The sequence below is a fragment of the Anomalospiza imberbis genome, chromosome 7 (genome assembly GCF_031753505.1).
Source record: "Anomalospiza imberbis isolate Cuckoo-Finch-1a 21T00152 chromosome 7, ASM3175350v1, whole genome shotgun sequence".
NCBI classification, from domain to species: Eukaryota; Metazoa; Chordata; class Aves; order Passeriformes; family Viduidae; genus Anomalospiza; species Anomalospiza imberbis.
Window position 1 is genome coordinate 26984436 of NC_089687.1, and position 220234 is coordinate 27204669.

At 40.5% G+C, this 220234-nt stretch overlaps 10 protein-coding genes and 1 long non-coding RNA gene across 25 annotated transcripts; 4 read left to right on the forward strand and 7 right to left on the reverse strand.

Moving 5' to 3' along the window:
- Positions 1-6589: 6589 nt before the first annotated feature.
- CDK15 (cyclin dependent kinase 15) lies at positions 6590-47254 on the reverse strand. Of its 3 annotated transcripts, XM_068196191.1 has the most exons (14): positions 46073-47254; positions 45050-45199; positions 44804-44901; positions 44157-44236; positions 40610-40704; positions 39760-39822; positions 37634-37757; positions 36944-37064; positions 31887-31980; positions 26762-26825; positions 19701-19749; positions 16972-17111; positions 11535-11672; positions 6590-9214 (listed from the first exon to the last, which is right to left on the reverse strand). In XM_068196191.1, the coding sequence occupies exons 1-13, from the start codon at positions 46190-46192 to the stop codon at positions 11563-11565; spliced, it is 1308 nt and encodes a 435-aa protein (XP_068052292.1). In that variant the 5' UTR covers positions 46193-47254; the 3' UTR covers positions 6590-9214; positions 11535-11562. The 3 variants fall into 3 exon arrangements, with proteins under 3 accessions (XP_068052292.1, XP_068052290.1, XP_068052289.1); XM_068196189.1 differs by lacking the exon at positions 45050-45199 and having other exon boundaries at positions 37658-37757; XM_068196188.1 differs by lacking the exon at positions 45050-45199.
- Positions 47255-48050: 796 nt separating this feature from the next.
- ALS2 (alsin Rho guanine nucleotide exchange factor ALS2) lies at positions 48051-84734 on the forward strand. The gene is made up of 34 exons (XM_068196195.1): positions 48051-48117; positions 52297-52386; positions 54334-54488; positions 54962-55878; positions 58201-58561; positions 59404-59572; positions 60079-60175; positions 60578-60655; positions 61618-61794; positions 62974-63145; positions 63541-63721; positions 65385-65450; positions 67914-68076; positions 68869-69000; positions 69235-69363; positions 69676-69746; positions 70097-70163; positions 70442-70644; positions 70787-70852; positions 72253-72351; positions 72869-73033; positions 75199-75310; positions 75611-75688; positions 75800-75933; positions 77829-77996; positions 78254-78371; positions 78913-79070; positions 79775-79897; positions 80394-80570; positions 80954-80999; positions 81506-81567; positions 82187-82336; positions 82594-82690; positions 84067-84734. Exons 2-34 carry the CDS (start codon positions 52367-52369, stop codon positions 84103-84105), a joined length of 4950 nt encoding a protein of 1649 aa, XP_068052296.1. The 5' UTR covers positions 48051-48117; positions 52297-52366; the 3' UTR covers positions 84106-84734.
- A 6168-nt stretch (positions 84735-90902) lies between these two features.
- On the forward strand, positions 90903-113739 carry MPP4 (MAGUK p55 scaffold protein 4). Of its 4 annotated transcripts, none has more exons than XR_011000918.1 (16): positions 90903-91596; positions 92143-92264; positions 93159-93236; positions 93948-94028; positions 94578-94709; positions 96684-96765; positions 97911-97996; positions 98984-99055; positions 99548-99677; positions 106789-106830; positions 107626-107796; positions 108502-108582; positions 109565-109658; positions 110450-110558; positions 110711-112043; positions 112168-112303. XR_011000918.1 is itself a non-coding variant. In XM_068196184.1 (16 exons), the coding sequence occupies exons 1-16, from the start codon at positions 91563-91565 to the stop codon at positions 113468-113470; spliced, it is 1641 nt and encodes a 546-aa protein (XP_068052285.1). In that variant the 5' UTR covers positions 90912-91562; the 3' UTR covers positions 113471-113739. The 4 variants fall into 4 exon arrangements, 3 of the variants coding, with proteins under 3 accessions (XP_068052285.1, XP_068052286.1, XP_068052287.1); XM_068196184.1 differs by lacking the exon at positions 110711-112043 and adding an exon at positions 113279-113739 and having other exon boundaries at positions 90912-91596; positions 112168-112302; XM_068196185.1 differs by lacking the exon at positions 110711-112043 and adding an exon at positions 113279-113739 and having other exon boundaries at positions 90912-91596; positions 92167-92264; positions 112168-112302.
- A 1770-nt stretch (positions 113740-115509) lies between these two features.
- Positions 115510-129638, forward strand: TMEM237 (transmembrane protein 237). 2 transcript variants are annotated; one of them, XM_068196197.1, is made up of 12 exons: positions 115510-116423; positions 117156-117187; positions 118628-118684; positions 119697-119810; positions 120189-120303; positions 120861-121018; positions 121633-121756; positions 122719-122910; positions 123829-123902; positions 124372-124465; positions 125254-125375; positions 126882-129638. In XM_068196197.1, exons 1-12 carry the CDS (start codon positions 116401-116403, stop codon positions 126947-126949), a joined length of 1173 nt encoding a protein of 390 aa, XP_068052298.1. In that variant the 5' UTR covers positions 115510-116400; the 3' UTR covers positions 126950-129638. The 2 variants fall into 2 exon arrangements, with proteins under 2 accessions (XP_068052298.1, XP_068052297.1); XM_068196196.1 differs by lacking the exon at positions 115510-116423 and having other exon boundaries at positions 116837-117187.
- LOC137477293 (uncharacterized) lies at positions 118028-120953 on the reverse strand. The gene is made up of 2 exons (XR_011000920.1): positions 120818-120953; positions 118028-118496 (listed from the first exon to the last, which is right to left on the reverse strand). It is a non-coding gene; the product is annotated as an uncharacterized lncRNA (long non-coding RNA).
- Positions 129639-134994: 5356 nt separating the features above from the next.
- Positions 134995-168745, forward strand: TRAK2 (trafficking kinesin protein 2). Of its 6 annotated transcripts, XM_068196202.1 has the most exons (18): positions 134995-135107; positions 150818-150939; positions 151027-151135; positions 152107-152301; positions 155939-155992; positions 156772-156842; positions 157511-157627; positions 158782-158991; positions 160742-160820; positions 162490-162620; positions 162811-162885; positions 163485-163622; positions 164363-164442; positions 165139-165342; positions 165478-165776; positions 166049-166327; positions 166549-166648; positions 167182-168745. In XM_068196202.1, exons 3-18 carry the CDS (start codon positions 151099-151101, stop codon positions 167861-167863), a joined length of 2751 nt encoding a protein of 916 aa, XP_068052303.1. In that variant the 5' UTR covers positions 134995-135107; positions 150818-150939; positions 151027-151098; the 3' UTR covers positions 167864-168745. The 6 variants fall into 6 exon arrangements, with proteins under 6 accessions (XP_068052303.1, XP_068052300.1, XP_068052304.1 ...); XM_068196199.1 differs by having other exon boundaries at positions 150818-151135; XM_068196201.1 differs by lacking the exon at positions 134995-135107 and adding an exon at positions 140970-141157 and having other exon boundaries at positions 150818-151135.
- On the reverse strand, positions 135109-145085 carry STRADB (STE20 related adaptor beta). Of its 2 annotated transcripts, none has more exons than XM_068196211.1 (12): positions 144818-145085; positions 142230-142286; positions 141809-141889; positions 141342-141441; positions 140592-140713; positions 140012-140090; positions 139425-139548; positions 138820-138991; positions 138302-138406; positions 137841-138070; positions 137220-137262; positions 135109-136753 (listed from the first exon to the last, which is right to left on the reverse strand). In XM_068196211.1, the coding sequence occupies exons 2-12, from the start codon at positions 142239-142241 to the stop codon at positions 136601-136603; spliced, it is 1221 nt and encodes a 406-aa protein (XP_068052312.1). In that variant the 5' UTR covers positions 142242-142286; positions 144818-145085; the 3' UTR covers positions 135109-136600. The 2 variants fall into 2 exon arrangements, with proteins under 2 accessions (XP_068052312.1, XP_068052311.1); XM_068196210.1 differs by having other exon boundaries at positions 140012-140120; positions 144818-145036.
- Positions 168525-177004, reverse strand: LOC137477295 (caspase-8-like). 2 transcript variants are annotated; one of them, XM_068196205.1, is made up of 7 exons: positions 176667-177004; positions 176307-176412; positions 174997-175132; positions 174792-174907; positions 174150-174288; positions 172745-173246; positions 168525-172453 (listed from the first exon to the last, which is right to left on the reverse strand). In XM_068196205.1, the coding sequence occupies exons 1-7, from the start codon at positions 176972-176974 to the stop codon at positions 172318-172320; spliced, it is 1443 nt and encodes a 480-aa protein (XP_068052306.1). In that variant the 5' UTR covers positions 176975-177004; the 3' UTR covers positions 168525-172317. The 2 variants fall into 2 exon arrangements, with proteins under 2 accessions (XP_068052306.1, XP_068052307.1); XM_068196206.1 differs by lacking the exons at positions 174997-175132; positions 176667-177004 and having other exon boundaries at positions 176307-176410.
- Positions 177005-179169: 2165 nt separating this feature from the next.
- Positions 179170-190701, reverse strand: LOC137477296 (caspase-8-like). Of its 2 annotated transcripts, none has more exons than XM_068196208.1 (9): positions 190301-190701; positions 186302-186631; positions 186003-186108; positions 184832-184970; positions 183253-183341; positions 182498-182609; positions 180964-181453; positions 179521-180252; positions 179170-179200 (listed from the first exon to the last, which is right to left on the reverse strand). In XM_068196208.1, the coding sequence occupies exons 2-8, from the start codon at positions 186610-186612 to the stop codon at positions 180120-180122; spliced, it is 1380 nt and encodes a 459-aa protein (XP_068052309.1). In that variant the 5' UTR covers positions 186613-186631; positions 190301-190701; the 3' UTR covers positions 179170-179200; positions 179521-180119. The 2 variants fall into 2 exon arrangements, with proteins under 2 accessions (XP_068052309.1, XP_068052310.1); XM_068196209.1 differs by lacking the exon at positions 190301-190701 and adding an exon at positions 189610-189896.
- A 2254-nt stretch (positions 190702-192955) lies between these two features.
- Positions 192956-203406, reverse strand: LOC137477307 (caspase-10-like). Its single transcript, XM_068196233.1, has 8 exons — positions 203268-203406; positions 198757-199101; positions 198513-198612; positions 197747-197882; positions 196488-196576; positions 194926-195031; positions 193674-194178; positions 192956-193184 (listed from the first exon to the last, which is right to left on the reverse strand). The coding sequence occupies exons 2-8, from the start codon at positions 199068-199070 to the stop codon at positions 193013-193015; spliced, it is 1422 nt and encodes a 473-aa protein (XP_068052334.1). The 5' UTR covers positions 199071-199101; positions 203268-203406; the 3' UTR covers positions 192956-193012.
- CFLAR (CASP8 and FADD like apoptosis regulator) lies at positions 201255-218355 on the reverse strand. The gene is given in 12 exon segments (XM_068196232.1): positions 201255-204987; positions 204989-205108; positions 206041-206536; positions 209596-209674; positions 210639-210694; positions 211420-211471; positions 212352-212449; positions 212612-212747; positions 213701-213806; positions 214765-215196; positions 216734-216856; positions 218210-218355. Coding segments are annotated over 10 exon segments (1464 nt in total). The 5' UTR covers positions 215061-215196; positions 216734-216856; positions 218210-218355; the 3' UTR covers positions 201255-204962.
- Between the last annotated feature and the right edge of the window lie 1879 nt (positions 218356-220234).

The following is a 220234-nucleotide window of genomic DNA, read 5'->3' on the forward strand; positions in this document are numbered from 1 at the left end:
AGTTTGGAGGCCTGGTACATGTGGTGATCATGCTGGGTGGGTTCAAAAAGCCACCTAAGGCTGCCTTTCAGTGTCAGCTGGATGATCTATCTGAAGGAAGCAGAATGTTCAACTGAAGGGGATGATGTGGCTTTTCCTTCTGAAGGACGTGCAGCTTTGCAGAAGTTCTGCACCCCTTGCAAAAGTGAGCATTGCCCAGAGACACTCATGGCTGAGGGCTGAGGAGGTTTCTCTGCTCCACTTTGCTCCAAAACTTTATCTGGAGCCACAGGGCAGGGGGGTGGAAATCTGTAAGATGAGGCTATGTTCTCTCTCCCTCACTTGTACAAACCAAAGGGGACTTGGCATAGCAGTGCTTGCTATGAAAGGGTAGAAAAGGATGGGGTCACATTCAGGGGCTGTTTCCCCCCAGGCCATGCCCCCAGAGCAGCCCCTTCAGGGATCTCTTCCTTGTCTCTGCACTTGCCTCAGGCACAGCTGGATGTGAAGGGTCCAATCTTTCCTGCTCACAGATTGCTTCCCTCCAGGCCTCCCATTTTTTCCTCATGTGTATTGAGTGGAGCATGTCTGTCCTGGCAGACACTATGATGCAGCCTGGGCACATGCAGGCAGCTCCCTGAAGACATGGTGATGGCTAGCAACCTGTCTGTCTGCATTGGTCATGTCCAAATGATAAAGGTTCCTCCTCTGCCAGCAGGGCAGCTGCTTTCCTGGATTTCTCTCTGCTACCTTCAAAGACATTCTCAGATTGCCTCCTCACTCAGCCCCCAAGACAGCCTCATTCTGCTTCCAGGAGCCTCAAACATGGTCCCAAGTTTGGGGCTCACAGCTATCTCCAGTTGTCTTTCATGTCTTTTTGCACAGGATCTGCAACGGATGGTCAGCATCCCTGCTGCCAGGTCTCTTGCAAACCATCTTCTTTCAATGTCATTAAATCTTCCAGGTCTGTGTCCAACTGAATGGCTCTGAGAGGGTTTTGTATAAAACAGACATCTAATCAAGTGAGAAGCCTTCAGCATTTACCCATTGAAGCATGGTGTGGTTTATCTTGGGGCTTTTCACCAACTGCAGCATGCATGTCCTGCAGCTCAGCCCTCAGCTCACCAGCATCAGCATGGTGATCTGAGCAACAGCATCGTGTTTAGCTCATAAGAATTGTTCCCAGACTTCATCATGGGGGTAGTTGACATTGGCAGTACTGTCACATGGTGATAAACACAAGAGCTCAGTTCAGAGACATAATTTTTTTCAGCCTCTTTGTCTTAAATCCAGTCAAAGTGTGAAATGGCCCAGATTTAATTACGGAGAAAATTCTGCAAACAAAATGCAACAACCATTACTGATGAGAAGGGTGAAGCCAAAGTGAGACTCATTGCTAAGAGCTGTTATTTTCCTCTGGCACCTGTGACACTTCCAGCCTTAGTCACTGAAATAAATTTTCCAGCACATCCTTCAGGGAAGTGCCCAGTCAGGCCAGCAGTCTGGCTCATGCTTGCTTCACTACAGACCCCTGTCATGAGACATTGCAAACAGACAAACTATGGCCCAGCTGCCAGGCCAAGGCTGGCACATAGAGCTTAATCCACTCAGGATATGAAGGACCTTCCATAACACATGGTTTTGATTTTCACAAATATTGAGACTATTCTTTGCATTAATGATAAAGTGGATTAAACATGCCCCATTTTCCTAGATAATGCCCCTCTGGAGTTTCAGTGGGACCAGAGTGGATCTGGCATTTAAACTAAAGTGGGAGTCTCTGGAGAGGCCTCAGATCTGCATTGCAGCTGTGAAATACAGCATCTCCTCTGTTGCTTATCAGCGATCTATGTTTCTCCTGGGAAAATTTTGCCCAAAGGATTCAGCCCTTGCCAAATTTTCTACTGGAATTTGTTTGTTTATTTAAAATTTCTTTTTAAACATCTGAAACCAACAAACTTAAAATATGCTCTAAATCTATCAACTTGAGTTAATCTCTTAAAATAAAATTATATAAAAATTAATTCCTCCAGGCTGCCAACTTCTATTTCCAAGACTTGGTCTAAATTAGATTTAAATGACTAAAATTCTAAACCCAGGAAATGTGAGGTTTAATTGGAAAGAAACACAGTTTTTCTTTTCTCCTGTGCTACTACACCTGCTCTTGACATCTGATTCTCCTGAATTTTAAAATGGTCCATCTCAAACAGGCATGTGAGTGTATAAAGGTGTTCTTCTGACCCCTGTGCCCACTTTGCAGCCACAAGGAAATACAGGTATCCAAGGAACAAGTCACTCAGGATTAGCTCTGCCTCATCTCCTCCCCACTCAGTCCTCCCAGAGAGCTTTCCCCTTTTCTATGCTCTCTTCCTTCATCGTGTCTATACTCATTTGTCATGCAAAAAATATCAGGGAAGAAATGGAGCCAGATATTTTAGGTCCAGTACATCATCTAATATTTTCCATCGTTTCTACCATGCTGAAAGGCAGAATTTTGCCATGATGCTGGGTGGACCCTGGAGATGACGTTTGGCTGTGAATGCAGCTACATTTCCCACAGCTTCAGGGGTGTTCCAAGCAAGTGGGTGGGCTGGGATCTATAAATACTAATCCATACTTCAGTTTATAGGGAGGGATGGTAGAAAACATACAGCTACAATCTGTTCAGAGAATTTATAAATATTAAATCCTCAGGAGGTATCTCTGCTTACTTCACAAACATCTGTTTGTTGGAAATACTGTTCTGATAAACAATTTCCTCAGCCTCAGCATTGCAGCAGTACAGATGTTACAGGTGAGGATGATCATATGGTCCTTTTTGGTTTTTGTGCAGGGTTGTTTTCCCCAGTACAAAGGTGTAGGACGACAGTTCTTTTCTCACAGCTGCACCATACATAGACATCTGCAACACATGAAGCACTTGGACATCAGCAATCATAATCAAGCCCTGAAAGTGAAATTTCAAGGAAAAGTACTCCCCAAGGACCCACAGTCCTCTGGGTAAGATGCACTTTGAACTGTAGTGATGCTAGATGGAGATCTTCCAGTGTATCTCAGCATTAAATATGTTTGTCCTGGAAATAGCTTCAACTGCATATTTTGAATGAAGTCTGTTTGCTCTGGAGAGAGCTAATGGTCAGTATTTTTCCCATGTCATCATCTGGAATCCCGCTGACCGGTGACATACAGAGCTGTCTGATGTAATGTATGGCCAAGAATGGAGAGTCCCCAGTTTCTGCCTGTTTCTGGTGGCTATCCAGGGCATATGGTATTCACTGAGGAGGACAGTGTGGGAGAACAGCCTTCTAATAAAAAGTGAATTCTGATGTTTGTATCTGTATCCAAGCTGTTGCAGTGTATATGACTTGTATTTTAAGAGCCTTGCTACCCTGTCTCACTACCCTGGAAAAGACTTTGGAATATTAAATAGAGAACAATCCCACTATCAGCAAATAATCCTCTAAGAGATAAATACGATAAAAGAGTCATACTTGTCTTAGTCAATATTGATATAATCTCAATTCCATAGGTTATTGCATTTGAAGAACTATTCCGGAACTATTCAGAGAACATACCTGTGATGGGGTAAATGAGTAGAATATGATTTATCTTTAAAAGGTCAGGCTGTGTACCAGAACATATTGCTAAAAAGTATACTTCATCATGTGACCAGCTCGTTGAATGTCTTAGTATGATACAGCAGCATCATGGTGCTGTACGTTTTGAAGACAGTGCTAAATTCAGATCCTGGCTCCAGCTGAAGGGCTCACGATGCCATGACTTGTTTGGGGCACTTGCTAAAGAGGAAAGCAAAGTTCAGGGTTGGATCCAGACCGAGAGCCCCAGAGTCCCTATTTTCCTGCTGCCAGGAGCACTAGTTTTGGCTTACTTGCTTGACTAGGAATGAATGGGACTGCCTTGGTTTTCTTCCAGACCGGTTTTACTTTGCCTCATTATAAACTTCACCATGTACTGTCCTTTCCCCTGCCTTATCTCTCTGTCTCCTTCAAGGGCAATGCTGGAATGTAAGAGAGGTGCTTTTGCTGGGAGCTGTTCTGAGCTGAGAGGACAGGCAAAAGTGACCCTTTATCCTGCTTGGTGTTTCAAACAGCTTCCGCCTGCGGGGAGAGGATGTATTGAGAATGTGTGAGAGAAAACACTGAAAAGGGAAAAAAGGCACAAAAAGGGAGGAGAAAAAAAGTACAGCAAGGAAGCTAGAGACAAACTTCAAGTTGTGGATTATTTCTCACCCAGGCTCTAATTAGGAAGCCTCTTATGGGACTGTGAAGCTGTCAGGCTGCCAAATGTCAGCGTGTTTATCAGAGATCAGGCGAGTCTCCTGTCTGCAGCAGTGAGTTTGGTGCCATGATCCTCCCGGGTCCTTCCAGCATGTGTGACTCACTCAGCACTGGCACCTCCGGGGGCTTCAGGGCGCAGTGGAGGGCTCCTTCTTCTCCTTTAAAAACCCAAATTAAGCCCTTTCCTGGGATTTGGCCTCTTCATGCCGGTTCTGCATGGAGAGGGTTAACCATACAGTGCAGAGCAGCTTCAGCGTATGTGACTCAGATTCCCGGGGAAATCCCCAGCTTATCTGATGGAGCCTGTTAGTCTGCTAATTGAATAAGCTCCTATTAAAAGTGCAATGTTTTTTAATGACTGCTAACAACGGGCCAGATTCTGATCCGATCTTTTCGCTCGCGATGGTTTTTGCTGCTGGTCGGGCCCAGGCCCCGACTGCAGCCGTGGCCAGCCCCACCGGCCCCAGCAGAGCTGCAGCCGGGCGCTGACGCCAGCGCAGCGGCTCCAGGACGTTTGGGCCGCCGGTGAGCTACCGGCCGCTCTAACAGGCAGGAAGCTTTTGCTTGGGATCTCTAGGAAAAGGCAGAATCCTGGCAGTGCAGCCAGCAGATGAAAGCATTTACTGGGAGGCTACCAAGGATTTCATGTAACATAATTGCTGCGAATATTTTTTAGTGATTCGAACCGTGCTCTGAGTAATTAACTTTCCCGGTGTTGAAATCAGGTTGATTTGTTGATTCTGCACATAAGATGTTGTCTGTGTCTGCCTAGGAAAAATGTTGTGTATGGCTCTGCACAGGCACATTCAAACCCTAATTTTAATTACAATTATGTGTATCATATCTGTATCTCCTTTTTCTCAACAGGAATTGACTTTGGGAAGGTATTTGCCTAACAGGAAATTTTTTTTTAAATGTGATTAGCATTTAAAGTTAACTTAGTTGGGTCCCAGGGTACTTCCGGAGGAGACCATAACACCTCTGATTTCAGCTAGGCTCAGGGCGGGGTTGAGCTCTTTTGCATGACCCTGTGACCACATTTGCCTTTCTTTTCTTAGCTGGAATTCCCAGTGGGTTACCCAAGCCTAGCTGACATCAGAACCATGTAAAGTTTTCTCATGAGACTTTTTTTTTTTTGTTTCTTCTTGTAAGCCAGGAATGAGATCTGACCACCTTTACCCCCACACATCTCCACACCTACTCATCTCCTTTGTGTCCTTTTTGCTTTTCTCCTAGGAAAGTTTCTATTAAAATGCTTCTTTTAGGATGTCCCACACATTCACACTGGCACTGAGCTGCTGCTTTAAAAGTTTCATAGCAACCCTAAGTTGTGTTTTTTTTCCACACAATAACAATAACGAAGTGTCAAAATCTCAAGTTGCTGTTATCAGAGGCAGAGTCTAAACCCCATTTCTCAGCCTGTTTTCTATTCCCCACTCCCGAGTTGTCAGATGCTGTGACATGGCTCCATCACACCACGACTAGCAGTCCCAACAAACAGAAAATTATTTCCAACTGGCAAACACGCTGTTTACTTTCCAGAAAAATTGCACTTTCCCATCTGACAGCTGATCAAGGGATCTCCTGCTGCTGTCAGCATGAAGAAGTGTTTAAACACAGGGATGGAAGTTTAAACATTTTCTCATTATCACAGAATAAAAAAAATTAAAAAATAATAAAAAATAAAGGCATTGAGTCTCTCCGACCACCTGCTGTGCCAGTAATGAAGCGATGTCACACGACCAGCCGGCGAGGACTTTTATCTCTGCCCCAGTATCATTACTGAAGTGACACCTGTCACATGACCCGCATCGCAGCTTTCATCTGGGCTCCCCAAATGCAGTTCTGGCTTGTGAAGGGGATTTTCCTGGCATTTCCCTCCCCCGCACACACTTTAAAGAGCATTGCCCACTTGCACCGTTACACACAGGGGTTTGCTAGTTTTAAAGCCCTTGGATATTTTCTTGGGCATATATAATTTGGCCAACAAACTTGCTCCAGGCTGAAACAAAACAGAATCCTGGTCTGGGAAAGAAGTTATTTCATTTACTTCCAGATGTTTTTAAAGCAAATATTTAAGTCTGATGTTAAATTCTCTTAACATAAAGGAGGATGTTAAAGGATTTCTCAAAAACCTCAGATTTGTTTTTGGTTTTTTATTTGGTGGTGAGAAGAAACAGTATGATGTCCCTTAAGCACAATGATCTCCATTTACATGCACTTTATAAGCTCTCACCTGCTTTACCAAAGCATCCTGCCCCTGCCAAAAGAAAGTATTTTCTGGGAAAGAAAAAAAAAAAAGGAAAGGTCAGTCCTGCACCTCTTTGCTAATGTCTGGGACTTTTTGTGAGGTGTTCAACAGCAAACATTTGGATTTGAGATGGGCCCACATAAATGACAGCAGTACTGAGCACTTACTTGCCAGAACCCATTCAGTTATTATCTCAAAACAACATCAGACATTCAAATGTGACAGGGGATGATCACACCACAGGAACTAGATGTGAGCAAGCTGGAGATAAGAGAATATGAACTTCATGGATTTTTCCTTTCCTCCTTTCCTTCTCCCCACTCATCCATGAATGAAGTCTGGTACTTTTCTCCCTGCATAATCTGATTCAGCTCACTAAAACAATGAAAAACTAACTCAGTAAAAGAGTTCATAGTCTTCCATCTGTTTAGTGAATTAAATCAGTTCAAGGGCTTACAAAGGTGCCAGAGAGAAAAAGAGAAAGACTGTAAAGCTTGAAGCAGGGAGGGAAGTGGGGGAAGCAGAATTGCCTTTTTGGGTGGCACTAACTTGGTTATGAATTCAGACATGTTTCTTGTTACCGATTCTTTCTGACTCATTACAACACTACATCCATTTTCCCCGAAGGCTGTTGCCCCTGAGATTGTGCAGGCCAGGGGATGGAAAATCTACTGAGATAGTACTCCTGATGTAAATAGTATTCCCATTAGTTAAGGAGAGGAGTGGTTAGGAGTCAGTTTCTCTCTGATGTGGCATGTTTAAGGCATTGGGCCTACAATGTTGAGTTAATGAACAGAAGACTGCTGGGTTGCAGCATATCCAGGGTCATCCTGGCTTTCTGTCCCTCTAGATACAGAATTATAAGGTATCATTTGACTCTTTGGCAATTTAGCATATGGCTAAATTTAGCAATGACATGACCATTACGGGGTGGAAGCTATGTAAAACAGCAAAGCCATTCTGTCCTACTGCTCTAGGGCAGAAGAAATTTACAATTGATGCTCTGGATAGACCGTGAGGAAAAATGACTCAGTTCTCATCATTAGATCCCTCACTGCCCATGTATAACAAATCCTTCCATTTAGCATATCTTGAACATTCAGTTGCTCTCAATTAGGAGCAGACATTCAGCCACAACCATCCCACTGCCGGCCCTGGAGATTGTGCTTCTTCACTGCTCTTTGTCCAGACATCTCCAAGAATGTAAAAGGAATGCAAAACAACCCCTATCCCAACTTGGGCATCATGTACAGCTGCTCTGTTCAATATTGCAAAGGGAGGTCAGGTCATTGAGAGTGGCTGATGTTTGGGAGATCCAAGTCCATGCAATCTAGAGGTAGAAAGACTTTTGGGACACAGCTTGCCTTTTCATCAAGGCAGAGAATTTTAAGGAACATAATCTAAGGAAAATCTTGTCCTCTTAACTGAGCAGTGCCTGAAGATAGTCTATGTCCCCCTTAATGTAGCTAATCTATACATTCCTAAAATTTTGTCTGTAGCAAAGGCAAAGGGGAACATAAACTGTTGTGCTGCTTCCTGCCCAGATCTGCAGTGTGTATTTGGTAAACGATGGACTGGAGTGGGGCTGGAGATGCAGCTCTCTTGACTAAAAGCTCACCTTTCAGCTGTTTCTATGGCTGCCACCCACAGCTCCTTGACTGGTTTGGTTCCAATGCCTCAACATTCTGCATAATTCTTGCTCAAAGAAGTTCTCCCAGCCATGCCAGTGACACTACTCAGATGAATAAAAATACTCAAGAAGGTTTGTATGTCTGCACCTCAGTGATTTATCTTTGTCTTCCTTTTCTTCCCAGATGTGCTGTGAGGTTACACCAAGGCTACTGGTTTCTATGTCCCAGAGCTAAGAAAAAGTATCCGAGATAACTGCAACCAAGCAGACTGGTACTTAAACACAGTAAATTACTTGCTTTCCCAATTCTTCCAGGAAGAATTCTATGAGAAATTTCATAGTAACTGCAGTTGGGAAAGAGGTTTCTGATTTCCTGATGTATCCTCATCAGCACTCACCTCAGATTAGCTTTCCTTCGTATGGTCTGTCAGAGCCTCGAGATCAAGGAGATTAAAACACCATGGAAACTCATTAATGAGCCAGGACTCTCTGCAACAGCTGGACCAAAAATGGACTGCATTTGGCTGCATCTTAATTCTCTGCCATCTCCCCTCTGCTCATCAACACCTGCACACATTTGGGATGGTGTATAAGACCCCTGAATTCAGCTCTAAGCAACCAGTCTGCAATGCACATGTCTAATGCTCTGCTGGTGTGGAACCAGTATGCTGGTAATCCTGTTAGTAATGGCAGAAGCTCCCTCTAGGAAATTATCACAAATAGTCTTAAACAATTCCTTTTGTTGACAACTCTATCCAAGAAACCATCTTCCCTGGAGACTTCACTCAACTTTTGACTAATCCCCTCCTTCCCTCAGGAGCTCTTTTGTTGAAGGAGATTGTAGGCATACCCCAGGAATGACAGGTCTCTGTAAGCCTTGGATGAGCCTCTACATTCTTTCAATTGTCAGTCCCCATCTGTCCTGTTTGTACATCGATCTTCTGGTCCAGGGAGCTCTCTATTAAGTGACACATGGCTGAGTATATTCTGCAAGTCCAGTGTCCAGACTGTGCTGTTACCTCTTCGTTGCCAAGTCAATCCTTCTGACATTGCTTTCTGAAAAACAAAAGGCAGGACATCTGCACAATTTCATTCCTTTCTGCTGAAAGGTGACTTTTGAAAAACACATACCCCACCCCTCAAACTGTGTCCTTGTTTTATAATCTCAAAGACTTTTCTTCATTTTGTCAATATAAGGAGTTATTTCAAAGGTCCTTGATGTAAGGGAGGGTACAATCTGCCCCTATTGCAGAGGAATTCTATTAGGGGAAAAATCCATGGCCTAAGTCCTGAATCAAAAAGAAAAATAAATCCCAATTACAAATATTCTGCAGGGCTAGTGCCTTCAGTTATTCTGCTTGTTAAAAGCTGATTTAAAACAGGCTCTTCTCTTCCTGTATATTCAACTACACTTAGCTGGTACAGTATCACATACATGCAGGAGGTGCAGCATTAGATATCTGAATATTTATTTTGAGAAGCAGAATCAGAACAGTGGCAGATTCCAATGACCCATATGTTCCTCCTCAGCAGGTAGAGGGAAAGTGGTGGGTGGAATAGGGCAGAAAATGGGTGGAGTGTTGGCATGGAGTATATATCACCCTGGGATAGACAACTGACGGTATCTCATCTTTTCCTGAAACCAGAAGGAGAACAAGGAGGAGTCTGTGATGATGTTTTGTCCCTTGCTGTGTTGCTCAGTGCCCATGGATTCAAGATGGAGCCGGGTATGTTTAGTTTTTTGGTTTTGTCTATTTTTGTGACTTAACTCAGGTTGGCAAAGGAAGGAAGGCTGGCCAGTTTCATTATGTTCCCAGGAAATTCCATTCTCTCATGTGCCAGTGTGAGGCTCTTGTGCTTTAGATGCCTATCTGCCTCTCATTAGATTTGAAAAAGCATGCAGAAGCCCCTGCTTTCCATTAGTAGCCTATTAAAATGACAAAAAAATTACTGTTTCATTTATAACCTTGCTTGCATGTCTGAATCCAGATGCCTTTTTTAAAAAGAGAATTAATAATACGAACACCATCACATATAGAATGTTTTCCTGCAATGAACTGCAGAAGAAAACTTGAATTGACATTTAAGCTTGTTTAGCATGCTTTGTAAGCAGCTAAAAAAAAAGGGACACAATCATTTTGAGGACAGGTTAATATATAACAAAAAATATTAAGAGTTTCTCCTACTAGTTGCAATTTTAAATTATGTATTTGTGAAATGCTCTCTAAATCATTTTAAATGGGCCCAATCCAAGTTCATTGAACATTGATGCATGAGTGCCCTATTCAAGTGAGTTGTCCCAGAAGCCTTAGTGGAACTGACAGCCAGCTTTTCTGGCAGGATTAGTTCCTCTCTGATCACACAGAGGGAAAAGCCATCCTGTTTGCACTCAGCTGAGCAGGTGAGCAGGGAAGGCATTCAGGCTGCTTCAAAAACCCAATCTGGCCACAGGGCTGGCAATGTCAGGTCTTTCTTAAAAGGATTCCAGGCTGGCCTCTCTGTCTGCTGTTGTCTACATGATGAGGGCAGAAGGGGTAGAGAGGCTGTCAGAGCAGGCACTGAGTGCTGGGACCTGATCCTATAGCAGATACAGGCCATCTACATGCATTTGGAAGCACAGATGGGTAGCTGAGGTGTGTCCTAAGGTTGCCTCTTAGCTTGGCAGACAATAAGACAGTCAAACTAATTTGGCCTCAAAATCAGTTTCCAGGTCTGCCCTGCAAGCACAGACCCAGCAGTGACACTGACAGGATTCATGCTGCTAACAAATGCACAAAGTAAACAAAGAGACAGGATATAATAAAAGGATATTTTCTGGTAATTTCTTTTAATGACAGTGATTTTAAGCGAGCTTTTGGTCTTCTGTAACAAAAAGATTAAAAATATTGATGCTGAAGCATAGTTTTGAAACCTGACATTAAAATAGTGATTAATTAAAACCAAAGATACTACAAGATAAGGAGATTTTGCCTAGCCCTGCTCAGGTTCCAATTCGTGTGAAATCAAAAGAAGTAAGCTATGAAATGTGAACTCAGTAGGCAAGGACAAAAGAGAACAAAGCAATTTGGTCAGTTTAAGCAATGGGGAAATGAAGCAATACTTTAGGGAGGCATTGGAGGAAAGAGCATTGGTCTGAGATTTGGCAATATGACAAAACAAATCCAAACCTCCCATGATACCACTGAACATGTTCACTGGGGGCCATTGGCTTGCTGATCTCTTCTCTCTGAATGTGACATTTCCCACTTTGTTCTCATCCTGGAATGTGATCATCCAGCCTTGAGTATCAATTCTATTTTCCCACCTTCAATACCTGAAGGACTACACGTCCTAAGGGTGATGGCAACAGCTTTGACAATGGCAACTACATACTTACCCAAGAATTAGTCAGTCATCCACGATTTCTACCAAAACTTGCTCGAACCTCCTGAGACACGGCCTTTTCGGTAAGATGCAAACAGGTCACAGATTTCAGGTTGCAGTCTCACCCCTGGAACTGTGAGCACTGATTGTTCTGTGGAAAAATCAGGTTAAAGAGAAAGCTGCAAAAGGGTCCTTTTCCTTCATTGTGCTATTTTCTTAATGCTCTCCTGTGACATTAGCTGCAATATAAACTAATTTAAGATCCTGTTTCTCACAGCTGCATTCCTTCTGATTGTTTTTGGAAAATTATTTCTTTAATCTAGACACTCTTCTCTAGAAATCTCATCTGCAGTTTCTTTTCTTTTTTCTTTTTCTTTTTCTTGGAGCAACCAGCAAAATACTATTTGGTAGAACAGTGGTAGGAAGGTAACTCGCTAATCAAAAGGATTCAAATGGATCTGCACACTGCCAAGCTCTCTCCTTCCCACCCAGCAGAGGGGGGAAAAAAAGAAAAAGAAAAAAGAGATAGAGCGAAGGCGCAGAGCTTCTCTCCTTCAGCAATCTCACAAATGCAAAACCTTCCACTCCAGTGACTCCTCATTAACTTACCAAATCTGACAGTCTAATTATCGTAGCTGCTTCACGCTTAGAATAAATAAATACTAAAGTGGGTGTTTAAAGAAATTGAGCAGTGAAATTCAGTCATCTAGACAGTCAATAGAGAGTTTATTTTAAATTTTTATATTCTTATGTATTTATATCATTTTAGGAAAGATAATGAGATAGTTGTCTTTCAGGCTAATTGAGTTCCTATGCTCATGGTTGCTTGCTGTCACAATCTCAAACTTAGCTTTAACTTTTGTGCCTTAGAAATCTGATCACTACCTCCACATTTATTCTTTTCTGCTGATAACTGGGTGAAGTTAGAAGTGCACCTGAGGATGGGAAATGACTGTGTGAGACTTCCAGTCTGGATGTCTTTTCACAGCAAACAAGACAACTAAATCTTTTCAGATTTGCATTTAAGAGTGTTAAAGGGAAAATGGAAGTTAAAGGAACCTCAGCTATAACTTGCAATTAGACAAAACATTGAAAAACATCTGCTAACCTCTGATGCAATAGTGTCTGCCTCTACCAATGGTATTAACAGCACTCCCCCCAAGAGTGGTTTGTCTCCCTGAACAATAAGACCTTTATAGAGATTCTCTGGCCTGAGATCAATGGGAGTCAGAGCATTTGATCCATGTCTGTAGGACTTTGTTTCCACAAGTCATGTGGGCCAAACTTTGCGCCAGTTGCTTTTGCAAGAGCAGGAGCTGGGGAGTGAGCAAAGGAAATTTTCATTTTCCCATCTTCCCCTTTGCCCTGTGCTCCTAAACAGTGCCCAGCACAATGCCTGCCTCAGGACAGCGTGCAGGGAAGAGCTTCTACAGGGTAACATGTCCAGAGCCCTGTGCGCTTGGCAAGCATCTGCTGTGATGTTGCAACAGCGCTTTCCTAGGGTGGTGGCTTAATGACACAATACAAAACTTTCATGTCCTGTCAGTATAAAGGCAAGCAGATCTTCCACCACTGTGGGGATCACACCAGGTGAAGTGGGGGCTGGTTTTCCTGAGTTAAGTGAAGATTTGTTTTATCACCTCACAGATAAGAATGCTTCTGGCTTAGGAGGGGCAGCTGATTTCCTGCTCATCACCAGCTTTGGTTTATTCTTGTATTAAGACACATTATAAACCGGATTCATACATCTGGGAGGAACTTTCTAGGTGTCTGTATCTGACTTACAGGGAAGGATATCTGTTTGCTGTGTATAGAGGTCACAAAGCAGAGTGGTAAAAAACATCAAGTGACTGTATGAACCTTTTAGCTATGTATGAGAACCTAGGGAAACCAGCCAATCCAAACAAGGGATAATGAAAGCCAGCTCTTCTTTATATGTCCCCTGTGATAATATACCAGTGCTCGCTAATCCCAACAGTATTGGGATTTTTGGTAGGCAATGGCTTGCAACCTTAACCTCCTCATTGCCCACACTTGCTTACTTGCTTTGTCTTAGTTTAGATGCAGCAGACATTAAAATGACTGTCAACATCAAGCCTCCCTCCTCCTCCTTGTCTCTGAAAGGCTGAATAGTGGGTTGTTTCAGGAGAAATGGTACAGTGTCTTCATCATCTGGTGCACTGGTTTTGTGTTGCTGGGGGAGATAACAATTAGAGACCAATTGTGCCCAAAAAGAGCAAGTACCTTCTAGTCAAAGCCAGGATCCCATCCATGCAACACACAATCCTCCTCATGGAGCACGTATTGGAATTTATTGACTGCTGTGCTGAGGGTATGGCCAGGGTTAAATGTCTCCTACACTGAGAGAAAGGTCTCTCCTGAGACTGGACATTGGGCTGGTGGGGAAAGGATCTGGCCTCCCTGGCCCCTGTGCCTGTGTGGTTTGGCCAGAGCTCTTATGGCAGTGTGTTTTCTTGGGAGTGCACTGTTGATAACCCCAAATCCCACTGCTTACCTTCCCTGCTTGCAAGCCTGCTCTAAAGCATGAGAGAGCAAAAGAGGGAAAACAAACCAAATCTATAAGTAAGAATAATAAGCTGCAATTGTTACTGTGTCTGACCTGTCTGACAACAGAGTGAGATACCTCCTCAGAAGGCCCTTTGCACTTCAGGACTGACAGTGAGTTGAGAGCACAGCTCATGCTTTCTTGATTCAAGGATCTCATCTTTCTTCCAGGAGGGATTAATTGGACAGAAAACATTCTGCTTTAGCAGGTGGCAAAGGGTTAGAATAAAGTTTTATCAGAGCTGCTGCAGTGCACGGCTGCACTGCACAGAGATAATTGTCGCAGGATTGGCTCTGGCCAGAAAAAGGACAGCAAATGCTCTGGTTTTACAAAAGGTCATCACTGCCACCCCCTAGGCTACTAGCCACACTGAAGGAAAGCTGAAGAATCCCCTGCACCTCTCTCTGTTTTTATATCCAGAAGTGCTGGTGGCACATGTAGAATGAAGGCCACCAAGATGATGAGCGAGGTTTGAACCCAGGCCTCAGGAATCCCCTCCTAGAGCTATAGGCACAGGAATGAGCAGCTGTAGGAGAGGCCCATCTTTGGGCCAGCCCCACTCAGAGGACAGAGAACCTTCTTCCTCCCTTCGAGCATGGCCTACTCTTTTTTCCAGCACTTTGCACTCAGATGAGCATAGCAACAGCAACCTGTTCCATTCTGTAGGAGCTGCTCTCAAGGAAGCAAAGAGCCCTGTGCTCCCTCTCCCCCTTCCCAGGGGCAGCAGCCAGCCTCTAACCATTAACATTCCTCCTAGGAATCTGAAACATGCTACTTCGAAACAGTGATTTCTCCGATTATTTTTCCCCAGGAACTGACCTTTGAAAAACATCCTCTAGCTTCCAGCTTGTCATAACAACTTATAAAAAGGACAGTTATGGATACAGTTATTTCATAAAAACAGAGAATAATTACTTATAAGAACCTTTTATTTTTTCAAATTTTGTTTCCCTCTTACTCTCCCACACACCTTGGGATTAACCCCCTCATCTCTCACCTTTCATCTCCAGATCACATTCTGCACTTCTGCTTTAACTTTCCCTTTCAGAGGATGGCAACTAATAGCCAGCATCCTCCAGAACAAAGTGGGAACAGAAAATATTTAAAATCTGCACTGTTATCATAGTAACAAGAATTTTAAAATGATACAGTTAAATTCCAAAAGAGTGTTATGCCAAAGTGACACAAGAGAGCAAATGTCTTAAACAATTATGGCAATAGGAATGGCTACATGGGGAATTATTCAGAATAACCTAAATTTTACAGGCTTAATGAGTCACTCATGAATATGGTCTTGCCTGATTGTACTGAACTTGTTTCAGCCCTGTGCACTTTGATTCTGTTCTCAACACAGTGGTTGCTATGATAACGCCATGCAGTTTCCTGTCCACACTATACTTCTTGCTTCAATATGGGGGATAATAAATATGGGATGGTGCCTAAATCCAGGTGAAAGGAATCTGTCCCCTCACTGGCAGCATATTGGAGAGATTGACACATTATGCCAGTCTGTTTTCTCATTCCTTCTATTTCTCCTCACTCTCTGTCTCTGTACCTGTTTTTTTCCTCTCCCTCTCTCTCTCTCTCTCTCTCTCTCTCTCTCAGCACTGACACTTTCATCTTCTCCCTTGGGGATTGGAGATGTCACTGCGGGAAGTGCTTGTCCGCCTCTCTGGCAGCAGCAGAGCCCTGTGGCTTTGACAAACCTCATTTAATTGGGAGGAAGCCAGGAGGGTTTGAAAGAACTGAAACATCCACGAAACTCCTTTTATCAGGCATAATTTAAACTCTGCATGGAAAAAACCCTATATGTATAAAGAAAAGTCAACTTCCCTCCTGCTGTGCGTGCTCCCCTCCTCCCCCCCCCCGGCACAGGCAGGCTCCTGCGAGATTCCATCTTTTCATTTTTCTAAAAGTGTCAAAGTAGATTTGTGCTCTGTGGCTGGGTGAACAGAAAAGGAATGCAGATGTCTCTCACTCAAGCACATACACACACAGAGCACCTTCTGAAGGGCAGCAGTTTGGGGGATTGGGAGAGATGCTAGCGTGCTGCTCCTCCACTTGGTATGTGTTGCAGGAGGCAGAAATTTGGTTTTCCAATAGTTTGACAACACAGTCCATGAAGGCTTTTCCTTAATTGCCCCCATCTTAAAAAACATCACCAAACTAACTAGTGTACAGGGTGCCCAGGAGGCAACAGGGAATGCAAGGTCCCTTTGGCCTGCAGCCCAATAGGATGGAGCTTTCCCTAGTGAGGAGCAGAACTGCAGCTTGAGAGACCCTGTATTTTCTGTCAGCTCAGGCCAGGAGAGGCACAACTGTGTGTGCAGCTGTGTGCTTAAGAGAAGGAAGCAAGGGAAGAAGAAAATAAAGCAGGTAAAACTGAGGGAGAACTGGTGTGACGGGGTACAAGGAACAGCTGTCTCAACATCAAAAGGGAGCGGGAGGAGCAGTCCAAGGGAACAGGGACTAGCACACCATGCTGAGCAGATGGGAATTCAGGACATCAGGAGGGACAGTGGGTGAGTTACACTGAACACACAGTGTGAGCTGGGGAAATGTCCAGGCCCTTGGGGTTACAGAATCGGGGAGATGACCTGTCAAAGCATATACACCTCTGCTTTGCAGAGAGCCATGGTAGCAGCCCATCAAGGTCTCCTTCTAGTGTTAACACAGTGGTCAAGTAGAAGAAAACAGAAAAACAAGTTGTCAAATTTGCCGTGGGATGTAAACTTTGCAGCTTATAGGAGTGGGAAGGGAGTGCAGGCAGAAAGGAGAGACATCCATGTGAATGGCAGAGACTTTCAAAATAGAGAAGAAACTCACAGTAAATAGCACATGCAGCAGCTCTTTCTTGGTGAGATGAAATCGAGAGTTAACTTACCACCAGGAACTTGATAGAGCTGAGGAGGCAGAGGGCTGAAGAAGCTGTGAAGAAGTGCATCTTGTGCAGAGATTCTGCCTCGAGGGAAGGCTGTGAGCATCCTGGAGGCTAAATTCTCTGCTGCTGGCACCCTGCTCATCCTAGGAAAACAGAAGAAATAACAGCACAGGAGATGAGGACGAGCCAGAAAGCTGGAACCAGAACATGACCCAGCCCCTCTCAGCTTGAGGCAGAGTGGAGGGACACAGGGGAGCTGGATAAACCCACCCCAGCTTTATAGCTTTGCAGGAAATTTGCTTTTCCATCTGAGTTTGACTATGTTGGGATATGTGCATCCAGGATTCCAGCTCAAACTCATGTTTACAGACCAATTTTGAAAACCAATTTCTGGTTTTTAAAAAGAAGGTTGTAAGTGAAATGGGAAATGATGCTGAGGAGACTATGTTTTATATGTTGGAACTGTAATATCAGAGTTTGGTGGTACCAGTTTACAGTGACAATCCAAATGTAGAAAATAATGTGACTGGCCCACTGAGAAGACTAGAGGTCAAACCTAATAAACCTAAAGAAAATACCATTTCCTCTTCTCCTACCCCAGTACCAGTAGTGCAACTGTTTGTAAAATGTGTTGGGGATTCACAGAGAAGATTCTGTTTCTCACGATGAGTGCTTAAAAGAAATGTAATACACATATGCTCCATGCCCAGCAAATACCAATGCCAAGTGGCTGCTCCCTAGAGGAGCACACAGCTGGGGACAAGGAAGTGGAAGAGCGAAAACAAACCAACAAGGAAAGAAATAAAATAGTCATTTAGTTTTACAGCTTTTACTTTGTTTGTTTGTTCTGATCACATTTCAGCTTCAGAGCATGGCCTGTTGTGCTTCCTCCCTTGGCCCCCAACGGTGCATCCCCTCCAAGTGACATCAGGGGCTGGGATCCCCCTGCTCCTGCACTCCCCCTCCCTATACAGGACATTCAACAGGCTGACATTTTTGTTTGGAGGAGATAAAATGTAAAATATAAAAGAAGAGGAAAAAACACCAAGACAGAAGGAGAGAAAGAGATCCTGAGAAACAAATTTGTAGAAGGTATCTGCCTCACTGTGGTAGATAATTGCTGAATTTTCACCTCCAGAAAAACAGTTCAAGTCCCTGCTTCCCTGGGGACCAGGGATGGGACAAGAAGCCAAAGTATCCTGTCTGAGGCCTCTTGCTAGAGCTGCATGACAGGCTGCCCTTGCCATGGCACAGAATTACTGGAGACCTTCAGCCCCCGGTCCCTGTTGCTGGAGGCTCCCACTCTGGGCAGCAACACAGTTCCATGCTTCCCAACATGGCTCAGTCTTCCTGGTGGTGGCCAAGCTCTGTGGAGAGCTCCCTTTTGATTTCTTAATTGTTCATGGAGAGTCATGGCTGAGCGGTTTGTATGAAGAAGCTCTTTCCTTCTCCTGGGCCGAGCATTCCAAGACAGTTATTTGGCCATGGCAGCCAAATGACCAGGACTCTAAGGTAGAGCTGGAGCTGGCCCACATGCAGCCCAGAGCTCTGCCACAGAGGTGCTAGGCCAGCCCCTTGGCTTGGCCTGTAATGGGGTCTGTCAAAGGATTATGGCCAAAAAGCAGAAGTGCAATATAGCACAGTTACAAGGAATATACTTATTTCTTTGTTCAGGCTGAGAGAGGATTTGTTCTCTTCCAAGACCTGCATTATAAGGGTTTGGGACATATTGAGCTTTCTGTGTTTCTCAAGCTGTGCCTGACAATGGCCGGCATTTCAGTAACCTGTGCTTTGCTGAAAACTTTAGCATGTTTGTTCAGCCATTTAGAACAGCATCTGAAGAGCAGCACACTTCCCTCCTAGCAGGGCTGGATCCCAAGCAATCAGCTGAACAGATAATAAACAGCAGTGAAAAATGTGGTTATGTCCTCAAAGGATATTTGATTATTGACATCTTCATGTACACAATCTTGAGGACAAATCCTGTCTTTTCTTTTCTTACATATCTATAAAACCTGCTGTGTGCCTCAAAATCAGTTTAAGGGGATTTGATTTGAATGACTCCCTCAGCTAGGTTAGGGCACTTTGATTATAAATTTCTTTCAACGATACGTATATACATTCTGTGTGTGTGTGTGTGTGTGCGTGCCTGAAAAAATACTCCCTTCCCTTAGCACACTAGGGAGTGACTCAGCAGTGCTGGTGTGTCTGGTCAAGCTGCATGTGTAACCATGGCCTTCATCTCATAGCTTTGGCCACTAAGAATGTGATTTTTCCCCTCCTAGCTAATCACAAGATTATTTCATTGTCTCATGAAAATGCTGTCCTGGCATGTCTTCCTTACTGCTGTTGAGCAACATTCCTACAGTCTGTTTTCAAAAATGAAAATGGGGACAGTGTGAAATCTGTCCTCAGTCTGGGCAAGAGGGCCTGGGAAAGTATGACCTTCTCAATCGAACTGTGCCCCACAAAAAGCTGCACACAAAGTCATTGAATCACTGCTTATCTCAGAATAATCACTACTCCTCTGAGAATAATAAACCCACTGTGTGTCTACCTTTGCTGCGATCTCTCAAAATCAGTTGCTTAACTGATGTTAGATCTGCTTGTTACTACAGAGCCACCCTGCTCTTCCTGAGCTTGCCAAAAGAGCTCACTTCAAGTTAAATGATTGCATAAAGAAACAAATAAACCCAGAGGCGGTTTTGACATTGCTGTTATAGGTACCTTACCTGTCACAGATGACTCGGAGTCTCTGAGGTCTCCTGGAAGCAACCAGTTCTAGAAAGTGTAATATGCAATCACAAGATTAAATGAAAATCAAGCCAAAACCCATTCTCTGAGCCCCTACAAAAAATGTGCTCAGAATTTCAAAGGGCCCTATAGAATCTATAATCTTATTATTTATAAATATACATTATTCCTATAGGATTTGAGTACCTGCATTGATCTTAATAAGGCTGTTCCAGTTCTGTAACGCTTTCCTTTCATATATCTGTGAGTACAGGCCTTGGACCTCCTCCTGTTACAGTGTGAGTCTTAGCTTTGACATCAATGAAAGCAGTATCAGTCCCTAAAGCCTTCACACAAAGGAAGCAAAAAGAAGTTTGCAGGCCTGAATCCCCAGTCTTGTCTTTCCAAGGGGCTGCTGAGCTTCACATATTGCCCCCATGGGTACATGGGGCTTTTCTACATGGATGCAGCAGTAAGACTGGGGATGGAGACAAAGCACTTTGATCCCACTTTCTTCTTACCCACAGCTCTCACTAAGTCTGATGTTTGTCCAGTTAACCATGTTTATGGAGTTTTGTAACTCACTGATTATTGTGATCTCTATCAGACTGGAACTTAGCAAAGTTTGCAGTGTTGTGAAGTCTGTGTTCTTGATATTTTTCAAGGACATATTTCTAAACATTGTGGTAAACATAAAGGAACACAATCCTCAAATGCTTTATTGTAAAGCATGAATTTTCTCAGGCTTAGATACAAATGAATGGCTTAAGCCTGGAAAATTTCCCCGTGGAGCTGATGAACAGAGAGATTTTTTTGCAATCAGAAAGGCTGCAATTTCTACCCACCTACATTTTCCTGAGCACTGTTTCTGACAGCAGAGAATGAACAGTGGCACTCTAGTCACGGGAAGGAGAGCAGGAAGGGTGGGTGGTGTCCACCTCTCTTCCAGCTCAGCTTGGACAAGCATTCCCCACAGCAGTGAGACCACCAGGAGGCAAGCACCACTGGTCTGCTGCCAGCAGACTCAGAGCTCGGCTGGGGTTAATGCTGCAACCTTCAAGAGCAGCTGCCCTCCCTGCCTGCCTGGAAGCACCAGGCACTTCTTTGAGGCACAGGAGCTGCCTGCCGCAGTCCAAGTGGGAGTCCCCTCTGCTTTTGCCTGCACGGCCATTTCCACAGTGCCAGACCCAGCGTCTGACTTGATGAACAGGCAACTTGAAAAAGTGCAAATGACTGAACTTCCAGCCCTTGACCTTTCCAGCAGCAATCTTGCACCATTAAACCAGGCAAGCAGGTTTTTAAACCTATCAAAGGGTAAGTAAGAGTTCAGAATTGAATTATTCCCCTACACCCAAATATCAAGGTAGTTTCTAGAGCAGTAAATGGGAACATAACTTGGGATGGGATTCATGGCTGTTTATGTGCCAGAGCACTGCATCTCACCAATATATATAAGTTATATATTAGTGTCTTGAATACTCCCTTCCCAAATAAGTTACCAAGACTGGCAGAACACTCCTCTTGGATCACTGGTAACATTTTCACTGATCATCTTTCCCTTTTTATGCCCCCTTGACTCTAATAAAAGTGTAGAAATAACTTACCAATGTAAAGTTTCCAGATAGAATAGAAGAAAAACAATTTTAAAAATTGTTTGGAAAGGCAAAAATTTTTTCTATATGAGGCATAAATTTTTGCCTCTTCACAGAGCTGGCCAAAAACTTTCAGATGTGGTAACTTTCTGTCAGAAAAATTTGATTTGTGAGATGAAAATATTTTATGACAATATATCAATTTCATCAAATATTATTAAAAATGCCAAGATTACTTAAGTACTGTACTGAAATATTTTAACATTAATATTCTTTAATGAGTTTAACACAGAATTTTAAAAATTCATGTTCAGTTGGTAACAGTAGGGCAAAACGTTTCATTGATATCTTCGGGAAATGTCACTTTGTTTTTGCAGAGTGTATTTTCAGGACTAACATTCCAAAAAAGGAAATAGGATTTTCTTTACATTTGAAATAGAAATATCAGCTTGCTTACTGGGAACTGGAAGGAATACCTGAATTATAGAGTTTGCTGTCTTGAGCGAGCCTCTTGACTTAAATTTATCTTTTATGTAATCTGGAGATTAATAATTATCTGCAAGGGGTAGTGTAAGAGCCAGTGAGCCACCTACTTCTGTCCCTGTCCAAACACATCTCTCAGTGAAGAATTCAGCTTGAGTGAGGACTGCCAAATTTGCCACTTTGAGTATACAGAGCTTTGATTATAAATGGAAGATATGGGTAAGAAAACAGTGTGTCTCTGCTCAAGGAATTATTGCAGTTAAGTAATGGACTTTAAATCAGTTCAGATTAATCTCCTGACTGACCCCATATAGACAAATCCTCAAAGAATGCCGAGGCCCCATTGTGTTGAGCAAGGTAAAAACAGAGCAGTAAATATTTTCCCTACTGTAAGATTAAAACCAATTTAAAGTTGTAAAACACTGTAAACAGCTACTCCATAAAGGTAAGAGATAAAGAATATTTAGATCATTCAAAAAAGTAGATGAACTAGTGATTTAATCATCTCACAATGATGAGCTAGACATAAAATGATGGGATTGAGTAGGGCTGATTGGCTTTTTTAACACTATGAGTACATCTGAAAGGTAGCACGTAGGTTTGTTATTTTCTATCCTTATGCAAGGTAGAGTGTGCTAATGAGGAAATACCTTCCTATTTGAAAACCCAGGTGGAAGTGGCTAATGAACTGATAATGAGGCAAGCAAGCCAAAGGACAAAAGTTAAACTTTCCTAATTGATGAAGAGAGAGAAAGAGGATGCCAAGCGCTGCTGGATGAAGGCAGTGGGGTTGCAGGCTCACAGAGAAAATTTCTCTCATTAGTGAAATCTCTGTGGCTTCAGGACAGGAGCAGAGCTCTGTCTGTGTGGCAGGCTGGGAACTGCAGGCTGTGCCCATTGCCACACAGACGGGAAGTTTCCCTACACCCTGGCTAGCATACATTGCGCGTTGGTTACAGTGCTGCTCTTCCCTTTGCGATCAAAGCCACGTGCGGTTTATCATGACAATAAAAATTTTATCGTTTTAGAATTCAGTTTTCAACCACCCATGTGTTAAATGAAACATCAACATAAAGAGTGAGATTGCAAAAAAACCCCAAAGCACTCGGAATGCAGACTTCATCTGCATTTTCACAAATGTCATGGGAAGTTTGCATTTCAGGGTCTGCTGCTTGCTGCTTCCATCTGCTGGTGACATTTTGGAAACGCAACGGACACTGAAAACGCGTACCTGGGAGCACAGCTTGACTCTGGAAAGCTTCTAAATCTCATTCAGCATACCAAAGCCTGCAGATACATGAAAAACTAGGATTTCTTTGAAAGTCATTGCTGCATCTGAATAGGCCTCATGTGAAACCTGCATCTGCTCTGTGAGATATTACCTGGCACAGGCAAGTTCATCATTCAGCCTGTGCAATAAATCAAGGAGTACTCTCCTTCACACTTACTCTCAGTTCATCATGTTATAGATAGATATGCACTGCTTCCCACTCTTTGGAATCCAAATGTCAGAAAAAGGAAACAAAATCTAACTTGGTACATTGGGCGCTCCAGTATTCCCAGTTTGGCAAAAGCACTAGCTTAATGTCATGGGCTGTGATTCCTAATCCTTTCCTGCCCTTGACCCCTGCTGTCTAGATTCAAACTTGTAACCATTAATGGGGCTGGATCAAAACACTGGCCTTCTGGTGTCACCGATGGTGTTTAGAGGGGATTTAAACTCACTGCTTTTCAGCGCAGTGAAATGAACACAGCAGTAGATTAATGCAAGGATTTGAGCTCACTCAGCATGAGAGCTTTCAAAAATAGTGTTAACAGAGCTGCAACTGCCTCTTTCAGGGGAAACAAAATGAGGGAACAGAACAAATGAACAAACACAGGGCAAAGCTTTGTCACTATGGGTAGGGCTGGTAAGCCCGGGGAGCCAGGGAGACGGCCAGCGAGTGTGCTGAGATGTGGGGCAGGAGCTCTCCCAGTGTTCTCCAGGGAATGGCTCTCCAACCTGCTTGCAGGCCCTGTGACTGCACATAATTCCCTACCCCAAGTGTCCCTCCTGCAGAGAGAAGGTGACATCACAAGCTGTAGGGCTGGCCACGAACGGGTTACTCACCCATCCTTCCCATTCACCTGGAGTCAGGTTGAGACTTTGGCAAACTGTAGGGAATGGGCGTGAGGCTGTTCTTGAACTTCTTTGTGCAAGACACCAGCGCATAGGGTAGTCAAAAACGCCTTTGCACATTTCATCCCTTGCCAGCTGCCCACAGAGGAGGCAGAGGAGCTGTTTTTCCTCCAGCTGCCCTGTGTGTGCCTGATTCACAGGCCCCACAGCCCATACTGTATCCTTTTCAGAGTGCAGCAGGATGTGCTCAAGCCCACAGCAGTGACAGGAAAACATCTAAAGGTTTCTCCAGCTTTCATTTCAAAGATTCCTACTAACCCACCTGGCCCAGGAACCCTTCCAGTAACAATCTCAGTCTGGGGCTGAGCCTACGCTGCTGAATCCAGTGGGAGTTTTGCCATCAACTTCAATGAGAATAGGATCACACCTCAGTGCTTTGTTTTGCCCGTGTTCATTCCTTGCCGCGGGCAGGAACCTGTTTGTTTGTTTGCTGCCTGTGCTCAGTGTGAACATCAATAGGACTAGCTAAAAGAATTCAAATCATCAGATTTGGGGAAGAGCTCCAAAGTTTGTTTGCTTATCTGAACCAACCCAGGCACCCAGATTCGCACAAATGGTCTGGGAATAACCTCAGGAGAGAAGGTTTTCTCAGGCTGACTCCACAGATTGTATTTGGGCTGAGCATGTCCTGGGGGGGGAACAGCATTTGTGCTTCAGGGAAGAGAGGGGAAGTGCCAGAAGCATATAAATGGTATTTAGCTTTAAACAAAGAGACTAATTTGTCTTTTTACCAGCAGTCTCATCAAAAAGTGAATTGATTTAGTTAATGAGTAGGGTAAATAGTCCAACTTTAGACTAGCATTCTTCTGTCCAGACTGGTTTGTGTAATCCAGGTGTGAGCCAAGTGCTTGGTTCTTGTATGTGGCTGGAACAGCTCGAAGCCCCTTAGGCTCTCAAGAGGGGAAAGAGATATTGCCTCTCCAGCTAACACAGCTATTGCCAAAACTCTGACGTAGCATCTTCCATGTGTTTGCCAGCTCCATGGGATGCTCCAACAGAAGTGTCCTCTGAGTCGTGCATTTCTGCCTGGTCCAGCCACAAAAGGCACCAGCACCCCAGTATCACAGCACAGCACAGGTCAATTCTGCCCCTCTGGAGTCCAATAGAGAAACTTTCTATCAAGTCTGAAAGCAAGTCAGACATGAAAACTGCTTATGATGACTCAACTTCACTGGGGCTATTGCCCTGCTGTCCAGATGCCTGTCCTCTCCTTCCCAGCCCTACCACTGGCACTCTCCAGAGCAGCAGAGGACAGCACTGCTACTCAGACAAAACAGAGCTGAGGGAATCACTACTCAGAACAGTTCGAGGCACTCACATTCTTTGTTGTCTGTGCAAGTTTCTTTGCTAACATAGCCTTAATGCTTGCATTTCTAGTCGTGCCTCTATGTAGCACCAGGATATCTAACCATCATCACTCAAGTTTGTATGTTTGTATGTTTGAGGCTTTGTATTAGCAGATGACTGGCATAAAAAAATTCTTCGTGATTAGTTCCTCCCACACATGAGCATTTCTGTATCTCCCAGACTACTCTTCTCAACTTTTAGACTATCCAGCCAGGCCTTCTACAACTTAGAGAAGAAAATGCTTCCTCCAGCTGTCTGCTCTGTGCTTGCTTGCTATCTAAATTAAACTTGCTGTGGACAGCGACACATTCCCATTTCACGCTGGTTTGATTAATGTGTCTCAGCTAATTGTGTGAAAGATTCCAGTCCTTTCGACTGTGAGACCAGGTTATTGTTCAGCCAATCTCTGCTACCATGTGAAAATGGGGGCTGTTTAGTGTTCATGCACCAGAATCAAAGGAGGGGCATCTTGGACTGGGTCACAGAGCAACACCCACTTCTTTGAAAAGATGTTACTATGCTCTACTAAACCTGTAAACCTCTTGCTCAAAGCACGTCTTCTCCCTCCTCGTCTCCCCCTTGTTATTTTTTTCCCTGTCCAGATAGACAGGCTCCCCCCACCACTCTCCTATGGTATAAGTGAGAGAGAATGGCTAGATTGTGGATAGCAGGATTTCACATTCGAGGGTTTTTAATATTTCACTTTAATATTTCTCTTACAGAATGATCCTGCTGAGAGTCTGAGAATCAGTGCTCATCATTTCCCCCTCACTGACACTTGAATATATTTTCCCAGGAGAAAACATTAAACAAAAAGAGAAAGAGAGAAAGGGAGAGAGAGAGAGGGAGAGGGAGAGTGACTGAGCTAGCTTTTCAAAGCATACTTCTCAACCTGCCCACATCAAAATAAGAGACAACTGGCCCTTTGAAGTTCAGGACACAGACTTCTCTACCAGCTCATGTGGAAATAAAAGAATCCAGCTTTGTAAATCACACAGATTTCTCACCTTGCCGACATCAAAATCAGGGACAGTGACCTTTAAAGCTGAGGTTTAGAGGTCCCCAAACCAATCTCCATAAAAATAAGGAAAGTTCACATAAACTGCATCTCCAAGTGCCTATCAGCTTTTCCAGTCTAAACCAGAGGACATTTGTCCTTTGCTCCACTCCACTGAGGAGTGGAGACTAAATACACTGTTAGACTTTGAGCAATGAAATCTTCTGTTAGACTTACATACACCAGCACTCAGTGAGGCAACTTTGCCACACACATACCTCTGTTTGTAAACTAAGGCAATTCCAGTGTTGTTGTAGGTCCTACAACAGCACTGTCATTAATTAGCTGAGGGATTTAGTAACACTGAAGCACATGATTTTTCATAATAAGAATTACTGATCCAACAATGGAGTAGCTAGTGGCTCAGAGAAAAAGCTGACCTTCTCATGAGTTAAATCCTACCTGGGTTATAGCTGGGGAGCTTGGAAAGTCCTGGCCAGGTGTCTTCAGTTGGGACCCCCAACACCTGTAAAAGAAGAGAGTGAGAATAACAATGACCTCTTTCTGCCCATTCTTCTCCTTGGTGTGGAGTTGGAGGAATCACTTTCAGTGGAGAGTGACTGACCTTCCCTGTAAACCAATGCAGAATTACACTGCCCTGGCTGGTGCTGGATCTACCACTGTGCATAAAGGACACTGACATTTTAGCACCTGATTATGAAGTAGAAAGGTTCCTGCTGAGATGGAATGCTGTTGCTGCTGGGAACATCAGTGAAGGCATATGCAGCTTCAGTGCCAGCTGCCACTGCTGCCTGTGTTTGCCAGCCCAGGGGTCACGCAGTTGAGCCCTTTTCAGTGCTGAAGGCGTCCTCGCACACCAGAGCTGCACTGGGTGGGGCTCTGTGCCCACCTGCACTGGCAGTAGCTGGTATGTACAGCAGCAGCACAGGCTGTGAGCTCTGAGAAACCCTTGCCTTCTGAGGTAAAAAAGTAAAGCTGGCAGACAGGTCTGGTAGCTGGAGCTAGAAAGCAGTGCAGAGCCTCACTCTGAAGGATTCAGAGCTTCAGCAGTGTCTTTGGCCTTTATTGGAGATGGTGGGCTTCAGTAGTAGCTGCTCACTGAGCAAAGTCTGGGCCAGTAAAGCCTCCTCCAACTTCATTTTAATTTCTGAAATGTGTGAGATCGAGCATATCTATTTTTCTGCAGTTGTGGATGTTTAGTGTTGTTATTATTATTACTTAAATCATGCAAAGTGCCCTGTGCCTATTGATATGGATGATGTGTGCTAAAGCAGTAAAGCCACATATTTAAGAAGAATTCACAGCATGTGAAATGGCAGTATAAATCAGTACTGCTAGCTCCAACCATTCAAAGCTTTCATCCAGACAACCCTCAGAATTATCAGGTTTCTTTAAAAAGCAGTGAAATTTTAACATGAAAAGTTTCAGGGTTTTTATTCACTTTCTCTTCTCCAACACTAGTTTTGTCTCACATTAGTTACCCATTGCATATGACAGACAATTCCTGTTCCTTAAAATGTGAGCTGAGATATATGACATGGGGAACTTGGCCTCCCAAAAATTTGTATTAAGATTGCAAGAAAACAGGCATCAGTGAAAAAATACAATAAAGAAGGAAGAAATATAAAGCCAGCTTGTGGTAGTTGTAAAGCATCAGGTAGTTGATTGTTTTTCTCACTCACAGCTGTGACAATTGCAGCTGTCTGGAGAAGACAGCCACAAGCAGGGTGTGCATCTCACTGCTGGCACACATTAGCAGCGAAGAGAAGCAGGTTGCTTCTCTGAAGAGAAGCAGGTTGCTGTGGCCCATGGTTCCAAACTGTTTATGGACTCAGCCTGCCACAGCAAAGACTAATGGGGAGGATCCTTGTCTCTGCTCACCTGTAAAAAGCTCCCCAAAGAGAAGGTGTCTCACAGTGTTCAGCCAGCTGAGGACGTTGGAAGTTGTCTGGCACCACGGGTAATTTGACAGCCCTGGGTGAGGATGCTTTCTTGACTGGTGTGTGTATCATGTGATTAGAACAAGTCTGCCCAAAGCAAACTCTCTATGCACAGTGTTGGAATTTGAACTTGAATCCAGAATTTACTCTCTTTTTGCTATCCTGGTAGCAAGAAGAGCTTCCTGGTTAGCTTTCTAGGAAGCCCTGCTCAGTGGGTCCTCGTTCTTCAAGGTTTCCTGTGAGCTGTCAAACACCAGTTCTACAGGCATCAGAGGAAACTGGGTAAGTTCGGTGCATAGTAAAATCATACTTGCCAGGGTCAGCTCAGCATTCTGCTTCTTTTGATGAAGAATTTAAACAAATAATTATTTGTGTGTGCTTATAGTTTTATACATAAGGATTATAGCAAATATTACATTTTACTACATTGAGGAGTGAAAGCATTCAGAGCACCAATCACTGAATGCCATATGAATTTATATTTGCATTTTCTGAGCCTTTTCATTACAAAAGATGATTTTTCAACCTATAAACTTGATTCTCTTTTTATTTTCCAATGTAATGGGGCAAGTGATCTCTTCCTCTTCCATTCTCTTCCCCCACCCGAGATCTTTAGTAGATTCCTTGCCAAATCAGACAATGTGTTACAGTTATTTATTTGAAATTAATTATACTCTGACACTTATTTTACCTGTTGTGTATCCACCCTAAATCTAGATGTTAACTCTTTGGTCCATGTCATCAGAAAAAAACAAAGCAATTTCTCTACACTTTGTAGTGAAAGGTCTTGGTGCAGGTCAGTTCAGCCCACTGGGGAAGACACAGTTTCAGCCAGAAACATTTTTATAGTGCTTGTATTTCAGCAAGTGCTTTAAGATGGTGTAAATCGTTGCTCTTTCTCTCTGCCCTCTAACTGCCTGCTTCTCCTGTGCTGACTTAGCTGAAGGAATCAACATAGCTGATTTTGTTTAATTTTGTTGGGAAGTCTTATTGTATGTTTTGTATTGAGGAGCCTTGTAGTCATTCATTTGGCACAATGTTTGGCTCAGCAGCAGAAGCACCCTGGTGGCATTCTGCAGCCTAATCCAGCCCACATGAAGTCCTTCTCAGCACAATGTTAATCAATAAGATGGAGCTTTTGCATGCAAATCCTGGGCCCGGCCTCTTAAAATTGGAATCATGGATCTTGAGTTGGTCAGGTTTGCTTGCTCTCCATGCCATGAGCAAACTGGAGATGCTGGAGTTCTCATTCACTCATGCCACACATCCATTACCAACACTGCCAGCCTTCCCTTCATGTTTGGCCCTGCTCCTGTGCCATGCCTTCATGAGTACCAGTGCTCACTAGGGCTACTGGTTGTGCAGCCAGGGGATGAGAAGGGCAAAGAAGCTGCTCTCATTTAGACTAAACCAGGGAGAAAACGAAGTTGCAGGGTCCCCAGTTCATGTAGCCCCACATGTGAGAGGTGACACAGCAATGAGCAGCCAGGTATAGAGACGGGAGATGGAGACTGCTTTAAGTGGCACTTGCCTCTAGAACAATTTTTGGTAAAATGACAGCCAGTCAGTCCTGATGATTCAACAGGACAAACACATTTCACAGAAGGGAGATTTTCCAACCATGTATCTATATGGCGTGTGAACCAACAGTCCCACATGGAGATGAGCATAGCGGGTGATACAGACTCATGCACAAAATGCAGATGGTCTCTCTACCCGTGCAGGGTGCCTCTACTAGTAGTACATGAAAGGAACTGACTATTAGAAAACAGTAGGAATCCCCATTCTGAACCTCACACTCAGCAAAATATCTCATGCTAGACATCGAAAGCCTCTAAGGAGCTTTGAAATCTTGGTCTAACACAGAGCCTCATTCCAGGCTGTATAATATCATAAAACCTCCTGTGAAAAGCACTAATTATTTCATAGCTCTTTAAACTTCCTCATGATTTTTAAATAAGGGGTTTTTTGCCTTCTGTGGCACAAATCCTGTTAATCATGGTATTAGTTATAATACCAGAGAAATTACGATAGTGCTATAACCCTCTAATGCAAAACCACAGGAAATGTATCCTGAGATTTCAGAGACATAAGTGTAAGGATAGCCTTCATTCACACTCTGAGAAACTGGACCCTGCCCTGGCTTTGAACCTTGTTAATTGGCCAAGTATGGATTTCCCCCCCCAATAATTTTTTTTTCCTCCAACTCTCTATGGAAGAGAAATTCAGCATTTATTTAAATGGACTGAACTCAAGTCTAAGAACTAGATGCACTTACCTGACTTTTTATCACATTCCTACTTACAAGCAGAGAGGAAAACCCTACCAAACAAGAGTGTTTCTGCATGAAGTGGTTAAGCTGGAAAAATCTGACTTACAGTCAGATGTCTAATGCAGCAGTCTAATGGCTATGAAGTAATTTCTCGTAATTTTAATGAATTTTATTTATTCTGTACTTTCTCCTTTGAAAACCCATGTTTCAGAAACACTCTATGCATAAGAGTAAATCCTTGGGAGGAAATGTGAAAGGGCAGACACAGAATCACAGAATCTGCTGAGTTGGAAGAGACCCAAAAGGATCATTGAGTCCAGCTCCTGGCCCTGCACAGGATACCTCAAGAATTCTATCGTATGCCTGACAGTGCTGTCCATAAGCTTCTTGAGCTCTGGCTGTCTTGGCTGTAACCACTTCCCTGGGGAGCCTCTCCAGTACCCAGCCACCCTCTTGGGTGAAGAACCTTTTTGTAATATCCAACCTAAACCTCCCCTGACCCAACTTCAGGCCATTCCCTCAGGTCCTGTCACTGGTCACGACAGAGCAGAGATCAGTGCCTGCACCTCCTCTTCCCCTCACAGGGAAGTTGTGACTGCAGTGAGGTCTCCCCTCAGACTTCTCTTCTCCAGGCTGAACAGACCAAGTGATACCTACAGCAAGACCTAAGATGAATGCATAGGTTGACCTTGCTGTTGAGTCAGTACCAGGGTCAGGAACGCACAGAACCTGTCAGTGCTGCTGACTGCCTCAGTTCTGCCAAACCACTCGAGGAATGTGGCTCTGGGTTACTGTTTCACCATCAGAAAAAACAACTTAGGAAGCTCCCAAATATGTTGCTCTCACTCCCTTTATAAAGTAATTTCACACTTTCTATTATGCCAAATCAGTCTCTAGAGCTGCACTGGATGATACAAAATGTGCCAAGTTAAAGTGAAGAAGGATCTCTGACAAATCTCAGGGTCCTGCCATTTTCAAGGTAGTTCCAGAGCAGTATTAGAGCCCTTTGTGAGAATGTGGCGTGCTGTATCCTACAGTTAGTAAAGGATTTAAAAAGAAGCTACAGAATTTGCCGTACCTGCACACCTTTTATGCCTTCTTCAATTTGATATCATTTTAATTGGCTTTAAATTTTTGATGAGATGACAAACATCAAAAGGAAGTAATTTGATTTACTCCTGTGTCTGTAAGAAAGTTGCCAAATATAAAATGGGTTACAAAGTCTGCTATGAACTTGGCAGATTAGACCAAATTATTTCTGCTATTCACAGGACCTATGCTTAGGACTTCAAAATTAAGTAGGCTGGAGCAATGGATTCTTTTTCTCTTCCATTTCAGAGAGTATTTTACTCACCGCCCAGATCTTCTCCAGCTGTTCATGAGTACCAGAAGTTGCTGCAAATATTGGCTGACCCTGGATCATTTCCACAAATATACAGCCTGCACTCCTGCAAGAAACCCAAAGTATTAACTCATTCACATAAATTTTATATATAATATGATTGTTAGGATGGGCAGGGAGAGAGGCAGAGATAATTGTTGGAATGGAAATTTAGAAATTATGATTTGTAAATGCAGAAATCTTGATACAAGAGCACAAGTGAAACAGGATGGGAGCAGACCAAAGATAAGTTACATTCACATACCTCCAGGATTTCAGAAAAAAACCCAAAGGGGTCAAGGTTCTATACAAGTCTGTTCCCATCTCCTTTTTCTCATCAGCACCATCCACTGAAAATAAATAATTCACTTTTCTCCAGCAAGACAAGACAGGTGATATCCTTAGAAAAGAAGCCCACTAAGCACTATCTTTTTTTTCCAATACCAAAAAATTGTCTCTCTGTCCATTAATTCTGTTACAAAATATGTGAAAAAAGGATCGTGGCAGAAGCCTGTGGATGGACTTTCCATGAGAAAAGGATACAAACTTGGAGTACTTACAGTAGGAAAGATAAACAGGGAGGTACTACACACTTCATGGGCTTGAAGGATATATTAGATGCAGAAAGAACCCGGAGGCACTAACTACCATAGCCATTTTCCTTCAGAAGCAATTAGCTCTTCATTGGAAAGCTGAAGGCAAGTTTTCATAGCATAAAAAACCTGGTCATAACAGCAGTTAAAATATTCTCATTTTTATGTCATCCCCTGCTCTGCACTTGCACCAAAACAAAGCAGACAGCTTAAAAAAAACCCCAACATGTGCCAAATTGCTTCATTTTACTAAGGTGGATTAGTCCTCATGGCATTAATGATGAAATAGTTGTGATCAAGGTAGACTTGCCTATTTGCAACTATTCCCAACTCTTACTATATGGTGTAAAACTCCATTCATTTACTTTTTAATAATTTCCTTCAATTTTTTCTAGGTTTTCTGTCTTCTCACTAAGTCCCATTGCAACTCTTCAGGTTTCAGTTTCATTCTTCTTTGGATTTATCATATTTGAATCCTTTAGGCTCAACTGTTGAAAACCCAGCTTTATCTTAAAAACTATGAAAGTATTATTTTCACTTGCTTAGCAGTAACTGGTAATCTCTTCTGGTCATCTGTGTTCCTGTGTTACCCTTTGCACCTTGTTTTTTGCAATACTGTAGTTGCTTTCCCACCTGGTTGTGGTCAGTTGAAACCCTGGCATGGAGCTCATCTGTGGTATTTATTTTGGTCATCCTTGCACACCAGGTGGTGCCAGCCTGTTTGCAGATCCATATCTAACACTGTTTTCATAAACATTTCTGCTGCACTTTCCCTTAGCTTCCTGTGCCCTAACCTTGGCAAGTCTTGTGAGATGAGCTTCTTTGCTTGTCTAATATCCTCTTACAGAGTCCAGGCATCACGAAACTTAAATCCACAGCTTTTGCAACATAGAGTTTTTCTGGTGTTTCATAGCACAACCTCATGATTAGACATTACTCTGGAGCCCACAGACAGATTCTACTGAGCCCAGTGTCATACCAAGACTGTTTTCACAGCTGATGTACATGCCCCAAATGGCTCACTCTATTTTGCAACCACAGGGGCGGCTGTAATCGGCTGATTGCATTGCACAAGTTCAACTGTGTATGGTCAAAGCAATTTAGGTACTCTTGATTTGTAGGGGGAAGAGAAACAACTCTCTGTGTTTTTGGAACAAGTGATGCTGATGTTCCACCACAGTTTGCATTCTGATATCCTAGCTAGAAAGGGCCATTAGACTGGCAAGAGCAGGAACTTTGAAAACTAATGGTAGTCATATTAGCCTTGCAGTAGAGGCCTCAGCTTTCCTTCTGAGAGTTACAGTGACAGCTCTGACAGCATTATGAGGATCCTTCTGATAATGAGGATGATTCAAAAGCATTTACTTTTAAATGTTGCTAAATACTTAGACCTGGGATTGTTTTATTTTCCCCCTTTTCCTTCTTTCCCCTCGAATATTAATTTCTCAAGTCTTCTTACCCCTTCCAGTTTATAAGATTCTAGTAGGGTCTCAGTCCTATAAAACTGCCTTGGGAATAGATAGGGCAGAGAGAGGGGTCTTTTGGGAAGAGGCTTAAACATGGTATTTTAGCAAGTGCCAGATATGCACATAAATCGAAACAGTGACAGTTAAAGTAGTAGGAGAAGTTACAGGGATATTCAGGGAGCATAAGCAGAGCTGATTCAGACAGTACAGTTGTATCCATCTGCAATCCCTGGGGAAAGTCTGAACACTGCACTTTGCCCTCAGTCTGCAGTGCTGCATCACACAATGGAAATATTCTCATCAGGATTAAGATTCAAGATATCTCTGCAGCATCCCACAGTTCCCTCTCCATGTCTGGGAGTTTTTGTTGGTGCTAGGAGATGGCAATTTTATATTTAAGCAGAAATAGATCCTTCCTCTTGCTCATGACCAAGCCTGGTCTGTACAGTGGAGCCCTCAGCCAATATCTCCCAGTTTGGCATAGTGGGGCACTGTGAACCAGGCTCAGGAGAAGGCTGTCGTGAGCCTGGCAGGCTGATGTCAAATGACTGCATGTGAACTCCTATTCTATGTTAATCTACCACAGAAGATCACTGTGATCTTTTTTAACTCTTTTTTTTTTTTAATGGAAGATTATACAAGGAAAGTCTGACTGAGAAGAAGACATCTTAAGGCACTCATGATGTTTGCAGCCATTAATGTGGCTGTATATAAAGCACTTGGTGTTTTTCAAAAAAAGAAAAAAAAGGCCTTCTGATATGCAGTGTAATCTCCCTGAAATCCCTTAATTGAATCTTCTAAAGTCCTGAAGAGATAGCGAGGGAGAAAGCAAGAGAAAAGAGCTACAGAGAGATTAAAGCAGCTTTTCTAGTTAGTCCAAGAGCGACCAAGTCTCCTTCTCTATCTCTTTCTTCATCTATTCAAGGCCTCATTCACTTTCCATGTGCCTCCCACTGACAGTATTGCTGCTCAAGCACACTATGCATGAATTGCAATAATGTTTTATTTTGCTGTAATTGGTTTCTTTAAACCAAGGCTTTGACACCCACTGTCTCATGCCATTACCAAGGGCATTCTGACCTGCCTTCATGTAAATTGCGGCATCCAAAAGACATAGGGTTTTTTTTTTCCTTTCTTCCCAATAGACAAGTAACATCTGTGTGAATTTACATTATTTCCTAATAGACAAAAATTGAACTTAAACGCAGTGTGCATCAAGATAATAAATGACTCTTGTTAGAGGAAGTTACTGAATAGAGCTCACTGAAGTACTCTCTATTCTCTCAGCGTGACATCTTTCTTTAGGGCAAACACTTTGAATGTTGTTATTATAAGGAGGCGTTATAACAAAGGTGCCTATAGTGTGTATGTAGTTCAGTGGGACGGAGAGCACTGTGCTGCTAGAACTGGGTCTTTGTACACCACTCCTACATTGCTGTTCATTACACCAGAGCAGAGTTATGCAGTGAGGATGTTGGTTTTGCATAGGCAGAAATGACACGCTTTCTGTGCATAGCTGGCTTTGGACAGGGGTTAGCTTTCAGGGAAAAAAACCAACAGCCTTATGCCTGATACAAACCCTCTAATCTGCTAGGCAGGCATGCTCTTCGAACTCAGCAGACATTTCTGAGAGACTGTCTGGAGGGAAAAATGACAGGCAGTGGGGGTAGTAGACAGGACTATTTAGACTGGCTTAGCAGCTGGAAGCCATTAGAATTTAGCAAGGTTTTCCTCCTTAGAGAAGTCTTTAAATAATTAAATTAGCAGCAGTCCTAGGGAAGTGAACAATCTAAAAACTTCCGTTTCCCTGACCTACCCTCCAGACTTGGGTCACTGGAGTGTCTGATAAGCTGCAGACCACTGGAGGGAGGTACATCCTGTGTAGACCCGGAGCTTTGCTGTCTGTAAACTTAGCCAGCCATCTCTCACATTCTTCAGCCTGCTGTACTCCTACTCTTGCCCAGCCTTTGACTCTGCAGTAGTTAAGAATAAGTCCTGGTGGGACAGGTACAAGCAGAAGATTAACTGGCCTGAAGAAAGGGTGAAGCAGCAATACCATCTACAGGTGTAAATTTGCCAGAATAAGGAAGGTCTGCAACTTTATGAGCTGCACACTGCCTATGAGCATGGGCAGACTGTGTTGCTGGGAGTGGGCTCAGGCTGGTGCAGAAGTGAGCCAGAAGGTTGATGAATCTTACAGTTAGCCCAGCTATACATCCAAGCCAGCCCCAAAGGCTGCTGGGACCCTGCAAAGCCTTTATCCTCTGCTGTATTCTGCCCACTCTCAGACACTCCTCTCCTGTCTATGAATGTGCAGCTTGTTTCCTTTTGATTCTCAAACACTTCACGATTTTTGGGTAGAGCTCATGCGGAAACAATGCTTTAACAGACACAGCCCTTCTCCTGAGTGAAATAAAGACAGCATCTGAGACATGGTCTTTGAGAAGAAGGACAAAATATCAGAAAAATAATTAAAATCTCAGACACCTTTCTATCTTCAGAGTCATTGAGAAACCCTTTAATACCACATTCTGTTACCAAGGCCTAACATTAACACCTAATTGATGGTGCAGTTGTGGATCCATTGTTTTTCCAAAAAGCCATTTCTTCAGAGAGTTACTACTGACTCAACTGACTACACAGATACACTTGCATTGAGCAAAAGTGTTCTGTTGCAAGACACAAAAATGCTCCATACATGTTACCAGACAATATGCATATCTCTCATAAATATTATCAGGTGATGTTTGTATCAATCCATAGCTAAGATGTAGTTTCATCATTTCCAACAACTTCTATGAACCCTCTATGAAACTTCTACGAAATTCCACACTGGTCACACATTTACTGCTCACAGGTGTTAATTCCTCTACTTACAACAGTATCTACTGTAACTTTGGCTGATTTAATTTAATTCAGATGAAAATAATTTTTCCCAGGGAACCCCAGATGCTTTGATATTGGTCAGTACCAGATATCTATATCAGAAGAATACGCTGTAGCTCCAAGCAACACATCAGGAGGACGGTACCAGAGTGTCACAACTTCAGAGGAGTATGTCTGTCTGGGGATGGACTGGGCACGAGCAAGGCCTGCAAAAAAAACCCCACCAAACCAACAAAAAAATGCTGTGTTAGGACAGTCCTTCTATAGGTAGAGTGCATAGATCATAATAATTGGAAACAGGACATTATTTTGTCTTTAAGCACAAGTAATCTCAATGCAGCTTACAAGCAATTGACAAAGAAAGTGTTTCTGGAATATACCTCTGGGGCAGATCAAATCAAGTAATAGGCTGTGTTTTGCAGGGCTTTATCATTTGAGATTAAAGCAGCTATCCCAAACCAATGCCAAGAAAGCTTTTTGGGTCACACATTGCTGTGGACTCGACACATTTTATTATTTTCTCAACAGAGAGGGGTTGATTCTTTGTTCTCTTGAACAAGTTTTACAAGGCAGTAATTGCTCTGACTTAAATGAGGTTAATCCCTGCACCTATCAGTATAAATACAAGAAAAGCTGGACTGACCACAGAAATAGTTTCCTGAAGTTCAAGAAAAGGTTATGCTTCTCTGCCTTAATTGGCTGTGGATACAGATCTATATGCATGCTACAGCTTTGGTCTGAGCAGATATACAGCTGTATCCAAACTGTGACTCACCAAAGTCGGCTAATTTGAGCTCACCGAGGCAACTGATGAGCAAGTTCTGGGGTTTCAGATCTCGGTGAAGAATGTGTTGTTGGTGGATGTAAGCCAGGCCGCGCAAAAGTTGGAACATGAAGAGCTGAAAAAAGCCAACAAAAAACTGAAATGATTTTGTGTGACTTTGCATTGATACTTAACTCTGAACTTTAGGAGAACCCTGGAACAAAGCAGAGACAAAGCAAGGAAGAAACCAGTAAAAATCCCAAAAATGAGTAGAGCTGGCTGAGGAGGAGAAAACTGTGGTGGGTTATGACTGCCCTACAGCTTTCTGAGGTTTTCAGGGTGGAATATTTGGCCAGGAGGGCAGTTTAACTGCGGTTCATAAATGCACATTTTGGAAATTTAACTTTTCTTTAGAAATGGACTGTTGATTGCAGGAGCAGGGTCAGCTTGCCAAAATACAGACTCCAGCTTTCAGAACAGCAGCTGTGTTGGTTGCAGTGCTCAAGACAAAAACACAAAGACACACAGCCAAACAAAATGAAAGCCTAAGGAGCTGAAGGTTTGCCCCCTTGAACCAGATGGCACCAACTGACTGGGTTCCATGGCCACTGCACATGCCACCAGTGGAGCAGGGAACTGACTGACCTGGCAATGGGAACTGTTGGTTTCAAGCTGGGAGAAAACATGAAGACCTGATTTTAAAAATTCAGCAAATCAGATACGATGAACAACACAAGCAAGGAAGAAGAAAACCAAGCAAGAAAGGAAGCCAATAAATAAATGTCTAACTCCCACCATCATCATAGTCTAAATAAACCTGGGGTAAAATAAGTTGGGCTGAAACAAGGTATGAAGTTGGACAGTGGATAGAAACAGAACACAGCAAAAGTAATAAGACTTCACCAGAGAAAATATATTTTTCACCAGAGGTTTAACCTGAAGAGGAGGAAAAACAGTGACACCCATAGGTCATTTGTGTACCATAAAATTGTCCCTGTAGCATTCTACATACTTATATTCCATAGGAATCACTCAGATAAAACAAACTGCATTTGCCAGCAAAAATGAAGCAAGCTAGATGGTCCTCCTGAAGGAGCAGTAAATAATTTCGCAGTTCAGTTCCTGCTGACAGTGAGTATTCCGGACAGGAAAGCAGAGCAGCTGGCTAGTGTTTATTCACAGAATTGCCAGTGAGTACATATTACAGCCATGTGCTCCATGTGCTTTACGAGCATGTCTGGTAGCAGAACCCTTGAGATCTGTGCCAAAACTACTACACTGCATCTCAGATGTAGCTGAGCTTTAAGGACGTTTAAAATCTGAGGCCCCAAAAAACTTCATTAGAATTGGTGTTGCTTAACAACTATCTGGAAAAAGATGTGAACAATGTGGCAACATTTGAAGATGACAGAAGTATTTAGATTAGTTGTGATAACAAGTGGCAGTGAGGAACTTCAGAGAGATCTGACAAAGCCAGATGAATAGGCAGTTTGATAAGATACAAAGTTACTGTTGACAGCTGTAAGATAAATTAACTGAAGCTGCTCAGGAAAAGGGCCCAGGCATTCACTGACGACATCTGCACTGAAACCTTAAGCCAGCGTGCAGCAGCAGTCCTGAAAGTTAATAAAATGTGAAGATGCATACAAAGGAGAGCAGGAGACTATTATAACATCAATCTATAAAGTAAGGGTACATGTCGGCTGTACTCAGATCCAGTCAAGCAATCCCAAAAGCTATGGGAGAAACAAAAGGGACTTAAATGACTGCAAACATGATGATAGTTCCAAATGAGAAGAGAGTGAGATGTGAGAGTTTTTAATTAGAGAGATGAATAATGTGTTGTAACAGTAAGAGGACACAAATTTGAGTAGAGATAGGTGTCCTTGCCACAAGATGTCATTGTTCACAAAAGCTAAATGTCTGCTTGTAGGCTCAGAAAATAGGAAGAGGGGCTAACTGAAAAAAGGCTTAGAGATTGAGAGGGAGCTTGTTATATCATCAAAGGTAGATTTTCTCCCAAGTTTTTGTCATATATGTAACAAATATATATTAGTAAGTAATTTACAGTGACCAAACACATTGGAAAATAACTCTTCCTCATGCCTTAAGGGATATGCGTCTTCTAAGGAACTCACCATAACATTGCATGAATGGAGTCCTCCAGGATGCTGGCCCATGTACTGTGCTAGATCTGTGTGCTAAATAAAAGAGAAGAACTTGAGACAAAGCTTCTGCTGTAAAATGCCTCTACCAACAGTGCCCCTTCTGTAAATGGAAAAATATGCAACTGCTACAAAGTTGCCTATTTCACCTAGGTGAACATCTGGTCTGATGCAGCACGCAAGCATGTGCTTAAGTTCTGGCCCATATCAGAGACCTGGCTGGCCTGTTATCTCACCCAGCATTTGTGACCTGAAGCTGCTGGTTAACAGAATTCATACTTGTGCTGGAGCTAACCATAAAGTTGCAATAAGAAGACATAGCTTCTGTATTTTCTTTATCATTTGGTTGACTATCTGCAAAAGCAGGAGAAGTACCAAGATTTAAGTGGAGAATTTTATTGGTATCCTGGTTGCCCCATGAGAGCAGCTCACAGCTTGGTCATGGTAAGCCACTGCGGTCAGTGCCAAATCTGACCCCAGCTGGGATGTGAGCTCATATCATTATTTCCTATCCTTGCTGTGGCTCAAAAACAGTACTTTTATTGTGTTGGCAAGGCAGAAATGGAGGTAAATAATGTCTGTCACCCCAGTGGACACAAGACATGGCATTATTTTTGCATACAGCTGTTGCATATACAGAAAGAAAAGAGTAAGTCTGTGTGGCTGGAAAGCAGGAGATCAAGAAGGAAAATCAATCATTGCACTACAGCATTACAACTTGTTTCTTTGTAGATGTCTTATAGTGCAGTAAATTCATTCTGCAGCCACTTTCCAGTACTTCCCAGTACTAGCTCCACAGGAAGCTAGAAAAGCATCAACTCACCATGTACTCAAAGACAAATGTTAGTGTCTCCTTGGTCTGGATAATGTCATGAAGCAGTACAATGTTGGCATGTTTCAAACACTTGAGAAGAGAAGCTGGGAAAACACAAAAGGAAGATCAACTTTACTGCTGCTGGAAGTGGAAGGAGATCAAGGCAGCAAAAATAAAAAACTGGGGAGTAATAGTTCAGACTTGGCAGTTCTGTAAGAAGTAGCAGCTACTGAGCCTGAAGGAGGATAGAACAGCTCTGCTGAGAAGCAAGCATCAGTGCTTCAGGCTTGGCAGGAGCCCATCCATCTCTCAGAGGTGGGATCTTGCCTCTGTCAGAAATAGCAGTTCATAGTTCCCATGTGTCAGCTTATAAGTTGAGGAGAAGTAATTTCTTCAAGGTAAATGCTGAGAGGGAGGACCTGGAAGCTCCCAGAGCCAGAATGCAGCAGCCTCCAGCCTGTCACTGAGCTTCTTATTCTCCCATCTGCCTCCTGGTGTGTGCCCTCAGCAGGGCCCTTACAAGAGACTCCAGGGAAAAGCTGTCTCTACCAGTTTCCAGCTTCACAACAACAGAGCAAAAATCTGCAAAAAGAAATTGCTGTAGGTATAAGCTAAATTATGAGTTTAGTTCTGTGCATATTGGTTACTGTCTCTGGTTAAAAACTCTAAGAACAGAGATGATGAAGTTACTGAGTGAATAGTAACTTGTTTGTATTTATAAAACTTAGGCACACTTTTCTTTCAGCCTAACTATCCAAAAGCATCATTGCAACTGTGTGTCCCTGGTCCTTAGGTCCTGACATGCCTTTGCCAAGCCTTGTCACATCCAGGGTGTGGTGATGCAGAGGGCAGCAAGTGGAAGAGTCTCTGGCCCCATATAGACCACAGAGCACTGACATATGCTAAGACAAGAGCCGCAGCCTTCTGAGCCTTTTGGCTGTGCATCGGGTTTGCTGTGTTAGAGTAGGCTCCAGCCAGAACACGTATGAAAGGAGCTTCTCAGCAGAAACTCAGCTTCTCAGTGTGCACAGCTTAATCATTTGCAACCCTAGGAGTGAGACAATATAGCAGGAACTCTGTACAGAGGAGGATGTGGGGAAGAGGTGAAGCTGGGATTACTTTCCCTGTAGGTCACTAGCACAACTGAAGAATCTGACCCAGCTGTTCACAGACAGAGAGCACAAAATACACAGAGAGAAGCTCCAAAGCCCCAAAAAAAACCAGCTGTCCCTGACTCGAGATTTTAGTTCTGCTTCTGACATAGCAGAATAACCTCAGAGCTGTTCTAGACCCACTTCTTGCTGCTGATTAAAACCAAATTAGTTTGCTGTCAGACCATGCAGTGCTACAAATTTCATTCAAATAAGGCATGGGCATACAATCTTGTTTCAGCTGAATTAGCTGAAGCACACAATACAGAGCAAGGGCTAGCTGCGTGAGGCAGAGTTTTGGCCACAATTAAAAGCTGCTTTTTTGTTTTTCACACAATCTGAAAAAGATATTTGAAGAGTTTCATGCTGGCGAAGCAAATTGATACCGGATTAGCACTTCGCCTTTTGCGACCGTAACAATTTCACCTGATTCTAAAAGCCCTACTGCCAGAGTTACACTGTATGACAGAGCTGTGGCCCAAGCCTGTGTCACTTCTGAGACTTTTGAGCACTAAGGGATGCCTGATTCAGCACAACTACTGGATTGTAAAGTAGCTCTTGCACAGAGCTTGGTGTTGCCGCAGTTAAACTGCCTCTGCTACTGATACTAGTCCATTTAGCTACCACCAGTATGTTCCCAGTGCATAGCAGTATGGTTATTATTATATTAAACATGCTCCATACTTGCCTATGAACCTCGTAAAGATACTCTGGCTAGAGCCCATCTGCTACAGAACATGATAACCTGACTGCGATACCTCAAAAATTCCATGTGACCGGAGTTACTGCTCCAGAGGGGCAGCACAGAGGGTCCACAGTAAAATGGAGGATTCAGCTCCTGTGCCTCAATCAGGCTTCTGGGAACTGCTCCTCACTTTGTTGCTTCTACAACCCCCTGCTGGGGTGTCAGGTGCTGCTGCCAGAACGGAGCTTTAAACGCATTTTGTCTCTGCGGGGCTTCCTGGGGTGAAGCGTCTCTTTGTCAGGGGCGCATTCCTCCAGGGTAGCAGAGAATGCACCGCGTTAATAAATCTTGTGCTTTGTTTTTGCTACTGACTTACATTGTAAATTTGAGGTGTCAGATGCTGCAAAGCTCAGCAGTACACAAAAGACCTACTTAAAGCAGACCCTTCATAGGATCACCCTTGTTTTCTCCCATAATGAATGAAGTTAAGACTCAGCCTGTCCAGTAGAGCATGTTAAAGGGGTGCTGATCTTTGGAGCATCATTAGTTCAATGCAGATAAAGCTTTTAAGGCTTATTTTACTGGTGGGCTACAAGTGTAAATGCAGAGCAAAAGCACCACAGCAAATGAGTGTATAGGAAACATAACACAACCCATTTTTAAAATAGGCATATTTAGATGTGTCTCTGCTTTCACACAGAATTGGACTAACGACTTAGTAAACGTTCTTGTCTTAATTACTGTTATAAACCTGGAGTGGATTCAGTGACCTCTCTTGTTATTCTGAGTTTACTGCTACGAGAGTCCTTCTGTGCTTGTGCTGCTCTGTGAAAGCTGGCACATCTGGTCCCTGACTCTCCATCCCCGTCACAAGGTTAACCCTGGTTTCACAAGTGCAGTAAGAACTAAAAAGAACCTCACGTGTGTCGTACTACATGGATAGCTTTCACTAATACCATAAAACAGACTGGCACGACAGTTGCATATTTCTGTGTATTAAAGAAAACAGATTATGGTCTTCTTGGGATTGTACAGCAGATGAAAAGAGAAGCCTCAGTCAAGCAGGCTTGTGAACTTAGTCTGTAGGGAAATGTAAATACTTTCAGACAAAAACAAGCACTTGCGCTTTCTTTCTCCAAGAAATTGAGAATTCTGCACAGTACTCTACAAAGTCGACTGATAAGAAGAATTTCTCACTGGACTGAAATTACAGATGTTATTAAACATCAGTTTTATTGAAAGTATCTCTCTTCAGGCTGGGATCTGTGATGCTCCAGGTATCAGCTAGGAAAGTGCCATGGTTGTAGTAACAAGTCTACAACTGCCCTATGCAGCAGTGGCAAAGGCTGTGTAGTTTCTAGAGGGCTGTGCAGTTTCTAGAGGGAGTGAGAAAACAGCTGTGAAGGAGGCAGCAAGCAGAAGGTGCAAGGGAACCCTGACACTGCTAGAAAGAACATGCTCTGGCTGCAGCTGGCACTTTCCTTATCACAGGCATTGATGCATCTCTCACAAGTGCATACACTAGAGATTCCTCCTCTGTCCATTGCATGCCTGTCCAGCCCAGCATGAAGACATCGTCCACGAGAGGATAAGGAAACAGAATTTTGGGAGAAGGACAGCCAGCACATTGAATAAGCAAGAAAGGACTGAGGGAGACATCATGGAGCTTTTCCAGGTTAAAACAAATGCTCTTCAAGAGTGATGTTCCTCTATGTCTTACCTTCCCGAATGGCTGTAAAGGGCACTCCCTCCTCTACCTCCAGCTTGATCACTTTCAGTGCCACCACCTGGCTGTTGATCCTGTCAGGTCACAGTAGAAAGTCACATGAAGCTTCTCAGTGCTTGGCCTGATAACACTAACAGTCTCCAAAGCAAACACCCAAGAAAAATTTCTAGGGCTTGCTGACCCACTCAGGCCAAGCACAGAAGGGAATTACAAACCTCCTCCATCTTGAGTTCATTAGCAGAGAGCTGAGAGCCAGCCCACCTGGCTAAAGAAGCACTGTGCTGCTGTCCAGGTATTGCTAGAGCATGGTTTTGAGCAGTGGCCCCACTCCACCTTCTCACGAGTTTCCTGCCCCTGTGTGATGGCAGCATGACCTCACACCCAATTTTTCAATTATGCAGAGATCCCTCACTTCAGGGAAAAGCGTTGCTCCCTCCCTGGTTCAGCCAGACAATCTCCTGGCACACTGCTGTGGATCAAAGAGTCATAGTGGTGCCTCCATTGCTGCAGTGGAGAAGGTCCCTGAAAAATTGGGATGGGGCTTTGCAAATATCATGTTAAAGGCAAATCTGGACTTTTGATTTGCCTCTTCTGCCACAGGAGGTATTTTCAGCAAGCATTGGGAAGGCAATATTGCTCACCTGCTGATCCCCTTGTACACAGTTGCACAGGATCCTTCACACAGCTTCTCTAGATGTACATAGGATGTGGCAGCTCCAAACGGGAGGCCTTGTCTCTGCTTCATGAAGAAATTGGTATGTGTTTTAGATTGCGGGGTAGAACAAGAAGCTACTAACAGGTCATTCAGTAATTAAGTACTGAATTATGGCTGGAATAACCATAGGATAAAATATCTCCTTTCTGGCTCTAGGGATGCTGCACCTCACCCATTTGAACCTCTCCACAACATCCTGCCCCTGGAAAGAATCAGTGAAACTCCAAGGTCCCTGTGTGCTGTACCTCCAGCTCTGCAGGGTGTGGAGCTGCAGGGGTTGCAGAGAGGGTGAAGAAAGGGATGCTCTGGTTACATCTAAGGGCTGGCATAGGAAAAGGGGACAAATTGTGTCACTGGCAAACTACCATTCTACTGATGAGTTTCTTTTCTTTCTCCTCGATTGCAGTGGCTTTGAGCAATGCAGATCATTTTCATCTCTCTCTCTACCAGTCATAGATCTCCAGAACTGGCTGTAAGGGGAGCAACTGTCTGTGTGTTCCAGTGTTGGCAAATGGTAGCACTCACTCAGAACACACGAAGATAGAGCTGCCTTAACTGCAGAGGGTACTTCTGCCAGCATCATTCTAAATGCATGTTGTTCCCCCTTACCCCTGAATTATTCATCTCTAAATAACCTGTTAGGGCAGGGATCAAAACTCAAATGCAGAAGTGACATTTCAGGAAGTTTACATTTATGTATTCTTCTCCCCTTTAATCCCTCATCCCTCACCTCCTTCTTCACCACTGTATAATTTACATAGCCTGTTAATTTGGCCCGTACAGCATAACAGTGCTGTACACTACACAGCTATAAAAAAGGTAGCAATAAATGGCAAGCAGGCTTCAAGCTCATCCCAAGCAGCTATATTGAATGGATCATAATTTGACAACACAGGATTTGCAATCTGTGCCATGCTGCCTCCTCCAGAACTGTAGGTTGTTGGCTGCCTCCCTGTTTTACAATCTCTCATGGGCATAGAACTTGCTGGAGTGCAATCTTCTCTCCCTGCTCATCACATCAAAGGCACTTATTGTCATCTAAGGTACAGATCCCTCTTTCAGTAGCTTCACAAGCCTGAAGCTGCAAAGTTTGATGCTGTCTGGTTAGAAGCAAACAGCTTTGCACTCCCACAAGTGGAAGCACCCAGGCTTACCCTATCTCAATGCAGAAGTATCACAATATGATATTAAATACCTCTGCTGTAGTCACTGCTTCCATGTGCTGAAGGCCTTGGATTTGTTGGGAGCCCCTTCTCTCTGAACAGCAGCTGCTGCATCCTGGTCTGACAGCACTTACACACAGCATATGTCCCATGTTGTCCTGTTTAAATTCAACTGTATCTCTTTATTTTCTCCTTGCTCCTCCTCATCCCTCTGTGCCTGTAATAACAGCTCATCTGACTTGCATGAGGTCTCTGCCTCAAAGAGTCTTGTGATTTCTGCAGTTTTCCTTTGAAAGTCCAAATGCACCTCTGCAGTAGTTCCGTTGATTTCAGTTCCTTTGGTACATGCCCTCCAAAAACAGCCAACATTTTTCATACCTGAAGTTGGAGAATTAAGAAATCCAAACTTTCTGCTTGTACACATTTTTGTCAGTTAAGCAACTCTCAGTGTAGTAAGTTGGATACTGAAGGGATATGTTTCACACAGGAACAGGCCTTGACTTCCCTCCCTGCCTGTAGCAGCTCTAGGCTTCAGACTTCAGCCTCTGGGCTCTCAGGTGAGTGTTCTGAGCACTGTGGCTGAGCTGTGCTTTCTGCAGTAGCTGTACGTTGACTGCCCTTGCTTTGGCATTTACGTCAGTGTGGGGAGCTGTCTGTCCCTGCTGGATGACGTGTCCAAGGGATGCAATGAGTTGTAGCTGATGGTCTTGTCCATATGTCAGAATAACCAGAGCAAACTGATTAATCCTGCCCACTGTAGAGCAGGGAATGCACAGTGCATTTACCCTGGGTGTGGACAGCCAAAAGTCCCCTTCTTATAGTCCTGCATGAGCAGGACTCACTGTGCAGCTTGCTAGGACTAACACCCAACCCACACACGGAAAATGACACGGGCCGAGGGAGCAGACATCGTCCTGTGGTATTCTGCTGACCCACTAGGTGCTTCAGGTTTCATTTGAATGCATCACACGAAATCTTCCCTTTGCTTCACTGTTTTGATGTCCAAGAATAACACTTTTTCCTTGAGCATTAATTATTTCTTTAAAGCAAAAATGTCTTGGGAAGCCAGGAACAATTTCTCTGTCTTGTTGCAACCAAACCACCCAGCCTCTGCATGTCAGGGAGTAGAAGGGAAATACTGTCACAAAGAGAAGTAATCCAACTTTTGCCAGGTAGCCAGAGATGACAAATGAAGAAAGCATGCTTATAGCTGATGATTGTTGTTATTGAAAAAAAAAAAAAGAATAATCATTCCAATTAGTGGAGGAAATACTCTAATAGAAATAGAACTGTTAAACATTTCTATTAGAAATGTTATCCTTAAAAAGTTATCCTTAAAAAAATGTAAGAATTTATAAAGGAGAGCCTAAACGTGTCTTTGGAACCATGGTTTTTAAATGAAAGTTTCAGGCAACATAAAAAATAGTCGACTAAGAGGTGACATAACCTTAAAAGCACGTTTTACAAAACTTGCTCGAATAGAAACACATATATATGCACACGTAGCGATGTGTATCTATAGATATATAGCATGTGTATGTACCCACATAGGTGTAGATGCATATTGTGTATGTACACACTGGTGTATTTATGTGTACATACTGAAATGTATTCTGTGAAATCGATGTCCGCGGAAAACCACACACAGACGTGTGTGCATGACTCGCACAAACACGTGCTCGCACACACACGCACCGGCGGCAGCGCAGCTGTTCACACCGGGCGCTCCTGAGGGGAGGCTCTACGCTGGGCCTGCGGAAGCTGCGGCACAGGCCCGCTCCCCGTGAAAGCGGCAGCGACGGGCGGGTTTGCGGAGCGGGAAGGGCCAGACGGGCGCTGGCGCTGTCACCGATCCCTCCTGGGCCGGCCCCGGACTCTTTATTTGCGCCTCGAATATTTGCTGACGCACACGCACGCGTCGCTCCGGTCTCTGCCCGTTTTGTCCCGGGCAGGGACCCGTCGGCGCTCGCGCGGCGCTGGCCCCGCCCCCTGCGCGTCCCGCGGCCCCGCGTGAGTCAGCCGGGCGGCGCGAGGGGCTGCGGGCAGCGCGCGGCTGCGGGCGGCGCCGCGGCAGCAGGTGCGGGGCTGCGCGCGGGGCTGCGCGCGGGAGGGGGGAGCCGCGAGCCGCGCGCCGCGCCTGAGGGGGAGCCGCGCCTGAGGGGGAGCCGCGCCTGAGGGCGGCCGCGCTCCCCGCGCCTGCCGCTCCTGCGCTGCGGGACGGGAGCGCCCGGCGGCACCGGCGGCACGGGACAGGCCCTGCGCCGCCCCCGGCTGCGCCCTGGCACCTGGGGAGAGGAGAGGCCGAAGAGCAGCTCCGACGGACCCTGGGTGTCCAGCTCTAACCGCGCTGCGATGGGCTGGTTCAGCAGAGATCTCGAGGTGCAGTTCTGTCGGGTCTGCACGGTCCCCTCCCTCTTGGGGGAAAGAGACCCCCGAACTGTAACCGCCATGCCCTTCATCTCCTTCCACTTGCGTTTAAAAGACCTGTTCCTTTGCGTGCCTCGCTTGCTCGGGGGTTAGTGCAGTTCAGCTTGTGGAGTGTATCGAGTGATGGTACTGCTGCGGCTGCAGTGCCCTGCACAGGTGACATCGTGTCCTGTCGCTGCCACAGACCTCCTCTTGCAGAACGAAAATAGGGGAGCAGCCGGAGTGCTCGTAGATGAAGTGTAGTTAATCACTGCTGTTGTCGGGCCGCAGCTTATGTAAACTAGCCGTGCTTACCGCTTTCAGTGTCTGCGGAGTGAACGCTCTTCAGACGGGGAAGCGCATGAGAATGTGCAAAATTAAGGTGTAATTTCAAAAGAAAAGGGGCAGAAAGAGATTCAGATTTTTTTTTTTTTGTCTCTTTCGAGTGTGGTAAATTTTAAGTTTTTAATTACATGCTGTAGCAGATAATTTTCATCTGTGTTGGTTTTTATTCCCTGGCTTCTTTACTGTTTTATTTTGCTACCGTCCTGCATTCACCGGAACTGGCATTAAAAGCTTTGCACCCTAGCCCTCATCCAAAGGAATCGCTACCGTCTTTCAGTAGCCAGTCGTTTTGTTTTGCTCTGAGCAGGTCTTAATCACACAATGCTAAAAGCAGTGCTTAGTGCTGACCAAAACACAAGGGCTTCTTTAACTAGTCACGCATTGTATGTAAGCCACAGTTGTCAACAGTAAATGATGTTGACAACTCTGTTTTGCATGAGGAAGCTTGGAGATGACCTCTTCAGAACCTGCGTAGCTAATTCTGTATAACAAACACGCAGTCTTGGTCCTGCAAGTTATTGCTAAATGTGATGCAACAAATGTATTAAAAATGTGTTTGGAAATATGTAAGTAAACATTTATGAAAGCTGTAGAAACATTTGCAGTGTTTATTGACTAGCAGGTAAATAAGCACGTGAGGCTCACGGGGGTTCTAGTGTTTCTTAAAGCCGGGGGCACTCCAGCTGTTGCTGTTCAGCAGTGAAGGTAAGGTTACCTTCATACCTGTGGTGCTCACTTAAAAATGGTCAGCGAAGAGCACAGTCCATGCTAATGAGAGAAGTGTTTGCTCCACATCATTCCCAACCATGGCAGTTGTTAGTGTGATCGCGTTTGATTTCTGGAGAATTAGCCTTTAACTTTGTAAGTGGAGAGTATGACATCAGTGTCATGCCAGTGACCATCTGTCTGTAGCACAAATCCATTTCATAATTGGCACCCCTTGCTGCTTTCCACTTGCAGCTTTGAAAGAAACATATAATGGTAAAAGTGTGGGCAGAGCAGTGAAGGTGCTGGTATGACTTCCATGCAGGAGTGTTGTTTGTGCCTGGATGTTCACCTCCATGAATGCTAAATTTAATAACAATGCAGGTAATCTTAGTGGAAAGGAAACAATGTAGATGTAATGTGAGCATAAGCAAGGAAAATAACAGGTTTCTTCCTCCCAACAGAAACACGTTACAATTACTTCACTTAGTTTGTAGCTGTGGCAAAGCAACTTGTATTTTGTGTTAGCTGTGAAATGGGAATAATTTGGTGCTGTCCTAGGGGTGAATAAGAGCTTGAACTGAACTTGAAAGTGATTGCAAAATGTCTTAAAGATGTCTCATCTTTGGAAAGAAAACAGTTTGACTGTCGTTTTCCCTTATATGCATAAATGCTTGGTAATGCAACGTGAAGTGTGAGCTTCTGTAAAGAAAAGAATATCTGTAACTGCCATCATATCATGCTCTTAGTTTCCAATTTGCCACTGTTGCAGCTTTCTTACTTAATAATTATGTAAATAGTTTTTCAATTTGGCCTTGAAGGGAGATCTTGTAAAACAGCCAGTCAAATGCCTGTCTTTAACTTTATTGTAATTGTCATATAACCTTCTGATTGTAACAAAATATTTTTTTTTTGCAGTTGAGGCTCATGAAAATGAAAAAAAAATTCTTTGAATCCTTAAAAAAAGTCCATAAATTCTAGAAGTCAAGAATTTTAAGCCTCAGTTCCTTAACCTCAAATAACTATGTGCAATGTAAATGGTATATTTGTTGATACTTCAGTTACTCTATCAAAGTGTTTATCTCTTTGATTCAGTGATCCACTGAGTTGTTTTGTTTGAAGCTAGAGTCCTTCACAAAGGAGAGGTGCTAGCATTTTGAAGAGAATTAATTGTAGGGTTAGGTGGTTTTGAGTAGGCTAAAGAAAACCCTAAATTTATTTGCTCTGAGCAAGAACACATCAGCAAGTTTTGGTTCCAAAAATGTGCTTCCATTTTCCTTTGATGTTTCATCAACACCTCTGCTGCTGAAGCATCACATGACAGTTCCCTTATATTTGTGAGACTTCCATTGTTAATATTTTAAAAGTTAACTTTTACAATTGTGGTTTTTTTTTTTTTCTTTTGTAGCTGAGGAAGGAGAGGCTGTCTTGAAAGCATATCTTTCTGGTGACTAGTGTGTCTTTGTGTTCCTAGAAAGTATGCTCTGGTTTTTGGTTTTTTTTAGAGCAGGTTTTTTTTAGACTTACCACAATACCATGTTATCAAATCTTTATCTGTTTGAGGTCTGTTCTTTGCCAACTCTGAAGCCCAAATCACTCTTTTTAGGGTCCTGTGTCTGAAAGACTGGAATTGTTGTTTCTATATGTGAAGGTCTCCTTGGTAATTCATTATTCAGAGGACTCCAGTGAAAGTGTTGGATATTTTGTTCGTTATTTTCATTATTTATCAACGTGATGATTACTGTTTCCAAGTGTGCACTGAAACTTCTGTATGAGAGTTACAGGTCTGAATATGTTTTGCCTCTTTTATTCATGACTGGCCATATATATTTCTGTATCCAAAAGCTTGAGCCTACTTACTCTGGGTCTTAATTCTTACACTAACTAATTTGTTTTCTGATTTTGTTACAGTGGATATCAGACAGCAACTCTAATAAAGCAACAGCTCTAAAGAATTTATATGTGAAACTTTGAATAAATGTGATTATACACATGTATTAATGTAACTAAAATCTGTAATACTTCATATAGTAAGGCAGTAGATCAAGAGAAATCACAGTTAGTTTAATACTAAAAGAAGCCAAACAGATCATAAGAAATGAGATTAACTATATCTTTCTTTTATTCCAAGCAAAGTAATACAAAGTTATCTTCATGGAGATGGAAAGGTGTGAGACTAAACTTGCAAAATTCAAAACCTGAGAGGATGAAATTGTAGCTAGAGCAGCCACTCTTTTTCCCTTGCCTCCCATGCTTGTCTTTATCTCCATAGGCACTCTGCTACCAGTTTGCATGAAGAAATGTTTTGGACACTGCTTTCTGCATTTCTGCCCAGGCAGAATTGCACCTGCTAATGGTGATGTGTGATTTGGTTCAGGAATTAAGTTATGAATTCAGCTCCTAATCATTTTCTGCTCATGCAAATCTGTTCACCTTAAATTTAGTTGAGTATTGAATTCTGTCTTATGACTGAAAATGAATCAATTTGGTGGTTTTTGAGTGGTGTAATGAGAATTGTATAGAGAGATTGATGTGAATTTCTGCCTTTGAACGAGGTTTTGTTCATTCTGTCCTTACAATAGACCCATTGTGAGCTGAGTAGTTAGGATTAGTCTGGCTGTTTAGTTTCTGTCTGCCAACTCAGTGTGAGTGAACTAAATATAAATACTTGAACCATCCTGGCAGTATGGAAGTGTTTATTTATTGAATGCGGAAGTAAAACTTTTTGGAGATTTTTTGGGTTTTGTTGTTATTGTTTTATGTTATTTGTGATTAAATAGCTGGTTTTTATGTTTTTCAGTTTGTGAGAATTATATTGTTCCTTTTGAAAGAGGAACAATTTGGTGGTGATGGAGTGCTGCCACTGACAGATGGACTCACAGGAAAGAAGGTGAGAATGAGCAGCTAGGTGAAACCACAGAGGGTCCCTGTAATAGGCCAGCTCATGATCATCCTGGAAAATTAAGTGATACCAGCATACTCCTTATGTAACTTGTACTAAACTTTCACTAAAGGGAAGATTATTAACTGAGCTTCAGTTGTGTCTGGAACACTGAAGTTGCTACAACAGCAACTTCTTTTTTAAGCTGATTGTTGTAATTTCTGGAGCCATAGCCACAGGCTACAAACTTGAAAGTAACATTCCCAAGTGAACAGTACATCCTGTCTGGTACCTGCACCTGTGAGTTTTGATTCTGGATCAGTAGCCCTGCAGTAGACTTTTCTTGCACTGAGATACTTGATAGAGGTCAGATGTTTTTGTCACAAATCCTGTTATGTGAATGTCCAAATTTGTTATACACTGTTTTCTGAAGACCTGTTAAGTGGATAAAAGCACAAGTATCGGGCATTGAACTGATTTGATGTACAATATGTTGATGAAAACTCTCAGTATTATCATTTTGTGCTCTTTGGAGTGCTTTGCCTATTTGTGTAAAATCTGTATTTTTATCTTAGGTGAAATATCCTTATATTGATATTAAAATTTTAAGCCTTTTTTTTTCTTCATGTATGTATTATTTGATTAGTTTCTTTTTAATTTACTTTTATTCTAAACACAAGTCCTATGTATTTGAAGTGCAAGGTGGGCTCTGCATTTTAAATCTATTTGCTTTATGGAATAAACTATTTACTTGAATTTTAGAAGAGTTCAAGACTGTCACCTTTCAAGTTTTTTTTTTTTTTTTGCTTTGTTTTGTTTTTCTTTCCATTTTGTAGAAAAACAAAGATATTTGGGATGGACACAGGAGCTAGGAGAGATAATTTGATTTCTTAGCTATTCTTAACTTGAATGTTTCAGAGGCAGATTGTGTAAAGATAATCTTGTGCACCACAGTTAACAAAATACATAGTTTTTTAACAAATCCATGGCCTGCAGGAATAGGGCTACTTGTATGTGTTTGCCTGCAGTGTGGTGTATCAGAATAGCTTTTTATGGGTTTGGTGCAGGTTCCCAGTACATTTTACTTCTTGTGCCTTGTCTTCTAGACAAAAACTGTAATTCTGTCAAAGCTTCCCTCACCATCTTAATATATTTAATTCCACAAGTTCATGTCAAGCTGCAAGAACTGATTTATGCAGGGAGTGAGTGACTTGGCTGTTGTCAAATTAGGAGCTAAACTTATTTTTTTCTTTCTCAGTGGATAACAGTCTAGTCTATATAAAATTCTAAGGAAACTTAAGTATGATTCTTAAGTCTAGTCTTAATTTAAGCTAGTCTATATTGATGCCAACATAACTTTTTGTATTTAAATCAAGGGATTCTGCAAATTGTTAAAACTGTGGGCTTGTCAAAATTCCGAGGAATTTCTTTGTGCTGAGTTGGAGAAGTTGCTGACTGAGCATTCAAACCACAGTGTGTAGAAGTTTGCATAGTTCCAGTCACTCCTGCAAGCCCTGATAATTGCACACTCTTTCAGTATATTTTTTTCCATGGTTCAGTTGATTTGAATAACTGGCTCATTTGAATCTGAGACACTCATTAAGAATTTACAAAAAAGGAAAAAACCCAAACAATCAAAACCTCATGTTTATCTCTAGAGGTAGAAACGAAAGTGTATAAAGGATGAGCTCTTACAGGTGTAATGTTTTAAACACACTATTAATGGGAGCAATTGGTACATCGTAAAGTACAAATGAGAAAAAAGCTTATGGTTTCAAACAGAAGACACTTTTTCATTTAAATAGCATTTACTTTACAACTTGATAATACTAATTTAAATATGTTGGCTTGAATGTAAAACTAATGTCTGAACTACCAAGCCTTTCCTACATAGGCATTACTGAACCAGGGAAAACTTCATCGTGATTGTGTTCCAATTTCATCCAATCCTTGTAGCTCAGAAGAGGCAGAAGGAGCCAAAGAGAGAGGCCTGGTCTATGTTTGGAAGGCTGGTTCCTGCTCCGTGACTCCAGAAAGGCTTCTAGGCCTCAGTGGAAAGACAGTGTTACAGGCAGCCCTTGGAATCCATCATGGGTTGCTTCTAACAGAAGGTAATAAACACCTTAATTGTAACAATCTGGGGCAGTAATAATCTTCAGTTATTGTCAAGTTTTTTTCTTTTAGAAGTGATACTAGATCTGTGTTTGGAAAGATGAGGACTGTACTTTGTGCTTTCCATACACATTTGTATGACCTTAGTATGTTCTTAAATTAGAAAGGACCAACGAATACACTTAACTCACTTGACTGGAATATAATTGATTTTTTAGCAGAAAAGCATTACTTATTTTAACAGTACATGCATGCACAGGGTAACATTAATGTGAGGTGTAGAACTTAACAGCGACAATTACAGAGAGCAACCAGCAGCCTTCTTATATCAATAGCTATAGTTTTGCTGAGCCTGGACTAAGCTAGGAATTCCTGTCTGTTTGTCTGAAGCAGTCTTCATATTTTTGCATTGGTTTAATAATTGGTTTTACACTCATACTAGTATTTGTTTTTCTTTTTTCTGCCCTCCCAGGTGGAGAGGTCTACAGTTTTGGAAAGCTGCCCTGGAGGTCACGACCTGAGGAATGTGTTAACAGTCCTGTCTTAGAAAATACTTTGCTTGGACATCGTATTATTACAGTGGCAGCCGGCAGCTTCCACAATGGAGCCGTGACGGAGAGCGGTGTGGTGTACATGTGGGGGGACAATTCTGCTGGCCAGTGCGCAGTTACTAATCAGCCGTGTGTGCCAGAGCCCCAGCTCGTCAGTATTTGTGATTCTGAAACCAGCCCTCTGCTATCAGTACGGATTTTGCAACTGGCATGTGGAGAGGAGCACACGCTGGCACTATCGCTGAGCAGAGAGATATGGGCCTGGGGGAGTGGCTGCCAGCTCGGCCTCATAACAACAACTTTCCCAGTGACAAAGCCACAGAAGGTAGAGCACCTGGCAGGACGTGTTGTGCTCCAGATTGCTTGTGGAGCCTACCACAGCCTGGCTCTGGTACAATGTCTCCCTGTGCAGGAAATGAAGCCTATCCCAGAGAGATGCAATCACTGCAGTCAGCCTCTCATTACCATGACAGACAAGGAAGATCATGTAATCATTTCAGATAGTCACTGCTGCCCACTGGGTGTAGCACTGTCTGATAACCAGCCAGAAAACCACATTTTCTGTCCATCATCGGACACCCCCGGAGGCAAAAGTGTAACAGCTGGCCAAAGTGAAGACTTTCAGAAACCACTTGTGGAACAACATAGGCTTGTTGGTTTAGATTCTGAGGGACCAAGTGGCCTTTCCAGCAGCGATGGACGGGAAGATAATGGAATTTCTAGTTCGGGAAACACTCTGTTCTCGGACAAAAAAGAAGTGAAAGAGTACTTAATTGGTTTGTCAGATAGCTCATTAAATGAGAGCCTGAATAAAAACATCTGTACAGAGCATGAACAGGTTTGTACCTAATCACTAATCACAGCTCATAATTTGCAATAACTTCTCTTGCATATGTGACAACATTACTCTTTTTACAAATGAAAAACTTACTTTAATATAGCTATGGTGTTTTGATAGTTTCCAAGTGGCTTTTTCACTGATGGTTTTCAACTTTTAAGTTGAAGATTTTTTTGTCCTTCATTGTTCAATTGTGAGCATTCATTGTGGGCAGCCTTGACAGTGCTTTAATCTCTCTTCATGGTCTGCAGTACCAGAATCACATAAGCCAATTTCCTTGCTCTGTTTCCTGATGCATGGGTTTCCATTTGTGTGGGGCAGAAGGATTCAGTGGATCTTACTGGTACTACCTTTAAGGTAAAGGTTTAATTTCTGTACCTGGAACAAATCCCTCACAAATCCATCTAATTTCTCAATCAGTTAAAAATTCTGGATTACAAATTGCTAAAAGGTTTGATCAAAAGGTTTCTAATGCTAATAATGTAGGGTGACACAAACTCATAAAAAGTGGGAGATGTGTAAGTACTATTCTGTGTAGTGTGGAAAATGATTCAACAACACTGTTTTGATGCTATAGCGGAACAGTCAAGTACTCATCTCTTAGTAAGCATCAGAAAATGCTTGACGTGATGGTTCAAGAGTTGTTTGTGGCTCCCTGAAAAAATACTGTTTTCTGGTTTTTAGAGAGGGAAAAAAAAAAAGAAATGTAATTAGGGGTAAAGGGAAGAAGACAGAACCCAAAAGTTACTAGACAGAAAACTAATCCAGAATCTTGCAGTGCAGTCTGGCAGTCCTTACTTAACTACTGTCCTGTGAGGAGCCCTGCTGCTCTGTGGCCTAATTTGCAAAACTGACACTGGAATTCTGAAAATTTCTTTTGTAATTTAAAGTGTTGTGCAGTCATAAATTTATTTTTTTAGTAATTGCAGTAAAACATTCTCCACATTTATTTCTCTGGGAAATAAATTTCACAATACCTAAAAAATAGTTGATTTTTGTTACTGCCTCTGATGGCAACAAAATCCCCATAGTTTTAAAATCTGTCCAGTAACTTGGTAGCTCAGCAAGTTATACTTTCTTACTCAGAGGAAAACTTCCTTTAGAGAAATGAATGTTGTGTAAATACATTTGCTCTTTCTTTCTTTTGCTTTTTGCTATTATGAATGCATTCTAGCAGTTGTGGGCTCTTCAGACTCTTGCAAGAACTCCAGCATTGAGAAATGACTGAAGCACATAGTTTCATGCTCTCTTTCTCAGTTCCTTGTTCCTGGCATAATTCCAGAGCACTGTTTTCCTTGCACAGTTTCAGGAATCAAGACTGGAATTGATTCACTGAATCTTCCACAATTGACATACAGGTGAAGAGCAGAGACAAGGTCTAATGTAGTGTTTCAGCATTAGTAAAATCCTTCATTTTTCTTTTCTGTTTTGCTAGGTATGCCTTTTAGAAATAGGATGAAGTAAATAGAACCAATCTCAGTCCTTTAACCTAAGCTTTAAAGAAGTCAAAGATTGTTTTTATTTTGGCAGAATAAAACGAGCTGTAGTACTTGTAATAATACCATTTTCCACTGTGTATTAGATGGGAAAATGGGACTTGGCTGTCTTTGTTTTAATATTCAAACTATTTGTCAGAGGTCATTTTGGGCATTTTTTCTTATTTGGTGGGTCAGCTGATTGCTATTACAGGTAATGGTGTGCTGGGGCTTATAATTGCCTTCAGTCAGTTTGTCCCTAGAGTGACTTGATGATTACTGACTAAGCTTTGGATGGATACAACAATGGTGTAAGGGGACACAGCCCAGTCTGGTTTTAAGATAGGCCTTGCAAAATGAATCCATGAGTTGCTGTTTACCTTTTACCATATTGAAAAGAGAACTTGTCTCTCTCAAAATGGAGCATGCTCACTGATGCACTTTCATTGGTGGCAGAGAAGTTGGTAATAAGTTTAAAATTATATCCCTTTTCATATTTGTGTGCAAAGATCCTTTTTTTGTTGGTATTTAAAATCCCCAGACTTACAGTCTCTTATGGATGAGCTACGAGACAGGTGCAACAAACAAAGCCCAGTCCTTTTAGAAATGTTGCTTGGTGCTACCTTTAAAAAAATCATTCTGAGCAATAGATGTACACCTAAGCATAAAAAACCTAGATAATTTATATTATATACAGTTATAACACATCTATAATTTACAGTAAACATTTATAATAAACATTATATGGTGTTCAGTCTGGCCCATGGTTTGAATAGTGAATGTGTATCATCATCCTACTGTTCTGTGCTGTCTGCTCTGATAGTTTCCCATTTCCCTTTGGTTTTAGCCATCTCAAGAGGAACAGCTCAGTGCTTGCATCCCTGGCCCTCCGGGTAGCAGCACATCCACCCTGAACAGCCTGGTGGCCTCGTGTGCCTCAGCGGTTGGGGTGAGAGTCGCTGCCACCTACGAGGCTGGAGCCTTGTCCCTGAAGAAAGTCATGAACTTCTATGGCACATCTTCGAGTGAGTCAGGATCTCAGTCGGGCAGCAGGTCCCCAGGGCCCGAAGCTCTGAAGGACAGTCGAGAAGAGCAAGTCAGGCTGGAATCCATGCAGGGGAAGAAGAGTTCCAGTTTAGTAGATATTAGAGAAGAGGAATCTGAAGGAGGGAGTCGAAGGCTTTCCCTGCCTGGCTTGTTGTCACAAGGTAAACAAGCATGTTGGGGAAAAAACACTGGAAAACTTATAATAATGTGGAGGTTTATAAGTGAAAAAAACCTCAAATATTTATTAAACACAAATCTAATGATCTCTCAAAGGTGTGTATGAATTTTAAATGATATCTTAGGACTTGAAAGCAGTGGAGAGAGTGAAGACTAGCAGATTCTTCATGCTAAGAAAACTAAAAACAGTGGGTTTACAAATGGTCTTTCTTGTTAAATTAAGGTAAATCAAGCACATTGGAGGAGTCATATTGCCAAATGATCATTCATGTTGGTTTTGTAGCCGATAAAAATCTGTGTGGTCTGTAATCTGCACTGCATTGAGCTGGTTTTGAGCCAGGGACCTATAAGTATTCCAGTTCCACTGCTGAACTTAATGACTTTGTTCCCTCACAGATTTTAGTGCTGTTAATTGCTCTGAATGTGTATATGGTTGTTTTATACTGATCTTGGATTTGAGGGGAGGTTTAGGAAGTATTGAAGGCTTCTGTTGACTGCAAGGATATATTTTCTTTCAAAACACTTTAATGTATAGTTTGTTTTGGTTCATTTGCTTCATTATAACTGCATGGTTCTCATATATCCACTATACTTTAGCAGCTGGTAAAAACTACTTGACATCTACCTGGTTTCAGCACTTGTGTTCCTTCTTTGTATCCATAACCTATTGTCTTAGCTGTCAGCCTTTCTTCTCAGGCTTGAATTAAACTGCTTCAAGAAGTGTTGATCAGTTGCTATTAAGTAGTGCTGTTACTGTGTAACACACACAGAATGATACATTTACCAAAATGATCAGAAATTTTTCTCATTCTTGGCCTCTGCTCAGTTTCCCCAAGGCTCTTACGGAAGGTAGGACGGGCAAAAATGAGGACTGTGGCTCTGACTCCAACCTACAGTGGTGAAGCTGATGCTCTTTTGCCCTCTCTAAGAACAGAGGTGTGGAGCTGGGGGAAGGGCAAAGAAGGACAGCTAGGGCATGGTGATGTTCTGCCAAGGTGAGATTTCTTTGAAAAATGTTTTTTTGTTCAGTTGATTGCTAGAAAATGTTGAGTATTGAACTGTCTCAGCTTCTCAAATTTAAACATCTGCCATGCAGTGTCTGCTTGTTCTTTTAGGTGTTATGACCTAAGTTTCTCCAAGTACCGTGTTTCGTGCTGTATTGTTACTGGGCATCAATCAATTCCAATTTTACCCTTTGTAATCAGTAACAGTTTTGGTGATATTTTGACTTTGTCCAAATTGGGGTGAGGTCTGTCATGAACTTTTGCCCTTCCTGACCATTTTGACAAAGCTGATTTATTGCTGGAAGGTTCCATATATCTTTGTTTTTTCTAAATTGTTTTGGGGAAGGAAATAAAACTTTGAGTGTTTCTGCATTAACATTATATATTATTATATATATATATTATAATATATAATATTATTATATTCTGATAATATTTTTTCTCTTTCCCACATTCTACTCCTCTTCCCTCACCTTATGGGTTCTGGGGCTTGACAGGCTTCAGCCACTGTGTGTGAAAAGCCTTGATGGTAAGGAAGTGATTCACCTCTCTGCTGGCGGCCATCATTCCTTAGCACTCACTGCCAAATCCCAGGTACAAGTGATTGTTACCATTTATTGTTTCTCTGACATAATTATAATGTTTGGTCTTTTCTAGTTTTTAGTTTCTTTTGCTTCTAAACTTTTGTTGCCGTTTGCAGGAGGCAGCATGGAAGTAGTGTGGAATGTAAATTGTATTTCTGCCCACGTTCTGCATGTACCATCAATATTATGTTTAAAAATTGCTATGAGTTGATTTGGTGCATTCCATTTCTGAATGTGAGAAGACAATCTCAGAATGTAGGAAGGCAGTGAAAATTAAGGAAACGCTTCTCAGTACATGACTCCTATAGCCTTGACTTGTGCGTTTGCACACTTGATGTGTTGTAGTACCACAGTTCAGTATGTTTCCATGTATATAAATGTACATTCTCATGTTCAGCACTGCTTCTTGCAGGTGTATTCCTGGGGCAGTAATATCTCTGGTCAGCTTGGCCACTTGAACTCCCCAACAACCGTCCCTCGTCTTGCAAAGGTACTTTGTTTTCTGTGTTTTTCTTCTTTCAGTTTAGGGTCTCTTCTTCTACAACTGAATGCAGAGTAATTTCTGAGACTGACCTGTTCATGGATCTATGTGCTATTTAATAATAGAGCCCTTGATTTTCTTTGGCTTATGCTATGAAATGATCTTTAGATGAGCGTGTGAAATTCTACCCAAGAAATTATTTACACAGACTTCCTCTGGTTTTTGACCACAGTGAAGTTCCAGAACTGAGAAATGTGACTGGTGGTATCTTCCTATCAGATTTCACTTTTACCTTATGCTTGTTTTCTCTGATATTGATGTTGCAGTGTTGAAACTTCTGAATACTTCAGAACTCTGTTTTTATTCTAAACAGTTGTTTCTAGTGTTTTTAGCTTGGCTGGACCACGGCCACATTTGTTGTTTGTTTCCTTATTTCTGGAGCTTTGCAGAATTTTGGCATTGGGTTTTTTCTTTATTTTGAACTTTTCACCACATTGAGTGAATAGCAAAATAACAATTTTTTGGTTAGACCGCAGACTTTCCCATGTTTTCTAGTGCCTATCTTAATGGAAAGCTAGCTGCATCATTTTCCTGCTTAGGTCTTATGCAAATTAATGTAGAGCAGATAAACTGTCTCCCAAGCTTATATAGATTTCTCAGTTAAATGTAGAGGGGAGAATAGTGTTCCAACTTTAATCAAACTCACTTGATGCCCATTTAAAAATAAAACTGATATGTAACTGAAAGGCAAAAAAATCAGCCATTCGAAAGAAAACTGGAAAGAGTTTTCAGTATATGTGCAAGGAGTTTATTTGTTATGAGACTCTGAAGTTGAAAAATTGACTGGTCATTGCAGTAGTTTGTCTTGGCAGGTGTATTATGTACATGTGTGACTAGAAGAGTTATGTACTTTTCTCTCCTTCCAGCTTTGGGTGATGATTCTTAATGTCTTCCTTCCTCCTGAATTTTAGGTGTGCGGTGATGGTATTTGGACTACAGCAGCAGGACTAGATTATTCTCTCTTCTTAGCAGATGAGAAAGACTTCCAACCTGGATTATATTACTGTGGCCAGGAGACAACAACAGAAAATAATTTGAATGAAAATAGCTGTACTAAGAGTCCAGTTTTGTTAGTAGCTTGTAGTAAGGTGAGTGTTATTTCCTTTAAGTCAGTACAGATCATACTGGTGCTTTTAGGAAAGAGCATGGTGCTGATGGCTTGATGAGCTTTCAGGGTGTCAAGCCCCATGGTTGGTTCCTAGTAGTCAAATGAGGAGCACATTGGGTGGGAGGCAAAGAGGAGGTTGAGTTAGTATTGTTCTCTCCCTTGCCTGTTTCTTGGCCTTCCCTTCTGTTTGAGGGACAAGGAGGTGTTTCTGGTGTCCATTTCCTTCCATCTGTGTGTGCTGCAGAAATGCACTCTTTTATTGTGCTCTGCTTCACCAGTCTTTGTGTTCAGTCTTCAGTGCTATTGCTCTTCACTTTCTTGTCTCTCAGCTGGCTGAGGCCACTGGCTGCTCTGTTCTCTTGTTTGTGACTGGGCAGAAGGTCACTGTGAGTTCTGCACCTTCTCCTTCCCTACCCCTCCCTTTCACATGAGTGCAAAGGGGGATATGAGCAAAAATGTGCATTTGATGTTAATGGGAGACAGGAGGTGCCCCTACACAGTTTTTTCATGAAGCTGAATCTTACATGTGCCTTGAGGTTGGCATGAGATAGCGGTGTGAACTCTGATTGCATGTCCTCTTCCAGTTTGTGTGTGGTTTCAGACCAACATGAGTTTAAGGTAACAAAAAGGAAATAGTGAGGGTAGAGAGTGTCTCTGCCTTAGCTCCTCTGGGTATCACTGCTATTTCCCTAAACTGAGCAGAAAAGCTGTTTGGGAAGTGTTTTGAGGAGGGGCAGTGATTTAGACACTGGATCTATGTCTGTACATGCAGACAGACACACACCTGTATGCCTTCTGTTAGATTGTTGCTAGCCATTCCCTTCTCTTCAAGGGTCACTGGAAGGCTCTTGCATATAAGAATTGGTTGCCTGTTGAACAACTTTGGCTCAGTGTTTCAAATGAATCTTCTATTTAGCAATTAAGAAAATAAAAGTAGAGGAAAATGAAAAGCAGTGGCTATAAATGTATCATCAACATTTGTCATTCTTGTGTTAAGCCAGTACTGAATAGGTTGTTTGTCACTGAAGGTAATTGATGCTTACTATCACTTAGTGCTCTTCAAAATATGCTTTATTTGCATTACTCTATGTTTAAATTGGAGTGTAAAAAGAAAAACATTAAAGCTGCTGTTTTTTCTTTTCTCTTTTTCATCTTTCAGATAGGGTACATAAGCAATGTGATAGCTGGTGGTGACAACTGTCTGGCCTTAGTTGACAAAAATGTAATGGGATATATTGCCAGTTTGCATGAGTTGGCTGCTACTGAGAGAAGGTTTTATTTCAAACTGAGCGAGATCAAATCTCAGGTTCTTAGACCTCTTTTAGGTTTAGGTAAGACTTTCTTTTAATATTTTCCTTTATTTTCTTTCCCCTACATTCCACAACAAATTTCTGTTATGCAAAATTTAAACCTAATAATATATTTTCAAGATAAAACTAAGCTCTTGCTTTCTCCCCTGTTTGGATGAAGAGGTGAAAGACAGTTGCATTTTGACAGTGTTCATTCTGTTAATATTTGCACTTTCCTAATGGTTTCACCTGAAATACCTTCATTATTTGAGCTGTTATTATTTAGTCTAAAACTATCGAATTTCTGATTCTGGATAATGTAGCCATGAGGTGAAAGTGCTGATAAAACACCTAAACAGCACCCTGTTGAGATTTTCCCTGTTAATGGGTGCTGCTCTTTCATAAGGTAAGCTAAATTGCTTTCTGGTCTGTTACAGATAATTTGGGCAATGCAAATACAATCCAGTTGTTGCAGGAAATGGCAAGCAGGTTCAGCAAGCTGTGCTATCTCATTGGTCAACATGGAGCTTCTTTAAGTAGCTTTCTTCATGGAGTAAAAGAAGCCAGGAGCTTGGCCATCCTGAAGCATTCCAGTCTCTTTTTGGATAGTTATACTGAGCAAGTATCCAATTCCCTCTCATCTTGAGTCTCTGCAGGCTTAATCTACTGACTGCAACATGCCCTGAGTTAAGGGAAAGTAGGTCATAAGGAAAGCTATGGTACTGTTGCATTGTTGTGATTTAGAAACGTATGAAGAGTTTTACACAAATGGATTCATTTTGTAGCGAGATGTATTTCCAAGTCTTCATTAGTGGAGCACATGAACATCATCACCTCCCTTTGTGTAAAACTTTGGGTACAGACTCTTCCTTGGTTGCTGCCTATAAGCCTAAATATTCATCACTTATGAAGGATCTTGTAGTATAATGTGGTGAGACTTACCATTGCTAGGCTGCTAATTAAAGCTACCTTTGGGGGTTTATTGAGGTTACAAAATGCTTTTTCAATAGTCATTAACTAAAGATTGTCTTCCAGACGAAAGTTCTTCTGTCCTCATACCTGCTGAACAGCTGGCATTACACCTGTCACCCAAAAGCTGGAGCTGCTTTAGTACTCAGAATTAAGTCTGGATTTTCCTAGTTACTGTTTTTATTGGCTTAAAGCATTTGGGAGAGAAGATCTATGCAGTCACCTGTTTTCTGTCTTTCCCATCAGTGACTTCTAGTTTCTGGACGATTTTATTTAAATGTGACAGAAGTCTCATCATACTTAATACTTACATTTTTGTTTGTGAAAAATAATGGCTTAACAGAAAGTTTAAAAGTGTTTTATCTGAACGTAGCCTTGGTTACCAGACATCCGAAAATATCTAAGGAAACAAAATTTTGAGATTACCAACTTCAGTTGTTATGCAGTAGCAGTTTGAATGGACAACTGGTTGCACTTTTTTTGAACACAGGCACAACCAATAACATTTTTGCTAGGTCAGTGACAAATTTATGCTGTATCACCCTAAAAGAAGCTTCCATCTCTGTTTATCATATAGATTGTTCATAATTCTAAACATGTATTTTCTGATTTTCTTACTTAGTCTTCAACTTGAATTTTTCTTGTAACCTGGATTTTCAAAATTGGTTCTCGTTACTCAGAATAGAAGGTTTTTTTTCTTCCTCAAAGACTGAAATACCTAATCTCTGTTCTCACTATTGCTTGTCTTCCGCCCTTCCCCTTTGCTCCCTATTGCTTACATGTTTTTATGTGTATGGCATCAGAACCTCAGCATTACACCATGAACACCTTTCAAGGATCAGTCAGACAACACAAGTATAATCTGTTAAATGGGTTAAGCAGAGACCTCTTCCCTTGGAGAAAGCTGGTTTTTTGTTTTTTTTTTAATGGTGATGGGGAGAAGTCATAGAATGTTGAATAGCAGGAAAAGAGAAAATTCCTCTTTTGAAATTTCCATCTTGACTATAATTAGAAGCTAGAAGTACTAAATGGTTGAAGTAGGTTGAAGGTTGAAATAGGTTGAAATAAATTTAGAGTAAACCCTCTGCATTGTGCTAATGGCAGCAGAAACGTGTAGTAATGCATGTTCAGTGCTCCATGTGGAAGGTGAATGCCAAGTGTTCAGTAACACTGAGTGTTGCTCAAGTACTGTATAACTTGTGTAGTAAAAGATATTACAGACGTCCTCATAAAGTCTTGGACATTTCAACAGTTGCTGCTTTCCGGGATGTTTTCATTTTGTAATTGAAGATCTTTTTCTTCCCTATATTAGGTATTGTACTTCAGTAACAAACTTCCTTGTAATGGGAGGATTTATGCTCCTTGCTAAGCCAGCAATGTAAGCAAACCTTTACCATTTTTTGGACATTTTTATTAATTAGCAAAGAACTGTAAAGAATGGAGAGTGTATGTGTGTAGTAATGACCATGCAGAGACTTGCTCTCAGCATACTTGAGTACACTAATTCCTTTTCCTTCAGATAAAAAGTTACCTCCTCTTAACTGTGATAAAAATTTAGGTTAACAGGCCGCTGAGTTTAGTTAGTTCATCTTGAAGGTGGAGAATGAAGGAAAAAAGGCTTGTTATTGGAAATTCCTTCAAAGAAACATAAAGTTCAGATAATGATTTTTGAAAACTTTAGATAAATGAGGTTACATGTTCATCATTATTCAGTGTTAGTGTTTATTTCAAATGTTGCTGTTAAGAAAATACCAAAGAGAATTAGCTAGAGTAGATAATGTGAATTAATTTTATTTGAATTCTTTAAGTTTATGGAAGTGCTTTAAAATGATGCAAAAACAATATTTCTGCATGTTCATCTTCTCTGCTTCTCAAGGTTTCTTTGCTCTATTTCATGCATCGATTCTGTAAATGTGAGGAAGGAATTGTATTTTAAGGCCTGAGACAGTACAGTTGAGGTTTCTAGATCCTAAAGCTTTTTTCTCATTTCTATAGAATTTTTGTCTGGGAAATAAAGTAATGCCACTGGGTCTCTCACCCTAGTGCTTTGAAGAAGTTGTTGTACTGAGGGCAATTTTTAATTTGTCTGTGGAATTGCTGCCTTTCCTTCACAAATTCTGCAATTGGGAGCAATTCAGTTAACGTTTATGGAGGGCTTTGAATGCAGTGTAAATTATGGTACTAGAAGTTCTTGGAAATGCAGGTACCTAGGACAAAGAATACTCTGCCCTCTGAGGGTCAGTGCCAAAGTCTAAATGCAGAATCACCCTGCTGAGAGACACTGAGAATCTTTTTTCAATGGTCAGGATTTTTAGGGTGACTTAGAGGAAATCTTAGTTCAAGTATAAGCTTGTTTATAACTGATACTGAAATCGCCCAATGCTGAATTCATCACATCAGTTGTCACTGCTGGGTGTCACAGCTTCTCCTCCTGTAACCAGGGTCTCATTAGGTAAATAACACTTCAGGGAAGAGATGTCGTGCAAGTTTTGTCCTGCTTCTTGCAGAGGAAAGTTAAGAATATCTTTGCTGATAATGATGAATTTCCCCCACTCCTTCCCTGAGGGGTACTGTCTTAAGTAAATGGTTAATGGTGTCAGCCCATCTTTTATGGATGTTCTGCAGCATGAATGCATTCGATGTAGTCCTGACTTTCAAAAAAGTGCCAGCTTCAATGGAAGTGTCAATAGTTGGCAGGTTTTTGAGCATGTCCTCTAAAAGAGTAGACAAGCTGTAGTGAGTGTTGTCTGTTATTGTTTGATGCTTTTGAACAGAAGAACCTCCATGCGAGGATCTCAAAATTAAAAATAGCAAGCTGTCCAGAAGCATAAATTTAAAATTAGGAGAAACAGTCTTCTCTCTAAAGAAGACTTTATTCCTAAGGCTTGTTCAGTAACAGAGTTCTTAAATACCACTAGCAGACCTGGACATGGTACAGTATTTTGTGTGAGATGGCATCTCACTAATCGTGTAGCATTCTTAGGGAGTCTGCTGTGAACTCTGATGTGTTTTGCTGTCCTTGGGGCCTGCTTTCTTAGCCTCACCTGATTCTTGCAACTTGTGGTTTAAATGTTTCCCAGCTGGATGTGTTTCAGTGCACCTGTCCTATGTGCCAGCACCGATGAGCACACACCTACGGCAAAGGAGAGAGAAAAATAGTTGTGCTTTCCTTTTAATGAGGAAATCCTGGGTTTGTGTGCTAATGTACTGTCTTCAGAATAATTTCCCTTTTCTTTTCTGAACTAGATTAGTTCTCCCTCTTGGAAATCAGACTGAGGATTGAACAGATTTCCTGCCTTTCTCTGAGGATGTAATTTTCATAGTTAGGGAAAGGACGGCTCAGTTGCCTTGAACAACTGCAGGGGGAAGAAATTATTTCAGTATATTTAGGGAAGTGCACTAGAGCCAAGTTAAGGTTCTTTCATGCCTTCTTGCATGATTTAAGAGTGTTAGAAACTTACTACTCTAAAAGCAATGGAGATGTCTTTCCACCTGTTTGTTCTTTACTAATCAAGTGGTAAAGAGGAAAAAGGCAATTGGTTACACTCCAAGAGAGCAACATAGTCAACTTCCTTCAGCCAGTTTGATGACTGAGCATATGAAATTACAAGTAAAAATCAAGTTTGTGTTGCAGTTTTAGCTACATGTCTTTACTGCTGTACTTCCTCAAACTAAATTGTGAATAGATGAGTAAGCAGCATGCATTTGCCCTTACAATTTTTATTGGTTTATGATAATCCAAAAAGGGGTGATCTTGGCTCATTTACATAAGACATCACTGATGTCTTAATGTTTTTTTTCTTCTCTTGTCCCTCTGTTTCCCAATGGTCCCATCATTTAGAGACTTCTTGAGTAAAAACCAGGAGCTGTTACAGAAACTGTCTGAGAAGAATGAGGAAAACCTCCAGCTAGTAGAAGTTTTGAATGCTCTGTTTTTCATGCCATTTGGACGACTTCATAATTATGCCAGAACTTTGCTAAAGCTTGCCACGTGTTTTGAAGTGGTAGGATGGTTTTTCTATCTATAGTGCAATAAATAAACACATGAAACTTATAGCTTGGAAGTAACTGTGTGAAGTAAATGCCAGGTAATTAAAACCAGTTTATTCCTCAGAGGAGCTACTTCAAACTTGTATTTGCTGCAGGGAAGATCTTGTAGATTTATTTGCATAATCTTACACCACCTGCACAGATCACATGGCAGGCAGAAACTTGTTATTCTGCCAGAGCTTGTTTGTATGCCTGAGTGCTTAATTGCAAATATATTGTTTTGATGTTTGCCTGTTGCTTTTCAGTTTCATCTGGCATCATTGCAGCTACCCTTGGCTGTAATACTCTACGAAAAACACTACATATATATTAGGTGGACTTTTACCACCCATTTAGATGTGTATAATTACTTTGTTTTGAAATAAAAGATAACTAAATAGGCACAGTAACTACTTGTACATTTAGCCCAATATTGTAATTAGTGATTTAGAATATTGTTCCTGCAATTATGAGCACTACTTCTGGGACAGCTTGTTAAGCTGCAAGAAAGACGATCATGTAATTGTGTATTAATCATTCTTCTTGTAACATTCAGGGACCTTCTTGTGATTTTTAAAAACTATCAGGACACTAACAGAACATGTGACCAAGAAAATAATTCTATTTCTTCTGCTTATTACCCAGACCAACTGTCATGCACTTAGTGCTGATTTAATAAAATGAGTACTTGTATTGCAGCTTGGTTGGTGGTGTTGGCACAGGGGCTCAGCAGCACCCTCAGCTATGTCTTACCTTGTGCCCTGCAGGCATCTCCAGAATACCAGAAGCTGCAGGATTCTAGTTCATGTTACGAAAACCTTGCTGTCCATCTTAGCAGAAAAATGAAAGAAGCAGAATACACCCTTGGCTTCTGGAAGACCTTTCCTGGGAAAATGACGGTATGGTGATGATTGCCAGTCCATTAGCAGCTTGAATCTCTTTCTCTTACTGCCTGTGTCTATTACTGATGCTGCTGTCCCAGTTGCACTTCCTGTTTTTTCCAGCTGGCGTTGCTGTAGTACACTTTACTTTAGAAAGGTTGGGTCTTTACTGTGAAAGACTAAAGCACCGACCTTAAGTCGCAGTCAGTGAGGAGTGGGATTTGTGTCATTTTGCTTTTGACCCACCGGCAGGACTCCTTGCGGAAGCCGGAGCGGCGTTTGATCTGTGAGAGCAGCAATCGGGGCTTGTCGCTGCAGCACGCGGGAAGGTTCTCTGTGAACTGGTTCATCCTCTTCAACGATGCTCTGGTACATGCTCAGGTGAGCCAGCTTGCAGCCAGGAACAAATCCTTTTCTCTGCTTCAAACAGCATTGCGTATTTTTCATATAGTGAAGTTTTTCCAGTGTAAAAATAAATCTGAAGTTATGTTTCTTTTTAACATTTCATTGCATTGCCCTGTGGCTGGCATGGTTTCTGTTGGCTGTTCCTTGAAGCAAAGTGGTAGAAAGAGTCCCTTATGCTCAGTTTTTCCCTAGTTCTCAAACAAAGGGAAAAAAGAAACCATTTGGGAAAAAATGGGGCTGGGTTAATGGGTCAGTAATTGGTGATGTTTCCCTTCTCCTTTCCTACAGTTCTCAACACACCATATCTTTCCCTTGTCCACACTGTGGGTAGAAGCTCTTTCAGAAGAAGCTGGTAATGTGTGAGTATTCTTGCTTGTGATGGTGAAATAGTCCGATCTTTTGGGAGAGAAGATGAGCATTTTGTAACCAATTATTGTGAACTTGGAGTGGAAAGCAGTGATCGCAGCCATGTCTACCCTTTTTTCTTGTTTCAGAAAATGTATTTCTGTTTCTTAAAGTTGTGTAAACATCAGAAAGAATAGGGTGGTTGAGAGGGAAGCAAGTCTTCTTTGCTGCTACTTCTTTTTATTGCTAACTTAAAGGGAGTGCTAGCTGGGGTAGGGAAGAGAAAATATAATGTCAATGCTCTAAGAAACCTTGGGGTTTCAGAATGGAATTTCACAGATTAAAATACTTTTCCCCTGTGTAGGAATGGGTTGAAGATTACAACACCTGAAGAACAATTTGTTCTTGTTTCTTCAACACCACAGGAGAAGGTGGGCATTTCTACAAATTTGACATGGCTTCAGTGATACAAATGAGGCTTTTTCCCCTACTGTGAAACAAAACTGGGAGAAGGATTGCCTGTGTATTCCCCAATAATGAAATCTTTCTGCAGCTAAGTGTGCAGACTGGCTGCACATGGTGCCCGAGTGTAGCAGTGTTACACTGTGCTGAGCAGTGCCAGCGACATGATTGTGCTTGCTGTAAAGGTGAGAGTTGGTGCAAAGACAGCTGTTGGCTAAATTCTGTCGTGAACCACTTTCTGTTTCAGACCAAGTGGCTGAGGGCAATAAGCCAAGCAGTGGATCAGGCCCTTAGAGGGACTTCTGACATGATTCTGTATGGAGCTGGTGGGAATGTGCCAAGACAGGAACCTCCTATTTCTCGCAGTGCCAAATACACCTTCTACAAGGACCCTCGATTCAAGGATGCTGTTTATGATGGGAGGTGGCTTTCAGGAAAACCCCATGGAAGGTAAAAGCATTGGAATGGAGCTGTTGAAACCAAAATGAAGTGTTTGCTGTAGCAATAAGTTGGCTTACTCACAGAAGGTATTTGTAAGGTGCAAAGTGAACTGATTATCTTACTTATTTGTATGGGATTGTATTTTTTCCAGAGGGATCCTAAAATGGGCAGATGGACGAATGTACTCCGGGACTTTTCGGACTGGGTTGGAGGATGGGTAAGATATTTTAACTACTTGTGGAGCCAGGCAAGAAATACTTTTTGTTGTAGGAGAAAACAACAAAACCTTTTTAATTAAAGGTTTTACAGCGAATCTTACTGACCTGTCTTACAACATAGTGATGCATCTTCTCTAGTGTTTTTTTTGCTATATTTCTGGTAGAGAAAAGGTTTAGTAATTTAGCCAAGAGACAAAATCTTGAATTGAGACTTCAGGGTTTGGGTGAAAAGTAATGAGTATGTGATCTTGATGATGCAGAGAACTAGTACAGAGGAGACTGAAAGTAGACTGAATGGCAGGTCTGGACATTATCATGTTATCTGGTGAAACAAATAAAACCATTTGAAAATAATGTATTGCACAGCTTTGAACTAATCTGTGGACTTCATTGCTAAGAATCTGCTTAGAGCACTGTTGAGGCTGAGATATTAACTTATTTCCAAAGGCATTTTTATATGCATCTTGTGAGCAGACATGTCTATATTGAGCAGGATAAAAATATGTGAAGAGTCTGACTGGCTTCAAGATATATTGTCAAAATATTGGGTTGGAGGGGAAATTTAAATGGAGTCTGACTGCAGACAGCTTTTTAAAATTTCTCTTGGCTATTGGTATAATGTCTTTGGTCATTTGGTATATTGGTATAACGACTTCGGTAATTTGTAACTAAGTGTAACTAATCCTGAAGATTTTAGGGTTGTTGGAGATGGAAATACTGCAGACAAGTCCCAGCCAGAAAGAAATGGATTAGTATTTAGCTGTAATTGCTGAACTATCAAATGTGTATACTTGTATTTCAGCATGCATGTTATAGTCTCAGCAGTTAACAGCAGTGTCATGTTGGGTGGACATGCTCTGAGGAGAACCATCAGAAGAATTGGATTTTGATCTCCTCAGGAGATTAAAATCAATACATACAGTTGGGTATCTCATTCTTTTCAGGCAAACTGAAATTATGAATAATTCCTTGTCACTGAGCAGAATTGGAAGCTAGCATATTATGAAAAAATCTTTTCTGTAGCAATACATGCCCTCAGCTTTCCCTGGAATAGAGCGTACTTGAATTATCAAGAGCTGAAGAAAATAATAAAGGTAGTAGCAGTCTTATGATTTGAAAAGACTCATGGCCTGAGAAAAATGCTGCGGTGTGGCTGTGAGAGCAGTATTCACAACATGTCACAATCAAACAGGAGAATGCAGTATGGACCACATTGACCATCTAGTGAAGCCGGAATTCTTGCTTTCTCTTATAAAAGCTATCATCTGTGAGTGCTGTAGTTAAAGATGCGCAAAAATGAGAGTATTCTGATTTTAGAATGGCTCCGTGATGTGTATCTGCTCTGTTAATGGAATGTATTGGTGTTACAGCTGCTTGTGTTCCATCTCTGCACTGGCAGGTATGGTGAATACAGAGTGCCTAACAAAGCACTGAATAAAGAGGACCATTATGTGGGATACTGGAAGGAAGGCAAAATGTGTGGGCATGGAGTGTACAGGTAACTTGTGGCACTTGTGTTGCTGTCACTGCACGGCTGCAGGAGAGCAGGGCTGATGCTCTGACCAAGCTTCTGTGTGTAGCTTTCTTACATTGCAGACTTGTGGTCGTAGTTGGTGTCGGCTTATTTTCTGCTTTGCTCACAATGCAACTTGTACAGTGGTCGGTTATTAATGTCTGCTCTGATGTTGCTGCTATCTTGCTATAAGAGAGGATTCTTTATTTTGAGAGATAAATATCACCTCCAATGGCCTTGCTTGTTGGGCAGAGAGTGGCTTTAAAACAAGAAAGCATCCAAAGACTTGTATTAAAGAATCACTTTTATCTCAAACATACTTTAACTGTAGTTGCTGTTTGGTGTGGCTGTAATGCAATTCCTAGAAGGAAAAAGAGAGGGTTTATCTGTATGGGGGAAGCACTGAGCAAAACAAAATCAATCAAAAACTCCAAAACCAACCCCCCCAACAGAGCAGTAGATAAGACTCTTACTTGTTTGTGTGTTGTTGTTGCTGTTCCAGCTATGCTACTGGTGAGGTGTATGAAGGGTGTTTTCAGGATAACATGCGGCACGGGCATGGGCTGCTGCGCAGTGGGAAGCTGACCTCTTCTTCTCCCAGTATGTTCATTGGACAGTGGATAATGGACAAGAAGAGTGGTTATGGAGTTTTTGATGATATCACAAGGTAATGCTTCCACAAGTCCTTAAAACTCGGGTATGACATGCAATTGCAAAAAGAGTAGAAAAGGATTTGATTTGTGAGTACCAGTAATAACGCATGTCTTTTTTTTTTTTTTTTTCTTCTTCTTTATTGTTGGGCTTTCTGGGTTGATGGTATTAAAAAATGGGTCTAGGAACTGCTTTTTGGTGCTGATTCTGGAGTGAATGGTGGAGGGATTGCACTGGTTTTTTTTCTGTCTTGTTTTCTGTCATACTCCTGCCTGAAAACTAGCTCTGAGTATGGTGTCTTTTTGAGGCGTTGTGTTGTGCATGTGCTGAAAGTATTAAGAAGTCATGTGAGGAGTATTCTTTCATCTCATGCCTATGAGACTGGGTTGTTCAATGGCAGATAATGGTGCTCATTGATTTCAACTCATGCTCAGGTTTTCCATTGGTTTATTCTGCCAATGCAGTGAAGGGAAGATGCTTCCTCTCAGGGCAGATTACTGATGGTCTCAGAGACAGACTTGCACTAAATATGTGCAGTAAATGAACCCTGAGCACACATCAATATAATCTTTCAATCACCAATTTAATGGTTTTTTTTCTGGAAAGAGCTTTTGGTGAATGCCCAAGGAACTGTTGTTGGTTTAATTGCATACTCACTTAAAAAGCCAAGCAGGCAAAAATTGGGAGTGTAAAGGGGAGATGTTTTTCTGAAACAGAGCTGTTGTAACATCTCTAGGTACTTCCTTATGTCAGTTTTGCACCTCATCTTGCTCAGAGGTGTTGGTTGTTCTTACACTGTAGTGCCAAGATGTGTCTGCATACTTTCTTTAGTCATCTATTTTCCTAGGACGAATAGATACCAGCTTTTCTTGCAAATCCTCTCACTTCCAGAATTTGTAAATGCAGTGTTAGTTCATGGTGAAGGAGGAGTACGGCATTTGGTTTTCACTCTAGCACTACTCAAACATGAGTGAGCTGCCATGATGTAGTTTTGCTTCTGGTCTAGAGGAGGTAATCTGTGTATCTTTGTGTCCTCAGGATTTGTTTCCTGCACTTATTCTGCAGCCCAGACAAAAAAAGGAATAGCTGCATACACTATTGCCTGCTGTCATTTTTGCAAAACAGTTGTTTGAGCAAGTGTGACTTCGAGTTTCCATCGCAGTAACTGAGCATACAGAATCTGTCTCCAAGGGGCCCTCACCCAGCAGAGGCCTCTGTAGTTGGCAGGATGAATCATCAGACAAGCTTCCTGCCACCTTATGGGGCCAGTCAGCTGGGAGAGACCCCTGAGCTTGGTTTAATGGTTGGGCTTACTCTCTTGACTATAAACATAGTTTTTCCTGCATACATTTCAAGGAAAATGCTTGGGAACAAGCAGAATTGTATCAAATCAGTCACTAGTTTCCCTCTAAAAGCAGAAAAAAAGGCCTTGAGAAGTTAATTTTTTTATTAATTGCATGGGGGAAATGTCACATTCTCTTTCAGAACAACTGGAAAAATAGGTTGTTTGGAAATATTTGGGACTTGCACTAAGTTTCAAACAACTCTAGCCTGATATCTGTGTGCTTATATAAAGAAAAAAAGGTATTTTAAATAGTCAGAAAGAGGCTGATGCTTATTTGTAAGCAATCTTTAACTGTGTAATAATTTTTTTGATATCATGACCTTTGTTAGGCTGTTATACAGAAACTTTGTACAATATGATGTGCTTCTTCACAATATTTGCATTCTTAATATTTCAAAAACGTCATGTATGACTTTCTAGGTCACCCTCCTGTTCCCCAAGAAGAACAGCTTGGTTTCTTTTGATTTTTTTATTCTCTTCAGTTTGAGTCACCAGACTTTAGGTAGAAGAAATAAAAACTTTGGCAAAAGAAACTGCTCAGGTTCCTTGGGGCATGCATTGGGCTGAACAGGGCTTCAGCACTGTTTCAGCTCATCAGCTTGCTTGGATATGGGCAATTTGAAATGTGAATTGGGAAAGAAAGTTCACTCTAATTTATTTGTATCAAAAAGAGTTTGTATTTCCGGGGGCTGGTGAACCTAAACTGACAGACCCAAAGCAAGTGCTTTATGACTCTCTTCTGATGATTTCTGTACTGGTCAATGTGGCTGTAAAGCCAAAGAAGGACTAGAGATGTACTATTTAGGCTCTGTTTTACCCACTTCATTTTTCTTCAGAGGAGAAAAGTATATGGGAATGTGGCAAGATGATCTTTGCCAAGGCAATGGTGTTGTGGTTACTCAGTTTGGACTGTATTACGAAGGAGCCTTCAGCACCAACAAAATGATGGTGAGTTGGACACCGGACCCTGGGCTTAGGGACTTCACCTCTAAGTGTGGCAGCTTTCTGAGGTAGATTAGCATGTGTTAGGCTGTGGGAACCTTCTGTTCTTCTAATCTTCTATGGTCCATGCTTTTAGAATTGTTTTTATTATCCCTGCTCTGTTTTACCTAGGACTACTTCAGAAAGAGCTTAAAAATTACTATTTGCTAAGAATTATTTACAGGTTTTCTGAAGTGCATCTCTAGATCGGTGGTCTCCCCTTCTGTTATAATTACTGCTTTGTGTTCTTTATGATTCTTTTTATAGGGGACTGGAATTCTGCTTTCTGAGGATGATACAGTCTATGAGGGGGAATTTTCAGATAACTGGACTCTGAGTGGAAAGGTCAGTATTACAGTTGTCACTTGTAAACTGTTAACCATCTAAGAAAAGAAGAAGGTTGTAATTTGGTTCCCAATGGATTTTAGTTAATTTTTTAAGTTATCTTTTCTCCAGGGAACACTGACCTTGCCAAATGGAGATTATATTGAAGGTCTCTTCAGTGGAGAGTGGGGATCTGGAATAAAAATCACAGGAACCTACTTCAAACCTAGTTTGTATGAGAATGAGAAGGACAAGCCTAAAGCACTGTGAGTGTTGAATAATAAATAATATCTTACATGCTTCAGTATTACTTGGGAACAGAATGATTGTCTTTTTTCAAAGACCGGTCAAAAATACTCCTTCCAAAGAAACAGGGAAAAGATTTCGAAAACATTTTTCCTCTTTCTTGCTGCTCATGAAATAAGATAAACATATTTTTATAGCTATTCTTTGCTTTAATCACTACTTGAATATGCAAATAGTGGCATGAAATTACAGGACAGCTGATGTGCTGCTACTGTGCTGTAGCAGTCTCAAACTTTTTTTTGTTTATGTTGGAACTGGCAAACAAAGCCTGAGTTCACAGCTGTGCTTGACTTTTGGGCTCCTGAGAAAGACTTAAATTCCATTAGAGCAGTTAATTGCAGACCTGTCTGCCTTCTGCCAGTTACTTTGTTAGCAACTTAATGAAATAAGTGTCATGCAATAATGCCAGTGGGGATTTATTTGGACAGAATTGATTAGATCCTCCCCCTCTTCCAAACAGTGTCTAAGAAAATGGAAGGTTGCTGATTTGCAAAAGAGCATTTTAATACCTTGGCAAAGATGACTTTGAAAAGTATCCATAAACCCCTCTGTATAGCAGATGCCTTAGGGCAATTTGCTTAATTATTTCTGGGGAAAAAAACCAGAACATGTTTAAGTAATGATTGATACATCTTTGAGTAAAAGAAACCTAAGAGTTGATGGTGAGATGTTGGTATGTGGTAGCACCATGTAATGGTTTAGCAATTGCTGTATGGGATTCAGTATCTTGGAAATGTGCTCTGAAATTTCAGATTAAAATGGGAAACGCGGCTTTAATATTTTTACATAGATTACTTGTCAGTTGGCTTCCTGAAGCTTTCACTGGTAATTTCTTTTGACAGTGCTGACACCTACAACAGCATGCAAGTTAAGCAGGGCCTCCCTGCTGAACTGAACACTTGCAGCCTTTGCAGCTGTCTGCTTTTTACCCCAGTAGGGAGTCTATGAATAAATGGATATACATATTTTTGAGGATTGCTTGTGAAATAAGGGTTTCATCTACCCTCTTCTGACTGTGTTCAAATTGAAAATCTTCTGATATAATTTCTGAAAAGGCTTAGAGCCTACTTTTTCTGCTTTGTCAAACTGGCAGCATGGGGAAATTACCTGTGTTGCTAGTTCTCACCTCAAATATGCTGGAAAAAATATTAATGAAAGGTCTGACAATTTCTGACACTTGATTTAAATCAAGATAGATCTGTTAACCCTGACAGCACTTGTTTTGAGAAAGCTTTTCAAAGCCCAAAATTTCATGTTAGGTCTGAGATATCTTTATCTATATATATGGGTAGAAGAGCTCTTGGTTTTTTTCTGGCTATTGATGATCCCTGAGCATTGTCTGGCAGTGAAAGGATGCTGGAGCTGGTTTTGCTCTCTATCAGCACATCCCTAACGTGCCCTGCAACATTATCTGTAGCTGCTACTTCAGGGTCAGAAGCTGTGTACCCATCCTTGGTATTTATGTGGGTAGCTGTGCTACTTGTACACTCCAGGACGGCGACATACTTGGGACTTACTTGTGCTGTGTCCTTGCTACATGAATGTCCTGAGACTTCTGAATGAATACCAGTGGTGAAGATAAGCACCAGCCCTTTGTTATACCATTTCCTGGAAGGCTGCAAGAAAGAGTAAAACGAACAAGGTTCATAGCTGTTCTCTAATGTAGGTATTAGTAGTAGGCTCTAACTTTATTCTTAGTGATAAAACTTGGTTCACAGTAGAGTCTGTTAAGTTTCTCAGCTTTTGGTAAAACAGTGTGAGAGATGAGATTGACATTAGCCATGGGTGGTTTTCAAGCTGAATGTGTTGTTTCATTGCTATTTGATTTTAACAGACCCACTGGTCATTTTATTAGGCGGAAACTTGGGATCCTGGCAGTGTCCCCTGATGAGAAATGGAAGGCAGTATTTGAAGAATGCTGGAACCAGCTTGGTTGTGAGAGCCCTGGCCAGGGGGACAGATGGAAGGCTTGGGACAACATTGCGGTGGCTCTGACCACCAACCGACGGCAGCACAAAGACAGGTTGGCTCCTAGAGAATGTGTCACCAAGCAAAACAGGATGGAGAAGGAAACTGGAATTGCACTCAGCTCTAAACTTGAAACTCTGGCTGTAAAGTTTTAGTTAAAACAACAGCAAATCCCTAGTGAAATCATAACCTTACTGCTCTGCACTACAAACCCTTTCAGGGACATGCTGATGTTTATTGCTAGTTGAGTTGTTGATGTCAGGGGTTTTTTTTCCCCCACTGTGTGTCTCAACCTGTCTTTTTAAACTGCAGCCTGGAATTACTGAGCCGCTCACATACTCAGACACTGGAAAGTTTGGAGTTCATTCCACAACACATTGGTGCCTTCACCCTGGAAAAATATGAAAATATAAAAAAATATTTGATAAAGGTATTGTGACTGAAATGCTCACATACTAAGGAATGGCAAGGCATGACAAGCTCACTTTGTAATAGCTTTCCTAATTAATTCCATATTTGCACTCTTGTAATCTATAGTTCATGTTTGCTCATCACTTATTATATTGAAGTCCACAACTAAGACTAAAATCATTGAATACCTAATGAATGTTCTCTTAAAGTCACTTTCTGTTCAGTTACTGTTTTCATTCTTTAATGTTGGCTCCCAACAAAGCATCTTGAAATACTTGCTAATTTTTGCATGTTAATTTTAAGAATACTGGACAAGATGAATAGTCCAAGTAGTAGCACAAGTTCTTGTACTGTTTTGACTCCTATAAATTTTGTTTAGCTGACACAGAAATTTTATAATCCAAATGGCAATTTGTTAAATGTAACTCATTTTTGAGATAACTGTAATTTTTTTTGAAAGCCTGTTGTTGAATCTCTCACCCATCTGTCTTGGATTCCATTTTTTTAAACTTGTCTGCCATTGACCTATCTGACTGGCCAATTAATATACATTGTCTCAGGCTTGTGATACTCCTCTCCATCCCTTGGGCAAGCTGGTGGAAACACTGGTGGCGGTCTATAGAATGACCTATGTTGGAGTAGGAGCAAATCGACGACTGCTGCAGGAGGCTGTAAGGGAGATCAAGTCCTACCTCAAACGCATCTTCCAGCTGGTCAGGTAACGAGACTCATTTCCAAGTCAAACTACTGCTGAATTCATTAAAGCCGCCCCATGTACTGAAGCTGTCTAGCTGTCTACTGTTGTACAGTTCAAAGGTGCTGGCATTGTTACTTAATGTTGGGGGTTGCTTGTGTTTTCCTATCCTTTTAAGGAGTCTCGAATATTTTGTTAAAAATGGAAAAACGAAACTCTTTACACCTAGTGTGTTACATCCTACATTGTACTTCAAAATGTGGCTGTAAGCAGCTCACCTGGAATATGGATTTACAATTTTGTATCTGTGGATATCGGTGCTGTGCAAAGATAGTGTTCAAATGGTATAGAACACTAGTGAGGATAGGGAATCCCAGTGTATTCCATAAAGTTCTTATCAATATGGCATTAAAGTTCTTACCAACATGGATGAACAATCTTCTATGAAGAGCTGGCTTAGATTCTTGAGAATAATTACAGCTTTAATTGTGTCCTGCCAATCTGAAAGCAGAAATACTCCAAATTACTAACAAGTAGAAGCCTTGTCTGGAGAGAAGTGATATTAATGTAGGAAAGGTGTCCTTGGAGGGATTGGCCTTCCTAAGTTTTCCTCCAGAAGCTGGTACTCTGTGTGTTAGCTGAGCTGTCTTAGCCCACCATGTACTATTTTTGCTGTCTTAGTGCATGTTGATGTGACCTCAAATGCTGTTACGTGTGTTGCCTTTTAGGTTCTTGTTTCCTGATCTCCCGGAAGAGGGCAGCACAATTCCATTTCTGACAACGGAGCCAAAAGGAAGGCGATCGTTTTGCAGTGGGAAATCTGATTCCAGATCAGAATCTCCTGAGCCAGGGTACATAAAGGAAAAACAAATAAAAACTAACAAAGCCTTTCTTTTATTTGTTGCATTTTTTTTCTTTGGGGGAAGAAAGATAAACAATATTCAACTGATGGATCTAAGCAGTGTTTTTTCTTCTCTTTGGGTTCTGATGACAGATTCTGATAAGCAAACTTCCATGTTATGGTTGTAATAAGCATTTCATGCTTGTCCATGCAGTGGTTCTTTACTTAAAACAAAATTTGTTTTTGTCTGTTATGTGTAAGCAAGTTAAGGCTTGGGCCTGGGCTTCAGAAAAGTATTTCAGATAAGAGCAGTGGAGGTAATTTATAATATTTTCTTATCAGAGTTGCTATTTGATGGATTTGTACTTATTTTTTTTACTCTTATCCCTTCAAAATAGGCTTGTGCTACATGAAAGCTTTGTTCCAATGATTTTAATTTAATTTTTATAGATAATTAGGTTTTTTGTCTTCCTCTGCAAACCACCCCCTCTGGTTTTTTGTTGCAGCTATGTGGTAACCAGTTTTGGCTTGCTGCTCCCTGTATTACTGCCACGCCTCTATCCCCCTCTGTTTATGTTGTATGCCTTGGACAACGAGCGTGAGGAGGACATTTACTGGGAATGCGTTTTACGCCTAAACAAACAAACTGATATGGCTCTTCTCAGCTTTCTTGGAGTGCAAGCGTGAGTATGCTACAACAAAACACAAACTGGAACAGGTTTTGGCATGTAATTAGGTAAAGCAACTAAAACAAAGCCCCAGTTTTCTAAAGTATTTCCTCTGATTTAAATGCATCTAAACATGTCTTCAAGCCAATTAGAAGGGATGAGAGAGGGAATCAAACCCTTCCTCTTCCAAAACGGGGAGGTGGAAGGGATGGGAAGGAGGTAAAGATTGATGTTGCTCGAAAATCAGTGAGACATTTCAAATTACAGAGTTTCCTGGGTACCTGTGGGAGGTGTAGTTGATCCTGTAGGAAGGGCTGTTGTGTCTCAGAACATGATGACTACATTCCTGTAAAGCAAAAGATACTTTAAGACTATGTTTTGTCTTGGATTTCTTGCAGGAAATTTTGGCCAGGAACTGTGTCCATCCTTGGAGAGAGTAGAAAGGTATGTTCATTTGGCCTTGTTTACATATATTGCCCAGTGCTTCTTTCTAGAAACTGAAATCATCAAAGTGATCAAAGAATTTTTGGCCAGCCTTTTTGCTTAAGATATGCCATGTTATTATATTTCCCTAAAGTTTGCCTACTATTTAAATGCTATGGTAATGACTTAGCAGGGGCACTGGACTAGATGATCTCCAGAGGTCCCTTCCAGCCCCAGCCATTCTGTGATTTCTTACCGTGGCCATCAGTCCAGCATTGTCACTCACTGACTGACTTGGTAATGAATTCAAGAGACTTTTGCTCGGTCTCTAGTTATGAAAGTGTGAGAATGAAAGTCTAGCAAGGAGATTTTCAAGCTGCTTAATTAAGAGAGTTATACAATTTTATACTTTCTGATTAGCAAAAATGTATAGTTTACATTCTTAATCATGATCTTGTTGAAAGAGGCTCAACACTGAACAGTGGGGGTGCTGAACCTGCCTGATAAATCTTACCATGATTACACAGGTATCATCAAACACAAAAGACGCCTGTTTTGCCTCTGCTGTTGAATGTTTACAGCAAATCAGGTAATTCTCTGCAATTTGTCTTTGTGTTTCACTGTTACTGCTATAGTAGTATCTGGTTTACTTGACTGGGATCCTTTACATGTCACCCTTTCTTGTTCACCTTCCTAAGAGAAGTCACTAAGATGTTTTCCAGTTCTGAGTAAAGATGCAGTTTCTCCTAGTGGGGAATGAAGTGTTGCCTCATAAACATGACTGAAAGGTGTCTGTAGGGCACCATTTAGAATCAAAGGCATAAGGATGTCTATGAAATACACATGTGAATTTCCAAACAGCTGTGGTAAAGTGACCTGAGCATGGGAGGCTTTTCTGTGTCTGTTGCGTAAGAATTTAAGAAATTAGGAAATTAAAAATATTTTAGAAAGGAATTTTTCCCCTTTTACCACTATATTAAAACACCATAAAAGTGTGAAGAGAGACTCACTTACAGTAGTGTGCCTTGGTGTGGTGCTTGTAACATGGGTACTGTGCAGCCTTGGCAGCCCTGCGTGCTGCAGTGTCAATGTCTGACTGACCTCCATGGGCACGGGGAGGGCCATGCTGGCCAGCAAACCCTTCCTAATTTAGATGCAGATCTCTCACTGCTTACTGTTATCCTGGTTTGCTTTTGCTCTCCAAATAGTACTACATTTACCCCAGCTGACAAGCTGAAGGTGATCCAGCAGACTTTTGAAGAGATCTCCCAGAGCGTACTTGAGACCCTTCAGGAAGATTTTCTGTGGTCCATGGATGACTTATTTCCTGTTTTTCTCTATGTGGTGCTACGAGCCAGGTAGGCATCGAGGGTGGCATCAGTCATAAACTGAGCATAGGCAGTAGAAGTACTTCTCTGTTAAACACTCCTGCTGCTTGTTATAGGATTAGTTACTGGCATTTGGTAACTATGAATTTTCCAATTTGACTGTTTGCTTTGGTGTGAAAAAGTCTTGAACAGTCTTTATTGTGAAAAGGCCCTGAATTCAGAATTAAGAAACATTATACTGGCAACTTTTGTTCCCATGTTCACTTTCCCGCTCTCACATGTGGCAGGATAAGGAATTTGGGGTCTGAAGTGCACTTAATTGAAGACCTGATGGATCCCTATCTCCAGCATGGGGAGCAAGGCATCATGTTCACTACCTTGAAGGTATGAAAATTATTCGGAGTTATTAAAGGCTTTCTTTGGAAATAATCAGCTTTTAGCAATGAAGATCAGCTCAGGTCAATTATATGAACATTAGGCTATAACTTCTTTGACTTTTTAAATTGAAATATTTTACTAGGACAGGCAAGGAAATTTAATGTAGAGCTTTGGCTAAACTCCTAATTGCAGGTACCGCTAAGAAAAATGGTGCAATGTGCAAATGTGGATTACTCAAAGGTAATATTGGTTGCTCTTGAAGTGTTCTAAATGCTCACCTGGAGCTTGTCATTCCCCTGCAACTTAACAAGCCGTACTCTCCCTATAAAAATCGAAATGAAGTGCTTCTTTGGAGATTAGCTATTCCATTAAAGTTTAACATTACATCAAGACTTTCCAAGAATGCTGTTTTAGGGGAAAAAAAAGCCACTCTGTCACTGTCTACATTTTATTAAGTATTCTTATCTTTTTAAGCATGGGAAAAGGAAGACAGTGTATTTGGAAGAATATCCTATTGTACACTAAGACATTCATAATGGAAATATGTTGTTTTGGTACCTCAAAACTGTTTTTCATGTGAATCTTGGGACAGTTCAGCTGTATGGAGCCTTTTAGTGGTGTTGTTTTGGAGGGAGGCTATTAATCTGAAACTTAAGAAAGAATCTTAAACTGAAGTGCTAGGTTATCATGATTGTATTTTCTGTCTGTGCAAACTCAAAATAGCTGAGTCCAGAGAATTTTTTTTTTAAGACTTACTAGTTTCCTAATGTGGCAAAAAAGTAAGGTTTGCATTGGTTCAAATTTACTAAAGAACTTACATGGTGGAAGCAGAAGTAGAATCTAATATGCCATGAGTGCAAGTGTTGTCTGAGGCATTTATATTAAGTTTCTGATCCTGGCTGGCCTGACCCAGTGCATATTTGAACCAGTGTTAAGAAGTGAATAACTCTGAACAGGAGATCAGGGCGATGGAAACCTTTGCTTTTCTGTCTAAATGCTTTTGAAATGCTTCATCCCTGTATCCTTGTCCTGTAAAAATATATTTTCTTTTTTTTTGAGTCCTTCTATCAAAGGGCAAAGAGAGACTTGTAACCAAAAATATACTTTCATCTTGGCATAGCTGGGAGCTGTGAAAGTATTGAGTCCCAAATCATGCTGTCTTGCTTGATGAGGTGTTGGATGTAATTTGTAACTTAGTCTCCTGTTGCTCATTTTGCTAGCTTTCATATGAGAAGGCTCTCATATGTTGAGTACCACTATAGCATCACTGCTTGTAGAGCCTTGTCCTCTGTTTTCTTGCATAGAAAAACATCAACCTTTTTGTGTGTGATGCTTTGCTGTGAACTGGCACTTGTGCTAATCTGAACTTTGTTTTAATTCAGGCATGTTACTACCAGATTCAACACGAAAAGCTTAACTAGACCATCATTTACAACCTGCCTCTGGGGGATAATCTACTCAGTGGAACTTCACTAATAACCACTTCTTCCCTGAAATGGTCCTTAGAAATTACTTGGTTATAGTTCTGCTGCTACGGATGAAAATGTGAAGTGGTGATGAAGTTAAAGACTTGGTTTGTCAAGTACCTACCAAGAAGAAATACTTTCCAATTCTAACAGATTATTTACTCCTTTTAAATTAACCGTGCTGCACAAAGGCATGGCATCTACATAGAACACATGTGAGAGTCTGGACCGCATGGCTTCCAAAGCAGTGGGTTTGTTTTTATTATTCCTGTTTTGTCAGCAGAAATGTTTAAAGGGAATGAATTGCACCACAGAACCATTTGGTCTTCCTGAATTAAGCTGTATGTTTGTTTATTTAAGAATCTAGAAATATGTTAGTATTTATAATGGGTACCTATAGTGTGTTTGGCTATAACGGTTTTGAGGCATTTGTGTTGAACAGCATTGCTGAATGCAGTATTCATGTGCTGTTGTGGAAGTAATCACACTGTTACAGACTTCCCTATTTACTAGAATTGTAAATATACAGGCATTTACCGTTCTTTCTGTTTATGAAATAAATAAAAGGCACTGACCACTTCAAATTTTGGCACTGAATGAAATTCTGTGCAGTGTTCAGTTTGCTTACCCTGAGGACAAACGCTCTCTGTCAGCTCTTGTGGGCTGATCGAGAGGTGAGAAGGGTGCTCTTGAGCAGATATGCTGGGTTGACCTCGGTTAGCACCAGGTGCCCACCATGCTCCTCTCACTCCATTCCTCAGCAGCAAGTGATGTCCAGCCCCTTCCTGGGAAGCAGGGTTTAGCATGCAGAGCCGTTGCCCCAGAGCTGAACTCCTGGCACCAATGCCAAGCTCTTCCCACTGCAGGGAAGCTCCCGGGCAGTTCACCCCACAGGCTGCGCTGGGGTGGCTGCTCCAGCGGGTTTGGAGCTCTGCTGTCACTCCTGGTTCTGCCTGTGCTGAGCCAGAGCTGCCTCCAAGGCAGAGCTTCAGTGCTTCCATGCTTCCCACTTGGAGCAGGACACACTGGGCTGTCTCTCCTGGCACTAATTACAAGGTGTTCCCACTTCGGGAAAGGTCCCTGCAGTCCCTTAGTGTGATCCTGGTCACACCTGTTGGAGCAGTTCACCTCGGAGGCTGCAGAGAAGAAGTCATTTCCCTGGGGAATCAATCTGTGAGTGTGTGTGTGTGTGTGTGTTCTGTGGTTTATGGCTAACTTCTTTATACTAATAACACTGGTGGGTAGAGTATTGTAGGTGCCAGGACTGACTCAAAAAAAAAAAAAAAAAAAGGGAGGGGAAATGTAGATTACAGAATGTTATAATAGCTTAAGTTATGTTAGACTCCATCGATAATGCTTATCACATTTTGAAGTAGTGGTCGTGGCTTGTATATTGGCATCTAAATGGAAAGAACCCATATGCCAAAACACAGTTGGGTTGAACAACAGCTGCAATGTAACAATTTTCATAATAAAGTAAAAGTAATTGGTCTTTTCAAAATTATTTCTAGTTTTATCAGAGAAGAGGAAAGAGTAATTCTGGAACGATGATATTTAAAACTACTGTCAAATTGCAACAGACTATAGTCATGAGAGAATACAGAGAGTGGACTTCATGTTTACAAACAATTTAGTGTTGGCTTAATCATATTTTTAAAGTTATACTGAATAATTCAAGGAGAGATAAGCAATAATATGAATAAAAGGGAAGCTATAAAAAGCTAACTTAAGAAGGGGGGAAGACACAACTAGAGGTGAAGAGCACAATTAAGGATAAGGCAGAATTCAAACACTTCATCTTGCACTAGATACAGCCTTTCCATGCAATCACCTCTTGTAACTCCATGTTAAAAAAAACCGAACTGAAGCCTGGAAGAGCAGAACTGCCCTTTAAAATGGGGCTATGCTGAACAGCTGAGTAAATCAATGACAATTTTCATCTGGAGAAGATCTGAATTCAGGATTTATTTTGCCTTTTGTGGGAGCGTAACCATGAAAAACAGATTAGGGATTGGTTTTTTCCCCTGTAACTGCTTCGAATTAGCATGTTTTGTATCTGGATATTTCAGAAGAAAGGATTTAAATATTACACTTTGTTTCATATGAAGTCCTACACTGATTTTTTGCCTTAAACCAAAAATGTAACTAGAAATGGGAAATTCTTCCGTGTTATTTCTGCTTTTCAAGAACAAGGTGTAGCTACAAATGGTGTAACTTCATTTACTGTGAATGGTGGAAAGCTGAGAACTACAGAACCCAAAGGATACCTCTGCCTTTACATATATAAACACAGAGAGAGGTATGTATATATACACACTCAATCTCTTAGAAAAAGTAGTGGTATCACATATGAATTTAGCTTGGCTGAATTGGGGAAGCAGACAGTCTGGGCTGGATTATTTTTGGTCCTTCTGATATATAGCTCAGTTATTAGCTGAAGAGAATCCCAGGATTAAATGTGCTTCTGACACAGATTCCACTTTACAGCCGATCTGGTCTGTGATGTGTTAGGAAATCAGTAAAGACCAGCTTTGCTTTGTGTATTGCTGTAACTAACAAAGAAATGAGTTAACCTGCCGGACTTTTCCAGCTGGATTGCTTCAGGGTAATTACTTTTTTCTCTTTTTTTTTTCTTTAGTGGAGGGCTGGGTATTTCCTGTGCTGCAGCAGAAATCCTGTAACCAGCCACAGAAGATCAACACCCTGGCTGCAGACAGACCCTAAGTGATGAGCACCCTATTGACTGGGAAAGTTGATGAGAATAAGAAACTATTTAGGTGAGAGATGATGTAAAGTAGGTTTTTTATGCAAGAAAAGGGTTAAGGGGATTTGTTCTCCTCTCCCTGGTAATGAGTAGTTCTAAGGTTAGGTTTCTGCGGATTAGAAAGGAGAGGATGTCCATAGATTAGCTGGGGCAGTGAGGTTACTTGCTGTACTAACATCCAACAAATACTCTTTCCCTCTGGAAATTCTACATGAACTGAACATGACATATTCTGTGGCATTTGCAGGTAAGAAAATTTGCACTGTACTGAAACCATTGTTCTGCAAGGATGCATTTCCCCCATGTAAATGTGAAATTAGTTTCCTCTCATAGCTATAGCAAAGCTATTTAAACTCCTGCTACCTGTTTCATTCTTGTTAGCTAAATATTGGAGGGGTGTATGAATGGGGAGTAGGAGCTTGAAAGGGAATTTTTTCCTCAATCCTAATCTTCACAAAACTGTACTTGTTTTTAGAAATAGGTTAGGAAACTACCTGTTCTGGGATGTTGAGAGATAATGCAGAAAATTTTGTGACTGATACGGTACTGTAAAACAAGTCCTTTTTTTAGCAACCTAGCCATGTACTTCTCAGTTGATTTAGTATCAATACAATAGTTGGTTGTTTTTTTTAGGGGTCTTTTGGTTGTTTGGGTTCTTTTCTGTAAGCCCAAGCTGTTGGCAGTAAACATCTGGATCATGACAGCATCCAAGTGTTCTCTGAGAGCTGCTCTTTTGGAGAGTGATGTTTTGGCAGTTCTTAGCCCATGTAAACAAGGCACTGGCCCCACCACTGCAGCTCTAAGGTTGTGCTTTGGAGGGAGGCAGAATGAACCACCACTGAATAGATCTGAGTACAGAGAGTAACAGCATAAATTACCTCACATATGCAGGTGTGATTCTGTGAAATCTTACAGAATGCTTGGTGTGAACATAACGTTTTTTCAGTTTTTTTTTTTAAACTCTACTGCCTCTGACTTGCATTAAGAGGTGCCTTGGGTATTAGATAAGGATAAATGGTTTCAAAGGCTTAAGTTGTGTCAATTTATTCCATTAATATTTAGGGTTGCTGCTTTAGCTAAAACACTTTAGTGTCTCAAAAAGTACACAAAAAGCAAGATGGTTCTTCACACTGACTAGAAAAGAAGCTGTCAGACTTCAGTAATGACACTGGCCTAATTAAGCTTATTTAATGCAGAACAAAATAGTCCTGAACAGGGCATGTGGTTTGAGTTGTTGAATCTTTCCCACCATTTTTTGCTTGTTCAGTTTGTTGATTTAGAGTGGCTTATTTGCAACAAAATTTTCACGGAGTGTTTCCTGCCCTCAAGCTAATTTGCAATCTTCAATATGCCAAATCATTAATTTTGGCAAATTTAAAGATAGTAGTTTTCCTTGTAAAAAGGGCTCAAGTCTAACATATTAACCAAAGCAATGTATAAGAGCAGGGGAATGATGTTCTGGATGTCAGATTCTCTGGTGTTGTCCCCTTTAGAGGCTTGACAAGATGCAAAATTTTCCACTTAAAGACAATTCTGAAACTTTATTAAAACAGGGCTTAGGTTCCCTTGCAGCTCTAGCCTTGTATCAATAAGACCACCTCCTCTGTCTAACAATTAGGGTCAAGGAATTTTATACTTTGCTGCTGAAGGAGAAGCTCAGATTTGGGATAACTGATGTTTGCAGACTTGAGGTGACTGACTCATTTTGGCTCGAATTCTGGCACACTCAGTGTGGATATCCAGTTCTTTCTCTAACAGGCAAAGAGAAATGTCTTCCATTAATGAACGTCTGTAATTGCTTGCAATACACGTGAATGGGAAGGCCCTTATACTGCCTGGGAGATTAGTCAGCTAAGCCTTTTAGCAAGAGTTTCCATCTAATTTATTTAGATCCCTGGATGAGGAGACCCTGAGCTCAGGCCTTACAGTCTATGTAGATATAAGTCTTGGGAAATAAAGGCACTGTAGTAATTCTGCACTTCCTTGAACGCTGACCTTTGCCCTTAAGCAAGCAATCCAGTAGGTCTCTTTCTAAAGAAGCAACTCTTCCTCTCTTCTGGTAGTGACTTTTTCAGCATCTTTTGCTACTGACAGCTTCTGAAACCAGGCTTCACAGTTGGAAGTGCTTTCCTTTTGTCGTATGTAAATACAAAACAGCTACTAATTTATGACTGAGGTGAGCTGTGGTGGTCACAACTTGACAGATTTTGATGTTCAAATGCCGCTTCTGTTAGTGTGAGCATAAACTCTGTGGTTTAAGATGACAGCAATGGATGGAAAGGTAACTGCATGTTTATTCCTAGAACTCTGATAACTGTAGCTGAGGGTTTCACCCAACAAGGCAAGCAAAACCTTCAGTAGCTTTCCCAGATTTTTGGGAAATCTGAGGTTCACCTTCAAGATAAACTGTGTCCAAAATTTCTAAACACACTCAAGTTGCTCCCACATCTGTTCTCTATGGAAGCTGTGCTGATACCAGACGGTGCAATGCTCTATGGGGAAAAATTAATCCCTTTAAAATATTCAAGGGGCAATGATATTGTTTGTGTTTTAGCACAATCAGAAATATTTTAGCATCGCCAGAAATGGTGTTCTTTGTTTCCAAGTGCTTTGAATCGGTTAAGAAACAGGTTTTCATGACTAGATTTGTCCTGCTTTGTTAAATCCATTGTTGGGCAGATCAAGTAAGCTTAAAAACAGGGAAGGCAAATTCTTTAAGGAAAAGAACTGAGACTATTGAAAAATATTAAATAATTGCAGCTCAAACCTCATTTGTACTGGGGGAGGATCAAACTATATTTTTGTGAATCTTTGAAAGAAAAAATCATAATTGTAAAAGCAGTCTTCAGGTTAGAATTTCAATAAAATGTACCATTGAGTATGCTGTAGAAGTAACTTGAAATTAATTGCCCAGACTCAGTAATAAAATGTTTGAGTCATAATCTCATAATTTCTTATTTTTTTCTCCCTTAATTTCCACTGCCTTTTGAAAGCAGTTTTATGATTTAACAGGAGAGAGGAAGTGTGTTCTAAAAATAAGTATTAAATGCAGTAAAAGTGACAGTAATGCCTTCTGCTTTTGTAAGCAGATCAAGATAGTACTTTTCCTGCTTGTACCTTTGCTGTTTTCTGTCTACAGAGCAATCTAGAGGAAAATGGCTGCCTTTTTACTTTATTAATCCAGGAGATAAACTACTGTGTATTTAGCAGAATTTGGTGTAACACATTCACTGTACCACACTGGGGTTCACTATTGGCTGAGGTGCTCAGATGTTTGATGTTAGTTTTTTACTTGTAGTCCAAGTTACCTCTGGAGTGGCCAGTTGAAAAATTTAATTCTTTAAGAGCAATCTACAGTACTGCTAATCATGACAATATCTTTACACTTGTATCAAGTGTGAAGTTAAATCATCTAGGATGTAAAGAAGATTTTGAGCTACTTAAGAGGTTTCATACATAGGTTCTTGATTCTTTAGGGTATAAATGCAGTGTGTGGTGTTCCCTGGGGAATTTCCATACTACTTTGAGAAGAGTACAGAGAATTCTCTGAAGCAATCCTGTACTGCATTGTTTGCCATGAACAGCAGATTGAAGAACTTCTTCCAGTTTTAGTTTAAGAAAATGTTATAGGTTAGTGATAGGCTGTCACAGAATTTTAAGGGAGGGAAGGGATTGGAAAGAAAATTTTAGAAGGCGCATATTATATTTGTGGAAAGGTCATGCAACATGGATACATATTAATTAGTAGCGTTGTCTTCCTGCATTCCTTAAAAATGCTGATTTTAAAATCTAAAGAAAAAAATAAGGTAGTATATGCTGCTTTTTATAATTAAAGAAATCAGCAACACATCTTTAGATTAGCAAATAACTTTGATTCCATCTCTATAAGTAACAACCTATTATAAATTGCCTGAGAGAGATTATGATACCAGCAAGGTAAGAAGTGGGGTTTTATATCTGGGCTTGGGTTTTAATTCTCTGTGAGGTAATTAGAGAAAAATAATGAAATCTCTGTGGAACAAATCCTCCAAAGACCTTAAATTCTAATAGTTATAGAGACAGGGATTCCTTTTTTCAAAATCATGTCTTTGCTCAATGAAAACAGTAGAAACTCCAGTCTTTCAGTTTTAATATTGTGTCAATATTAAGAGGAATTAAATGTAATGTGTCCTTGAATATTATTATTTTCCAAGCTATATGGATATAAAACAAGATTTATATCTTTAGAAAAAATTACGACTTCTCATGGTAGCACATTTAAGAAGCTGGAGAGCTAGAAGATGGACCAAACAGCTTTCTGTTTTAGATGACCTAATGAAGCAAGCAAATGACAATTCTATAGAGATTAAAATGCCATACTGCAATTGAGGTTTGTCTGTCTGCATCTTGGATGCTACTGGGTAGCTGAATTTACAGGTGGGACTCATATGTTTTATTAATTTTTTTACACCTGTGGTGCACTTTAAATACAAATTATTGCCCACCCCTTCCTTTGTTTTAAATTCTGCTTTCTTATCAGTGTAAAGTACCTGTCAGTATTCTGATATGAGGGTGCTCTTTTCCCTAGTTCATCATCTATCTTTGTGAAACCAGCTTGGTGTGAATGCAGTATTCAAAGTGGGTGGAATCTCCTTGAGTAAAGGAGAAGATGGAGGTGCCAACAGTCAGCAGCAAAGATAATGGTAAACTTTCGCATATCTTTTTCAGTTTTCTTTCTCCTTTCAAAAAGTTCTATTCCTTGATTTCTGTGACTCTTCCGTGAGTCATGAGAGAGATGAATGTGCCTGAAGTATTACTACTCAACAATTGGAATGATTCTTGATGTTCAGTGGTGGTATGCAGTTAAATTAAGAGAGTATCAGAATACCTGGCATTTGTTTCTGGCTTATAAAGCCAGGGAGTTTTTTGTTGTTTCACCTCTTCTTGGTAGGAGGTATGAGCTTGAACCCAGACTGTTACATGTGAGATTGCCTGCATGGTTTTCTCACAGGTCAATTGCAAATTGTTAGCATTGACCTAACCCTGCTGGCTAATAACATGGTAAAATAGCTCTTATGCAACAGAGTTCATTGCAGGAAAAAAAGCAAGGCAGACAGGAAATGTCTGTGCATCTCTTAGAAGTACAAATTGAGGAAAGGTGCGTTTCAAAGGTCTGGGTCACTGTTTGGCTTTGGTTGGTCTTCTCTTTGAACTGAAGTGTCTTGCGCTTTTCTGTTTCTTGGGCTCAGGTGTATCTCATGTTCTGACTCTAGCGCTGCAAGAGCTCAGTTTGCTCTGTAAGAGAGATGTCAATGGCGTTGGCATGCTCTATGACCTGCTCAGATCTCGCTGGTTGCAAGCACTGCTAAAGGTAAGGTACCACACAGCTGGGAAAGCAAAGGTCACCTACAGAACAATCTCTAGGGAATAGCTACTTGATTTTGCCATATGAGGACAATAAATGCTTATTTACACTAAGTGCTGATAGTCCTGATGTCAGTTCTAACATCAGCAGTCGCAGTAGACAAAACCACTTATTCTTTAAAGGAAAATAAAGTGTTCTCTTCCATAATGTCCTAGACATTTAGACTCTTCTACTTTACCTGTCTGTATTAAGGCCAGGGGATAGACACAGAACACATCATTGCTCAGTTGTCTTTCCTGTTCTTAAATTTCTGTATGGCTATGCATCCCACTTCTTGGCCTGTAACACACAATTTTATTTTGCATCCCATTCATCTGATGTGTAATTGAAGATCTTATATTGTTAGAGAACAGAATTTTGATGGGTGTTTCTCTCTGGAGAAGAATTTTATCTCTGAGACAAATGCTGTAACAATTCTGCTTTTCTTTAAGAAGGATTTTTAAAGTTGATTTTTAAAGAAGAGCTTTTACTGGATAAGAATGCTCATAAGGGCATTTTAAATGCAGCAATTATGCCTTCAAACAGAGGAAGGAAACAGGCTACAAATCACAGAATTACTATGAGCCTATTTACCCATGTAGACAGCTTTTCTTCTAGGAAAATTCAAAACTACAGTATAACTGGCTAGCTGCCTGATAATATGGAAAGACATTGAGTTCAAGACTCAATTCCAGATGTGCCAGATATTAAGAATTTAGATTACAGACTCTGGGGCTCTAGTTGGACTGAGAAGTTTCCAGAAATAGTGTTGTCCATTGCCTGTCATGTATGTAACTATATGATCATGTGAACTGGTCAATGTCATCATTGCCTTGTTTTGTCTGTCATGGCATGCAACAGATTTATGAATGCCTTCAACACTATCTTGGAAAAAGACCAGATCCTGTCACGCTGCAGGCACGTGCGTTGAGTCGTGAGGTGAGATGTATGCACGGTTTATTGCTTTACTTACCCATACCAAATGAATGGACTCTGCTGCGGTTAAATGTTCTGGTATTTATTCTGTGTCTCAGGTCTAAGTACAGTATATAAACTTGAAACTCTCCTTGCACATTTGAAAAATTACTCAACAGCCCTTACTGGGGGAGGGGGGGTGGGGGGGAGGGAGAGGCATGAGAAGTGGGCACAGCTGTGGTTGCTGGACTACGCAAATCCTGGCCAGTGTAATGAATACAAATGTTAATTGTTTAATCACTGACCATGTATTTTTCTTCCCATGTAACTCTGTGGTTCAGTGTTATGGCTGCAATCAAGCAGACTGACATGAGGATATTGAAAAGCTTTTTAGATTTTTCTAATTATAATAGCTGAATTCTAAATCTTTTCATTAGCGGGAGAGTTAATGACGAAGTAGAGAAACTGAGACTAGTGATGAAATTGGTTGAGAGATGGCAGCAAAAACTGATTTAGAGCACATGGCACTGTGCCTGAACTAAATTAAGCCTGGCTGAGTGTTGTGCAGCTGTGGTCATATTGTCCAGTTCTACAGCAAACCATATGGACATGATCTGACTCATATAACATGGGGGAGCTTTACACTGTCTCCATTCCTTTACATTCAACGTAGAGCTTTCTAAATGAATTGTCCTCTAGAATCCATATCTGTGCTTTCTTTCTTACATTTATCAGGTAGTAGAGTTACTGCACGAAGCCCCTCAGTCAGGAGAGATCAAAGAGCTAAGACGGCTACTGCGTTCTCCACACTTCAAGGCAAGTCCTGCATAAGGATAGAAAAAGTTTGCTCATGGAGCTCTCTGCAGTGGGAATGGAAATGGATGGGCAGCTGTTCACAAGAATTGGTAAAGGAGCCAGAAGAGACATACTTTACTAATGATGAACTAACCTGATCATGAGATCAAATGTGGACTATGTACCTGAAGTACCTGCAGTGGGCTGCATTTTACTTAAGGCTGTGTTTGAAGGATGTTTCTTACAAAGTTTTAAATTATGGGCAGTTAATGCAGATATATTATATATCAAATTTTCCTTGAAATTGCAGAATCTTAACCCAAGAGCTCCAAATAGAAATATTTCATCTTTTGAAGGTTTTCCATGTGAAACAGAGGAACTGTTCTTAAAACTTTCATGGTTTGATTTTCTTGGTGGAAAGAAGAAAATGTCAGTATGTGCAAGGGATCTGTGTTCACAAAGGAACATATTCAGTGATTTCTGTTTTCTGACCATTCGCTGTTTAAAGTTCTGCCATTGTATGATCTTTGCTTATGGGTTGGTTGGTTTGCTTGTTTCCATTTGCAACAGGCCTTGCTATCTGCTCATGATACTGTGGCCCAGAAAGATTTTGAACCAACCCTTCCACCACTGCCAGACAACATACCTGAAAATGAAGAAGCTATGAGGATTGTCTGCTTAGTGAAAAACAACCAGCCTCTGGTGAGGAACCTTCCTTTGTGCCTGTCAATTTTTTTTTAACTTAGAAAGAATTAATAATGCATTGGATGCATATTGGTTTCTTTCCAGGAATGTCATGGGGATTATGTGCATTCTTGTCCAGATTTTACAGAATCACAAGAATTGTTGAGGTTGGAAAATACCTGAGAAGACTATCTATCGATGCATGGTGTGGGTGTAGGTTGTTCAGTGCCTTGTCTGCTCAGGGTTTGAACATTTGGCAGATGTATTTTCATTATATGTGATAAAACCAAACTGGACTGAGAGTTTTTCCCATGGCCAAAACAAAAGGAAGGGAAGAGAGTTCTTTAGTAATCATTTGTAGTTATAAGCGGCAAATATTGTATAGCTTAGCTAATCTGTTTTAGGAAAAGATAGCTGTAATTTTGAGGATAAAAAATATTTCTAATTATCTATCAATGAGGTGTGATGGAAGTTGAAGACATTGAAGGACTTAGTATTAATACATTACGGCCCTGGAAACTTCAGGCCTGTCAGTCCCACTTCAGTGCCTGGTAAAATTACGGAGATTATTCTGGGAGGTATTGAAAAAGACCTGAGGGACAATGCAGTCATTGGCCACAGCCAGCACGGCTTCCTGCTTCCTGAGGGGAAAGTCCTGTTTATCAAACCTGATTTCCTTTTATGACAAGGTAACCCAGCTAGCTGATCAGGGGAAGCCAATTGATGTAATCCTTTTGGAATTCAGGAAAGCTTTCAATACTGTCTCTCAGAGTATCCTTCTGGACAAAATGTCCAGCACAGAGCTGGATAAACACATTATGGGATGGGTGAGCAAATGGCTCATGGGTTGGGCAAAAAGGGTTATATACTGACTGGCGTTACATCAGACTGGGGACTTGGCACTAGTGGGCTTCTGCAGGGCTTCATCCTTGGCTGTGTGCTCTTCAAGAGCTTCATAAATGACCTAGACACAGGACTGGAAAGGGTACTTAGCAAGTTCACAGAATTTACAAAACTGGGAATAGCTGTTGACTCCCTTGAGGGCAGCGAGGCCCTGCAGAGAGACCTCAGTAAAGGAGTGGACTGGGCAATCACCAACCATGTGAAGTTCTACAAGGGAAAGTGCTGGATTCTGATGTATAGACAGACTGGGGAATGAGGTGCTAGAAAACAGTGCCCTGGAAAGAGACCTGGGGGTCTAGGTCAATGGCAAGTTGAACATGAGCCAGCAGTGCCCTGGCAGCCAGGAGGATCAAGTGTGTCTTGGGAGGCATCAGGCACAGCATCACCAGCTGGGCAAGGAAGGGGATTGTCCTGCTCTGCTCTGCACTGGGGCAGCCTCACCTCGAGTGCTGGGGGCAGTATTGGGTGCCATGATATAGGAAAGATATTACAGTATTAGAGAGTGTCCAAAGGAGGGCCATGAAGATAGTGAAGGGCCTTGAGGAGAAGCTGTGTGAGGAGTGGCTGAGGTCACTCGGTCTGTTCAGCCTGGAGGAGACCTCACTACAGTCACAACTTCCTTGTGAGGGGAAGAGGAGGGGCAGGCACTGATCTCTTCTTTCTGGTGACCAGTGACAGGACACAAGGGAATGTTCTGAAGTTGGGTCAGGGGAGGTTTTAGATTGGATATTAGAAAAAGGTTCTTCACCCAGGAAGTGGCTGGGCACTGGAACGGGCTCCCCAGGGAAGTGGCCCCAGCACCAAGCCTGGCAGAGTTCAGGAAGCATTTGGTCAGTGCTCCCAGGCACAGGGTGTGACTCTTGGGGATGGTGCTGTGCAGGGCCAGGAGTTGAGCTCAGCGATCCTTGCGGTCCCTTCCAACTCGGCTTATTCCATGATTCTGTGGTTATTGCTATATCCATGCTGTGGTAAAAAGGCTGTATCCCTCAATGCCTTTGTGTCAGCGTGAAGATCAGACTTGCGGTATGGAAGGAAACTTACTGGGCTCCTTTGGTGATCAATGTGTTTTTCTTTGTTCTTACCTGCCAGGGTGCCACCATTAAACGCCATGAGATAACAGGTGACATAACGGTTGCCCGTGTGATCCATGGTGGGCTGGCAGACAGAAGTGGTACGTGGAATTTGAAACAAAGTGATACATAAAATTGAGCTTGAAATAAGATATTTGAAGTAAGATAATACCTTAGCTTCTACAGTTAATCTTCCATTATAGAGCAAGATGATGTGCACATGGGACAGCACTGTAAGCAGTGATGCATTGCAGTGACTTTCATTCTGACTTTATAGATTTTCAGGTGAATTTGCTGTTTTAGACTGAGTTGACGAAGAAATCTAGTTTTCATTATGTGTTCTTGGCACCAATACCTGGATATCCCAAATTGCAGTGTAGTATGAAATGCAGAACATTCCCTAATGGAGAAATGGTAAACATTGGTGATTCTAGAAGATAATGGGCTTTAAGGAATATGTAATAATACTTTTTGGCACTACTCTACTGAACACCTTGCTTAGCAGTAGTAGCTAAGCAATCTTCCAAGGAGTTTCCTTGGAAATGTTACTACTTTGTCATCCTATGACAAAGTAGTACTGAATGTGTAAAGTAGAATCAAATGTGTTCCATGTCCTTTAGGAAATGCAATGTAATTAAAATGTAAAACATCAGAATAAAATTCAACTATAATCATTATAAATAGTTCCTTTTAGTATTTTCTGGCCTTTGTATAAAGAAGAAAACCCAATTTGCAGAAAATAGCCAATTAAGTTCCTAGTTTGACAAATATTTTTATTGAGTTAAAGGAACATGGAAAAGAAAACAATATTGTGAAGACTTTACTATAAAGGAAAGAGAGGAGTCCTAGGACCTCCCCCTGCATCTGGAGATTTTAGGAATTTGATTCCAAGTCTCATCATCTATTAATATAGGAGAGGTTCATAATTTACTTTGGGAAATGGAGCAAGATTAAAATGTTTATGCTAATTTTAAGGCAAATCATCAGTAGATTGTAAAGATGTCATATGGAGGAGTGGGAAGGATTAAGAAAGCTCAAGCATGCAAGCTCCTTGTGACCCGCAGCAGTCCCATCCAGGGGCCGTGCAGCCTGAATCCAAAATGCCTTCCTCCATACATGGTGCAGGAAAATTTTAATGCTGACTTACAAACCTGTGATATTTCTGTGTGACCCTCCCTGCCTATCCAAGATAAATCATGCTGTGATAAAACTCCTGCTGCTGTTTTCATATTTGTTTTCATGGTAGGGTTGCTGTATGCTGGAGACAAACTGGTGGAAGTAAATGGAGTTCCTGTTGAGGGTCTTGAACCTGAGCAAGTCATTAATATTCTGGTATTTAATATTTTAAAAATATGTTTTCTACTTTGCACCTTAAGATTATCTGTATGCTCACTCTTTTACACACTCTTGTACATGAGAAAGATTGAAATTTTAAACAGAAAATTCAGATTATTTCCTTACTGTGAATGAAGTTCCCAACTGCTCATGAAATCAGAATATATGAAAGCAGAATTAAATCTAACTTCTGTTCTGGGCTGAAATAAACTTAACTGTGACCATTCCATCAGCAGCTTCTGGAAAAAATGCTAATTTATTCAGCCTTCAGTGATTCATAACTTCTTCTAGAAGTGCCACTCAGAAATATTCCACAAGAAAGTTGGAATGCTGCTATTCTAATGAGAGTCCATGTTACAAAATGCACCAAAGCAGAGTGAATGCGCTTGTAAGCTACATACCTCACCTTGCAAGAAAAGGGCAGTGTAATTACTGTTGTCAAAATTCTTATGAAGAAATCTGTTGAGATGTCATTTTGTCATTTTGCACTCAATTTTTCAGGGTTCTTGACTGTTAAGTGCCAGCCAGTGAGGTATTTCTGTGTGTAATCATACCAAGTCTATGTGCAATTGCCATGGTTATATGATTTCTAGGTATAAGAAATACAAACTCTATTGGAACACTTAATTACTAAATTATGTTCCTCCCCCTTTATATAACCCAACTAACCAAATTCTGCTGCTAATTTAAATAAGATTTCAGTAGAAAAGTTTGGTATGAATCAATACTGAAATTACATATACTTACAGTGAAACATAGGTTGCATTAAATTAAAAAATATTTAGCAAAACTCTGATGTTTCATCCTTTAGTTTCCTTTTGGAAAAAATACAATATTGTCGCATTGACTCAGTCTACCTGAATTCTATCTGTAACACAAACATTGCAGTATCCTCAAAGCCATGCTGTGTTGAGCTTATCTTGCCTATGTTTGATTACTCATGTTGAATACCAACCATATTTTAATTCTTTTCTAATCATTTAGGCCCTGTCCCAGGGGACAATTATGTTCAAATTAATTCCAGTTTCTGATCGGCCTGTCAGCAACCAAACAACAGTAAGAAACATTCTTTTTCTTTTCCCAGGCTGGTAGCAGTAGTGCCCAATTGTGTGATACAAAGGCACTGGAAGTTTATTGCAATCCCTAAAGTGTTACCTTGCCTTTATGGCTGCCTCTCAGCTGACATCAATATGTTGTTGCTGAAGCAATAAAAACAGTAAGTAGAAATGTAACTGTGTAATAAAGGCACTTTCTGAGTGATCTACAAGTTGAAGGTCAGTTCTTTTCATAATGTATGAGATAAAGGGGGGTTTTTTTCTCATCTAATGAACAGAGAGGGTTTAAGGCTTGATTTGGTTTTTAAAACTTGACTTCATCATTAGACTGAAGTTGCAGCAACATCTGGCCTTGTGATTGTAAAGCCCATGTTGTATCCATTCTAAAGCTGGCTTCCACTCACTCTTGTATATCTTCTTTACTAGCTGTACGTGCGAGCAATGGCAGATTACTGGCCCTTGCAAGATCCTGCCATACCATGTGCTGATGCAGGTTTGCCTTTTAAGAGGGGTGAAATACTCCAGATTGTGGACCAGAATGACGCTCTCTGGTGGCAGGCCAGGAAAGTTTCAGATCTCAGTGCCTGTGCTGGACTCATACCCTCAAATCATCTTCTTAAAAGGTAAAAAAAATCATCATGTTCCTGATTTCTTGTTCAAAAAATGAGCCAGTTATTTAACATTTTCATAAGTTTTGTAGCAGTATGATTCAGAGTGACATCTGACAAACATCTTTCCTCTTTCTGATCTCTGACTTCTTGCTATTTTTCCCTTAAGAGCACCTGTGTGAGAAGAAGCTTTTGAAAGCACCTGTATAATCTCAAAATACCATTTAGGAAATTTGCAGCACTTGTCCAGTCTCCATGCTGGTTGCTGAGACATCTGGTGGAGTGTAGCAGCTGAAAGATGTGTGGAAATTGAAGGCCCTGACTACTAAATGACCATCATCTATGATGAAAAAAAAATCAAGGGGAGGTGTGGGATACTAAAAGCATAGTATATTTTTAAAGATGTCCTGTGATGCATGAGTGACCTCTTTAGCTTTGGTCAAAACTGAGTAGCCAGATTAGAAGAACAGAGGGAAAAAAAAAGCACTCAAGAAAGAACAAGGATCTCTTGCCTATTATTTTCTGCCTAAACAGACCATTATTTCTACACTAAATGCATTCAGAATCAGAGTACTTACACTGCTGTAAGTAACTTCAATCTGATCCTTTAACCACATGTCCTGTGGTACCCCCAGGATAACATAAGGCCATGAAATAGCACATGATAAACTTCACTCTGTAATAAATATAAACCTACCTGCAGTCTGTATAATGCAAGGTGAAATCAAAGTGGGTTGTGACTCAGGCTGCAAGTGGCTTTGTGCAGTAATGGAGGCAGTAGTGCTACTACCCCTACCAGCAGCACCCTCTTACACTTCCAGGAGTCTGTGCCACAGTATGGCCTATCTTCCTGTACTTTTATATAAATACATAGTACTTCTGGGCTGCTGATTTGGAAAATGGAATACTTCTGATAGCACATTGGTTTTATTTCAGGTCTTTACAGTGGGCTAAAACATTGGTAATGTTTCAGTTCTTGCTGTCTTCTCTCAGTTCAATACTGATCAATCTTACATGTAAGCAGCGAATATGACTGGAGCATAATGTGCTTGTGGACTGTTTTGTTTCTTTAACTGTGATAAATTTATTTCTGTGTAGGAAGCAGCGAGAATTCTGGTGGTGTCAGCCCTTCCAGCCCCACCTCTGTCTCAAATCTTCAATGTGTGAGTGAAAAGTTACTTGAGCGATACAGCAGGAAAGAAAGATCTTGTGTCTGTTTCAGGGATACTGAAATAAAAGCTTATATAATTCAGCTTAATTCAAAGTCATTGCTTCTGGAGCCATATTGTAACCTTCAACTGTGTTAACTATCCCCTGAAAAAAAATACTTACTGATAATTATACCTGGAGTACTGATGGTGGAGATGGCTGTCTCCAGTGTACTTGAGATCTGACCATATGAGAAGCTGTGAGTTCAACTTCTTCTAAAGTCTCTGAGTTCTAGGACCTCACTAGGCCAGCCAGTTCTCTCTAGGAAATTTGCTGTAAGTCTTGAAGTGACAATTGTACTGGCCTGAATTTCTAGGGACACAGATACCAACTCTGCCACTGAGAAGTGCCATGTTTGAAATGCTTATTTGCCATCAAAGCTATTGAGAAAATAATAGAACTTATTTTCTTGAGGTCTAAGATAAGCTATGCTGCCCTTGAATTTATTCATGGTAATAATCCAGAAATATTCTCTTCTGCCAGCTATAATTTTCTGTATATATGCAATTATTCCCAGAAAAAGAATGTTCTTCCTGTTTCTTCTGTCCCCATTTCCTTCTATGGTTCTTTATGCAAATATAAAATTTTTCTGTCATGATAAATCCCAGGGGGCATGTGTTTCATTCCCTAGGATTCTTCTTGCACTGATTGCATTGCTTGCTAGAGCTGAGGCTCTCTTTCACCATAATTTTATTGCATTTTAACTGCTTCAATGGATATGCTGTGAGCAGTAAGCACTGTGGAAGAAGGTAGGAAATCACATCTGGACAGCATTGCATTTCTGTACCTGGAACCAATATGACATGTAGTTTTACAGGCTTTTAAAAAAGTTGTCAGAAATTAGGCATTTTGATAAATACATGCGGAAGAAGCCCAAGTTCTTGGCATTTTTTGTGCTTAACATAATTGAAATCCAGCCTTTTTTCACCTTTTTTCACCTAGTAGATGCATGCATTATCTTAAAGTGGAAACCTTAGCTGTGCATTATCTGTCAGGGAAATGACAGATTGGATGGGTTCTTTGAGGAAAGAAAGACAAAATTTCCTCTTTTTCTTTTCTTCTCCCTGTTTCTCTCCTAGAGCAGCTCCAAGAGAGTATTTCTTTAAAGGAAACATATGGGCAGAATGTGATTGACAGATATTCTGACAATTGCCCTGTAACTGGAAAATAGCTCCTGCTGGGCCTATCTGGAAGGGTGTGCAAGAGCAAAACAAAAACAGTGCTGCATTGTGAGCCTGTGAGACTGCCCAAGCTCATGTGATCACATTTCCGAGACATAAAGTGATGTAGTCTGGGGATTGAGAAAGAGCTGAATTGATCTTTTCCTTTTCTTCCTTGTAAAAATAATAATAAAAATAAAAAGCAAAATACTTCCCTTGAGTGTAGCATGTTGGAAAGAAATTTAAAAGTTATAAGACAGAAAATTATATTCCCTCATGGTAATAAATAGATATCTACTGGATAAACAGATTGACAGGCATGTTAAACCTTTCATTATTTCAAGAGGAGAATTCAAGTAAGATGCATTTATGTCTCTGCCTTCAGAGCACTCACTTAAGAGTTTTTGCTCACTGTGATACAAAGAACATCACTAAATTGGAGTTAACAGTTAAAATCCTTAAAGATGTCTAAAGATGATTAGAGCTTCATGTATCTTGTTTCTGATGTCTGAGTTCAGTCTTGTAAGATCTGTAAGGGTGTTTTTCCTCTCCAGTGTTTTTCTGATTCAGATGAATTTTTTTCCCTTGTGTTGATCTGTAGAGGATGACATGCAGATTGACGAAAAGTGTGTGGAAACAGGTAACTGAATTCACTTGAGATTATTTTATTTGCTTCAAGGCAGTAGCTAGTTTAAAGCCTCATTTCCTAGATAAAACCACTCATTCTCCTAGTGAACTTAATGGTAGAAAATTCTGGTTTTCATACTCTGGAAATCTCATATTGTATTAGTGTATTAAAATGAGCTGTTTGCAGTTCCAGTGTACAGTGCTTATAGTCAAGTGTTTTGACCAGCACAAAAATATTTGCTTGAATGAGATCCAACTGCTTTGACTCGGGTGTTGGATTGTGGCTGTAAATTTACCATACTTTTTTGCCTATTGCATATTTAATGCAATAGATTGTTGCGGTCTTGGAGAATGCACACAATTCCTTGTCAAGAAATCCCTGATCTTGGGAGAACAAGGAGCAAGAATCAGTTTTTACTTGTGAACACTGAGTTGTAAAGATTGGTAGCTTGAGTTGCTCCCTAAAGCAGTGCAGTTCATTCTTCCTTCTCCAAGATAATTCAGAAGCTCTCATAGAGGGATGTGATCCTGTAGGACTGTGTTAAAAGAGATGAAGCAGTTAATTCAAGTATGGTGGGCTGTATTTTGCCACCTCAAGGTAGAAGGAGTTGGGAAAGTGTATGTGAGACAGACCGACAGAAGCTGGAAAACTAATTTCTGATTCTGATATTCATTAGAAGGAAAAGAATTAAATTTTGAATTTATTTTAATATCTTTGCTATCTGGATTACAATACAAGATGAAGAAACATTTGAGTCAGGTAAGTTCCTCTGACCTAACTCTAAATTCCTTGCTATTGTTCTGCTGCGAGAAGGGTATCCAGAGACAAGCGTCTTAGAAACAAGCAAGTGGCAAAAACCAAAATGCCAGTTTAGTTTCAGAAGCCATTCTGGCTTGAAAAGCCATTATGTAAAATCCTCTTGCTTTAAGTCTTCCCCTTGTTCTCTGATTACCTTAGTAGTAAGGTTTCAGGCCTCTTATCCCATGAGGATGTGAATGTTTCTTCTCGTGCACCAGTAGCAGATCGATTTATCCTACCCTCGTCAGCTGTACCCGTGCAAGCTGTGACAGCAGGGGCTGCGCTGATGTCAGCAGATAATTGGATTACCTTCGGTAATGTGGAGGCCTGAATCCTCAGTGTCTGTAGGAGTTGATGTGGTAAAGAGGAAAGCTGCTTCTGGATTCCTGATTGTGGGCATGCCTGACATACAGGAAAGAAAAATGCTTATAAAATTCATTATTTATGTATAAAAAATACAATCAATAAGTACTTTTTTTTGACCAAGCTGATATGGGGTTTTTTGTTTGTTTTTTTCATTTAGAAAGCTGCTGCTTATTTACAGCACATTGAGAGATCTGCAAAACTTAAGTCTTCTAAAATAAGTCATTTCTCCCCTAAAATAGAACTACTGCTAAACTTCTCATTTGAAGTATTTGGTCATCTTGTGGAGAAGAGTGTCATTTTACCTTACATTTGCTCTTCTCCACAAGGTCTCTACTTGCCAGTTCTTCTTTCTCACCTTCTCTTATCACAAGCATGTGTTCTCTTCTCCCTCTCAAGCAATGCCCAAGGCTTTTAAGGCATAACCAGCAGGTCTGCAGGGCAGTCTTTTGTTTTCAGGCTAGGGTGTTGCTGACAGCTGCACTTGGGGATTACTGTGCAAATCTTGCTCAGTGCTTGTGGGGTCTGTTGTTGCCGGGCCTCACTCCCTGATTGGGGTGGCCCGGAAAAGTGGAAAAGTCTCTCCTCCAACCTGTGTCTCCAAAGAAAGACTCAGTAGTCTTCAGTCGTCCGGTCTCAAGGTAGTTTATTGTATGTTATCTAAAAGATTTTCTCCCTGAGCTGCTGCACTCCGTTCAGCACTCAGGCAAGGGCACACTCCGACACCCGGGGGGCTGGTGCCCTCTTTTATATCATACATTACGTGTTAAATGTTTATAGTTTTTCCCCAATGCCCATCACCTATACTGAATAGTGACTTTCTACTCTAAACCAATCTGTGAGTGCCAACATCACCAAGAACATGGAGGTTAGGAAGAAGAAAGAAGGAGGACAGGGCACACCCAAATCCCTCCATCTTTGAACTTCTGACCCCCATGTACAAAACTCAGACCCCTCTGTACAAGGCCTAAAACCCCCCTGTACAGCACTCAAAAATTCTTCCTTTCACTTTGTGACTACTTCTACTATAAAATCTAAACTTTTGTGATTTCTTGTTCTTTCTGAAAGGTTGGTAAATTGTTCCATGGATCAGGTTCAAAGCCACAGGGGTCTGTGGCTGCATTCCAGGGTATCAAATGCTTTTGACCTGGGCCCGGAACACCCAAAAGTGTCCAAGGGACATTCTGGGTTCCGACAAGTGCTGAGTCAGCTGTCTACTCTATCCACACAGTCAGAGGAATAAAGGTGCAAATATTTGCTATTCTACATTCCACTTTAACCAGTAGTTGCAGATTTTGCACTACCATTCTGAAATAGATGCTGCAGTTATTGCATTCATTGGGAACTAAGAATTCATGCTCAAAGAAGCATATTTTAGATTTACTGTCTGTAGTACCTATTTTCTATGTTCCCTAAATGTGTTGGACAATGCTGGTTAGATTTTTTGCTAGATCACAGAATAGCTTCTCAAAACTAATTGTTTTATATCTGTCTCTCTCTGAATCTGCAGAGGAGCTTAAAGAAGGTAACACTAACTATTTCTCCCTGTCTCCTGTAGCAGTAATCTAATAGAATTTATGTGTGTTTATGCTTTAGCAGGAACTACCACTCTTCTTGCAATACCCGGTAGCTGAATTGCTTGTTCCCTGTAGGATTCTACATTGCACTCCACACCACAGAAGACAGGGTAGATAAAACATAAATATTTAACCATGTTTGAATGATGACTCAAGAGACTCGTAGATAGACGGGCATGTATCAGCTTAACATCACTCTGAACATTGCCCTGAATGAGCAGTTTTGTGCCAAGGAGTTTTTCCCATAATCATTAACTAGTTGTTAGTACATATAGAAATGTAGGAATAAAACTGTATTGTAAAGGTACAAGTAATGAAGAGTGTATAGATGTGAAAGGGCAATTAACATGCATCTAATTTTGTTTCAATACTTCCATGCTTATGAGATAAGTTTAAATCAAAGAGTGCTAAAAGCATTTCAAAGCTTTGCAAATGAAAAGAATGTTTTTCCTGGGAACAAATACTGCTTTTAAAGACATGCCTAGGTCTTCTGTATCTCATTCTTGCTTTAACAAGGCCTAAACAAAGGGAATGCACAGTTTGGATAACTACATGTGTGATTACGGGAAAATAAGGAATTCTTTTTGAAAAGAAAACTAAACACTGCCACCATTTTTTTCCTTGGTTATTTGTTTTCAAATCACCTTTCTCAAACAGTTTCTATACTTCCTGAACATTGATTTATTGGAAAATTGGTATGTTTGAGTCTTTTATGAGAGATTTAATTAAAAAAATACATAGCTTTAGAAGTCTCACCTGAATAGTGAAGCCGCCATGATGAACAGCATGAGAATGAGGACAAAAAGAACTGGAGGAAACAGGTTAGGCTCACATGTTGGAGCACAGATATCACTGATCCAATGACGAAAAAGAAGTAATAAAATCAGGTCTTCATTTTGCCTGAAAGATCTGAGCAGACACAAGTTGCATTTTCCAGATATGCTATGGGGCAGAAACTGAGTTACAAGTTTTTTGTTACAAATTTTGGGCTACTGACTTGTTATTGTTTTAACTAAAGACTTCTTGTAAGATAGATTTCACCTGAAAAGCTTAAATTATGTGGATTTTTTTTCACTAATTTCCATTACAAAACATTGTCTGGCGTGTAGATATATTGGGAATGAAACAAATAGAATATAAAGTTTCAAACTTAATTTAGGAAATACCAAAACATTCTGTTTTTTTTTTTTTCTCACAATAACCCATTTGAATTGGTCATTGGTCATGTGAAATATTTTGATATTATAAAGTATCATGCTTTTAAAATTAGGTGTCATACTTCCACATATTTACTGAAACTCATTTTTTCCTTGGGATCAGCAATAATTGTTTGCCATCGAGCTTTTAAGCTTTCTCTTTTATTTCATGAGTATTTGTTCTTTGTATTCTAGAAGAGGAAGAATTTGGTGAATTTGGTCAACGAGTCTTTATTGGTATGCAATGACTAAAGATAAGTAAAATGTTTGGGGCTTGATCTAACTTAAGTGCTTGAATGCAGTTCAAGAAAAAGCTTTGTTCTTTATATCACCTAAAGTCTTACTAAATGGAATACAACTTACTGTGTTTTCCAAACATCAGGAAGTCTCTTTCTTCTTAATAATGTTCAGTATCTTCATTTAAATCTTTCTTCCTGTTAGGTTTCTACAGAGGCTTGGCAACTATTTAAACTTGACTTCATGATTAATTTTGCTCAAAAGTAATGTCTGTCATCCACTGAGAATAATTATGAGGGTTTTCATTTGAAAAGTACACCTATATGTGAAGTTTTCAGAGTTGATCAAGTGGAGAAACAAACCTACCTCTATGGTTATTAAGCCATAGTGACCTTTAAAATACATGTTCTAGAGGCTGGAGCAAATGTTTTAGACTTGCCTCATGAGAGTGAACCACCTACACTATCAAAAAAGTTGACCTGTTCCCTAGGGATGCATCAGGTAGTCAGAAACTTCTCCTCCAGCTTGTTTTGGGGATCTTTCACAAGTCTTTAATTCTAGGCTATCAGGTGACTTTCAGTGGGATTTTACCTACTGTGTAGCTGTCATTTAATGCTCAGAGATTCTACCAAGCTGTCATATCAAGTGCAGCAATGAAATTCACTAACCTTCACCTTGCAAAAACCTCAGAAAAGGTAGTATGTTGTGTGGCTTAGAAAGAGGCCCTCTGGGTTAAAGAACTAGTTGCCTGTATGTCGGGTATATTTTCCAGTACTGTGCCTTTGCCCCATCCAGCTGGATTCCGCAGAAGCATGCGGCTGTGTCGCAGGAAGGCCCGGCTCAACCAGCAGTCCTGCTACTCCCGCTGCCCCAGCAGCTGCTACAGCACCCTGGCAGCTCCCTACGAAGAGGTGGTCAGGTACCAGCGGCACCCAACAGACCGGCATAGACTAATTATCCTCGTGGGTAAGAGCTTAATGACCTTCGCGGGCAAATTTCAGCAAGGGTTTCTGCTGCTGATTACAGACTGTGTAGACAGCTCTCAAAGCAACACTTGAAGAATTGTTGTAATTCGACCCCATTATTGGGGTTAAAGTTTAATGCAGGTATCATCTTCTTTGCTTGAGTGTTAAAAAACAGTAATAATGAAGTCCTTAGAAGGAGCTGGTTACGTATGCTGGTTGATAACGGATTTTATTAGGAAAGTGGTTCGGTTTTATATTCAACTGGGACTGAAAATGATGCGAAAACATTGGTATCTCAATAGAAAACATCTTTACATGAAGGCATTTCCACAACCATTGTTAAATGCATACATATGACATTAAGAAGAATATTTAATTCCAGACTAGAACAATCTCAATCATGGACAGTATGGAAAGATGCCTTTAATAATGCTTGTTATAGGACGTACTGTATTAAGTGGGCTGCAGGCTCTCAAGGAGACTTTAATTGTAATGACTGAAGGAAAGATGCTGTTCTGCACTGTTCTATGGTCCTGATAAAGCAAACTGAGTAAAGGCAAATCCACTGTCCTTTCTAAGTCTGGGAGTATTTGATAAGTTTGTTCTTTTAAAATAGTACTGCTGAGTTGCCTCCTGCGTGTGGCTATATTGCTGGGGAGTGATTTGTACCCTGTCAGTAATATCAGCTGCTCCTCCAACTTTCCAGGTCCTGCAGGAGTTGGTGTGAATGAGCTACGGCGAAGGCTAATCACAAGTAACCCACGAGAGTTTCAAAGTGCCACACCTCGTATGTAATGCTTCTCCTCTTTCCTCCCCTACCCCAATTCAAACATGAATAGGAAATGCCAAGTACCTTCCTCTTGCCTTTGTGTATTTATACACTCCTTGCTCTATGGCTGTTTCATCAGCTCTACTGAAAGCCGGTACTGTTTGCTTTCAGAAGGATTACTTTAAAATACTATCAATCTCATTTTGGCAAATCAGACAAAGGTATGTTCAAGTTCCAGCTTCTGAATCCATTAAAAGCTTTATGGAGATGAAAAGTTATCCGCACGATTTGGTTAAATTTTGGTGTTTGCTTTCCTAGATTAAAACAAAAAAAAAAGAACGTTTCTTGGAGTTACTTCAAGTTCTTAGGGTTTAAGTGCTCAGGTATGAGAATGAAGACAACAGAAGTTGTTGCTTAATAGGCTTTGCAGCTTTCCTTATTAGCCTTCTAGTCTCAGATGAGACTTATGCAGCTTAACTTCTGATGTAACAACTGAAATTATTTCTACCTGTACTTATTTGGTTCTTGTAATTTAGATAACCAAACTGGAAATTATGTATCTGAAGCTAGCTGAAAATTCAGGACTTAGTGCTTAAGGTCCCAGATAAGGGGAAAGTGCAAGTGTGGGAAACTTGTGGGATTTTTCTGAATGAGCTTTAAAAAAAATCTGCCTCTGAAGAGTAAAGAGTTGTGCAACCAGTTCCAAGGCAGTTCCTGATTGCTTTGAATCACAACTATTTGGATTAAACTACTCTTCCATTCCAAGAAATACAGTTGTGCTTTGATAACTTTCAATGACTTGTCACTGGCAAACCATTACGGTATATGGGGCTTTTGCTCTGGATTAACAAATGGAAATAACTCATTATTTATGAAAATACTGATTGATAGTTCTTCGTGAAGTTCTCATTTTCACATATAAAGTTACGATAATTGATAATTGTTACAATAATTGAGTTGCAGCTAGTTTTTTGTGTGTGTGTGTTATATCATCCTTCAGACACCACTCGTGTTCAGAAAAGTTATGAAATGAACGGTCGTGAATATCACTACATATCAAAGGAAACTTTTGAAAACATGGTGTATAGCCACAGGTGAGTAGGAGAGATGAATTACATTTTTATTACCTAAAATGCAACATGAGCCAAGTACAGTTTTGGAGTTAGTCCTAAGTCTGGGCTCCTCCACTCTTACTGTGTATGTGTGGTGTAAATTTGAGTCAAACTACTTGAGACTGTTTCTTCAAAGACTCTGTGCAGTTGCAAATAGCTCCTCCACAGTTAATCTCAGAGTCTTTCTAAAAGGAAGTGGGCTCACTAGTCCTGAGCTAATTAGATGTGCTTGTAAGTTATGAGTTTAACTCTCCTGGAAAGCAGACTGCTTTTGAAAATTTAGCAGTAAATCATACCTGATCCTGACCTACAACTCCATTGCAGGATCTCTGCAGTGATGACACATGAGTAGTTGAACTATAAGGGCTAAATATTCAAAAGAGTCTGGTCCTTTCTATGCATCAATAATCTAAGACAGACCAGCTCAGCACTACAGAAGCGACACTCATTGAACTGTACCAAGTGCTTTGAGATCTTCAGACTTAAGGAGTTATTTGTAGTATGTAATTGACAAGCATTGACGAGTAAAATCCCAACCTCTAAACACAAAATTCTTAAAACCATGATGAGTAAAAAATGCCCACCTTGGAAATGAATTGTAATGGTTTTTGTGCCTAGTGTAGTAGGGAAGAGCAAAGGTGAACAGTATTCAGTAGGTTTTATGATCATTCAGTCCTGATCACTGGATTATATTTCAAGATTTCACTTTTAAATGGAATCTTTTTGAAATTCAAACGCACTTTCATTTTCCTTCTTCCTCACCACTGTTGCAGAATGCTGGAATATGGGGAGTACAAAGGGTACCTGTATGGTACCAGTATTGATGCAGTGCGAACAGTCCTTGACGCAGGGAAGATCTGTGTAATAGATTTAGAACCACAGGTGAGTGGTAAAGGGGCAGGGAACCTCCTGGAAGGAAAAATAATTTTATCTACATTCTTGAGCCATTGGAACAGTGTTAGTTGTTCTGTCTTGTTTTTCACTTTACCTCGTGGTGCTTTTTAATAATAGATTATTCTTTTCATGTGTCTTAGGGGGTGGTGGTGGTACTACAGTGACAAGTATGTTGAGACAGTGCATTTTTTACCAAGCCAGCAGCTGCATTATCAGGATGGTATGGAAATGAGTTTTCATACTTACTTAAAGTAAGGATTAGTCTTTCACGTGGACACCTGTTGCATGGGATTTCTTCCTCCTCCAAGCTCTACTGTTGAGAGTTCTGTCCTTCTATTAGCAATCTCAGAACACCCTTTGGTAAAAGCAGCAACACTTAAAGTAATCAAGCAAAAGCTGAAAATTTTAGTGTGCCTTTGTGTCTGCATTTCTCTCCAGAAATTACAGCTCTTAGTAACCTGCTTCTTCACTTAGATGCTATTAATTTTTATTTTCCTTCTATTTTTGCATTGAATTTGCTGATGAAGATAAGGCTAATAAAAGCCTGATCTTGTAAATATCTAAGATACTTAGAGCTGTGTCTAGTTAAACCTTGCTAACTTTCTCTGAATTGCTTGCATATTTAGTACTTAGGAGCTGTTTGGGCTATGCTGTTTAAACATCTCCTCTAACTGAATGTAAAGAGCGACACCATAACTCAGTAATTCTTGGATATTTCCCTCTTAATTATGCAGAGCCAATGTGTCCAAGCCTTAGGCTGGCAGTGGCTTGTGCTGCTTAAAACAGAAATTAAGTTACAAGATTTGTGGGGTACTACTCAAAAACTGCAACTGCTGTAAGAGGTAGATGAGGTCACACCTTAGTCTTCACATCTAAAACTGTCCTTTGGGTTTATTCTGTTACATTTTTAAGCAAAGGGGCAAAAAAAGGGTGTTGTGGCATGGGGTGTGTAATCTTGCCACTTGGACAGATGTGCCACTATGATTTTTTTAGGGTGTGAGTTTAAAGGACAAGTTTTAGAAAGGGTATTAAGTAAGACCAGTGAGGTAGCAGAGCTACTGCTGCATTGCATACTTTATTTTAAATCTCATGGTTTGACCAAGTTTACATGCTACGATTTTCTTTAGTTTTTCTTTTTTTCATTCCCTCCACTACTCTGCAGTAATTTAAAAATACTTATTAGTGTTAGGAAATGTTACACAGTAAAGAGTTCTGAAAGCAGGATACTTTCTTCGAGCATGAAACAATAAAGAGGTACTTGTTCCAAAAGTAGCTCTCTCAGAGCCAAAAAAGAACAGGATTCAAATGCATCTTTTATGTGGTTGATTGTAGAGGTCTGTTAATGATACTGTTCCATCATTCACTGGTATTGAAAGCATCTCCTAATGATGCTACCAAGCAGAATTAAGTAATTGTATGCTACAGTAGCTTAACAATGTCTGCTCCAGGGATTATTAGTCAGATCTTTTTCAAGTGTTCCTGAAAAAAGTGTCTCCTAGGTCTGGGGATCACAGTATGTTGTAAACAACTGGCTTTTTATGGGAGTAAAACCGGGATGAATACACTTGAAATACTTCATTTTACTCTTCATTTGTAGGGTATACAAATAGCCCGGACCCATGAGTTAAAGCCCTACATTATATTCATCAAGCCACCCAGCATAGGCTGCATGAGGCAGACTCGTAAAAATGCCAGGATCATTACGGATTATTACGTGAACATGAAGTTCAAGGTGAGATTTGGAAATAAAAGAGATTGAGTTTATTAATCTGAGATTCTGTTATTAGAACATAATGCATTCTACTATGCTACACTCTTCAAAAAACATTACTGTTGTCTTTAGGATCAAATCTAATTACTATCTTTTTCTGTGGATTTTGTGGGGATTTCTTTTCCCCTTACAGACTGGCTTTGAAGCATAAGAATCGTAATTTGTAACCAAGGGGGCTGAGGCACTTTGCATCAAAATGTCTTTAAAGGAGAAGCTATTTTGCATATTTTTGTTATATTTAGCTGCCTTGTGTCAATATTCGAGTCAACACATATTTTACTGTTTGCATTTAAATACTTGGAATGTACTTTGTTCAGTAGTATTATTTTTTTCACAGTTATAAGAATGTATTATTATTTCATCTATGCTTAATACCACTATCAATCCTATACTAAGTTCTGTAGATGAAACACAGATCCTGCTTGTAGGAAATGCATATCTTATATTTAGAATATATACAACACTTTGACACAATCGTTTCCATGCAAATCATCATCAAATTTAGCATCTTAACATTTTGGAGACCTCAGTCTATAACTATGAGGAAATGATTCATGATTGCTATGACAGAAATTAACATGGACACTGGGGAAATAAACTAAAATTTGGAGTAAGAACACAAGCATTAGTAGATTTACTTTCCAGTCCCTAACATTCTCTGCCAGCACTTTATCATGAGAGTAACTGTTTTAGGGCAAATGGAGCATCCTGAGACACCAGGTACTTCCTTGGGAAGCATATGGCAGGCAGCTCAGTTTTTGAGACCTGGAACTGACTGTGGCAGAGGTACTTTATTATAGCAACTGTAAATGAAATAAAGCAGACTGACATTATCTATTCACCTCTTATTTATGTGGCCCAAGGTGTTTTGCAGATGCTGTGCAGGTATGTTTCTCTACACAGCACTGAAATTTTATGGACTTACTCTGTCTCACAGGAAGAAGATTTACAGGAGATGGAAGAATCAGCTAAGAAAATGGAAGCTCAGTTTGGTCAGTTCTTTGATCACGTGATTGTGAATGACAATTTACAAGAAGCATCTGCGCAGCTGCTGTCTGCAGTACATCGTGCACAGGATGAGCCCCAGTGGGTCCCTGCAGTATGGATATGCTCAGACAATCAGCCCTAATTCTAAACAGCAGGCAGCTTCAGAAAGATTACAGCTTATGTTTTACTTCAAGAATAATCCTAATGTCAGGATTGCAAGAATTTATCTTTGTATGTGAGGGATTTGGAAGAGGATTAGGAAAGAAGCTCCAACAGGAGATATAATCATACTATGTTCTGTGTAGCTCTTGAGCTTTTTATGTTACACTTGCATCCACTTTTGTACCAAAAAAAAAAGGAAATACTGTGAGTACTCAATTACAAGAATAAAGAAAAATCTATTTTGTTGCATGTATCTTTGTTATTTACTTACACATAAGTTTAGAAAGGTCCTTTCCTTTCTATTATGCTTGTTCTGGGTTCTATGATGCCTTTACATTCTGGAAGTCTTACAAATGATATTAAGTAAGAATGTCCTTTTTTTGCTTGGTGTCTGTCAGCAGTATTATTTATGAAGGTATTGGTTTGTTGCTAATCCTTTTTACCTTTAAGACAGGAGTGGTGTTGGCATAATATTTACTCCAAAACCCAGTTATCTTCATAATAGTGTAAATATGTATTTTCTGATCTTCCATCAGCTCAGGTGAGTACAAACTGACAGAACGTGGACTTACCAAAGAGGAAAATAATCAGAAAACCGTTCTCTTGTTGGTTTGGTCTGTGGTAGCACCATCTTCTCATCAAAGGGTTCAATGCTTGTGGCAACTAAGTTCCTCACTCTCCACCTACGTACTTGTGGGTGTCTTGCTCCCTGAGGTACACAGGTGGTTATTTTGTTGGCCTACCTCATCTTGCAGGAAAATCAACAAAAGCGAGTTAAGCGGTCTAGAAAGAGGTTATTTAAAGACAAATATTACAGCCACCAGGATGCCTGCTTGTTCCGGAGCCAGGGCTTGTATTGCCTGTTTAGAGGTAAAATGGGAGAGAGCGAAGCCCCAGTATGTCATTGATGTGGGCATGTACTGGTGAAGGGTGAGATAGCAGCCAGCCCTCTGCTGCTGGTCCATGACCAGCCTCCCCACTTCTGCCTAGTCCAGCATTTGTCGACTCTTTCTCTTTGCCTTTTTTCCATGTATTATTTCTTACTTTGGTGTTTTGTTTTGTTTTTTTCCGATTAACTTCATTCATCAGTTTGAGACCCTGGCTACAAGCTGAACTAGTCTAGAACTCTTTTTCTTCTTGATTTTGCTTGTCTGCAGCCCGAGAGACGACGACTCCCGCTCGGCGCCGCGGAGCTGGGCTCGCTCCGATGAACCAGCCGCCGGCGAGAAGGCGCAGCCCGGGAAAACGGGAAGCCGAACCTCCCGGCGCTGGAGGGGGCGCAGCCGCGGCGCAGGGCGGAAGGAGCAGCGGCTCCTCCCCGCAGAGCCGGAGCTGGGCGGGCGCGGCCCATGGCGGCGCGGCGGGCGGGCCCCGGCGTGGTGAGGGGGCGGTGGGGCCGGAGCGGGAGGGGGGGCGAACGGCTCCGTGGGGCTGCAGCGGGGGGGGCCCGGCGGCGGGAGCTTGGCCCACCTGAGCGCTGTTGCTGAAGGGATGTGGCAGGCCGCTACCCAGCGGCAGCTGCTCCGGGGAGGCGGAGCTGAAGCGCGACGCTGGAGCGGAGCGCCCTGGTACGAGAGCGCCCTGGTAGCGCGGCTCCCGCGTCCCCGCTCCGCTGCGGAGGCGGTGCCCGCCCTGCTGCATCCCGCGGGAGGGGGAAATGTAACCGGCCGCAGGGTCGCACGTTTCTGAACGTCTTAGTAGCGAAAGCAAGCAAGCATTTCCTTGGTGTATTTTTTCATATAAACCTCTCAAAAGAAAACCTGCAAGGCTTTAACAAATCTGTGAAGGCTGATTCAGTGTTTTTAAACATTCTGGACATTTAAACCTTTCCTTCTCCGCATCCTGGAATGGACACCCAGGGAGTTGGGTAGCTCGTTTTCCCCCTGAGTTTCCAGGTGCGTCCCACTGTCTTGTGGCCTGGCTCAGGTGTGCAAACACAGGCTTTGACCGAGGCAGCCTGGTTCGTGGGAGTCTCTTGGTTTTGGGGTCACTTTAGAGCACTCAGCGGCTCTTCTGTCCATAGACTCACCCTTTCTATGAAATTTGGGGTGAGTTACTTCAGACTCCGTGAAATTGCAAATAGACCAAAACTGATAGCTCTGTGGCAGAGCTGAGGACTGTCACACAGATGGACAAATGAGTATTTACGACTGGCTGTTTGCCTGTGGTTTCCTGTGTTGCAAGGAATAAATGATACAGAAATCAATGCACTTGCCAGTTGTTCTGTAGAAGGTAAAAAAATAGAAAGGTACTACTGAGTACAGTTACTACTGCAAAGGCAGTGAATGCTGTATAAAAGGTATAAAAGCCTTTTGTTTGTTTTTATGGAGTTTTTTAGCTTTTAGTTTTTTTAAATACTAAATATCCTAAACATTAAATATTTACGGCCACAAGAATGTTGGAAACAATAAAAGTAATGAGATTTGACCTTTACCAATATTTTTTTCCCTTATGGTGCACCAATATAGCGTGACCACTCCCCACCAGTTTGCTGGAAGCCCCTTAGGGTGTGCAGTTCTCTACCTGTGTAAGTGGCACTTGCTGTCAATCTTCAACATGGCCAAAATCCAAGTGAGAGATTTGAAGTCTAATCCCAGAAACCCTTCCTTGCATGAGGCATCTCATTTGCTTTGGGTAAACAAACCAATGTAAAACTTGCTTATAGGAACCTGTGCCAGCATGCAGAGTGAAGGGTTTTTTAGTGCAAGTAATATTTGCTGTTATTGACAACCTGCCCTTGTTTCAAATGGGAGTAGTTCTGGGTCCTGACCCAGGGGTAGGAGGGTTCAGGTCCAGCTAATCCTGGCTGCCTGAAGTTTATTTTTAGTTCAGAATTAGCTGAGGTTCAGTGTGAGCATTGCGAGGGAGCCTAGACCAGTTCACAGTGCCTCTTTCAGGGAACGACTTCAGATGATATGGGAAAGAAACAAGTGGTAAGTTTGTGGATCCTTGCGTCTTACCAGTCTTACAGCCCTTTTTATTTCTGGTATCTGAATTTTCTGGGCATGGGAATTACTTTTTTGTGCATGTTCTTTCAAGATAATTGTGCAATACAAAATCTGAAAGTTAACTCCTTTTTCTAGATAAGAGAAAGGTACGAGCTCAGTTTCAGATTATTATCTGGAGATCCTTTTAGATTTTAGGTGTTTGAGCTGCTGGTAAATATGTTCAAAGTTATATGGAAAAATGACATTTTATAATATTTAAAAGTATTTTCATAAGTGAGCTTATTTCCTTTTATTGCTTTTATTATTGTTCTGAATTTACCTCATTAATAGAAAATACTCAGCTCACATTGTATACTGTACAATTATTGAATGCATAATTTATTATAATAGTTTATTTAAATAGAATGACTAATGAGCTTTCTAGTGAAGGTGGTACCTTACATGAAAAGTGGAAATTATTGAAGCTGAAATGCAAGTTGTGTCTCAGACACAGAGGTTAGCTGTATGTTCCTACTGCAGTGCCCATCAGAACTCTGATAAAGGTATATTAGTCCTGCATCTTTTACATCCTGCTTTTATGTAACATCTCCATTAGGAATGTTTGGCCATTTAGGAGGCATACAGAGCAAAACATACCTTGGATATTCTGATCTGAAGCTGTTTCCTGAGAGGTGGTTCCATGCTGGCAGAAGCTGACTTTTGTCTCTTGTCTTTCAGTGCCCGCCTCGTGCCCTTCCTCCAGTGCCAAGGTAAAATCATTGCATTCTGTAGAACTGATCATGATGCTGTACTGCAGATTTTGAAAGTAGTAACATTAAATAAGTTTCATAAACATCTGAGCAGTAAAATTGCTTCTCTTGCTAATTTATTGTCCCAAAATGCTTTACAAGGAATGCAAAGCATTTTAAAGTTTCATAGAAGCCAAGAAATTTTACCATATTACCTCAATTTTAATACTCATGAGAGATAAATCCTTTAAAAACTTTTGGGCAAATATTCCAGTCTTAATGTCTAGTATAACTTAATTGTTGTTCATTTTAATCTCTTCTTCCTCTCTCTTTCTTTTATTATGCGTTCTTTAATTTATTTGAATCACAAATACTTAAAACCAGGAATTTCTGGAATTAGACTAGATATTCTTTAATAGGAAGTTAGGTATTTATTAGTTTGATGGAGTATAGGGGAAAAATTTAGCTTTTTTTCAGTGTGAAAGGAAAAGCAATTATATAGTTTTTATGAGATGGTACTTCAGAATTCCTTCAAAGTACCTGCAAGTAAATGTGATGTTTATGATTGTTGACAGATAGTGTCTTTTTAGTGATGTATAGGCTCAAATGTTTCATAACTTCTGTTAGTTTGTTATATACCAGGCAGTAAGACAAGTTTTAATTAGCCAGGTGATTAAAGCTTTTAATCTGATCCACAGCTAGCCAATCAAGGAACTGTGCATAGTCACCCACAAAGTGTTGAATCTTGCCGATTGCTTCGAACCCTTAACCCTGTTATACACAACTGCTCTTAAAGAGGAGGGGGGATAAGGAAATTAACCATAAAAGCAGCAGAGTGAGTTTCACGATTGTGAATTGTAATTGATTCAGAACTAACTTTCTTTTTATCTTTTTACACTGCTTGTCAACAACTTTCCTTCCTCAATATGAAGTGGAAGCCAAGGTGAGTTATTAAAGAGAACTACAAACCTTGGTAGTTCCTTCTGGTGCCACTCATTCTCTCTTTAAAGATAGAGCCTTATACTTCTCTAAATGCAGGCTGATTATTTAAACTGGTTACCTGTGCATTGTTAGAACTGTTGTTTTTCTCTACTCTCTTTACTGTTAGCTATTTCCATCAAGGTAACTGAAATGTTGCCACTGTGCTTTAAACAGTAAGTTTATTTTTCAGAGCATTATTCAGAGTATTTCAGTTTATCGCTTAACATACATGCATGTATGTATTGAGCCTTTGCTGCACACAAGACTTCTTACCCTGATTTCTTACTCTGTTTTCCTACCATCTTCTGTACTCCTTCTCCTTGTGTGAACTGGTGAATTGTCATCTTACCTGTAAAAACAAAGGATGTCATAATTTGTAAAAAATAATTCATTTCTTAACTTGCAATAGGATGGCTGTTAAAAAAGGAAATTGAGATTTCTCCTTGCCGTGCACCCATACTTCTGTTTTATGTTATGCAGATGAAATTCCACTCAGTCGTCCCAAAAAAAGGAAACCCAAAGGAAAGACTCCATTAGGTATGGTCCTGCCAAGACTAAAAACTGTTCTTTTATTCCTTCCATTTTTTCCTTTCTAACTTCTTTGCATAATTCATTAAATAGATATTTCCACCTGTAAGCTGCTTATGTTGAATGTGTTAAGCACTTGAATTTTTGAATGAACAAAGATAAAACTCATTTAGCAGTCTGGTTCAGTTTCAGTCCTTGGCCAAATAAAGTCACAAGTTAATCACTCCATTATCACTGAAGAGTTGACTGTGAAATACTATTATTTGCTGGTTACTTTTGCACAATAAATGTTTATAAAAGGTGGGTAAACTTGACTTTTAAGTGGAAACAAAGATTCAGTTGTTACCATAAAAATTGCAGTCCTTGAAGGCACTATTAACAAACAGGTGCGATGTAAAATGGAGAAGTAATTTTGTCTTTCTGCATCTGATCATGCAAGTTGATGCTACTGCACTATAATATGAATTAATTTTAACCTTTCACGGAAATATAATTCCTCCGAAGTATAATAATTAATCACTCAGACTGGAGTAAATATCCTTCAGTGGATTCTTTTCTGCTCCTTTTTTATTCTTGTGCTCTATGTTTAGTATTTAAATTTTCCTTTGATGTGATGCAATTTTGCCTTAGCACATATCTGTGTATCACCATGCAAAAAGCTATTATTTTTTTCTTGACTCTTGCATTATAATTTTTGCCCATAGAAAAGAGAAATACAGAGGTGTAGTTCTTTCCAGTGATGGATTCTTTTCAGGCAGTCCTCTGCTGTATGCCCAAATGGGAATGTGCTACTTCATGGATACTTTAATTCCCTCCTGAGCATGTTACTGTTACTGTGAAATACCTTTGTATATTTCTACTTCTCATAATTGATTGTCAGCTCTTCCATTTCCTATAGCCAATGCATTTTCATCTCACTTGTTGCTCAGCTGGGCAACAATGTGGTAAATGGCAGCTTTCTTTTGCCTGTTTCTCAGTGGCTCTGAATTCAGGCTGCTGGGTCTTTTCCTGTGGTTTTTAGATGGCATTGTGCAAGCAGCAGTTCGTCGGCAGTCTGAAAGCAGTGAGCCCCTGACCCCTGAACCTCCTGATGCCCCTCCTCAGAGGAAGCGCAAGAAGAAGAAAGTACCTGCTGGTACGTGAAATAGTGGTAGATGGGAAAGAGAAGTGAATAAAACTTGGGAACACAGAAATATTATTGGACAATGTGTATTTAGTTTTAAAACATTCCATGTGCTTCTTTACCTAAAATAGCTGAAAGTGATCTCTGGATGAGTGGTAGCTTAGAGTTTCTCTTTCTGGTTTCAGATTTCATAGGGTACAAACCTCCATGAAAATAATGGATATAGAGTTTTGGAAATTATGTAATACTTTATATAATTCAAAGCTCAGATCATGTTGGTTTTTGCCACTCTTTTTATATAATAACTGTTTATGTATTTAGGTGAATGTATTTCCATTTTTATGAAAGCTCTGAAACTTGCATGTTGGGTTGGTTTTTTTTAATCTTCAGATTCTGAGACCTCTTTTACCCAGCAGAATGTGGCATCCCTATTTCAGAATGGAAATGGCATGGATGTCCCTGACGCTGAAGAAACGGTGATCCGCAAACAGAGAAAAAGAACAAAGTGAGACAAAACTAGTATAGCTCATAATCTGGATTAACTGTAACAGTGAATTTGGCTGAGGAGTATTTTACATTGTCATTTGGCAAAAATGTAAAATCTTGAAGCCCACAATACCATTCAGCCTGTGTACAGTTCTTTCCAGGGTTAAGATCTAACTTTTTTCACTTCTTCGTTCTGTGCATACCTGGATGCATCACAGCTCTAAATACATGTTCATGAGCCTAATAGTTCTGTCACAGACTTGAAGAAATTAGAATTTGCAACTGCTTTCTATCATTCTTACTATCTTAATTATACAAAAGTTAGCTTTTTTCCCCAATTATTCTGATGTGTTCGAATCGTAATCTCTTGGTATGGGATTAGTTTTGTGGTTTTGGTCAACTACCTGCATGGGAACTTTAGTCCTTAAAATTATAAACAGGGTAATATTATACAGGTCGTAGTCTGATGGGTTCTTATCAGTCAGGTTAGGCATGTTAAATGTTTATAGGAGCCTTTGGATTTTACACAGTACCTCCTATTCTTTCTCTGTCCCATTGTGTGTTCTGTGCCAACAGGAAACCTCGGCCAGCCGAAGTGAGCTCCAATGAGCTGGAAGTGGAGGAGGAAGACATCATTGAAGATGAGCACAGAAAGAGCCCAGATCAGCAGCCTGTGTTTGCTGCTCCCACTGGAATTAGTCAGCCTGTTAGCAAAGTGTTTGTTGAAAAAAATCGTGAGTTCATATTGTGACTTAAGTAATTTAAGGACATTCTTGCAATTAGAAGAAGCATTATTGTATCTAAAATCTAAATACTGTCATATTGGGAAGAATTTTTAAAAAAGTTTTCCAAAACAGAAATTATTTCAAAAGAAATACACATGACGATTTTTCAACAGTGAATGGTGGTGTTGCTGTGCTGGTATATTTGGTTTGATTTTTTAATTCCGTGGTGGCGGTGAAAAAGGTTTCAAAGTACCTAGCTGAGCTTTTTTGACTTAATATTGTCACAGTACCTTGGGAAGAAACTATTACTTCCAAAAAGTCTTTCAGGTGGAAGTTTTTTTCAGGGTGTTTGTGTTTTTCTGTTGTTTTGTTTGGGTTTTTTTGTCCCAGGGAACACTGAGTAATTTCCCAAAGTGCTTTGCACATTGTTAACTCCATAACCTGATCCACCAGGATGCATCATTCTGACCAGAGGCATCCTGTATCAGTGTAAGCTGACAAAGGGCAGGAAGGGGAGAAGAAATTTCTGATGCTTACAGCTTTTTAACACTAATAAGCATTAATGTAGAAATGATGGTGAAAGGAAACAGAGCTCTCTAAAACTGATCTCCTTATTCTTTCAGGGCGTTTTCATGCAGCTGACCGTGCAGAATTGATTAAAACCACTGAAAATATCAATGTACTTTTGGACGTGAAGGCTTCATGGACTACTAGAGATGTTGCCCTCTCAGTGCACCGAAGTTTCAGGTGAAAGATAAATTTTCTGATATAAATAAACATAAATCGGGGGTTTGGTTTGAGTTTTTGGGGTTTTTTTCCTCCCTGAAAATTAGTGTCTTTCCTCTATAGTTGTGGCGTATTTTTATTTGTTTTGGATATTCCTAATAAATGGTGGTTCTGGATTCAACAGCTATAAAGTTTATCAGTCCTTTAGCTTTTGGTATTTGTTATCAAGATTATTAATTTCTCGTGTAGATATCACATGTGAAATACAGCTTATAAAAAGAATAACTAAGAAAGCCATATTGCAAGGATTCAGACAAAATCTCAATAGCAAGAGATTGAGCTGATAACCAAAACATTAAACACCTACAGAAGTGTGTTAGAAAGTAGGACTGACCCATCATGTGTATTACCAGAATAAAAATACCTGAATTCAGACAGTTCTCAAAAGAAAAATCCTGGTTGGTGGGAAAGAGGGAGGAGTGAAATTGCACTGGGGGAATAAGCTTGCACATAAATAGCAAAATCATTACTTTTTTAATATGCGGTTGTTTTGTAATAGAGAATGGGAAGATAACAGCCATCTTCCGTGGTGTATTTTAGCTGGAAGCCTGTGCTTGAGCCTGTGCTCAAGCTTTTCCTTAGCAATGAGGATATTGAAAATATTGCCCTGGGGACAAGTTAGAATGTTGTGTAAGTGTAAGGGGCAGTGGTCTTGGGAAACTACAGTGAAAGTATTTAATGCCTGTGGCTGTAATGAAGGGAAGACAAAACATCTTTGTTTTCTTTAAGTGCTCAGGTTCTGGTGCATCTGGTATGACAGGAGGAAACAAAACTCTTGCTTAGATTTTTTTAAACTAGATCAGAAAAAGCACTCAGAAACAATCTCTGAAAGGCCTGAAAAGCAGGGTTGAATAGATGTATTCATAGGCCTTTTCTATCTATAGCTAATTCATGATGTTAAAACTGGTCTTTCCTCCATTCAGGGTCTTGGGCCTCTTCACACATGGCTTCCTTGCTGGTTATGCTGTATGGAACATCGTGGTTATCTACATTTTGGCAGGAAATGAGCTTTCCATGGTTTCTAACCTGCTTGAGCAGTATAAGACAATAGCATACCCAGCTCAAAGTTTGTTCTATTTCTTGCTGTCTATAAGTACAGTCTCAGCCTTTGACAGGTAAAGCATATTTGTATTTGAAAGGTGTATATATATAATTTGCGTATGTGATGTTCCTTTCTCCTTTGGCACATGTTGATTTGCTGTTGATGATTTAATTTATATACTCAAAGAATGATTTTTCATATGGCTGACTGAACACAGAAGGGTGTACTTGTGCATCCAGACCTTTGGTACTCATTTCTGTCTGGTGCTTGCACTCTGCTTCAATGTACTGCTGCTGTTTGTGGGATCAGGAGGTGAAGCAAATGTAAGAGCTGACCTGTTTTTTTTGGCGGTGGGACAGTGAAGAGGGGTAGAGAGCAACAAATGTTTCTGTCGGGTTCACCTTCATATGAATCCATTGCCTAGCCAGGTTTGAAACATAGCTGAGTGAACAGTTTTCCTGGTTTAGCTGGGGCTTCTGCATTACAGATAAAGAGTGTGAATGAAAAGAAAGAAGCTCAAAAAAGATCATTCACTAGACTAGATTAATGGATATTACAGATGTTTCTTTTAGTTACAGATAGGATAAGCCAGTGGGGGAGTTGGTGCTATGAAAAAAATTGTGACTTCTTTCCCTCCAAAGATGGCAGGGAGGAGTCCCAAGTTACTCACTTTTGCTCCTGTAAGCAGTGTAAGCACTTACATTAGCATGGACACAACTGAATGGCAAAGATTAGAGGGGACAGATGTCCCCAGGTTCTCCCTGTTTCAGAAAGGTCTGCAGTGGGAAACCTTATGGAACATCCTCCTTTGTTTTGGAATTGGCATAACGAGGACCATTGCCATGTGTGTGGAATATAGTTGTAGATTAAGGCACTGTTACAAAGGCAGAAAAAATACCTTGCAAAAAGTAAAAGAACAGTAGAATACTGTTAGAGGACCAATGACATTGTCATACTGGGCTGTGTTAATGACTCTTGATTTTGTTATCAGGATTGATCTGGCAAAAGCATCCATTGCACTGAGGGGCTTTCTAACCCTAGACCCAGCAGCACTAGCTTCTTTCTGTAAGTATTTTGAAGTGGATCAGAAGCTGTCCAGAAAATCTGGTAAATTGAAAACTCCTCCATACTCTTTTTACTGAAATATTCCTCCCAGCTTATTTTCTGCTTTAGAATAAATGACTTGCTCAGTAGTTGATAATAGCAATGGCCATAATCACTTTGTTCCATAATTTTTAAAGCATTTGCAATAGTAGCATTAGTGGGGCTGTTAGTGAGATAGTTCTTTTTCATGTCTGAATATTGAATACAAATCTAACAAAAAAAACCAGAATCACAAGATGCAAGCTTTGATGTAGCTCATGGATTGCAAAAGTGCAGAAACCAGATTTTGATAGGTCAGGAGAATGTTAAACAAAATAGAATGAATTAAAGCAGACTAGGATTGGAGGCAGTGGAGTGAAAGGAAAGAAAATGTAGTGATGAGACAGCATTTTGGGATTATATCTGACACTACTAATTCCATTTCTTCCAGTGTACTTTGCTGCTCTTATCTTATCCTTAAGCCAGCAGATGACATGTGACAGAATCAACCTCTACACACCACCTTCAGAAAATGGCAGTATCTGGTAGGAAACGAGAAATTATTTCTGTAAAATACAGCACAGCTCACTTAGGGACCTTTGTCAAACTGGCAGATTGAAGATATTGTACAGGATATGTAAGAAAGTATTGATGAAGGATTTTATTTCTGAACCTGCCTTTGAGCTTGTCCTGAATATTTGCTATTTTCACTAAAAAATAAGAACTCAAGGATGAGTTTGGTCATGTTGTTTGCAAATCCATTATACCTCTAACAAGAGTTGGAATGATGCTGGAAATGTCATCTGGCAGGAACCTTAAGAATCTCTGTTGCTTGAGAGTGGGACCCTGCTAAGGTAAGTAACCATTTTGGCTTCAAGGGCAGGGCATTCTGTACACAAACACTGTCTTTGAAGGAGTCTGCCACAATATGCATGGGCTTAGCAGACACAGCTAGCATTTAAATATAAACCATGGTTTCATTTTAGGTGATCCCATCCAAAACTGTTAGTTTCTGAAGTACCTATTAATGGGCTCAAATTCTGGTAGCATGAATTTTTAAAGTAAACCAGGAGAAGTAGAACAGAAGCCTTTATGTGAAAATGTGCTGGTTTGGGCAGTTAGTTTTTTGCGAGGGTGGAGGTTTAGGGTTTCTGTGAATTTTGGTAATTGTTCTCTTTACCAGGCCTTTGCAATGCAAGACCGTCATGGATGGTACAAGTAGCTCTCTTTTCACATCTGGCTTAGAAAACTTGTTTTGATGTTACTCTGTTGCAATTCTTACTGTAACTTCTGTGCACCAATGATGACTGATGGTTTGATGTGTCTTTCCCAGGACTGCAGGTACAGAGGCAGAAATTGTTCATTCGTGGGTTGTGGTGAATCTCGTAGTGTCTGTTCTAGTTGGGACAAGTTGGATCTTCTTAAGTTCCCGGCCAGAGCTGGACCATAGTGAAGGTAGGAAACATTAATAGGCAAAATGTTGTTTATTCAAGTTGTTGGGTTTTTTATCTGCTGTGCTCTGCATTTGGTGTTCAAGACTAGTCCTGAGAAATTTTGTGACTGAGGAAGAACAAGTATTTCCTAGCAACCTTGCACAGCAAATGCTTTTTAGGATGCTGGTGTCTGTGTTTGGTATTATAAACATTAATTTAAAAATAAAAGCTTTATTTGTCCTGTCTGAAGCAATGTGAATTTTGAAACATTACAGAAGGTCTCTTTTCAATGAAGAGAAGAATAATTTAAAATACTTTAACAGTATTTTAAATATTTATTCTATGTGTGTCTTAGAAAATTCCCTAATGTTATTCATGTTCCTTCTGCAAGTGTTAAATGGGTTACAAGTTCAGTATTATTTTCAGTAGGACATTGCAGTAGTTTTGGGAACTTCCTAGCTTAGAAAAGTCAGATTTGTGCTTGCAGAACAGTCCTTCAGATGAGGACAGTTTGTGCTGGTCCAGGCTGTAGGAGGGGGAAGCAAGTTCTCATGGAAGAAACTTGGCTAGAAACTGGGCCTTCTTCCTTTTGTGTTCCACCTGGGATCCAAAAGGTGCGTCCTAACTCAGCATTCCTGTCAAGTGCGTGCAGCCTGTCACTTGAAGGTATGCTGTACATAAAAATCCTAAGTTTCAACTTAGAAGTCAAAACGTATCCTAAAAACACCGTGACTTGAAGCACAGAATTGTGTTTGGGAGGCTGAGGATTCAACATGCCTCTTCAAATTACTTTTGAATTATAATGTACAGGTGTCCGTATTTCAGCTGGCTCCAGTTGCTGTGTTTATTTCTAATAAATCATGTAATGAGTTAAAAAACCCCAAATAACTAAGTTGCAGCCTTTACAGTCCTCAGTGGTAAAATTTATAACAGATGCTTAAATCATATTTAAAACCCATAAATAATAAGGACTTACACAAGGAATCCAGTGGCAAAATTTTACTCAGGTTTTGATTAATTTTTTTTGATTCTTACGTGTGCCTACTAAGATTGGAAAACCACTTCAGAAATTTCTAGAGAGAAATTCATTAGTACTTATTCCAAATAGTAGAGAAAGTTTAGTCTGCTAAGGATGGGATATGCTAACTTAACACTGTGAGACACAGAGCAAAGACTTCTAAAAATGAACAAGTCTCTAAACAGAAGTCTTCCTTCTTGGGTCTGTCACTCTCAAAACTTTAACAGTCCCTCAGTCTGATTCAGGGTTGTGTTTCAGTGTCCATGTTGAATGCATGATGGTACTGCACATGATCAACTGTTAATATTGTCACCAATCCTGTCAGTTTTGGGGAGCAGCAATTGTTTTCTAAAAATATTGGTGGCCCTTGCCATCGCTGAGTTGTTGATGATACGATTGGGATAAAAAGCAGGAGGCTTGGGGGAATGCCAGGGTACTTTTCAGGAATAATGGAGTTGTATTCAGGTGAAAGTTTTCAAAGAAAACATAATTCTTTCCTTTCTCTTTCAGAATTGATGTTTCATTCTGAAATTGAGGAATTTCCTCACGGAGATGTCATACCTAGAGTCCAGCCATAAGTGTGGAACAAGAATCTGCATATATTGTAGCTGTGACTGATGGCTCAACATGTTGTATTATAGCTATGTATTATAATTTTCATAAAGAAAAAAATGTATTTTTATATTGTATATATTTAATGTTGATATTTTAAGTATGCTACAGTTTCCAAATGTGACTGAAAACTTTTATACTTTTGCTTTTTATTTTACAAAGTACATTATCCCTGGTGCATAAAGTCAAGGTGATTTTGTAAATACTGCTACCTGCATAGCCAAAGACACTAGAGGGATGCAGAAGATCAGGTGTTCAGTGCTTTTTTGACTGCTGTACACTCTTCAATAACCCACTTTTGTTACTAATGCAAACAGCAGTTAGCTTATCTGATTTGGTTAAACATTTTCTAGAGATTAAAAAAAAAATCTTACAACAAAAGTAGCCTAAGGAAAATTTATAACCAAACAGAGTTAGGAAACATACCCCTCACCAAGTTAGTAATCTTAAAATAACCTACATTTATTTGTCATAAAATATTTTTCTAGAATAAGGGATTAAATTGACAGGGATTTTGCTTAGTAATCCATAAAAGAGGATTATTAAAATCCACTTTTTAAATCTTCATTTAGTTCTCTTGACAAAAATCTTGATGATAACAAGTTCTTATAGGCTGATGTAGATACAAGATAAAGAAGTTTTAATGTTGCAACAGTTTGGTCAGTTAAATACATTTTCTCATCAAACAGGGTGTTTTTGTGTTGCCATCAGGATGGATCAGTGTCCTGTAATTCCTCAACAGTCAAGAAGTGTAACTGTTCCAAAGCCATTCACACGAACAGTGTTCTGATTTCTTCTGATCTGGTATGGCAAGAGCAATCATTTTATGCACTGCTCTTTCTGAACAGACTTGGATTTCATAGATGTTAAAAATGTTCCTACCTATTTTGATGGAGATTGTTTTCTGCCAAATTGTTGTTTTGTGTTAGGATAGAATGAGAAATTTCTTCCTAAAATTACAAGAAAATGCTTATTAAATCAGCCCAAAAAGTCTGCAGCAACCCACCTTCTATGCAGTGACATAGTAATAATCATAGCAGGCGATGGGTTTTGCTGACAAGATCCAACATTCCTTTTCCTTTATATTAAAGTGGCAAAATGAAAGCATTGCAGATGTGAACAAAGACAGATATATTGCAGGAACAAACAATCTCTTTAGTAAACACAGATAAGGTCTAGTTTGAAAACCATTTATCAAGAAAATATCACCTAAAGCCCAAAACTTGTTTGTATGTGTTACTTAACAGATATTGATTTTGCCTTGTTTGATTTAATACATGTGTCTGTGGGTGGTTGTAAAAGGGGTGCACTTACCAAAGTTGACTGAAGGATTACTGAACTTTTTTAGTAGTGAAGTTACGAGTAGCCAGATAAGACTTGAAAGGAAATGTCAAAGAGCTTTCAATGCTTTCTGTGCTAACTTTGTGCTGTTACCCGAGTTGCTTCAAAACAAACATGGGAACGTGAATTACTAGGGCTGTTGCTGCCCTGTTGAGGACTTGTGTTCTCTTGTGTCCATTCAGCAAATTTAAGTTATTCAAAAATTCAGTGTTCATGACATCTTTTAAATGCTGTGGCAGTCTTGGCAGGGACGAAAAAGACATCTACAAGAATTAAAAGATGTTCCACAGCTGTTGGCTGCATTCTGAGGCATTCAGTTTGCTGTGGGAAGGAGCCCTTAGCTTCTTCTGTAAAGTGTTGTGGCTCTTGTGTCTGTATTTTTGTAAAACTAGAGCTAAATTACAGCTGGCACTGCAATATACATTAAAATGGAGAGATTCAGGGTGCTGATCTCCTTCAGTTGTGCACCGCATGTTCTTGCCATGATTTGGCTGTAGGAGATGAGGGATGCGACAGGAAGCGTTCCCATGTAGTTTGCCACCACACTTTCTCCTGATGTTGTGCGTTTGCTTGCAGAGTCACTTACCTCCTGAAGATGAGATTTTTAATGGCGTGGCTGCAAGTTTTTTCTTTCATCTTGGTATGGTCAGAAGTATAATTTTGCCCATAAAATACAGAGCTCAGCAGAAGTGTGCTAATGCATCACATCAGTACAGGAAAAACTTGAATAACATCATCTCTTGATTTCTGACATTAACACTGGGAATTGGCCTTCCAACTATCCCGTAGACAAAGTGATGCCAGCCAAGAGCCAGATTCATTCTTATTGTGAAATATTACAGTTTTTATATAGTTGAGTAGGGATTGAATTAATGAACTTAATATGATCAATATTTCAAGCCAGGCTTGCCTTTCCAGTGTATATTTTTAGGAGGGTCTGAATATATCCATGTTTAAATTAATGAGTTTTGAGGTTGCCATATAAAAAGCACAATAAACAGTTTGATGGCTAATTATCTATTTTACAAAATACTTTGCATTCCATTAAGCCTCACAGTGGAATATGAGTTTAAGTGAGCTTTTTTTTTTTTAGTTTCTTGTAAAGTCTTAGAACAAGTTTACAGAATTGATGTTTAATTCTAGAACATGCAATATTTGTAGAAGCCTTAACTGAAATGCCTTTGTGCATTTCCATGTCATTGTTTTTGATGCATTTGTGTTAATGAAAAAAAGTTTTCAAATATGTTGGTGCCAAGTTCTTGTTTTTACATATATTAAACATATATTAAACAATTGCTGTAAACTAGTTAGAAATGATGGTACTACTTTGTCTTGTTTCCAGTTGTTTAGTCTGTTTAAAATAAATCAGTCTGAGAATTTGGGATGGGAGGCTGACGGGCTGTCTGGGGCTGCTCCAGACTTGGGTGGACAAAGCCCCATGCAGGCTGATCAGAGGCTGGACTCCAAAGCTAAAATGTTTTAATTACTTAAATTGTTCTAGTAATCTAGTAATATTTGGTTAATTTCGACTTGGTTTAAACATTACTTTCTCAAGGCAGTTTTCTCAAAACGAAGCCAAGGTGACGTTATTTTGCAGAGTGTCTTTTTAAAGTAGTTCTGGTATTGCTGAGGTAAACTTTAGGAGGGTTATGATTAGGTGAGAATTACTCCCTTGTGTATTTCCAGCAGAATGAATTTAAATGACTGAAGACTTTGGGAGATCAGAGAAAACCATCAGGTAAATACCTACAGCTAAGCCTAAGCATTACCTGTCTCTTCCTTTTTTCCTTAAAGCGGTGTGGACGGTGCTGTTGCATTCCTCAAGACGGCTGTGCTTTAAACTGCTGTGTAAGTCCCCAGATACTTGCAGAAAGACTGTTTTCCCTGGGTGTTATTTTTGTACTGTGGCCCGAGGCTGCTCCCTCCCTTCACGGAGGGCAAGGAGGCCTCCCAGCCTGAGACCCGCCGGTTGCTGGGTTCTGGGGACAGGTGCTTTAGGGGATGTCTTTTCCTGCCGTGTGTCGCCCTCCTGTCCCCGGTGCGTTTGTTTGCCCAGCAGCTTGTCCGCCGCGGTCACCTCGCTCCCCCTCAGCCCTGCCCGACCATCCCGCTCCCCCTCAGCCCTGCCCCGGCCATCCCGCTCCCCCTCAGCCCTGCCCGACCATCCCGCTCCCCCTCAGCCCTGCCCGGCCATCCCGCTCCCCCTCAGCCCTGCCCCGACCATTCCGCTCCCCCTCAGCCCTGCCCCGGCCATCCCGCTCCCCCTCAGCCCTGCCCCGACCATCCCGCTCCCCCTCAGCCCTGCCCCGACCATCCCGCTCCCCCTCAGCCGTGCCCGACCACCCCGCTCCCCCTCAGCCCTGCCCGACCACCCCGCTGCCCCTCAGCCCTGCCCGTCCATCCCGCTCCCCCTCAGCCCTGCCCGTCCATCCCGCTCCCCCTCAGCCCTGCCCCGTCCACCCCGCTCCCCCTCAGCCGTTTTCCCGCCCGCCCTCGCGCTGCGCGGGCAGCGGTAACGGCCGCCAGGGGGCGGTGGCGGGGCCGCCATGTCGGACTCGCGCTGAGGGAAGCGGCCGCGCTGCTGTCGGTCAGTGACGTGGGCAATGCGATCGGCTGTGCAGATGGACACAGGCAGGCATCAAACAGTCATACAGAGACAAAAAGCAAGATCTTCTCGTGGATAAACATCTATAGCCACTGCTAGATGTAATAGTTAATCGCCACAGTGAAAACAAACAGATTAATGTACTTTGGGGGTGGAGGGGAGACCCTCTTCACCCCTTCTCACCCCAACAAACAAAACTCAAAACAACCCCCCCAGAAAATCCCCAAAGAAACCAAGTACAACCACTTCTGAAAAAAAAAAAAAAAAAAAAACAAAACAAACCACTGTAAATTTGAAGCTGTTAAAAAGTCTCACAGTAAGAGTAAGAACTAAGCCCGGAACAGTAAAATTCTTCCATTTTAAATGCTTGTGATGCTGATATTCAGGCAGAGCGCCTTTGTAGGCCATGGCTCACCAAACTATCCAGAATGTGTCATTTTACAAGTCCAGCATAAGGAAAAAGAAAAGTTGCCAAAAAAATTCTGACTGGAAGTCACTTAGAAGCAATGTAGAGAAATGTCCATTGCCATGCCACCAGCATCTGGGTCAAATATTAATAAATATACTATTTAGGAAGGAAAACCAAATTACTTTGTCCTCAAAACTAGTTTGAGGAAACCTAGAAATGTAGTGAAGAAAAATCATGGAAAGTATGCTGAACCACCTTTTTCAACATCACATGCTGCAGGCTCCAAGGATTCAAAATCATGTGTTCTCCCATGATAAGGAAAACTTGAAGCAGAAAGTGGAGCAGGAAAAAGTGCATGACAGCCACCCAAAGATATAATTCCACAAGTCTGTGATGGTTCCATCAGCTACTGTAGAAAAACAGCCACCTCAAACCAGGAAAGCATTTGAAGAAAACTCATCTATAGCTGACTTGCCAGATTTCATTTGGGCAAAAGGAAATCTGCCAATAAGAATATTTTTCTTTTGACTGCATGAAATGTGAGAATTAGATAATTGATATTGAATGTAGAATAATCAAACTTTGAAAATAAAACTCAGCATTGGTACTCTTGACCCATATGTCATGTAAATTTTGACAAACCAGAGGAAAATCTCTGCATCCTGCCAGCAATCCATTCTCCTCCACTGCAGATGGATTTCATGAGAGGACAACTGAATTCCATGAATCTGGGTATGTAGGTAAATCCAGTAATAATGGTATATTCTGTAATCATATCTAAAAATAAAACCACCACTTGATTGCATATAACTTCTTATGGGCTTTTGGGGCATTTTCCCAGAAGTTTCTGGGATAGAGTTTCATATAAGAAACAAACATATATGTAACTAATTTACAGAGTAGTGTTGTATTGTGTTTTTATATTTCTGTAACAGTTCTGTAATGGTTTGCCCCTTCACCCCCCATTTTCTCCCAGTGGTTCCACCCCGACCTTTCCCGCCTTTCCCTCAATGCCAGTCTCCCTGAAAATGCTCAGTCATTCCCCTGTCCCCTCCCTGGTACCCTGTCCGTCACTCGGCTCCCCATCCCACTCTACCAGAATCTTCCACCCTGGGCGTCGAGTGAGTGGACGAGGGCCAGGGGTCCCTCCCTTGAACTTCCCCCATTGGTCTGTGTGTCTGTCTGTCCCTCCGCCTTCCACTCCCCCAAATCCCCCCATTGGGTGGTGGGCGTCCCTTCCCCCTGGTTACCGCCCCGGTACTTAAGATGTTGCGAAAGCCTCGAAGGCACCTTCGGCTGTCAGATACCCTGGCCTTCGGAGCTCCTTGGAGCACGGATTAAACCTGAGACTTTTCCCAGCTCTGAGTCGCTCCCTCATTACCTCCTCGGACGCCGCCTCTCCTCCATACAAGGCAGACAGCGCAGCGCTCTGTCTTAGCCGCTCCGCGAATCTCCTCGAGAAACAGAGGAGTGTCCCCGGCAGCTGACCGTGCCTCGGCCGGGCAGGCGAAGCCAGGGGGCTTCAGGGCAGGCACGGCAGCAGAGTAGAATTAGTTGTTTTCATCTGGGAATTATGGAGGTTTCCATAGGCACCTGTTTAAACCTAATGTTCTTTCCTTCATCCTATCTCAAGTTTCTGGATAGATTTAATTATGTTAAATACCAAATGTTATTCTGCTACCAGGTTATTAGTAGACCACCTCAATTTTCAGTGGTTTCTTCTTTTGTAAACTCAAGTCTTTGCTTGTCTGTTACATCCGATTGTTTCATTTCATAGTATGGTTCTTACAGTCCTTTGAGGTCTCTGCTGTAATGTGTACTGTTTCTGAACTTTAATAGTTTTTCCTCATTCATACAGGATAGGGATGGCTATCATTAGGACAGGTCATTACTGCTACCTTAGTTGTTTCAGAGGTTTATTAGACAAGCTAATATAATTCATGAAAGCTACTTAATAGCATTAAAGGCAGGGTATGTAAGTCACCTACTTTGGTACCTGCCTCTTGTCAAGAGAGGTTCAGAACAGTGGTTTTCAAATGCTTTCCCATATTTTTACCCATCCTCTGGGTTAAAAACTACTTTGATAGCACTTGAAGAGAAGGAGAAGGGGTAGGGAGAAGAGAGAGTTATGGTAAAGCTCTGTTATTAAAAAAAAAAAAAATTCTGTTTATCTAGTGGAAGAAACTGTTCTCTCTTCAATGGGTATTTGTTGCATTGATACCCTTTAAAGTGAGGAATTAATGTATCAGAGCAAGTTGATTCTGAATAGATCACATTCTTTTCTGTGTTCATCCACTCAGTCATTCACAAACTGCTGTGGTACCAGATCAAGACAGTGAGACACACTATAGCATTGAGCATATATTCAGGATAATGTTAATTAACAGAAGTTTTCTATTATACAGGTATTTATTTTACATAGTGCTAAATGCTACCATAATGAAAGGTGGCTGCAAAAAAACCACTTGTGTTGTTCTCACAAGTATTTCAAAAGTAACCAGATTAGATAGATTTTGGTTTCATTGGCCATGAGATTTTGCAAATGTAGAGGTTTTATAAGCCCATTTGAAAATACATCACATGAAGCCTAAATGCAAGATACTCAGAAATTTCAAGTCCAAGTTTAATTCTAATTCACATGCTGATAGCATGCATCATTGCTATGAGCAAGAGTAAACAAGTGTTCTGAAAAAAACCACAACCCAACAAAAAACTATGGTGCTTAAAATTGTCATCTTGGAATAAGTCTCTGCAGCTTGAATCTTAACAATGCAGATCATCAACCTCAGATTTTGAAAAGTTAGCTGGATGCAAAAACTTTGGATTTTCAGAACAATTGTTTCCCAGATCATCTTTTCAGTGGCAGGTAGTTGAAACCTTAAAAATATGATTATACATCTGCTTTCCTAGCTAATATTTATTTTGCATTATTCCTTAATAGAAAGCATCTCAGTTAATGAGCAAAATTATATCAAAGCTTCCAGTAAATATAATCCAGGGAGTATTCAAGTATTTCTGGTTATTTTAAGAAGTCACAGTGCCTCTTAATTGCTTTTGTTTGAAGAGACACTTTTTGAGAGGCAGTAGTTCCAAGAGTAAAGACTTGTGTGCTTTTAACTTAAAAAAAAAATTATTTTCTTCTTAATGTCAGTACAGAAATTGGAACAGTGTTTAGTAATGTTTTTAATTTTTTTTTCCACAGAGAGGGCAGCAAAGTAACTCCACTGGAACATGTAGTAGTTTGAATAACTTTGTACTGACATTGTTATTAGTATCCAAGTTCAATTTTATAGAGCCCACGGCACTTGTTGCAAGAAAAGATTGAAAATACTAGCAGTTAAGCTGCCTGAAACTTTCTACAGGTTTTAACAGTAGTACTATTTATTCAGAGGTCTGTAATTAAAATATGTAGAACTTCATGTGTGTTCTCACTTATTTGACTTGGTTTTTACGTATACTATATTAGTCTAAAGTTACTTGTAGATGCTATCTAAGATATTCGACTTGCAAACAGTCCAAACCTGTAATGGCTAAGAATTAAGAACATGGGGTTCACATGAAAATAGTATCTTCTCCAAGAGTACACAATTAAGTTATTAATATTTTTAAATCGGAATAATTTTCTACTTTTGACAACTATTTCCTTACCTAATGATTGACATAAATACTATGGCTTTTTTTCCCTGTAGTAACAAGAAGCTGTTAGAATGTCTGGACTATGGTGAAAACAGAAATCCAAGAATTACAGATATAAATGGAGGCAGATAAGGTAAGTTTATTGATAGGTCTTTAATCTCAAGTTTTACATGGTAAGTTTAGGAATATAGAGCTCTCTTCACAGCATAATGAGTAGAATCAACTTTTTTGCTGATACTTTTATGTGGTCATTTAGAATTTTGTATGTCTCTCAGGCTTGTATTTGAGTCATTTGGTCTTCAAGGCCTTGTAGCAAAGCTGCTGGCAATGCAGCAGTGTTCTTAGAGTTGGCTACAGGCCTGCTCAGCTATGGAAGACTTGAAGACTTATGTGGAATGTTCTTTATGTTGAAAATTTAAAATATATCCATCCAATATCTATTAATACTTTTTTACCACCATCATGCTTCCATCAGCTAAGTACTAGTGGCGTTGGGACCCAACTTTTGCTACAATACAACACGATGAGAATATCCAGGTTTTTTAAAGAAAAAAGCTGGTTTTGTTCAGTTTGAGTTACCTGGTACAGTATGAGAGGTGAGAAATTACTGAATTGTAGGGAGAATACAGCTTTTCATCTGACTTAGAATAGGTAAATTCACTAGGATCCTAGGGGAGTATTAGGTTCTTAGTATGGCTGAATTGATCCACAGGAATTTAACTGTGCCTTGCAGAAGAGGCTTGTTTGCTAGCAGCAGTGCCAGTGAAGCTTAATGCATGTTGCCTTTTCTTCTAAGAAAACAGTATTAGGTTCTGGTAAATTCTGGTGGTGAAAAGGAATACATTATAAATAAAAACATGTACAGTAACTTTAGATTATTTAATATGACTCTTCAAAATTAACCCGTACCGGCTAGAACTTGAGACTTACTTTGCATAGCGAGACATCCTCAGATTAACTGCTAAATTAATACAACAATAAACAGAGGTGCAAAAGCCCGGATTTGTACTAAGAATGTGAACAGATGCAAGAGCAGGAGTCCCACTTAGCAGCTTAACTTCTTTGGGAAACACACAGTATTAAAACTGCATGAAAAATGATGCATACCTAACTTTTGGCAAACATGACAGCATATTAAGTGAGAAAAATGTCTTTTGAGAGAGAAACATTTATTTACATAAGCAAGTAATCTGTGCAGTTTCACATTTCAACTTGGAAGTGGAGGATTTCTCCTTACTAAAATGATTTGGGTCATAATGAAAAGACAAATAGATGTTTAGGTAAGATCACAGCCAAACCCCAGGCCTCACTTCAGAAAGGCATGTGGACTGCAGCACTATGAGCTGATAATACAGTACAGAGTAAGATTACAGCAAGGACTCTCTTGTTAAGGAAGACTTTGAAAGAGAGAGGTGAGACTCAGCCATTCTTTATACACAGTTTTCCTTACAGTCACAGAGTGAGGCACACTGCATTTTGTGATGCCAAGAGGAAGTTAATGAATTATAGCCACTTCATGGCATTTCAAGTATAGTTGGTCTAACTGTATTTTAATCATACAAAAGCAGCAAATACAAATCACATTTTCCTTCTCTGAAACACTGGAGAGGTATCATTGGTATTTATTTAGAATTCCCAGTCTGTATCATCTTGATTTGTAGCAATACGTCCAAGTTCAGTCCCAACTGCTGTTGAGGACAGTGCCAAGAACTCTGATCTGTTATTTTGAATAGGAGGTGGTAATAGGGACAGTAGTGAATTCTGTGTTTGTTCCTTTATCTAGAAAGAAAAAAAGTTAAAATGCAGCTGCACATAAAAGTCTCCATAACTTTGCAACTGACTTCATTAAAAGCTTGTGAAATCAGAGCCATGTTCTTGCATGTTACAGTACTGAAATTAAAAGGATGAGAGGTTTTGCTTTCACCACTCTATTAGTCTTTCAACACTAATGAAATCAGTTGTGCGGTTCTGCTTTTTATTCTTTAAATTAAGAATATTAATAATTTCTTAAAATTAGTTAGGCTGCCTTTAGTTAAGTTAAATCAACTTAATCAATGGGGAAATTGATTAATTCTATGCTTCCTATACTCTATAGATATCGTTTTGTTAAAAAAAAATTCTGAAGCGGGTATGCTCTTACAGGATGCTTTTTGGCTCCGGGTAACTTAATTATTTTGTAATCTAGCTCTTTTTGTGGCTTATTTAGGTTATAGCTGTGTCATTTAATGAAATATAGTAAACTCACCTGTTTGAAGAACGTATGCGAAAGCAAACTGCTTGCTGATGGCCTGAATCATAAAATGAACAATATAATTATGTTTTGGAAAGTAAAATACTGCATTTGGGTAACAGGCCAGATTGAGAAATACATTTAAGCCCTGTGGTTTTTCCTCCACAGGACAAATGTGAAGAATGATAAAAGCAGCACACAATTCCTACATACTATGCCTCAATTTGTAGTGAAAGCACTACTGAAGAAATCTATTTTTAAAGGCCTTTTCATGTTTCTGCTTAACAAGGAATTAAATGCCTCATTCAAAAGAGACATAGAATTGAAAACATATATTTCAGATTTCTGGGTGGTTTTTTTTCTTGGACAAAATACATGTTTGAAAGTTAATTTTACTTGTTACAAAGAACAGTTATATTACAAGAAATTCAGGGGCCAAATGACTTTAGAAATTTGATTCCTTTATCAGACAAGACATTTCTTAAAATATAAACGTAAGTGTATGGTTTTACATAGTACATCTGCTCTGAAATTCTGACTCTAATAGCATTCAACTGATTTCTGTATTCTAAACTGTGGGCTATACCTGGTCTTAGATGGAAGTGACAAAAAAATTCATTTTCACCATAATGTTACCTTTTCTCAGGGTCCTGCTGCAAGCAAAGTTCTACCAAGTTGTGGAAAGCAGGTGAAAATGTTTTGGAAAAGGGCATTTGAAGTCTTTCACTGGTCATTGTGCGTGTCATGCTCTCACCAATTCCAGAATCAACACCTGATCGGGAATTCTTCATCCTTGATTCCCCCTGGGGAAAGGTATTTATATCCCAAGGACAGTAGGTGGGACCTTTCAGCTTTTGCAGCAGCATCTAGTAGGAAGGAATAGCAGTATGAGAGTTCAACAGCTATCCAGACCTATTCAGGGTAAGCTATGAAACTCCAGGGATGGAAGGATTATTTATTCTAGAAAGAGGCGTGCATAGTTGAAGTAACAAAAAGCAGCCACTATTTCAGCAGTAATAGCACTGGTTTCTGTGAGTAAAACAAAGCAAAAAAATGCTCAGCATGTTTTTAACTAGAAATGAAGTTTAGCATTATACCTGAGTGCGAGGCATATCTTGAAATGGAACGTGTCCATTGGCTAATTCACATGCTGTAATTCCCACACTGTAAATGTCAGACTTCATGTTATAGCCAGACAAATCCTGTGAGAGAAGGAAGACACTACTGATCACTGAGGCCATTGGGTGGTGCCAACAAAGATACAAGTGCCTGCTTCAAAACAATATTCTAATACCCCATAACCTGTACAGTATTGGAGCAATTAAATTGTGAAACTTCAGACTTTTTTCAGAAATCTGATGGCTGTACTGAACACAAGTTTCAGGATTTGCAGCAGTTTCCAGGAGGTTTGGGTAAAGAGAATTAGTACAACATCACCTTACCAACAGCTTTAGAACTGGTTCTCTCTAGAAGAATTAAAAATTCAGTATGTACGTGTATTTTTAAAAGTTGCAGTTCAACATATTTCATTGCAATTCTACAAGCAGGCTTAAGCTGGAAAATGAGTACTGCCACTAACTTTGAATTGGAAAAATTATGTGTAATTTATACTAACCTGTCTCAGTAGTTCAGGACTCAGCCAAGGAAGCACAGATGTACTAAACTGGGGGAAATCATACACCACCTTTGACTTCTGTCCATTGCTAACTAAACTGTAGAGGTTGTTCAAGCCAGACAGAGAAACCAGCCCATCTTCTGAAATCAGAATGTGGCTCGCTTTAATATTCCTGTAACATAAAGTGGTAAATTTTAGTTATATTACTCTAAGTACTACTAGAACAGAAAAGCTTTCATATTTCATTGACTTACAGTGAGATGCTAGTACGGAGTTCATCTCTCTATTAAGAGAGATGATCAGGAAAAAAGTGCCAGAAATTGGAGAACGGCCCTTCTTTCCTGCAAGGGGTGTAAACTAAGGAAGCCCTTTCTATCACTCTGGTTTTCTACTGCTTCAAAGAGACAAAGCCAGGCAGATGTATAATCCCTGTAACAAGTGGCTTGAAGAAATGTGTACATACATTTCCCGTTAAAATTAATCCTGCTGTATTATTGAAAAAAATGTTACTTGTGCACTGTCTGATACAAGAAGGTATAGAGGAAAAGGAAGGAAACAATACTTAAGATGCTAGTTCTGGTTCTTACCTATTGACATTCTCCTACCTGTGAATGTATCCATTCTGGTGCATGTAATTTAATCCTCTGATTGCACCAAACAGAATGTTTCCTATCAAAGCTTCACTCATTCCTTCAGGAAAGTAAGTCTTCAGCAGGTGTCTAGCTGAACCTGGAAGTGAAAAAAAACCCTAGCTAGGCCTAACAAGTCTTATTAAATTACTTGTCTATGTTCCCGTCACTGTATACACTCATCGAGAGCAGCATTCCATATTGACTCTGGTGCATTATTACATGGACATAACTGATGCCCCATGTAATGCTTCTGTTAACTGCAAGTCTGTGCCCAACCTGTATTCAATGTAAAAAGGCCTTCTGTTAGCAGAAGCTGTATTAAGTCAAATACATCTCCCAGTTACCATTCCTCACATGGTGGTTGCTAGGGTTAAGGGGAATTTAATGCAATTCAAATACAGTTTTCATTGGGAAGGAAATGTTCTCTAAACAAATGGTTTGGGAGAGTCTGTTTTTTCTACAAGACAGGAGATGATTAAAGAGAAACCTCTCATGGACCATGTGGTCCAATTTGTATCAGCCCTTTCTCCTATTCTAAAATTGCAGTTAACAGTTCTTACCATAGGCCATGAACGGGGAGATGACCCAAAGCCAGCTTCCAGCTGTAAACACTGTCCAAAATGTCATTATGTTGGGATGCTGGAAAAAGTGTGATAAAACCACCTCATTCTATGGAATTAAATGAAATTGGATGTGTTAACCACAGAACAGCAGTCCTACCAAGAGCATTAACTACATTCAGTAATCAGTAAAGAGAACTGTTTCTTTGCATTTAGACATGATTGCAGGTGATGCGCATAGCCTGCAACAGAAATGCAAATAGTTTCCCATAATTGCATTTGTCTGAAGTAAATCTAGTTTGTTCATAGTCCAAACTTCTGGTGTTAAATAAGAGTACAGAAGATATTTCAAGTAACTTGTACAATTACAGGAGCAATTTCTAAAGCAGTTGTCAGCTGTGGTCTTCAGAAAGCAACTCTCAAATTTACATATGCATAATGTTTATTATATTCTACTACTCTGGAGGGAAAAACTTGACTGAAATCACCCAGTTCAAACAAAGGCTACCTTTGTTCAGTAATCTCATATGTATTCCTCACTATCTTCATTGGGCTTTGTGCAGAAATGCTGTTCCTTTACCTGTAAGGCTTTCAAGTGCTCTTCAGAGCAATTTTCAAGGTCTGTGATCCTTACAGCAACTTGCCTGTCTGTAGGTGTATGCCGTGCAAGGTAGACTGAAGTTAAATTGTTGAACCTCCTTCCTGAAACCAGAAATGGCTAGCTTAACATTGGAAAACATAATAAGCCCATCACATGGTGTCCTTCATATTTAGAGATCATTTTCCACTTTTAAAATTGCAACTGATAGCAGCGTCCTTTTGTTTCAGAATGCCAAGACCTTAAGTAATTGCAGCAAAATATATGCAGCAAATTAGTTGAAGCGTGACTCTGCTATTTTGAGAACAACTAAAAGTGTTTGAACATACGTCAGCATCAATTATACATCCAAATGAACCACACTTAGTATGCATATTCACATAAACATATGCATGCACAGTAGGATCTAAGGCAGCCATCCTTAGAACAACCAACTTGGGTAGCCATGTTACAAGATGATGATGTTACTGAAGGCTGTATTTATTGTCACATACCACAGATTTTGAAAACTGACAACTACATGCACAAACATCAAGAGACAATTTCAGGTAATTGTTAATTTGTCTTAGATCTTGAAATAAGAGATTACTAAAATATAAGCAATGCTCTGCACTTGTCTCAACTAAGGAGACACAGGAATAGTCCTTCATTTTCTAAACTTAATATTTACTGCAGTTAGCAATAAATATTGATAGCAGGAAGAAGAAATATTTTATGGTCCATTTATGTTACCTATTTCCAGCTGGAGTTCATAATGAGAGACATTAGAAGAGCAAAATACCATTTCATTCTTTCCTGTAGATGGGGGAATCCAGGCTAGATCAGAATCAGCCTAACAGAGAGAAGAAACAGTTCTCAAAATGACTATGTAATTTTAAATCATTTATATTTTTAAAATTAATGCAAAAATATTATTAATTATCAAGTCCAATACTCAAATAAGAACACTCAGGCTGGTACTTTTACCATTATTAAGACTTAGTTTTATGAGTTACAAGTTTTATGTGTGTGTGTGTTTGTTTTCAAACTGGCACAAGATTAACACTTAGATACCTATAGTCTTCTACCGAAATGGAAGCCCCAAAGTACTCTGTTTATTTTTGTTGTCAACATTTCAAAAAGTACTCCCTAATTAGGCTACTTTTTAATATGCACCAGCTTTATATTTAACCTTGGGGAGTTACAGTTTCTATTCTTACCAGGCATTCATGGATGCTGCTCTGTGATAGCTCTTCTGGTCTGATTGATTCAACTGGCGTACGCAGAATACAGGAGCAGTCCTTCAGAACAGAAACAACTGAATGTTGGTGGAGTTGCTGCAATTTATTAAATATGGCAGTGCAAAAATGTAAAAAAGTAGGCCTTATAAACAGCAGTTCAGAAAGTCTTCTGCTACAAGTCAATCAATCGAGGGATTAAGGAACAGCATAAAGCATATACATGGCAGACCTAGAGAGAAGAGACACTAAAGTCTCCTTCACCAAAAGCTCACACAATGAAGTTCAAACATCTCAGCACTGTGGAAATCCCCTCAGGCAAGACATTTCACCAGAGCTTTTCATACTAAGGTATAGCTGGGTAACAAGGTACAAAGGCCAAAATTTTTAAAGACAAACTCACCAAACAAGACATGGAACCGCTTTATATCAGGGGAAAAGTCATACACACCCATTTATCCTAGAAAAAAAATAAAATAGCAAAGTAAGATGATACATAAACCTGTGATAAACTTAAATCTCCTTAATCAGAACTGTGAGACATTCCTGTCAGCTATCACACACAAAACCCCAGAACTCAAGCTCAGAGAAAGTCTGCTTCTATTTAAGTAGCATATCAATTTCAAACTCCACAATGAGGACTACAGGTCAACTCAAGTGTTCCTTTTTAATTTAAGGGTTTAGAAATTTTATTGTCAGTTCTGAATAAACAATTTAATTGCAAGTTAATTGCACAAGTGCAAAAAGTAAAAAAGAACAGACTTGTGAATCCTTGGCAGTTCGTAGGAAAAGAAATCATTGTCTGTTGTTTTAAAGGCACACAGCTGTGCTAGACAGACCTTGGCTTGGCTGTGTGCAGCTGAACTAGCTCACAAAAAAAAGCAAGGCAGAAGCAATTACATGTAACATTTCACAAGTGAGGGAGGCAATAGTATTGTAAGGGATTTCAGTTAAAAAAAAAAAAAGAGAAGCAATTTCCCCACAGATGAGAGTAGCCTCTCTGAAAGTCCTCTAGCCAACTTAATGTCTGATGCTTTGGAGGCTTAGGCAGTGGGAGAGATGTCTAGTAAGAGCATCAAAGCTTCTGTAAGTACAGAATGGGACTATTTTACCTTAGCTATAAGCAAGTCTTCAACAGTAGAATCATTAAGGTTGGAAAAGACCTCAAAGATCACAGAGTCCAACCATTAACCCAACACTGCCAGGCCCGCCATTATACCATGCCCCTAAGCACCACATCTACATCTGGTAGTGTTTTTTGAACACTACCAGGGACGGTGACTGCACCACTTCTCTGGGCAGCCTGTTCCAATGCTTGACCCTGACATCCAATCTAAACCTCCCTTGGTGCAACTTGAGGCCAGTTATTGTCATCTTATCTCTTGTTACATGAGAGAAGAGGCCAACTCCCACCTCACTATAATCTCCTTTCAGGTAATTGTAGAGTAAGAAGGTCCTCCTGAGCCTCCTCTTCTCCAGGCTAAACTCCTTCAGCCACTCCTTGCACATACTTGTGCTCCAGACCTTTCACCAGCTCTGCTGCCCTCCTCTGATCACCCTCCAGTGCCTCAATGTCTTTCTTCTTGTGTGAGGCTCAAAACTGAATGCAGAACGTGAGGTGCAAACAGGCCTCACTAGTGAGTACAGAGGGACAATTACTTCCCAGGTCCTGCTGGCCACCCTACTGCTGATACAAACCATGATGCCACTGGCCTTGGCCACCTGGGCACACTGCTGGCTCATATTCAGCCAGTTGTCAAACAGCAATCCCAGGTCCTTTTCTGATGGGTAGCTTTCCAGCCACCTGGAATCATGAGGAATCCTACTTGGTGACTGATAAAAAATTACATACAGGAAATAGTTCCATGTTAATATGCAATTTTTGTATGAAAGTTAACTTATAAAAGCTGAACTACTATACCAGAAACTGATAATTTTGTTTATTAAGGAGCTAAACTTAGTATATCCTGCATTTAAATGATGTATGCTGCTTAGTCAAGGGAACACTCTTGAAAAGCTAACAAGCCCCCACCACTCCATTCACTGCCAAATATGCAAGCTATTCCAGTAACATTTTTACCCTGAAGATCTGCTTGGAGATCTGTTGTAATTCCTTATTAGAGATACCAAATGGAGACATAAGTCGATCCCCACCAGGTACTGGGCACCCTCAGAGGATCTGCGCTTGACTTACAATTTCACTAAGGAAGTTTGTAGCAGAGTAGGAAAAAAAAAAAAAAAGAAAGAATGCAGGTGCTTTAGGATACTAGCACTGTAATGGCTACAGCATCCTTCTCCTACCTGGAAAGAAGATGCCTCCTTCTGCTCCACAAGACAATTTATTCTGCTGCTTGCAATATGAAACCACAAAAGCTAAGCTGAAGAATAACTTAATAAATACGATATACCAAAGTCAAATTATTGTAGACTTCATTCAAAGATGTATAGCCAGCCAACAGAAACATCCGTGATGCACATTTATTCAAATAACACTACAATTTTAAGATTTTTATTTTTTTCTTATGTAGCTTGACATTGCTTCCATCTTTCAATACGGCTTTGGATCATGTCCCCACATAAACTTTTTCCCTCTCCCCACATTTTTCCTTCTGTATCGCAGGTTTGGTTGTTTTTTTTTTTTTTTTCTTTTGTACAGTAGATAGTGTTGTACAGGTAAAATGATACAATCATCGCACTTTGGCCAAAGCTTCGGCCAGCGAACAGTGCAGGGCAGAAAAAACCACAGAAACCTGTGTCTGTGAGCTAGAGGAGCGTGAAGGCTCCGGAGCCGAACCCGGTACCGGGCACGCGCGTTGCTGGGTTCTGCTGACGCTGAGCTGCAGCTCCTACTTCAGCGTTCGCCGTGACTGAGGCAGCTCCCGGTCGTGTATCTCGAGTGAAATGATCCGTCCGTGACAAAGCACCGGAAAGTGCGGAAGGACGCCCCGCAGGCTCCCCCTCAGTTCCTCACTCGCTCCGTTAAGTTCGTACCTCACCTTCCTCGCTGGGCCCCCGCCTTCCTCTGGCCTCCCGCGGTGGTCGGGACAACGCTCCGCTTCCCGCAGCCGCCTCCCGAGCTCGGTGTGCAATACTCTCTCTCCCCGGCCCCCCCGGCTGCTCCCGCAGCGGGGCAGAGGGCGCGGCCAGCGCGGAGCCTCAGCGCAGCCGAGCAGCCTTACAGGGCGGCAGCGCCCGTTCCTGCCCGCCGCCGCCGGAGTCAGGGCCGGGGGCCGGCACCGCCACCGCGGCTCCCGCCAGAACCCCGCCCCTCTCCCGGCCCGCCGGGCTCAGCGGCGGGGGCCGCCCGCACCAACGGCCCGGCGCATTGTGGGGCTCGTCACAGGCGGCGGCCCGCCGGGGGCTGTAGTTCTGGGCGGGAGCCGAGCGGAAGCCATCGGGGCCCTTCCTCAGTCGCCGCTGTGTTGCATGCGGGGCTGCGGCGGGAAGAGCGGCGCCGGAGGGAGCGCAGCGTGGGCCGAGTAAGCGAGCACTCGGCGCCGGTCCGGCGCTGCTCTGCCGCCTCACGGGCGAGCGGCGCGCTCCGTGCCTCGCACCCCTGCAGGGATTAACCCTCCCCGCCGGGCCGCGGCACCGCCCGGGCGGGCTGGAAGGTACAGCGGGCCGCGCCGGGCGTGCGGCGGCTTTCCTGAGGCTGGTTGGGGTCGAGCGTGAGGCGGTGTCCGGGGCTTGGCCCCGCGGTCCCGGGCGGAGGAGGAATCCCGGCGCCTGTCCGGGTTGGCAGCTGACAGGACTCTTTTGGCGGTGGTGATGCTTTCATGTAAGGTAGCGCCGTGTTGAGCCCCGTCTGTTCAGTGTAAGTGGGGGCTGCGGGGGCGGCGGTGCCCGCAGGCGGTGCCGGGGTGACCTTCAGCGGCCCGGGGTGCCCGTTACCGAGCGGGCTCCCTGGAGGGTCATGTCACCGCGAACACGAGGCAGCCCTCGGTGACATCTTAGCTGTTGGCTGGCTTGTGTATGGAAGGCAAGGAAATTCTAGCTGCTAGCAACTTCTTAATCACATTCTTACATTTTAATCAACTGATTAAACTGGCGTACCAGTATCTGTCAGTAAGTGGCATTTACTCTGCCGTCCATGCTAGTGGAGAAATGTTATGTGGAGTAATTTAATGCAATCTTCAGCTGTTGCATAGGTGCCTATTTCTTGGTTATGTTTCACAGTTACTGTCGACTGATTATGACAGTCTGATGCAGATATTTGATATACTAATAAATAACTTAAGTCAACATTAGAAAGCAACAGTCGATTTTAGTTTTGTTTTCGGATACTTGTGTTCTTTCAAAAGATGTAGCTCTTGGTAAAAATAGGCAGAACTTCTTTTTAATTACACTTCTGACACTGAAGCGAAATTGAATAAAAATTATTTTCCAATACCTGAAATATTTCCACTCTAGTGGCAGTGTGATTATTAGAGCTGTATCTGTTTATCGAATTTCTGTTATGAGTACCTGAAAATGTAGTTTGAAGTGCATTGGAAAACCACAGACTTTCCTGAGGGTGGTTTGCCTCTAACAGTAGACTTCTGGAATTAATACTGTATAGTAGAAGTGCTGTCTTTCAGGAATGATAATTGTGGTTTGTTGATTAGTTTTCAAGAAGACACAAACAGAACATTTTCACAGATATGGCTACAAAAAAGAAGACTTTTTTTTTCTGGTTTGATTGCTAGTGATATTCTGGTGACTGAGTCATATAGATCAGTTTGGTTAATTCTAATACAGAATTGTAACTTAAAATGCTGAGCACTGGCTGGGATGTAGGTTGAGGAACTGAAATTACTTTTTTGTGTGATCAACCATGCATCAACTGAAAGTATTAGAGATTTCAGTTAAACGTTATTCAAGTTCATTTCTTCTGGAAAAATAAAATTTGTGAGGGAAGATGCATACAGATAGTAGTGTTTTGATTATGTATTTACATAAAAAAATCTAGGAATTAATAGAACATAGTGTGTGTCTTTAATGTAAGTAACATTCATCGTTTCAGACTAAGGGAGACTTCAATTAGGCATTTACTGTTTTTACGTTGTACTGAGGGTGACATAGACAACCTCCAAACATATAGGACTTAAATAAATCTTAACTATCAAGCTATGGTTGATATTCAACAGCGTGCATGTATACATGTACATAAAGCATACATACATGTATTTAACAGGTAGTGTCACCACTTTGGAGAGCATAAGCTGTTACAAATGACAGACAAAGAGAATAAGTGAGCCTGGTTTGGCATAACTGTAGATAAAATAGGATGAGGGAATGTTGTGGCTGGCTTCATGATCTCCATGTGATTCATCATTCTCCAAGAGGTGTTCTCCAGCTTCCCCTCTGAAGCCTTTCCCCCCCATCCCAGAAGAAAAACAATCCAGAAGATAGGGGGGGGGGGAAATGTTTTGTTTGTTTTCTTACAGTTTTTTCTTATACCATTTTTTTATGATTGGAAGTCTGTTGCAGGCTTGTTTATGATCATTACTGTTGGTTTTAGGATTATGTTGGCATACTCTTTTAAATATTTTTTTCCTTACATGAGTGAAACGCAAGCACTAAATAAATTTCTGAAGGGATAGTATTGGCTGAAAATAACAGGTGTTAGCCACACAGCAAATGTTAATTCTGATAGGCAAAGTTTGTGTTCACATAGATTTGTTTTTCAGTTGATAATCCTTTGTCCTTCATCTCCTACTAGATGGTGTTGAAAAATTTGGCCTCTGCTTCTGAGCACTGGTCCCAGGAATGTTTTGGCAGCAATTCAGTGTGGTCATGTTTGCTATAAGAATAGAACTGTTTCATTAACCTTGAAATGCAGAATATGTTGATTGCTATTAGCTGGCTTGACAGCATTCCAATTTTAGCAATGGGAAAAGTACTGTGTTAATGACTTGATACAATTTTTTAAATTGCATGCTTACATGGCAGTAAAATTTGGCATCTCAGAGAAATAATAATGAATTACTCATTTACTTGGCTTGCTTTTGGAAAATGGATGTTGTCTTCTCTCTTAATCAAATTAGAATCTTCTTTGTTGTCAAAAGTTTGTTTGTGTCACTTGTGGCCTAATGTCTTGCATCCTGGAATTGTACAGAGGAGCAGACCTAGTTTAGTCTTTCCAAGTACTTGTGAGGAGTCAGCTGCTCTCAACAAATTAAAAATAGCAGGAATAACAGTTTATTTATGTTGAAGTTTGGATATTGTCAATATAGATGCCAATATTTTGCATACGTTTTTAACTTTGTGCACAAAGAAATAACACATACAGTTGTCTGTGGTTTCCAGTTGTAAAGTAACTCCCTGATCTTTCTCATAATTCAGGTTTGAATCAGAGTTTCTCTAGTGGTAGAATGTCTTCAGAATTATATTCTATCTTGAGGTGACCCAGCTCCTTCTGCATCCCTCTGAAATTGCTCAAAGTGGTACTTACAAAGACAAGAACAATTTGCAATGCTTTATAACTGTATTATCTTTTTCTAAGATTTTAGTCAGTATTGCTTTTTGAAGTTAATCTTCACTAGGGTCTTCCGACTCACTGAAGGAAAAAAATATAAAATCTCTTTAGAGCACCTTGGATTCTCTAGGGCAGATTCAGAAGGTGCAGGAATAGTTTTGACTTCTACAAGAAGTGTGCTATATGTAGCCCAGGTTTTAGCTCACTGTTTGGAGCCAAACGATAGCTGAAATGTGAGACACACATTGGGGAGTAAAATTTAATCTGGAGAATACGGAAACACTAAGATTGGGATAGCTATTATGTAAAATGCTGTCTGATATTTTCATCTCTCATGAACCTTCCTTGAAGAAAGCCTTCTGAGAGCACCACCCCTGCATATGGGTTGTTCTCCAATATTTGAATTTCCCTTGTTGTTTCTGTGCTTAATGAGCCCATTAGTAAAAGGCGTGAACATCAATGGGTAATTGGCTTGAGAGAGAGTAGGGGGGCAAAACTGATAAGATGTAGATCAGTGTAGAATAAATATAGTAAATTGACACTGGAAATAATCTTTATTTATAAAGATTAAAATCAATACCTGAGAGACTTTTCTAGCTTCTCTTTTGGACATGTCTTTCTGCATGATTTAACAATTCTAATTTCTAGTCCATCTTTTTATAGCATGGTCATATATTTTAAAGCCATGTTATAAATTTTATGGGGTTTATTTAAATGTATTTAATCATAGTTTTGACTTGCAGGAGGAATCTGCAGTTAGGAAATTGTTTTATAGCTGCTGTGTAGAAGGGTCATGGAGTTACTTTCAGGGTGGAACTGCCCAGTGCTTGAATTTCTACAGAAGTTGACCCATGGTACAGGAAACTAAAGCTATGAGAAGCACTGGAAATGCAAGCATTAACTTTTATGGTGTTTGCTTATGTAGTAAACTTCTCAAAGGTTTTACAAATGAGTTTGCTCTTTCAATTCAATAGCTTGGTGTTGGCCTGGTGCTCTAGAAAACATTTAGCCAAATCATCTTTCCTCCCCTCCCTTAGCTGAACTGAGATTGACCTGCTACAAATAGTGCTTCTGCTTTGTGCTTAGAAGAGAGATTAAAACCAATCTTGAGAAGTAGCAGCATTCATTTTTACAGTTTTAAAACTCAAAGGAAAAAGACTGAGTTAGAGTAGTGAAGAAACTGTCCTGCGCTGCTGAACTTTGTCTTGCTGTCTAGTGACTCTTCTTATTACAAAATAAAGTCATTTGCATGTGTGGATCTACATCAGTCTTCTTAAATGTCTTTTATTATACTGTATTAAGTTGTTTTAGAGAAGGGGGTATGTATAGTTCATGCTTTTCAGCAATCCATTTAAAAAACAGCCTCTAGAAAAATTTTTAAAAGTGCTAGAAGCATCTATACATTCAGATAGAAAATATTTCTGAAATCTCAAGTTTTTCTTTTTTATTAAGTGTTTAATATGCACAATAATTACAACTGATAAACAGGTCACATACATAAAGAAATTAATGACAGAACAAGAAGATACTGCACACAAGTATGAGCTGACCTTAATGGAAGAAAGTTCTTTTTTGATCTCCTGCCAAAGTCTACGAGCAGATGAACTGGCAGGCTCCAGACTTACTTTAAAAAGCTCCGGCACTGTCCATTTTAATCTTGTCAAATAAGATGTTGCTATAGCCAGCAAAACAAACCTCTGATTGTTGTGCTTGATGATTTGAGATCTTGGGGAAACTGTTAAGAGCAAATTTTAAATTAATTAGGCTTTTAAGAGAATTTTATGTTAACTGAATGCCAGAGGAGGGAAAAGGAGACTGGTTTTCTCTTCAGTTCTTGTATCTTTCTGTCGTCTAGAACTACTGTTTTATATGGAAAGTGATTAATCAATCTTGGCAAAGGAAAAGTATATTTTTACTTCATTAAACTCTTCTGATAGCTTATCTGAATCAGCCACAGTAGTTTCATTTTCTGGTTTACCTGAGTCCCTGCTGAAGAGAAAATACAAATTTTATCACAATCCACAAAGTAAATTTTTGATAGGTCCAATTTTTAATTAACAGACTTCTAAAGGAGAAGAGACTCAAGCAAACTCTTGTGTAAAACTTAAATTTTTTTAACAATAGAAATGTTAAGGGTGATGTTTTTAAAATCCTGCCTTTAGAATCCATCACTTTAAATAAATGTAGTGGCCTGAAGAAAATCTCTGTTTAGTTGGAGCTGCTGTCTGTTAGCATAAAAAGGAAAGGCCTTGTTTCAGTGAATGACCTGAATACGCTAAATATTATATGAAAGAAGATGAATAGTACAGACAAAGAGATATTTGACCAAGTCCATGTTTAAGGTGAGCTATCTGCAGGGAGAAAACATATTTTAATGCTACCTTTTACATGTACTGTGTAAACTGGAAATAAAATGCTTGTTTGCCTTTTTTTTTAATAATTAATTATAGTACAGAGGGAAAATTCAGACTGAAAGAGACAAAGTCACACCAATTTACTTGTCTCCCTTGGCATTCTCTCTGTTTTGTTTTTAGGTGATGGGTGAGCTGAGAAGCTGGTGAAGCTTACATGAAATACTTCTACTGATCAGTAGCCCAGGTGAAATAGGCATGTCCTAAGATGGCAGTAGATCTGGGGTATGAACCAGCCTACAGAAGTGAGTCGATGCCAGATTTGTGAGCCTCTGTGGCTTGATGGCTCTCACTTACTCTGTCTCTAAACTAAAGCCATCTTTTTACCAAAGCAGTAAAGGAATGGTGCACAGCTTGATTACAGAATGCTCTTTCCAAGGAAGTGAACTGTGAAGGAAGGACTCATGAGTTTTGATCCCAGGGGCTTGGAGAGCGTCCCTGGTAAGTTGAAGAATTACTATTACAAATCTTGAATGTGTCTAACATGTCATAAAGCACCAACCTGAAGATAACCTTATGTTTCACATTCTTTGTGCTGCTTATATGAGATTGTAGAGGAACAAAAACAGTGACATTAGACTCACTTATAAAGTCACTGTGCACTGTGAAATACTGTATATAAAATTCTTACTGTCAATAGTCAACATTGCTGTTTTTTCCATTGAAAGATACTGCAGATAGTATTCATCCTGAGTGGAAATCTTGCAAAGATAATCATTGCATATCATCTATATTTTACCAATTTAGTATTAATGTGGATTTTTTGCAATAATTGTGAAGAGATTAAGGGACACACACAGCATAGAAAGAGCTAAACTTTGATTGCAGGGGGTTTAGTGTCATGCTTCTCAGAGTGTGATTCCATAAGGATGATAATGAAATTTTATACTTCTTCCCTGATTTCAAAGCAGTATTCACTTGATTTTGCTTACTTTTAAGATTGTTTACATCTGTGTTCATTATCAAATCAACGCATAAAACAGAAGAGCAAGAAAAATGTGAATTTCCTTCAGAAAAGGGAAGTGTAACAACTATGAAAAGTCAATGAGACTTTAGGAAATCAATAGCTGGTAAAATGTAGGTTTGTGTTTTAGCTCAATGAAGAGGAAAAGATAGAAATTCAAACTTAGTACATACATTATATTCAGGAAGTTGGAGGGACACAGTATGCCATCTTTTCAGGAAGTTTTGGGATCAGCTGGGGGTGAGGAACTTAAAAGTATTGCAGTATAAATCAAGCATTGATTCAGTAAGTATTCTGGTATTTTGTCTGGTACAGAATAATTATTTCCACATCTACCGAAGATTTATGAAGTATTTTCTAGTACATAAAATGTATAGTACTGTAGCAGCACTGTTAAATTTTACATATATTTAACAATGCACTATTACTGGCATTTACTCTCTTTCAGATGGCTGCTCCAATGAGGACCTTCCTGAGGTGGAGTTGGTGAGCATGCTGGAAGAGCAGTTGCCAGATTACAAGTTACGAGTGGACTCTCTGTACCTGTATGAAAATCCAGACTGGATTCAGCCCATGGCTTGCCATGGCCGGCTGCCAGAGATGGCTTCTCCGGCTCGTGAGGAGGACTCCTTCCGTTACATGAGTGAGTCGGTATTTATTTCCCCAGATACTGAAGATAAAAATCTAGATATGCAGTTAATATTAGGAAATGGTCAAATCTGGAAAACTTTGGACAGGTGGAAGAAAAGGCTGATTTCAGGGGACATGCTTGTGGTTCACACTGCAATTCTAATGGCTGATGATGGTTAATGACTGCCTGATCATCAGATAACACACTGAAGTAAGAATGGGAAGATGTGATAGTGAAAAAGAGACAGGAACCTAGAATTGAGCTAGAAGAGATATGAGTGTGAAGCAGTTCTGTTTTCAGGAATGTTGACGGTGCTGTGGTTGATTTGGTGATGTTCCCTTGATGTTTTGTGTCAGTAATGTTTGTGAAGTGTTGTCAGTGGTTTCTTCTGGAGACAGAAAAGGAATGAATGGCAGATAGGTGGGTACTAGATCAATGCTGATCACTACCTTCCAGTTCTGAAAATACTAAGTAAATTACTCCTAAACCTATCAAATGATAAAGAAGAAAATGGACAGCTTCAGTCACATGAAGAAATCTGTAATATGTTAAAAAGCAAATGAATAGAAAGTTGTGAAAATAATTGCCTGTAGTTTTTAAGTGTTTTCTTGTGAGGAGAATGCATTGTGATCTCTTCAGAGAAATGGGGAAGTCCTGTTTCCTCCATATATTGGAACTATTGGAACAAACCACAGTGAAGAGGGAACTTGTTATTTATATACAATCTGTAATAATTACCTCTTCCTTGTACATGCCACCTCTCAAAGGGGGTTTTTTGTCGTTGTTCTTTGTAGTTTAAGCTTCCCAAGGGTGCATAGCAAAGGAATAACAAAGATTAAAATATCACCTTCCAAGAATGCAGTACTCAACAATTTAGAGTGACCTTGTTATGAGTTGAACTTGAAGGCTTTGAGCTCTTTTAACTGTGGAAAGTAATTGGAAAGCCACTTAATGTTTATTGCTCAGACTGTTTCTGATACTAATATTGCAAGCATAAATGATTTTATAGTCGAGTGAATGCTTTTGTAGTTCACTGGAAGCAGTTGTGTGGTTGGTGGGGCGTGTACTTGCCTCTAAGAGTTAATTCTAAAGAGGTGGGATCAGAGTCTATCCGTGCGTGACATGAAACGCGGCTCTGCTGAAGCTTTCGGCTCCGCACCTCACCTGCCTGATGAAACACAGGGCTCCAAAGGACCTTCAGTCAGTGTGAGCTTGCATTTTCAGCCTGCAGGGAGAGGGAGGGGTTTTATCAACAAAGTTTTCATGAAGCCTCTTGTGTGTTATTCGGCTGTCAAGGCACTGGAGAAAGGGCCATCTTCCTATTTCTCCCAGAGGGAAGTTCTTTTCAAATAGAGGTGTCCTGTGAAAACAGGAAACTGCTTGTAGGAGTTTTTTAAGCAGTTTTTAAAGTTATAAATGTTTTCTTGTAACAATGACTGAAATTAGTGAAGATATATTAATTGAATTAATAATCAAATTGAATTAAAAGATAGCTGTTAAGCATAACATATAAAACTAATTCTTGTATCATTTAAGAACACTTTTGTAACTGCTGAGTCATGTAAACTCAAGATAAATATGGTTTATGTTTCTCCTAGAAATTCTCCAGACATTGGTTACACTTGAAATCATAGTAGCTTTTTTGAGACTAGTAACCTACAGGGACGTACTGGGAGAGTCCCAGACAAATACAGATATAAATCAAATTCTAGTTATAATTATTGTTGAATAACTTGTTAGGTGAAATTTTAATCTTTCTTTGTTGCCTGGAATTGGGAGTAAATGTGACATGAAACATGACATGGGGTTTTAGCTGTATATCTTCCTCCCCCTGTATATGTATGGAAACATTTTTATAACTTTTTCCAAGAGAGAATGCTGAATATATGGTTTGAGTGACTTTGTATTTGAGAAAAAAGCCTCAAAACAACACAGTAGTTGTTGCACTTGAGCTCCTCCTCTTTTTATGGCTGCTGCTGCCTATAAGAAGGTCTGTCCCATAAGGTCTGTCAGTTGGGTTCACACTGGCAGTGTTTTCAGTGAGGTGGAAGAATATTTTCTGCTTCAACTGTGCTAGCATAAGAAATCCTGAATTACAAAAGACCTCTCTTTGGAACTACTTTGTATGTGTGAATAAAGGGTCATGGCACAACATAACAAGAACTTTAACCAAAATGAAGAGTTGCTTGCAACTTTCACTTGGCAAGGTGAGTATTGCATGTGCATGTGTTCAAGAGAGAATTCTAATAAACTGTGTATAGTTTTGATCCTGTACTGGGAGAAAATACAGAAATTTATATAGAGCTAAGTTTCAAAGCTGTTGGTTCTGTGATTGTAGTTATCAGAGTAAAGATATTTGCTCTTGATTTTAGGAACTTACATACCTGAGTAACCTTGGAATTAGCATGGAATCAGTGTAAATTTTTATTAAAGGGACTAGATAGAAACTTATAACTTGAAATCACCTTCTAGGAACAGTTACCACAGGAGAGCTGGCTATAATATTCTGCCTGTAATGGCTGTATCTTAGTTATGTATGTGCATTTTCCAAATACTAATATGCAGTGAATATTGCAATATGCAGTGAATTTTCCAGATATTAATAAGTTAGATGAGTTTGGAGTCCCCTTTTCAGCAGCTAGTATCAGCAACCAAGTAGTTCAGTAAAATTGTCCTCCAAATGCATTTTATGCTACTGATAGATACGTACTTTAAATTTAGTAGAGAGTTTCTGTTTTTTCCCTGCTTAAGTAAGTGACAGTGCTATAAGTTCAAAGCTCCTGCATGCTTAAACAGCATATGTTGGGTTTTTATGCCCGCTGAGCTACTTGATGAAAAGCATTTGGTTTGTTACTTTGATATATTTTTCTTTTAAGCTTTTAGAGTAACAGTAAAACTTTTCCTTCTGTGTTGTTCTTCCTGCTCTCCTGTCTTTCAAAATTACAAAGAAGTTTCTTTTGTTACTAAAATGCAACTTTGATCTTAGTATAACTGTAGTGTTATGCTTTAAAAGGTTAATTGTGGCCATTATGTATGTGAAGGGTATAGACAGCTTATATAACGTACGTAAATAAAGTTAGTGTGCACTTTAGCTTGGCACTTTACTATCTCATAACTAAGTCTGCAGTCCTCAACAAAACAAAGAAAAGAACTGATAATCGATGCCACTGTATATTCAGAGTAAGAATGCGATTTAAACAAGGTGAAAGAGTGAAGGAAATATTGAGATCAAACCTATAGTAATCTCATTTTGCAGTTCAGTGATGATGGAATTAATTTTGAAACAGGTTAACTTAAATGTTCAGCTAAAGGAGGTACTTCTGTAATTCTTAAATTTATATTGCTGCCTTCTTCACTTTAATGATCCTGACTTCATAAAGCAAAAATAGCAAATTGCTGTTGAGCTTAGCACAAACGTTCATCGCCCAATAGAGAGATGTATAATTCTGCTTCTGAAGAAAATTACATTTAATTGGTTCCCTAAAAGGCTTTAGAAAGTGTTAACAGTGAAAAAACTATGTTTGCACATACATTTATTTTTTGATTGTGGTAGATGCATGGCAGAAAATTACCTATTTCCTTACATTTTAATTCTTTCTCTCCTTTGTTCTCTTTTCCCTTCCATATCTTTCATTATCTCTCACTCTAGCTCTTATTGAACTTCCTTCCTCCTCCTTGGATGGATCTCAGAAATTTGCACAAGGTAATTAAGATGCCTTTGTTTCTACCATCTTTTTACCAGGATATGAACAAGAGCAGACCAGTGCTTTGCAGTTCTAGTACTGTGTTTTGTTCAGAGGCGTCACAAATTCTTCATGCTTTGCTTATTCCTCACTCAGTCCTGTTTTTCCAATCCTACTGTTTCTCAATTTTTTAATAGTTTTACAAACTCTTCAAACATTGGAGTCACTTGATTATTAAGATAGCATTTACTGCTACATCTAAAACCCAGACATACATAATCTCATTCCTTCTTAATTGTTTCCAAGATGGTCAAGCCCTTAATAAATGCATTTTCATGACTTGTCTCAGGGGTCTCCATACTTCCTGTCTACAGCTGTCACACAGCCTAGTGGGAATTTTGCTTCAGGGTTAAAGTATGTGTTTAACTGCATTTGGATATGCTCCAATATACTCCTCCTTCTCTCCCCAGCAGGCTGGAGGATTCAATTGCTTAGCTGTATTCAAAAAGTTGTTCTTAGGAGTTTTTTCTCCTTTTTCTAAATTTGAAAGATGTGCGAGCACGTCAAGTCTTAGTTAACATTGCTGAAAAGTGCAAATGTCAATACCTCATTTATCAGTTTCCCAGCTGAGTACTGTTTCACATTTCTGAAGTTGAAGGTGCATTTTTATAGCTTCTGCTAGCTTCATATACCAAGTACTGTATTTGTATATAAACAACACCATTTGAGTTCAGCTCTCCCACTTCCCACAGTCTTCTTGTCTTTCCTTCAATAAAATAAGCATGTTTATCTCTCTTAGTTCTTGGCACAGATAATGTGGAGCAGAAAGACTACGGTGAAGCTGACATGGTCAAACGTCTGTTAGCTGAGGTATGCTTGTCACTGTCACGCTGTGTTAATGCAGTTGAAGGAATGTATTTGAGGGAGGGTTTTTATTCAGCTGTTGACCATTTTGATTCAGTTATCTTCAAGAGCTGCTTATCAAACACATGAGTAATGAGAAGCTGCCCATTTGTTTGCACCACCTTAGAAACAAAATGTAACAAAACTATGGGCCCCCATGAAGCCAGTGAGTATAAGAAAGAAGCAGCTTTCTTCTGATTTCCTGTTGCTCCTCTGCTTGTACCCTTTCACCACTGTTTAAGCTGAGCAGTCTGTTCTGGAAAAAGTGTGACTGGGAAGGCCGCAGGCCTAAGTAAGTGTGTGTTTTTTGTGTGTGTGTGTGTGATTCAACAGAGCCCACGTAATCTTTGTACTCAGCACAAAACCAAAACTGTCCCCGGGTTTGGTGCTTTCTCTTCCTGTTATTGCAAATGGCTGTGGAAGAGTATGTGCTGTATCAAAAAACACAGTTATGGATGTGTTCTGGATCCAAGTGATGAAGCATTAGTAATTTTCTAACAGTGTTGATCCATTTGAGAGTGAAGGGGGATCTCAGAGTGCTAATGCATTGAGCAATATCTAGGAGAATCTAAAGCTGCTCTGAATTTAAACCTTCCATGATCAAAAGGAAACATTTTTTCTCATTTTGTGAGCAGAAGGATCGGGACCTGGAACTGGCAGCACGAATTGGACAAGCCCTCCTTAAGCGAAATCATCTGTTGATGGAGCAGAATGAAGCACTGGAAGAACAGTTAGGACAAACTCTAGACAGAGTAAGTGATTGCTTTTCTTTCTTTTTTTCCTTTATTTAGTTTTGTTTTTCCCATTTTTTCTCTCATTTTTTTTCCATTTATGATGGTGGCAAGAGGATTAAAAGAAATATATCATTTTGGGGTGATTGGTGCTCTTGGACTACAGAAATGTGCTTAGATGTTATTCTCCTAATCATTGTTCACTTTCACATTGTTCACAGTCCGGGAATTGAATATGAAGACAACATATTGTAATTACTGAGAAATTATGAGAATGTTAGGTATCATTAGGGTATATCAGACTATAAATCTGATTTCCCACCGTTAAACTAAAAATGCACTAATATAAGTCAAAATAAGAGATTGGTATCTGACATGAGCTGCTACATAACTTCACAGGTGAGGAAACAGACAGAAGGTGAGCTGGTTAGTGGGGTGGTTACACTAAGAGTAAACGAATAAATAAAATGTAATGAAAAGTGAATTCTGTTCAAGATCTTCACTCCATCTCTTCCTGTAAGCACAAATTCTTGATCTAACCTTTTCTTTGTTTTTTTGGGTTTTTTTTCTTAAAAAAATAATTAAATAGTTGACAAATAACCCTGTGGTCAAGAGATGAAGTGTAAGCTACCTGCTTGTATTAAACAGTGTGCTGGTGACAAGGATGTACTCATAATCAGCTGTAGGACAGCATAAACTTAGGTATTCATATAAAAATGTAGATAAGCAAAATAGATTTTATCAAAATGAGATCTGTCTCTTCTTTTGTTTTTAATTGTCCTACGGGTCATTTAATGTGCAGACTGGAAGGTACCATTCTGTACATGTACATAGTTGTCTCTCAATCCTTTTCTCCAGGAACTCAAGAATTCAGAGTAATGGTCATAATCAAAATGATAGCTAGCATGTTAAAATGAAATAATATATCAAGGCAACTGGGAAATCATTTTGCAGTAAACTATTTAAAAAGTAGGTTCTGTTGTTCATTTTTGTGGTGTCTTGAATTTTCAGTCTCCCTTGCAGTGGTAAAATTACGATTTTGCAAACTTCCTGTAAACAAATGGAGGTGTGAGCTATTCAGGAGCAGTGATGTTCTAGAGGTTGCATAAATAATACAGTATGATATTGTGTGTGTAAAGTGTATTTCATGTGGTGGTGATCTTCGCTTGTCCTAGGTTAACCAGCTGCAGCATGAGCTGTCAAAGAAGGATGACCTGCTGCGTATTGTTTCCATTGCTTCTGAGGAGAGTGAGACGGATTCCAGCTGTTCCACACCACTGCGCTTCAATGAGTCTTTCACTGTCTCCCACGATCCATTGCAGCTGGATGTCCTGCAGGATAAACTGAGAGAGCTGGAGGAGGAGAACCTGGCTCTGCGATCCAAGGTACATCCGACTGACGGCATGTGCTGTGTGTGCTGAGTGGGAAACAAATAATCAGGGTGTTCAAAATCCAGCAGCAGGGTTTCTCTTGAAGCACGTGGCTATTTTGTGTCACTATATGCAAATCATTCCCAAGCACTTTCCCTCCGTGCCCACATCCTTCTGTTTCCTTCATTCCTCATTATCTCCAGAGTTCTCCAGCAGTCTGTTCTCAGTGCAGTTTGTGATACATGAAAAAGTGTGGGAAGATATATAAGCACCCACCAAAAGTACTTGGACACATCAGGCCCTCAAGCTTATGCAGTTTGTTTTGACATAAATCTGACTGCAATGAGCAGGAGTATTTGGGGAATTCCATTCTGTTGCTATTGTTTTTGTCAGAAGATATTTAAGGGTTAATAAAGTTCCACTTAAATTAATTTAAAGACACACTTAGTTCTCTATTTTAACTGGTCTCTCATGTGTGTAAAACTTGAATACAGGCTCTAGATGTGCCATTAGAAGGATAGAGACTAAACGGCCAGACAAAAAATGGCTATAGAATGGAACTGACATTAAAGGTTCCAAGAATTGGAGTCAACGAATGTAGTGCCTTTTCTCTGGTAGTGAAGAGTGGAACTTGTAAAGTAGGACATTGTTTAAAACTGGATTATTTTTGTTGCCTTTAAGAAAAGGGGGTGTTGTTTGTAAGAAAAGTGAAGATAGTTTATTTTGTGTGTGTGTGTGGTGTTTTGATTTTTTTATGTGAGCTTTTCCCAATATAAGCTTATTATACCAATAGTACAGTAGATTCCTTTTATGTCAATAAAATACACTTCTGCCCTTGTTTTGTCTCCAAAATACTCAGCCTGAGATGCCCATTCATCCTAAAACTCCGTAAGACTAACTGGATATGTTAGTAGTGCTGTAGGATAAGAAAGAGAAGATTCCCTTTATTTTGCTCCTAAGCCTGTATATGATTGCAAGTTTACAGACCAGCCAGGTCTCAATCATTCTGTGATATAACATAACCTTCAGTGATTTGAAATAGCCTCAATTACAATCAGCCTCTATTTTATTTATATTTCTTTTCATGTGACAGCACTATGTAAAGAGGCATATTTGCCTGCACTTGTGTAAATGTACTGTTTACTAGGATAATCTTTAAAACCATTTGCTGAGTTTTACAGTGTCAGTCCCTTACTGGCAAACAGTCCTGAGTATAGAAGATTTGGCTGTGCTAAATTTAATATTACCATCTTCACAATCAAAAGAGACGTGGGAATCTAGAGTGCTTCATATTGTTTAGATATGTTGTGATACTCAGTCTCTGGCCCAGAAAATTTAGTTTAAATAGACAAGTTTGGAATATGGAGAAAAGCTGTTCTATTACGAGCTTTTCAATGCCATAAGAGAGTCGGCTAACATCAGTCAGTTTTCAAGGTGGTTTTTTTTAACTTAAGTTTTTTGAAGCAAATTAAATTGCTTATTTTTGATTTCTGTCTTGGTTCACCTTCCCTACCAAATTACATCTTTTTGCAACAGTGTTTTATTAGAGCCAAGAGATCAGTGTTTGTTCATGTGTCTATCTGTCTTTCACATAGAACACCTGTAAAATTTTGGGAAACAGGTCATGTTGGAAAACATAACCTGTTGCATAGAATTTTTAAGGAGAGAGGGGAGACTCTTCAGTTGCAAGAATTTTAGAAGTAAAAATTTATAACATTATAGATAAACTGAAACCGTTTTTGATAAGTGAATAATTTTCTCAAAGGCTTGCCATCTGAAGTCAGAAACCATTACATACGAAGAGAAGGAACAGCAGCTGGTCAATGACTGTGTCAAAGAACTCCGTGAGTATCCAGGCTGTATTTTGCAATAACAGGATGGATGGTAGGTGAAATACCTAGTGCCTACATCTTCTTAGTTAACCCTGAACCTAAAGATGGACTTCAGTAATTTATGCCAATCATTGAAGTCTTGCCCTTTGCCCAAGTGCAAGGTTGTTTCTGTATTTCATCAGGTTTCACTCTGGCATTCAAATTCAGCAGTGTGTGTCATGTTTAGAAGGGAAAAATGAACACAAAATGTGATGTCCATAAACTTCCTAAACTGAAGCCTACAGACATTGAAAATCAATAAAATATTCTTCTTGTATATTCAGCACACTTGACACTGAAATGGGTCAGTGTCTAGACTATAAAACTATGAACAGATTAGTTTTAGTATATATGTTATGAACCAAAGCATTTAAATTAACAAGTGGCTTAATTTGTCTAGAGCAGCTGTTTATATTTGCTTTGGGTTCTGCTTATTTGCAAAGAATTGCAGCTACACTTACATAAATGCATGCTAAATATTCTGAAACAATAAATAACAATACCTTTTTTAATCTGTAGTCATTTGATGTGTACTACTTCCTTTGTGCATAATAACCTTAAATTATATTAAAGATTTTTTTTCCTCTATGACCCCCATAAAGAAGACTGGGTTGCTGCTTTATATTTCTTGTTACAGATGGCCATAAAATACTATGAATTGATACTTAGTTGGTTAATTTACTCTGATCCTGCTGAGAAAATATGCATCTTTTGCAAATAGGAGTTAGTTCAAATATGCTCTCCTATTTTCCTTCAGTGAGAATGTCTGTGAGTTCACTTTTTAAATCAATTCTATAGCATGACTAGTCATGCTAGGTAATTTAGATTCACAGAAAGAATCTTCTCCTAAAGCTGTGTTGCCTACAGCTTTAAAATTTGCATTTTCAGGAAAAAGGTATCCGACTGAGCTTAAATGCTCACAGGCCCACAAGCAGAGCCTTGTTCTGCAGTAAATGTGTGAAGTACAACAAGCAGTAAAGTTGTAGTGTGACCTTTATGCAAGATTGATCAGACTTTCTTACGACTTTGCAATGCTTTCAGGGCAAGTGTACAAACAAGGCTAACTGCATAAAAATATTCCAGCTCTTGGAGTTGCTTTGTCATCTCACTTTGTTAAGTGCTTGCTAAAAGGAAAAAAACAGAATCAGGGAATTGTATTCAGTGGATCTTTGGGGAATAGATAGTGACTAGGATCAAGAGTGTATGTTACAGTTGACAAGGTTTGACAAAATGCCTTTGCTTACAGTGGTAGTTAATAACAAGATTAATTCAGAACCAGACTTTTCCAGAATATTTCAAGTCTGGCCTTGGTCATGAGTCATTATCATCATTTGAAATTGTTTTATTGTGGTCATTTCACATACCGATCATGTGTGTTTCAGATTCTGCATGCTTAGTTCTTAATATGTTATACCTGCATTTGAAATTAACTCGTTTGCCTCCTTCTCCCCACTGTTAGTCTTTTCCTTATGGATGTTCTAAGGCACCATGTATTATGATTGATTTCCTAAGAGAATTGGTGGTTTTGCAGATTGTTGTTGACTGTCACTCATCCTTTCTGGGATTTAGGTTTGGTTTGGGGTTGGTTTTGGGTTTTTTTTGTGGGGGAACATCTTGATTAAGTTCCTTTTGTGTTTTGTAGGGCAAACAAATGCTCAGATTTCCAGGATAACAGAGGAGTTGTCAGAGAAGAGTGAGGAGGTGATTCGCTACCAAGAAGAGATCTCATCCCTTTTGTCCCAGATTGTTGATCTTCAGCATAAACTCAAAGAGGTAAGGGAATGCTGATAAAGTGTCTGCATGCGCGCAGGTATCTGTGCAGCATGCACGTGCCAGTGCTTACAGCAGGCAAAAACTGACTTGGCAAGCCACGGGGTTGCACTGTTCCAGGAAAGTCTGGCAGAGGATCAGTCTCTTGGGGAAGTCAGCTGAGAAAATGATGAGCACCTTTTTGTGCTTTCAGAATGTGATTGAGAAGGAGGAGCTGAAACTTCACTTACAAGCCTCCAAAGATGCTCAGAGACAACTGACAGCAGAGGTACTTAAGACTTCTATAACATACATTTAGATAAATGCTTGGGATAGAATACAGGAGAAAGAAAACAGAGAGAAAGTGAGAACTACTGCTTTTTAATTATGTCGGATTTTAATCTTTCATTGTGTTAAGTCATATGATTGGAGGAAAAGAATGATTATTTTACTTAAGCCTACACAAATATTTTTGTAGTTCACAGGAGTATAAAAGGCAAGGAGTGTGTTTCAAATAGGGAGGTCTTACTATTCTTAGTTATGAGAAAAAGAGTGCTTTAGTGTGAATATTACTGATTTTATCAACAGTACTGTGGCTCATTAGATTTTAAGGCAGTTCTCTTTTGTTTGCTTCTTTTGCATCAGTAGTTAGTGTATTTGCATTTTTTTCAGTGTATTTTCCTTTGAATTTCATCATACTTTTTCCTCTTTTGAATCTTTGTGCTTTGTCACTAAAACTGCTACGGATTCTGTACTGTTGTCCATTCCAGTTGTGGGCATGTGCCCTGCAGCTGAAAGAATCTTGCAGTGTCGAATCAGCCGTTCTAGGTTACTGCAGGAGTTCATTCTCTCTGAAGAGATCATGTGATGGCCTCTCGTCTCTTCCAGCTCCATGAGTTTCAAGATCGGAATGCAGAGTGTCTGGGGATGTTGCACGAGTCCCAGGAAGAAGTGAAGTTGCTGCGCAGTAGAGCCAGCTCTGTCGCTTGTCTCTGCCACCCGCAGTGCCGTGGAGCATTTCCTGTGGTAACCAACACCTCTAGCGTGGCACACACCAGCTGGCACACACAGCTGTGGCAGTGAGCAGCTGTAGGAGCCTTTGCAGGAACTGCAGCCAGAACTATTTTGTAGTAGACAAAGGAGCTGATCTGTTGTTTTTTCAATTCTTTAATGTGTACACTTGTTAGAAATTTAGGAAACTAGCTGTTCACTTGACATACTGTGACACTGCAATTATTTTTCCTTTTTATATGCCATTTCTGTTTAATAAGGGAATTGGCATGTTCTATAGCTTATACTCAGTTGTGCTAGTGTCTTGTTTGATGTTGGTGTGGATTTTGTAACTCAGCAGTGTTTCTTTAAGAAACAGAGCATCTCACATTCTCAAAATATCTGGGAATTCTTGAGGTTTTGGTTGGTTGCTCTGTGTGTACAGAATCACTCATGTACACTTGTAAGAAGTGCTCTTAAAATTTTAGCTTAACTAAAGAAACCAACATACAGAATACATAAAGAAACACGAAGAAAAAGCAGATGTTGCTAATGAAAACGGAACCCATCCTGGTTACACATGGGTATAGTTATGGTGGAAAACTATCCCACATGCCCTTACTTCAGAGGCAGAAGGGTTTATCCAAAGCATACTGATACTGGGCAAACAAATGCTGATTGTTAAAAGTAATTTTTACAGATATTTTCTGCTAAAATTGTCAGAAGGAAGACTTGAATTTAATTTGTCAAGTCTTATGGTTTCCATTTTTCTCTAGGACTCCCTTGCAGCAGAAATTGAGGGGACAATGCGGAAGGAATTGAGTCAGGCTGATGAATCTGTTCTCTCCAAGCAAAAGTATGTTTTCAGATCTCCATGTGCTATTTTGATACTTATCCATAGACTTGTACTAATTAAGGTGAAACCGATTTCTGGGACTCCATAAATGCATATATTCCCTCTATAATGTTTTCATTGTAAATAAAAAAAGGTTTGTAGTATTTGGTAATCTTTTCAATTTTGAAACCTGCTACTCTTACTTGATTCTATAAGGAAGCTGGGAATTGATAAAAGGATGTTATTTAAATCTTTAATTTGAGACTTTTTGATCCAAATTCTCTGATGCACAGGACTAGTTTTACCCCTTTCAATGCTTATAGCAAAATTGCTGGACAAATGACATTATAGCTGAAAGATATATAATAGTTTTTAAAACCCTGAAGACCTGTTCCTGGATCTCATAATTCTGAGCAAGGAGTAATAAACTAAATATGTGTTTCTGAAAGCGTATACAAATTAAATAAATAAAATATGTATTTTTGAATATTCTAAAGCAGTTATCAGTAGAAGTTCAGATCTTTCAGGTAAAGAAGTGGTAATTCTGATACTTACTAGAGTAGATCTCTTGAAGACATGAGTGTTTTAGGCAATCATGTTTTTCTGAACATCTTATAGTGGGGTGTCCACAGACTTTTCAAACTTTGTTTTTCAGAGATTTTTCTTTATTATATCTTTTTTGCTTCTGAGAAGCACGTTTGTTTGTCTTTTCCACAGGGGTCAACAGAAGCGAGTGTTTGACACTGTCAAGGTTGCTAATATCATCCGTGGTCGCTCCTCTTCCTTTCCTGCCCCATTGCCAATTCCTGGATCAAATCGCTCGAGTGCTGTTATGACAGCAAAGCCCTTCCAGTCTGGCGTGCACCACTTGGAGACCAATGCACGGATGGCCCCAGGGAGCAGCTCTGAGAAGAATTTGAAGTAGGAAGCACAGCCTGTTACCTTCTTCTGAAAAGAACTGATCAGAACTAAACCCAGACTGGACTTCTGCTATGTAATAGAGAAATAGGTAATTTAATGGGCTTAATATCTATTATTATTTGATGTTTCTCACAGAGATACTCACAGTCCTGGCCAGCCGGGAACCCCTGGAGACAATGACCTGGTCACAGCTCTGCACAGGCTCTCCCTGCGTCGTCAGAACTACCTGAGTGAGAAGCAGTTCTTTGAGGAGGAGTGGGACCGAAAAATGTATTTGCTGGCTGAGCAGAAAGAAGAGGCTAGTAGCTGCAGTACACCAACAGAAAGCTCTTTTTCCCCAAGTACAAACTCAGAATTCACAGATCTCTCTGCCAGCTCTAGTAATCTCCGTGTTCTCCTACCAGAGAAGTTGCAAATTGTCAAACCCATTGAAGGTAAGAGGATGATCTTCCTTCTCTCATTAGCAGAAAAGGATTTTATATTTGCTAGCTAAATCATCGTGCGTATAGCTAGGTATGATGTGCAGTAACAGGAAGCAGTGGTATTTGGTAGGCTCCATGCCGGTGTTAGGCTGCTTCTTGGCATTGCCGTCCGGTGGGTGTGTGGATCACAGCAGCCAGCTGCATTTGTTTTCATAATGCATTCTTGTAACTCAATACAGTAGTAGGTAATGGCTCTCTGAATCTCTTCTCTTTTGTCACACCAGGATCTCAGACCCTTTTTCATTGGCAGCAGCTTGCTCGACCCAACCTCGGCACCATTCTTGACCCAAGACCAGGTGTTGTTACTAAAGGCTTTACCCCTCTGTCTGATGATACTGTGCACCACATCTCTGACCTGGAGGAAGATGATGAGGAAGAGGGTGAAGGAGGTATAACATTTCAAGCACAACAGTCCTTCCCAGAGGAAAAGAAATGTGCATTGTCAAAGCCAGCAGCAGGCATTTTCCTGCCGCCTATTACTTCAGCAGCAGTACCACTCACTGGTAAGAAGCATGGGTAGTGTTTCTTCCTGAGTCTATTTAGCAGTGTCCTTTTCTCTATGGCAAGTATTTGTGTGGTAATGCTGTCTTTGCTGTTCTTGTTCTTTACTTCAAAAAAAAGGACTCAAAAAATTAATAGTGGTAATAACATTGTCTTAAACTTTGGTTCATTCTTATATGTCTTTATTTTTACCCTTAATGCCTGTAAATTCTTCACATTGCAGCCTCAAATCCAGGGAAGTGTCTATCTTCAACAAATTCCACATTTACCTTCACTACCTGTAGGATCCTTCACCCATCTGATGTCACTCAAGTAACTCCCAGGTATGAGGACTGCTAACTTCCTAAGTGCTGCTGCATAGGATTAAACAGTTACTTCCTGGCTTTTGATACGTGGACCAGTTTTAAAAATACTAAGGCAGTTAGGCAACATGTAGGATGTTACTAATAAAAATAGTTGTAATTATGAAGGAAAACTTGGAATTCTCTAGAGTGAGAATTAAAACAAGTTAAGGTAACTTGAAGTAAATTTTAACTCTTAAGTAGCAGATGCCTTGTATCATACAGCTATTGTGGAAAAAAAGATTCCATGATGATTTATTTTCTGATTCGGTTATATTTTTTTAAATTAACTGGACAACTATGTTAATATTCTATCTAATAGAGTACAGGTGATCACAGAAGGTAAATTCATTGGTACTTTGCAGAACAATAATTCTGAGTACTGAAGCTGTCACAGCTGATAGCAGTAGTTAAGGTTTTTCTTGAGTCTTCTGTATACTAAAATGCAAATGAAGATCAGGTATAAAAATGTCTAATGTGTGTATATTCTTAGTTTAGTTTTTATTTTCTTTCAGTTCCATGGGTGCTCTGTTTTCACTGGGGAATACTGGCAGCAGTACTGGAAACCCAGTAGTGAGCACTCCAGCAGCTATTCCTTACAGACTAAGTATTGGAGAATTTCTTACCAACAGAAGAGACTCAACTACTACTTTCAGCAGCACAAGCAGCCTGGCTAAACTTTTGCAAGAACGAGGCATCTCTGCCAAGGTTTATGACAGCCCCATGTTAGAAAAACTGCCTTTGCTGCAACCCCCTCGAACTCTTCCCATTCCTTCTACTCCACCAAATTCTCCTTCGCGTTCACCTTGTCCTTCCCCTCCACTGTTTGAGCCTCGAGTGCATCACTCAGAGAACTTCCTGGCTTCTCGACCAGCTGAAACGTTTTTGCAGGAAATGTATGGCCTAAAGCCCTCCCGTAACGTCCCAGACATAGGCCAGCTGAAGATGAGCCTTGTGGACAGACTGAAGAGGCTGGGCATTGCCAGGGTGATCAAGCCCCCTGAAACACAGGACCATGGCAAGAATCAGGGGCCAGAGGTTGGCTTGCAGAGGCAGGACTCAGCTGGGTTTTTAAATGCAGGTAGCAACTTAATGGCAGGACTGAGAAGAAACCAGAGTCTTCCAGCCATAATTGGAGCACTGGGAGCTCCTGTTTGCACACAGGCATCAAAAATGGATATACTAAAGGAAAACTAACTGGCCTGAAAGGTGTTTGACTTAGAGCACAGTAAATAATTTGAGGGATGAACATCCAGTACAGGCATTGTTAGGTGTGTTACAGAAGTGTTGGAGAAGGCACGTGCATGTTCAAATGTGGGAAAGACAAGCGTTGGGGCCAAGGAGCAAAGGAACATTGCCTGGGTTTGAGGAAGAAAGTTTTTGTGGGAGATAGAAAGGTAAAACCAAAGCTTTATTTCAAGACCCCCTTCAGCATCTGGTCTTAACTTCGTCAAAGTGAAGACTGTTGTAGACATTTTCAATGTTTTAACCCTTTAACCTGTATGTGTAGGTATTTTATTTTTTTCCACCATACACCCATAGTATTTCCTAGTTGTTTGCAGTCAGGCTACATCATTTAAATATAATATTAAAATAACAATCAGTCTGACCAGCATTATCAGCCCAAGTTCCTCTCTGTAGCAAACAAATATGAAAACTTGGATTTTTTTTCATTCTTTTATTTTCCATTTCAGAAACTCTGCTCTTTTGAACTCCTCCTCACTTGGAGAAGCAGCGGAGAGAATCTTTAGCTCTATGTAAGAAAGTAATACTTCAGTTTACAAACACAGGATTTATATTTTGAAAGAGTGCAATTGTGTTAGTGAGGTATTAACAGAAGTTAATTTCTTTCCAGAGCTTGTGAACAAAGCACACAGAGAAATGTGCAATGAAGAACAGTTAAGAACCAGAAAAGTGTGTATTGGGGTGAGAACATCCAGCTAAGAAATCTTTCCAAAGTGTGGTGTGCATCTGTTTAAATGAGGATAGTTTTATGCACACACACTCACACAAATATCTCAGGCACGTTTCAGTATTGCAGAAGGAAATAAACCCTAGGTGCTTGATTCAGGGCTTCTTTTTAAAGACTTAAATGGAGAGCATTTACTTCAAGGAAATTGTTGGAAGTTCAGAAAACTGCCTCTTGTCTTGCCAAGTACATATTCTGTATATTTGATAGTTTTCCAGTAAACTTTATGTCTTTCATTCAATTATTTCTCATTTTAAGTAGGATTTTGTTTAAAAGATTTCATTAAGACCAAAATGTGCCAGTTTCTATATAAAAACAGGGGAAAAAAAGCTGGCGTTCTTTGTAGCATTTTAATGAATATTGAAATCCAGTGATCGGTGGAGGAGTGTGGTTCTGAACATAGCTGAGGCAGACCTTCCAACTCAAAAAAGAACTTCATTTTAGAAATCTGGTTTCTGAGTGTTAATTATAAAAATATTACTGCCCAATGCTGCTTTTTTGATTCCTTCCTGTCCAAGATTCTAATCATAAATGAACAATCTACAACAGATGTTTTGTGTAACTTAAAAAAAAGTTGTCTTTGCTAGTGACCTGAATAGAAACAGCTTCTTAGTCTTTATATAAATTTTCACCGTACCTCTCAACATTATAAAATGATTTGTTTCCATACAATTAGATTAAGCAGTTAAGCTTACCTTGCCTGTTACTATGTAAGTGGGGTATAGCTGGCAGCTGTCTAGGGGTGTGGTGTGAAGCATAAGTGCAGTCACACTGATTTGCATGTGCTGGTAGGCACATCATCCATAATCAGCACCTCATTGCTGCAGGGGTGAATGGAGTAGGGCAGGAAAAGAAAGCTTCTTAACCTTGTTTATAGGAAATTTGTAATGTGGCCTTTCTGATTTTACAGTTCTGTAGATCTTGTGATGACTCTTTGATATTTTTGTTTTGTAAAGGGAAATGGAGTAACCACTTCAAACTTGCACAGGGATTCTTAGCAGAAGCTTGTCTGTCAGCAGCGCACAGAAATATTCCAGAACTCCTGGAGCTGCCTTTTGCTCTCTAAGCAAAATCTTACACTTAGAAAAGGTGAATTTTATTTAAAAGACTATATACGGGTTAATTTTGTTTTTTAAGTGAAAAATATTTAATTTTTTAATGTAAGTATTTATGTTTGTATGTACTTAGCTGTGCATGGTGTCTTGCCTAGCTACATATGGTAAGAGTGAAAGGAGCGAGTGCCATGTTGGTCTCCAGTGGTCTGGGACGGGTATTTCTGCTGTGTAACTTCCAGGGAAATAAGTTAGCAAAAGCTTAGACAGTTTGGTACCAACAGAGAAGTGTAGCATGTCAAAAGTCCATCCATTTTATGTGTTTATTGTAGGAATACCTGAGTTACAGATTTGAAGGTACTACATTGTGTTTCTAACTGGCTTCATAAGATAACTTCAGCCACTGGATCAGCAGAGTAGCAAATATGCTAAGGCAGAATTCCTTTGGCAGACCATGGTTCAGGTAAAACTAATCTACAGGCATATAAATGAAATGCATGTTTCTCTTGGGGACACTTCCCTATTCCACAGCCCAGCAATATAAACTGGCTCAGTTCAAACAGTGCTGTGGATGTTGAGAGGTTGGTTTGTTCTGGAGCTGAGGTGTATCATCAGATACTTTACATAATGCAAAAAGAAAATGGAAGAACCTCTATACCGTGGTGTTTGTGTGTATTTACCCAGTTGGTTGATGCTGTGGTGCAGTGTTGTTCAAATTCTGTCATGCACTTATGCCTTTGGATAGTCATGCACAGTTTGGATATACATGCCTGGCTTGCAGTAACAGGGAAAATTGATACTTCTTCCAAGTTTACCATTTTGTACCAAAACTTAAAAGATAAACCCTTTGTTAATGATATGTTTTTCTGAGAACATTTTAGAAGTTACCATGATTCTAGGAATGATTTGGCATTCGTTGTTTCCCATAAGAGAGGTGACAAACTTGCATGGCTGACATCCTGCACCAGATCTTTTGAGTAGAGGTAGACCTAGAAGGAATGGAGAATTATATTTTGGCAGGGTTCTGCTATCTTGCAGGTTTGAGTCAAACATGGGTGCTAGAAAGGACTTACCCATGCCTGTGCAAGTTACAAGAGACAGAAGGGAATTCTTGTATTTACTGTATTCCGACTGTCTTAAAGCACAAACTTAAAGCTTTCTAGTTTCACTGTTAGTTTTTGATAAACTCAGTGATACCTGCATGCTCAAAATACCTATGATCAAAGTTAAACATCTACTGCAGTTGAATAGCAACAGAGAGGGAAGGAAAGTAATTGCATTTGGGCTTCATTTGGCTGTTACATGAGGGGATTACAGTGTTTGAGTAGTCTGGGATTTTCATGGTATTTTTTTCCCATCTGCTTTTTGCACTTACTGTTGTTTCATAGTGGAATGTAAATTTGATAATAAACATGTATAACATGCCATTTTTCAGTATACTGCTGATCTTCTGTGGTTTGTTCGAGATGTCCTCTTCTACAGTGTTGTATTACAAACCTAAAATCAGGCCTTTTTTGTGGCTAAAATTTATAGTGATTATTATACTGTACACAAGCTTAGTGAAGCGAGTTGGTGTCTGCAGAAAAGGTGGCTTTAGAAGCCCATAAATTGATATGGATAGTATTTAAGTGTTGAGCCTCACTTTAAATTAATCTGTTCATATTTTCTGGTACCTCGGGGGGGTTTTGTGCATGGGTGGTGCTTTGGAGTTTTTTCCTCCTCTCTTTTACAGCAGCTAGTGTGTTCCTCAAGCATTACAGTGTTAGCACTGCATCGCTGGCGAACACCACTGTGGTTGTTTTTTCATCTCAGTAGCTGATGTTATGTGAGCCCTATAGATTTGTGACAAATGGGAGTAGATATTGAAGCAGTTCTGTGTGCGTGCTCACCAAGGGAGGCAATATAAAATGTTTTAAGGAGCTGGGTACTTACCTAGTGACTTTTTCTCTGCTTAGAACTAAGACTCAGAGCTCAGCAAGGTAACTGAACTTGGGGTAACTGGACATCTTCAAGCATGAAGCTGTACCAAAGCAACTGATTTTTGCTGTTGAGACCACTCTACACAGAGGATACAGACTCATCCTGCTGAGGATACCAGATGACAGATGCTTAACTTGATCTTGAAGTGTACCAAGCCACCAAGAATTAATGATTCTAAGTCATGGGGACAAGTAACAAAACACACTGATATGAGCTGATTATATCCTATAAAATTTAAAGCACTCCTCTCTTTATTTTCCAAAGGTTAGGCATAAAGTACACAAAGGTTTATAATGGCTGTCTTCTAAAAGTTGCCTTGCAAATATACCTTATGAAAGCAATAGCAATGTGATACAGCTGACAAGAGGACACCAAGTGTATTTTAGTCAGCAAACCACTAAGATCAGCTAAATACATCAGAGATAAAGCAGAGACCAGCTCAGAGATGCTCTCAAGTATAAAGTGTTAATACAAATTAATGTTTTAATACAAATTTCTTAAGGCTTTTTCTCCTTAGTTGCATTTTCTATCAAAAATATCTGCCCTTGTGCTAAGAGCAGGCACTGGAAGTCTGTTATGTTTGAATTCTGAGCTGAAACCAGCCAGTTCCAGGCTGCAGCGGCTCTCTCTGCCATGCAGCTCTCTCCCATTTAGTTGACAGGAAAGATGAGCCTCTTCCTCAGTGTGAAACTGGGCTGCGGCATCTGCTTCTTTGAGTCCCGCTCACAAGTTTTTCTGCTCACTTCTTGATTTACTGCTGTCAGGATGGTGAGAACATCCTCCCCTCTGCAAAGACACGAGTACAGTTTGTGTTAGGCAGTTAACATCAGCAAAATAACATTCTTGCTGTCTTGATATACACCAGTGCTAACAGCTCCTGCTTTTAATAGGCTTCAGAGCACTTCCCTAAGTTGCTCTGAACAGTTTGCATGGTGCTGCTCTGTCTTACATCACTGTTTTAACTCTGAGCAAGTATTCCCACTGCATATAATCTACCTCTGCATCTAAATCAAATTCCTGTCATCCAGAAGGAAAATTCAGGTGTTTCCAAAAATAAGCTTATGGAAACATATGTACCGAGGACAGCTGTACTCCAAGTGCTGGCACAGTGCCTGTATGTACCAGGTTCCCTCCTTGGGACTTCTGTAGGAGACGTAATCCTGCAGGGTGGCCATGCCCAGGAGGAAGTCTGCCTCTGCAGGGATGCAGTCTAGCTGAAATCTCGCAGCTCGCTCTACAGAAGAATCTTCCTCTCCAGAATCTGTTTCGATGGCCACACCTTTATGGAAAGCATCACCTTGACAGGCCTGAATAAAAAAAACTTTTGGTTTTCCAGCAAGTGAATGGCAATTCTGTGCAGTGAAAGAAGTGGTCAGTTCCCTGATAGGTACTTCCTGCCCATCAACACCATATATAATGCCTTTTTTCCCATGAGACAGGATACAGCAAACAAAACAGTCCTTGTCCTCGTGGTCTGCACTCTGGAAGATGTTCACAGTCTCACGGATTTCTTCTGCAGTGAGGTCTCTATATTCTTCTACTCTAAAATGAAGCTTGCTAAAGACATTCCTCAGAGCCGCTGGAAAGCAAAGTGAAGGGAAATTTTAGACATTTCATTATATGAAAGTTGGACTCTGCAACTGCAGATTACATTTCTAGACATAATTGGTCATCTGCTACATGACTACATCCACATAGCTGTTGCTGCAGGCCCCCAACCAGGTAATAATTAGTATTGACTCCATGATTGCAGAAGGCTGATTAATTGCTTTATTATATGATCCTATACTATATTATACTTATTAAGAAACTCGGTAACCCTTACAGCCAGTCTGATATAGCTTTGACCTAATTGGTCAATCAATCCAAACACCATCCAATGTCCAATTAAGAAATCACCCTTTGGTAAACCAATCCCCATGACACATTCCACATGCTCACAACAGCAGGTGTAACAAGTGGAGATAAGAATTGTTTCTCATTATTTTCTCTGATTTTCTCACAGCCTTCCCCAGGAAAATGCCTGGGAATGTCTGTGCCTCCTCTCTGTGGCCAGAGAGCTGCTGCCACACATAGCTACGTTCCTGGTCTGAAAATACTCTAGTAGTCTAATCACTAATCATATTTCTACTGCATTCCCTTAACTGTCATTAAAAGGTTTTCTTGCATATTTCTACATATTTTAGAATTAGTGTGCGTAAGGCTGATGCAAAGCTAGCCTAGCTTGTAAAGTCCAGGCGCAGGGTGCTGCTTAAGGTTTCAGTCACCTCACTAAAACTGCAAAATGCAAGTGAACTGTTCAGTGTCAGGTACTAAAAACTCAATGAGTTGATTAGGACTTGTCAGCACAGTGAACAGAGCCAACTGAGCCACTACAACAGAAGTAATCCTAGAAAGGGAAGACTGAAATTCTGACCTTACAAAGAGAAACAAGATTTCTATTTTTAAAGATTCACAAACTCATCTTTAACATTCACTGTACCTGCATCCACGTCTGTCCCATTCCGATCCTTCATGTGTTTGTGTTCCAGCACTCCTTCCCTAGCTTTTGCAAAATTATGATTATTCAGGATCAGGCACACTCCACAGGGTCGGCTGGTCATTTTGTAAGCTTCAAGCAGCTGAAAAGAAAGACTCCTGGTGAAACTCCTGCGCTCTCCTCCAAGTGCTCCTTAGCTGTTGCGAGTGGCAGAGCAGGGTACAGAGCCAGCTGGCCTCCTCTCCAGGCAGCTCTCTCTCAACAGCTTTGCTCCCAGGGCCTGGCAGTACCCTGCCCCACTGCCTTTGGCAGTCTGTGCAGGACGCCACCCTGCTGGACAACCAAAGTCAGGCTCAGCTCACACAAGGTGCTCTGTTCACTCATATCTCAGTGCCAAACCAACTGCCTAATTCCTGGTATCATAAACTCAGTCTACCTTGCTACTCTTGTAGATGTTTCTGAAGTGCAACACTGCAGCAGCTGTGCCTGTGACACAGCTTCAGAATAAGGAATGCAGACTTGTGCATTTTTCTTTTTCTATACAGTGCTTCTAACAGTTGGTCTTAGAACAACTGTTCACTTCATGGAGGGGCGAGTTCTTCTAAGGCCAAATGATGATGTTTCTTAAGAAATAAACTAACTTACCTGGGAAGAGTCATTAAAACTGCCAGGAGGACCAGGTGCTACAGATGACAGCAGATGTCCCTCAGGGCATCCTGTGCTGCCCCTCTGTTCCTCTGTGATGAGCATCTCTTCTTGGCCTGCAAAGCATTCATGATCAGTCCTGTACAATACCTATACATCATTTCAAGAACAACACTGGGGAAGAGGCTGTTTTGTTCTGTTTTACCGAACAGCTTTAATCCATCTTCAATTCTGTTCCACAGGCTGATGTTAATTTTTTCACAGAGACTCTTCAGCATACTTAAGTTGTCTTTCCCCAGAAGGCCCTTCTTCTCCATCTCAGTGAGAATGTCAAGCATTGTCTGGGTAATCAGAAAGGCAGTTTGCTCTTAGGGCACCTCCATGCTGCCACTGGGAGTGAAGCTGCAGCATGTGCACCTAAAGCTTTAATGTAGTGACAGCACATGTGACCCACAGAGTCAATCCAGCTAACTGGGAGCTCAGGTGAGACCTCAGCTGAGCCAGTTAATCCTAATTCAAGAAAACCTACAAGTACTGTTAAGTACCAACATCTTCTCAAAACATACTAATTTCCTTTCTGTAGCTCAGAGGTGCCATGATCTAATTAAGACCTAACCCAGGACATCTAACATTGGTCATACAAGAATACGTAGCAATATTTTTAATGATTGCTTTCATTCAACTTTCAGTGGCTACTGTGCACTCAGCTGAAACAGAAGAATCACTGCAGTGACCATCTTAAGCACTGGCAAAAAGGTTTTTCTGTCCCTTGGGGCCCTTTTGCTTCAGAGCAATTTCTACACCTTCATACGAGGTGTAGAGATTGCTCTGATGCAGAAGGGGACCCAATGGACAGAAACTCATCAGTGAGTAGCAAAGCGTTGTGGTCACCCCAAGGATTTACTAGAACAGCTCTCACAGTCTCCCCTCTATGAAAAGAAGGAAAATCCTCAAAACTTTTATTAGACAGAACAAAGTACCAGGGAGTCAGAACTGCAGGCTGGGACAGCACAAAAGCACTGGATCTCCTGAAAGACTACTTGTAAATTCCAACTCATTTGACTTAGCCTTGAGAAGAATCTGCTGCTTAGATCTGTATTTCCTGCATTTAAAAAAAAATCATAAAATAACATTCACAGTAGATCACTTTCTATATTTGATAATGACTGAGAAAGAAGAAAAAAAAAAAGTCTGTTGGGCAAGATAAGTAAATGTGCTCATCAGTTTTTCGTTGATTAAGGCCACTGAGTGCCCCGAGTCCCCTGTGTTGCTTGGATGTGATGGCCTCAGTGCCTGGCACTCCTGGCACAGCTGGCTGTGACACTGCTGCAAAAGCTGTGCCTGACACCAGCACAAACAAGTCCCACATGCACTCAGGGACACCCTTTTCCTTGTGGTGTTTTCATCTTAAGAGTGACACCATAAAGAAGAGTGAAGCTCATTCACTCATGAGCAACCCAATTGCCTCTGTGGATTATAGTAATAATTTTTTAAAAGTATTAAAGAGATACTTACAGTCTCGCGGGTTAGCTTGCTTTTTGGCAATTCATTGACCAAAAATAACTTGAAAGACATCAGCTCATGTTCAGTGACATCTTCAAAGAGCTCAAAGAGCAAGTGTCTAGAAAAAGAAGCGGAGGACGTTGTTTCATCGTGTTTCCAAGCACAACTTAACTCCGTACTACCGCACCGCTCCTCTTGTCCGCTGTCCCCCCAGCACATATTCCCCCCCTTTTTTCCCCGTTTTAGATGGAGGACACAAGGCCCAGGACCGCCTGAAGGCAAACCCTTCGGCCCGGTGTTGAGGAGGTGACGGCTGTCCCGGACACAACGAGGCGAGCAGCGGGGCCAGCCCAGCCCGGCGCCCTCACCCACCTGAAGGGCGGCACCCGCGCCCCGCCCGGCGCCCGCAGCTCCCTCTCCACCTGCTCCCGGCTGGAGCCCAGGTGGGCAACCAGGAGGTCGATCCGCCCGATGCGGTAGAGCAGCTCCCTGAGGAAGGCCAGGTCCCCCGCCTCCAGCAAGACCTTCTCCTGCAGCGCTTCGAACAAGTCGTACGGGCTCCGGACGGCTTCCAGCCTCCCCCTGGGGAGGTGGTCTCGGCTAAGGAACTTCAGCGCCGCCAGCTCGTCGCGGTCCAGCTCGTCGCTGACGGCCAGCAGCAGCGCCCGCGGCAGCTCCATGGCCGCGCAGGCCGGAGGGTGGGGCGCGGCGCGGGGCGGCGCTTCCCTCTGGATTTAAACTTCCGGAACGAAGCAGCCCGCAGTTCCTTTGGGGAGAGGCGTGTCTTGGGCCGTGTCTGTTCACAATTCCGCCCCTTCTTGAGCCCATTCTTGAGCGAACCGAACCGGCTAGTGCGGATGCAAAGGTCTCCCTCCGCCCAGGCTTTTCCTGCCGAGAGTCGCCTCTCTGGTTGCCAGGCCAAACCACTGCGATTTTAATACAGGGAGAGACGGAAGCTTTTATAACGTCACTGATTCGCCTTCCTCCTTGCGAGCCTCCTGGGCTGCTGTCAGAAAAGGCAGCACGCTCCCTGCAGGTGTTCGGCCCCTAACAGCCTCCAGCCATGGAAAATAGCTCCCTTCCCAGCCGTCCTACATCTGCTCAAGACAGTTCTACAACAGGAGCAGGCACTGCGGTGTGGAGAAGGGCTCTGGGATGCTGCACCACCTCCACTTCACCTTCTGCTGCAGCACCATGGATAGATGGTATTTCACAACAGGAAGGGAGAGACTTTACCAGCTGGAATTTCATCCTTCTGAAAATGAACCTTAACACCTTAATGCTCGCTTTGAGCCAGAGAGCAACCCTCAGCACATCCATACTGTCCAATAAAGAACCAATGTTCTTGCTAAGCACTGACTTGAAACCAGCATCCCTTTCTTTCCCAAAAATCCAGTAAAAAACACTTTAACAATATATGAAACAGAAATCTGTACACTGTTATCCTAGAAGTGCCTTATCAATGTTCAAAATCCTGTGCAAGATATTTAGTTACTATATGCATGGCAAATTGGGTCAAAGGTGGAAGGAATCCAAGAAGCGAGGCACTTTTCAACAGGCCATAAGCTGATCTCTCCTCGAGACATGTTAGAACAAGATCTTCCTATCTTGTCCTAAGGATGTATGGATCTATCTTTGCACTCACATACCTAGGCAAATCAGGCCTAAACACAAAGTGGGCAACATATAAAACTAATAGAACTAAGAAGACTTAGGCTAAGATCAGGAGATATGTCCAGGATAACATTCCACACAGCTAGGAATGTATGGTTGGCATCCACAAGAGCCAGCCACATTTGTGGCCTGGGGAGTTCCAGTGGCTGTCAATAACAGAACTGAGTGACAAGCAAAGGCACACTTAGAGAAAGAACACTCAGAAATTAATGAATTCCCAAATATCTCACTTATATTTCTTAGCACGTTGCAAAGAAGTCATTGCAGATTAAACATGCCATTCTCTGTTCATCATCTGAAATATCTCTAGTTGAAAAGAGGCAGATTTGAATAAATTCAAATTATCTTCCATCTCAGGGAAGAACAGATAATAAAGAAGGTCCAATTTACCTCAACACCAGGATTGGAGAGTGACCTTAGTTTTAGAGGAGACATTTGCACCTGTGGATCATCAGGTACCCCAAGACAATTAACAAGGAATAATGTCTTCCTGAGCAAGCCAGACCACCATGGAGGGTGTGGATATGTGGCTCACCCCAGCCCAACATAGAAGTATAAAACCTGGATGACTGATAAAACATTTAAGCTTTGAAAAGAGCAATGGGCTGAGCTGGCTTCCACCCATGTCCCACCATGACTGGGAATGTCCAGGGTCATGACAGATAGCATACCTACGTAGGTGTCTTACCCTACCAAATCAAAATCCCATGTATCCCCAAAGATACCAAATAATTAAATTTGATATCCAATTCCTTCTCATGTAAAATAGCTGAAATAACTTGGTCTGAGTGTATTGAACTCTGACACAGAAATAGGAGAAACAGAAATGCTGCAGATGTGCAACTTCACTTCTGCAGCAGCTGCCACCTTACAGCAAGTTTCTCACAGAGGAAGCAGTTACTGAACGGCCCTACTGGCATCAGCTGCCATTATCATGACAGTCTTGAATTTATTCTTTCCTACCATCTCTCCAGCTGCTGCCCCTCAGGGTGGCTGCCAACACTCCAACAAGAGCAAAATTACTTCTGTGGGGTAAAAGTGTTTGTCATGCTGACTGTCCCTCAGAAAGCTCATCCAAGAGAGGAACACACCGCAAACTGAGGTATATAAAAACCAAGAGAATTTAGAATTTATTCTAACAGAAATACAATTACAGAGCTTCCTTCTAGTATTCCACCGTCATTCAAGACACACTGTGCCCTGAGAGCTCTGAGAAATAGCCAAGTGAGAACCTTTATTGTCGTGCTCCGACACGAAATAATTCACACATTCACGCTAGATGTAAAGGAGGGAAAAGAGGAAGTTTTATTTCTGACCTCGCAATATATAGAATTGTAAAAGTGACAGTGGATTGGAAGATGAAATTGTTACCTCTCTAATCACACTGGTCAAACTAATGGTCTATCAATTCTCTCCTCCCACAGAGAAGAATGTAACACAATCATTACTTACATGACAGTGTGTGAGAAACTTTAGTAGAAATATGTAAACATCAGAAGGTATGGGAAACTTTTAAAAGAATTTTATAACTTTTATAAGAACAGGGTGACACCTTTATTACTGAAAAAGTTATACAGTTGGGCTGCTTATTCAAGTAAATGATTGACATAAAGCAAACCAAATATTTAGAAGAAAAGAACCAAACTAACATAATCATGGGGATTTGGTCCTTCTGGAGCAGGATGTTATTTTCCAAGAACATTTATAGCTTCCGAAGACAGACAATAATTCACCTCTGGGTAAGGCAGTTACACATGCTGCTTGGGAATGCATCCGGCTTTCTGAATATGTTCTTTTTTTGCAGACTTTAGGGACTTAACTCAGACACAAATGGGACTTCATTGACATTTCCAATAACTTTTACAGTACTCCTTGAAAGTCCTTTCTCACTTGAAACCCAGACTGAACATACTCCACTGCTTCTGCAGGATAAAAAGCCTGATAATCTGTAGTTTTCCACAGCCTTACCCGACTGCTACAGATCCAGGTGTTGGAAGACTGATTTAATATGGAAGTTGGAAAATTTAGGTCCTATGCCTCCTTAAAGGGCTGGGGCTACTACATAGATCAGATAATTTCTCATGTAAATTCTCTTCCCTGTCAAAGCCCAGATGTCATTCCTAACCGAGTGTATTCTTACTTGTCTGCTTTTCATTGTGGAACTTCAAAGATCAGTCGCTTCAGTAGTGTTGATGTTATCTTTGGCATCTGCTTAGATCCTTCTAATTCTTTTCTTGCCACTTCATCGTTCACTGCAGTCAGGATGTCTGTGAGATCCACTTGCCTTGAAGAAAAAAGGAAAAGATGTTACATTGAAACACATGGAACTTGCAGCTGGGCCAAGAAGGTGTTGTGTGTTTGCCCCAGTAAAGTGGTATCCCAGGGAAGGCTGGTATCTTCCTCGCCCTATTGCCACTGGAACTGCACATTCCATTGAATAACCACAGAATTCAGTGAGTTTGGGGAAAATAAAAGCAACCTCCATGTAGCATTGCTCTGGTTGCAGCCAGAAGAGGTCGCCAAGATGAAACAAACCCATACATTCTCCACCTCTTCTTCTGGATGCCATATTTTCTAAATGAAGTTTATGAGGGGATAGGTGGGAGGCAACAATGAAAATTATGCCTGCAAAACACTGGAGGGTTTTGTCTTTGTAATCACTCAACAATTTCACCTCTAATCAGGTGTCACTGGAAGAAAAAAAATTTATCAGTCAAAAAATGTTAAAAACCACACATACACACACTTGTTTGTGTGCAACACTGCAGCATTACAACATGGTTTTGTCACAAGAAAACCAGAGGAAGTCACTTATACTTCGGCTTATCCACAGAAGACTAACAGTGCCCAATTTCAAAATAAATACTGTTCTCTGCTGTCCTGAATGGGAAAAGCATTAATTGCACAAATGCAAACCGCTCTGTTTCAGCACAGCGTGCTTAAGTGTGCACATCTGCAAAACTCTAAATGTACAAGAATTAGAAATAGTACTTACAGTGGACAAAGCAACTCCATCTTCTCACAGAGGGATTGAATGTAAACACTGCCAGTCTTACGGCTGCGGTAGGCCAAGCAGTCCTCCACTGTAGCCATGCCAATCAGAATATCAGCCTTATCAGGAATGGAAGTCAAAGGACTAGCATCCACCTCAAGATGTCCAGAAGAGTCTGATTCTACTGCAACAGATGGATGACGTTCAGTGCCTTGGCAAGCCTGGATGATAAACACCTTGGGTTTGCCAGCAAGAGAAGGACAATTAGTTCCAGTGAAGCAGGAAACTAAATCTTCAATATTTACGCACTCATCATCAACACCTTTTATTTTGTCTTTTTCACCATGAGAGAAAATGAAGCAAACAAAACAGTCCATATTTCTATGATCTTTCTTGCTGTATTCTTTAACTGTCTCATATATTTTTTTTCCTTCTAGATCCATATACTCAGCTGTTTCAAACTGAAGCCACTTAAAGACCCTCTTCACAGCCTCTGGGGAAAAAATCAGAAGGAATTTGTTAAACATACACAGTGACAAGGAAGATGCTGAAAGATGCTACACAGATATAGTGTCTGTGTAGTAGATCAGATATTAACAGAAGTATTCAGATCCCACCAGTAAAATCACCTGATTGGCTCTTAGCCTGCCAGATCCTATTAGAAAAAGCCAAATGCCTAATTTGCCTAATTTTATTTTTTTTAAACACAACTGGGTTAAGTATCATGCTGTCTAAAACAAAAACAGGTTTCAGATTGTATGTTTTACTGGTACAAATTAGTGAAGTTTACGGTGTTAACGCAAGCTTTGACTATGCATTGCATAGTAGTCTCAGATGCCTAAGAACAGCACTTGGCAAGTTAAAGTGCCACCTCCTTAGAATGACAAATTCTGCCACTCTTAAATGAAGTAGGTCCCTCATTCTGTGTGAGTGGCTGACGCAGCAAGAAGGCAATCAGAGTAACCTGCACACAAATGCCATGAAGACTTCTCAGCAAATGGTGGCCTAATTGTTGTGTGGGCAGAGAGGAAGTAGCTGGGAAGAAAGCAGCTTGTAAATGGGATGGATGGAGTTAAAATATCTGTGACATGTCCTTTCGGGAATCTGACTTTACTTTTTTACTGTTGTTTATCTTAAACGTGATTGCAGAAATACAGGCTTTAAGGAGAGTTACAGAGCATTTATTTGAGCATTGAGGAGAATTTGAGGACTTAAAATATGTTTCCATGATAGGTAAGAACTGAAAACAATCAAAAATTGGAAAGGTGTAATAATAATCACTTTTTCTCTAGTTGTACATACAACCAATTAAGACAATGCCTTTTTCCTAGAACAAAAAGTAGATCCTTCTTTAAGCCACCAGCTAAACGTTGGAAGTGACATATTTCCAATTGGCACAGTAACTATCACTCCAGTCTCTGGAGGCCAAGGAGTACCATGGACATGATTCTTCTTCATAGCAAAGATTAGATAATTGTTTTCAAGAATTATCAGAGAAAAAAACCCAAACCAGGAATTTGATTTAAAAAGTACTTACCTCCATCTTGCAATGTTCCCTCTCTATTGTAACGTGGATTTTTAAAAATGTGGTTGTTAAGAATTAAGCAGTAACCATGGGGGTTATTTTTCATCTTATATATTTTCCCATGCTGCAGAAACAAAAAAAGAAAAAAACTAAAACAGGTAGGAAAGCGGAGCCAAGCATTCAAAAGAGAAATACACTATATACAGATTGCTGGTCCATCATTATCTAAGCACAAAAGAAAATTGCAAAGGCCAAGAAACAAGAAAGGAAAAGCCTAAGGATACTATTTAACTACAGAGGAGAGGAATCTGCATTGTGTGCCTGAACCCCTCCTCCTCTCTCTCTTCAGTCAGGATATGACTTTGACATGGGAGAAAGGATCCAGAAATACAAATTTGCATATGCATAGGAAAAGTTCCTGCACCCCACCATTTCCTCTCAGGGTCCTTGTGAAATTCCAGTGAGATAGGGGGTTCTGCTAGTCCCTTCACATCTGTCTAGGAATATCCTGACCAGGACTTCAATGTCCCAGTCTCCATAATCCTTAAGATTCAATTCTTCACTCAACTGTTTGCTCATATCTTGCTTAAAAGGTTGCTGACAACCAGGTCCCCACAAAGAAGGCTCGGTCTTGTTTGGAAAACAGGAATTGTTCCAAGGCCTATCCCTCTGTCTTTGCTGTTCCTCCTGCTGAGTGTTATGAATTTATGCTCCCTCTCCCAGGAGATGGATAAATACTTTAAAGGTACTCTTGAGGTATTTCTCACCCATTTTGCTGCCTCCCCCTCTGCTCCTTGTTCCTGTGGATGTGCAGACACGCACGCAGGATAGCAGACTTCTTCCCTAGAATAATTTTCTAAGAAGGACAAGATAAACAAAACATTTTAAAACCACAAGGATAAATCTTACAGTGTACATATTTCAACACTCAAAAAGCCAGAACAAGGAGTGAGGTGGAAGGGGTTTTCACAGCAGTGAGACACCAGCATTTTGTAGAGCTGGGCCAGGCTTGGCTCCAGTTTCACAGACTACTGGTTGTTATAGAAGCCGTGCAGGGCTTTGCTCTATTGCTTCTCTGCTCCTCTGCTCTTTTACTGGTAGCAAGATACAGATAATAAAAGGTTGAATGTGAGTAGTCATCCCAGGCAAGCCATTCACCAGCATCTCAACTGTGGGATATGTAAATGAAAGAGGAGACCCATTTTTGTACAATAGTACAAAATGCTGGTCCATTTACTTCTGAGGCTACTGTCCCTTCTGGGGCAAAATACCAGGCTGGTATTTTGCATCCTTGCATCCACTCACACAGAGAACTTTACTGTGTGTGTGGATGAAGGATGCCAAATACCAGCATAATGAAAGATCTCCTCAGAGCACTTATTTGAATACAACTTTCTGAAAAAAGTTAAGAAATCATCAAATCCACGACTTTAACCAAGGAAACAAAATCACTGTACTCCTTTTACAAATTACAAAAACGTTTAAATGAAATTTAATTGTCAGGGCAACAAGCTCAACAACATTCTTTTTTTCTACTTATCAAGAGGACAAAATAATAACAGTATTACTAGAAAGCCATTCCTCAACACAGGACTTGCTTGACAATAGTCTCCCTTGACAATTATCTTCTGCTCTTTTAGAGACACCACCAGAGGACAGCAGCACAAAGACATGCAGGGAGAACTAGGTGGTAGCTCTGCAGGGTCCTGCATGGACTGTTTAAATGTATCTGAGGAAACTCACGACCTGAGTTGTTGAGATGGAAGTTGTTATTGACTGAGACATCCTGTTTCCCAAAGGAACACCCAGCTGCCGTGCCAGAAGGCACCACCTCAGCTGCAACAGCCGGGATATAATGAAGCCCTTAAAATTTCCCATCTGGTTACAGAAAGTTACACTTTAGCCAAGTGACTGGTTTTCAGGGCCTTCCCTTTGACTAACAGCAAGGGGCCTGGCTAACAGAAGATAGCGCTGACATCTCCCAACACAACTTTCCCTAAGTCACCTGTTACTTCCTGTCTCTCGCAGTGACTTGGAAGTTATGCTGGTCCAAAGCCAGCACCGCACTTTTTCCCAAACAAATAAATTGCATTTAAGACAAAGAGAAGGCAGAAGAAGGCCATTTATAAGGGACAGAACATACTTCAAGGATAGAAACAAGTATCCATGATAGGAAAATGAAGTAGCAGAAAACTTCAGAAATCAGAGTTCTCCAGAGCTGTTCTGCCAGTCCTAGGGTACCATAAGGTGTCGCCCTTATCACTGGACTTCTAAGCTGCCAAGGATGGAGCCATAAAACCCACAAAAGACCCCAGATCTGTACTTAAACAGCTTAAATAAAATTACCTTTTTTTTTTTCTTCATAGGCATCAATTTTTTTCTTTATGTCAGGTCTAAATCTCTGTAATATATCTTTCAGCATTGTCATGTTATCTTCTTTAATTATCCCATTTATTTCCATTTCCAGAAAGACCTGCAACATTGACTGGTAAAACAAAAACACATAACCAAAACTCATCCAGTGACCCTTGATAACCGCAGTATCAGGCAGCTCTGCAGCAGGGCAGAAGACAACATCCTCATTCCCAGGGACTGACCAGCTAAAGACTTATTACTTTTTCATCCAAAACTCATTAAAGCAAGGGTCAAGATGCAATGCAACTGAATAAACCCGTCATCACTAAGGTTAAAGCAGGACAATTAGAAATTGCCTATGACTAGGCTATCCTGCTTTGTTTCAGCAGTACAAAGCACTGATGAGGATAACATAACATCCTGTTGTGCATTTGTGTTTTGATGAAGTACTGCTAAATCCTTTAATTATGCCATTTTCCATTTTCTATCACAGAAAAGCTGTTCAGCACTAATTTTGTTTATTAAAGCTCAACTGTCTACCAAGTTGGAGATAAATCTGCTAATTTTCCTCTACATGCCACAATACAAATAAGACTTTTAAGGAAGGTTCTTAATAATACCAAGCATTTTTATAACACAGCTCATTACAAATATTAAACTAGCTCACCCAACCTCTTAATACTTTTGGAGGAAAGTTAACAATATGTGGTTACTCCAAATTATAATAAAGAAGAAAATTTACCCATTGACACACAAAAATTTGTGGTTCAGCTCACATTAGAACTCGATTTTCTGTCTCCAAAACATTGTTTTTCCTTTAGCAAAGAGCACTCTTCTTAGGTATAGCATATGTCTTACAAAGACATTTGTCTTGTAAATGCCAAACAAAGATTAAAGGAAGAGCATGATGGATTTTGCAAGAAGATAAGATTAAAAAGACAGATCATGGAGAGAAAATAGAATCAGGAGAGCAAAAAAGGCAAAGATACAATGCAAAAAAATAAGGATCCATTCTTTCACACAGCAGCTATTAGTTAACATCACAATTCTTTCAAACCAGATTTTCATGAAAGCAGACTGCTTTCTCTTTCCTCCCTTCTTACAAGAACTAGAGGACTCTGAACTAGCCTTGCAAAAAACTTCTCAAGACCACTTTTCATACAGCATTTTCCTGGAGCTTGTTCTTTGGTAATTGTTTTTGAAGCAGGAACTTCACACTTCTGACATCTTCTGAAGACAAGTCCTCTGCAATTCCATACAGCAGTTGCCTGACAATAAACAATAGAGAGACCTTCAAGAAAGAAGTAAACACCACAATTAAACATCTAAACTGCAAAATGTAAAACTCACAATGGCAGGAATTCATGTGTAATAAACACATTTATGCTGGGATATTCACAAGACAACAGTGCAGACAGAAAAGACACTGAACTGATGCATTGTGCATGCTCCTGTGTTTACCTGTAAGCGGACACCTGTGCCCTGCCCCGGAGCTGCAGCTCTCTCTCCATCTCCTCCCGGCTGCAGCCCAGTTGGGTAGTGAGGAGATCGATCCGATGGATCCGGTAGAGCAGCTCCTTTAGGAAGAACAGGTTCCCTGCCCCGATCTTGTCTTTCTCCTGCAGCACTTCAAAAAAGGCCTTGGGCTCATGGATGGCTTCCAGCTTCCTCCTGGAGACATGGTCCAGGCTGAGGAATTTAAGAGCTGACAGTTCCTCTGTCACCAAAGCCTCAGAAACTTCAAAAAGCAATTTGCGGAAGTCTGTACTCATTTCACATCAGGATTTGGATCTAAACACAAGCAGCAGTTGATTTCATTTGTCAGTAAGACTAGTGCAACAACATGATTTATATAAGAGGTATCACATCGTGTAGAATAGCCCAAAATAAATACATGCAGTCAGAAGTATTTCAATAGAGAGAGGCTGTCTTGCTGTCATAGCTTTGATGCTTAGCTCCTTCAGTTTTCTGGACTTAACAAAGAATATTGAAACCTCTCTACTAAGTGACATTAGCAGAGAAAGTCATAGATCATTCTTGCTTCCTATGGTGTGTCTAGACAGTGGGAAGTACCAATGTACAGGATGTACAATCCTGGCAGGCTGCTGCTAGTTTTCTTCAAGTTTGGGGTTTTTTTTGAAGTTTGATACCATTTGGGAGAAACAGCCACTTGCCAGTCTGAAATATAGACTGTGTAATAAATGAGACTGACACATTTTACACCATAACGGGACTAAGAGTCCACATGAGTATAGCTACTCTAAGCTATCTGGCTTCTCCTTTCTTTTTATACTGCTTCTGGCCAGTATACCCAAAGCACCTCATCCTGTTTTGGTTTATCTGCACCAAGTAAAACTCAGTTCCCAGCTCTCAATTAATTTATAACATTAAAAGCAAATACAGATCATGTCAACCCTTTAAAAAAGGCCAGAAGAATTCTTATCAAACTATCTCTGTTTCACTGAGCATGGAATACCACCTCCCCTCTCCTCCACTTTCTCCACCAGCTTCAGAAATATTAAACTAGGCTTATGGATTCAACTTTTGAGCACAAAGGGAAGTTAGAAAATACCAAGCCTTCCAGCTATCCCCCCTGACACTTAAGGGACCTGTCTCCACTGATGTGACAACCCCTGGGCACGCTGGTGTCTGTTATAAACTCTCGTCAAGCTGAACAGACACCGGACGTGTCAGGAGCTCTCATTGTTTGGTTGCACCATCTTCTTAACTGCGGCAACCAGCCCAGTATTTAAACTCAAAAGGTATTATCTAACCTGCCCTTAAATTTATACAATACACTCCCACAAGAGGGGAGGCTAACAAGCCCTTAATTTTGAACAGTACACTTCACAACTCCCAGAACAAACTCCTAAAAGGTGCTGGCTCCCGAGCCACCAAAATCTCCACAAGCTCCTCCCTCCCACAGCAAACTTCAGAATGGAATATGGGGTAAAATATTCTAGCTCTGCAAGCCAAGAAAGAGAAGAAAGCAAAGAATATCCCCAGTCCCTAGATTCTGTGTTGATGCTGGCACATGGATAGTCTGGAGATAGAGCGAGAACAGAGAGGGCATAAAGGGGGGAGGGCGTGTGTGCCCAACCTGGCCGGTCTGTGTCCTGCTGGAGTTAACCTGGTGCGTGCCCGCTACCCAAATTAACCTGTGAGTTTTGTCCACGCGTGCACAGCCAGCCTTTCCCCAGGCAGTGAGCCGGGCTGGGGACGGAGCACGAGTCTCGGGGAGGAGCAGGAAGCTGGCTCAGCACAGCGCTGCCCCACTGCCTCGGGACTTTCTCCCCTGATCACACCTCTCCTGTAGCAATGCTCAGAATGCTTGAGACAAATCAAGCATTAACTGAGACTTAAAGGATCTGTCTCCACTTCCTTCTAGTAAGAGACCCGTTTGCCACTTTACTTTCTCTGCCCTAGGTGTCAGACACCTGGGAATCTCCGAAGAGAAGCTGTATAAATGCATTCAGAAGAGGTCTCTTGTCTTATAGACACTGGCAGTGGGAGACAGAAAAGTCGACAATGACAAAAGAGAATTTCCTACTCCTACACTACTGGAATACTGCAATCCATTTTACTTACTGCTACTGCAAATGTTTCCACAACAAGGTAGCCCAGCTGGAAACTGGAAATAATAACTGGAAATAATAATTAGCAGGCAATTGTATTCTGCTGTCCTCCAAGGACCACTCTACAGAAAAGGAGCTTTTTGTGGCATGCCCTTGCTCAGCATTGTGTGGGTTAGCAAGAGTGAATGTACAACTGAATCTAGTAAATGTACAACTGAATCTTAAACCTTTGCATTTCAAGTAAACTGATAAAACAGTGAAACATGTGACACGGCACATACAATTTGTGTTCTGCCCCAAAATACTGTTTTCTTTAAATCCACTCAAACCAAACTTTTCAACAGGTAAGAATCCATATCCTTCAGCCCATATAAACCAATAGTATTTGAATGTGCTTAACCTCAATGATTACCTGATTTTATATTTCTATAACCACAGAGAAAAGAACATTTTCTTGGTAGGTTGTTATGAAGTTATCTTCTTTCTCACATAAATAATGCCTTTCATTTGAGATACAAGAGATGTTGCTTATAAAAGCAAATCTCTCTTGTTAAGAGAATTTTCATTTTATTTCTCAAAGGCTGTAAGTTTCAAACAGTTAGAAGAGATGTGCCACCTACATGTTACATTTAAACCTGTCTGTAATTACAGGGAGCACAATTAAAACAATATTTAACTGCCACAGTCTTTTTCTCCCAGTTTGCTAACTTAAAGACACAACTGATAAAAGTAAAAATAATATTAATTGTAGTAGTAATTTTAAATCACTTACATGGGAGAACAACTCTGAAGAAAGCGAGACAGCCAGTCTCTAAAGTTCCAGGAAAAATCTGCCTTTTTTACAATTCGGTATTGTCACAGACTTCCAAGAAATATGTTACAATGGAATAAAATGCTAATAAAGTAGGAGATCCCTACTTCAGCTACTTCCATTTTCAGAGAACTGATTATTACAGAACTTGTGAGAAAAAAATGGTAAACAAGCCATGAAGTAATCAGGTTTTGCTCTTGTTTTATGGCAACAACTAAGGAGCATATCTAGTGCTTTCTAGTATAGAGCACAGCTCAAGCACATTTGCTTTCATACACTAATTCTAATTAAAAAACAGTGAGAGATGGCTGAATCTACATCTTTTCATTTAAAATATCTCAGTCCCACTGCCCTGCTGTGTCACCACATCTGCCATGACTTACCCCCTTTCTCTGAAGGCCCTCTCCAACTCACCCCAGTTTATTTTTAACAGGAAGACATTTTTTAAATTTATAAAAAAGCCAACTATTAACATCAAATTCTGTAGCAGCACTCAGTAAACACAGGGAAGTCAACAACTGAACATTATTCTGGAATTATTTATGTAATATACTTCCCCATTTAGAGGAGAATTTGAACATAATTAACTTCTTACATCTTTGCTCTCTTTAAAGTAAAGAACTTAGCCTTCAATGGAAAGGTTCCCAGCATGCAAGTCACTGGCATTTTCCACGCAGCAGGAAATAAAACAGCACTCAGTATGGCTACCAGACTCTCAGCAGACCCTCATGGCAGCATTATGAAGAGAGTGCTGACATTTGTTAAAACTTTGCTAATTAAAAAAAAAAAAATTGTTCAAACAGTCATTCATGGATTTCAACCTATCTTTACAAACACAAAACTATACCATACCCGTTGATAGATGAGGTGCACAACTTCCTTCCAAAAGGCACACTCTAGTAACAGACCAGAAAACCTTGTTTCACTGGCAGGAATTGCAATATCATCCAAAGGGTGGGAACAGCACAGAGGAACACCACAAGTACTCTTTTATCTTCAGGTCCAAAATGTTTGTCTCCATGTCATTCCAAGTCTCAGCATCTCTTTCCCTCCATAATTTCTTCTGTGTCTTACCTGAACCAAGACTTCAGTTGCAGTCTGAAAGAGCCACCGTGCCGTAATATGCACTATGACAAAAAGATAATGGCTTCTCCTCTCAATCAGCAGTTTGAAGGCCCACCCCTTTTGGCCTATTAGTTTCACTTTTGATTTCTTCCTCTCTCACACTTCCTGAAAATGTTACTGTTCTTTTGTTAAATTAGTCTTCCTCATTTCCCTCGGCTCCCCTGCTCTCTGGTTTCCTCCAGAACTATCTCAGTGACTCAAACTTTTCCTTGTACAGCCTGCCAAAAATTCATCTCCATAGAAAGGGTGATCTTGAGGAAATAAAACTGCTGCAGCTCCTGCCTGCTCAGCAACTGTAGCGACTGTCGCCTGCACTGGCACAAGGCGGGACACACAGCTCCTGCACAAAAATGACACGAGGGACAGGATACCAGGAAACTTGATTACCACCTTAAGATCATGACCTTGACAAGATAGCAACTTCCCCAGAAGACTTTCTACACTAGTTCCACTTAAATCTGTCTATCCAGGGGCTGCACAAGACACAACCCTTCCTTAAGTCTGCAGGTGGAGAGTGCACGCGTGTGTGGGTCTGTATGCTACCAGTAAGCCTCAACAGCAACTAACCACGTTTGTTTGTGCTGGCAACCAGTTTCTTTCTGGCACAGCTCTGTATCACTGGAGTTACAGGAAAGGTGTACAGTGTGGACAGCAAGGACTGATGAATACCTGAGTGGTAGAAAGCCTACCCACTCTCTCCCAGAGCTTCAAACTTGCATCTCACAACACCCTGCAGATCACACAGAAATGCCCAAGTGGCTGGATGGCAGCTGCAGCTCCAGTTCCAGCCTGCCCTACTTTGGGCTGGTGCTGACAAGTACCACAGCATGCACCCAGGTATTCCACTGTGCAGCCACATAAACACAGCCCTCGACACACAGAAGTGAAGTACTCGCTAAATAGTTCAAATCAGGGTACTTTAAACTTTGTTTAAACAAACTTCTTATGAGCAAGGGAGACTTTACCAGTCTTTCGCCCTTCACAAGGGTGGTTCCCTCCCCCCGTGGAACTCAAGGTTCAGTAAGATCACACTCATCTGACTGCCTTTACCTGCCCATGATTTCACTGGAGATTACCCAGTGGACATTACCCAGTGATTACACAGGCAGAAGTTTCTACAGAAAAAGGAAGAGAGCATGACGGCATTCCCTGTCTACCAAATAAAAAATGAAAACAAGATCCCACAAAACAATGTCAATGGTTACTCCAGACTGATAAAAATTCATTTGTTTCCTAAACACACAAAACGAGTGCATCAAGTCTGAACAGTAACTACAAGCCAGAAACATCACAATTCCATCCCAATGTTATATATTCCACTAAAGGACAAAATATTTTTCTTATCTGTGGCATAAGTGTGACTTTAAGTGTGGCAGGCATGCTAACTCAGAAGACTTAAAATGCAACAGGTATTAAAATGCAACACCATGTCATTATCATAAAGGGACCATCATGTTTTGGGAAACTGGCTGCATTTCAATGCTCTGTATGATGCAAAACTCCCCTCCTACAAATAGTGCAAGCTAGAAATTGCACCCAATAGCACTAGACAGTACTCTTTCCTATCTTCACCTTAAGGTATTTCTAATCATATGAGTATTTTGATGAAATTTCACGTCAGCTTAAACCCTAAAGCAGTTAAAACCCCACTGATTCATGAAGCCCAACAAAGTGCAGGAATCAGTGAGAAACAAGGAGAAACCCTTACCCAAATACAAAATTTTTATCTCACGAAGCTCTTAAAAAGTATGAATTTAGTGCAGTAAACATTAAGCAGGAAAGACACAGGCATATGGAATAAGTGTTCATAACAAAAAACATGGCATTATTTCAGTTAAATCACAAAATTCTGTCAGCAGCTTAGTCCACAGAAGCCTTCACAAATTGGCTGCATTTTAGATGTTAAACCAACAAATGATAATTAAAAAATGTAATGCTTAACAAAGTTAATCTGATTGGTGTATTTCACAGCATGCAAATCTTCTACCATAAATTTTCTCAGAAGTGATGGGGAAATAACAGTTCACAAGGTTTCACACAGGGAATAATAAGCAGCACTTTGGCTTTTCTCAGTTTTGGAAAACTTCATTGTACATGAAGGACATTTGAGGACACTGTGGAACAAATTGCTGATTTCAGTTGGAAATTGGTTCTTTATTAAGTTAAATGTAATTTTCATTAGAGATTGAAGAAATTCTTTTCCACTTACTACCTAAGGTTTTGTCTCTTCATTCCCACTTTTTTCTCTCTATGAACATAGCTAGTGGATTTAGAAACAGGATTTAAAATTGTTAGCCTGCAAAATAAAACATGATGAGTCTAAACCAGACCATTAACCATCCTGGTTTAAATATGAAAGCTGACATGCAATCCCTATGCTGCAAGGAAAAACCAATTGTATCTGCAGCCTGTGCAGGTACAAAAATGTTTAACATGAGCTAAACAGTGTGGTTTTTCCAACACTGATAACTCTGAATATAGAGATGATGTAAATAGCTGGCACATTGATTGTTTTAATTGTGTCTCCTCTGGTTTCAAAGTTTGTTTGACAAAACATTTATAAGGCCTTGCATCAAAGCTAACAGATCCTCAGGGTTTTGGCTGTCTTAAAACAGGTAGTGTGATGAACTGCATTTAAATGAGATGATGAAATAATGTGTATTAAAAGCATTGATGTTGCTCTGAAGGAGGAGGGGCCATTGGTATTGGGAATATAAATTTTCTTCTTAAGGTATATGCTGGTTGGGGCATTTGCTTCTTTTTCCCTGACGGGCTATCACGTCTGGCCACATCTTCATTAACTTGGGTAAGAATTGACAAAATATCTTCACCCCTACAGCCAGAAGGAGAGAAAAAAAAATAAAAATTAGTTATTAGTGAGCAGATGGCAAGCCACTTAACATCTCCCTGATCAGCTAGAAGATAGACTATAAACATTTAAAACACAAAAAAGAAAACACATACTTTTCTCCAAATTTCTCTTTTGTCCTTATTTGAGTCATATTAAAAACAAAAGACCTTTTCTTGCTGTCTTGCTTAATTCAACCAATAAAGAAAAATAGGGGAATAAAATATTTTAACCTATCACTCAATAAACTGTGCTGTCTTAAAGATTATAGATGTGAGGTGTTGAGTGTTTTTCCACAATAAATTTCACATTCTACAGATTACATGTATGGTACTAGCAGAGTTAATGCAAATTTATCAGTTTGAAATAATTGCTTTAACTAATTCCATCCACCTTAGAACATGGGTGGGTGTTCCTAGATGAACTACCTTTGGAGAAGAAAAATTTAATCAGAGCACTAAGCCAAGTATTTACCTTGGTACCAACAATTGTAGCTTGCTGCAGAGGGCCTGAATATACCAAGCGCCCTCTTCAATGTGCCGGAAAGAGACATATCCATCCACTGTGGCCATGCCTAGGAGGAAATCAGGCTCTTCGGGAATACTTTCAGAAAGAGAAACTCTCTCTTGCATGGAAGACAAGTCAGGAGTTGGTCCATCAGTATCAACATAGACAGGATGCTGTATCTTGTCACCCTGGCATGCTTGGATAAAGAAGAGTTTGGGTTTTGCAGCCAGCCGTGGACATTGTTTGGCAGTGAAGTGGGACATAAGCACGCGGATTGACACAAGTCTGTCATCTGTCCCACAGATTGCTCCTGACTTTCCATGAGATAGAATACAACATATAAAACAGTTCCTGTCTTTGTGATCTTGCACATGCTGCCAAGTTTCCATGAGATTTATAATCTCTCCAGATGTCAGATCTGTGTAAGTCCTCACATCCAGACCAAGCCATGTGAACACTCTCTCCAGTTGCTCTGTGAATAAATGAAAGATGAAGGAAAATTCGAGGCAAGAGAAAAACATTTTACGAAGTCACCATGCAAGCTAATCTGCGAGGGGGAAAGACCTTACACCATGACACTTCTGCAGATTCATCCTCATACTAGTACCAACTAAAGGGTAACTGGAATAAAAAAAGATGGCATTAGCTCAAACACCGAGTTCCTGGATTTTTCTAGACAAGCTCCAGAAATTCGTGCATACATTGTCATTGTAAGTGAGCACGCAAATGACACTTGAAAACACAAAGAATCTGCCCTTCTCCAGTTTCAGAAAAGATCTTTCAAAACCTTCCTCACATCATTATTTTCCAGTTGCACTTTTTACTATTAAGAGTTCCATTCATAAGAGATAAATAGAGGAAGCAGAACAAAGTAAGTAGTATGCACAGAGTTGCTTGATTATGGATTTTTGCATTATATTAGCTAGAATGATGGTTTAATTTAGTTTAGTTTTAGTTCTTTACTACAGCTGTAGATAAAGGATAAGTAAAAAGTGATTCTTAAAATTATTCAAGATTAATCCAACAGAAAAACCCTGTGGTTACTTGTCCTTTATCCTCTCCTCCCCCACAATACACAAATGACATAATTTAACACATATCAAACATTTCACTCTTTTAGGCTATTAACTAACCATAGACACTAAAATATAGGGCAATACTACATAATCAACTCACCTGGGGAAACAGATCTTCCAAAAATCTCACTTCAGTAACTTACCAGCATCTTTGCAAGAACCCTTCCTCTGTGAACTACTGAAGTTAACATTATTAATAATGAGACAAAATCCTCTGTGTGGCCCATCCATTTTGTAGCTTTTCAACGACTGTAGAAAGGAGAAGAAAAAAGCTTACAGTTTCAATGAATTTATTCAACTTACTCGTATTTCCTTAACATGTCTCAAAATTGGCATCCAGGAGTTAGAGGCACCTAAGACTGTGGGCAGTTTTTGAACGTCTGGAACTCAATGGTGCCTCCCTGTGTGAAAAAACTTCAGTGAAACTCCAAGCACACTGTCACCATCCTATCAAACTGCAGAAGAAGGATTTAGCATCTGGGTTCTCATCTGTATGCAAGAGGCAGGATTCAGCAGCCAAACTCTACAATCTGAGTTGATGATGGGGACAGAAGACCCCAACTGTTTCCAATGTCAAAACAATATTTTAGCTTCATGGCAGAGGGATCACACTGAAACTATAGAAAGTTAGACATCTGAATTGGCTTTTTTTTGAGCACAGTAATAAAATACCTGGAGTAGGTGATTCATACTGATCCACTGGAAAAGGATGCAAGCAGAACAGAAATCTCAGAAGTATATAAACCTATTACACTACAAGTTTTTTGGTTAAGATTTAAAATTACCTCCCACTTTTGAAAAAAAACCCAAAAACATTTTTAAAGCTAAAAAGAACCAAAACTTCGAGTAACAAATATTTAAGTTCAACCTTGGGTTGAAATAAAAAACTCCATCCACTGGAGTCCCTTCCTCCTCACTAGAGAGCAATACAAACCTCCTTTTGTGCATTTTAGTAGGACAAAATGAAGGAAGTACTCCAAGTTCCTTCAACAGCTTTGCAGCAGTCTGACCATCAGGTGATGAAAAGATGTTGCAGTACAGAACTTCAAGAAATTAAATAGCTGTAAACAAACGGAGCAACTTGCTCCTTCAATATCCATGGTCATCACAAAGAAAAGGTCAGAGGGAGAATTCAGTGGTTACACTGCTATGGTTAAAGAGTGCACATAAGGCCTCTAAGAAGGGATCTCACAAAAAGATCTTTTCTCATGTACCAAGACCTCTGCAATAGCTTACTAAAAACTCTTGCCTCCTTTTAATCCTTCTAACAAAGGCTTTGCATGCTACCCCTTATGACTTTTAATTTCAAGAAGCCCTGAGGTCTTTTTCAAACCAGATGCAAAAAGTGAGAACTGTGAAGCTCCATTTATCTCTGTGTCTTGCACATTCTACTGCCATCTCCAAAATGCACAACTTAGACAAATGCAAAATGTTTTGCTTTTATCAGGAAGATAAGCACTGATGTGTGAATAACTTCAGAGGTATTATGCCCATTTTGCCTACTACATACCTTTCAATATTGCTAAATTTCTGGCCTCCGAGGTTAAAATATTCTTTGAAATATTCAAATTTATCAATCAAGTCAAGAAACTTTATGAGACACACAGATATCTCACAAGTCCTTGCATGATAAATGTCATTCAAGAGAGGATGAAAACCTCACACCCGCAGGTATTCAAAAAGGATTTAAGAGATTGTCTCAAACCTTGGATTCATTTTCTACATTGCTGAATTCTCCACGCAGCTCCAGGTTTAGTTCAGGGAAGGCTTGTGTAAAATTAGCTGTCTTGTTATCTAGAAAAAACCCCAGCATAGGTATTTATGAAGATAAATCCAATATTTGTGGATGCAGCAAAAAGGAGTTTAGCTACAATACATCACTTTTTATATTTGAAATACTCTTTCACTGAAATAAATAATTCCTCCATACAAAATAGCATGGTCATGTGTCGCCCTGATTTTTTAACATTTTCTAAAGTCTTCTGAGTTTACATTCTTGTAGAAAACTTTCTCACACAACTTTCTCTAAATTACCTATTGTTTCGCATTCCTTCATAGAGGCGGAGAAACTTGATGTACTGGTAGTTTGTCCAGTGTCGTTGGAGAGGTGGCACGTTCACCCTCCAATCCACTGGCACCTTTTGAAACCATAAATGTTGGAGTCAGAGGAAATAAATTAGTCTCTTCATCGTGACCAAAGCTGTGGTACGTCATTTTCCTTGTGTCCTCTGGTGACAGTCATATTCAATAGATCTATTCTGATATTCTAGATCTATTTTTTGCTTATTTTTATTAGATGTATTTTTGTAACAAAGGCAAGGCTTCTATTTGTATCGATACTGCAAATTAAAGATATTCATGGTACAAAGATAAATTCCCCGAGACATTCAAATGAATTTTTCATCTGGAAATCAGCTTAGAAATTTCCAGTATTTAAGAAGAATCAGCATTCTTACTTCTGAAATTGTCATTTTTTTTCCTCACGAATCACTAATAAATCTATTTTTTAAAAATATAAACCCAGAAATCATCTGTTTGCTCATAGCCCATGCATCAGACACACATGCACACACAGTTTGTCTTGCCAGCCTATTAGCAGGCAACTGCCTTTATGTAGTGCACATTCATAGACCACCAAGTGCCTTTTACAGGACAGCTGTCATCATCTCAATACTATTAGTGGGGAAATGGAGAAATGAGACATAACTATAAGCAGATTTTCAGTTTCCCAGCCTGTTCTGTATGTGCTGGGTTGCTCTGTGTGGCCTCAGATATTCCAGCACATCCCTGTATTTCAGGGATTCAGATAGGAAATAATGCAGGCGAGGAACTGTTACGCCAGATTTATGCCACTCTAGCTCCAATTTCAGCAATACACACATATGATCTCAAGTTCAGTAGCCCAGACCCATCTAGTGCTTCCTGCATTTTAGCAAACCTACTCCTAGACTATGAATTTCTTACCTTTTCCCTTTTTGTAGCAGTCTATTGTCTCCAGGAGATCAGGTGAAACGGTCATACAGACGTCCTCCAGTATCTTTACATTGTCTTTAGTTAAAAGGCCCCGCTTTTCCAATAAAGTCAGCAAATCCAAAGCAGACTGACAGCCAAAAGGAGAGAGTAAAATATAATTATTGTTCCTTAGAAATCAAAACTTGCCTCTCAGCCCTGTCTCAAACAGTCACATTCGCATCTGCTTTGCTCCCTACCAACAAGGACCAGTCAATTTTACATCACAGTTAAAGCAGAAAAGTTGCTTCATGGAAAGACACTGGTTGTGTTTTTATTTGGTATGGTCTTGTTTAAACAGATTCATGGAAAGACACTGGTTGTGTTTTTATTTGGTATGGTCTTGTTTAAACAGATTCACCCAAACCACATTAATGACTTGTGGCTTCAAGAAGGCTTCAGTGCTGTGAAACAGTACCAATGACATATGGACATCAATCTCCCTTGTATATGGCTCAAGCAGGGCAAAGATTTGATTTGTCACCTTTTTATACTCTGATGCTAGACAGTGAACTGTCAGTGACTGACCTTGGCACGAGGGACCAAATTCTACTCTTGCCTGTCAACATCTTCCTTCTTGCTATCCCTAGGAATACAACCAGCCTAGTTGCATATTATGCTCTATTCTGCCAAACATTTCTCACATTTTTCCTTCTATTTCCCACCTTCCTTCTTCCCTTCCCACCATGTACACATGTGGCTCATTTGACTCCTCACATACAAGAATTATCCATCCCTTTGGAAGATGATTTTGCAGGAGGAAAATTATTTTCTTCAACATCTCACTGGTGATGTTCTCTGACAATTCATACAGCATCTGCCTGTAACAGAGGTAAGAGTGAGATAAAAGTGGAACAGAAGATGGCATAAAAACCAAAGGCAATCTAGGAACTTAAAAATGGAAAGGAAAACAGTATGGTATAGATAGCAGTAATGGAGGGAAGAGAATTCCACTGCAAGCTTACCTGTATGGAGATATTCTTCCCTTCTCACTCAGTTGTTCTTGTACTTTCTCCTTGGTGTAACCAAGTTTCTTGAGCAAGGAGAGACATTTAATTCTATATAAGAGTTCAGCTAGTAGGAAAGTGTCTTCTGCATTCAGATATTCTTGAGCCATAAGGAGCTTGAAGATGTCTGCTGCTAACTTCACACCTTCTAGTTTACTGAGGTGGAGCAAGTCAGTACAGAGAAATTTTAAAGCTGCTACCTCTTCGGTCACCAGATTTTCACTAATAAGGAAAAGCTGCTGATGGAACTTCAAGCTGATATCATTCTCCATGTTGCTGGAACCAACAGCTGAAACAGCTTCTCTCTGTCTGAAAACAGAAAGCAAACACTTGAATCTTCAATACAGCAATCCTTCTACCAAAATTTTACCCAATGGTTGTTTGGAAGGCCTGAATTACCTTTTAATAGATAAAGGTTTTAAATAAATTTGAAATTTACTTCCTTGTCTAAACACAGACCACAAAAAGACCAGATTTGGCAGAAGCTACGAACAACTCAGTCTATAATTGAAGTTAACCCTGCTCTGAGCAAAAAACTGTGCTAGATCACCTCAAGGTCTGAATTTTCTTTCATTTTGAACATCTTCCACATTCAGATCTTTGCTTCTTTCTGTTGTAATGGGGAAGAGTCCCTGCAGTAACTTATTACAACTATTAATGGAGACAGCACAGTGGTTCGTGCATATTCCTTGATCTGCAGTCCAAGAGCTTCTTGTTCTCTGGCTGTAGCAGGGAGGTGTTCCTCTGTTACAAGGCTGACACCCAAGCTGAAGCTGTGGAATAACCATCCACTCCTAGCTGTAATTTACTTCTGGATTGTATTTGACGTTTGGCATAGAAAAACCCTTATAAGCCTCCCTTACAAGTTAAAATGTAGTTAAAATGTAATAGCACTCAACGCTCAGCCTAAACAGGCTCTGCACAAGCAAGTCACTCTTACTCAGGTTTAATAGAGACGAATCGACTTTCCACTACACCAACTTCTTCCGTGTAGCCTAGGCAGTTCTATTCTGCCCGTGGAAGGTTAAGTAGGTAAGAAGTGCTTCAGTGCCTTCTGGCTGGTAGATCTTCAATCTTTTGCTTAGAGCAGTTGGAAGCAAAGGTTTCTACATGGGGGAGCACAATCAGTGCAGGATCTGCTGGCTGTCCAGGCTTGGAGCGGCTCACCCGCACATCCACAGCTGCATCGGGGCATCGACACAGAAAAGTAACCAGTCCGCATCTCTGATGTATGCTTTCAGATACCGCCTCAGAGAAGGAAAATCGTATGAATAAGCAGGATGAGGATTGTAAAATTACCTTTTCTTTAAAGTTTTTTAACTGACTGGAGCACTGCCCCAAGGGTTTAGATATAATGCAAAGCCGGAGCGCCCGCAAACGCCGCAAATCCCCTCAGCCCGCAGGCCCACGTGGGGAGGGAGGAGTATCCCGAGGGCCGCGCGCAGCCGGGAGCCGCCGCACAAAAAGCGAGCGGGAGTTATGCTCCGGCATATGCTCGGGACATGGAGCCTTCCTTCGTACCCTCTCCATTTCAGCCCCACGCTTTGGTACCTCTTACACGGATTCCAGTCCCGACCCCTCTCCCGGCAGCTACCCGTGCCGGCGGCCCGCGGCTCCCTTGGCGGTCCCTTTTGCGGCTCGCCGCGGGCGCGGGAGGCGCGTCCAGGGTCTGCCCGAGCAGGAGGCTGGAGGCGGCGTCAGCAGCAGGGCGGAATGTGAGAGCAGGTGGGTGCCAGGGAAGGAGCAAGGAGCAGGGCACGTCCGAGGACCGGGGTGCGGCTGGCAGCGCCCGCCAGGGCTTCGCCAGGAGCGGTGGCACCGCCCCGCCCCGCCGGGGCCCGCCCGCCCTCGGCCTCAGGGCCCGTGGGCGCGGGACCGCTGCCAGGGACCGGGAAAAGGCTTCGGGCAGCGCCTCGGCTACGAAGTGTAAGACGTGACCCGTGAATCGCCTCGCTTTTGCTGCCATTTTAAAGGAGGCTACGTCGCAAAAAGGCCTCAAACATTTTAGGCACATTATTTGAATTTTTGTTTCCCCACGGGAAGGAAGGTTGAAGAGCGGCGCTTATGGGAGAGGGCTGCCCCACCATTTGTATGTGGGCCCGAGTGCCCGCTGCAGTAAAGGGAGGAGGAGGAGGAACGTGAGCAGACTCTGCTCAGTGCAGCCTCCTTGGGGCCTTCAGCATCTCCAGGGTCACCTGTATCCCCCCACAACCTCGGGTCAATGGAGACAGGATGGGAAGTGTCTCCTTGTTCATGCCGAAAGTTGTCCAACACACCAAGAGCAGCCGAGTTACCCGCTGAAACTATAAGGCTTCCTGTCCTTTTATTGTGTCAGCTGGTTTTTATAGAGCTGTAAACTTCACAGCCTAATTTAACAAGTAACAGAGGTCTGCAAGATAAACAGAACAAGAATTTCAGAGTTATCCTATGGTCTACAAGGAGACAGGGACAATCAGTCTGACTGCATACAGAAATTTTATTCAGAATATCAACATGAAACCCAGTATTTGTATCCAATCATAGTGTCTTATTATTGTTTCTAATACAGAAGCTGAAAAATAGGCATTATTTAAACCAGCCACAGAAAAGCTGTCAAGTAATTCAGTACAGGAGATTTAATTTAAATTGAATATAGATCATCCACACAGACAGCAGCCTCTCCTCAGCAACACTGTTCTGCATGTCAGAAACTTAAAACTCTGGAAAGCAGGAAAGAATTCTCAGAAATTCCCATTAAAATTTCTCTGACTCAGGTATCTGTAATAGGAGCCTCTGTTACTTCTTATGCAGAGTTGAAAGGGGAGATCAGGCATACAACATGCTCCATCTACAAGTGCTAGCACAGTAACATCCTCTTGAACATAACTTCTGTTTTGGATAATGAGTTGGCAACCACTGTAATACACAAATATGTAAACAGTGTGAAGTAAACTCAATTTATGGCTCAGCCACATCAGTGTAGGTGGCTGAGAAAAACCATGCAACTCAAGTCTGGTACAAAACACCACTGAATCTCTTGCCTCGTGCGTACAGCTTCTGAGCCACTTAAAGGCATCATCTTCCATATACGGAGCACATACAGAACTACAAGAATTTTTTTTTTCTGTTATCAGAAACCAAAACTGTAATTAAGTGCTAGAGCAGTGACTCTGACAGCCTTATTCCAACCTCTGACAATGCAGGAGCAGCGTAACTTGTTTTATCTCCTCCAATAGTAGGTTCTGATTACTAGACATTTTGGCAGCCCAAGACCATGAAATTTCACCAGCATGTCACTCTCTATGTTCCTGTGCTAACACCTTAAACTCATGATGGATGCAAAATTCTCTTCCCCTTTTTCTTTTGGCTAAAGGGTCATTTGACCTGAAATCGTTTCACTACCTGCAATACAGGGACAACTTCACGCAGTTGTAGCCATTTCTAGACTCAAATTTTATGTGTGAACTACAGCAAGAAGAGACAGGACCCCTCATGTATGGAGGGACACAGAAACCTGGTAAGGGTTTTGGAGGGGAGGCCCTCTGAGGAGGGGTTGAGGTCACTTGATTTGTTCAGCCTGGGGAGGAAGAGACTGAGGGGAGACCTCACTGCAGTCTTCAACATCCTCACGAGGGGAAGCAGAGGGGCAGAGGTAGCAACTGCTTGTCTCTGGTGACAGGGGAGGGTTAGGGTAGATTTTAGGAAGAGGTTCTTCAGTTTTTCATCCAGAGGGTGGCTGGGCACTGCAACAGGCTTCCCAGGGAAGTGGTCACAGCACCAACCCTGAGAGAGCTTAAGAAGCTTTTGGACAACACTCTCAGGCACATGGTGGGATTCTTGGGGTGTCCCGTGCAGGGCCAGGAGCTGGACTCGATGATCCTGATGGGTCCCCTCTAACTCAGTTTATTCTATGAGTCTGTGATCCTATAAGGTATGGGAGAAGCGACAGACAACTGCCATCATGGAAGTCCTGCATAAATACACACTATGCAGCAGGTACAGGGACTCAGCCTGCCCGAATACCACTCTTGAAAGAGGTGACAAGGCAACAAATACTGCTTAGATGTATGATTATAGATTGTGTATAGCTATGGTTTAAGAATCTACTGAGGATCAGTGTAAAAAATCATTATCTGACACCCATGAACGCTGCACAATACATGTCTGTCCCCACAACTCTAGAGGATTATAACCACTTCCAACCCAGCAGCCATACACAGAGTGTCCCTTCCTTTTCCACTGAAAGGGTTAATTACATGCGCCTCTATAGTTTTCAAAACAGCATTTCTGCATAATTTCTTAATGAAAGGGACATGGACTTACTGTCTTGCAGTAAGGCAAAGAACATATATACTTCTTAACCCCCAAACCAAACTTGTCACAAAACTGTAAAAGCAGAATATATTCTACTGCTAACATCTTAAGTAAATAGTTGCACTTAGCATCACTCTAAAGCCCCCAACCAACCAGTCCACAAAACACCAACCAACTCGCCACATCATTAGAGTCTGTAAAGACAGCCACTATTATTCTGACTTCCTTTGTCCTCTTTTCTTCTCCTTCCAATATTGATACTGTATTTCTCATCCAAATCGTCTTTCCCCTACTTGTTCTTCTCTTGATGCTCCCTACCATTCCCCTTCTTGTTCCTGCTTAAAATTTTCACATTTCTTTTCCTCATCTGTCTCCTGTTGGTTCCATTCTCTCTGATTTTGGTTGTCTATAGGGTAGCAGAAGTGCTTGTCAAATGCAAAAGCTAGTAAAGGAAATGGGAAAGTGAAGTTAATCTGTGAAGAAGATCACATATATTAATATTACTTAGATATCTGTAATTTGAAATGACACCTTATTTCTACAACCACAGGAAACATTTGTTTCACCATGCAGTTCATCTACCAGCCACCACAGGAAGTAGCTTCTAAGATTCCCTATCTGTCATTTTGTATTCTTCTCTTTTCCATTAAAAATTTAAATAGAAACCAAGCAAAGCACAGCAGGACCTTGAATTATTTTCCTGCATAGGAGACTATATTAGGAGTAAAAATTAATATTTACAAGTGGCCTACTTTATTGTCACTAAGTTCAGTGACAATAAACTTCAATACAACCCATCCAGGTTATACTGTTATACAAGTAGGCTAACTGAACTTTAAGGCATTTAACTTTTAGTTAGGCAACTGATACATTGGAGAAAAAGTTTTGTATTTAGGACAATTTTTCCCTTTTCTTTTTTTCACAAGAACAAGAGCACTTGGGAAAAAAAATGAATTAATAGAGGCATATTCTTTTTCATAAGCAAAAGCAGTAAGGGTGGCGTGTTTAACATAAACCAGTCTTAAAGGCCCATGGCTGCTACATACTACGTTTAAGTTGAAAGATTTTAAAGTATCTTTTTACAACTATGCCTGGTACAATGAGTGTGAATCGTGTTTCAGCTTCCACAAGACATCTGCCAAAATCTCACATTTTTTAACTGTGTGGCAGATTACTGTAATGTCCTGTCACATGTCGACTCATTTTTGCATCAGCAGAAAATATACTTGGCCCAAAGCACGGCAGACTGTCTCATTTATTAACACAGAACCCCCTTCTGTTTTGCAGTCTATAGAGGCATGCAAGCTAGAACTTGTTAGCAAAGATCTGGCATTACTGGGTAGGAATGCTTTCCTGAGACAGTTGCCACTACTAGGTGCAGGGGAAAGTAATCAATGCATTTCAGTGGTTTGGGCTGGCTTATTTTTATTTGTTTAAGTATTAACGGCTAGAAAGTATGTTTAAAACTACCAATGAAGCAATAAAAACACTTTTGTTTTTTCTTGGAAAACCCAACAGCTATACATGTTTACCCGTGCAACAAGATATGTTGCACTGCTATACAATAGCTACCAATCTTTCAGAGACTACAATATTAAACTACATAATCTAGTGTCTTAGCACACTAAAATGCTTGTAATTCCTGTGTTTGGAAGCAACAAGCACTTTAGACATACATGAAATAACAATGCATAAATAAAAGTATGGAATCCAGATTACTGAAAAGACCATCTCTCTCTCCCTTCTCTTTTGCCAGTCTATAGAGGCATGCAAGCCAGAACTTGTCAGCAAAGATCTGGCATTACTGGGTAGGAATTAACTGTTAGCATCATAGCAAATGCTTCTTGTTAATAATTTCAGATATGTACTTTCTAACAGCAGTTAAGTGGGGAAAAAAAGTTTCTTCCTCAGTGTGTGCTGGAGCAGCAGTGAGTATTGTTGGCTTGGGTCAGCGGTCATATTCCCATCATAAACTTTTTTGTTCAGTTCCATATGGATAGCCAGTATACAGAGTTTCCTGCAGCAAAAAAATCAAAAGCATTCCATTAGAGAATGAAGCAAGACACCATTTAAGAATTCACAAGAGAGAAGATAACTTCAGACTCAGCATGGAGAAAGTTTGCCATTTCAGTCTCTACTGCAGAGGCAAGACCTCTAACATACAAGTCTGTACACGCACACGCATTTTGAGACAAACTCTTATGACCCAAATCATTGCTGTGGTATTGATTATGCTGACATGATCTGTGATTTCATGACAAGGCTTTAGGGTTTGTAAAAAGGTACTAAATGTTAGCACTGCAACTACCTTGAGTAACAGTTGTTAGTTCCCTGGTAGATCAGCTGTATAAACAAAGCCTTTGTTGGTAAGTTATACATCCAAATGCATCTGACTTTTGCACAGATTCCTTTCGATTTCTTTAAATAGACAAAAGTTTTCTGACAGTTTAAGATCAAGATTACATATTGGAAATCAGTTGGCTCTGTGAAAAAAGGGTTAATTAAATTTAGAGAAAGTAGAAAATCCTTCCCTCTTTACTGCCTTTGTCCTGAACTTAAGAACTGACTGGTTACATTTGCAAGCACAGCTCCTCTTAATGGTTCACGGCAATCCTCAATTTAACAGAAGCCTGTTTATCTTGGAGAAGGAAGATTTCCAATCCCATCTAAAGCACTGACATACATTATCTCGGACAGGTTCTTCCCTTCTCACTCTGCAAACCCCAGTGCTGTAACACACTTTAACTTTACACTGCAAAATCAGAAATTTCACTCCTAGCTTAGGCTACCTTTCTACACAATTGTGTGAGGATACTTGTCTTTTTGACTACAACACTGCAAGGAAACACATTTCAGGACCAGATGGTTTGAAATTTAAGGTTTCTCATTCTCCATGAAAATAAGCTATCATAGAAAAAGGGTTATTTCTTTCCTCTTACTTTAATTTACCTTTTATAAGGATTACGGAGTAGCTCAGCCAGACAACGCAGATAATATGAGGATGAAGTTGGGAATTGTTCTAGTGTAGACACATCCACCTTGCAATGACTCCAAAAGATGTCTGCTGCATGGGGAATCGTGACTTTAGGACTGATATTCTCAGCATTCCCATCAACTTCCAAAAGACTGGTACATTCTTGCTCATTATCTGGCACAACATAGCTCTGAATAAAAAAAAGCTTCGGTTTTCCTAGGAGTCCAGGACATGAGTCTGCTGTAAAGTATTTCTTTATTTGTTCCAAAGGGAATCCAGAAAAGGTGTGGTCTGTACAGAAGATGCTCTGAGAGTTTCCACGGCTGACCAATATGCAAATGAAGCTGTCATAATTTTTGTGCTTCTGCCACCTTGCAACTTCAAGCAATTTTTGATTCATGGAGTTCATATTTAAATACCTGTGACAATGAACGTCATAGCCTAAGCCTCTGAAGGTCTCTTCCAACACATCTGAAAGAAGCAAGATGTAATTAAACCAAGGCACACCAAAGCTCAATCTCATCTATATTGAATTACAGTACTTATAGTGTTTTTCTATTGAAACTAAGTAGTTCATTTTATCACAATAATTAAAAATCAGGAGCACTTGGTGTTGATCACAGTACATTACATACTTATAGTGCAATATGCATGTTGTCTTTCCTGTGAGCTACATCTTTCATAACAGCAGAGACACTGTTATCTGTTTCACATTCCACAGACACTTACATGCTTAATGGCTCTGTTTCCTTTAGAGCCAGTATTCCAAGTTCCTAAGACTTAAAATACAAGGCAGGAAAAAACACACTTGAAATTATAAAGAGTGATCTGGACAGCATAGGAAGTCTGTTTCACCTTTTAATTTGTCAAAATTACTCTGAATGCTTATTATAGATACACAGAACTGCATAAGAAACACAGAGGTTCTCCTTCATCAATCAAAAATGAACCTGCTGCAGTCATTTTTGCTTCCCAAAATTTTAAGTGATGAGCTCCAGGTGAAGAATGGACACTGGAGTCTTAACTGCGACAGAATGGCATTTTCAGGCAAAGAAGAAAGCTGAATAATGAACTCTTTCAATTGAGTTAGAAATTAAAACTGTAGCTAGCCAAACCCCGAGACTTAACTCTTACTGTATTTGTGTTAACCTCTGCTGAAGGAAAATGTGTTAAGTTCTGAATAACTACTTTGGATGTTTCTTAATATGGGACTGAAACCAGATACATGGTGGTTAAAACCACAGGTATTAAGTGTTCAGAGAACCACAAGCTACTACTACCACGACTTATAGCTGTAGCATTGTATGTTTAGGATAAAACACATATACATTGCCCATGCACAGCTTCTGCTAGGAAAAGAATTGTCAAGTGCCATGTTTATGTAAAATGCCTTACACACATAGGAAACTTACCCACAGCTGTCTTTGACGTTAAAAGTTTAGCAAGCCTTAATTAGCAGGGGCTGTTTCAGAAGTAATGGCAGTAAAGCAGCTGTACTACCACACTGTTCTCCCCAAAAAGCCCACAGTGAACACAAGAAACAGAACTCATAACTTCCCTCGGCAAAATAAACTGTAGACAGAAACTCTATGCTATAGTGAGGTGATAAAAAATAACTACAGTTTCATTCCAATTCTGCTGGTTTGATTACATTTTGTAAAATAATTCAAAAACTGTCCAGACATTTTTAATTTGAGAATAAGAAGATAAAGCTCCCTTATTTTATGCAATAAAACATGCTCTCAAAATTCAGACTACTCAGTATCACTACGGTCTAGCAGTTACACACTCGATGAAGCCCTCCATCAGTCAGGGGGTAACAGAACATGTACAAAATGAGAATTACAGCAGTGAGAATGCTTTTCCTGTAATGTCCTGATCTCACTGGCAGCTGCACATAAGCACACAAATACAAAACCTGGTGTCACCTTAGACCCCACACACACTAACTGTCACAGTTTAAAAGAATCAACTCAAAAACTCAGAGCTGACAACTTGGTTAACAATTAATCAGAAATTGTACATGGCCTTGGATAAGCCTTGGATACTTTAAGGCAAGACACACCACAGCATTACATGCTGCAGCCTGAGGTCAGAAACTACCTATTTCTTCAACAGTAGCCATCTGCCAACAAACCTCCACTGATTTTTCAGCATCTCCATTCTACATAAAACACTAGCCTTTTCTCTCCTCATTATTTACAATGTAAGGATTAAAACTGATTTCCAAATGGAAAAGTCAACAGCAGCTATTTACAAAACAGCATTTTACAAAACAAAAGGTGCATTTTAGTTTGAATTTTATCAGCATTTGATAAATTCATGCTGTTTACACTGGGCATTATAAAGTGTTGTAATTCTTGATCCTACAGTATCTATTACTGGTTCACCTTCCTGAGATTAAATCTTGGGACAGCTACAGATTCTAATGGATGCCACAGATACAATTTCTAATGTTTTCCCTGCCCTCTTCTTTTTCTTCAGTGTACTCAGACTTCAGAATAGTGTGGCACAACTATTTCTGCCTTTCTAGCAAACTCCTTTAAGCAATGCCATATGCCCTGTCTTCTCTGAATCTCACTAGCACCATAATGTACTTCAGTGCAAGTCTTGCCTTCTATCATGTTAAATGCTGACAATGTGACTTCAAACATCTGAGATACAGACTTTCTGTGTGCGAGCTCCACAACCACTGCCTTTCAATTACATCAGCAATTCTAAGTTAGTTCATCTGCTGGACCACTACATTTGAGAAAACCAAAAGACATGTCCAGAAATCCTCTCCTTCCCCTACATCTCTCAGCCTATTACAGAACTGACTGCAAATACTCTTTTCATGTTTATTTTTAGCCTCACGTGTTACAGTGATTAGAGAGTGAGTGAGTGAGTGGTGTTTTTGATTGTGCAAAGATCTAATTCTAGGATTCTACAAAGGCAATCAGGAAACCCCCACATTTCAACCATGGCTGTGCCTACACTGACAGTAGTGGTGACACTTTCAGTTTCACTGTGGTGACAGTTTCAGCCAAACTGTGCAAGATAGGACAGAAGCCCAGGTGCATCATTAATAAAGGATCTCATGGCTATTCAAAATCTCTAGTGTCCAATTATGACTGCACTTCAAATCCACAACAGTTTTGGTTTTGTTAACTGGTGGGAAACACTACCATCTCTGCCAATAACCTGCTGTACGACTGTATGACTGCTGTAAGCCTAATTTTTCTGTTGGCTCCTGAACATCCTTTTTGTCCATCCCAAAATTCAGTCTATCCTCTTCCAAGTTCTTTCATTCAGAGATTCTGCACAAAAAAACCCAAACGTTGTCTCCAATAATTAGGGCACTTGGCTTTAACCTGATGTTGTCCCTTCCAACTCTTTGCTTTTAGAAATCTTACTAGAATTGGTAGATTAAATGACTGGGACAACACTACCCTAATCTGGCTGGAAAATGTACATTATATTCTTTATACTAAATTCTTCTAATTATCTGAGATTAACAAGTTAAGGGACTTAAAATTCCAGAGACTTACCAGTGTCATTGCCAATACAATCTATTATCAGGCATATTCCTAAAGGTTGACTTTGCATTCTGTAAGAATCATCAGACATCTGAGAAATGTGAAAGGACAATTACAAAGTCAATACATCACTTTCTCAACTTTTAGACCATATTATTTTCTCAAATTTTATGTTATACATGCATTAAACAACATTCTGTTGTTTTCCATCAAGTAGCTAGCAGAAATCTGTCTACTAGGTTGTAATGTGTCTTATCTACACAACAAAAAAGCAGGAGAAAGGGACTAATGATTCTTTTCCCTCTATTTCTAGTACAGGCTTAGTTTTTGTGTCCTTGTGTTATGCAATCTCGCTACCATAAGGATTCTTAAACAGAGACTAAAACTGTACAAGCTTCATACTGCCAACACAATAAATGTAGAGATCTTTTGTGTTCCTCAGGTGTGCAAGCAAGCACTGCTCATCAGAAAATTTATTTGCTTATTTAGTGGAACAACCTCCTTATTCCTTAATAATTCATAATGACTCTATCACAATTCCTCTCCCCTCTGAAGAGAATTGATTGAAGCAAATCAATTTGCTTCAGGTTGGTTCCTGGCCTACAGGAGAACTAGTGAAAATAGCAGTCGGCCATCCTTATCATTAATACCCCAAGCATGTCCGTCTTCTGTCTGGAGAGCAAGGAGTGAGGAGGGACTCAAGAACAAAATCTACTGCATGCAAAGAAGCTCTGTGATTTCTAATGCATATGGCAAGAGGTCTGAACTTCAACAAGTTTTAACTTGGCCTCCACTAATAAATGTACAAGTTCTGTGTGCACATCATATATACATGTATTTTGCACACTGCTGCTTCCAGAGTAGCAGCAAATATTTTATATTTCAAATATATTCTGCAAAACCAATTCACAGGACCTGTTTATGGCTGAGGATGCACCCACTGCTCTGCCTGCACACAACTCAAGGACATCTCAAAATGAAACACAAAGAAAACTAAGGAAAATACTCACAGAGATTATATTTATTTACATGCATACATATCCACAAGAATATACCTTATGTGGTACTGATCCTGACTCCTCAATGGACATGTGAAGTGGTTCTGCTGCACCTAAAACATATGGAAGTAATCTCAGTATGCAAGTGCTAGTGATATTTTTTAATCACCAGATCAGTTTTAAAGAAGAATGTATCTACTTCAGCAAAGTCCTCACCCATCGGGACCTCTCAGTTTCTATGTATGCTACTGAAGTTTAAAAATCCCTAAATTATTCACCTCTAAAATGTTATCTGGATTTCATTCTACATTGCCTGGGACTAGAAGAAACAATGAATCTCTTCTACGCTGAAACAATTCAGCCAACTAATTTTAAAAATCACCATATTTGAGAGATATTTGGGGTTTCCAGAGAAAACACAATACACATGGAAAGAACCTGGTATTCAGTGCACAACTTCCTGGCTGGCCTGGTGGGGAGTTCACTGCTGAACTGACACAAAAACTTCCTTCTCCAGAGCTAATGGGCAGAACTGCACTACACAGGCCTCCAGAGCTGGCTAGCCAATTTTATCCATGGTTTTACTAATAAAATATTTATTCTGTTAAGAAGTTTGACAGTGGAAGCTTACAATTTTAAAGAATGTTTTAAGATGCGGCAGCACAAGCAAAGCAAATACAAGACCAAACAGTAAGGCCATGCTCAGTTCTGAGAGGTATCAAATACTTTCTTCTCCTGATGTTATTAACAGGATTAGCCATGAACACAACTATCAAACAACAATCCTTCTGATGTAATGAAATTCATCATTTGGCTCTTTTAGATAAAATGCTCTTACCCAGAGTAAGACTTGATCCATTTCGTAATTTTTCTATGTTCTCATTCTGAATCTGAAATTAAGAAAAAGGCATAATTTTCCTACTCTCCTTCAAGAATTAATAAACATGTTCCAAAATAAAACACAGTAGTATTTCTTCCTCAGTAAAAGGATATTTTAGATTCATTTCTATCAGCTAAGTAGAATTACAATGTAACAGATGAAAAAACCTACCCAGAGCACAGACAAATAAAATAAACACCCAACTGTTCCTCCTCCTCCTCACCAGCTTGTTATGAACAGCAAGGAAAAGCCTCTGAAGATGTGAACTTTGTTTCCTATACAGCAGCAGGGACCTGCATGTTTACTGAACACATGACAACTAATATAATCAAATTTAGCAAGGTTGAAGACTTTAAGAAAGGTCATACTGATACAATATCAGAGCTAACTCAAATATAAAGAATACTGCATGCAATAGGATTTGATGACTTTTCAGATACTGAGATATCTTCTTAAACTGAGTTTAAAACAAACCACAAAAAAAAAACACCTGAAAACTCTTCTTAAAAAAAGCTATCATTTTCAGCTTCAAAAATTAAAAGCTGCTTTCCCTGAAAGGTCCAGAGGTACAAAGAAGAAGAATATGTTTTGCATAGAAGAGTCAAAGCAAAACTTTTCACTCCACAGTGTAGTACAAAAAAAGGTCAAGATACAGATTTTATATGTTTTTAATAGGAAAAAAATCACAGAAGTTCTTTAAAGGGCATCTTTCTCAGGCAGATTTAAATCAGTCACTAAATTCAGCAAGTAACAGGAATAACAGAAATAAACCAAGCAATATTTTAGTCACTAGCCATCTTTATAATTCCTCAGGCTCTGAAAGATGGATCTCCTTTTAAAGTCTGGCAATATTAGATATAAAGGATTTGTTTCACTTCTTGTATACTTACCCCTGAATGATAAGGAGGATCAATCAGATTGAGATTAGGGAGAGAGGCCTGATGAGCATTTACATAAACTGGCTGAGAATGAACAGAGGACACTGAAGCTGCAAATTTAACAAAAACACAAATACACCATGATATTTCAACTGTTTTGAAAACCTAGATCTACAAAGAAGGCAAATGCCTTTATTTGTAAGTCACAGTTTTATCTTCAGCACATCTGATTGTTGCTATCAAGAGCAGCCAGTGCAAAAAGAGCATCTTACCTTCATGTTTGTACTTCTGAATCTTCCTAATCAAGTCTATCCTGTGAATACTTCGAAAACAGTTTTCTATCAAATCCAGTTGATTAGGAGCCACCAAATTTAGCTTCTCCAGATCAATTATTAGAGCTAGAAAACTCTAGAACAGCAACATAAACCCAAACACATCAGTAATTTTTTCTCCACCAGATGTAACAAAGCAACACAGAAAATACCATGGAGAGGTCATAAAGGCTGTATAAACAATTAGAGATGTTACACCTTCTAAGAAAATTATCTGAGAGACATACGAATCCTTGATATTATCACAGCAGTGACAGAAACTACAAACTGATATTCTTAAAAATCTATCTTAAATTTTTGAGGAAACAGTTTTGCATTTTGTTTTTGCTACAAAGCCAGCCACTGCAAATGTCACCTCACATGCCACAAAGCAAGAGGGAAGAAAAGCTTTGGGAAATTTTCATGGCCTCTCTCCTTCTCTGACTGAAGACAGAAAAGGAAAAAAAAACTTCAAAGGAAGAAGACAGAAATCTTCAGTCTTCTCTGCACAGTGGTCAAGGTTTCTGAATCCTCTCTACTGAATTTCTGCTTTCTCAGAGGACTTAACAAAAATATTCAGAATGCAAAGGTATAAAGACATAATTATGTTCTTTTGTGTTCTTTTGTAAGTGAATTACAATGTGTTCTTTTGTAAGGAAGCAGAGCACAAACAAAAAGTGACCTTGTAATTCAAGATACAGTTCAAATGGTTATTGGTTTGAGATTATTCTTACATTAACTTTCAGGTCAGAAATACTGAAGAAAGACTTCTGTAAAATGCCTGCCCATGAAGTTCATTCAACCACCATACACTGTAACAAGCACTGCTCCCTCTTACTTTTTTACTAGTTTTCCATGCTTCTTTTCTTGAATTAAAAATCAACAAAATGAAACAGAAGCCACAACTCCTTGTCTGCTTCCTGATGTTTGTGTACTCTTGCCTCAATGCTCCTTGCAGTACTGACTCCTTTCCTCTGCTGTCTAGCTGCATATTTTTTTTTACTTTAATGTCTCTTTGCTCCAGAGGAGAATGACAGCAGGAAAACATACCTTATCTTTTGCCGTTTTCATACGAGGTGCATAATCTCTGAGTAGAAAACCAAGAGAACCCACTTCATCTTTTTCCAGATTTTCATTTATCTCTACCATTAGTACCCTGAAATAAAACAGAGATATTTCTAAACGATTAGCTTGCAGCAAGATTCCTCCCTTTCCCAATTATTCAACTTCTCCCCATGTTCCAGTCTTCATCTACGATCTCTAACTAAGAAACAGGTAAAAAACCTACCCTGTTTCAAGATCCAATTATGAAATACTCTTGCTAATCAGCACCTGGTTTTTTTCAGACTGACAGTGTAATAACCACTGTTATGAAAACAGAAGATTCCTTAATGTTTAACAGAGATTAAGTGAGAGAATGAGACAACAGAACATATCCTTAACTTTTTAACCTGTTAATTACAGGGTTTTTATTTCAGTGAGAATTTAATACAAGAAAATCTTCTTTATGAGTACATTAATTTCTTTCTGAAGTCTCTCAAAGAAGATAATTGGAATTTCTTAAATTAAGCCTCTCAAAACTAATAGAGTAAAACAAGTAAGAGAGAGGTCCCTTGAGAAAAGTTATACCACGGGCTATGTGCCCATAGCAAACTAGAAAAGAAAATATTTCTAACCAGTGATATTTCTTTATAGTGTCATTTTTAGCTGCTAATCTAGAACTCTACAATCATCACTGGTTTTATTCACAAACACACAAACTCCTTAAATAAAGATGCTTCTAATGCCATGACTAGTAAGAAATACTTAAGTTTAATTCAGGGACCAAACCTGACATATTCTTTTAACTATAAATCTAGACATAATGTCCTTTTCTGCTTTTCTTCTACTTCAATAAATATTCTTTGAATCTGTGAAGTATTAAAAAAACAAAAAAAACCCAAAAACTGCAAAAAAAAAACAAACACAAAAAAACCCAACCAACCAAACAAAAAAACCCCCAAAACACACCCATACTGCCCCCCGCAAAAAACAAAGCAAAAAACCAAAAAACAAACCACTTATTTTGAACAAGACAGCGTAGCTTTAAAATCTGAAGTAGATATATTTATTACCTGTAATCAGGGATAAGTCTGAGACTCCTGGCAAGGTGAGCTTCCACTGTTGCTTTCTCAGTGTTCAGGATCCTCCTCAGCAAGTCAAACCTCTTAACTCTGTACAACAGCTCAGACAAGCCAACAGGAGTCAGTTTCTCTCTCTCATTCAAAGCCACCAAGATCTCTTTAAGATCAGCAGTGGCCAAGTCAGGAGCAAGGTCTCGGCACAGGAAAATCATCATCTCTTCTTCATCTTTGTCCAATTCTTCTTGAATCTGATGAATGAGGAAAGCTGGCACTTGGCACCTGGTCATCACTTTGTTGCTGTTCCTTTAAAATTGCCAGCCTTCTGGTTTTTAAACTGGAAACCAACATGACATGAAGCCTCTGTCTACCACGGCACTTCTCTTGTGTTCGTTCTTAACTAGGTGCATTTCTACAAGGGCAGTTCTGTGGGAGAGAATTAGAAGGCAATAAGTCAGTGATCTGCTGCACAAGCTCATGTAACTCTCCTATCTGAAGAATTTAACTTTCAACTAACACTCCAACATACACTACACAGACCTCCTTTATTCAAGGGACTCTCCCAGTTGTTCATTACAAAACTAAAACTATTTGGAAGGTCATACTAATCAGAAAGACATGCAAGTTCTTTTTAGAGTAAATTACCTTAACGTGAGTCTGTATATTCCATAGGAAGTGAAACAAAAGTCATCAGCTTGCTGATGAGTGGTAGATTAAGTATTTCCAAAAGCTCTGCCCTTTTCCGAGCAACAATATAGCATGTAATTTAAAAACCACTAATTATCTGTAAATTCAAGAATGGGTGGATTTTCTTATTATTAGCATAATTTAAATTTATTCCAATCTGGGGTTAAAAGGATTTTCCACACACACACTCCATGCTCAAAAAGACTGAAAAGCCACTCAAAGAAAATACTCCAACCTTAAATATGCAAATTGGTTAATTCTTAAAGTATAGATAAGCCACAGACCACTTTTTTCTTCACTAAACATTAATGTACCATCATACTGAAAACTGGAAAAAAATTTCAAACTTAGAAAAACCCCCAGTGATTAACAAAATCAGCAGGGTGCTGTGCTCAATTTCCACTGCCACCAACTACGGAAATTCTATCTAACCCCCTCTGACCTCCATTACATACAGGGAGAAATGGCAGATGAGCAAACCTAAAGACAAACCTTAGTCCTTCCACAGAGTTTGATCACTATATTGCAGAGTTTTATTTAATCCACGCTGGAAAGCAAATGCCAATTCAACTTCAAAGCCTAATATTCCAAAAGATTCTAGCACCTGAATAAGTTTTTTTTTTTTACAGCATTTTCATCCTTTTGTTATGCATTCTGGAAGTTACAATCAAAAATGTCACATATTGTGTCCATAATTAAGCAGATGAGATAAATTAATCTAAAACAGAGGAACCCCTCATGCACTGTAATGTGTTTTGGAAAGTTTTCTATCAGAAGAAAAGCATATTTATTGCTAACTTATTTTCAATCTAGCATCAAACACTTGTGAGAATTCTATAGAATGACACTGTTTTCATGACATTACGCAGTCAAGAAGGGGGAGGCACGAAGCACCTTCATATGAAAGTATCTCCCAGGTACATTCAGCTGGGACTTTCACAAGAACGTGAAGTAACAGTTTAACTCTAAAGTGAAACAGGAATTTAACAACTTTTGGCCATTTATGTAAATACCAGAAAAACTTTCTAACTACTCCAGTTGATTTTTATCTAATCTTTTAAAACTAGTTAAAAGAACAGAGATGGGAGTGTGTTAGGAAGGAATTTTCTACTGAGTTGGAATTTCAGACACACAAAATTACTATTTATATGTTAATTTAAAATTAATTTGCCTTTAAAACACACATATGAATCATCTTCTTTTGTGACTTTCCTTTATATCACATGCTCATTATAAAAAAATGCTGATTATACTCTCAGTGTTGAAATTATCTTACCTGTATGTAAAATTGTTCACAAGAACACTGGAAAACTGGCATTTGACCATTGCCAAACCACTGATCCAGCACACATTGGTTTCCATCCAGGATTTTCCAGTGATTACATTAACTCATTGTCTGCTGGACAAATATCAAGATCACAAATTACTGTGAGGGGCTACTTCCTAATTTTATGGGAGTGGGAAAACCAAGGAAAATGACCAAGGGTCATTCTTCTGTATGACTGCAGTGAACCAGGAGTGGTGCTCTAAATAAAAGGAAAACCAGCTGTGCACATAACATTCATTGGGTACTGCGTGGGAAATGAGTGAGAGCAACAGGCAGTGATTTTTTAGTATAAACTAAAACAGTTTACAGATCCACTTCACCATAAGAGATAAAGGGCATAATGGTCCACTCTTCCATCTGATGACCACCTTTTCAAACATCACAGACAGTCAATACAGCTGCAAGAGTTAAAGAACAAATCCAATCACAACACAAACCCAGCAGCCTGGCTTTTGATTATCTGGGCTCTGCAACAAGATGACTTATTGAATGGAAATTCTCTACAAACAGGAGAGAAAAATCAGCTTATCTTCTAAGACAAAATAAAAAAGTTCATAGTCATCGGAGATAAAGCTGCCTCAATAATTTTTGTATTAATGTGCATGTCTAATTAGGCTTTTTTTTTTTCAACACCCTTGCAAAGGAGCAGGAAATAACACACTAAAATTTCACGCAAAGATGCACAAGGCTCCAGTTAACTCCTCGCTGGCATTTTGTATCGTTAACCTTTCACAGTCATCTTTGCAGCAACAAAACCAGGATATGACACCGGTGGGTGTAGTTCTGATTTGGGAGATTATCTTTCTTTCACAAGACGAAGATGACCTGGCGGCGGGGCCCGGGCTGCGCTTCGTGCTTCCTCCGCTCTGCGCTGTTTGAAGAGGTGGCGGTGGGGGAACGACTGCTCTCGGAGCCAGGGCCATCTGGCATTTTTCAAAGTTGCAGAGCATGCTCCACAGCTTTTAAATTTCCCTATTTCCTCACTGCCCCACGCCCTTCCAACAGAATGTGTGCAACGTACTCAGGAAACACAGGGAATTTCCGCGGCACACTCCTCCCTAGGCTTGAACAGTTTCTCCCGATGTAAACTAGGATGACCACGATAATTTGTTTTAACGTCCCAGTCCTCCTAACTAAAACAAAACAAAACAAAACAAAACCCAAAAAACAAAACAAAAAAAAATCCCCAAAACCAAACAAAAAATGCCCAACTACGAAAGGTGGTTTATGCAGATTTCCAGCCATTTTTCTAAGTGCGTAATTTTAAATCGCACTCGGTTTCGGTTCTCACCCCGAGCCCAGGCCCCGCTTGCGCCGGCCGCTCCGGCCTTGGGCCGCCGGTGCTGAAAGCGCAGGGTGGGCAGGGGGCGGAAGGGAAGGAGAGGGAGAGGAGCGGGGAAGGGAGCGGGGGAAGGTATAACGCACCCAGCCGCGTCGGGGAGGTCTCTACAGCAACCAGGTCCGGCATTTGGAGCAGGGAGGAGTTGGGGCGGTACCCCCGCTGTCTGCCCAGCAACCGGGCCTGGCCGGGGGGGACGGATGGGGGGGAGGCAGGATGATGGTTTTAGTTTTGTTTCCGGCTGTACCCCTGGAGACGTAAGTCAGGGCTGAACACACAAAACCGGCCCACAGCCGATGGAGGCGGGACAGGGCCTGTGGCGCCTCCCGGCACCTCCCCCTGGCATGGACACGACGGCGGCGGCAGCGCCGTGAGGGGAGGCCGCGGCGGCGGCGCGGTCTGGAGTTCAGCATGTGCACCGGCGTTTGCAGGCTGTGTTTCTGTCCTGCTGCTGGCGTGGGGACAGACAGAACAGCTCTGCGATGGCCCTGCGAGCTGTGAAGTAGTGGCAGGGTTTCCGGTGAGCGGTTACAGACCTGCGGTCTGGGCACGTGTTTTGGCGAGAGTTCAGCCGTAACCCCTTGTATGGCTCACGCCTCACTCTGAATTTGTTCGTTCGCAGTGAGGATAATGTACAGCCGTGTGAAAGTTGTACGCTTCCCGTTGTATAATCTTAAGTAAATATTGCATAACGCCTTGTTCCTGAAAATTTGGTGTTGCTATTCCCTTGACATAAACTAGCAACTTTCATGAAGCTGTTGACTGCGGGATGCTAGCATTGCAGCTGGAGCTCCTGTCCAAAAGGCCTAAAATCTACATTTTTTCTGAACTAGACAAAAGCCACATTCATATACGGTGAAATCAGTCACATGTAACTCCCAGCTCAATGGATTTCAAAGCATTTATGAAACAGTGAGTCATTTTTTCTGTGCTGCTAAAAATAGAGCAGTGGAAGCGCAGTACTCTGGCATAGCACACACGAAGAGTCACGCTGTCTTTGGAACTGCAGGGAAAAAGGAGACAGAAAATATTCGCCCACACCAGTATTTGTGCCAAGTGGCAGCTCTGTGGTCTGAAAAAATACTTGTGTTCTTAGTGAAATTGTATGGTCAGGCTCTCACTGTCATAGCAGTCATTCAAGGCTATCACAGTATCCCTGCTAGTAAGATGTACTTAGTTCAGAAGGAAACCAGCTACCTACTGTGAATCAATATGCACTATTTCTCCTTGGATCTGTTCCATACAGAAAGTGGAGCATCATCAGTTTTATTTTTCAGACTTTATGATACAAAAAGAGCTTCCTGTCTGGCATTACAATCATGTATGTTCCTCACCTGCTGGTGCCACTGCTGTTTGTGACCCTGGTTTTTGCACTGTAAAATATCTATGCTGGTAGAAAGGCTGTTCTTATATAAGGACAGACATTGCTATGGTTACAGTGAAGACACACTTGGTACTATTATTTTAATACACAAGAAATATTCCCTACCCAGGCAGGATTGGTATTATTATACCTGTGAAAGAAAATCTTTATGAGTATTGTATGTGTAACAATGATGAAACATATTCTGCAAAATTAGCAAAATATGTTCATCATAAATTAAAGACAGTCATTTAGGGCAGTGGCTGCCATCTGCCTATTAAACCACCAAATGATACCACCTTAATTCAGAAACACGTAAATTTTACCAAAACTAGTCTTGTCTAACTAAATATGCTTGATATATTTGCTGTATCTGTGAAGTGACAGGCTTGTACCATTTAAAAAGACTCATTCTACCTCATGTAATTATTAACATCAGTAACATAGTAACAATTATTAACATTGTCGTAATTAACTGTGTTACTTGTTTTCCTGCACAGCCATCTGAAATTCAGTTCTCCCTTGAAAGTTGTCTTGGAACCAGATAGAACACAAGCAGTGAGTACCAACCATTGAAAGTGCATATTCTGGGTAAGAGTACCTAAGGGACTATATAAATGTTTTGTGCCACAGACCTTACACAGCAGGTTCTTGGTTTTTTAGGGAATGATGCAACTAGATAGGAATGTTTGAGAAAAGCATTAGGCAAGAGTTTGCTAAAATGAGTGTTTGCACTATGAACAGTGCC

Excerpts from the sequence above, each read along its gene's own strand:
- CDK15 (XM_068196191.1), bottom strand. The coding sequence starts at position 46,192 with ATGGGACATATGCTGTGTGTAAGTGCTGTCAGACCAGGATGCAGCAGC. Across the intron at positions 44,237-44,803 it reads GTGTACAAGGGGATCAGCAG|GATCAACAGCCAGGTGGTGG; the intron begins GTGAGCAATATT and ends GTGACCTGACAG. Across the intron at positions 40,705-44,156 it reads CTTTACAGCCATTCGGGAAG|CTTCTCTTCTCAAGTGTTTG; the intron begins GTAAGACATAGA and ends GTGTTTTCCCAG.
- ALS2 (XM_068196195.1), top strand. The coding sequence starts at position 52,367 with ATGGACTCACAGGAAAGAAG. Across the intron at positions 58,562-59,403 it reads GCCTGGCTTGTTGTCACAAG|TTTCCCCAAGGCTCTTACGG; the intron begins GTAAACAAGCAT and ends GCCTCTGCTCAG. Across the intron at positions 79,071-79,774 it reads CGCATCTTCCAGCTGGTCAG|GTTCTTGTTTCCTGATCTCC; the intron begins GTAACGAGACTC and ends GTTGCCTTTTAG.
- MPP4 (XM_068196184.1), top strand. The coding sequence starts at position 91,563 with ATGGAGGTGCCAACAGTCAGCAGCAAAGATAATG. Across the intron at positions 97,997-98,983 it reads AGCAAGTCATTAATATTCTG|GCCCTGTCCCAGGGGACAAT; the intron begins GTATTTAATATT and ends CTAATCATTTAG. Across the intron at positions 110,559-112,167 it reads TAATAGATTTAGAACCACAG|GGTATACAAATAGCCCGGAC; the intron begins GTGAGTGGTAAA and ends CTTCATTTGTAG.
- TMEM237 (XM_068196196.1), top strand. The coding sequence starts at position 117,118 with ATGCTGGCAGAAGCTGACTTTTGTCTCTTGTCTTTCAGTGCCCGCCTC. Across the intron at positions 123,903-124,371 it reads AGCAGCACTAGCTTCTTTCT|TGTACTTTGCTGCTCTTATC; the intron begins GTAAGTATTTTG and ends CATTTCTTCCAG. Across the intron at positions 125,376-126,881 it reads AGAGCTGGACCATAGTGAAG|AATTGATGTTTCATTCTGAA; the intron begins GTAGGAAACATT and ends TTTCTCTTTCAG.
- STRADB (XM_068196210.1), bottom strand. Across the intron at positions 140,714-141,341 it reads TGAACTCCAGCTGGAAATAG|GAAGGAGGTTCAACAATTTA; the intron begins GTAACATAAATG and ends TTCTGGTTTCAG. Across the intron at positions 136,754-137,219 it reads CGCATACGTTCTTCAAACAG|ATAAAGGAACAAACACAGAA; the intron begins GTGAGTTTACTA and ends TTTTCTTTCTAG.
- TRAK2 (XM_068196199.1), top strand. The coding sequence starts at position 151,099 with ATGAGTTTTGATCCCAGGGGCTTGGAGAGCGTCCCTG. Across the intron at positions 152,302-155,938 it reads GGACTCCTTCCGTTACATGA|CTCTTATTGAACTTCCTTCC; the intron begins GTGAGTCGGTAT and ends CTCTCACTCTAG. Across the intron at positions 165,777-166,048 it reads AATTGTCAAACCCATTGAAG|GATCTCAGACCCTTTTTCAT; the intron begins GTAAGAGGATGA and ends TTGTCACACCAG.
- LOC137477295 (XM_068196205.1), bottom strand. The coding sequence starts at position 176,974 with ATGGAGCTGCCGCGGGCGCTGCTGCTGGCCGTCAGCGACGAGCTGGAC. Across the intron at positions 175,133-176,306 it reads GCAAGCTAACCCGCGAGACT|ACAATGCTTGACATTCTCAC; the intron begins GTAAGTATCTCT and ends CTGATTACCCAG. Across the intron at positions 173,247-174,149 it reads TGGGACAGACGTGGATGCAG|CGGCTCTGAGGAATGTCTTT; the intron begins GTACAGTGAATG and ends TTTGCTTTCCAG.
- LOC137477296 (XM_068196208.1), bottom strand. The coding sequence starts at position 186,612 with ATGAGTACAGACTTCCGCAAATTGCTTTTTGAAGTTTCTGAGGCTTTG. Across the intron at positions 183,342-184,831 it reads CTATGAAGAAAAAAAAAAAG|AAAATTATTCTAGGGAAGAA; the intron begins GTAATTTTATTT and ends TGTCCTTCTTAG. Across the intron at positions 180,253-180,963 it reads ATGGAGTTGCTTTGTCCACT|GCAAGTGGATCTCACAGACA; the intron begins GTAAGTACTATT and ends TTTTTCTTCAAG.
- LOC137477307 (XM_068196233.1), bottom strand. The coding sequence starts at position 199,070 with ATGGAGAATGATATCAGCTTGAAGTTCCATCAGCAGCTTTTCCTTATT. Across the intron at positions 196,577-197,746 it reads CTGCTACAAAAAGGGAAAAG|ATAACAAGACAGCTAATTTT; the intron begins GTAAGAAATTCA and ends GGTTTTTTCTAG. Across the intron at positions 195,032-196,487 it reads ATGTAGAAAATGAATCCAAG|TCGTTGAAAAGCTACAAAAT; the intron begins GTTTGAGACAAT and ends TCCTTTCTACAG.